This window comes from Diabrotica virgifera, chromosome 10 (assembly GCF_917563875.1).
Source record: "Diabrotica virgifera virgifera chromosome 10, PGI_DIABVI_V3a".
NCBI classification, from domain to species: Eukaryota; Metazoa; Arthropoda; class Insecta; order Coleoptera; family Chrysomelidae; genus Diabrotica; species Diabrotica virgifera.
In genome coordinates, this window is record NC_065452.1 from 390,198 (window position 1) to 678,555 (window position 288,358).

Genomic DNA, 288,358 nt, shown 5'->3' on the forward strand with positions numbered 1-288,358 from the left:
TAATAGAAGTATAACTTCTTACCTGCGTACAAAGTACACACACATTCTTTTTTTCTGCTGACAAGATTTTGTTTAAATTTTCTGCTGTAGTCTAAAATTTTGATAAGTGTAAATTTAAAAGCCAGTCCTAAGCCTTGAATAAAGTGTGAAGGGAAGTTTATTCTCACGATTTCTTTACTTTGTTATTGATATTGACTGATTATTGCAGTCGAAAACATTGTACGGAAATGCCTCCATTCCCTAACGATTTCTTTACCTCATCATCTCGCACATTTCACCCGTGTTGAGCTGCCCCCCCCCCCACTTGCAAAAATCAAAGAACAGCCCTGATTTATGAGCTATTTATGAGCTTTCATATTCCGCAAACTAAAAATTTTGAGCTCATTCCACTGAGCAGGAATTTAATACATTAGTAGGGGGGGGGCTGAGTCAGCCCCCCACTACTTAAAAATAGGAATATTGAATCGGTTTTTGCGGCAGAATTACGAGCTATTTATGAGCTCTTGAAATTATATAGTTTCCATTTTTGAGCTCATCCCCTTCACCCCCAAACAACCCTTTAATTGATTTAACTTAACAGAAAAATACTGAGAAAACTTAAAATGTATCGTATTGCGGATATAATTCCTATAGCTTATATACTCTAAGAATAAACTATTAAATCACGTGCATTTCGATTATTGAGCTACAACCCCTTCGCAAGAAAACAACCCTACCTTCCCGGCTTAAGAGAAAGTTGTACTTAAAATGCATTAAATTAATTACTTGTCGACTACATATTATTTAATAATTTATAAGCTCCCAAATTACGCGCATTTAGATCAGTAACTTGCAATTTATTTTGTATAGTGCAGTCACTGAAGATCAACGATTACCTTCAATTTCGGTGACCCTTCATCGATTTTCACGAAAATTGGTCAGTGGTTAGAGGATACGTCAAGAAACAAAGGTGACATGGTACCACCTTGCGCCTTTATCCTGAGGGTGGATACCGCCCCTTCTCGGGGGTGAAAATTATTTTATAAAAATAACTGCACAAATCAATAAAATAACAAATTAAAAGCAAAATTTATTATATAAAGTTATTAAAATAAGTCAGTACTTTTTAAGTTATTAAAGATCAAAGATTTTAATTGTTCGTGAAAAAAATGCATGTTTTGAAGCGGTTTTTCGTAAATCACTGAAAAACTGTAAGTTTTTACAAAAAAGTTAATAGTAGTATAATTCGTATAGCTTATATTCTAAGAATAAACTCTTAAATCACGCACCTTTCGATTATAGAGCTACAACCCCTTCGCAAGAAAACCATCCCATATTCCCGGCCTAAGAGAGAGTTGTACTTAAAATAATTTAAATTAATTATTTGGCGAGTACAAATCGTTTAATAATTTATGATCTTGCAAAATATACGCATCTCAATTATTGAATTGCCATTTTCTTTCTATAGTGCAGTCACTGAAGGTAAAAATCAACTGTGACCTTCGATTTCGGTAAATCTCCATTCATTTTCTCGAATTGACAATAACAACTTGCGGTTTTAGCCTGGGGTATGTGTCACCCCTTCTCGGGGGTGAAAATTACTTTATTAAAAATAACCCCACAAATCGAGTTAAGTACAACTTTCTCTTAAGCCGGGAAGGTAGGGTGGTTTTCTTGCAAAGGGGTTGTAGCTCAATAATCGAAATGCACGTGATTTAATAGTTTATTCTTAGAGTATAGAAGCTATAGGAATTATATCCGCAATACGATATATTTTAAGTTTTCTCAACATTTTTCTCTTAAGTTAAATCAATTAAAGGGTTAAAAATAAAAATAAAAATGTATACCATTTTTATTCATTCAGTTGCGGTGCGAAACCAAAACTGTCTTAATTTTTACTCAGATCAGAGAGTGCAGCCAGCACTCTTATCGACGATTTCACCTCTTGTTAGAGGTTCATCAGAGACTGCATAGGCTGCATTTCTCTGGCCCAGGTAAAAATCTTCGACATATCCATCTCCCACCGCAACTGACGAGATGGTAGTAGGTGCCTAGCGGCATCTGCTAAATAAAAGACTAAGTTTTTCAACCTAATAAAAATATTTGTAAATTAAATATTTTTAAAAGATTTTTAATTGAAAAACTTTATTGGCCCATTTCCTGGTGACAACCTCCAAGGCTTCTACAATATGCAAGCCAAATGGATGCTGCAGTGAAGACTAAAGGGAAGGAATTCTACACTATGCAATTCACAACCCCCGTCTGCAGCGTGGTAAAGTTCCAACGGAAAATGGACCTAGTTACTCTATAGGAGTAATACTAATATAAAAATAAAAATGTATACAATTTTTATTCATTCAGTTGCGGTGCGAAACCGTTCAGTTGCGAATAAAAATGGTATACATTTTTATTTTTATATTAGTATTACTCCTATAGAGTAACTAGGTCCATTTTCCGTTGGAACTTTACCACGCTGCAGACGGGGGTTGTGAATTGCATAGTGTAGAATTCCTTCCCTTTAGTCTTCACTGCAGCATCCATTTGGCTTGCATATTGTAGAAGCCTTGGAGGTTGTCACCAGGAAATGGGCCAATAAAGTTTTTCAATTAAAAATCTTTTAAAAATATTTAATTTACAAATATTTTTATTAGGTTGAAAAACTTAGTCTTTTAATTAAAGGGTTGTTTTGGGGGTGAAGGGGATGAGCTCAAAAATCGAAACTATATAATTTCAAGAGCTCATAAATAGCTCGTAATTCTGCCGCAAAAACCGATTCAATATTCCTATTTTGAAGTAGTGGGGGGGGGCTCAGCCCCCCCCCCACTAAAGTATTAAATTCCTGCTCAGTGGAACGAGCTCAAAATTTTTAGTGTGCGGAATATAAAAGCTCATAAATCAGGGCTATTTGTTTTTTGATTTTTGCAAGTGGGGGGGGGGGCAGCTCAACACGGGTGCACATTTCGTCTTGTCCGCAAGTACACCCAAATTTGACTTGTCCGGCAATGCTTCGTTCGCAAGTGCGACGACACCAAAAAGAAGAACGGTACAACATCACTAATTAAAATATCGGTTTATATTTGTTGTCTAGTCCCCCACCGCAGCCAATTTTTTCATCAAATTTAACAATAATTAAAATTTAGAAAAAAAAATTAACAAAACCCACAAAAAAAATAAATGAAGAGATATGTATTATAATATGTAATTAATAATCCAGTTACCAAAATAAAAACCCCGTCGTTTGTCACCATTAATCCCTTTATCCTAAAGATAAATAACAGTTTTTCGACGAAAAATCCAATCGAACAAATGTTCGTCGACGAATTGTACATTCGATGAATTTTGCATTCGACCAACTGTTTGTCGACCATATGTCGACTAATTTTCCGTCGACGAAGTGTTTTCGACCAACTTTCCTAGACCCGATATATGTAATGTCCACGTGATGAAAGCCCAACAGCGCCAAGACAGCATAACAATACATGGAGAACAAACTAAAAAAGTTGAAAAATATAAATATATAATTAGGTACCATAATTAACAAAAATACGGAATACACATAAGAGATTAAAGCCAGAATAGGACAGGTAAGGAATGCTTTCAACAAACTGAAAAAAGTATTCTGTAGCAGGGATATTACAATTTCTTTAAAGATAAAACTTTTGAGATAATACGTATTCTCCATATTGTTTTATGGGTTGTAGGCTTGAAAGATGTTTCGGACAGATTAGAAGCCTTCGAATTATGGGTTTACAGAAGGATATTAAGAAGAAGTTTGGTAGATAGAGTCACGAATTTCGAGGTGATAAGAAGAATGGGAAAAGAAAGAGAGGTTTTAAATACAATTAGAGTTAGAAAACTGCAATATATGGGACATGTTATGAGAGGTGAGCATTATAAATTGTTGAAATTAATAATACAAGGAAGAATTTGGGATAGAAGATGTGGGGTAGACTTGTCATGATGGTTGACGACCTTTTTAGAGGAGGTGGCACATGAAGAAGAAGATTATATGATGTCTGTGATTTTCCTGGTTTGACTCTGCGTTGGTTAAGTTAGATTAGTTTAGAAGAAGCATTAGATATATTCCTAATGTGCATTTCACGTTAAGAATAGAACATTGCGGAGATAGCCCCATGCATTTCTTATGAGCGATAGAAGCGCACCGATGCCACGCTGTACTGACTAGAATGAATCGTATATCGGCAGTCAAGTATCCACCCGTGCGCGAGATGTTTGGCAATACTGATCTCCGTAAGCGTAATGTTCTATTCTTAACGTGAAATAAACCATACAAACAGTCAAACTAGTCAGAAATCGTCGACCAACAGTTGGCCATTCAGAGAATATTAATAAAGTCATCAGTACTATCCCCTCTACTTGCGCTGGTCGACTATTCACTGATAGTTTCTGGCCGGTTTGGCTGTTTGTTGGAATAAACCTTTTTTTTTTGTTTTGACGACGTTTCGGCAAGGACACACTTGCCATTGCCAAGTCAGGTTAGTTATACTTTTTCCTACTTTCTCTTGAAACTTTCTCTTCGAACAATTACAAAAATCCAAACATATTTTATTGTGAAATTACTTGTTTATAACATAGTCTTAATGATAAAAGTTGTAATTGAGATAGGCCTGCGGTGCTCAAAGGGTCGATCGCGATCGACCGGTCGATCGCCAAAGTTTTTGAAGTAGATTGCGATTCACGGAAAAAATACAAATGGAAAAGACAGGGACTGCGCTGTGTCTATTGATATTAAAAGAGAATATTCTCGAGAATATTTTCTAGAACGAGAATATTCTCGAGAATATTCTCGGCCAGAAAATTCTCGGCAAAAATTTTCTATATTTTCAAAAACCGAAACAAAAATAAAAACTAGATACGGGTCAAATTATTATAATTTAAAAAATATGTAGGTATATTGTTTTTGCCAATCCCATGAACCACTAGCAAGGGTGTTTACAGTGTCAATATTTATTATTTTGGTGCAATATTAACGTGCAAATATTTAGAATGGTGTTCATTTAAGCAGAGAAGAAAAAGTTTAGGTAACTGAGTTTACAGATAATTTAGCAACTTTAAAATATGGTGATGACTCGGCTGAAATAATGGCAGATTTGGCACTTTATCGGTCTAAGGAGGGATTTTTTGGAACACCATACGTTGTAAAATCAATTGAAAAACTAGACTTAACCATATGGTAAAAAGGTACATGTTTCGGAACAAAATTAACTAAAATAGTAGTTGATATATTAAGCATGCCTTTATCCAGTGCAGCGACTGAAAGAAGTTTCAGTACTTTTTTTTATCCAATCCTTTAAAAGAAACCGGCTCACTGCTGAACGGGTTCGTAAGGTAACTTTTATTGCTCACAACTTAAAATTGTTAGACGTAGACCAATCCATGACTCAGCTGGCCACTCGTGAAAAACAAAATCCAACAACTCATCAGTACATTGAAATGCAGATTGTAGATGACTAGGATGAGCTAATGGTAGAAATAGATTCTGAATCTGAGGTCTCATCTTTTATCATACCACATCGATTATTTGCTGTTAAGAAAATTTAATTTTCTTTATCAGAGAAATTTTTTGTTTTTTGTTGTTTTTGTATTTTTTTATATTTGTACAAAGAACACTGTTGTTTCGTCTCATAATTTTGTATATAATATCATGATTTTTAAAACCCTATTTTTCATCTTCAACATTATTCTTAAGTGCGTCATGGGGTTCATTCTCAGAAAATTCTCCATATCGAGAATATTCTCGAGAATATTCTCCGATTTTTCATTCTCGAGAATTTTCCAACACTAGCTGTGTCAGTCTACAGGAGCTACAGGGTAAAAATAAAACAATTATCGATATGGTGGGCGCAGTAGGTACATTATTTTTCCACCTACCTCTACCGAAAGTATACTTTTCCGGACCTGATTGTAGGGAGCAAAGTTGTACTTTTCCTCCCTAGGGAGGAAAATATTTTTCCTCCCTAGGGAGGAAAAGTAAAAGTGACGTCATGTTATTTCATTCATGAAATATAACTTATTGACGCCTTGTACAATATCTATTTTCCATTACGTAAGTATCTATACGTTTTAACGTTTATTTAAAAACACTCTGTATTTTGCAGAATGGCAAAAAACAGTAAATTGTTATTCTAATTTAACAATGTTTACATTAATAATTTGACTTATATTTGACAGTTGACAGTTACATTGTACCTACTTCTTAGTTTTAGTTCTAATAAATTTTGTTGGTTAGTTACATAAACAAATTAAGTAAAAATGAAAAAATGACTTGTTATTTGAGGAAGGTGGAAAAACCATATGTATAACATGGGAGTAAAGTGCCTTTTCCTCCCTTGAATGATTACTGCCCTCCGCTACGCGTCGGGCAGTAAACTTCATTCTCGGGAGGAAAAGTAGCACTTTCCTCTCTTGTTATACAAATAGCTATTGTCAACAAATGGAAATTATTGATTAATCAAATGAACAGAAAGGATTTAAACAACTTTCCATCGTTGAAAAAAGGGTAACCGCTCATTTGAATTATGTTTATTACGAGACGGAGCTGCCAGCAGTTCATAGCGAATTTGAAAGACGCTTCGCTGATTTTAAAAAACTGACAGATATTGTCATGTCTAATTCATTTTCTTTTGAAGACGAGGAAAATTGTCAGTCAAATATCCATTACTTTCAATATGAATATCAATTCCATCCAAAATGAGGTACTGAAATAATTTGGGATATAGGTACACCTTAAGTCCAAATGGACCGATACGAAATTTTGGTCTTTCATATCGTCTGACAAATATCCGTCTTTGAGAAAAGTAGCTCTGAAGTACACAGCATTCTTTGGATCGACATACTTGTGTGAGTCTGCATTTTCCCAAATGAAGGTAGTGACATCAAAGTTTCGTAATCGGATAACTGATGAACATCTCACATCATGCTTGCGTTTGGTCCTAGGTAATTACGTAATATCATAATACTATGAAAAACTGTTGGAAGATATGCAGTGACGTGCATCAACCTTCAAATAAAATTAATATGAAAACATGATTTTAATTACAACTCTCTGTAGTTACAACTTTTTATCAAGAATATGCAGTTCGCATCCCTCAATTCTGCAGCATTTTCACAGGAGAAGCAATCGCCATTTTAAAGGCATTAGACATATGTAAGAGTCATGCAAGCTCAAACTTTCTTATCATTACTGACTCTTTATCTGTTCTTCAGAGCTTAAGGCAATTATATCCAGTACAGGCTATCTTGCAACAAATACAATTAGCACTTTATCACCTACAAAACAGACACGTAAACGTTAAATTTCTTTGGGTACCATCACACAAAAGTATTACAGGAAATGAAAAAGTAGACGAATTGGCAAAGAAAGCTGCTACTGACGAGCAAACTGAAATAATGACTACAATTCCATTCAGTGATATTTAGCTCAATATTAAACAGCACTGTGTAAAAAATTGGCAACACGTGTGGAATTCTAATAAGCTAACCTTAAAAACGTTAAAACTAGGATTGGCACTAAACTACAACTTCCAGAAAACCGAAGGCAACAGGTGATTATAAACCGACTAAGAATTGGACATACAGCGTTAACTCACCAGCATCTCATAACAAAAGAACTACCGCCTGAATGTTCGTATTGTGAATGTCCAATAACTGTTCAACATAAATTGATTGAATGCCCTCTTTATTCCTACGAAAGAGTTATCAACAACGTACCAGAAGAAGCAAAGAAACTTAAAGATATTTTAAACTCCTAATGTATCAAATACAATCAAATTCCTTAAGGACATACGTTTACTACACAAAATTTAAGTTTAATTATGTATCATTTTGTAATTTGTAATTTAATACGCAAGTTGTAATTAGTATATTTAATAAAAACTGTAAAACCTGTAAAACCCGCTAATAACCTTTAATGGTTAATGCGGAAATTCTAAATAAAAAAAAAATTATCAAATAGAAATGTGCAATAATTTTTTTATTTTCAAAATTGTTTTATTTTACTAGCAGTCGATCCCTGGACACTTGTAGTTTATGTGGTAGATCCCACGCAGTACAAGTCTGAGCACCACTGAGATAGGCAATATGGTCACATACAGGGTGTTTCATTAATAATTGTCCATATAGTAACTGGAGAAACCTTAGCACAAAATACGAAGAGTTAACCTAAAACACTTAAATAAAATGTAGTTCCTTACTGAGTTACAGGGTTTTATCTAAAAATTTAAAAACTATTTTTGCTCAGCATTTTAAAACTATTCGACGTATCCTTTTCATACTTGGAAGGAAGTATAGATGCTATACAAACTACTAAATTATGTTAAACAAACGTTTCTGGCTATTACCAGAGGCGTACGACGGGGGAAAGTGAATTGTTGACCCTTTCCAAATTCTACGCCACTGGCGGAATTGCTATTTTAGTTCAATTTTTGGGTTCTGCAATACTTTCTATGAAAATAATATACTCTTCATTCGTAACGATAAAGTCATTAGTTTTCGAGATCTTTGAAGTTAAAAATGAAACGACACGGTTATTTTGATTAATGTATTGTATCACTTCATTTTTAATTTGAAATATCTCGAAAACTAATCATTTTATCGTTACGAATGGAGAGTATATTATTTACATAAAAAGTATTGTCAGTGGCGTAGAATTTGGGAAGGGTCAACCAGCCACTATCCCCTGTCGTACGCCTCTGGTAGTAGAAAGAAACGTTTATTTATCTTAATTTTGTAGGATGTACAGTACCTACACTTTCTGCCAAGTATTATTAGGATAGGCCAAATAGTTTTAAAGTACTGGGTACAAATAATTTTTAAATTTTAATCATATATGAATCATATCATAAATTAATCAAAATAACTGTGCCGTTTCATATTTAACTTCAAATATCTCGAAAACTAATGACTTTATCGTTACCAATAAAGAGAATATTATTTACGTAGAAAGTATTGAAGAATCTAAGAATGGCACTAAAATGGTAATTCCTCCAGTGGCGTAGTATTTGAGAAGGGTCAACCATTCATTATCCCCTGTCGTACGCCTCTGGTAGTAGCTAGAAACGTTTGTTTAACATAATTTAGTAGTTTGTACAGCATATATACTTCCTTCCAAGTATGAAAAGGATACGTCGAATAGTTTTAAAATGCCGAGCAAAAATAGTTTTTAAATTTTTAGATAAAACACCCTGTAACTCAGTAAGGAACCTCATTTTATTTAAGTGTTTTAGGTTAAATTCTCGTATTTTGTGCTAAGGTTTCTCCAGTTACTATATGGACAATTATTAATGAAACACCCTGTATATGTATACAGGTAGATTATAGCCTAGTCATCCTTCTTAATCAATCCTCACAATTCTGTTTTAACATTGTCAATGTAAAATGCAAAGTATATTTTTAACAAATATTTTTGCGAAAATTAAATAAAATGGTATTCATCAAAGCCTTTTACAAATAGCTAGCCTAAAAAACAGCCTAATAACAAATATTTCTCCTTAATAGATATACACGAAGGAGTCAAATAATTTAATTACTTAGGCTCTGTCATGTGGAAGAAAACTGACATTACAAAAAACACAAAATTAGTAGGTATTAGAGCATTAATATTTCCTATCGACACTTAAGCTTCAGAAACATGGACGATCAATAAAGACGACTAGATTCGAATAATGGCATTTGAAATATGGGTCTACCGTAGAATCTTGCATATACCATGGACCGCACCTTGCACAAATAATTCAAAACTACAAGAACTTAACATAAAAACTAGACTCACCACTCACCACAACTATCAATCCATACAAACTATCAATTCATCCATACAATCCATACATATATCATCCATACATACAAGATATTTTGGACATATAACTAAGAATAGAAGGCATGGAACGGATGATATTTGAAGGCAACGTAGCGGGCAAAGATCCAGAGGAAGATCTCCAGCACGCTGGTCGGACCAAATAAAGGACATGGACTGGTTACTCATTATTCGAAGCAAAACAACACGCACAGGAGATAGATAGTTGGCCAGAAAAAGTCAAACGAATTACAGGACGCCAGTATATCCTCACGAAGGAAAAAAGATAGAAAAGTAGGATATATATAAAAATTAACAACTGCTTCTCCATTCATTTGGCATTTGTCCCCCTTCCATTGAACAAACTCTATTAGCCAACTTGTTCCTGTCTGTCTTAAAGCTATCCACACTTCCCGAGGGTTCACATCTGGTCCAACGCTTTATCTTTTTTTATTTTTTGAAATGCTTGAACAACTTCCTCCTTTGTTTTTTTGTTGACCATTGCTGATAATGCTTTTGATATCTCCAATAGTTTTCTGTCAACTTCTTAATTTAATAAACTGTCAAAGTACTTTGTCCATCGCTTTTTGATATTCTTTTCGTGAACTATAATTGGAAAAAATAACTTGAAAACAGAAATCTGTATCTTGCTATGTTTTAAAAGACTTCTAAACCTCTTCTGTCGAGTTAGATACTCAGTTGATGCCAGAGGTTTTTATTTCTTATCTTCTCCGTATCTATCTTTTACATATTAAATTCAAAAGCGTACTCCACTGGAGTCCAGCCTGTGTCTGCAGAGGTGTTACAGAAATTGTTTTTCTATTGTTTCCAATCAGAATTTAATGTATATTTTATAGGCAGTGAACCATACGCGTCAACACATAATCCTTCTATAAATAAACTCAAAATCTCAATTTTATTTATAGCTTGTTGTCTTTCCAATCTTATGCATTTTCATTGAAATATTTTCATCCATTAGAATACGTTAATAATTTTATAAAAATTATACCTGTGAATGTTTCAATTATTGATTTTTTCAGGTACATTAAATACCTCTTCTTGTTAGAGTCATTTTTACTTTTTGAAAAACTTTCATATTCTTTATTTGTAATTTTTTTATGATGTACTTTTAACCCTTTTACTTATAATAATTGAAGTCGTATTAAAACTATATGGACAAACAAATATAACACTAAAGGAAAATATGATTTTTGGGGAGAGCCAGAAAGCCGCAAAAGGAGAAATATTAGTGATGAGCGAGACTGGTCTTGGTCTTGCGGTCTTGGTCTTGGTCTTGCGGTCTTGGTCTTGGTCTTGCAGCAAGACCAAGACCAAGACTGCCTTTTGGTTTGCAAGACCAAGACCAAGACCAGGTATTCAAGACCAAGACCAAGACCAAGACCGAACCTTGCAAGACTACGCAAGACCAAGACCAACCTGCAAGACTCTTGCACTTTTTGCGAAATTGGTTTTTTATTATTTAACTTTATTTTTTTAGTTCAATAATATACAGGGTGTCTGCGTAACTTTGCACCACATGGGAAACTTTTTTAATATCAATTTTACGAAAAAAAGTCATTCTTTATAAAGTGCTCTGCATAGTCTAAAATGTAAGATGCAATCATCAGATATCAAATTTTGTCAACAGTATACGAGGTATGTCAAAAAATATTAATTTCGCTCAAGAGCAAACTACCTTTATACTTCAAAATATCAAAAAATTTTATTATGAAAAGTTATTTGTAATTAAAAACCATATTCAAATATGCAATAACAGCCTTCTACGTGAAAAAAAAATTTCTGAGATTTTCCAAAATTACCGATTCCGAACATCATTTTTATTTATTAGACATGTAATAACTCTTTTATTAATAATTTTAGGAAAAAAACTTATTCTTCATAAAAATCTGTGCATGGTCTAAGTCTCAAGATAAAACCATCAGTTTTCCAAGTTTGTTAATTTTATACGAGGTGTGTCAAATAATATGAATTTAGAAAGAATATAGAAAGAAGTCTTTCTAAATTCATATTATTTGATACACCTCGTATAAAATTAACAAACTTGGATAACTGATGGTTGTATCTTGATGTTTAGACCATGCACAGATTTTTATGAAGAATACCTTTTTTTCCTAAAATTATTAATAACAGATTTATTACAGGTCTAATAAATAAAAATGATATTCGGAATCAGTAATTTAGGAAAATCTCAGAAATTTTTTTTCTCGTAGATGGCTGTTATTGCATATTTTAATATGGTTTTTGATTACAAATAACTTTTCATAATAAATTTTTTTGATATTTTGAAATATAAAGGTAGTTTGCTCTTGAGCGAAATTAATATTTTTTGACATACCTCGTATACTGTTGACAAAATTTGATATCTGATGATTGCACCTTAGGTTTTAGACTATGCAGAGCACTTTATAAAGAATGACTTTTTTTCGTAAAATTGATATTAAAAAAGTTTCCCATATGGTGCAAAGTTACGCAGACACCCTGTATACTGACAATATAATAAACCTTAAATAATATCAAATTTTTAAAATAAATAATATTTTAAGCTAAAAATCAACAATTTTGATATAATGTACTTTGATCGGTAGTAAAACAGATTAAGGGGAATTGGTTTTAACATTCCTCTTTTCTAACCTTTTTAACTTTTCTAGCGTTATCTTATAATTTTACAACAGTAAGTACAGGATATTTAACGTTAAGCAGGCCATTCAAATAACAAAAAAAGCAATCGAACGTCAAAAAAAAGGGAAGCACAATCGAATTTAAAAAAATGCTCCGTATTAGACTGTCGTATAAGAACAGATTTTTTGAAAAGAATACTGACGACGTCGTTTCTTTAGTACCCAAAAATGGCATTTAAAAAACCGGATATGTATAAACAGAAAAAAAATTATTCCTATGACAGTTCAACAGTTTCCAGTATAATAGATTTTCCGCCATATTTGTTTCTAATTGGAACTTAAAATCTAAAAATAATGAAATTTTTTTGAGTGATACTGGATTCTTTGGAAAATGATTTTCTTAAATTTTTTTATTTTTAGTTATTCTCTATTATGAACAGTTTCCGAGATATCGAGCTTTGTCACACTATACAGCCACCCTGTATATGCAGAATGTTTACTAAGTATGTGTGCAAACGTAGGTGTAGGTTAAACGTTCATATGAACTGAAAATATTTTTTTAATGAGAAATCAGTGTTCACGTTCGATACATCATTTCAATAGGAATTTTACATCTGGTTAAAATTGAAGGTTTTTTAAATTATTTCTCCACATTTTTTCTCCGTATAATTAAATAAAGCGCGTATCTCCTTCAAATAAAATAAAATTTAACTAATAACTTTTTCTTTTTTCTTTTTTTTTTCACTTTTTTTTTCTTTTTAATCATATGCATTTCTTTTATATCATATGAATTTATAAAAAGCAGGTTGTGTCTTAATTCAACTTAAAATTGAAATTTGAAAATAAACCTTTATATAATTTGAAATATACTTTTTAATGAAATAATTAGGTGAAGGTATAATGTTAAAATTGGTATCCGTTTGAAACTACATTCTACATTCTTTTAAAATTTTAAAGAAAAAAATACAGGGTGTCCCCGAAAATAGTGCGTTCCTTTAAAGCATGGATATAATACACAATTTAGAACAAAAAAGTCCTATAACATTTTTTTCTAAAGTTAACCTTTTCCAAGAAAAAAATTACATTGTTCGCCGTATAAGTGAATTTTTATTTTCATAAATTTTAATGACTTGGCAACGTGGCGAAGAAGACCTTGTTTATAACTGGAAATTTAAATTTAACCTAATTCAACCCATTGTTTATTTACAGTTGGTGTGATTTTTGGGGTTGTTGACACCTATAGGTACGTACCTGCAACTCTTATCCTATGAATTACACGAAATAGCCAATGTCAAATTTTTGGTTTGTTTGATGTAAGGGGACGACGACCCCTGCAGAAATGGATATCGGTTTGGTTGATATTTACATTATTTTACCTACCACTAACTGACCTACAAAGCTAGATACTATTTTTCTACCTTCAGATTTTTAAATTGTGTGTTGTTGCCAGACCTTAATTTGCATATCAAAATGTATTTTCGTTTTTTGGTCAAACGGCTGAATTTTGAAAAAATGTTATGCCTTTTTTGCTCTACATTGTTCCTTCTACCTATACCTTTAAGGAACGCACTATTTTCGGGGACACCCTGTATAGTTTCATTCTTTACATCTTTATTTATTTCAATGTATATTTTATTCGAAATTGTTTGCTTCAAATTATTACTACCAAAAAAGAAAGACCAGCAAGACTCTTGCAGCAAGACCAGGACCAAGAACAAGACCGGCTAGTGCAAGACCAAGACCAAGACCAAGACCAAGACCAAGACTGCCTTTTAGCTGCAAGACCAAGACCAAGACCAAGCTTGCAAGAACAAGACCAAGACCAAGACTAGCCTTGTCTTGGTCTTGTTCTTGTTTTGCTCATCACTAAGAAATATAAACTGCGGGGGATATCAACAGTAGGGTTGTAATATAAGGCATGAATATACACTATTCATATAGAACTGATTGGAGAAATGACCAGACATAAAAATAGAATGAGATTGTAGATTTTTTCTCATTAAACAAGACGACAATAACTAGATAATATATTTTTAAACACAAAGAAATCCACATAATATGTATACTACAGAAAACAAAAGTAGAAACGAGAAATTTGTTCGAGTAGTTCTTACCCTGTTGTTGTATTGATTGTTTTAGTTGTTTCTGCCTTTATAAATCGATAAATGCCATGTCTACCGGTCTATTTTTAGTCATTGTTCATTAGTCATTTTTGATGTCTCGAATTTCCTAAACCTGTTTTCCGATTTAAGTGATTTTTTTAATATCTTATAGCCTTATTCTTTAACAATATCGCTGTAATAATATTGTTGCTAGACTGGTAAATTGTCTTTGTATACCGAGTGTACCAATCAAACTGTGATTTTTTCTCAAAGTCCGCGTCACCCTGTGGAATATTCTAGCATTTATAAAATACTGAAATTGAAACCCAACTATGGCCTTATGTTTTCTTAACATTTTGTTTTTCTATTCATTCGCTTCTGTTGGATAGTAAAAAAAGTAAGGTACTTTAACAACTAGCCATGCTTTTCGTCAATACAGGATGTTTTTAAAAACATTAAATTCTTAATTGTATGTTAAAAACTGCACAGTAATTACCTCTTAAAACCCACCAAATCTCATTTGCATATCTCAACCGGTTTTAGAGCAATAAATAAATCGTCAATTTGTAAGAAAAATTTCACCACGCCGTATTTCGGAAACGAAGCATTTGCGGACATACATTTATAAAACAAACTCATGATTTTTTCACGCAGAATTAACCCTTAAAGTTTGCCATACTTATTTAAGAACACTCTGTATTGATGAAAAACCAAGCTAGTTGTTAAAGTACCTAACTTTTTTATTATCCAACATAAGCGAATGTATCAAAAAACAAAATAAAACATGAGGCTATAATTGGGTTTAAATTTCAGTATTTTATAAATGCTAGAATATTCCACAGGGTGACGCGAACTTTGAAAAAAAATCACAGTTTGACTGGTACAACCGGTATACAATGACAATTTACCTGTCTAGCAACAATATTATTACAGCGATATTATTAAAGAATAAGGCTATACCATGTTAAAAATATTATTTAAATCGGACAACAGGTTTAGGAAATTCGAGACATTAAAAATCACTAATTTTTAAGGTGGTGCGTTAATTTCTTGGAGAAGTGTATTATATTATGTAATCACAGATTTTATTTTATAATATAAATAATTATAAATAATAAAATAAAAATTTATTTTATAATATATTATAATACATATTATGTAGGTATAATCCCTTTTTTATAAGCTCTACCACTGGATTTATTTACTCATTTCACCTGCTAAATTTATCTTGTTTTTTTTATGTATATAAATTATGCTCAAAAAAAAGTAAGGGCGCGCTTTAAATGGTTTTTTAAATGGAAAATAAGAAAAACGATTACATGAGTATCATATAAAAATGGCTAACATATAAATAACTAACTAGTTACCTTATTTATGTAACCGCCGTTGATTTAAGACAGAGAACTGACTGTATACCTATCTTATACGATCCTTCAAGCTTATTCAAGATTATCCTGTACGCTGATATGAAAAATGCCCATGCTCCATATGCTCGAAATTTTTCCATTCGGAACATGGTCTTGAGGAGAATATTAATAATCTTTTGGAGTTTCTCATACGCTGAAAAATACTCCGAGTGGTACAATCCGGTCTTCGATAGGCACTGCAATTCCTACTCAGGATATTATTTTCTTATTCTCAAAATAATCGCTATGAATAGTGATGAGGCCCACAAAGAATCCAAAGAAATGTGACATGTCAAAGCGCACTGACTGTTCTATTCTGAAATATGTGTTAGATTTGCATCAGTATCACGTAAAAAGTCCGGATATGTCGGTAGAGATATTCTTTTTATACGGAGGGCTGCGTGCATTTTTATAGAATTGAATTGGGGACTAAAACGTGGTGATAAAACTCAGTATTTTCTTCAAGAGAAGTATATCTTGAAAGATAAAGTAAATAAAAGATGAAAGAAAAAATAATATACAACGCACACTTATAATCTGAATTTCCTGACACATATTTTTGTTTGCTATACTTGATTTGAAAGTGCATGATAGCACAGGTTTATATCAGAAAATTAGATCGGTTATTATAACGGAAAAATTATCAATAACAATGCCTTCTTGTCCCAGTTTTGTACAAGAATTGGCCAAACTGCGAATACATTACAACATAAAATATAAATGATTAGGCCTTAAGTGTTAAGACAGATTTACACATCTTAGTGACAAAGAAAACAAATTAATATTACATCTTATAATCATCATAATAGCATCTAAACTGCTAGCGTCAGTGATTGCCGCCCTCTTTTGGGCTCTTCCGATTCGTTTGTCGCGGGAATCTGTCCGCATTAACATTTTGGTTTGTGTGACTTAGGATCTCCATTTGTTGCTGTTTTTGCTTATGGTCACCTATTCTTTAACTCCCGTCTTCTTATTGTCCCCGACTATCTAGTTCTCCCATCTGGTTTTGGATCTCCCTCGTGGTCTGCCTAATACAGGTCACGATTTGGTAATTTTCTTGATATTACTTCTGGATTTCTCCTTTCTATATGTCCCATCCATCTATGTGCCTTGATAAATCTGACGACGCTTCTCATTGTAACAGATCTCTTACTTCGTGTTTCATCAGTTTTCTAAATTCATTTTTACTTAAGTTTAGTGGGCCTGCTATCCTCCGAATTATTTTTCTCTCTAGGGTCTTCAATCTTTCTTCATCTTTCTGTGTCAGACAGATTACTTCAGCACCATATGTGATTACTAGTCTTATTACTGCCCTGTAAATTTTCAGTTTAGTATTCTGAGTAAGCTTCTTATCTTTGTGGAAGTTGTTGTATTTCCAGTAGGTTTCCTGCCTGGATCCTTTCATTGATCACTATGGTTCTATCATTAGTTCTATTAACTGAGACCCCAATATATTTAAAGTATTCTACCTTTTGAAACTCATATTCACCAATATTTAAACTTGGCACATTAATTAACTGAATTTTTCTTGAGCATATTAGGTATTTCGTTTTGTTTTGATTTAATGATAAACCCCTTTTGGATTCTTCCTTACACAGCTGCGCAAATTTTTCCTTTAAACTGTTTTTAGGTTTCTACTAATCAATGCTATGTCGTCAGCATACGCCACAAGGACGTCGATGTTATACCTGTACCTTTTATTTCTGTAGCTCTTATTGTTCCTTCTATTGCGACATTAAATAGTGACGTTGATAGAGAGTCACTCTGTCGTACTTCAGTGGCTATTTCTATATTTCTGGTGGTTCCGTCATCTGTTATTATTGCTGCTGTCGATCCTTCCATTGTCATTTTTGTAAGTGTTATAAGTTTCGTTGGTATATCTAGGTTTTTCATGTCTTCTATTAGGTCGGGTCTTGTTAAGCTGTCAAAGGCTTGCTTAAAATCTATGAAAAGGATGTGTAAGTCGGTATCATATTCATAACACTTTTCAATTAACTGTATGATTATGTGTATTGCATCTATTGATGACCTTCCCTTCCTGAATGGTGATGAGGCCCACAAAGAATCCAAAGACGTGTGATATGTCGAAGCGCACTGACTGTTCTATTCTGAAATATGTGTTAGATTTGCATCAGTATTACGTAAAAATTCATTGTTTTATTCCCGTTTAGGCCTAGGCCTCTTCAGGGTACAGAATCTCCCTTTCGGGAGCGTAGGGGTGGCATTTAAGAGTAATGCAGGTTGAGAAGCAAATCTGCTAGTGAAGCGGGGCTTTATACAGGGTGAGTCATGAGGAATTGTACATACTTCTACCTCGTATAGAGGCTCCTATGGGGAATAACAAATGACCAGTAAAAAGTGTCTGCTCCCATTGTTTAATAATATACAGGGCGAGTTTCGCATTTTGACAGAAATTTGTATTCGTCAAAATTTTTGAACGGTCAGATCGATGTGTCTCTTATTTTGGTCAATCGTTACACTATTACCACCTAATCAACTGATTTATTCAAACTAGAAAAAAATCAGGTCCGGCTTTAAAAAATTAGTTCGTTTGGGTCTTAAAAAATTTCACCCTGTATACGCTTTTTAAAAACTCTAATATGAATTTTACAAATTAGTCAAATAGGCAAATAAAATAGCATATTTATTTTCTTCCCACACGATTACTTAATTTTTTATAAAAAAATCAAATTTGACTATGAATAATTATTAAAAGTTTGGTAAAGTGAACCATAGATTTAAAAAAATTAACTTTTATTCCAAAAATTAATTTTTTTTAAACAAATATTTAATTTATGTTACCACCCAATCAACTGATTTATTCAAACTAGAAAAAAATCAGATCCGGCTTTTAAAAATTAGTTCGTTTGGGTCTTTCACCTTGTATACGCTTTTTGAAAACTCTAATATGAATTTGTACAAATTAGACAAATAGGTAATGGACATCCTAAGTCTTGACGTCACAAAATTGGGAGGAGCTTATATTTGGCTCCAAACAATTTTGTTTATAATGTTAAACACTCATAAGGAATTTTTTGTTTACGTGGTTTCTGTGACCAAATAAGACTTTTCATTTAGGTATTTAGTTAAAAAAAACGTGCCAATTAAGAGATTTTTATTCGTTTTTGCCCAGGTGCGTTAATTTAATGCAATGATTAGAACGTAAACAGTTTTGAGGTTATGTTTATTTTCAATCACTAAGGAATAAAAAGCACCTGAGCAGAAAAGAATAAAAATCTCTTAGTTAACACGTTTCTTTAACGAAATACCTAAATGAAGTCTTATTTTGCCACACAAAGCACATAAATGAAAAATTCCTTCTGACCATTTAACGTTACAAACAAAATTGTTTGGAGCCAATATAAGCTCCTCCCAATTTTGTGACATTTGTGGCGTCAGACTTAAGCTGTCCATTAAAAAGACATATTTATTTTTTCCCCACACGATTACTTAATTTTTTATAAAAAAATCAAATTTGACTATGAATAATTAAAAGTTTGGTAAAGTGAACCATAGATTTAAAAAAATTAATTTTATTACAAAAATTAATTTGTTTTGAACAAATATCTAATTTATGTTACCACCCAATCAACTGATTTATTCAAACTAGAAAAAATCAAGCCCGGATTTAAAAAATTAGTTCGTTTTGTTGTTAGAAAAAATATTTCACCCTGTACACACTTTTTGAAAACTCTAATATGAATTTTACAAATTAGACAAATAGGCAATTAAAATGGCATATTTATTTTTTCCCCACAAGATAACTTATTTTTTTATTAATAGATCAAATTTGTCAAAATCGGAATTTTAACCTAAAAATGAAAAAAAAAATAAATCACGATTTAACTCGCTACAACTCTGTTCCATTTTAATATTTTTTTTTTGAAATTTTTACAGCACATACCTCTTACCATTGTGAAGACTATGAAAATTGTTGTAGACTTTCAGTCTTCTTCTCGTAAAAGTTATGAATTTTTAAACATAAAAGGTGCAGATTCGTCAATTGCAAAGTTAAATCGCAAAAATTAAGTGAAAAAATTTAAAAATTATCTACTTGATCACGTCTATGGTAAACTATAGTGTCCAAAGAGAAGTGTAATGTGGAGTTTTAGATCTAGACGTGTCATAGAAAAAAATGGTGAAAGTTTTAATTTTAAGAAAAACGTTGTTTAAATTTTTTAATTTTTATGGTAAAATTGCGATTTTGAAAAATTTGATTTTTTAATAAAAATTAAGTAATCGTGTGGAGAAAAAATAAATATGCCATTTTAACTGCCTATTTGTCTAATTTGTAAAAGTCATATTAGAGTTTTCAAAAACGTATACAGGGTGAAATTTTTTCTAAGACCCAAACGAACTAATTTTTTAAAGCCGGACCTGATTTTTTCTAGTTTGAATAAATCAGTTGATTAGGTGGTAATAGTCTAAAGATTGACCAAAATAAGAGACACATCGATCTGACCGTTCAAAAATTATGACGAATACAAATTTCTGTCAAAATGCGAAACTCGCCCTGTATATTATTAAATAATGGGAGCAGATACTTTTTAATGGTCATTTGTTATTCCCCATAGGGGCCTCTATACGAGGTAGGAGTATGTACGTACGGTTCCTCATGACTCACCCTGTATGGTGGTTAAGTTTGTTAGCGCAAAAGCTAAGGAGTGAAAGTGAAAGAATGTTTTGAGCAAATTTGTAGCCTACACAGCGAAGAGACCAAAATTTAAAAACGGATCTTTGATCAGCGTTTGGGGATGCAGCTTGTTATTATCTGCGGTATATTAGGGAGACTTGTTCAAGTATGTCATAATACTTATCAGAAAGTTCGTTTCTGGCCAATTGTTGAAGATTGGCTGGAGAGAATGGAACTTTTTCTTGGGTTTCCTGGTGAGTATGGTGGGAACCTATTGCAAGGCTTTTTGAAGAGATTTTTGACTCTGTTGTTTGAGCCGTTGATCATACGTAGTACGTACTTGCTACCGAGAGAACAAATTTTTTTCAGTACAAGGGGAATTTTAGCAAGTGGGTGTACCAATGCCGACAGGTACCGCCAATGCTTTCTGAGGCATATACTGAGGATTCTACGCTCTGTAGAGGCGATAATGTTATTGTATTTGATATTGAGTGATACATGGGCTTTTTATGTAAGTTTTGTAAGTGTTTAGAAGAGTTCTGCTCTATGTGCCTCCAAACTTTCCAGATAGCGCTCCGAGGAGACCGGTTCTCTTCCTTATATGGTTTTCGGTGTTTTTGATATCAGTGTTCCCGTTGAGAGTCCTGCTTAAGTGAATTTCTACGTATATAGATCACCGATACACGGAATTCGAGTCGTTCTCCCTGAGGTGCTATCCCAGCCCTTTCGATTTTGGGGCTATTAGGATGTCTGAAGGCAATTATTTGAATTTCTGTAGGATGGAGGGTAACTCTTCATTTGTTACATCACTTGACCATTTTGTTTAATTGAGTTTGAGCCCTGTCGAACACAGATGGGTGCCCTCCGCACCATATGGAGAGAATAGAGAGATATTGCAGAACCATTTTTGCCCTTGCTGTATTACAGCATGCGTTATTTTGACAGTAGAGCATGCGCAGATGTGATATTTGTCTTACGCTGCGTAATTAGAAATACTGCCTGCCGATATTAGGGGAACCGTTACGCTGTGCAGTATTCGTTGCGCTATTTTCTTTTCAAGTTATTTTTGTTGTTTGTTTTTCATTTAAACCAAGTTTATTTGTAATAATTTTCTAAAATGAGTACCTCTGACAAAATCAATTGACCTATCCTGAAAATTGGAGGTTAGTTCAGGAAAACATGAATAATGCAACAGGTTCTTTTACTATAACATAGTTCTTTTATTATAAGAACACTTAAGGATCATTTTTCCTTTTGCTCGATATTTCGAAGAAAATTTAAACCTTCCTTGCATTTAAATCAAATTCTTGATTTTATTTTGAGCATGTAATATATGTTCATCTCCCAGAATATTATGCAAGATGATAAACTCGATGTCTTCATCATTAGCATTGGCCAAACTGAGAGCTTCTAAGTCTTGATCCATTTTAAATTGCATACAAATTAAAAAGCCGTAAAAATACCGCAACCAAAATGTTGAGCAATATCTGTATTTATGACACCTCTGAGAAATGTCAATTATGTCAAAATAGCGCGTTGTAAATAGGGCAACGTAGGCTGTGTTACATTTGCAATATCTCTCTAATATAACATAAAATTCAAACGATCATGCCTGAAGAGTTAGAGTTAAGCAAGATTTGCACGTCTCAGTGACGACGAAAATAAGTTTTCCGCTTACCTCTACCGAAAGTATACTTTTCCTGACTTGATTGTAGAGAGCAAAGTCGTACTTTTCCTCCCTAGGGAGAAAAAGTACTTTTCCTCCCTAAGGAGGAAAAGTAAAAGTGACGTCATGGTATGTCATTGATGAAATAATTTATTGACGCTCTATACAATATTCTATTATCTATTACGTAAGTATCTATACATTTTAACGTTTATTTATAGAGCACCCTGTATTTTGCAGAATGGTAAAAATAGTAAATTGTTATTTTGACTTAACAATGTTTACATTAATAATTTGACTTATATTTGACAGTTGACAGTTATACTGTACCTACTTGTTAGTTTTAGTTCTCTAATAAATGTTGTCAGTTAATTTCATAAATAAAATTATTTAAAAATGAAAAAATTACTTGATATTTGAGGAAGGTGGAAAAATCATATGTATAACATGGGAGTAAAGTACCTTTTCCTCCCTCGAATGATTACTGCCCTCCGCTACGCGTCGGGCAGTAAACTTCATTCTCAGGAGGAAAAGTAGCACTTTCCTCCCTTGTTATACAAATAGCTATTATTTTACATTTTATAATATTACTAAATAGTGAAAAGATAATTATAATACAAGACTAATCAACCCCCATAATAACGACCGTCTTCTTCTTCTTTAGTTTCTATCTCCTTCTCATTGGAGGTTTGAAATCCATTTACTTCTTTGTTTTAACGTGGAAATCCTTACTTTTAGGCTTTTACTGATGATGGTCTGGTAGGGCCGAAAGCGTTCTAAAGTTTTTAATTCGTTTTGGATAATTGAAATTTTATAATAAAGATTTTTAATATAAAAATTTTATAATAAATTCCATTATACATCAGAAGTATTGAAGATGGCAATATTCTTTAAACTATAGTATACACCCAACCAGTAGAATTTTGTCTTTTAATATATAAACTGATATTCTGCGTGAAATAGCAGTAAGAAATAAGAAATACTACGAACGGACGTGAGTGTATTTTTAGAACCAAACCGACAAATTCTATCCAAAGACAGCAATCAGAACAAAAAATTCACTTTTCAGTTTGATAAATTTTAAGGATAAAGATTTTTTCCATTAAAGAATACAAAGAAATCATTTTTTCCGGACGAACCGATAGTCGTTGAAAAATTCTACGGATGTGTGAGGAACTAACGGAAAATTTTGTATGAGAAAAATGTGAGCGCTTAACTCTCGGTCTCAAAACGGACACTAAAATATAGGACTATCGATTTTTGAAAAAAAAATTCGACAGTTTTCATCAATCTACCAATCTTTTATTCTTTTCTTTTTATTATATTTATATCCATAAATATAACTTGTCAAGATGATTGAAAAAATGTGTAGATGTTTGTCACTAAATCATAGAAAAATAATTAAAAATATAACCAAAGAATATATAATCTCCGTTATACTAACGTTTATATTCTTTGATATAACTTCAGAAGTTTTTTATTTTTTATCCAAATGAGCATTTTTGTACATCTACTAAGATTCCTAAGATTGCAACTTGAGATTAAGCGTAGAGGTATAAATTACTCTTTCCACACAAGCGCGCTGTTGATGAGTAGTCCACAATAGTTATTTATGTACCAAGTCAGTAAAGTTACTCTTTATCGAGCGAGTCTGATGTTACGAGAAGAGCGAGCGTAGCGAACGAGAAGAGTAACAGACTAGTTCGATAAAGAGTTTTTACTGGCGTGGTGCATACAAAATTTTATGGCCAACAATTTAATATTGGTTTTAGCAATTACTTACAATCTACAATTTAAGAACTTTTTAAATTTTAGATGTCATAATAATTTTATGACAATGATGACAGATAACTTTTGCAAGATGGCTGCTTTCGATTTTTAATCGATAGTTATCAATATTAAATAATTACTAAATCGGTAAAGTTTTAATTTACTTTATATGAATATAATTATAAAATACTAAAGAATTTTGACATAAAATTGTTAATATCGCAAATTGTGTACAATATTTTTAATAATTCAAGTAAATATGTCAATTTTAAGTTCACTCAAATACTCGCCATTCGATTACTGCCATCGACCACTTACATTCAACTCGGTTAATTTGATTAATCGTGGCAGGTAAAGTAAAATTCTTCTTTCAGTACAATAAAGTATTACTTTACTGCCGCAAATGAGGGCAAATGAGTACAATAATGAATGACTTTAGTGACGGTTGGCGATAAAAAATATTTTCTTAAAATATTTTTTAAAATAATTTTTTAAATTGGGTAATAAGCAAACGAAACAGGTCCAAAATTACAGCAACTGAAATGGAGTTCATGAGAAGTGCAGAATGACGAGAATAGATTGCATTAGAAATGAGGAGATAAAACGAAGAATGGCAGTAGAACAAGACATCCTCAGCTACGTCGAAGAAAAACGTTTACGAACATGTGAGAAAAGCATATTGTACAAGGTGGATATCAAAGATTTCGGATTGGAGCCCAATAAGAAAGAGAAGAAGAGGTAGACCCCGAAGAGCATGGAGGGATTAAGTGGACGAGGTCATGGAAAGACGAGGCCTTAGAGACGGAGAATGGCAGAACAGAAACGACTGGAGACGTTGGCTAAAAGAAAGAAGGCGGCGCCCAGCTGTAAAAATCCTTATACGGGGTGTCCAGAAACTCTACCGACAAACGAAGACAGGAGATTCCTCAGATAATTTTAAGACAATTTAACCCAATTCACCTAGTCCGAAAATGCTTCCTAAGGGAGCTAGAGCTCTTTGAAGATGGCGCCATGTAATTAGATTTTCTCAAATCCCTCCAGAACGCTTCTATTAAAAAACACGAAAATTTGTATACATATTTCTTCTTCTTATGGTGCCTGTCCGTTCCGAACGTTAGCGATCATTCTGGCTATGATGACTTTGTTAGTTGCTGTACGGAATAGTTGAGTTGAGGTCTTTCTATACCATGCTCTCAGGTTAGCAAGCCAGGATATTCTTCTTCGTCCTGGAGTCCTTTTTCCTTCAATTTTACCTTGTAAAATGCACTGGAGTAGCTGGTATCTGCCTTGATTTCTCATTATATGCCCTAAGTACTTCAGCTTACGGCCCTTCACGATGTTGACTAAATCTGCGGTTGTGTTCATCCTCCGTAGTACTTCTTCATTGGTGACTTTGTCTGTCCATGGTATGTTCAGGATCCTTCTGTACAGCCATAGCTCAAAAGCTTGAAGTTTCGATAGAGTTTCCGCCTTCAAGGTCCACGTTTCTACTCCGTATAAAAGCACTGAGTACACGTAACATTTAAGGAGCCTTATCTTTGTTTTTAGAGTGATGTCATGGCTCTTGAACACAGAGCTCATAGTCAAGAATGCACTTTTTGCCTTTCCGATGCGACATTTAATCTCTTGAGTATTGTCCCACGACTCATTGATTATAGTGCCCAAATAGTTGTATTGTGAGACACGTTCAATTCTCATTTGGTTCACATACAGATTTACACCAGTTATGTTTTGCTTGCTGATGATCATTAGCTTGGTTTTGCTGGTGTTTATATCTAGTCCAAATGTTCTACTGGTTTCAGTTATTTTATACATTAAGTTTTGCAGCCCTTCTATGGTATTGGAAAACACTATTGTATCATCTGCATGTCGCAGGTTACTGAGCTTGACTCCATTTATTGAGATGCCTTCATCAATATCTTTTAGAGCCTCTTCAAAAATGTGCTCTGAGTACAGATTGAATATCAGCGGTGAAATTAAGCATCCCTGTCTCACTCCCCTTAAGATTTTGATCTGATCTGTATATTCTCCATCTATTCGGAGCACTGCTGATTGATTCCAATACAGGTTAGCTATTATTTTCAGGTCTCTTCCATCAATCCCTGTCCTCTTCAGCACTTCCATCATTTGTTCATGTCGGACTCTATCAAAAGCCTTTTTGTAGTCAATCAGGCATGCAAAAACATCACAACTGACATCTCTACATTTCTGAAACAACACCTGCACACTAAATAAAGCCTCCCTCGTACCAACGGCGTTCACAAATCCAAACTGATTGGGCGCAATTTGTTCTTCGCATTTTCGGTAAATTCTATTATGGATGACTTTTAAAAACAGCTTGAGAAGATGGCTCATTAGGCTTATGGTCCTATAGTCTTCACAAACTTTTGCTCCTGGTTTTTTGGGCAACAGTACAAACTCAGATTTGAGCCACTCTGCTGGTATTTTTCCTGCCTTATATATGTCATTAAATATTTCAGATATTATTTTTATTTGTGCTCCATCTAATAGCTTTAGCAGTTCTGCAGGTATTTCATCAAGTTCCGGTGCCTTTCCATCCTTCATTTGTCTGATGGCTGTGGTTACTTCTTCTGGTAGGATTTCGGGACCTGAATTATCTTCAATGGTGGGTTCTTTTCCTGCTCTAAGGTCGTGGAAAAGTTTCCCCAAGTATTCTTCCCATACTTTCTTTTTATCTTCTTTGGTTATGGCAAGATTGCCTTCATCATCTGTTATTTTTCCGCTGCTGCGTTTTCGGAACTTCCCAGCTATTTCCTTCACCTTTCGATGGACATTGAAATTGTCATATCGACTCTGATACTCCTCTATTTCTTGACATTGTTCTGTTTTTTGTTTCTCTTTTGCTTCTCTTATCTTTCTTCTGACGATGGTATGTATTCTTTTATATTCTTTGAGATTTTCTTTGTTCTTTTTTCTCTGATCCATAAGCTCGAGTATTTCATCGGTCATCCATGATTTCCGTTTCTCTGTATCTTTCTTCAGATGTTGTTCTTTTATTTCTCTCACTGTTTCTTGTATGATGGTTAGACTTCCATCTATAGTTCCTGCATTTCTGCATTTTAGCATCTTTGTATTGAGGTTTTCACTCACCCTCAGTTGAACATTGGGATCTTTCAGTTTTCTAATATCATACCTCTTGATCGACTTACTTGTAACCCTCTTCATTCTGACTTTGAAATTACCTACAACTGGTACATGATCAGAATTTATGTCTGCCCCCGGGTATGTTTTGACATATGTACAGCTGTCCCTATACCTCTTATTTACTAGTATGTAATCAATCTGATTTCTCACAATCCTTCCCACAGAATCCTGTGGAGATTTCCAGGTGTACAGTTTCCTTGGGTGTAACTTAAACCAGGTGTTCGTTATTACTAATTGATTTGCTTCCGCAAAAATTTCCAATGTATCTCCTTGATCGTTCCGGTTTCCTAGTCCAAATGGTCCAACTGCAGATGATGTTTTACTAGCCCCAACTTTGGCATTGAAGTCACCCATGACAATTGTTAGGTCTTGCTTTTTCAACCTTTTCACGACTTCATCAATGCTACGGTATAGTTCTCCTACCTCTTCTTCTGTTCCTTCTGTTGTAGGTGCATACACTTGAATTATATTGATGTCGATTGGTCTTGCTTTCATTTGTATGAGCATAACTCTTGCTGAGACTGGGATGAAGTTGTCAACAGATTTTGCAACTTCTTTTGTCAATATAATACCGACACCTAATTCGTGTTTGCCGTTATCTGTTCCAGAGTAGTATACGCGGTGTTCTCCGATATTTGCGGTTCCTGAGCCTGGCCAACGCATCTCGCTTATTCCTAGAATATTTAATTTCATGTGTGCCATTTCTTGGATTGCATTCTGGATTTTACCTTCCTGTGCCATGGCTTTCACGTTCCATGTGCCTATGCTCATGTTTTCTTTGCATTTTAATCTATTTGTTATACTTGTAACTGCTCCTTCCGGAGATCCGATTGAGGAGCTTACTCCGGAATTAAATTTCGCTGCAAGCATAGCCATTTGATTCTACTAGGACTTATCCAATCCGGATCTTTAATGAGGTGTCTTGTCCCAATCTTTCTTCCTCATCTCTATGCCGTTGACCGCTTCCGCGGTTCTTTTGCCTTTGAAGCCAGCTTCCCAGCTCCAGGACAAAGGGGTGCCCTACCGTTTACTCGCTAGTAAACGGGGATTCCTTATTCCGGCAATCACTCGGTTCCTATCTGCGTCAGCCATAAAAAGTTGATGTTGCCCACCTTCTACCACGTGGAGGTGCAGATTCGGATTTTTCCTTCATTAAGATTAAGACCTTTCGGCATTTCCTAATCTCTCCAGAGCTTTAGAAGGTATACATATTTACTTTCCAGAAATGAATCGATTCCATCCATTGCGAATTTCTAGTACCGGTCATAGGCGTCCGTTTTGGGTAGGGCAACGGTTATTTTATCGCATAACTTTTTTGTCTTTAACTTTAAAGCATTTTTGATACCGGATTATTAAATTGTGAGGTATTCTAGTACTAAAAGGTACCCTTACTTTAAGTCGGTAGGACACACCGTTTTCTAGAAAAATCAATTTGAAGGTTTTTAGTTTCGGGAATTTGAAAAAAAAATTGAAAAAAATTAAAAAAAAACGATGTATTTTACCAATTTAAAGCAAGAGTAACTTTTAGTACACGAATATCTTATAATTGAATAATATAGTGTCAAAAATAATTAATTAATAGTATAACTTAGTTATGCTATAAAATAACTGTTGACCTACCCAAAACGGACGCCTATGACCGGTACTAGAAATTCGCCATTAATGAAATCGATTAATCTCTAGAATATAAATAAATGTACCAGTTTTCATCTTTCTAAATAGTTTTTTTTATCTTTTTTTTTTAATTGAAAGAACGAACAATTTTCAAATCGATTTTTCTAGAAAACGGTGTATCCTATCGACTTAAAGTAAGAGTACCTTTTAGTACTAGAATATCTCACAATTTTATAATTCAGAGTCAAAAATGCTTAAAAATGAAAGACAAAAAAGTTAGGCGATAAAATAACCGTTGCCCTACCCAAAACGGACGCCTATGACCGTTACTAGAAATTCGCAATGGATGGAATCGATTCATTTCTGGAAAGTAAATAAGCATACCAATTTTCGTTTTTCTAAATAGAAACGTTCTCGAGGTATTTAAGAAAAACTAATTACATGGCGCCATCTTCAAAGAGCTCTAGCTCCCTAAGTAAGCATTTTCGGACTAGGTGAAGTGGGTTAAATTTTCTTAAAATTATCTGAGGAATCTCCTGTCTTCGTTTGTCGGTAGAGTTTCTGGACACCCTGTATAGATAGATAGACCATGTAAGGATAAAGACTAATAATTATTTTTTATTAAACCTAATCTAACAAATTATGATAACTTAATACGTGATCGAAGTTTGACTAGTCAAGCCCGATTTCATGAAATTAAGTTTCGACGTTTGCCTGACCGAGTTAGTCTCTCCTTGGTTTGACTACTCAAAAGACGAAAATGGAATTTATTTAGGAGTTTGACTAAGACCGTTAGTAAGATCGACATCATGTATGCTGTTTTGCGATTAGCTGTACATTTTTATAGAAGTAATATTCGTTAGTAATTGCTGTGTTGAATATCACTTTTGCTTAATATTCCCAAAAATTTTTGTGAAGCGAATATGAATCGATTTTACCGTTACAGCTCAAATATTTTGTATAACGTATAAAGCAAAAAAATAAGCTTATTAAAATAAATAAGTTGATACTTTCGATTGACAGTATTCAAAGGTATCACCGAAAATTAGCATCTTTTTTACATTTTCACGTCATTTTCACGATGTACACGTGATACCTTTGCAAAATAAAATAGGATTTTCACAAGGTTCGTCCTGAAAATTTTCCACAATTTTATTTATGTATGATGCACCCTTACAGAAATAAATGAGCAAGACGTGGTGGAACTTCATATTAGTATTTCCCGGTACAAAATGTTATATACATACACTATTATTGTACTAAAATAAAAGTGATGTACTTTCCAACAATCTTCTAATACTTAATTTATTTGGTGAAATACAAAATTTAATTCATGTCTACTATCACGCTTAAAGTTTAAATACGCTTTTCAAAGTTCCTTGCGAATTTTTAAAGATTTAAGTAGTGCAAAACAGACAAATTCCAATAAAATTTTGTTTATAAATATATTTGATTGAATAATATATATTGAAGTCTAACATACTCAAATTTTAACTTAAAAATTGAGTGATTTTTGGTTTGGCATAGAGAGCTGACGTTTACTGATTTACTTGAAAAGGTAACATTAAATTTTAAAAAGTATAAGTGCCATTAACCGGCGGGTGTAATTTCCTCACCAAAATAATCTTTTGCCTGCGCTTATAAGGGTATGCCATAATCCCACAGGTATTTTCCTCACCAAGGCCAAAATAGTTATTTCAGTTATTTCAGGTAGATTTTACTAAAAGGCATTCAATTGAATTATTTATCTACTATTAAATTAAAGTAGGTACCTATAATTATAATAATTAATTATAGTATTTTATTTTTAGTCACAATTGGAATTTTGACACAAATGGCATGTTTAATAGAAAGTGATCGCGGTAAACCTTACGCGGTATTGGTATTTGAAAATTTTATTTTTTATAAAGTGAAAGTTTTAAAAAGTGAAGAAGTGTTCTGGAGGATAAAACAATTTGTAGTGCGAAATTTTTTACTATTGGTGCAACTTTTACAATATCTAGAAGTAGCCGACAACACAATCATGAACCAGATTGTCAGAAGTTAGATCGAAAAATTGTTTCTAACTATTGTAAACGTAAAGTCGAAGAGAACTGAAAAACCAGCAAAAATTATACTCCAAGCACTTGCAGCTAATTTGTCTGAAACAATTACTACGATTGTTGTCAGTTACATAAGAAAAAATATATAATTATCGACGAGAATGATGCCTGGTCGACTTCCTTCCAATATTGATGAAGTTCAAGGATTTGTGACGGGGTGTACTCAAAAAACAACCAAGAGGGAAAATTTTCTCTGTGTAAACTGTGTCAAAAGTAGGATAATTGTATTTAGTTGTGAAACAAATATAAGACTTTTAGCCACATTTAATTTTATTATATGGATGACACATTGCAATTATTCATTATTCATGGGCTAATTAATAGGCATTATATTTCTTTATTATACTGTTTACTGCCAAACAAAAAACAGAAATTTACAACAATATTTTCTATTTGTTAAAATCAGAAATTTTTAAAGCTCTCAAAATTGAGTTTAATGCTAGTAATATTTTTAAAGATTTTGAAAAGGAATGCAATCATTGAAATGTGTACGAACACTGAAATATATTGTTGTAAATTTCACCTACACTAAGCTTGGTATAGAAATGTCTTGGTCTCTTGATTTAATATCAGAATATAAAAATGATTCTTAAAGAGGCAAGTGGCTCAAACATACTTTTGGCCTTACATATAAAACCAGAAGACGTATCAGATTGTTTTGTGTTTGATTTAATGTCATGCAAACCAGGAAATGAAATTTAAGATATATATATTGATTATTTAGTTGTAACTTACATAGACGAAAATGAGATATTCTCCCCATATTTGTGGACAGAGGCAAATTCTTCTGTTATTCGTATTACGAATGCTTGCGAATCCTTTCATTCGCATTTTAATTTATCGTTTTTTAATACGCATCCATCCATATATATTTTCTTAATAATTAAAGAATTTCAGGTAGATACGTATGTTAAACTTTAAAGTTTGCATATTGCAAAACCTATCAAAGATAAACAAGTTAAACTGAAATTCAAAAATGTAGTAAATTTATTAATAAGATATCAGTCTAATCAAATGACTAGAATGGATTTTGTAAAGTGTATGTCTTATAATGGTAAATATTAAATAATAATTTATACGTCTTGCATTTTATCTATATTATAAACTATTATTATAATGTAAGGAAATTAATGTCTTGTATTCGGGTTATAGAATAGAATAGAAATATGCTTTATTGTCATGAAAAATTTAACAATTTTATAGACAAAGCTTACAAGAATCATAAATAAAAACAATAACAAATACAATTTACTAAAATTATACAAATCGTCAATATAAATAAAACATAATAAAGTCAAATAAAAATCAGTAACAATCTATTGCAAAATAAAAAAAAAATTGCAAATTGCGTAATCTACCTTAAGAAATTTAATAAGTAATTTAATAAGTTACGCTGCTGCATATGACAGTCAAATATAGATTAAGATTCTACTTATACATAACAATACTGTAATTTCTTAGTTATTGGTTAAGAAACTCTGCTATTGAATAATATGGTCTTTCAGATAAATAGGCTTTAGTCATTTTACGGAACTTGGGGAAAGATGTTGCAGATTTAAGTTGTAGAGGAAGATGGTTGTATAGTTTTTTTGCAGAATATAATATAGATTTCTTTATTAACTCACTGGACGGGATCGGTAAATAGATGTCAAAAGTAGAATTTCTGGTGGAATAGTCATGTCTAGGTCTTTCTGGAAAAACATGTAGATGTTTACGAATTAAGCAAACAGTTTCTAAAATATATAAAGAAGGTAATGTTAGAATCCTGTGATCTTTGAAGTAGCTTCTGCAATGTGTTGTTCTTCTGAGGCCAAACAGATATCTGATTGCTCTTTTTTGCAATTTAAAAATAACATCGGATTGGGCAGCTGTACCAAAACCCCAAAAAGGCAGACCATATCGAAGATGGGACTCGAACAATGAAAAGTATGTTATTTTGGAAGAGGCTAAATCCATTTCCTTAGAGACAGATCTTATTGCAAAGCAAGCTGAGGATAGTTTCTTGCTTAACACATCGATATGAAGGGACCATTTATGGTTGCTATCTAAAAAAATACCAAGAAACTTTACAGAATCAACGATACTGATCTGGCTGTTATGAAGAGGTAAGGGTTGAAGAGTTCCTTTATAGGGTAATGCTACTGTTTTATCTACGTTAAAAGAGAGTAAATTAGAATCTGATCAGGATTTTATTGTGAGTAGATCAGAAGTTATAGTAGCATGAAGAGTTGCGATATTTGAGTTGCTCCAAGTGATACTGGTATCGTCAGCAAAAAGAAAAACTTTTCCATCGCTTTTTAAACTAGTGATGTCATTAATAAAGATAAGGAAAAGTAGAGGACCCAATACTGAACCTTGCGGTACCCCACATACAACATTTTTGAGACTAGAGTCTGTATCATTTGCTCTAACCAATTGTTTCCTATTTTCCAAGTAAGATTGAAACCAGTTCAAAGAAATACCTCGAATTCCATAGAAATCTAGTTTTTTTATCAAAATGTCGTGATTTACACAATCAAAAGCTTTAGCATAATCACAAAAAACAGTGGCAGTGTGGAGATTATTGTTTAATGCTTGATAAACCTCATGTAGTACAGAAAACATGGCATCGGTGGTACATTTATTATTTAAAAATCCAAACTGATTTTGTGATAAAATCTTGTTATCAACGAGAAAGGACATAAGTCGGGCTTTTAGGAGTCTTTCAATAATTTTGGAGAGTACCGGTAGTAATGCAATAGGTCTATAATTGCAGGCAATAGATTTTTCACCACCCTTATGAAGAGGAATAATGATGGCCGTCTTTAGGCACTCTGGAAATTTACCTTTCTCAAAAGAATCATTTATTAGAGAGATGAGGACTCCCAACACATTGTCTGGGAGATTTGAGAAAATTTTTATGGATAGTCCATCGGTACTACAGGAACATTTGCTTTTGATACTATTGATTGTTTGGATCAGTTCAGATTTACCAACTGGTCTTATAAAGAATGAATTCGAAACCTTTCCTGAATTAGGGAGATAGGAAATGGGATCTTGTTGTGACACAATAGTTGATGTTATATTTTTACTCACATTAACAAAATATTCATTTAGATTTTCTGGGTCTGGAAGGGAAAATGTTTGAGCTGTGTGAGTTTTATTTCGAAGATCGTTTATTATGGACCAAGTTTCTTTTGCAACACTTTTGGAGCTTCTGAGACGATTTTGATAATACAATTTTTTAGCCGATTTTATAAGTTTTAAATAGATTGCCCTGTACTTGGTGATATATTCAGTAACAGAGACGTTGGTAGTAAATTTCTTGATATACAGTAGTGAACGCATGTTTTTGGCTGATATGCGGACACCTTTGGTAGTCCAGGGTTTGCGTTGTTTTTGCTTAATTGTGATTAAAGGAAATGCTTTATTGAAGATACAGGCCAGCTTATTCAAAAAATCACTGAAATTATAATCGACGTCCATGGAAGGAAAGTGCCACTCAGAGGTTAAGCATAAATTTTGGAATTTACGAAAGTTCCGACCGGAAAAAATCCTGCCTAAACGTCGAGTTTTCGAGGAGGACTTGCTAAAGATGTTAAACTTCGTATAAACCGCTTCATGATCAGATAGTCCCGCATTAACAGTTGTCGCGCAGACATCAAAGGGTGAGAAATCTGACACAATATAATCAATTATGGTAGATGAAGTTTTTGTAATCCTTGTAGGAGAATCAATGTGCATTGATAGACCAAATTTCGGATGCTTTCATAATATGATGCGGATGGGTTTCGGATGCTTTCATAATAGACATTCTTAAATTAAACCTATATTTTTATTTTATTACCTGAGCGAGTTGGTGAGGAAAATACCTACCGGATTAATAGGAACCTTTAAATTTAGTGAGGAAAATACCTGTCGGATTATATGTTTTTACCTGGTTGGTGAGGAATTTATCTCCGCCCCCATTAACGGGAGTAAACCCCCGAAGAAAGCGAGTTAAGGTATAATCAGAATCAGAAGGAAAATGATAGAAACGAAAGAAAAAGAAGCAATGGAAAGATGCGAAGAAATTCAGACTCTACAGTCAAAGTACAATAGTCACAATCTACCTAGGAAAATTAAAAAACTCACAGATGGACTAAGACGAAGACAGAAACAAAATCTAACTGACTCTGACAAAAACATCATCTTGGACAAACAGAGTAAAATAAGAAAAGTGGAAAGACTTTCTATTTGGACAACGAATCAATAGCAATAATCACAAAGATACTCGACAACATATACAACTCTGGAGAAATACCAACAGAATGGCTGAATTCTGAGTTTATTGCACTTAAAAAAAAAACAGTAGCCAAAAATGCGAAGAATACCGTACGATAAGACTCACGAGTCATCTCCTGAAATTGTTCCGAAAGATAATTTATCAGAGAATTTACAAGCTGTGTGAAAGTCAAATTTCACACAACCAATTCCGTTTCATAAATGCTCTTGGTACGAGAGATGCTTTGGTCTCGGCATAAGTCTTATTTTAAAGATGTAGAACGTTAACTGCGATGTATACGCATGTCTGGTTGATTACGAAAACGCGTTTGATCAAGTACAGTACGCCAGGATGATGCAAATATTAAAAGGAGCAGAAATTAACGACCAAAGTCTGAATAAAATTAGAAATCATTACTAGAATTAGACCGCAAACCTCAGACGTGAAGGGAAATACACCGAATACTTATGTGAAAATCATGCGTGTAGTGAGGCAAGGCTATATGTTTTCTCTTCTAATCTTCAGTCTCTATTCTGAAAGATTATCAATTTTATCGAAGCTTTGCAGGAAACTGAAAAAAGTATTCTACTAAACGGCTAGGTACCGACTAAGTAACATCAGGTATGCAGATGATACTATAGTATATGCGTTTAACCTAGAAAAATTACTAATAATAGTAATATCGTATGGAATTTTTGCCGGGGAGATCCTTTCGGACAGTTCCGGCGCCATTTACATATTTAACCCTGTTTTTTAAGTAACTAGTGCCGATGTACACTAGCCCAGGGGGACCGACGGCTTAACGTGCTCTCCGAGGTTTGTCTTTGGCAGGGCTCGAACCCACGTGCACTGGCGTATGAGGCCAGCGTTTATGCCGTTACTCCACGGCCGCTCAGAAGACTTACTAAATGTAAAGAAGACAAAGCTTATGATCATTAGCAAGAAAAAGATAACAGAAGGTCAACTCGACATTAACCAAATGCATGTAGAAAGAGTGACGAATTACAACTACCTCGACACCATAATAAATGAAGAATGAAGCGACAACCAAGAGATAAGAGCGCGTATCGGAAAGGCTAGATCCACCCTTAACCACCGAATGGGGTCTTCTTCAAGAGTCGCAAAGTCTCTCTCGATATAAAAGTAAGAATGCTGCAATGATACGTTCTTTCTGTCCTTTTTATGGTGTTTAATCGTGGACATTGAACGAAGATACGTGCATAAAATTGGAAGCATTTGAAATGTAGCAATATGTGAGAAGACGTAGAATCCCGTGGAGTGACCGGGTCATAAACGAGGTCCTCAAAAGAATGAAAAAGAACCGAGAGGTACTGATCACTAAAGCTCGGATTAATAGGCAACAAACATTGAAGTAAAAGGCGCCTATATAGGTAAAGATTTTTATTAAAAAAGGCAGGAATATTAAAATTTAGGCAAAATATAGGCAATAAAGGAATATAACTTATTATTTATTGTACAAAGTGAATTAACGTAATATTAACTTAAGGCAGGTATATTTACACATCATAATCATAACATTAGTATAAATAAACTAGTAATTAAATAACTGTTAATTAATAATTAAACATTGTAACCACTTAAAATTTTATCATTAATAGAAACAACTAAATATTTTTCAATATTTTCGGTCTTAAAACTATGTCTTCGATCACTTAAAATTAATTTGTACATTGAAAACGAACGTTCGACATCGACAGATGTAATTGGAGCATATTTCAGAGCGGATAATAAATCTGGCATAATTTCTAATTCCTCGGAAAACGTCCCATTCAAAACTTTAGCAACATTAGATAAAAACGAAACACCTTCATTCTTGTCGAAAACATATTTCATTTTTTTTAAAATTAATTGACCGTTACTTCCAGGTGCCGATTTAATTTTCGTCTTTAAATTATCTATTAATTTTACTGACTCACATAAATTTATCTCTTGTTTTTCTAATAAGGTAATTGTGGTTACTATTAATTTATAATTGTCATTGATATAAGCGAGTTCCTGTTTCAATTTGGGATTTTTTAATTTTTTTTTGCTTCTCGAATGGCTTCGGAAATATCATCATCAAATTCTGACATAACTAATTATATTTCATTGCAGTATTTAAATTAAAAAAAAAACTGCTTCGAGCCAGGTTCCCCACCTTGTAATTACTGGTTTAGGTGGCAACGGGACACCGGGAAGTCTTTCTTTATATATTTGCACCCTCAACGGAGCCTTTACAAAAACTTTTTCCATAAAATTTATAAAATTATTTACCAACTGAAACAGATTTCTTATTTCTTCAGCAATTCTATTTACCCCGTGGGCTACACAAGTGCAATGAATTAAATTAGGATAAAAAATCTTTAAATTAACAGCAGCTTTTAACATATATGCCGCAGCATCTGAAAGTATTAAAACTATTTTATTCACTGGTATAGGGTTGGGTAAAAAGAGGTTTGTTAAACTATCTTGTATAAATCGACTTATTGTTAAATTGTTTGTTTTTTCCAATTCTTTAACGGCAACTAAATAAGGTTTTCTCGCAAACTTTTCGTTCAAAATTCTAATCATTAAATTAGCTATACACCTGCCGCATACATCTGTCGCTTCATCCACGATAATATACAAAATTTGCCCTCTAACTCCCGCTTAATTTATGAAATACATTCCACATAACATTTTTCCACAGTATGTTTTCTCAATGTACTCTCGTCCGGTAAGGATTTATTAAGATATTTTTCGAAAAAGCATTTAAAACCAGGGTTATTAACTTTATATAGAGGAATGTTGGATGCAATCGTCATCTGGCATAAATCAAATTTAAATGCGTCTTCCTCCTTTTTTTTTTGAACTGCATAAACTATCCCGCAGAGATATTGGGGCTAACTTTAAGGAATTTAATTTTTCCAAATTACGTTTATGAAGTGGGGTTCCACAATGCTGTTCAATAAAGTACTTTTTTCTACTTGAAATCTGAGAATTTAAAAAAAAATAATTAGAATTCTAAAACCGCTTTAGAATTTAGTTATGTTGTGGGACGAGAAAAAAAGAGAAAAAATAAAACTTCCAGATTTGCCACATGGTTTACAAAATCCTCCATCTACTTCTAGAGAAAGTTCCGAATAAGGTGCGATCCATAGCCTTAATTTAGATGTCATCTTTTCACACAAATGTCTAAAACGTTTTAAAACGTGTTCTTTGCTTTTCGGTATACGCAACAAAACTAAACTAGGATATAGCAATTGGTGACTAAACTCTGATACAGTAACCGACTGTACAACTGATAATAAACTAATAAAGCTTAGGGATTTCCAAATAGTTAACCCTCAAGTCTCGATCAGGTACATTTTCCCAGAAATCTGTTATATAAACAAACCATTGATATTTTATTATTGACCCAAAATTTTATTATAGAATGGTTTAGTAATAGAATAAATAGTACCATGAAATTTTAAAAAAGGCACAAATAGCCGGAATTTACGAAAAAAGGCAAAAAGTTCAAAAAACAATTATAATAGGCAAAATAGGCAAAAAAGGCATTTTGCCTATAATCCGAGCTTTACTGATCACCATCAAATCTCCAAAGTTACAATACTTGGGGTCCAGGAAGAAAAAGAACATCCTGGTTAAAGAATCTCAGAAATTGGTTCAACACAATATCTGTGCAGGGGTTTGAGTGCAACTGCAAATAAGATAAGAATGGCCATGATGATCGCCAACATTCGTCATGGATAGAAATATCAAGTAGAAGAAATTCAGAATCTCGAGCTTCTCCTGTAGAAGTACTATTAGTAATAGGAGACCAAAATTGCACTCCATCTACTTCAGAAATAAATTTAAATGCAATTGAAAAATATTGAAGAAGTAGTAATAAAATGGGAGACATTCCTGAATCAACAAATCGATTTCAAATGCAGATCCAGGGGCTATGGCCCCGAGAATTTAAAAAATACAATTTGTTGAATGTCTCTATGGCACTCAAAATAAGTGCCTTAAAACTCACCATTTACTCAGCAGACCCACGCACGGTATCTTTCCCACAAAAATTTCATGGTCCCTCCCGAAAATCTGTCCTGGATCCGCCCTTGTTCGATTTGTGACCTTATCATGTTTATATTCAAAATAATTCAATTGAATTTAAGGGTAGGCTTTCTGGACGACAATAGATCTGAAAAGGTACATTGGAATAGGCCAAAAGCCACCTCATTGAAAGGGTAGGATTAATGCGTTAAGAGTAGGAGATATTGTTATAGGTAGAAATAGGATTCGTATTAAACTTAGATATTAGAAATCAGCTAATTATATTATTAAAAAAAAACAATTTATAATTCGTTTGAAAATTATTGATAGAACAGTTTTTACGACGCAGGTCATTTGTATTGTATGTTGTATTGTATTCGAAGTTTATGACTTCGAGTACAATGCAACGTACACACAATACAAAGGACCTGCGTCGTAAAAACTTTGCTACCAATAATTTTCAAACGGGGTATGGAATTATATATGTATTCCAAAATTTATTGTAGTTAGGCAGGTAATAAAAGATGTCTCTACATTTTTGGTACATTTTATTAAAAAAAATTAAAATGTGTTATTCACACTGTATGAATATTGAAATGTTTATGATTATTTATACAGGGTGTTTGGTAAAGAATGGGCCATAACTTAATCTTAGATTCTTGAGCTTAAAATAGGTCGATTTAAGCTAACTTATTCTTTTTCCAAAGTCAGTTTGCCGAGTGTCGGCTTTTGAGATTCTTTGATGCCATTGCCGACCATTGGCGTGGAAATTAAGAAAAAGGATCAGTTCATCACACGTATATTTCAAGAAAAATCATATAATTTTTATTAATTTTTGCATAATTATATTCAGGAAAATCTCTCAATTTTTGGGCAGAAATTGTTTAAACAATTTTTAAACAAATTCAAAATATCACCTTTTGTGCTTCAAAAAATATATTTTTTAGGTTTTTGGGTGACTCTAAATAAGAAAGGTACTTTGTCATTTTTCTCAAAAGTTAATAGTTTTCGAGTTATAGGCGATTTAATATCTGAAAATGCGAAAATACGCATTTTGGAGGCTTAAAACTCATATTAAAATTATTATCTTTGAGGTTGTCAAGAGCTTAAATTGAAGTTTAAATATTCATTTTGAAGATTCTGAACAGTAATCGGGTCTAACTTCGATTTAGACCGTTTTTTTTTTAATTGCTAATTATGCGCGTCCATCCGATTTTTATGCCGTATACTATTTCAAAAATCTCTTATTTTGCTTTGTTCAGGTGCGGGAGCACGCCAAATAGTCTATTTTGCTGACGTCACAAAATAGAATTTTATAATGGGAGAATGGACGGTTGCTAGGCAACGTGACGTCACTAAAATATAATTCTATTTGGCGTGCTCCCGCACCTGAAAAACATTTTTTTGTTTATTTTGTGTGTCATTCTAAACAAAAACGGTTTCTTGTAATTTTCTAAGATGTTAATAGTTTTCGAGTTGTAAGCGATTTAAAATCTGAAAAATGCAAAAATACGCATTTTCGAGGCTTGAAAACTCATATGTAAGTTATAGTTTTTGAGGTTATAGTGAGCTTAAATTGAATTTTAAACATTCATTTTCAAGATTCTGAAGAGAAATCGGGTATAGCTTTAATTTAGACCGTTGTTTTTTAATTGTTAATTATGCGCGTCTATCCGATTTTTATGCCGTATAGCATTTCAGAAATCTCTTATGAACTTCTCAGAATAATGAAAAGAAATATTTTGTGTTTAGAATGGCCTACAAAATCTAAAAAAAATGTTTTTTGAAATAGTATACCGCATAAAATCGGATGGACGCGCATAATTAACATTTAAAGAACAACGGTATAAATTGAAGTTAGACCCGATTATTATTCAGAATCTTGAAAATGAATGTGTTCAATTTAAGCTCTTGACAACTTCAAAATTAATAATTTAAATATAAGTTTTTTAAGCCTCTAAAATGCGTATATTGGCATTTTTCAGATCGCCTATAACTCGAAAACTATTAACTTTTAAGAAAAATGACAAGGTACCTGTCTTGTTTAGAATGACCAAAAAATTTAAAAAATTATATTTTGGAGCAAAAAAGGTGATGTTTTAAAGTTTAAAAAATTCTGCACAAAAAATTAGCTCAACGCCCTTCAGATTTGTTTAAGGGGATATTTTTGAACAGGAATTTGCAAATAAATCGAATTATAAATTTTTTCAGATTGGAACGTCCTCACAATATGGAATATCTACCTATTTTCTTTGTAATAAACTAATAAGTTATAAACTGTCTTATAAACATTGATAAACGTCCTTTGCAGCGGTGTCAACCCTGCCCAATTTTTTATTTCGTCGCTTTCGTTTTAAGGAATGATATGTAACAGTTCCTAATTTAACAATTTTATAGATCGTCTTGTACTCGATTTTTGGTAATTCCCGAATTCTCGAAACAATTACATTACCAGTCATTCCAGTATATTCTTTTTTGAAACGAGTTCACATTGGACGTAAAAATCGTTTTTTAATTCGATTAATTATTTATATAGTAGCAAAATATAACCTAACCTTCCAGTTACAACTCCGCCACTGTTGGATGGACAACGACAAAATTTGTTTGTAGAGACACAGGTGTTCCGCTGTGCTGTGTTGCCACCAACGATGGCCGAAATACGATGCCAATTTAACGATAGGCAGAGTAGGGAAGAACTAACTAATAGTGTTCTTTTGTTGTTGAATTGAAACGAAATATATAAGTAATGGATGTGACCATCACAGTTTGGTTTTAATTACTTAAAATTTGATACTTTCAATGATTAAACTTGTTTTAACATTAAAGCAAATTCTTAATATCTCGTTAAAATCATCAACATGGCAACGTCAATTTCAAAAAGGTTTCTTAATTTTGTCCAGCCTACAGTGTTGCCGATACTCCAAAATTTCTTTAAAGTATAATATATACAAAGTTGCTTCAATTTATTAGTGAAGGTCCATTGAAATTTGAAGTACCTAGTTAACTAATTTATATATTTTTTAAGAATATTTTCATATTATCTTTCTAACAGTGTCATTGAATAACAATTGAATAGTAAAGTAGAGAAAACATTTTCAGAATATATAAACTTGGGAATTTTAGGAAATATATCTGACAACCTTAATTCGAAAGCCGGTCTCTTTGATATCAATATGACTGCTGATTATGTTGGAAAATTATTAGTGGATAAACTGTACCTAAGTACGAAAGTTGATAATAACCGAGATACAGGGTGTCAAAGTTAAACTATTTTATTTATTCTTGAATATTTCCTGACAGACATGGGGTAACGACACGAAATTTGGTACGCGGGGGTTTTTGGGACGAGAAATCTAAATTCGCCATCAAAAATGATGTATTGCCCAGAGGGCGCCACATGTGTCTTTCAGCGCTAATTTAATACGTTTTATTTCTTTATACCCTGCTCTACGTACTTTTTGACTCAAAAATTTTATTTTCTTAATATTTTTACTTACAAAAGGTATACTACATTCATCTCGCTAAACTGCCTAAACTCAACTGTTTTCGAGAAAAACGCATTTTAAATCTGCGATACAACATAATTTCTTGCATAATATTATTGTAGTTATACCCAAAAAATAAACTTGAAACCATAATAATTGTGCCAGTTCTCATATTTATGTCATTGCATCGCAAATTCCATCATATTTGCGATACATTTTTGGAAATTTTTATGGTTTTGCGTATTTTTCGGGTGTAACTACAATGATATTATGCAAAAAATGATGTTGCCTCGCATATTTAAAATGCGTTTATCTCGAAAACGGTTAAATTTAGCGAGATGAATGTAGTACACTTTTTTTAAGTAAAAATATTAAGAGAATAAAAATTTTGATTCAAAAAGTATGTATAGTGAGTAATAAAAAAATTTAACATTAAATGAGCGCTGAGAGGCGCATGTGGCGCCCTCTGGGTAATACATCATTTTAAGTGGCGAATTTAGACTTCTCGTCCCAAATAACCCACGCTTCGTCTTCTTCAGTGCCTTATCCGGTCCGGATGTTGGCGATCATCAAGGCTATCATTGTTTTGTTGACTGCTCTGCGAAACAGCTCCGCGGAGGTTATCCCAAACCATTGTCGGAGGTTTTTCAACCACGAGATACGACGGCCTCCCGGTCCTCTCCTGCCAAATATTTTGCCCTGCATGACGAGTTGAAGAACTCGATATTTTTCTTCGTTCCGCATCACGTGGCCAAGGTACTCAAGCTTACGTTGTTTTACTAAATTAAGCACTTCTTTTTCTTTTGTCATGAGCTGTAGGACCTCAATGTTGGTGACATGGTCCACATAGGATATTTTTAGTATCCTCCTGTAGATCCACATCTCGAAGGCTTCAATCCGCTTTTCAGTGGCTTGCGTCAGTGTCCAGGCTTCAACTCCATACCCACGCTTACCAAATTTTATGTTATTATCTCATGTCTGTTAGGAAACAAGAATAAAAAACCGCTAAACGCCGTAAAAATGAGTGGCGCATACAATATTCCAGTTACAAAAGATCTGATATGAAAATTACGTGGCGCGAAAATGTATTTCATTTTGATACAAAACAAAATTCTAGTTTTATTTTAAAAGATTTTTCCATAATATTTGCTAAATTTGAAGTATACGCGCCACAAAAGAGTAACTTTGATACAGTTTGAATTTTGAAACACTTTTGTGGCGCGTTTACTTCAAATTTAGCAAATATTATGGAAAAATCTTTTAAAATAAAACTAGAATTTTGTTTTGCATCAAAATGAAATACATTTTCGCGCCACGTAATTTTCATAGCAGATCTTTTGTAGCTGGAATATTGTATGCGCCACTCATTTTTACGGCGTTTAGCGGTTTTTTATTCTTGTATCAGGAGTTTTTCAAGTTTTTTATAAATTAAATATATGAAGTTGAATGCAATTTTTCTCGATTACACGTTAAGTTTTATAAATGGTCACCTTTGTCGCATTATCTGCCAAATGATCTAGTGTCCATCGAATGTACACTAGATTGTTTTCTAGTCGAAATAGATTGAATTAAAATATTGGGATGGCCGGTAAATTAACTCGGATTGCCCGTTGCAGATCAAATTTAGCGTCGTAACCACTACAACTACATAAACCATTTCGGGAATAATCGTTTTTTGGATTATACTTTTGTAGCTTAATAACTTCTAAACGGCTTAACCGATTTTGATCACTAAACATGATCGAAACGTATTGATAAGTAGTATCTGATGCATCTAAGGTCAAGTATGAAAACTAAAGCTATTACAGGAATTATTGAGATTGAAACCCCGTTTTTTCCCATAGGAAAAAAAAATTTGATCATATTTATGAAGCATATAACTTAAAGATTCGAATTCTCCCGGATATTAGGTAAACACCGCTAGATTCGTCTAGAGTCCTTCTACAAATGAGCAGTTATTGGCGCAATTTGTAGGTTGAAATTTTGAGTAATTGTCGAAAACCCAAAATTTTCAAAGTTTAGTTTTTCAGTTTTTAAGAACTTAATTAAACAGGGTGAATTTTCATATGTAAACATTTTTGAGTATCTCTGATGCTAATCTTTCTATTATGAATTAAATGGCATGTTTTATCAAACTACAAAAATTCGTTATCCGCTTTTAACTCCATTTTTTTAAAAACTAAGTGTTTTAAGCCGGTCAAACTTCTGTAATCTATTAAAAATACATAAATAAAAAATACGGAATAAGGTCGATGACTAATTTTAATTAGGGTGGTAATTAGGGGGTTGTTTACAATAACTTTTTGACTAAAAAAATAGGGACTGGCATTCTGTTCATTATTAGTCACTTAATTTTTAAGCTACAGACTTTATTTTTTATTTTTGAACATAAATGTTTTTAAACAGTTAGAATTAGTTTCTAAAAAGTATCCTCGAAAAATGCATAGTTTTTCCGTCTTTTGACTTTGAAACTATAATATTTAATATTTGACGAAGAAAAGCTAACATATAATAAAGTACAGCTCGATTACTATTATTGGTCTTAAAGAAAATTAAAAAAAAAACTTTTTTTCTCTTTTAAAAGGTATATATTCGTTAAGTAAAGTTGTTTTGATAAAACAAAAACTTTTTGAGTTATTAGCAGAAAACTGATTAATACCATTGATTTTTTCGATATAAAACTAACACTTTCAATAACCAATAAATCGAAAACTATTAATTTTATCAAAAAAATGAATAAAACATTTTTTGCTTACAATTAATATTTTTACCCACATTTGCGGTCAAAATAGAAAAAAAAATTTCCACCCCCAAGATGGGGTGGCAACCACCCCATTATAAAGACGTCTTTCGGCATCATATAGATTTTGATCCTTAGACTTTCCACTACTTATTGTCAAATTTTCAAGCAAATCGATCCATTCTGTAAAAATTGCGAAGTGAAAAGTTTCAGTTCCTGAACTAATTATACGTTTGGAGCTCTATAACTTCTGAAAAGCTTAACTGATTTTGATCAATAAAGATGAGTTTGAAACGTATTGACAAGTAGTATCTGATGCATCCAAGATTAAGTATGATAACTGAACGTATTACAGGAATTATTGAGCTTGAAAAACCTTTTTTCCCGTAAGAAATAGATTGAATCATACTTATGAAGCCTATAACTTAAAAATTAGAATTTTCCCAGATATGAGGTATACACGGTTAGATGCGTCTAGAGACCTCCTACAACCGCTCAGTTATTGGCGTAATACGTAGGTTGAAATTTTGAGTAATTGTCGAAAAACCAAAATTTTCAAAGTTTAATTTTTCAGTTTTTCGGCTATGGTGAGCAGTGTGTATGTCTCAGGTACACCTCTTAAGCACCATTTGAAAGCTCATCTCAACCTTATTAATTTGGTGTATTTTCGGTTTTCCTTTCTCTCCTTGAACCTAAGATATATACGCCCAAAAAATATGCTATTTTGTATCTACCTAGTCCTCTAGCTGGCTTACGGGTAGTCAGAAGTCAAAAATTAGACCGGTTCTGAATCGGCCCTCACACCCTCTTGAAACACAGAAAAAAAAATTCAGATCGGTGTAACTTTTCCACACACATACAAACATACATACATACAAACATATCCACAAACATTTTCCCTTTTTTAAATAAAAATTGAGTCATAATTCTGAGCGCGATAACTTTTGAATGGTATAACCGATTTTCGAAATTAAACATGCGTTGAAAAGTTAATAATCTGTGCTATCAGAAGCCGCAAAGGTCGGGCTTAAGTTTTTGAAATTTTTGGGAGTTTTGGGGACGAGAACGAAAAACAGACTCTAAATGGGAAGGGTCGTAAAATCCACACCCTTGGACCAAAATGGAGATGTAACATATGGATGGACGAGTCTTTTCATATACTTTAAGATGGGATTTGGCCCAATTTTCAATTCAGTCAGGTTTAGAAAATCGAAAATTTCGTGTATATATAGTGTCGCTTGTAGGGGTGTTGTGCGCCACTGGTGAGAACTGCCGTTCTCTGTGGATATTCAAGAATAAATAAAAAAAAGTTTAAGTTTGACACCCTGTATTTCAGTTATTATTAACTTTCGTACTAAGGTAAGTTAGCTTAAATCGACCTATTTTAACATCCGGAATCTAAGGTTAAGCTATGGCCCATTCTTTACCAAACACCCTGTATATTTAGTATACATGATATAGCCTTGCAAACATTATTCACGACGACGCACGTACCCAATAAAACAGATGTTAAAGATGCCTTCTACCAGTGGCGGATCTACGGGAAGGGAAAATAAGGAAATTCCCCCCCTAAAAAAAAATTAAAGAAAGAAATTGTTAAAACATAAAAATATATTAGCTGACATGAAACCGAAACCACAGAAACCGAAAGGCATATTAAACCAAATAAACATTCTAGTTAGGAAAATTAACGGAACTGAATGCCTATAAGTTATTATTTATGTATTTTATGTAATCCGAGTTTATCTTTTTTATGTCTTTCGGTTGGTTTTTCATTGGAAGTTCCTCCCTAAGGCAAATTTCCCCTCGCAAGGCAAATTTCTAGATCCGCCACTGCCTCTGGTACGAAAAATTCTTTGGCAACCAAAAAACAATTTTAAAATTTGTGCATGTGAAAATTTTTGTGAGTGATGTCCCATTATTAAATTATTAAATGTATTTTACACTTTCTTAAACATTAAAAATAAAAAAACAACTGCAAAATCTGACAAACAACAACTGTTAATGCTAAAAAACATACATCACTGGTGTACAAAAATTCATCTGTACTCAGTAGATATATCTTAAAAACACCCTGTAATTATCTACGATAATTACTTTCAGTTATTTATGTCATCATAACAATATTACAACCTTCATTCGATTATATAAATATTGTTATCCTAGATCACGATTCACTAATAATTGCAGAGTCAATTATAAACACTTTTCATGGTCGATGCTGAATAGACATTTCTAAATATATAAACAGCAAAACTATAACAAGGGAATTCTTATTATTATATTAGACATTCGTCATTCTATTTTGGGGATCAGTTATAGACTTAATGTCAGGCTTTCACCAGATACCATTAGAAAAATCATCGAGAAAATACACATCGTTCAGCACAGAAAATGGAGCATTTCAATTTACCAGATTACCTTTTGGATTAAATGTAAGCCCAAATAGCTTTTCAAGAATGATGTCAATAGCATTTTCAGGATTAACACCAGACAAAGCATTTCTTTACATGGACGATATTGTAGTAATTGGAATATCCGAAAAACATCACTTAGACAACCTGAAAAAGACATTCGAGACATGTCGAAAATTCAATTTGAAACTTAACCCAGGAAAATGTCAATTCTTTAGAAGGGAAGTAACATATTTAGGACATGATCTTTCTCAAGAGGGAGTATCACCAGACAAAGCGAAGTATGCAGCAATTGAACAATATCCGACACCTAAGACAGCGGAAGAAACAAAGAGATTTGTAGCATTTTGCAACTATTACAGACGTTTTATTAAAAATTTTGCGGAAATATGCAGACCACTCAACAAATTATCGAGGAAAGGAGTAGAATTTTCGTGGACCGAGTAGTGTGAAAAAGCATTCAAAAAGCTTAAAGCATCTCTGACGAAACCACCAATTTTAAAATATCCTGATTTCAACAAACAGTTTATCTTAACAACAGACGCATCCAATGAGAGTTGTTCAGCAATCCTAAGTCAAGATTACAACGGAATTGACCTACCTATAGCATATGCATCAAGAAGTTTTAGTAAAGGAGAATGTAATAAACCTATAATCGTTAAGGAATTACTAGCGATTCATTGGGGAATTAATTATTTTAAATGTTATCTATATGGAGCACCAACATTCAAAGTAAAAACAGACCATAAACCTTTGACACACCTATTTGCAATGAAAGAACCAACCTCAAAACTCACGAGGATCAGATTAGACCTAGAAGAATATGACTTCGAAATAGAGTATATAACAGGGAAAAGTAACTACGCAGACAGCCTTTCAAGAATAACATTGCATCAACTAAAAACCTATACATAGACAACGCCCATATACTAGCTATAACAAGAGCTCAAGCAAAAGAAAAGGAGAAAGAAGCAAGACAAACAAAGGCTGAAAGTGAACTCGCACTACAGCCAGAAGCCACCAAACAGACAGTAAGGAAGGTACTAAATAATTTAGAGGCGCATAGACTACCAATTTTGTCCTTTGGAGCAGAACTAATCTCACCACGACTGAGCATTAGGGCCAAAAACAAAATAAAATGCAGCAAAAGCATAGCCACAGGATTGAATCGTTTCGATTTAAACCAAGCGTTGGTACAGCTTGATAAGCTGGCGGTAGAGAATGCAGTACGTAAAGTAAAAATATACGTAAATGATATTATTTTTAAAATGTGCACAATTGATGAATTTATTAAAGAAGGAAATAAAAAATTGAAGAATATAGAAATATACATATGTGAAGTACCAGAAACAATAAAAGATGACAAAGAAAAACACAGATTAATAGGAGAATACCATAATCACCCGATGTTCGGAGGACACTTAAAGAAAAATAGACTAATAAAGAAGCTAAAAGCAAGATTTAGATGGAAAAATTTAGAAAAAGACGTAAGAAAATACGTTAAACAATGCCATGAATGTCACATTAACAAACCGAATAGAACACTTGTCAAAGAAGACGTGATATCGGACACTTCTTCGAAACCAGAGGACACAGCGTACATAGACACGATAGGTCACCTCACTAGAAGCAATAAAGACAAAAAAGAGCGGCAAGAAGAAAATAAGCCCAAAACAACACCACAACACTTTAAAATAGGAGACCTAGTCCTTGTAAAAAGGGAAGAGAATGGTAAGTTTGATAGTCTTTATGTAGGTCCTTTCACGATAACAGAAGTAAATAACGTTAATTGTAAAATCAGAATAGAAAACAATAAAATCAAGGAAATACATAAGAATAGATTATATGCTTACAATCCGAAAACACAGTGAGTGACAAGTGTTACGAAACAATGTTGTTAAACGAACATTTTATATTATTTATGTATTTGCGTAGGCTTAGGAAGTTTGTATATAAAATAAATTTTTTGTATTGATTACAACACAGTATGGGTTGGTAGCACGACTTGCATATTTCCCTCCCCGTAGTCGGAAAATTCCTAAAAAGGGAAGGTGTACAAGAATTCATCTGTACTCAGTAGATATATCTTAAAAACACCCTGTAATTATCTACGATAATTACTTTCAGTTATTTATGTCATCATAACAATATTACAACCTTCATTCGATTATATAAATATTGTTATCCTAGATCACGATTCACTAATAATTGCAGAGTCAATTATAAACACTTTTCATGGTCGATGCTGAATAGGCATTTCTAAATATATAAACAGCAAAACTATAACAAGGGAATTCTTATTATTATATTAGACATTCGGCATTCTATTTTGGGGATCAGACGTAATATTTCCACATTAAAGATAGTGTCTCTTTTTCTTCACGAGACGTTCTTTGGGTGCGGTGCTACCAGCTTATGCTCATGCGAGTGTAAATAAAACAACTCAACAAGTAAAAGCGTATCAATTATTCCACCCCTCGGGTAAGGGATAACCACCCTCACCGGGAGAAGATAGCCTTAATGCCAGGGCTGTCATATGGCGATCCAAGACCAGGCGAGAACTCAGAACTAGCAGTCTAGAACGAGAAATGAGAAAACACGTCAATGTTCAGGCACCTAGACCACCTTAGACAACAGTGTGGTATGTAAAATGGATGGAGACATCAGGCCGACGCGGAGCTGAAAAGGGAATAGTATGGGGATGGAACATCGTGGGACAATGAAAAATGGACAATGCTATGGAACGTGCAGCGAGGACTTGTGATACGAACAAAGACGTGTAAAAGTGGTAAGTCCATATTAGCTATTTTTATGGTATTTCCTGATTAATATAAAGTATAAAGTATAAACATTATGTGCTACCTTAATTACATTAATATATGTTTCAAGTTTACCTATTTTTACTTAATTATTCTATTCTATTACCAATATTTATCAATATACAAAGATTTTTTTTACCCTCATATTAAGTTATTATAGGACGCAATGATACAATTTTATATGATTTTTTACATATTTATCAACGTATACTTTATCCTTGCTGACTTTTATTCATTTATTATTTGACTACTGATTTTTAGTACATTTTTGCAATTTTTTATGATTTTAATATTTGCTATCGTAAATATGCCTATCAAAATAAATATACGATATATAACAAAATATACGCTATATGCATAATACATTTAAATTATTATTCTAACTACTTATTTACAAGGGTTAATATAACGTTATTTATTTTTGAATTTTTTATTACCACTGCAATTTTTATATATTTTTACCATATATTGGCGTATTATTTTATCTCCATATTTTTTTACTATATATCTATATACTACATATCTATATACACCGTAAGACTATCGAATTTATATTTTCGCTAAGAAGTGCAGGAGCTGAAAAAAATTATGTATAAATGAGTAGCAACAAAGTTACTTGGGAAGATTTTGTCAAAATAGTTGAGGAAATTGCACAAGAAATAGACAGGCAAAGCAGAAGAGTCTTAAAGAAAAAAGTTCCGAAATCTAAGGACATAAAGGAAGAAGTGACGACACAGCTAATTAAAACTTATAACAAGTTCACGCAATTGACTAGGAAAAACTGGGAAGCACTTTCGGACAAACAAAGGGAATCGTGCAACAAATATTTTGGAAAAATCAGAGACAAAGTTATACGATCATTTCAAGCAGTAAATGTGAGAACAGTGGTTCCAAGTTCAATACATCAACCAATCGACAAGGAAGTTGAAGAGGAACAAAGCGATGAGGAAATAGAAGAAGGAAAAAGCGACGAGGAAGGAGAAGAAGAAATAATTAACGACGGAATAAAAGAGGAAAAAGGTGACATAAAACAAGATATAACAATATTAAACATGGCTTTGACAATCAATGAATTTTTGAATATCGCAAGCAAGATATTGCCCAACGAGTTCGATGGAAGCGCAGGGAAATTACAACCATTTTTAGACGCATTAGAACTACTTGGAAAATTGGCAGAAGGTCATGAAGACACAGCTGTAACGCCAATAAAAACGCGACTCACCAATAAGGCTAGGAACCTAATAACCACAGAAGATACGATTCCACGGATAGCTGAAGCACTAAAGAAAGAATTAAAAGGTGATAATCCGAAGAATTTAATAGCCAAATTAGCCAAAAAAAGGCAAGGGCATAGAGATGCAGCAGTATACGCATCTGAAGTGGAAGAGTTAGCAGAACAATTAAAAGTAGCATACATAGCGGAAGGAATGCCACTTGACTTAGCAAAGAAATATACGACGGAAGCAGTAGTAACAACAATGAAACGAAACGCTAATGCAGAGAAAGCTAAGCTAATACTGGAAGCAGGTAACTTTACATCACCGCAGGAAGTAGTATCTAAATTTTTGTCGATCGATACGACTGAAGAAAATGCACAAGGAAGAGTCTTAAATTATAGGACAAACTACGAGAATAGGAGAGGACAGCAGCAATACAGAAGAGGATACCATAACAAATATGACAGAGGAAGAAGAAATAACTTCGGACAACGGAACGAAGGAGAAGCAACGGACAATCAACGAAATTATTCGAACAGAGGATACAGACAATTTAACAATCAAACATACAGAGGAAACCAGAGAGGCGGACGTAACAGGAACGTAAGGTTACTAGAAATAGAGGACAGTCAAGAAGAGCAAGAAAACCAGCAGTTGGGGTTTTGAATGAACAAGAAGTTGGAAGCACACAGGCAGAAATAAAATATAACATTTACAACTTCGACCTAAACCTAACGAACTTTGTACGAATGAAAACAGGAATTCTTGAAAACACAAGCACTTTTATCATAGACACAGGAGCTGACATTTCAATACTAAAATGTTCACAAGATTTTATGAAGGAACAGGTGAAACCAAACACAAAGGCGAAAATAAAAGGAGTCACTAAAGGAGAGTTGCAAACAATGGGAGAAGTTGAGACAACACTCGAAGTAAAAGGAACTCGATTCGAACACATCTTTCAATTGGTAGAACCTAACTTTCCAATTCCAACAGACGGAATCATTGGGAGAGACTTTATTTCTAACTTTCAATGTATACTAGATTACGCAAACCTTAAAATGCACATTAAAGAGGACAACGATTGTTACATTAGTACGAAAATTCTGGATAATATAAACAATGACACCATAATAATACCGCCTAGATGTGAAATTTACAGAATCGTAAAAATTTTTCAAACGTTAAAGAAAGACAGGATAGTGGAACAGCAAGAAATACAACCAGGAATATTCATAGCAAGAGCAATTATTTCAAGTAATAATCCATACATCAAAATTTTGAACACAACGTACGAAACAGTAAATGTAGACGCAAGCACAATCAGGACGTTGGATATTAAACTATTCAATATATATAGGCTAGTCAACGACAGCAAGGACAGAAAAAAAGAATTACGAGAATCACTGAAATTAGACATACCAGAATACATACGAGACAACTTAGTATCGTTATGCGAGGAATATTCAGACATGTTCGCCCTAAGGCATGATATGTTAACCTGTAACAATTTCTACGAACAAAAACTAAGAGTTAAAGACCAAACTCCGGTATATATCAAGAATTATAGGACACCTCATGCGCAAACAGAGGAATTAAATCGACAAGTACAAAACCTAAGAGACCAAGGAATCATAGAACCATCCACATCCGAGTACAACAGCCCAGTAGTACTGGTACCGAAAAAAGCTATAGATGGAGGAAAAGCATGGAGATTATGCATAGATTTTAGACAACTGAACAAGAAGATAGTTACAGACAAATTTCCATTACCAAGAATAGATTCGATATTAGATCAACTAGGAAGAGCAAAATGGTTTTCAGTTATAGACTTAATGTCAGGCTTTCACCAGATACCATTAGAAAAATCATCGAGAAAATACACATCGTTCAGCACAGAAAATGGAGCATTTCAATTTACCAGATTACCTTTTGGATTAAATGTAAGCCCAAATAGCTTTTCAAGAATGATGTCAATAGCATTTTCAGGATTAACACCAGACAAAGCATTTCTTTACATGGACGATATCGTAGTAATTGGAATATCCGAAAAACATCACTTAGACAACCTGAAAAAGACATTCGAGACATGTCGAAAATTCAATTTGAAACTTAACCCAGGAAAATGTCAATTCTTTAGAAGGGAAGTAACATATTTAGGACATGATCTTTCTCAAGAGGGAGTATCACCAGACAAAGCGAAGTATGCAGCAATAAAACAATATCCGACACCTAAGACAGCGGAAGAAACAAAGAGATTTGTAGCATTTTGCAACTATTACAGACGTTTTATTAAAAATTTTGCGGAAATATGCAGACCACTCAACAAATTATCGAGGAAAGGAGTAGAATTTTCGTGGACCGAGGAGTGTGAAAAAGCATTCAAAAAGCTTAAAGCATCTCTGACGAAACCACCAATTTTAAAATATCCTGATTTCAACAAACAGTTTATCTTAACAACAGACGCATCCAATGAGAGTTGTTCAGCAATCCTAAGTCAAGATTACAACGGAATTGACCTACCTATAGCATATGCATCAAGAAGTTTTAGTAAAGGAGAATGTAATAAACCTATAATCGTTAAGGAATTACTAGCGATTCATTGGCGAATTAATTATTTTAAATGTTATCTATATGGAGCACCAACATTCAAAGTAAAAACAGACCATAAACCTTTGACACACCTATTTGCAATGAAAGAACCAACCTCAAAACTCACGAGGATCAGATTACACCTAGAAGAATATGACTTCGAAATAGAGTATATAACAGGGAAAAGTAACTACGCAGACAGCCTTTCAAGAATAACATTGCATCAACTAAAAACCTATACATAGACAACGCCCATATACTAGCTATAACAAGAGCTCAAGCAAAAGAAAAGGAAAAAGAAGCAAGAGAAACAAAGGCTGAAAGTGAACTCGCACTACAGCCAGAAGCCACCAAACAGACAGTAAGGAAGGTACTAAATAATTTAGAGGCGCATAGACTACCAATTTTGTCCTTTGGAGCAGAACTAATCTCACCACGACTGAGCATTAGGGCCAAAAACAAAATAAAATGCAGCAAAAGCATAGCCACAGGATTGAATCGTTTCGATTTAAACCAAGCGTTGGTACAGCTTGATAAGCTGGCGGTAGAGAATGCAGTACGTAAAGTAAAAATATACGTAAATGATATTATTTTTAAAATGTGCACAATTGATGAATTTATTAAAGAAGGAAATAAAAAATTGAAGAATATAGAAATATACATATGTGAAGTACCAGAAACAATAAAAGATGACAAAGAAAAACACAGATTAATAGGAGAATACCATAATCACCCGATGTTCGGAGGACACTTAAAGAAAAATAGACTAATAAAGAAGCTAAAAGCAAGATTTAGATGGAAAAATTTAGAAAAAGACGTAAGAAAATACGTTAAACAATGCCATGAATGTCACATTAACAAACCGAATAGAACACTTGTCAAATAAGACGTGATATCGGACACTTCTTCGAAACCAGAGGACACAGCGTACATAGACACGATAGGTCACCTCACTAGAAGCAATAAAGACAAAAAAGAGCGGCAAGAAGAAAATAAGCCCAAAACAACACCACAACACTTTAAAATAGGAGACCTAGTCCTTGTAAAAAGGGAAGAGAATGGTAAGTTTGATAGCCTTTATGTAGGTCCTTTCACGATAACAGAAGTAAATAACGTTAATTGTAAAATCAGAATAGAAAACAATAAAATCAAGGAAATACATAAGAATAGATTATATGCTTACAATCCGAAAACACAGTGAGTGACAAGTGTTACGAAACAATGTTGTTAAACGAACATTTTATATTATTTATGTATTTGCGTAGGCTTAGGAAGTTTGTATATAAAATAAATTTTTTGTATTGATTACAACACAGTATGGGTTGGTAGCACGACTTGCAAATTTCCCTCCCCGTAGTCGGAAAATTCCTAAAAAGGGAAGGTGTACAAGAATTCATCTGTACTCAGTAGATATATCTTAAAAACACCCTGTAATTATCTACGATAATTACTTTCAGTTATTTATGTCATCATAACAATATTACAACCTTCATTCGATTATATAAATATTGTTATCCTAGATCACGATTCACTAATAATTGCAGAGTCAATTATAAACACTTTTCATGGTCGATGCTGAATAGGCATTTCTAAATATATAAACAGCAAAACTATAACAAGGGAATTCTTATTATTATATTAGACATTCGTCATTCTATTTTGGGGATCAGTTATAGACTTAATGTCAGGCTTTCACCAGATACCATTAGAAAAATCATCGAGAAAATACACATCGTTCAGCAATATTTCCACGTAATATTTCCACATTAAAGATATTGTCTCTTTTTCTTCACGAGACGTTCTTTGGGTGCGGTGCTACCAGCTTATGCTCATGCGAGTGTAAATAAATCAACTCAACAAGTAAAAGCGTATCAATTATTCCACCCCTCGGGTAAGGGATAACCACCCTCACCGGGAGAAGATAGCCTTAATGCCAGGGCTGTCATACTGGGAACACAGGAATTTATGCCAGGTTCTACATTGAACATAACAAACAATTAAGAGACTAAGGGCTGTTTGACTGGTCAACTGTTCTTATGGGGCTGGTGACTTCCAGGTACATCTTTAGCTGTAGAATAGTTTCAGTAGCTGTTATGTAAGTACCTACCAATTACTACTAACTTTATATGTTGTTTGATCGCATACCATCTTGTCAGGACTCCATCAACCCTTAACTATTTAAGGATTGATGGTAGTATATATTAAATTTTATAGCAAGCAATTCTCATCAGATTGGTCGCTCCCAATGGCAAAATGTCTCAGTTTACATGCTATAGACTATAGACTATTGAGTTCAATACTATACAGTTGTTTGGCTTTATTGTATGTGATTAAAACCAAGACAAAGTTGTTTTTTATGTTTTATACAGGGTGTTTCATTAATAATTGTCCATATAATAACTGGAGAAACCTTAGCACAAAATACGAAGATTTAACCTAAAACACTTAAATAAAATGTGGTTCCTTACTGAGTTACAGGGTGTTTTATCTAAAAATTTAAAAATTATTTTTGCTCAGAATTTTAAAACTATTCGACGTATCCTTTTCATACTTGGCAGAAAGTGCGACTTCTATACACCTTACGAAATTGTGATAAACAAACGTTTCTAGCTACTACCAGAGGCGTACGACAGGGGATAGTGAATGGTTGACCCTTCCCAAATTCTACGCCACTGGTGAAATTACTATTTTAGTGCCATTTTTAGATTCTCCAATACTTTCTACGTAAATAATATACTCCTCATTGGTAACGATAAGGTCATTAGTTTTCGAGATATTTGAAGTTAAATATGAAACGGCACAGTTATTTTGATTAATTTATGATATGATTCATATGATTAAAATTTAAAAAATATTTCTACCCAGTACTTTAAAACTATTTGGCGTATCCTTATTATACTTGGCAGAAAATGTAGGTACTGTACACCCTACTAAATTAAGATAAATAAACGTTTCTAGCTACTACCAGAGGAGTACGACAGGGGATAGTGGCTAGTTGACCCTTCCCAAATTCTACGCCACTGACAAAATTGCTATTTTAGTGTAATTTTTTGATGTTTTAATACTTTTTGTGTTAATAATATACTCTTCATTCGTAACGATAAAGTCATTAGTTTTCGAGATCTTTGAAGTTAAAAATGAAGCGACACAATACATTAATCAAAATAACCGTGAAATTTCATTTTTAACTTCAAAGATCTCGAAAGCTAATGACTTTATCGTTACGAATGAGAAGTATATTATTTTCATAGAAAGTATTGGAGAATCCAAAAATTAAACTAAAATAGCAATTCCGCCAGTGGCGTAGAATTTGGAAAGGGTCAACCATTCACTTTTCCCCGTAGTACGCCTTTGGTAATAGACAGAAACGTTTGTTTAACATAATTTAGCAGTTTGTACAGTACCTATACTTCCTGCCGAGTATGAAAAGGATACGTCGAATAGTTTTAAAATGCTGAGCAAAAATAGTTTTTAAATTTTTAGATAAAACACCCTGTAACTCAGTAAGGAACCACATTTTATTTAAGTGTTTTAGGTTAAATCTTCGTATTTTGTGCTAAGGTTTCTCCAGTTACTATATGGACAATTATTAATGAAACACCCTGTATATGGATATGTACATGTTTCTCGTTTTGTGATTTTAGCTTGCAGTTTGTATTGTGAGACTTTTTTGTACTGGGCCTGAAGATGAGTCATATATTGTAAGACTCGAAACCGGTTGCCCCATGATTATAATATAACAACTAATAAAATACAAACTTAAGATTGCGAGTATTGACTCAATTACTATCCAATTGTATAATGGACTCGCATTGGCAACACTTTCATCATTACTAAAAGAAGTTGAAGGACTTGTTTGTGAGACCTGTTAGTAAACAGACGTTTTATAATTTACGGTCGATTTAAACAAATTACCGCTAAATAAAAGCCTTTTAATAGTTAAGTTTTACTAGTGCAGTGACATAAAATACCAAGAACAGCAACTGTGAGTAAATTTTTAATATTAACTGCATCCAGACGATTTTTGTTATGCTGATTGAAGTTAGATATCAGATACACAAGACTGAAAAGTAATTAGCTAGTAAAAACTCGCCTAGCGAAATAAATAATTTTTAACAACAAAAGGCAGGGTCGGCCTGGGAAAAATGTTTTGGACAATAATTATATTTAACAAAATAACTTAGCAAATTTGAATATTTTAAATAAAATGTCACAACCAACATTTACAAATCAATCTTCATCCACCAACACTCACCCAGATAATAATTTAAATAATATGAATACCTCCAACACATCTTATGCAAGCACTGTCTCAAAAAATATCTACAAGTATCCTAACAAAGACCAGGCACTTATCTTCGGCTCCATTCAGGGAGCAAAACTTCAAGATTATCTTCTCCAATTGGGACCTCTGGTAAAACCAATAAACATAATTTTCTGTAGCAGAATTTCACACAACAGAATATGTGTTTATCTAACCAATAAATCACTGGTTGATGAGTTTTTAACTAATCATGGTCAAATTGTTGTCAATAATGAAGTCATCAAAGCAAGACGTCTAATTTCACCAGCAGACAGACTAGTATTATCGAATGTAAGCCCAACGATCCCACACGAAACTCTTGTAACCTTACTGGAAAATATTGGATTAAAATTAGTTTCTCCAATAAACTTTCTTAGAATAGGTGCATCAAATCCAGAATACCAACACATACTCAGCTTCAGAAGACAGGTGTATATCGCTCCTTCCCCAGATATTACCATACCCGAATTCTTAGAAATAACACATGATAATCTATCATATCATATCTTTTTAGCCCTAGACAGTCAACGCTGCTTCACCTGCAAATTATCGGGTCATGTTGCATCCCAATGCCCTTCGTGCAATATTAACCCACATTCCCAACAATCATCACAACCCACACATAATGTTCCAATCTCGTCAATATCTCAACCGGATGAAACATCTCCTAATGACTTAAATTCCCACTCAATAAATAATATTCTACCCGAAAGTTCCTCAGTAGTAGAAAATTGTGCAAACGTCGCCAATACTGCTTTGATCACATCCAATCTGGTAACAAATCCAGATCACACTACTCAATCTGAAAATATCCCAACCTCGGACAAAACTACTAAGTCAACAACTTCATCCGCAACAAAACGAACAGCTGAAGATATGACCCCAGCCACTCCAGAAGAACAAATGCCACCCAATACTTCTACCTTCTCTCTTCCCCAAACAGTCGTTCAGAAAAACAAAAAACCCAAATCTAATACATCAGATCCAGAAATAGAACTTACTGAATCTATTATAAACTATATCGACTCTCATTCTCCTCACTTCATAATCAACAGCCATCAGCTTAAACAGCTCCTAGAAAATACATACGGATCGAGGGATGTTCTTAGCATTGCGGAAGACTTCACAGAAGATATTCCAAAACTAATAGATATGTTAGAAGAACTACATCCTCACGCAAACACTAAGAAACTAAAAACTCGTGTCACAAGGCTAAAAAAGAAATTACTAAAGCAATCCCAAGATTTAAGTGATACCCAATCTGATATCTCAAATACATCTCAAGATACCCAATAAATACATTCGAGTCATTACTCCAGTGGAACTTAAATGGGTACTATACCCGTTTAAATATGCTACAGCATATCATAGCCCTCCATTCTCTGGACATATTGTGTCTACAAGAAACTCACTTCCGAGACGAAAATGTCCACAAAATGAGGGGATACAATGAATTCGTTAAAAACCGAAATGTACAAGTTGCGAGTGGCGGCGTAGCCATTTACGTCTCAAAGAATCTACAAGCAACACAAATTAGAATAAATACAAACCTAGAAGCGATAGCCGTAAAAATTAAAGCACAACTAAATTACACCATCTGCAACATATACATTCCTCCTGACCATTATTTAATTGAGGATGAACTGGAGTCTCTAGTTAATCAACTTCCAACTCCTTTCATTCTTCTAGGAGATTTTAATGCCCACAATTACTCCTGGGGTTCTCAAAAAACAGACAGAAGGGGACGAATTCTATCAAACATATTCAACACCATGAACATAAGTTTACTGAATGATGGCAGCAATACTAGATTCAATATAGCTAGTGGCAATTCTTCTTGCATCGATCTTTCATTATGTAGCCCAACTATTAGTCCTTACCTTGAATGGAGAGTTATGGATGACTTACTAGGCAGTGACCACTTTCCTATAAAATTAACGAATTCAATTATAAAAGACAAAATATCAAACGGAGTATCCATCAGAAATGGAAAATAAAGAAAGCCGACTGGAGCTCTTTCTCAAAAACCATTGAGAATAACATATACAAAATTAATGAGTGGAAGGACGCAAATACAGCAGTAACTCAACTTAACGAAATAATCATAAAAGCCGCTGAATTTTCAATAGGAAAAACAAAACATATCAAGAAATTTAAACCTGTGCCTTGGTGGAATGACGAATGTGCCGAAGCAATACAAAACAGCAAATCTGCTCTAAATAGATGTAGGAGGGAGAAAACCGCAACAAGTATAATTGAATACAAAAAACATAGGGCAAAAGCAAGATATATTACCAACAAAAGTAAAAAAGAGTCATGGAAGAAGTTCGTAGGAAGCATAAACAGAAACACTACAATATCATCGGCATGGAGGAAGATACAAGGTATTTATGGAAACAAAACTTACCATGTCATTAAAGCATTAGATTATGACGGCAAACGAATAAACCAAACAAAAGAAATAGGTGAAGCATTCGCAGACTATTATCATAAGCTTTCCATAAACAGAAATATAACTAATGATAACATTGCCCTCCCTACGGAATTCAAAGAGCTGGCAAACCTTAATTCTCTAAACAAGCCACTGACAAAAGAAGAAATGGAGGAATCTCTCTCATCACTAAAAGACAGTTCTTCTGGTCCCGATGACATCCCTCCAGTTTTTCTAAAAAATCTCCCAGAAACGGCGAAACAAATCCTGCTTAATATCTTTAATCACATGTGGAATAATAGTGACTTCCCCTTAATCTGGAAGAAAGCAACAATCATCCCCATACTTAAATCTAACAAATCTTCACTCTTGCCTGAATCTTACAGGCCAATCTCCCTAACCTGCTCCATGAGTAAATTGCTAGAAAAAATAATCAACAAGAGACTAATATGGTTTTTGGAAACTCACAAATTATTAATTCCCGAACAATCCGGATTTCGACCATCTAGAAGCACACTTGATAACATTATTGACCTAGAAAGTCATATTCACGAAGCATTTGCTACTAAAGATAAATGTCTAGCAATTTATTTTGACATTAATAAAGCCTTTGATTCTACATGCCATAAAATCATCCTAAATAAACTACATCACTGGGGATTGAAAGGCAATATAATAAATTTCATACGCAATTTTTTATCTCAAAGAGAATTCCAAGTCCGAATTTCTGGAACAATATCATCAACCAAGAAACAATTAAACGGCACACCACAAGGATCAATTCTCAGCCCAACTTTATTTTTAATTGCTATGAATGATGTCTTAAAAGATTTAAAGAAACCAGTTGTAGCCAGACTTTACGCAGATGACATGATCGTGTTTATCAAGGGAAGATGTCTTAGCACCATGGCTCAAAGCCTTCAGCAATGCATAACATCCTTCGAACGTTGGTCTATAATGTCTGGGTACAATTTCTCCCCAAACAAAACAAATTGCATATTATTCTCAAAAAGAAACATACCAGAGCAGCATCGACCATCAATATTCCTATACAACCAGAAACTAAGCTATACTCCACACATAAATTTTCTGGGCATGATATTCGACGAACGTCTGTCGTGGAAAAATCATATTAAAACACTAACTCTTTCTTGTCAAAAGGGCTTAAATTTATTAAGATGCTTAGCAAACAAGTCTTGGGGATCTGATGGTCTAATGCTGCTAAAAATATACAGAAGCCTTATTCGATCGAAAATTGATTATGGATGTATTGCATACACATTTGCTCGTCCTTCAATATTAAAATGCTTAGATACTATACACAACACCGCAATAAGAATAATTCTAGGGGCTTACAGGACAACGCCTGTAGAAAGCCTATACTGCGAACTGGGCGAACCAGCTCTATCTTTCAGACGACAAATTCTTAGTTTATCCTATGCCTCCAGAATAGCATCAATACCATCAATTCCTGCTCACAAAAACACGTTCTGTAATCGTTTCAAATCAACTTTTCAACATAGCACCTCTCCACCACCCTTTTATATTAGAATTCACCGGTATATATCAACGTTAAATCTCCAAAATTTCCCCAGAACGTGGTTAATGAATGAACACAGCATTCCTCCATGGATTATCAGAACCCCACATGTAAACACCCAATTGACGAAATATAATAAATACGATAACAATCCACGTCTTATATATCAAAATTATAAACAAATAGTCGCAAAATATAAAAATTATACCCACTTATTCACTGATTCGTCTAAGTCTTCCCAAGGTGTAGGAGCAGCAGTATACATAAACAATGAAACCAAATATTTATTTAAGCTTCCCAGCTCCTACAGCATCTTAAATGGTGAACTTTATGCCATATTACAAGCGTTGAAGCACATTTCCAATGCACAAACCAAACACTCCTTAATAATATCTGACTCACTCAATTCACTGAGACTCATACAACAAACCTTTACGAAAAATCCAATAGTCATATTAATCAAAGAAATATTACACAGTCTGCATCAAACAGACTCAAAAATAGTTTTTCTATGGGTTCCCTCTCATTCTGGAATCGAGGGAAATGAAAACGCTGATCGTTGGGCTTACACAGCTGCGCAATTACCAACATTGGCAGAACAATCAATTCCAGCCGCAGATACAAAACAATTACTAAAATCAATGACTCTCAATTTATGGAGTGAAAAATGGAAAACATCCACGAGCAAGTTAAGAGACGTTAAAGAAGATACTGGTCCATGGAATCCACATACAACCAACAGATCGAACCAAGTCATCTTATCTCGTCTTCGGTTAGGACACTGTAAACTTACTCATGAGCATCTCATTACCCATACCGAAGCACCAAAATGCAGAAGATGTAATATACCAGTATCAGTAAAACATGTGCTAACAGAATGTGATGAATTCGCCGCTTACAAACAATCTATATCTGGTTATTCAAACAATATGAAAGACATTCTTAACCTGCAAACCGACTGTAAACCTCTTTTCCAATTCCTTAATAAATGTAACCTAGTAAGTAAGATTTAATTGTACACAATTTCATAGTTTTGTAAATTTATTAATTGTATTCTCGTTACCCCGCTGATGACCTTCGTGGTTAATGCGGTTATTTCTAAATAAAAAAAAAAAAAAAAAAAAAAAAAAAAAAAAAAAAAAGAAGTTGAACCTTGTAAACATAAATGGTTGTTATATTTTATTTGTCTCAGGTAAGGTAATACTGGAAGCAGAACTAGGTGTAATAAAAGCAATAAATTTTACAATACCAAAGATTGTCAAAAAACTAAAACTTATCCCAAAAACAATATCTGGCTAATTGGTCCTAACTAAAGTTATCAATGCCAGGAAAAAATAAATACCCAATCACACATTCAGTTAAATTTTTCATCTGCGCACTTGCAATTTTTTCGAACTCTCAGTATTTTCTTTAAGCATAGCAGGCAGTTCCCCATTGTTTAGGGACTTTTAATGCAATTAGAATATTTTATTATTTTGGGTGTCTGACATCAAAGTGGAGCAAACAATATTTTTCGCTTTAATAGTAAAATTCCATAAAACAAGATTGGTTTAAATTATTTGCCCAAGTTTGCAACTCACTCATAAAACTTTTCTCATGAAAAGTACCACAACGATTTATATCAGTTCATCTTATTTATTACTTTTTGTAAACAGATTCATAAAATACTCTGAATTCATAAATTTTCTTAAGGCTCTTCTTATTCTCTCCATTGGGTTTTATTTACTAAACTGTTTATTTACAATCTAATGAGTGTTCCAAAATTCACACAAACTTTGAATTTGCCGCAATTTGTGTCAATGTTTTAAACATAATGAAAGTTAGTCTAGGCGCCAGAGGGGTCACCGTGTCCTTTTCAATTTCTGATGGACAAACTCAACGGTTTCTTCTGGATTTTTGGCTGCTGATTACGAATTTCGAGGGTGGATTTCGATTCGAGTGGTCAAAAAATTATTATATACAATGTAATTGTTATATAATCATGTCATGTTCTTGACAGAACTGGTATAATCTATCGCCTCTTTCATTTCTCTCCCCTAGTCCATATTCACCTACCAGATCAGATCCAGAAGGCCTTGTCCAATTTTCGCGTTAAAATCTCAAATAATATTTGTGACTTCGTCCTTTTTAGATTCTTAAGTGTCTGTTAAAAAAAAATACAAAAAAAAAATAAATGAATTGATTTAAAAAATATGGAAAGTGGAGACAATGCCGAAAGAGTGGGAAATTGGACAGATTATAACGATCCATAAAAAAGGTGACCAGCACGAGTGTAAGAACTACAGAGGTATTACACTATTAAACGTTGCCTATAAAATACACTAAACATCAAAATTAACGCACCACTTTTAAAATGTGACATTTTTGATGTCTCGTATTTCCTAAACCTGTTGTCCGATTTTAGTGATTTTTTTAACATATTATAGCTTTATCCTTCAGGAATATCGGTGTAATAATATTGTTGCTAAACAGATAAGTGTCATTGTATACCGGGTGTAATAATGATATTGTGTTTTTTCCTCAAAGTTTGGAACACCCTGTAGAATATTCTAGGGTATATAAAATATTAAAATTAAAACTCAATTATAGCCTTAGGCTTTCTTAACATCTTTCTCTTTTATTCATTCGCTTATGTTGAATAATAAAAAAAGTTAGGTACTTTAACAACTAGCAACATTCTTCATCAATACAGGGTGTTTCTAAATAAGTGCGGCAAACTTTAAGGGGTAATTCTCCATGAAAAATAATGGCCGTTTGTTTTATAAACGCATGTCCGCAAATGCTTCGTTTCCGAGATACGGGATGTTGAATTTTTTCTTTCAAACTGACGATTTATTTATTGCTCTAAAACCGGTTGAGATAACCGAAATTTAGTAAGTTTTAAGAGGTAGTTATTGCACATTTGTTGACATACAATTAAGAATTTTATATTCACCATTGCCGTGCATGCGGGTCATATCACCCGGTCGTATTACCCGTATGCACGCGAATGTGAATATAAAATTCTTAATTGTATGCTTAAAAATGCGCAATAGCTACCTCTTAAAACCTACCAAATTTCAGTTGCATATCTCAACCGGTTTTAGAACAATAAATAAATCGTCAGTTTGTAAGAAAAAATTCAATATCCCGTATCTCGGAAACGAAGCATTTGCGGACATATGTTTTGTTATGATCTGCTTCTTATTAATTTTATATTAATTATTATTTATTTGATTAATTATTTAATTGTCGCAAATCATACATAAAAAATGAATAAAAAATCTCAGGGTGCCTTTTTATAATATTAAAAAATGTCTAAATTATCTTACGTTATACTTATCTTCTCTCGTGGTTTCAGTATCTCTTAGTTGATCCTAATCGGGATAAAATAGGAAAGAAATAAAGCAAAATATAAAATATACATACAGAATTGTCTTTTATTTATCAAAATCAATACTCTAAAAATCTATCAAATCTAAAACCTGTGGACACAGATGTCCGAATGAAATGTTTACCACTTAAATTTATTCTAGTTAAAAAAAAACAATTTATCGGCTTGTTCCCGATGACTTTGGTACAACAAATTAAACAAAACCAAATTATGTATTCGCAAGATTAGCTATACTTCCTATTTACTTTTTGAAATATTGGAATTTTAATTCCTACGCTTTTTACTCAAAATTTTAGTTTACGAACATAAAAATACCTTTCACATAAATTGACTGACCTTTTGCTTCACTCACTCTGATGTCTTCTCGTGACTCAAAGCAGCTCTCCCTCGTTGACTATGTTAAAGGCTACTTATCAAAGCCCTTTCCGTTCTCCAGCTTCAGAACTATCAGCATACCAGCACCAATTCTCCAACGAGCCAAAGCCTCTTTTGACCAGTACTCGATTCACACAAACTCCAAAAATTCTCTGCTCTCCTTCTCACAATAATACAGAATCAAAGAGGTATTTCGTCTCAATTTGATCTGTCTCTCGTTCCACTTTTCAGCACTGTCCTCCACTATCAAACAACCACTGGTACTTGCTAACTATCTATCCACGAAAACGTCGAACTGCTCCTCAGCGATGCCAATAACATACTGCCTTCTTTTTCAAATTCACTCAACATTCAAACCACTTTTCCCCTTCCAAATTGCCAAGAATCAGAAACATTTCTCTTTGCCATTCGACAAACAAAACAGTCATTTTCAAAATTATTCCAACCACCCTAATTACTTTCGGTGAAACCTACAACATTTACTCGGGTTGAAAACAAAGATATTAAAATTCCAAACTTTCTTTTAAACCAAATCCACGAGGAAAAATTTCCTGTAGTTGGCTGTATACCATTACAAAAACATAAAATCCTTTATAAAAGGTATATTTGTTAAAATCCCTATACAGGGCTACATCAAAGACAGAACTAGTTTTCGATCAGTTGACCGATCATCATCAGTGCAATCCTAAAATGTTTACAACCAGATAAAATGATGCAAAATATTTAAAATGTTGACTAAGGTTATAAAAAGTTATAGGTTATACTCACTTAGAATCTACATGCAAGCCACCAAAGTAAAAATAACAGGGTAAAAACCCTTTATGACGGATCAATTGTAAAGGGTTTTTACCCTGTTATTTTTACTTTGGTGGCTTGCATGTAGATTCTAAGTGAGTATAACCTATAACTTTTTATAACCTTAGTCAACATTTTAAATACTTTGCATCATTTTATCTGGTTGTACACATTTTAGGATTGCACTGATGATGATCGGTCAACCGATCGAAAACTAGTTCTGTCTTTGATGTAGCCCTGTATAGGGATTTTAACAAATATACCTTTTATAAAGGATTTTATGTTCTTTTAAACCATTTTTCTAGAAAATGATAATTATCTCTACCTGTAGATTCTATAGTTCCCGTAACAAACAATCTTTTAACATTTTAAAACTAAATACATCGTCCTTTTCACTTTAATTATTCACAAAAGTCTTTAATAGTTCATCGGAAAGCTCATTAAAAGAGAAATCTACTTACATCCAAACTAAATTCTAATAAATATTTACAGATCAATATACAGGGTGTATCAAATTTATGTGCCCGCGTTATTTAAAAAAAAATAAAATTCAATTTCTATTTTGCCTTTGATTGATAAATTGAAAACACAATACTTTATAAAACAAACGGCCATTATTTTTTCAAGCAGAATTACCCCTTAAAGTTTGTCGCACTTATTTAGAAACACCCTGTATTGATGAAGAATGTTGCTAGTTGTTAAAGTACCTAACTTTTTTATTATCCCACATAAGCAAATTAATCAAAAAAGAAAATGTTAAGAAAGCCTAAGGCTACAATCGAGTTTTAATTTCAATATTTTATCTATGCTATATTATTCCACAGAGTGTTCCAAACTTAAAGGAAAAAACACACTATGATTTGTACACCCGGTATAAAATGACATTTACCTGTCCAGCAACAATATTAACACATTGCGATTTTTAAATAATAAAGCTATAATATACTAAAAAATCATTCAAATCGGACAACAGGTTTAGGAAATTCGACGCATCAAACGTGTAAAATTCATCTAGTGACCTATATTTTTTGCCCGCCAGTGCATATATTTGTACATAGAATCTGCATCTTAGAGGTTATTGAAATTTTTCCCAGCATTTGTTCTTCAAGAGTTTTGGCTCGTTTCTGAACAATAATTCACGTATTGTTCTGATAAAATTATACGTTTATCATTTTGGGAAATCATGGGATCAGCTTGGCAACTCTGTGGAAGATAATTTGGTTTTTCTGGCAGACAATAGCTTCACACTTATGTTGCGTTGTGCATCTCCAGTAGAAGATTCTTGTACGCCTCTGATTAGAGTATTTTTAGCTCCTGTTATGTTAGCTAGAATTATAACAACAGGGTCATTATCCGTAAATTCGTGTACCTAATTCATTTTCGAATTCACTTAGAAGTTATTTTATTATCAAAATGATCAATTATCGTATTTATTTCAAATTTAAAATCTAATATATTTTTATTATCATATCTAACATATTATTATGAATCAAAAGGCAAGATGTTAGGAAAGACTAAAGCTACAGTCGAGTTTTAATTTCAATATTTTATATACGCTAGAATATTCCGCAGGGTGTTCCAAACTTTTAGGAAAAAACACACTAGCATTGTTACACCCGGTATACAATGACACTTATCTATTTAGCAACAATATTATCATATCGATATTTTTGAAGAATAAGGCGATAACATACTAAAAAAAAAATCACTAAAATCGGACAACAGGTTTAGGAAAGATGAGAGATCAAAAATGTCCCATTTTTAAGATGGTGCGTTAATTTTGATGCTTAGTGTATTATCGTCAATAACACTGGGGAACAAGAAACTCAATTTCTGTTGAGTTAGATTTTCTAGCTGTTTTATATAGAATTAGGCATGCTGGTTTCAAAACTGTTTTTAATTTTCTTCTATCACGTCACGTTCGTTTTCTATGTGGGTGGGGAAATGATGCGCTGATAACTGCAACTGGTCTAGACTTGTCTGTTCAGTTACGTCTGTTATATTGTGGTAATGGTGAAACGTTGTGTGTCGGTTAGCAGTATTTAGTATTTCGTTACTGAAGTGTGCAGAACTACTTAGTGTGTTTGAACTAAAACGTTTCCTTATGGCTACCTTGGCTCCTATACGTCGTAAGTGCCAAACCAGTCCTGATTCGTTTTGTTATAATATATGTGGCAGTTTTACAATTCCCAGTCAAAGGACAAACATCAGTACATTTGCCAGACAAGCATATTTTGCCTACTTTAAAGTGAAACTTGGTGATCAAGATAAAGCATAGGCACCTCATAAAGTGAGATATGGGCACTCAATGGGCACCTCAGCTTAAAAAGTTGACATGATAGACAAAATCTGAGGTTAGTCTCAGATTCAGACGCCAAAAATTAGTGAAAAACAAGTGTCAGATCTAACTCAACAAAAAGTGTGTTCCCCAGTGTAATACAAAAGATGTTAACGGATGAAACAAAAAATATTATAGGACAATACCAATGCGGCTTCGTAAAAGACAGATCAACAACAAATGCAATACATACCATTAAACAAATCATGGAAAAAGCCCACGAACATCAACATGAAATAGAAATATTATTTATAGACTTTGAACAAGCCTTTGACTCAATAAAGAGAAAGGAAATAATGAAAGCCCTAAAATATCAAGGAGTAAGTAAAAAACTAAGAACTCTAATAAAAATATCAATGAACAAATCAAAAATCAGTATTCTAACACAAAAAGGGGAAACAGAAGAATTCCAAATAAATAAAGGAATGAGACAAGGTGACTCACTTTCAGCAACACTATTTAATCTGACAGTAGATTTTGTGTTAAGAAAGATCCACAAGGCAAACCTAAGAACGTCAGGTTACCAACTGATCGCCTATGCAGATGATATAGCGATAGTAACAAAAACACGAAAAATCATGAAAAAATTATTAATGGAGATTGAAGAAGAGGGAAAGAAGATGGGACTAAGAATTAATGAAAAGAAAACAAAATTAATGAGACTCGGAAAAGCAAAACAAAACGGAGAGATAAAGATAGAAAATAAAAAATTCGAGGAGGTACAGAAATTTAAATACCTGGGCGTTATGATAAACAACAAAGGGGAAAGAAAAACGGAGATCGAAGAAAGAATAACTGCGACAAACCGGGTATACCTAGCAAATGGAAAACTACTAAAGAGTAAAGTATTGACCAAACAAACAAAAATGAATATATATGAAACAATAATAACACCAATAACGATGTATGCAGCAGAAACGATGACTATGACAAAAAAGAAGAAGAGAAATTAAGGATAAATGGACGGAAGATAATAAAGACAATACTGGGTCCAGTGAGAATCGAAGAACAAGAATATAGAGGGAGAACGAATAAAGAAATTTTAGAAGAATTAAATGGTGAAGATATAGTAAAGAAAATAAAAGTACAGAGGACCAAATGGCTGGGTCATATATGGAGACAAGGACCAGAATCAGTATCAAAAGCTATGGTATTGTGGCAACCAGGAGGAAAAAGGAGACGTGGTCGACCCAGATCGAAATGGTTAACTGAAGTAGAGGAGGACCTAAGAGGGGCAGGGATTACTAAATGGAAAGAGAAGGCAATAGACCGGACGAAATGGAAACATATTAGTGAACAAATACAATGATCATGGGGCCTGATCCACCCCGTAAAATGGATCTAGAAAGCGAAAGCGGCAAAACCCCACATGGGGTGTTAAGCCATATACATACTATGTATACTAGTGTCTATTTTAATTGGCTATAGAATGATTCGACATCATTGTCATATTTATTTTCTGCACTAGGGGCATATATCTGTATAACATTGACATTAAGTATATTTAATTATATTTAATTGGATTATATAATAATTATATATAATTATATAATAATTATATTTAATTGGAGTAACGCTAGTCTGTCGTTCACAGGTATAAAATTTTTCACATAGTAAACTCCATTTCTATGATATATTATGTCATCTTCTACACTTCCAGAATATTATAGTGTGCCTTCATCGTGTTCACATGTTCCCGCTCCAGGCCAACGGAGCTCACTGATGCCCATTATATCAACTTTTAAACGTTTAACCTCTTGAACTAAATTATCAATATTGAAATTTATGTCATCTCATAATTATATAGTTTTGACTAAAAACGGTCAAAAAGACGTTGAACTGCGTGTGACGTTATACTTAACACTTTATCCGCATTTGAGAGCTTCCAAATTATGGTTAACACGTTTTAAGGTCTTAAAGTTAGAAATTTGCCAATTAGAACTTCTCTATTTTAACCCTTGACGTGGACAGGGTAGCTTAATTTGTCGAGCTTGTTAAAGAGATTTTATCGCAGTATGACACACAAAATGAAAAATTAATCAGGTAGAAGGTCTAAGGGTTTTCTAATTTTCACAGCATGACGTGAATAAATTATTATATACAGTAATTTAATAATGGTAATGTGTAATATTGCAACTGCAGAATTGTGATACCAAGGTGACTTAAAATATTTTGCGTTTTTGTGAGATATGGGTTGATAAATATTTCAAACGCTATGGTCAATACCTTCTTCTTTCTTCTTCTTTTTTTGTAGATATAACTCTGTCTATTTAAACGCTTTTCTTTACTTCAATAGTTTGCATCAAATCTTTAGACGTTAATTTGACTGACTTTTCTTCAATGCAAATGAATGAAAATTTGCAGAGATATGCATTCGCGGGAACAATACACGAATAGTCAATAAAAAAATTTATATTTATTTATTGTTTAAATAAAAAAACGATTTTAATGGAAAATGCTTAAATTTTCTTGTTTTTTACAATGTAGAAACTTGAAACTTTTAAGAATTGTAGAAATGATATGAATTATACATAATTTCACTTTTTACGTTAATTGTTTACGTTATGCTTCATAAATAAACAATAAAGTTTCAAATTTTGAACGCTCATAAATTTGTTTATATATAAATCGGCGTTTAGTCGTGTCAAATTTCAATACAATACGAAACAAAACTTCAAACAAAACTCGAATTCAAAAAATTCAAAAAATTCGTGTTTTTATCGTAGTCTTAGAAAAACCACCGGTAGAGTCGTTTTGTGCTACAATTAACATTAGAATTGGTTTTGTCGTATTAATTAATTAAACGCTTTTCTTTAGTTCAATCGTTTGGGTCAAATCTTTGGACGTTAATTTGACTGCCTTTTCTTCAATGCAAATGACTAAAAATTTGCAGACATATGCATTCCCGGGAATAATACACAAATAGTCAATAAAAATTTTTTTTGGTTATTAATTGTTTAAATAAAAGAAACGATTTTAACGGAAATGCTCAAATTCTCTTGTTTTTTACAATGAAGAAACTTGAAACTTTTACCGATTTTATCTAATTATATGAACTATACATAATTTCACTTTTTACGTTAATTGTTTACGTTATGCTTCATAAATAAACAATAAAGTTTCAAATTTTTTGCCGATTCTGACTACTTTTCATGTTTGTACATCATAATATGTTTTATACATATTTTAATAAACATGACGATATATCTTAATGTTTGAAAAGTGTAAGACTAAAAAGTAAAAAAAAAATATGAAAAATATATTTTTAAGAAACGCTTTTCCTTAGTTATCGGTAACTAAAATTAAACATAATATTATAAAAACATCAACTAAAAAGCAACAAATAAAAAAAATTAAAAAAATCTAACACATTCGTTTAAGAAAAGCGTGGTGCGAAAACCGTTTATTCGATGAAGACGCTTTTCTTTGACGAATGTGGTAGATTTTTTAAATTTTTTTTATTTGTTGCTTTTTAGTTGATTTTTTTTATAATATTATGTTTAATTTTAGTCATTCGTAACTAAAGAAAAGCGTTTCTTAAAAATATGTTTTCATATTTTTTTTATTTAATGTGCCTTTGGTAAATTTTCATTCCATGGTTTTCGTGGTCTTCCCACTGATCGTCTTCCTATTTAGGAACCGTCTCTCGCCGTCCTTACTACTCTGTTTGTTGTGATTCGGCTTATGTGGTCGTTCCATTCTACTTTTCTGTTTTTTACCCAGTTATTAATGGTGTCCACCTTGCATCTCCATCCTATATCTTCACTTCTAGGAATCAACTTTTGCTGGAATTTTTTCCTAGATAAATAGACGGAATGTGACTGCATATTGTAGGGTCCCTTTCGTCTCCTTTATTCGTCAGAGAAAAAGGATGTTACCAGAAAGTGGTTTCACGAGAAGTATCAAATTTATTGTTTAGATCTGAGGCTTCTCAATTCTTCAGTGAGATACTTTTAAGTCGCCTATGGACAAAGAACCTGGAATCCCTTGCAATTCTAGCAGTTTTAATGCCTTTTATCTCGATAATAAAAATATGTTAGATTTTAAATTTGAAATAAATACGATAATTGATCATTTTGATAATAAAATAACTTCTAAGTGAATTCGAAAATGAATTAGGTACACGAATTTACGGATAATGACCCTGTTGTTATAATTCTAGCTAACATAACAGGAGCTAAAAATACTCTAATCAGAGGCGTACAAGAATCTTCTACTGGAGATGCACAACGCAACATAAGTGTGAAGCTATTGTCTGCCAGAAAAACCAAATTATCTTCCACAGAGTTGCCAAGCTGATCCCATGATTTCCCAAAATGATAAACGTATAATTTTATCAGAACAATACGTGAATTATTGTTCAGAAACGAGCCAAAACTCTTGAAGAACAAATGCTGGGAAAAATTTCAATAACCTCTAAGATGCAGATTCTATGTACAAATATATATATATATATACACTGGCGGGCAAAAAATTTAGGTCACTAGATGAATTTTATACGTTTGATGCGTCGAATTTCCTAAACCTGTTGTCCGATTTGAATGATTTTTTAGTATGTTATAGGTTTATTATTTAAAAATCGCAATGTGTTAATATTGTTGCTCGACAGGTAAATGTCATTTTATACCGGGTGTACAAATCATAGTGTGTTTTTTCCTTAAAGTTTGGAACACTATGTGGAATATTATAGCATAGATAAAATATTGAAATTTAAACTCGATTGTAGCCTTAGGCTTTCTTAACATTTTCTTTTTTGATTAATTTGCTTATGTTGGATAATAAAACAGTTAGGTATTTTAACAACTAGCCATGTTCTCCATCAATATAGTATGTTTCTAAATAAGTACGACAAACTTTAAGGGGTAATTCTGCATGAAAAAATAATGACTGTTTGCTTTATAAACATATGTCCACAAATGCTTCATTTCCGAGATACGGGATGTTGAATTTTTTCTTACAAACTGATGGTTTATTTGTTGCTCTAAAACCGGTTGATATATGCAACTGTAATTTGGTAGGTTTTAAGAGGTAGTCATTGCGCAGTTTTTGACATACAATAAGGAATTGTATATTCACCATTGGCGTGCATACGGCATGTTCTAAAATATTTATACCCGTATGCACGCCAATGGTGAATATAAAATTCTTATTTGTATTCATTCTTATTCATATTCTTCATTTGCATATCTGAACCGGTTTTAGAGTAACAAATAAACTGTCAGTTTGCAAGAAAAAATTAAACATCCCGTATCTCGGAAGCGAAGCATTTGTGGACATATATTTATGAAGCAAACAGTTATTATTTTTCATGCAGAATTACCCCTTAAAATTTGTCGGACTTATTTAGAAACACACTGTATTGATGAAGAACATGTTTAGTTGTTAAAGTACCTAACTTTTTTATTATCCAACATAAGCAAATGAGTTAAAAAAGAAAATGTTAAGAAAGCCCAAGGCTACAATTGAGTTTTAATTTCAATATTTTTATCTATGCTATAATATTCCACAGAGTGTTCCGAACTTTAAGGAAAAAACACATTATGATTGTTACACCCGGTATAAAATGACATTTACTTTTCTAGCAACAATATTAATACACCGAGATTCTTGAATAATAAAGCTATAAGCTACTAAAACAATCACTCAAATCGGACAACAGGTTTAGGAAATTCGAGGCATCAAACGTGTATAATTCATCTAGTGACCTTAATTTTTTGACCGCCAATATATATATATATATATATATATATATATATATATATATATATATATATATATATATATATATATATGTTACACTTGAAGTTTCCGCGGGAGCTATATGTGCTATCTGTTGTTTTCCGGGTTTGACTCCGCGTTGAATAATTTTGGTTTTGAGAAAAACCATTATTTTGACGACGTTTCGGCAAGGTCTCACTTGCCATTGTCAAGTCAGGTAGTTCCGCTTCTCGCTGCTGCTTGCAGGCAAGACACAGCTTGTCACAGGTAACACAATGTTACACATGTTTAATTAATATTTTCAGTTTTCTCAGGCTAATTGTTTAATAAACTTTTTACTAATCGACAGGAGAGTTATTTTATTTATCAGAAGGTACGGAGAAACATGAATAAATGTGTTAAAAATAATGTTCAATGTTTATTTGACAGGAGATATAACCCCCCCCCCCCCAATGGCATAATGCAATAATAACCATAATGCACAACAAAGGTGACATTTCAGACTTAATAACGACATACCTATTAGTTTGCTCTCCTATACATATAAACTATTCATGAAGATAATAACAAAAGGGCTTGTAAACAAATTGGATAGTTACCAATCTTGGGAACAAGCTGGATTTCGCTCCAGATAGGGAACAGGTGATCATCTACGAGTTATTAAAACGATAATAGAAAAGTGCACAAAAGACTGGATATCTCTGACTGAATATTTCTTATATTCGTAGACTATATGAAAAGGCATTTGATACTATAGATCAGTGTTGTTCAATCTGTGGGTTGTGACAAGGGCGGATCCAGGACCGATTTTCGGGAGGGGCCATAAACTTTTTTTGGGGGGAGTACCAGAAGTACGATGGTAATTTTTAAAAATTAGGGTTACAATGGTGAGTTTTAAGTCACTTTTCACACACTTTGAGAAGTGCCTTAAAATCCACCATTCCTGCCATAGTACCGATTCCTACAAATTTTTTCGGATCCAAGTGCAGTTCTTTCAACAAGTTTAATACTATTTTTTCCAATGCTTCTCCTGCCAGGCCTTGTTATTTCCCTATTTCTTAATTTTCACTAATTATTTTTAGGTTCTCATAAGCGTCAATGAATTGGACAAAGTCTTCACGAATGTTGTTATTATGTATGTATCCCAAATTTAGAGAAAGCTGTTCCACGTGGGATACGTCAGTCGTTTCGTCAAATATTATTTGTTCAATTATTTCTTCACCACAACATGTTAATAATTGATTTTGACTGCTGCTACTAATGCCATGTTGCTCAGGAAGATGCTGTGGATAGGCGTTATTTAAGAGTCTTATCTCCTGATGCGATTTTAAACCTTAACAACACTGTGGTTCTAAGGCAAAACCCGATATGTCAAAAAACGTGATTTTGCACCAGATGAGTTTAAAAGTTCGCGGTGTTGTTGTAATAGTAGACATATCGGAAACAATTTTTCCACCTACCTCTACCGAAAGTATACTTTTCCAGACCTGATTGTAGGGAGCAAAGTTGTACTTTTCCTCCCTAGGGAGGAAAATATTTTTCCTCCCTAGGGAGGAAAAGTAAAAGTGACGTCATGGTATTTCATTCATAAAATATAACTTATTGACGCCCTGTACAATATCTATTTTCTATTACGAAGTATCTATACATTTTAACGTTTATTTATAAAACACCCTGTATTTTGCAGAATGGTAAAAAACAGTTAATTGTTATTTTGATTTAACAATGTTTACATTAATATTTGACTTATATTTGACAGTTGACAGTTATATTGTACATACTTGTTAGTTTTAGTTCTAATAAATTTTGTTAGTTAGTTACATAAATAAATTAAGTAAAAATGAAAAAAATACTTGTTATTTGAGGAAGGTGGAAAAACCATATGTATAACATGGGAGTAAAGTGTCTTTTCCTCCCTTGAATGATTACTGCCCTCCGCTACGCGTCGGGCAGTAAACTTCATTCTCGGGAGGAAAAGTTACACTTTCCTCCCTTGTTATACAAATAGCTATTATTATCTACTGGTTACATGGATGTGTTTAGCCATGTAGGGTTTTGTCATCACATTCTTCATCGCTCAATGTACATATTGGCATTAAAAACGAAAAATCGATAATTTTTGTCATATCGGGTTTTGCCTTAGTACCACAGCAATTCCCTCATTCCTAGGTCCAGCATCTTCATCCAGAGGCATAAGGCCATCATCACGATGGTCTCTTAGAGGAATATTTTGTCGACCTAAGAACACTATAGACCCTACTACTGGTAGTAGTCTTTCTTTATTTTTTGTTTCTGTTTAGACCTCTGAGAGTCTATCTGGTTAATGACTGACTTTTGAGGGTTGCTATAACTTTTTAGAAAATCCAGCTCAACTTGAACGCACTCCTTGTGGTATGATGTTTTTTCATGGGTTTATATGACTCCGTCTTTGCTCATGAATTTGGGGAAAGATGTTAAAGGTTTCGTGACAGGGCTTTGGGCTGTCATCCCGTTATTGTGACCATATTTTTCATTAGAAAAATGAAACGCAATATTTGTAAAACAATTCCTTTTGACTGTGCGAAAATACCAACCAACTCCTTTGTTCTAAGTGCTAGTGAGCCAAGTAACGCTTCACTTCTTTTTTATTCTTTTCTCTGTAAAATTATCAACATTTGGATTTATAAAAAACCCAAAAGTCATTCTTGAAGCTTCTCCGTTACTTCTTTTTTTCAATTCTAGTCCAGAAAACGTATTTTTCCCCTGTTTTGTACATATATATGTGTTTGAAATTAAAAACATTTGAACTGCAAATATTTAAATTTATATTATTCTAAATTCTCGGAGGGGGCCATGGCCCCCATGGCCCCCTCCCTGGATCCGCCCTTGGGTTGTGACCTCTAGGGGGGTCGCGAAGCCTTACTCGGAGGTTGCCGATTGAAAGAAAAAGTTAAGTTTGTTACACAAAAAACACAATTTTAGTGCTTGTAAAAGTTTGTGGGAAGGATGTGCTTGTTTATTTTTCAAAAGTTGTGTGCTATTTTTAATATAGATAAGCATATTTAGACAATAGGGCCCGAAAAACGATAAGCATATTTAGATTTTGCATCTTGTAAGAACATTAACAATTCAGCTCTCAATTCAAGGACTCTCGTCAATACCTTTCCTTTTAATAGCCACCTGACCTGTGGAAAATAAACGATTCTAAATAGCCGGGTTTGCAACACCTTTGATAGAATTCACAATTTTTATTACCTCCTTGAGAATGTCATTTAAATCAGAAGGTACTACCTTAGCAGCTAGAGCCTGTGGATGAAGAAAAACAGTGTCCAGGATAATTTGGCATTATCAATTCTATTTTGTAATGAGATCGCAACTGAATGCCAGTCAAAACTTTAGCGCCATCGCTACAAATAGCGATACATTTTTTCATTGAATATTGTAGCCGCAATTGCTTTCTAAAAACATCTCTCTAAAAACTCTTACCAGTAGTGTTTGCAGGAAGTGCTTTACAAAATAATATTTCTTCTGTGATACTGTCATCTGCTTCAAAACGCACAAATATAACAAACTGTGCACAGTCGAAAACATCTGTAGATTCGTCAAACTGCAAAGCAAAATGTTGGCTTTTCTTTAATTTTTGGCCCGCGTGAATAAAAGATAAATGTACCAAAATAGGAAAAAATCATTACCTAACGTATGTAGTCTTTTAATTACATTATTTCTTTGGCTTTCTAGGATACAAGGGGGTCGCCAGAATATTTCAAATTGTAAAGGGGTTGCGAAATCAAGAAGATTAAAAAACATTGCATAGATCATCATAAAATGCTTCGAAAATTGGCTGACAGCCGCATTGACTACCGATATATTTCCTTGAATAAGTATCTACGAAACTGGTATAGTTGTGTCCGACTTCATGAAGATGCCAAAAAGTTTCGAATAGAATGTGGAATTAGACAGGGTCTATCTCCCCGAAACTATTTACAACTGTACTCGAATATACGTTCAAGCGAATGGAACGAGAGGATCATATGTGAATTAATATAAATTGAGAGGACCTGAACCACCTAAGAATTGCAGATGACATAGTTTTAATATCTGATAGAGTTGATAAAGCTACAATAATATTGGAACTTAATAATTGTCTTCACTGCAGCATCCATCTGGCTTGCATATTGTAGAAGCCTTGGAGATGTCACCAGGGAAATGGACCAATAAGTTTTCTATATAAAAATCTTTTAGTAATATTTTTAATATTTTTAAATATTATTAATGTCGCTATTAGGATCGAAAACTTTCCCTTTCAATTGCCAGATGACGGTAGTCACCTAATCCATTCACGTCAGTTGCGGTGTGGGGGATAAACTCTCGTTGTTGGTCACTTGGAGTATGGAGCAGCAGGCCTACGTCTCTCCGATGAGACTCCAATAAGAGTCGAAAATCGTCGATTCAGAGTGCTGGACTGCGCTCCGTATTCTGAGTGAAAAATAAGATTGTTTTGCCTTCGCATTGCAACTGAATAAAAATGGTATACATTTTTATTTTTATATTAGTATTATTCCTATAGAGTAACTAGGTCCATTTTCCGTTGGAACTTTACCAAGCTGAAGACGGGGGTTGTGAATTGCATAGTGTAGAATTCCTTCCCTTTTGTCTTCACTGCAGCATCCATCTGGCCTGCATATTGTAGAGGCCTTGGAGGTGTCACCAGGGTAATGGACCAATGAGGTTTCAATTTAAAAATCTTTTAGTAATATTTTTAATATTTTTCAATATTATTTATGCCGCTATTAGGATCTAAAACTTTACCTTTTAATATTGGAACTCTCTATGAAGCGTTAAAAACATTTGGTCTTAAAATTAACACCCCAAAGAAAAAATTTATGACCAATCTTGTAGTCAGCGATAAAATTCAAATTAAAAGCCATAGCATCGACCAAGTATAGCTTACACATATCTAAGGTATGAGATTCGCTTAGCCCGAGATAATCAGACAACTGAAGTCCAAAGAAGGATAGGTCTTACATAGGCTGCCTTTGGCAGATGAAACAACATTTTCAATTTGTTTGAAAATTAAGATTTTTGGCCAGTTTATTTTGTCGCTTCTTACATACGGTACGAAAACACTAACTCTGACAAAAGGAACAACAAATAAAATACGAATTACACAACACGCTATGGAAGTTCAATGTTAGGTATTACCATCAGAGATAAAGTACCAAACATACAAATCAGAGAAACAGGAATCACGGATGGAGTTGAAAGAATAGCCATAGCTTGTTGCTAGATTAAAGGATGATAGATGGATCAGAAAGATTCTGAAATGACAAAGAAGACAAGAGGCATACCGAAGCAGAGGACGGCCATCGAGTAGATGGACGGATGACATAAAGAGCATCACCACAAATTTGATGCAGGAAGTTCAAGACAGAGATAGATGGAAAATTTTACGGGAGGCCTACATTCAGCATTTGACGAATATAGGCTATGATGACGATGATAAGGTACGCACAAAGTCGAATTTGGACTATATGTATCTCGGAACTGACATATACGTGTTATTTAGCACTCTTACTTACTTAATCAGTAGACCCTTGATACCTTTCGTCCATTCATTCAATCATTTTGGGCCATTCATTCAATCTTAATAAGGTGTCGGGAGTTGCGTCTAGCTCTTAATTAACTTTCTCCGTTCTATCCTATTGATTGCCATCTGTGTTGCCTCTTGTTAAGTTTTCCCCTTGTTGTTTTCATGTATATACTTTTTGTTGCTTCTATCAGTTCTTCACTTACTTGTTTCTTCTTTAGGCTTTCCCATATATTTTTTCTTTTGATTGAGTCGAAAGTTTTTTCCATGTCTATAAAGCTCAGATATGTTTCTCTGTTTTTCTTTAAGGCTTTTTCTATTACTTGTTGCATGGTGAAAATAATATTATGGTCCTGTGTGTTATGTCCTTTCCTGAATCCACTTTGTACGTCCTCTAATTTGTGTTCTATTTCTTTTCTGATTTTCGTTTCTATTATGGTATCGTATACTTTTGCCGCTACACATAATAGTGATATACCTCTATAGTCTATAGTTCTTACAGTCTTTTGTGTTTCCTTTCTTGTGTATAGGTATAATTACTGCATTTGTTCACTCTGTGGGTATTATTTTTCTCTTCCATATTAGGTAAGTATAATAAGTTTTCTTTCGCTTTAAGTCCTATGTATTTCATCATTTCTGGTGCTCCTTCATCACTTCCTGATGCTTTTTCAATCTTTCTTATTGCTTCTTCCATTTCTTCTTTTTCTATGCTTTCTTGATTTTCCGTGTTTCTCACTGATCCTCTAATGATGTGGCTTTCTTTTTCCATTGTATTCCCTTGCTTTCCATTCAGTATCAACTCGAAATGTTCACTCCATTTTTCCATTATTTTCTTATCGTCGTTTATTATTTTTCCTTCCTTGTTCACTACTTGTTTCAGTTTTGTTTATTTGTTGCTTCTTAGGTTTTTCAGTATTCTATAATTGTTCTGAGCGTTCTATATTTAGCACTCAACTTATTAAATTAAAAAAAGTGTACCTATATTTAGGTAACAACATTGATTAGTAAGTTTTTTTAAATGGAAAATTTAATAATTTTCCTCAGTCCATGGCATGCCGTGTGTATTTCCTTGGCTAATTGTAATATATTCCGAAGCGACAACAGCACTATGGCAACCGCATGCGTTCCAGCCACCTGAGAGCAAGTTAGATTAACAGTATTCCAGACCAATAGAGATATTCAATTAATCATTTTCGTACGTTTATTATATTGCCGCCAGTGTAGCAAACTGGATTGGTAACTGTAACGCCTAACTTTATCAGAATCTGAATACAATTTCCTTCTATTAATAATCCGCTCCTAGTCGGAATATTTATTTCAGTTTCAATTAAATCGGCAGGCGCAGGCTGATATGTCAAAACTAATTTAAATTAAATTTATACAAATAGCCCGATAAAAGAACACACAATTTTACGAAAACCTCAAAAAAATAAAGGAAGAATGAAAATTTGCGGATACGTAGTTGAAAGTATCTATTATTATATACTCACGGACAAAAATGTTGCATATACATGTGGAGTGAAATTTTTGTGCCGCTATCTTTAGCCCCCTGTATCATAGGAATAGGATCCCTTTTCCAAATGCGATATTTTAAAGTATCACATAAATGCTGTTATCGGAATATAATCTGATCTGTGCTATATACTGGCCAGTAACCAGTATAATTTTTAAATTGAATCTTATCAAGGTAAGTATTCACTATGCTAGCGACATGAAGACGTGCATTAGCGCCATTAGCACCAATATGTCATATCCCATATGGCTTCCAAATGGCAAAACATGATCTTCTTAAATGTTTTCAATGTACATATCAGTTGGCATTCGCCTAATTACCTTCACGTGTTCGGTAGGTCCTTTCAAAGCAATACAACTTCGTAGCACTATGACAACACCACCAAAACTAACGCTCTATATGAGGTTACAACTGATATACTGTTCGCCAACTCTTCTGTAGACGAAGCTTTGTAAATCTCGCTTCCATATGGTGAACGGAATACCAGATGTAACCTCATACATAGTGTTAATTTTGGTGGTGGCGGCGTAGTGCTATGGAGTGGTATTTCTTGGAAAGGAGATACCGAACTTCTGGAGGTGATTGGATCAATGACAGCTGATATGTACATTAAAAACATTTTAGAAGATCATGTTTTGCCATTTGTCAGTCGTATTGGATAGCAAATTCGTGTTAATGCACCATGACGCAAGGTCTTCATGTCGGTGGAATAGTAAATACACTTCTCAACAATTGAAGTGGATATTATGAAAATGTGTATTTTATTGTTTGTTCATAATGTCAAATAGAAAAACGGAGTGATATAAATAAAGATTTATTTTTACTTCTTATTTTCATACAGATGAACCGAAAGAAAGAAATTCTTTAAGAAAAAAAAAATAGAATATAAACAAAAATTGTAAAATTAACAAGCTAAAATTTCTATTCCTGCTCAATTTCTAATATCCCGAAAAGAAAAATTAAGAGTGTGTGGGTCCACCTCTGTGTCGCCTTAGCGCTCTAACTCTATTTGGAAGACCTCTTATTAAATTATTGATGAACTGCTGCGGTATACGTTCCCAAATCGCGCGTAATGTATTGGCCAACTGATCTAAGGTTTGGGACGGTTGAAGGAGCCTGTTTTGTTGCCTAGACCAGCGATACTCAAAGTGTGTTCCGCGGAAACCTACGGTTCCGCGATACCCCTGTAGGGGTTCCGCGAGAATTTAGAAAAAAATTCAAAACACCTGTTCGACTTTTCTGACGCGGCATAGCACGATTCAGGCGTGGTCGAACCACAGGTCGAACTTAGTTGCATTCTGTTGCCTGATAAAATTTTACTAGCCTGTCACCGCCGATACACGACTTAGTGTGACCAAAGAATACCCTAACTATACTAACTAACTTGGTTGGGGTATTCTTTGGTCACTTAGTCCTTAGTCAGCACTGTCAGTAGTCAGTCGACAATTAGGGTTCGGAGCGATGAGTACCTACCTAATAGAAAAAAGTGTTTATTTTTCTACTGCTGTATTCTGATTGTATCAGTTTTGTACTTTTGTTGTTTGTGATCGTACGTTATTTTGTGGTTTTTAATAAAGAAGAATGGAACGTTGGCTTAAAGGCGTTAAACGTGATGCAACAACATGTTCTTCCGAAGCGGAATGTTCGAAAGCAGTACGCGCGGAGTATACAGCAATAATTACCGGTCAAGACGATTATGCAACGACGTCAAGTTCCACGGTTTCAAAGGCGAAAAATAGGAAGTATGATGACTCAGTTTCGGATTTGTTGATTCCAACTTCTCACCTATAGGCGCAACTTAGCACCTGCTAAGTTGCGCCGACATTTAGAAACTGTACACCCCGAGTCTAATAACAAGAATAAATAATTTTTTATACGTAAAAAAAAACAGTTATTGGAAAGTCAAAAAACTATAATGTATGTAACCAAAACTTTCAATGAAAAGGCCACAGAGGCATCATATTTAGTTAGCTATCGAACGATACTGTTTCACGGCGTATTCATGATCTGGCCAGCTACGTCAAACAAGAACTACCTAGTTACACGTCTAAAAAAACACGATTCGCCTTGCAAATAGATGAGTCTACTGATGTCGCTGGTCTGGCTATCTTGCTGGTTATCGTGAGATATCCATATGAAAGTTCTTTTGGTGAAGACATGCGTATGTGTTCACCGCTGCCCACAAACACAACCGGAGAGGAAATTTTTAATAAAATAATTATGTTTTTTGAGGAAAGTAATCTCAGTTGGAACGATTGCATTGATATTTGTACAGATGGGGCCAAGGCGATGACAGGTAAAACAGCAGGATTAGTGTCACAAATAAAAAATAATGCTTCTAATTATAGTTCCAGCCATTATATCCTGCATAGACAAGCACTTGTGATGAAGCAAATGCCGTCAAATCTGAAATTAGTTATGGATGAGGCAGTAAAAAAAATTAATTTTATCAAATCACGACCATATTCCCGATTGTTCTCATTATTGTGTGAAGATTATGGCAACAAATATAAAACACTGCTGCTCCATACAGAAGTGCGATGGCTGTCTCGGGGTAAAACTTTAACAAGGCTATTTGAACTTAGAGCCGAGTTACAAATGTTTCTTTCAGATATTTATTTCAATTTGAAAGACCGTTTGTATGATAAAACTTGGTTGTTCCGACTGTCTTTTATGGCGGATATCTTTCAAAAACTGAACGATTTAAATTTATCATTGCAAGGTAAACCGACAACAGTGTTCCAGGCCTGTAACAAAATAACTGCGTTCAAAAGAAAATTAGATGTCATCTATCAAACCTGATATCAACCAATTGATGAAAAATAAAAAACAGTTTCATACCTCCCATTAGTTAGATTTTTTATTTTAATATTATATTCTATTAATATACTTGTTATGTAAGTAAGTAATAAATAACTGTTACATTGGAATTTGATTATGCTTATTAATAAAAAATACACTTTTAAAAACTATTGTTTTATTGTAGGGTTCCGTTAAGTATTTTGCTTTCCAAAAGGGTTCCGTCACCAAAAAAGATTGAGAACCGCTGGCCTAGACATTTTCCAAAACATGTTCAATGCAATTCATATCAGGTGATCACGGTGGCCACTCCATTCTTGTAATGCCATGAGCTTCTATATACTCGTTAACAAATCTCGCACGGTGAAGGCGAGCATTATCATCAATCAGAACAAATTGTTCGCCTATTGCACCAAAAAATGGAACAACTATTGGTACTATGACTCTGTCTCGATATCGTGTAGCAGTCATTGTCTCATTAATTAAGACGACCAAGTCCGTGCGACCGTCAAAACATATGCCTCCCCACACGCAAACGGATCCACCTCCAAAAAGAGTGGTTGGAACTCTCAGATTTTCATTGTAACGCTGTCCTCTTTCCCTCCACACCAATATTCGGCCACCATTCGTATACAAACGAAATCTGGACTCATCAGTAAAGAGACAAATCCTCCAATTTTCGAAATTCCACTGATAGTGTTCCATCGCGCAATATCTGCATGCACGCTGCTTCCTAGTTAGTCGTGGATGGGTAGCGCGCCGTCTAGCCCTTAAAATGGATGCATGTAACCGTCTTCTGACAGTTTGACTGGAAATCGTTCATTCAGTAGCATGCCTAAAGATACTGTTAATTCTGGAAGCTGTGAATGTTGGATTTCTTCTTGCCGTCAGAACTACAAAACGGTCTTGCCGACGAGTTGTAGATCGTTCTCTTCCTCCTCCATGCCTGTATGTTGCAGATCCAGTTGCTACATACCGATTCCATGCACGACTTATCACACTTTACGACACATTTAGCCTCATAGCAACCTCTTGTTGAGTTATGCCTTGTTGGATCCAACGAACTAATTACTCGAGCTGCACTAGTTCTAAACGTCTTTGCGGCATAATGTTTTTGTGATAAATAGATTTCTTGACTTATTGACAACTGGTAGAGCCAATACAAGCACTTTTATACGAATGATATATTCATATTTGGAACAACATTTTTCTCTTTGTACGAGATAAGAGCCGATAAGAATAGGGAGAAAAAACCACATGCAAAAAATATTGACAATAAATATAGCATATGAAGTATAGTACAGGCAATTATTTTAAAAATAGTTTTATATGTTAATTTTAGGAATTTTAAAATTATCCACTTCAATTGTTGAGTAGTGTACTTACCTTGATGAGATTCAATTTAAACATTATATTGGCCACCATATAGCCAATATTAAATTAAAATCCGATTATACCATTTATACGATACATTAAAACATGGCATTCTGAAAAGGAACATGATACATGATACACTATGATACTGGGGGCAGCACAAAAATTTTTATTTCACACTGTAATTTTCAAATATGTGAGTGTATAAGAAAAGTTTACACTTCTGGATCCCCTCCATTTTACAAAATTGGAAAATACCCCTTCTCGGGGGTGAAAAAATACAGGGTGTAACAAAAATACAGGTCATAAATTTAGTCGCATATTCTGGGAACAAAAATAGTTCGATTGGACCTAACTTACCTTAGTACAAATGAAGAGTACAGGGGGAAAACAAGTATTGTCACATTTTATAAATATTGAGATAAACACCAATAAAGGTTTAATTGTTATGATATCTAAAAACTACTTAGGGGATTCTTAGCAGAATTCTAGTAATTATTAGTCTATAATCTTAATATAATATTAATCAATATTAATGCACCAAAAAACTGCTAACATTATTTTTGTCCAGTGGCGTGCGGACAATCCTGGTCCTTCGCCTGGATACAAATTCTTAAAAAATTTATATAGGCTGATCTTTCTGGTTATTGTTCTAAATCGATAGTCTAGTCCAGCGATTCTCAATCTGTGGTACATGTACCACTGGTGGTACATATCGCTATTTGAGGTGGTACATAAAACGCAAAAACAGCCAAAATCAGCACCACTATTATAGTTAATTAGATCACCTATCTAGATAGGGATTTTAGTTAGGTGGTACACTAAAAATAATAAAAGTATTTGGTGGTACATGGCCCAAAATGATTGAGAACCGCTGGTCTAGTCGATAGTACTCAGTTTTTGCTACCACATGGCGAGAAAAGCCAAAATTCATGAAAAAGTGACATTCCTTGTTTTGCCCCTGTACTCTTCAAATATGCACATAAAAAAAGTTACATCCCTTTGAAGTTACAAAATGAAAATCGATTTTTTCCAATATATCGAAAACTACTAGAGATTTTTTATGGCAAATGGACGCGTGGCATTCTTATGGCACTTAAAAAAAATTATAGTGAAATTTGGACACCCCTTTAAAATTTTATGGGGGTCTTGTTCTTTTAAACCCCCCCCCCCCCCCCCCCAAAGTTTTGTGCACGTTCCAATTTAATTATAATCATATACCATTAGTTAAACACAATGTTTTAAAAACTTTTTTGCCTCTTAGTGCTTTTTCGAAAAGTCAGTTTTTATCGAGATATTTTGAATATTTATCTACATATTTCTATATGGTTAAGTACGATTATGGAGACCTGGTAATAATATGAAAATTTATTTATGATTTACACTTTTTGATTTTAGGAACATTTTTACACTTTATGATTTGATCCATATTAAGATAGAAGCCACATTTCGATAAAAGGTGCCTTATCAAAAAAATACAAAGAGACAAATAAGTTTTAAAACACTGTGATTAACTAAAGGTACCTCAGTAATCGTTTATTTGGAACGTACACAAAAATTTTGAGGTTAAAAGGCATAACCCCCATAAATTTTTTATGTAAACATAAAAAAGAAGCCGCATCTCGATAAAAACTGCCTTATCGAAAAAATACTAGGAGGCTCAAAAGTTCTGAAAATAGGTAATTGAACTAATGGTATCACAATAATAATTTAATTGGCACGTACACAAAAGTTTGGGGGGTTTAATGGAACAAAACCCCATAAAATGTTTAGGGGGTGCACAAATTTCACTATAATTTTTCTTTAAGATGTTCCTGCCATAAGAATGCCACATTTCCATTTTCAATAAAAAAATCTTTAATAGTTTTCGATATATTCGAGAAAATCGATTTTCTTTTTGTAAATTCAAAGGTCTGTAACTTTTTTTATGTGCATATTTGTACTAAGGTAAGTTATGTTCATTCGAACTGTTTTTGGTCCCAGAATATGCACTTTAATTTATGACCTGTATTTTTGTTACACCCTGTATACATTCAAAACAAGTCCAAAATTGAATAATGACGAATTCGAATAAACTTTTATTCTATAAAGTTTTTTCACTAAGTCAATACTTTTCGAGTTATTTGCGAGTAAATATGTTCATTTCTAACAAAAAAACATGTTTTTGGACGGTTTTCGCAAATAACTCAAAAATTAAGTACTATATCGAAAAAAATGTTCTTAGCAAAAATATATCTAATAAAATAGTGAAAAAAAATGGTGTATGTATGATATCTGTAGACCCAGTAGAAGAAGAGTTGTATCTAATGAAAAGTAGGTTTTTCTTCAAATTCAAAATCGAATATTTCAACGTGAAATAACCAAAAAACGGAGCGCTTTTCGTGGAAAACTCATTACACATTTTTGAAATGTTTAAAAAAAGGTTTATTTTTGTTTTTTAAAAAAACTTCTAACGTTAAAATTAAGTGAGTTTCGCTCAAAATATTGTTGATCCCTTCTATATTTTGGTAAGAATTGCGAAAATCACCACCTAATTAGAATCACAAATAAAATTAATCGTTACCGCTTCACAAGTTACTTTACTTATGTATTGTTTATACGATCTATAAGTTTCATTGGTTCAAAGTGCTCATTTTTAAGAAAATTTGGTTTTAAAGTAATTTTTTTTTAATTTTGAAAAAAATATTCAAAGCAATACCGCTTTGTAGCATTATGCCGCAACCACCAAAACTAACGCTCTGTATGAGCTTACAACTGACATACTGTTCGCCAAATCTTCTGTAGCTTTATGAATCTTGCTTCCATATGGTGAACGGTATGCCAAATGTAATCTCATATAGAGTGTTAATTTTGGTGGTGGCGGCATAGTGCTATGGAGTGGTATTTCTTGTAAAGGAGAGACCGAACTTGTGGAGGTGATTGGGTGAATGACAGCTGATATGTACATTAAAAACATTTTAGAAGATCATGTTTTGCCATTTACCAGCTATATTGGATAACAAATTTGTGTTAATGCACCATGATGCAGCTCTTCATGTCTGTGGAATAGTGAATACTTACCTTGATGAAATTCAATATAAAAATTACATTAGCCACCATATAGCTCATATTAAATTTAAATTGTACCATTTGATACAATAATACATCACATTCGGAAAAGGAATCCTATTTCTATGACACTGGTGGCAGCACAAAAAAATTTATTTTAAGTCAAAAATATGCAACATTTTTGTCCCTGAGTGTATAATGGAGGGGATGTAGAATTGCAAACTTTTTCTTATATAATAATAGCCAATTTTAATCACCTGTTCCCAAATTTTCATCCATCCTTTATTTTTTTTAAGTCAGATTGTTCTTTGATCGGGCTAAAATATTACTTAGTCGCGCTTTTCAGAAAGGGTTTCAAGGATGCTTTGTTTTCTTTACAGGGTAATGCATTTCATCTGGAAGCCGGAAAAAAGCAAAATGGAATTTAATCAAAACACAAATAATGGGCTCTTTAGAAAAAACGTAGAGTTGGCGATTAAATCCGATGAACAAGGTAATAAAAAGGATTTAATTAAAAGTAAAGCATTTGAACGTAAACAGTCTTTGGATATTTTTTAAGTAAATAATGAGTTAACGAAAGAAAACCTTGTTACAAAAATACGATTTTCTTATTTTCACGGGTACTAATATCGTTGATTGGTAAAAATATTGAGTTATCATTCAGCGCTAATATTATCTATAAACACAATAGTTATAAAATAAAAAAAATATATATATAAAAATAAAAAAAATAAAAAAAGCAAAATAAGAAATAATAAAAAAAAATAATCCGCGTCAGAGAAATATGACCCTAATTCTTCTAGGGCTCATTCTATCCACCACACTACAGAACAGTCACCCAAGCCCTGTAGTTTTCAGGCATGGGTTGGCCCACCTTCCTCCGTGTAGGAACCAGACTTTTCTCTATTTAGTCCTACCGTTTCTGGTCTGGAAAATAGACCCTTAAATGACCCAATGCTTCTGGTTACTTTCTTTCAGACAGCTCGGGATATCCCCATGCATCGCTCCCTAAGGAGCACGTCCAGGGATATTCCGGGTCGGAAGAGGGGGTGGTTTTAGTTGGTAGGCGGCTGGTCATGGGGGGCATGCGGGACGCATGGGCCATACGGTGGTTGGTGCGCCCTAGCGTGTTCTTCTTTCCTCTCCGAGTCCAACAGTACTAGGGACACCTTCCCTAGTCTGCTAAGAGCGTTCCAGCTCAGTCCAAAAAAAAATTATCTATATAGTACATACTTTCAATATAGTACTCAGTAGTCCTTTTGCAGTATCAGTAGAGGACAGAGTACTTCAAGGCATGACACCTCTGCCTTACTCTACCCTTCTGATTTCCTATGATTTATTTCCCAGGATGAAACAGATCTCAGTCATTTATTCCACCAAATCCCAATTTATTCTTCCCATTACATACCCTAGCTTTTGATGTCGATAACCATTTCTGGCAGAATGTATCAGCGAAAGGATTCTTCGCCGGGTTATCATTTTGGACTACTACAAGCACAAGTGAAGTTATTATATCAAAACGGTTGTGATACTGCGATGTAGATATAGTACTCTTTTACAGCCCAATCGAGAACAAATTACTTCAGGAGTACTTACCCTGCCCTACACTTGTTATTTTTCCTGTACGCTTCATTGCTAAGAGAAAAGCAGGTCAGAGACATTTATTCTATCAAATTCCTATGTACCTTTTCTATCCCACAAGCTAGACCTGAAAATTCATTGAATAGCCATGGTGGATAATGTAGTATCTTTTCTGTTTGTCTTCTTATTTTATTTGCGATGTTGCATTATCATGTTTGTCTTTAATAATAATTTTTGTATGTCGGTCTAACTATATTGTTAATTAAGGCATTAAGGATTGCACAAATTTCTATGGAGTCAAATGTTTTCTAGTAATCTACTATAGCTATCCATTCAGCTATCATCCTACAGCTACATTTATTTCTAGACAACATATTGTATTCGTTTGAATTTTTTATTAGGGTTCTCATTACTTGTGTAATCTATGGTGCTATAACGTTTTCCAAATCCTGGCTCTTCCCGAAGCTGATAACTAGAGTTCGGATTTAAAAGCATAAAGAAACGCAAAAAAAGCGCTTAAAAAGCATAACAATTCTACGAAAAAAAGCATTTTATTATACAAAAAAGCATGAAAATAAGCATATAAATTTTGACAAGTAAGCATAGTAGAGACCTATTATAAATTTAATAATAAAATAGAATAAACAAAAAAAAAATAGATAACTGAAACAAAAATGCTTTAACCTAATTTTTATCAACACGCTTTAGACGAAGGAAAATATATCATTTTTGTTTAAAGCATGAAATAACTAATTACTCATTTAAATGTTTCATCGTAAAGTTTCGGCACCAATTACTCAAAAAATTTTTGTATATCTAAAAGCTTCTTTCAACGTCCACACTGGTTATCGGTGCATACTTAGAATTTGCCACTAGTGCCGGATCCATATTTATATCTTCAACGTGTTCTCAATTTAAAACTGAAAATATTTTCTTCATCTTTTGAAATCCTTCGTTTTCTGTTAATACATCTTTGAATTTTGTTAATACTATCTGAGCAATTTTTCCAGGGCTACCTTCCATCTTTTTTTCAAAGCTGTTTATTTCTTGGATCGACTCAACTGATGACATTTGCTGTTTCTCCAAATATTTTATTGTTTCACTCACAGAACAAAAGTTGCTTTTAATAAAAGCAAGATTGTTTTGTAATTCTGTTTTACCTAAAACATCCTTACAATATATTATCGATTTGCTAGCCGTCTCCAGTATAGTCAGTCTCCATAGTTCCAATACGAAGCTTTTAAAATTTTCGAAATATTCGGTGTAGTATAAAGCTGCATCTAACCATCCTACACCAACGAGTTAACACCGGTTCAGGTGGCAATGGAGTGTTAGGGAATCTGTCTCTAAAAAGTTGCACCCTTAATTGCTTTAATTAATTGTTTTTCCATTTTTTAGCGAATCATTAGCAAGTGGAAATTGCAGCCGTATAGACTCAGCAACGCTATTCAGGCCGTGTGCTAGACACGTACAGTGAATTAGATTTGGATAAAACACTTTTGAGATTTGATGCTGTTTTGATCATATATGGTACAGCGTCGAAAAGCATTAATACTATTTTGTTGGTGAGCTCAGCCTCGGGAAGATAAAAATTAGTTAAAGCGTCATTTACCAATCTTGGAACTGTATTGTCATTTGTTGCTTCTAGTTCTTTTGATCACACTAAACCCTTCGTCAAGATTTCTTCGTGAAGTACGCCTATGATTAAATTAGCGACGTATATACCACAAATATAGGTACGTAGTCTCGTCCACAGAAAACCAAATGTAATTGCTTCCGACTAGTGTTTTTACTTTTTTTCTGATTTTATTGTAAATGCAATTAACATATTTTTCGCAGAGTACTTTCATCCGGTAAATGTCTTCGATAGTAGGTACTTTTCCAGTAATGATGTAAAACTTTCATTTTGCAATTTATTTAATGGGAGATCAGAGTCCACAATTGCACTACATATATCAAAATTAAATTTCTGTTGTTGGCAAATGAAAAAAATGATAAAAGTAGATAAAAAGCACCAAATAAGCCCAGAAATTCAAAAAAGGCATAATAATTTAAAAAAAAGAAAAAAAAGCATAAAAAAGGGCTGTCAAAATGACTTATTTTTGCATATTTCGTTCATATTTAAAAAGAAAATAGCCCTGCTTGTATTATTTACCATAAGCAGTATGCTTAGGAATCCGGACTCTACTGATAACTATCCAGTTTTGCCTGTTAGTCACAATGTAATTATCTTCTTCTTCTTTAAGGGCTATCTTCGCGACGAATTTTGGCAATCATCATGACTATTCTGACCTTCGAGGCAGCTACTCTGAACAATTGCATTGAACTGCAACCAAACCAGATCCATCCTCCCCTTTTTGATTTTTGAAAGAACATATTGGTTTATTAAATTGAAATCAAAGACAAATAATAGCTCTTAAACAGAAAAAGCAATGCATGCATGTTTCATAGATGTCGAAAAAGCTTTCGACAGAATTAAAAGAGAAGATATTTGGAAAATACTAGGGAAGAGAAAAATTGAACAAGATCTAATAGGATGCATCCAGAGTTTATAAGAAAAAACGAAAAGCTATGTAAGGACAAGAAATGAAAAATCAAAAGTATTCGACAGCAATATTGGATTAAAACAGGGTTGTGTCCTGAGCCCACTACTCTTTGACCTAGTACTAGATGACGTAATAAAGAATGCAAATGGATAAAATATAATGTCGGATATTGGAAGTTGAGAATGTTACAAATAACAGAACTATGCTACGCAGACCACCTGGTAACCATTGGGGAGTCAGAAAAACAATTACAAGAAAATATAAGCATATTATATGAAGAGCTAAAAATCAGAAACATGAAAATAAACAAAGAAAAATCAAAAACAATGATAATTAGAAGACAAACAAGAAAACATGAAATATAAGTAGATGGCAAACAACTTGAACAGGTAGACAGATATAAGTATATAATGTAGAAACTCTGGAAACTCGGGACATAGACTAAACACCGTTTTTTCTCCTTAAAGAACAAAATTTATTAATTTTGAACACAATTATGACAAAATATTTACATACCTTAAAGAAAATCGGTTTTATAAGTCTTTAACATTCTAATCTTTAAATTAACAATAACAAATAATACATTAACAAGTTTAAACGAAAAAAATTAACAAATATGTAAGAAAATATTAAATTAGATTTTAAAATTGACGGAACAAGATTTATGTCAATTTTGTGTCAGAATATTTATTATTCTTCTATTTCTTTATAAATAGCCTTTTAGACTTTTACATACCAGGTTTTCATTATTACATCTCCCCCCCTTGAAAAGGCAAGAGCTTACTGCTATGGACAAAATTTTTCTGATTCCGACGATAGCCTCCATTTATTTCATAAATTGATGACGAAAACCTGTTTAAAATTTTGAATGGCCCCTTTCTTATCGGATCAAGTTTGTTTCTGTTAAGACGGTTACCCATTTCGACATAGACTAAGTCTCCGACTTTAAATTCATAGTCTTGCTTCTTCTGGTCAAATCTAATTTTATTGTTATTGTGAGCTCTTTGTGAATTTTGGAATGCCAGAGTTCTGTTCTGAGCCAAATCTTGGGGCTGATTAAGATCTAAGGGCAAAATTGAAGATTGTTCACCCGTGAGTAAATAAAGTGGAGAGAATTTTGTTACGCTGTGTGTCGTCCGGTTGTATTCTTCTGTACATTCAATTGCGATATTGGACCATGGATGTCGTGGTTTCTCGTTAACCTTGCAGCGGATACGATTTACCAGTGTTTGGTTGAGACGCTCATTTAATCCATTTGAAAAAGGACAGTCAACAGCCGTAAAAATTAAAGTTATGCCACAGTTTCGTATGAAGGATTTGAACTCATTTGAATTAATCGCTGCATAACGATCAGCCAGGAGAACTTTCACCTTATTCTTCTCAAAAATAGGACGTAAGAACCTGATTAGATCCTTAGCTTGTTGGCCTTTAGAAGGGAATGTATAAGCAAACCTACTAAAATGATCTACCAAAAGATGAAGATAACGTTTAGGTGAATGGTTGCCTGCAAACCCACCAATAGTGTCAAGTGACATGATTTCATATGGTTCCTTGGCTGGCCCTAACTGTGATAAACGACCAATGTCTCGGCTTCTTCTTGACTTGTTTTTCTTGCAAATATCACATTGGTTACAAAATTCTGCTATAACTGCATCCATATGTTTAAAATAATAAAAAGGTCGTATCTTTGCTATCATATGACCAGTTCCAATGTGACCATAGTGAGAATGAATTTTTTTTACCAACTGTAAACCGAAGTTCTTAGATATAAAGATGCGTTCTTTGTTTCTTAGTTTTTTATAAAGAAGTTCGCCTTTTTTAACTATACGTTTGTCTAAAGAGAGCTCAGTGCTATTATTTTGTTGATCTTCTTTTAGGTCTTCGATGGTTATCAAATTAACCACTTGTAGTATATCATCAGTAAAATCATATTGAGACATATAGTACACTAGGTCTCCAAGTTCTTCATCAGTTCGTGCTTTTATTTTAAGATTTTCTAATGGTTTATGATCTGTGATTACCTGAAACTTAAGCCCTATTAACCAATGCTGCCAATAACGTAGCGCTTCTCTTATTGCGAGACACTCCAAATAGACCGCTTTTTTCTTTGCTTGTGATGGCGTGAATTTCTTTGAAAAATATGCTACTGGGTGCAACTCACCATTGTCTTGTAACTGTTTCAAAACTGCCCCAACTCCTAAAGCACTAGCATCTGTAAATAAAAAAGTTCTTTTCTCTGGGTCAAAAATTGACAAGATGGGACTCTGGCAGAGATATTCTTTGATTCGAATAAATGTTGCCTCGCATTCATCTGTCCATTTAAACTCTGTTTTATTACGTAGAAGATTATGGATGGGCTCAAGAAACCTAGTATGATCTGGAATGTATTTATGGTAAAAATTTATTTTTCCTAGGAACTGACGAATATTTTTCTTATTTTGAGGTCTGGGAAAGTGCTTAATAGATTTTAAGTTATCATTATGTGGTCTAACAGAATTGTAAGAGAGAACATGGCCTAAATACTTCACAGAAAATTGAGCAAATTTACATTTTGATAGTTTCAGCAGGAACCCTTCTTGTCTAAGTGCATGAAGTAATTGTTCTATGTGATGTATGTGTTCTTCGAAATCAGAAGAAAAGATTAGAATATCATCAATATAATTTATGCAAAAGCCCTGAAGTCCGTTACGTCGAATAGTAGTGGCTAGTATTCGTTGAAAAATCGCTGGAGATATTTTTAAACCAAAAGGTAATTTCTTCCATTGATAATGACCGGACTGTGTAACAAATGCCGTCTTATAACGATCTTTTTGCCTTACTGGTATTGTCCAAAATGCTGAATTAATATCCAAAACTGTATACCATTTGCAGTTTCGAGCCTTTACTATAATGTCTTCTATTCGTGGGAATGGTTGTGATTCCGGTACCAAAATTTTATTCAGTTCACGAAAATCAACACAGAGTCTCGATCGTCTTCCTTCATCTTTCTTATATGCTAAGGTCACTGGTGCAGCAAAAGGAGATTCAGATTCCTCTATCAATCCTGCTTCAAGTAACTTGGTTATCTGACTTTCAATTTCACGTTCATCAGGAATGGAACATCTATAAGGTTTCTTTGAAATATATTTATTTTCTAAGAGTTTAATGTGAGCTTCCTGATTTTTTACTTCTCCTACATCGTACTTGTGTTTTGCAAATATCGATAAGTTTTCATCCAAAATTTTAGAAATTTGTTTTATTTTAATGTTGTCTAGATGTTTTACTTTATCTAAATAGTCATAGGAGTTTTCTTCGAAATGTCTTACCTGAACTTTATTGTTATCTAAAGTCTCGGTTGTACTATTATGACTATATCTTAAATTTTCCTCTAATATCTTAATATCTTCTATCTTATTTTCATCCACTCTTTGGAGAATATTCAAATTTTCATCTTGCAGCAAACGAAACTGTTTAATGGCATCTAATCCTAGCAATACGTCATAAGAAAAATTATCATTTTTAATCACAAAAGCATCTATGTCTTGTTCTATTTTATGGATTTTCATAGGTAACTTTATTTTATTATAACTAAAGACTGGATTATATGCAAAATGCATATGCATATATATGCTGCATATTTCTCATGTTTTTCATAAATGCATATGCCTTGCATATTTGGAGATTTAAGAGCATATAAATGCATATTTTGATGGGAATTTACTCTACCCCATTTAAAAATAAGGTATATATTAGTAACATCAACATCCATTAAAATAAAATGTGAAAGTAAATATTTTGCTGTTAAGCTCCTTTGTTGTTGTACCCATAAACATAATGGGCGTTATTTATAGCTGCAGGTATCATTATCCGGATATTTAAGATTTATAGACTTCTCAGAATTTACAAATTACCTAAGTAAATACCGATTATATTTTGAATAACATTACAAATATTACCTGTACTTTCTGCTGGTGTCGGCCAACTATGAATTATTCTGGGAAAACCAACCAAAACGAAATTTTAAGGCAGCGTTGCCAATTTAGCTTATTTTATGCTAGATTTGGCATATTTTTGTGTTGTTTAGCTTATTTATTTCTTGTTTAGCATATAGCATATTTTCTAGCATATTAAATAATATAAAAATTATTTAGTAAAAATCGAAAATCTTCTAATTCAGAACAAATTTTTATGTTGGCCTTACAATTACTAAAACAACTTAGGAACTCTCTCACAGGAACTTGAAACTGATATCAGTGAGTCAAATCTGATTCCTAACAAAAAATGTTTAACCATTCACACATACACACCTACATCAGCAAATCCCTTCGCCTTCAATAATGTTTATATTAGTACTTATGTCTGTGGACCATGAGATTACTATTAACTACAGGATCATGTTTCAGCATTTTTTAAAACAAATAATTTATCTGTACTGGGTTATGCTTGCTATAGGGATTTTTTATTAGTTGATAATGGAATACCTACTGTTGAACTGATCATTCCATCATTCTTGTGAGGTTTGGCAAATACTATATTGGTCGAGTTGGCAACACTGTTTTAAGGGTAGGATAGATTATTTTATTTTATGAATGGTTAGTCTTAAATCAATCGCCGATTATTCAACTTTTGTGATTGCAAGTTATTGACTATACTGTGTAAAAAAATCATTTTATTATTATTGTGAAAATGCCTAAAGTAGCAAGGGAAAAATCAAGTCTTCTCAGAAGTTGGATTGGAAGTAACAATCATCTAAAAGTTATCGACAGTGAAAGTATGTTTTGCACCATTTGTGATAAAAAGGTAAGTTCTCCACTTCAATAGATTTTTAAACTTATCAAACTTCTTTGCACATCTATGTGTCTGTCTATTCTAAAATGACAAACCGTCCCATTTCTTCAAAAACTGTTTTTTAAAGTTCGCAACGGTTTGGCTTATACAGAGCGAGGTGTTGAGAGTGGCCCACCCTGTATACTACGGTACACTGACTGTACTTTATTGTTTGACGATTTCAATTTCACTTTGAGAAATAAAAAAAAATTGGGGGAGGTTTAAAAAGTTTGATCATTTTAATGTAGGTATCTATTTACGAAAACATCTAAAACATCATTATCATTATATTCCAGATTCCATGTCAAAAGAAATTCCAAGTAGTTCAACACATAAAAACTTCACTTCACCAAACTAAGCTATCAAAAAATGATAATAAACCTCGCCAGCAGATTCTACAGAACAGTTTGCAGATTCAGAATACGTCAGTTGGGCAAGAAACCTTTGCAAAGGATTTATGCCATTTTTTTTTGAACTGCAATATCCCTCTGCACAAGTTAGAACATAAATCGTGTCAAAACTTTTTAAAAACTGATTGCAAGATTAAAGATAAACCAGCTCAAATACCAAGTTCTTCAACTCTTCGGAAAAAATATGTCAGTGCATGTTACAAAGATGTGATGACGAGTATTAAAAATCAGTTAAAAGCCGATTATCTTTGGATTTCCGTCGACGAAACAACGGATACAAAGGGTCGACAAATTGCGAATCTAATTGTTGGAGTTCTTAACGACTCTGGCGATTTTAAAAACTCATACTTAATTAGTGTAAAATGTTTGGAAAAAACAAACTATGCTACAATAGCTAGATTTGTTAACGAATCCCTAACAAATTTTTTTTTACCTGATCAAGTACCATTTGAAAAAATATTATTAATGCTTAGTGATGCCGCCTCATATATGATGAAAGCTGCATCCAATCTTAAAATCTTTTTCCCTAATTTAATTCACTGTACATGTTTGGCGCACGGCCTAAACAGAGTTGCAGAGAAAGTTAGAATTGAATTTCCCAATGTAAACACCTTAATAAATAATGTAAAAAAAGTATTTCTGAAAGCACCACTACGTGTACAGGTATATAGGGAGATGCTTCCCGATATTCCTTTACCACCAGAACCAGTATTAACCAGATGGGGAACTTGGCTTAAAAGTGCTATATTTTTATCTGAACACTACGACGACATCAAAAGCGTTATTTCAAGTTTTGATCCGACTTGTACCGCTATTGATAACTGTCAAAATATTTTTAAAGAAAAGTCTATTAAAAATCAATTGTTGTATATAAAATCGAATTTCGATATCATTGAAAGTTCAATTACAAAATTAGAGGCTCAAAATTTATGTCTTCACAATAGTATGTCTATTGTTGATTCGGTTAAACAGAAAATAACAAATCTGAATGGGGAAATTGGAGTAAAAATTAAAGATAAACTTGATGACGTTTTAAACAAAAATGAGGGTTTCACTTTATTGCGTTCAATAAATAATATAATCAATTTTGGAAACTTCGATGAAAATATTAATATGGATCCGTCTCTAATAGCAAAGTTTAAATATGCCCCAATTACATCTTGTGACGTTGAGAGATCTTTTTCTGCCTATAAACAAATATTAACAGATAGAAGACATAATATTAGTTTAGAAAATATGAATCAATATATGATTATTTATTGTAACAATAAAAATATGTAAATTTGTTTTATTGTACTCTTTTTATAATATTAGTTTAGAAAATATGAATCAATATTGTAACAATAAAAATATGTACATTTATTTTATTGTACTCTTATTTATCTTGTGGTCAAAATAAAATATTTTGCCGTTTTATTTGTCACAAAACCTGAAGTTAAAAAAATATATTAAGAAATAATAATACAATTTGGTTTAAATTCAAACCTATTTATTTATTTTTATTATTTTTTATTTATTTATGTATTTAACGTAAACCATAAAATTATTCATATAAAAATAAGTGCATATATAAATGCATATTTGCATGTTAATTGTGCATATTCAGCTTGTTTTAAAATGCATATTGCATGCATATTTTAGACATTTTTTAGTGCATATTTTCCAGTCTCTAATTATAACTTTTTTCCACACCACTAATTGTTCTAAATGTCTGTTCATTTTCCAACATATTATGTTTAACATCTTCAATAATCTTTGAATTTATCAGTGTTATATTAGATCCACTGTCATAAACTCCAGTAACTTTATTATTGTTTATTGTAACAGTTAATTTAATTAGTGGTGTATAATCTAGTTTTTTTGTTGTTCTTCCTCTTGAGCATTAACAGCAACTTCACCCACATCCGCTAGATTTACCCTTCTCGCCTCAGCGCTACGGGTTTTGTATCTGCAAATTTCAACTGGATGAAAACGTCCTGGGTACCCACGAGCCTCGCAGTTACTGCATGGTCGTTTTTCTATCGATTTTTCATTTCTACTTTCATTCAAACGAATATCAGTCTCATTAGTAACATTTAAAAATCTTCCTTGTCTTTTTTTGAATCTAGGAAATATTGATGTGTATCTACGTAGCTGATTCATAAGCTGTTCAGTAGTATTAATGGTCTCTTTGTCCAAGCGATCTTGAATGTCCAATGGCAGACCCACCACAATGTGATTTATGCGCGATTGATCTGACATAGATGGCTCAGTCTCTAACAACATCCTTTCTTTTTTTAGCGCATAGTCTAGAAAAGAACCGGTTATATACTTATAAGTATATGCTAGATATACTGTTCGCCAACTTTTATCGCCGTAAGTTTCTAAAAAAGAATTTTGCCATTCCAACCATGCTCCATGCATTGTTAATTTACATAAAGTTGAGCTATACCATTCTATAGCATTATGTTCCAGAAATAGACGTAATATTTGTATTTTAGCTTCATCTATTACTATTTCATGTCTTTCGCACTCATTTTCAAAATTACTCATCCACTGTCTAGCATTTTCTTTGCCTTGAAATTTATTTAAAACAAACTGACTTTGAATTTGGGAGATATCCAGCCCCCTGTTTAATTTTGTCTCGAGTTTATTACTTAATTTATCAATTAGTCTAATTAAATCTACTTTAGTTTTATCTGTTGCTTCTAATGAAACCGGAGTATTTATCAGCGTGCTATTCTCTACTAATTCCTCTAAATAACAATTTTTAAAAACAAAATTACAATCTTCATCTAAATACAAAGTAACAATCTCAGGATTTAATGTAATCGTGATGTTCCTATACTGACCTACTTTTGTCAAAGCTTTACTTGCCATTTTGACAGTACTACTTGTGTCAAATAAATCTTTATGATGTTTTAAATTTTGTAAATTTGTTGGAAAGAAATAAGTGATATCATCTGATAATAATCTAATTGTTGTTTATTTAACTACCTCTAAGCTATTTTCTTCACCAAGTTCCAAATGGATTCGTACCTTCTTTGTTGACATCTTCCTGTTTTCAAGGTGACCAAAAACCGATTTATAATGTAGAAACTCTGGAAACTCGGGACATAGACTAAACACCGTTTTTTCTCCTTAAAGAACAAAATTTATTAATTTTGAATACAATTATGACAAAATATTTACATACCTTAAAGAAAATCGGTTTTATAAGTCTTTAACATTCTAATCTTTAAATTAACAATAACAAATAATACATTAACAAGTTTAAACGAAAAAAATTAACAAATATGTAAGAAAATATTAAATTAGATTTTAAAATTGACGGAACAAGATTTATGTCAATTTTGTGTCAGAATATTTATTATTCTTCTATTTCTTTATAAATAGCCTTTTAGACTTTTACATACCAGGTTTTCATTATTACAAGTATTTGCGTGTAATCTTAAGCTGGGATGGAAAATTAGAAGCTGAGATAAATAAAAGAATTGCAAAGACTGGTAAGCTGTACAATATTATTAACAGTAACTTTTTAAAAAAGAAATAAATACCTAAGAATGTAAAAATGAAAATAGTAAAAAAGATTGTGAAACCCACTCTGACCTATGCCTGTGAATCTTGGGCATTAACAAAAAGGCAAAAGAATAGACTAATAAGTAGAGAGCGGAATATATGCAACACAACATTACCAAAATATGCGCATATAATGCATTACTTTTACTACAAATATGCAGGTGTTTTTTCTAAATTTGTCTAAATATGCAAATGCATATTAAAAATACTCAAAAATAAAACAATATATTAAGTCGTAAGATCTTCAGAAAAGTTGCCTTCAAAAATACGTACAACTTTCCTCAAAACAGTCGAAGCCCTCATTTTTTTCTAAAACATTTTTCAATTTATTTCTAATTGTAATCCCTATATTTCCAGGAATTTTTTGACAATGAGCAGAAAAAGTGTTAACAAGATTAACCGATTCACTTAATTGTAAATTCTTTGTTCTAATGACTTTATTAGATCTGGTAAAAAACTAAAATTAACTTTTATGAACATAAGTTCTTTAGCAATTTGTACGTTACTTAAAGAACAAAGTACGTTACTTAAGCTGAAGAACAAAAGCGGAATTGTCTACAATTTGATGGATTTTTGTATTTTTATGCTTCTCTCTATGTCTGTCTTTATAGAAGTAAAAGCGAATTTGTCGAATAAAAACACTATTTCCAGAAAAATTTCTTTTGTGGGACATGATGCTTTTGTTTTTCAGTTCCTCATTTAAACAATGAAATGTGAAAATGAATGTAACTTACGATTTTGGAACAGGCCTTGCAAAATACTTTGTCTCCACTTAGCTTTAACTCGGGAAAACACTTTATCCAAGCACTTTTTTGAATGGTAGACATATTTCAATTTAATATATACTAATCACTTCAAAAACACTAAATACTATAATGTTGGCCGGAAACTGACAAAATAATTATTAGACCCTTAAAAGCAGGTAGGTACCTACGACTGGCTACGCTAATAAAATAATATTTTTCTGGGAACACCCATAATTGTTAAATTCAGGTAGTAATGGGAAAGTTCAGATGAGCGATAGATAGATAAATGACGAGCTCGTTCATATCGAAGTTATAAAATTCCAACTAAGAGAGGAAAATTTTAAACTTTTATATAATTTATTTTTAAAATATGCAAAATAAATCGTGTTTAGCTTAAATATGCAATGTTGTGTTTGTTGTCTGAAAATATGCAATATATGCATTTATGCACTTTGCATATATTCCGCTCTCTACTAATAAGCATAGAAATGAGATTTTTGAGAACAATAGAGGGGAAAACAAGGATAGATAAAATTAGATATCAAAACTTTAGAGAAAATCTGAAAATGCACCCAGTTACAACAACAATCGAACAAGGACAACTTAGATAGCTCGGACATGTACTGAGAAGAGGAGAAGAAAAAATAGTAAGACAAGATAAGGGAAGAAAGAAGAGAGGAAGACCAAGAAAGATGTGGACAGAAGAAATGAGGGAAGCTGCCGACAAAAGAAGAATAAAATGGGAGAAAACAAAAGCATTGGCCATGGATAGAAGGAAATGGAAGGAGATGTGGAAGAAAACGACGGAGAACCTAACTCCGTAATAACTCACACCGAAAGGTAGACGAGTTCTGGATTAAGTAAATAAGTAACTGAATTGAATTCAGACATGGGGTAAGACAGAGATGCGTGCTGGCACCAATTCTACTTAATGCCTACTCGGGAGAGATCTTGAAAAAAGATCTTCTAGTGAAACAGCTGGAATAAAGGTAAATGAGCAGAATGGCGAAGTTTGAACAAGAATACGCTCTAACAATGAACGTCAAGAAGACAAAATTTGTGAGACTATCGAAAACTCAAAGAAATAACGAGAATCTCTTCATAAACGGAACCAATGTACAACGACTACACCGATAGGCATATCTTGTAAAAATGATCAACTCCACATGTGATTACTTACAGGAAATCAAAATAAGAATAGAAAAGGCTAGAGCAAATTTTAGCAAAATGAGAAAAGTGCTCTGTACAAGAGATTTGAAATTGGAGCTAAGAGTAAGGTTGGCTAGGTGCTACGTTTTCTCAACTTTGTTTTATGGAATGGAAATTGGACCTTGAATGCTACATCAATGAAAAACTAGAATCATTCGAGCTGTGGGTGTACAGAAGAATTCTAAAAATATCGTGGACAGAACACGTCACAAACAAAGGGGTTATGAGAAAGATGAATAAACAAATGAAAATCTTAAATACCATCAAAACAAGAGAATTGGAATATCTCGGACATATTACACGTGAAGAGAGATACAACTTGCTCCAACTCATTATGCAGGGAAAGATTCAAGAAAAAAGAAGCATGGAGAAACGCAGAATATCGTGGCTGCGCAACCTGAGAGAATGGTACGAATGTACATCAAATGAACTATTCAGAGAGCAGCCGTCTCTAAAATCCAAAAAGCTATGATGATTGCCGACCTCCGTCACGGAGCTGGCAATTGAAGAAGATTGGTGTTTATATGTAGGTTGTTTTCTTTTGCATAATTTACTCATATTTCTCCTATATTATTTATTTCTCGTAATCCATAGGGCCATATTAAAATTTCATTTTGGTTTTCTTCTTTCTCTATTTTTGTATTGAAATCGCCCATTAAAATTACAAACCTTGCTTTGATCATTGCTTCATTAATTATTTCTTCATAGAATTGCTCTACTTCGTTTCTTAAGGGAAACCTCACTTAAAGGACTCTGGAGTTGCTATCTAGAGTCTTTTAAGTGAGGTTCCACTCAGAGCTAGTAACCCACAAAGTTGGGAGTTCTGCATTGCAATGAAGTAAAATCAAGTTTCGCATAATATTAACTAAACTTACGTGCATAGAAATCGGTCCACTTAAAAATTTGGTCATTTTTGATGTCTCATATTTCCTAAATCTGTAGGCCGATTTAAGTGATTTTTTCAACATGTTGTAGCCTGATTTTTTAGCAATACCACTGTAATAATACTGTTGCGAAACACGTATATTTTCATTGTATACTGGGTGTACCAATCAAACTTTGTTTTTTTTTTCAAAGTTCGCATCACCCTGTGGAATATACTAGCATTTATAAAATACTGAAATTAAAACCCAACTATAGCCTTAGGTTTTCTGAACATTCTGTTTTTTGATCCATTCGTTTATGTTGGATAATAAAAAAGTTAGGTACTTTATCATTTAGACATGTTCTTCATCAATACACGGTGTATCTAAATAAGTGCGACACATCTTAAGGGATAATTCTGCATGAAAAAATAATGACAGTTGACTTTATAGACGTATGTCCGCAAATGTTTCGTTTCCGAGATAAGGGATGTGGAGTTTTTTCTTACAAGCTGACGATTTATCTCATTGCTTTAAAACTGGTTGAGATATGCCAATGAAATTTAGTGAGTTTTAAGACGTAGTTATTTCACATTTTTTTAACATAGAATTAAGAATTTAATATTCACCATTAGCGCGCATACGTGTAATATGACCGATCATATTACCCGTACGCACGCTAATGGTGAATATAAAATTCTTAATTTTATGCTAAAAATCCGCCATAACTATCTCTTAAATCCTACCAAATTTCATTTGCATATCTCAACTGGTTTTAAAGCAAAAATAAATCGTCAGTTTGTAAGAAAAAATTCAACATCCCGTATCTCGGAAACGAAACATTTGCGGACATACGTTTATAAAGCCAACTGTCATTATTTTTTCATGCATAACTACCCCTTAAAGTTTGTCGCACTTATTTAGATACACCGTGTATTGATGAAGAACATGTCTAGATCTTAAAGGACCTAACTTTTTTATTATCCAACATAAACGAATGAATCAAAAAACATCGTGTTAAGAAAACCTGAGGCTATAGTTTTAATTTCAGTATTTTATAAATGCTAGAATATTACACAGGGTGATGCGAACTTTGTGAAAAAAACACAGTTTGATTGGTACACCCGGTATACAATGAAATTTTACCTGTTTAGCAACAATATTTTTACAGTAGTATTGCTAAATCATCAGGCTATAAAATATTCAAAAAATCACCTAAATCGGCCAACAGGTTTAGGAAATATGAGACATCAAAAATGACCAAATTTTTAAGTGGGCCGATTTCTATGCACTTAAGTTTATAACAGTGTAACATGATACCAACTTTCCACGATTTAAAAGGTTTTCACCCAGATATATTTAGTAGCTCAACCATGTATAGGTACCTCGTAAGCAGCACTGATCATGGAATTTTTATTTCAAAAACGTTCTGTGATATAGCCCGAAAGGGCTCTTTTTTAATGTAAATATACTACCTTTCATAAATACACCGGTCTAGTTAGACTCAAAAATAGGAGTGAGGCTACAATAATAATTACCATCAAGCTGAAAATTGGCATTATTGTTCAAAATACCATCATAAATGAAATCTAAAAAGTCCTTGTAAGTCCCACCAAATATGGTTTTTAGCGATTTTCAGCGAAACGGTAAGTTTTATCGTAAAATTAGTTTTAACAAAAAATGTAGATTAGATAATTATCTATAAAAAATATGTTAATACTTTTTTTTCTAGGAGCAACCCTTTTTGAGATACAACGATTCAAAGAGTTAAAAGACTTCCAATCGTCATAATATATTATGTATTAGTACACCAGGTATATACATCACTGGAAGCTGTAATACAAGTAAACATAATATTCTATCGGTCAACTTAACTTATATTACACATAATAATATAAGATTATAAATATGATAATGTTTCTACTATACAGCTTGCGGTATACCGAGGGATGCAATTTATAAGCTGTATTATATTACAGTGCCAACAAAAAAATCTTTACAAAGTGAATGTAACGCGAAAATAATAAGAATTATTTGAATTTTACGGCTTAATCCCAACAAAAATAGTAAATTGATATGACAAAGTATTAACTTATAACAATTCTTTTTATTTATGCGCCTTAATTCAATTTGCAAAGATGAGTTTTTTCGGAATAAACACGTTCGTCAGCTAATCTAATCACCCTACCCTACCTATTCTCTTTTAGCTATGAATAGTACCATAAAAGTTCGCGATAAAAAAGTACCTGTTGACCCTGTATTATTGTTTTAACGAATGAGTATTACTGCGGTATTACAAGATGAGATTGAAGAATATTTTGGCTATGAATTGGCTCCCTACCCTTTATCATTGTTTGACGACATTGGAATGCGTAAAACACAAAAGTCTGCCATTTACGATTATTTTCAGAAGGTAAATATTAATATTAACAACATAAATGCAATACAATAACAACAAAATAGTCAGAAATCAAATAGATTATATTATCGTCAACAGAAGATATAGAAATTCTATAATATCATCTAAAACTTATCCAGGAGCGGATATATCCTCCGATCACAACCCGGTTGTTTTGTCTATGAGAGTGAAACTAAAGAAGGTAAAGAGCCCTAGCTCCAATAAAATCATGGATACAAGGCGGCTCAAACAAGACAAGACCTATGCGGAAACGAAATTTAAAATAAACGAGAACTTAAGGAAAGTCAAAGAAGATAGTGCGGAAACTCTGACTGTTGACCAAAAATGGGGAAAAATTCAACATGCCTTAGTATCAGTTGGAAAAGAAACACTCAAACCACTTGGAGAAAAAACAAAATCTTGGATGACAGTAGAAATTCTTGAACTTATGGAAGAACGAAGAAAACATAAAACAAAAGACCCGAATAAATACAAAGAAATTCAGAGAAACATCAGGAATAAAATTCGAGAGGCAAAAGAGAAGTGGCTCTCCGACAGATGCAAAGAAATAGAAGACCTGGATAAAAAGTATGACAGCTTTAATTTACACAAAAAAATCAAAGAAATGACAGGTTCCAGAAAAAGCACAAGAACGAATACCCTTAAAAATGATAAAGGGGATATTATTACTGACGTGAAGGAGAGATTGTGTCAATGGACCAATTACATCCAACAACTCTTTAATGATGAAAGAGGAGAACTGTCATTAGAAATCACAGAGGATACCGGACCACCAATATTAAGAGACGAAGTCATCTATGCCATTAAAAACACGAAAGAGGGTAAAGCTACTGGACCAGATGATGTGCCCATCGAATTATTAAAACTTATTGATGACGATTGTATTGATGTAATGGTTGAACTCTTTAATCTAATATATCAGACTGCCACAATCCCCAAACAATGGCTGCAATCGACCTTTGTAGCAATTCCCAAAAAGTCAAGTGCAATAACCTGCTCGGATCACAGAACAATATCTTTAATGAGTCACACACTTAAAACATTTTTGAAAATAATACACAGTAGAATTGTTAAAACTCTCGAATATGAAATCAGTGACACACAATTTGGCTTTAGAAATGGTATGAGCACACGAGATGCTTTGTTCGGCTTGAATGTGCTGGCCCAGAGATGCATGGACATGAATCAGGATATGTACTTATGTTTTGTAGACTTTGAAAGGGCATTTGATAAAGTTCAACATAAAAAGGTTGTAGATATATTAAAAAGCAAAAATATTGACAGTCGTGACATGAAAATTATATCTAATATATATTGGAATCAAACTGCCAAGGTAAGAGTTGACAACCAGGACACCCAAGATATCAAAATACAGAGAGGAGTCCGTCAGGGTTGCGTGCTGTCTCCACTACTTTTCAATGTCTACAGTGAAGCGGTATTTCAAGAAGCGCTCTCAAATTCAATAGAAGGTATATCTATCAATGGAGAAGTTTTGAACAACTTACGTTTTGCAGACGATACAGTAATAATAACAGATAACAACAATGATTTACAGAACGTAATGCAACGCCTTAATGAACGCTGTCATGAGTACGGACTGAAGATGAATTTAAAGAAAACTAAATGCATGATCATAACTAAATCGGCACACGTAAACATCGAATTAACTATTGAAGATACTGTGATTGAGAGTGTGGATAACTACAAATATTTAGGAACATGGATAACATCAAATGTAGACCAAACCAAAGAAATTAAGACACGTATTGAAATAGCACGTGCATCATTCATTAAACTTAAAAAGTTTCTTTGTTGTCGGGATATAAGGTTAGAACTACGCCTAAGGATGCTTCGATGTTACGTGTTCTCTACTCTTCTTTATGGCTTGGAAGCGTGGACGTTGAAACAAGTCCATTTGAATAAGTTGGCCGCCTTTGAATTTTGGTGTTACAGAAGAATCCTACGAATATCATGGATTCAAAGAATGTCGAACGTGGAAGTAACTAGAAGGATAGGAAATCAACCGGAAATAATACTAACTATCAAAAGACGAAAACTTGAGTACTTGGGACATGTGATGAGAGGGCAAAAATACTCATTATTACAACTTATTATGCAAGGCAAAATCTGAGGAAAGCGAAATGTGGGAAGACGAAGAACATCCTGGCTTAAGAACTTACGGGAATGGTTCGAATGCAGTAGTGCAGAGATATTTAGAGCGGCAGTCAACAGGGTCCGCATTGCCATGATGATTTCCAACCTTCGATAGAAGATGGAACTTAAAGAAGAAGAACATAAATGCGACATGCATTATTGATGGAGGATATCTATTACATCGCATTGTGTGGGATAGCGAAGAAACATTCAACGTTATCTTAGAAAAATACGTTCAGTATATACGGTGTCATTTTGGTCCCAGAGTTACTGTCGTATTTGATGGCTGTAATGATTTTACAAGAAATATTAAAGCTGCAGAACAACGTCGTAGAACTTCAGCAACATCTTCGTCTTCTAATATTTTAGTTGATCAATATATGACAGTGTCTACCACTCAACAGAAATTTCTTGCAAATACTCACAACAAATATCGGTTCATTTCAATGCTGAAAGAAAAGTTTATTGCTGAAAATATATCGGTAAAAAAAGCTAATAATGATGCTGACGTAATGATAATTGAAACAGCCATAGAGCAATTCAATTTAACAAATACAACTATTGTTGTAGGTGAAGATGTAGACTTGCTCGTATTACTCACTGGTAGAACTCCAATCGAAAAAACTATCTTTTTTTTAACCTGGAAAAGCTCAACACCAATCGGAAATATATTCATCGAAAAGTTTATCTACTTTTGCAAAGTGTCAAAATCATATACTATTTTTACACGCAATAACTAGCTGTGATACGACATCTGCATTTTTCAGGAGGGGTAAAACGACTGCTTTTAAAATGTTTGTAAAACAAGATTTACTTGAATGTGCTGAAGTTTAAGAAAACCAAATTCAACTCCACAAGAAGTTGTTTCCAACGGAATTAGCTTTCTTCTCTCTATGTAGCGCCTAAGAAAACTACGTGATTAGATAAGTTTCGATATGCATGTTTCTTTAAAAGTACTCGAAACAAAAAATAAGTGCAGTTATCTTGTCTTCCTCTAACCTCAGCGGCTGCTCATCAACATCTTTTTCGGGTATATTACCAAGTTCAAGTGTGGCTTGGTTAGCAGCTAGATCCAAAAGACTGGGGATGGAAATTAGTCGACAGTTCATTAGAACCAATTCAAACTTTACTCCCACCTGCGCCGGAAAAACTCCTGAACACAATTTTTTGCAACTGTAAAAAGGGATGTAGCGCTAAATGTGGTTGCAAAAAAGTTGGACTGTTTTGTTCGGTAGCATGCAGTAATTGTCAAAACCAGTCGCGCTCCAATGTTGAATCACCAAATTGAGGATTCATTTACTTCTATCGAGGAACCATGCGATGTGTCATTATTGGGGCAATTTACTTGCACCCAGGATGAACAAGAAGAGGAAGAAGAAAAACTAGAAGGTGAAGAAGAGGAAGAAGAACAAGGAGAAGAAGAACAAGGGAAGCAGAAGTATTAGAAAATTATGAACCAGTTTGATAAATTTCCCTTTTTTAATTTATACCGCTTTATATTATAACTTTTATCATTTTTAACTAGGGATGGCGGTTTTTGACAAAAAACCGGTTTTCGGTTATACCGGTTTTTTTTTGCTTACGGTTTAACCTGGCGGTTATAACCGACCAAAAAAAACCTGTTTTTGGAAAACCGGTTTTCGGTTTTTTTAATCCAATAGGTTACAAAGTTAAATTTACAATTACAATTTTCCTTTCCTCCCAAAATCAAAAAATTCCCCAACCATTTCAACTTATAAAAAATTTCCCAGACTCTTTGAAATGGGATTTAAAAAAAATAATATCAACATAAATATTTTACTTAAAAATAAATTGGATAATGCAATATATCTTTTATTTTTGCTACCATCAAAAAAAATTTATCATGTATTACTTTTAACACGTTTGTACTATATAGTAGTACTATGTGTAGTATATATTTCTAGAATAGGTACATTTTAACTCATTTAATACTTCCTGTATGGGTATATCGTTTTGAAAACGTAGGGAAATTCTTGGATATTCGTAATGGTAATCAGTAATACGATATGCATAGGCAGAGCATTATTTTTGGAAATCAGATAAAATCATTCACCGACTTTCAATGTCAAGAGTTAAGAGTTTAGTGTGAAAAATAGATGAGATGATGTTTGGCTTGCGTCTAAAGGCGGGTTCTCATTAGTCAACCTCATTGATCAATAGCGCTGATCTATGCAACTGAACATAGAATTCTATTTCACACTATTTCAAGGATATTGAATTCGGTCTACAAAGTACTAACTTTAAAAATAGCCGTAAAGAAGAAAATTATGTATGCTGGCGTTCGCATTGTGTGTAAATATTTAAAAAACGTAATTAAAAATAGGAAAACAAGAACATCTCTGAATGTCTTTTGAAACGGAAACACCTCTAACGTTTTAGTTCGACCAAGGTTCGGCCAATTCGCTTGGTCGAACTAAAACAATTTGGGTTTATGGTTTATACTGATCATCGGTTCCTGTACCACTTTTATTTGCTTTTAATATTTTATTCAGTTCAACTTTGTAGGTTGTCCGGATACTTTTAATTTTATTTTTAATATCGTTTATTAAGGCGGGTTCTCATTAGTCAACCTCATTAATCAATAGCGTTGATTCTATGCAACTGAACATAGAATTCAAATTCACACTATTTCAAGGATATTGAATTCGGTCTACAAAGTGCTAACTTTAATAATGGCTGTAAAGAAGAAAATTGTGCATGCTGGCGTTCGCATTGGGTGTGAATATTTAAAAAACGTACTTAAAAATAGGAAAACCAGAACGTCTCTGACTCTCTTTTGCAACGGAGACACCTCTTAAACGTTTTGGTTTATGGTGGTTTATGTTTATACAGATCATCTGTTCCTGTACCACTTTTATTTGCTTTTAATATTTTATTCAGTTCAACTTTGTAGGTTGTCCGGATACTTTTAATTTTATTTTTAATATCGTTTAGAGTCAGGATTTCTATTTCCAAAAACGATTAGCTTCATAGCTTTTTTCCCGCTTTATTATATTTTTATATTGTTCACTCCTAACTATCCATAGCACTCCTGTCTCTGGTATAGTTAAAGAAACTTGCAGATATGGTTGTCTCTCCATTTAAAATGTGATATTGTTCACGAAATTATATGTTTATGGTTTTCACAAAGAACTAGTTCTCACTGTCAAGCATTGTTCTATTTGATAGAATCATTTCCATTGATCTATCAAAAGTAGGAAGGCTTTTCACTTTTATTGAAACACCATATGATAGAACAATATCGCTGAATCGACGTTCATATAAATCTATTTTTCTTCTATAGCATAGAATCAAGGATATTGATCAATGAGATTGACTAATGAGAACCCGCCTTTATTCAAACAGACACTTCTTATGTAAATATTATGATTACAAATACCTTTTCAAGGAAATATTAAATAAAACTTAATAACTGATTGGAATATGTTGCGAATTGGAAATATGTTGCTCAGGATAGAGACCGATGGAAGGAGTTGGGAGAGGCCTATGTCCAAACGTGGACGATAGAAGGCTAAGAAGAAGAAGAAGAATAACTGATTCTGCTGGCTGATATGAGATTGCACTTTCAGTTCGCTTCTGTATTTATAAAATAAAATAAAATTTGAATTAAGGTTTTGTTTGGAATAGTTACTTGAGAATAATAATTATGATTGGGATCCCAAATAATACCTAACCTAATCCTAATCACCGTAAAAACCTAATCGGTTTTTTCTTTAAAAAGAAAAAACCGGTTATAACCAGGACAAAAAAAATAACCGGTAAAACCGGTTATTGCGAAGTAAAAAAGCCGGTTTTAGGTTTAAACCGGTAAGTTTTTCCCATCCCTATTTTTAACCCTTGTCAATATCAATTATTCAATAGCTTCAAATTAAACAGAAACATAACAGATCCGTGGAATAGGCCTACTGGGGAAACCACGTTAAAAAACGCTCTAAGTACACTACCTCAGAGGTGGTGTGGAAACGTGTGCGCAGATTATGACGATTAGTCCCGGCGCATATTGAACCTAAGCGAGTCACAACCTGCGCAGGTGGGACGAGTGACCTGTGCAGTTATTTTTCTAGCGTGCCGCATATTAAACACAAGCTAACCCGACCGTCGGCTGTCGCCGTAACGAATAGAGACGAGCAAAATAAGTGCAAACGTGTAACGGTTACTATTGATATCGGTTCTCAGTGGTACTGAGTACAAATACTGATTACAAAATACTGATGTATCTGATCCTTGTACTGAATTGAGTAGGCAACTAAAAAACGGTAGTTCCGTACATGTAACTAGTAACGTTTTAAAAATATCTTACACGTCTACCTAGTAGTCGTAGAGGTATGACTTTCGAAAACATCGAATTTGATCATAAGCGGGGTGCATAAAAAGATATCTTACACTGAGTATTCTATTTCTACATACCTTTATAATAACAAGCATAAGTTAAACACTGCATTGATTGTGATTGCAAAAACGGTTCGCATGTTTTAAATAAGATTTTTGCTGATTATGTTTTTGCTAAAATATTAAATAACACAAAAAATACAATTCACAACCATCATTTAATTTTTAACGATAAACAAAAGTCTAATAAATATATGATGACAAGTTTAAAATTGATCGACTTTGTCGATAACAGTGTCAATAATAGATATTTTTTACCATGAATCATTTTCCAATGATTGTGTGGATTTAGAAATACATACTAAACCATTTTTTGATCTGTATAAAGGAGATTATAATTATGACACATTATGGTACTCCTTATTTTTCAAATAATATGCTCTTGTAAACGCATAACTTTGATTTATTGGCAAAAACCACACTAACTACAGAGCCGTGCGGTACATCTTTTCAATATGATGCAAGTCTTCGAAATGCCGCCTCTTAAGTATTACAGAAACTTAACTTTTATTTTTATTAAATGAACCTACACAAAATGAAGGACACCTTTTATTTTAAAAGCAAAACATACTTTATAGACCTGGATCCGGCAAACTGAAAATTTGTTAGTAGCTTAACGGTGTCTATTCGGACAAACTTTGATGTACAGGAACACTGGAACAGGGGAAGGTTTAATAGTAAAACAGTTTAAAAATTTGGAACGTCACATTACGAAAACGTCCCATGTATTTTGTCGGACAGAACAACCAATCGATTTGTTACCCTATCATTAAACTCTCATTCAAAAATCAGACTGCTATTACTAACCAACATGATTCCTGTTATTTGACATGTTCTTCCTGTTTCACTCATTAAAAGGCCCAGTTAGTGATAAACACCAGTCTAATTTTTCCATGAGAGTTTAATGAAATGGTAACAAATCAATTGGAAGGTATGTCCGGCAAAATATATGGAACGTTTTTGTAGTCTGACGTTCCAAATTTTTAACCTGTTCCACAATTAGAACTTCCCCTGTTTCAGTATTCCCGTACATCAAAGTTTGTCTGACGAGACACCGTTAAGCTATTAACAAATTTTCAGCTTGCTATTAATCAACTTTTTGTTGGTACGCGGGATCCAGGCCTAGAAATACAATGTCACAAATGATGGCGTAATCCCTTTTCTATAGGTATAAAATTTTTGTAAATATCATTCATTTCTTAAATCTACACAACATTATCATTAGAAACCGTTAAGAATATCTGTGAATATCGCACAACCCTCAAATAAAATGTGTCATCATACCGGGCTTGTTCATGCTTAAAAATAAAATATGTAGACAAGATATAAATATATGTAATAGGTAAGCAGTTTTTGCAACGACAATCCAATCACAATCAGTGTTGTTTATAATAATAGTAATTTCGAAAGAGTTCTATTAGCTTTTCTACGTCCATCTCGAAAACAAAACCGCAACTGAGAATTGAGTCACGCGTCCCACGACACCAGAAAACTGTACGCCGAACGCCGATGACAAACGTTCGCATGCTAGACCTGGCACTGTATTCAGTGATATTAGGATGCGCAGAACTCTCTACGCACCTCGCCGGTGCCAGGTTGTGTTCGCTTAGGATCAATTTGCGCCGGCACTTACCACTTTTTGAATCGTTATAATATTTCAAAAACGGTGGCTTTCAGAAAAAAAAAAGAATAGCACATTTTGTATAGATAATTATCTAATCTACATTTTTTGTTAGAACTAATTTTATGATAAAACTTACCGTTTCGCTAAAAATCACTAAAAACTATATTTGGTGACCTTTGACCCCGCGTAAATTTTTTAGCTCGGGTCGGATTTATGAGGACTTTTTAGATTTCATTTATGATGGTATTTTGAACAATCCTGCCAATTTTCAGCTTGATGGTAATTTTTGTAGCCTCGGATGTGTAACATCAACATCAACTTAAACAAGAACTGGAATATGCTTTAAAAAACACCAAGGATGGTAAGACACCAGGGCCTGATCAAATACCGGTTGAAGTATTAAAACTTATTGATGGAGAAGTGATGAACATGATACTCGAGTTATTTAACAACATATATGATAATGGAATAATACCACAAGACTGGTTAAGGTCCACATTCATTTTAATACCTAAAAAATCAAATGTAAAAGAGTCCTCGGATTACAGAACGATTGCCTTGATGAGTCATATGCTTAAAGTTTTTCTAAAAATCATTCATAATAGAATTTTCCGCAAACTTGAAGAAGATATAAGTGAAACACAAATGGGCTTCAGGAACGGCCTTGGTACGAGGGAAGCGCTCTTTGGTGTGGGCGTACTATTTCAACGGTGTTTGGATATCAATCAGGATGTATACGCCTGCTTTATAGACTTTGAGAAGGCCTTCGATAGAGTCCGACACGACCGACTGAGACAACTTCTAGTCGAAAAGAACATTGATGAAAAAGATATTAGAATAATAACTAATTTGTATTGGAATCAAACAGCACGAGTCAAGGTAGATGATGAAATGACTGAGGAGATCAAAATATGTAGAGGAGTAAGACAGGGGTGTATTCTGTCTCCTCTTTTGTTTAATTTTTATAGCGAAGTCATATTTAAAGAAGCTCTGTCGGACGTTAGTTGTGGTGTAGTGATCAACGGAAATACAATCAATAATTTGAGATACGCTGACGACACAGTGATATTAGCAGACAATCTTACAGATCTGCAACGACTGATGGAACGCACTAGCCACTACTGCAACAGCTACGGACTTACATTAAACCTCAGAAAAACTAAATGGATGGTAATAACAAAAGATCCACACGCCAGGAATGATTTGGTTGTCAATAACACGGTTATAGAAAGGGTATCCTCCTATAAATACCTTGGAGCTTGCCTGGATCATACAGGCGATCAAACAAAAGAAATAAGAGCAAGAATAGAAATAGCTAGATCAGCATTTAACAAGATGAAAATATTTCTCTGTAGTCGTGACATAAATCTTGATCTGAGAGTGCGTATGCTGCGGTGTTATATCTTCTCCACTTTATTATACGGAGTTGAGTCATGGACCATCAAGATGGGCAGCATTAAAAACATTGAAGCTTTTGAGATGTGGTGTTACCGTAGAATGCTACGTGTATCTTGGGTGGACCACGTGACGAATGCCGAAATTTTACGTCGGATCGGAAAAGGATGTGAAGTTGTACTTACTGTTAAAAGAAGAAAGCTTGAATACTTTGGCCATGTTATGAGAGGTGACAAATACTCGCTGCTGAGACTGATCATTCAGGGTAAAATCAGGGGTAAGAGAAGTATCGGTAGGCGCAGAATATCTTGGTTAAGAAATCTGAGGGAATGGTTCGGCTGCAGTTCCATCGACCTATTTAGGGCAGCCGCCAGTAAAATAAGAATAGCTGTGATGATTTCCAACCTCCGATAGGAGACGGACTTGAAGAAGAAGATGTGTAAGTTGACCGGAGTAAAAGGATTTTTAATAAATTTTAGAAAAACATACTCTTAACCTTTAACTACTGACGTGGACGTTTCAGGATGTAAAGTCTGACATGCGGTATGTCATACCGTTGCCTATTCTCCTTTGTTTTTAATATGAATTTGTCTTATATCACCATATTTGTTTTTTACATCAACTACGGAATGACTCTTCACACTGCTGTAGAATAAAATATCTATTGCTCCAAATAAAATAAACTTTATTGTTCAAGGAAATTATGAACGCATGCATAACATTAAAAAAAATGCTGGAGGTTCTTACAAAATTCTTATAAACTGCACAACAAAAAAACTTCTTCTTCTCTTATTCTTCTTTTTGTATAGAGACACGACTCTGTCTGTTTTTTCAATGTGCCTCTGATAAGTTGTCGTTCAATCGTTTTCGTGGTCTTCCCACTGATCGTCTTCCTATTGGGGAACCGTCTCTCGCTGTCCTGACTACCCTATTTGTTGTCATTCGGCTTATGTGGTCATTCCATTCTATTCTTCTGTTTCTTCCCCAGTTATTACTGTTATCCACCTTGCATCTCCGTCGTATATCTGTACTTCTAGCTCTGTCCCATAGAGTCTTACCATCGATTTTTCGAAGGGTCTTCATCTCCGCTGTTTCGAGCAATCTTTTTGTCCTCTCTGTGTCGGGTCGTGTTTCTGCCGCGTATGTCATTATTGGTCTGATGACTGTTCTGTAAATTCTGCCTTTCATTTCTTTTCCGATATTTTAATTTCTCCATATTGTGTCATTCAGGCAACCTGCGGCTCTATTTGCTCTTTTCACTTGATCTTTCATTTCTGTTTCGAGCCTTCCGTAGCTAGATAGTGTGATGCCTAGGTATCTAAACTCCATCACTTGTTCTATTATCTGGCCTTCGAGCTCCAATTTACTTATTGGATCTGCTGTTGCATTTTGTCTTTTTTGAGGAAATTAACATATTAAATTTTTTGGCGATTATGTTGAATTGGTGCAGCATACGTTGTAAATCATCTTCACTTTGAGAGATTAGTATTGCATCGTCCGCATGGCAGATTATTTTAAGTTGTTTTTCTCCCATTTGGTATCCTTTTTTAATTCTTACTTTTTTTATTATTTCGTCCATGATCAGGTTGAACAATAAAGGACTCAAGGAATTCCCCTGTCTTATCCCATTGCCGGCTTCAGTTGGGTCAGTTAGGTCATCTTCCACTTTTACTTTTATTGTGTTGTTCTGGTAGATGTGTTCTATCGTTTTAATTATTCCCAGAGGTACCTCTCTTGAGTATAACAAGTGGATTACGTCCTTCAATGCGACCCTGTCAAATGCTTTTTTAAGGTCCACGAAACATAAATATGCCGGTTAGTTGTATTCCAACGATTTCTCTTGAACTTTCCTCATTATAAATATAGCGTCAGTGCATGGCCTTCCCGAAAACCTTGTTGTTCTTCTGGTAATGATATAATTTCATTCAATTTGTTTGTTGTCACTTTTGTTGTTAATTTTAATGTTTATTTAATAAGTTAATCCCTCTGTAATTCTCCGGGTCTGATTTGTCTCTTTTTTTGAAGAGAGGTAGGTATTAGGATGCTTGATCTAGGGATAGGAAAAACCTACCGGTTAAAACCGAAAACCGGTTTTTTAATTTGTGAAAAGCGCTTTTACTGGTTGTTTTTTTGTCACGGTTATAACCGGTTTTTCTTTTTAAAGTAATAACCGGTGAAAAACCGAATAAGTTACCTCTGGAAGAAATAAATAATTCAGAGAAAAAATGAAGAGATTTCTATTTATGTATTTTCAATCAAAATCATATGTATTATAATTATAAATAATTAACCCATATAAGTAATTAACAAAAACTCCCAAACAACCATAATTTAAATTTTATTTACCTACTAATAAAGAACTGGACGAAAGTGTCACATTAGCTTTTATGAAACAATAATTATTAAGTTTTAAGTTTGCGAATATGGATGATAATATTTACATAAAACTGTAAGTGATTTGCTTGAAATCGATATCCCAACCATCATCATAATTGTTTATACTTGAGTACTTGATACTTTTACATACGTATACATTATACATACGATACATACGTATGTTATGATTGTGAATACCGAAATATAATTTTTGTACAATATATAATTCTTATGAATTAAAAGGTATTGTACAAACGTATTAAAAATACTACTGAAATTTTTTTGATGGTAATAGAAATAAAAGATAAATTAGGTTATCGAATATATTGTTAAGTAAAATATAAGTGATTTTAATATTTTTTTAACTCTGTAGATCCAAGGGACATTTCGGTAGATCGGTAGGATCATCACTTTTGGGAATATTCCAAATGACAACGCAAGACACGCCGACGCCGTCTACAATGAGCGACAAATCGGAGTTACCAGATTGGAGTAATTTAGCCCAATTTTAGGGTAATGTGAAAGCGCATGGGAAAATTTTTATAGGTTGAAATGGTTGGGGAATTTTTAGGGAGGAAAATTGAGCAAACTATAGTGCAATACAAATGTAATATTTTAATCTATTGAGTATTTGCTATTGATAAAAAAAAACGAAAACCGGTTTTTGGAATAACCGGTTTTTTGACTGGTTATAACCGCTAGGTTAAACCGTAATTAAAAAAAAACGGTATAACCGAAAACCGGTTTTTTGTCAACAACCGCCATCCCTAGCTTGATCTCCATTCTTGTGGTATTCGGTTTTGTTCTATTATTTTTTGTATCAATTTTAATAGTTGTTTAGTTAGATCTTGTCCTCCGTACTTTAGGAGTTCGTTCGATATTCTGTCCTCTCCTGAAGATTTTCTATTTTGTAATTTTCTTAATGCTTCCTTTACCTCTCCCTCCTCGATGTTTATTTCTTCGTTTAACGTAACTTCAGGTGTTGATGGTTCATTATCGTCGCCTTTAGCAAATAGAGATCGGAAGTAGTCTGCCCGTGTTTCCGTCTGAATGTGTTTCGCTTTTATTAATTCGTTCATCTCCTTTCTTTGACCTCTGATCATTCTCCATACTTCTTTTTGTGTTCCGTAGAAGTCGTTTTCCATCTGTTTTGAGAAACTCTGCCAGTGCTTCCTTTTTATTTGCCCCACTAAAGTATTCGTTTCGTTTCTGATTCGTTTGTAGTGGTTGTATGCCTGTTGTGTTTGTTTTGTTCTGTATTGTAAAAAGGCTTTCTTCTTTTCTTCGCATTTTATCTTAACTTCCTCTCTAAACCACGGGGTTTTCTTCTTTAATGTATGAGTATTCTTTACTTTTCTCTCTCCAAGTGATTCTGTTGCAGCGTCGATTATGTTATCTTTCAGTTTTTGCCAGCTTTCGTCGATGTTATCGTTTTCTAATATTCCATTCTCAGCAATCTTATCTGATATTCTTTTCCTGTATAGGTATTCCGTGGATTCCGTATGTAGTCCTTCGACTTTGATTTTTGTTTGTGTTGGTGCTGCCCTCTTAGGTGTGAAATATTTCATAATGATTCCTATTTTACATAATACTAGGCTATAGTCGCTGCCTACATCTGCTGAGTTGAGGCATCTTACGTCGATTATTTTTGATGGATGTATAACTCTGTTGGTTATAACATAATCTATGATAGAACAAAAAAACGATTATTGGAATTTGTTGTCACAATAATAGCGAAAGGATACTGAATGGACTGATTTTAACTATTGAAACGTAAACACTAACATGCGGTACGTGATACCTCGAGAAAACTTTACATCAACGTAGCTCAAAAGCTAAACCATATTAAAATTGCAGCAGTTGGAAGCAGGTACAATAATTACACACTACTTGAAAATACACATATTAGTAATCTTTTATAAAACAAATTTTACAACAAAATATATTTTCGCCGCGGTATGGAATACCGCATGTCAGTGGTTAAGAGTGAAATAAAGTATAAGAACTGCATAGTGTAAATAAAATAAAGTAAAAATGTCATAAAGAGTACAGTGCACATATATCTTTAAAATTGTGTACCAATATGATTTTGATTTGTTTGATTGTGATAAAAAGCCAGCGTTTAGCAATAAATAAAAAAACAGTAGGCCGTAATCGTATTTTATCTGAACCGGCACAGCCCTGAAAATGTTCATTTGACGTTGCTCTACTTTTTAAAATACCCGCGCCGCGTCATCAAATTAGCGCGCCACATCAAGATACCAATCTCTGTTTCAGAAAAACACGTTTACTAGATGATTTGTTACATACCCGTATAGGTTAATGTTAACGCCAACGCCAATATCAACGTTATATGGCTGCGAGTATGGACTGCAGTGCTATTATTATTATTATTATTATTATTATACCTTCCTATATTATTTTTTAGTTTTCATTAGAATTTAAATTATATTTTTTATACTATCATGATTTTGAGATGTATTTTAAAGCTTGCAAAACTTAAAGAAATATGTTTATTTCTACGATATTGAAACAATTTCTAAAATCTATCCATTTTTTTTTGGCTGGCCAAATTATCGTCTCTCTCCTTTTTCTTAATTCAGGCGAGACTCGTTAATCTCTGGAACTTAGGGAGAAACTTTTCCACGGCCTTAGAACAGGACAAGATTACATCATTGAAGAGAATTCAGGTCCCGAAATCCTACCAGAAGAAGTAACGGCAGCCATCAGACTAATGAAGAATGGAAAGGCACCGGAACTTGACGAAATTTCTGCAGAACTGCTGAAGCTATTAGATGCAGAACAAATAAAAATAGTAGCTGAAATATTTAATGACATATACAAGGCACCAAGGCAGGAAAAATACCAGCAGAGTAGCTCAAATCTGAGTTCGTAAAATTGCCCAAAAAACCAGGAGCAAAAGTTTGTGAGGACTATTATAGGACCATAAGCTTAATAAGCCATCTGCTGAAGCTGTTTTTAAAATTCATCTACAAAAGAATTTACCGGAAGTGCGAGGAAAAAATTGCGCCCAATCAGTTTGGATTTGTGAACGCCGTTGGTACGCAGGGCCGCGTTTAAGTCAAATGACGCTCTAGGCAATTCTCTAGTAGCCGCCCGTCAAACATGTACCATTTTTGCGAAAAAAAAATGCAAGCAGAATTTTTTATTTAAATAAGAATGTTAGGTTCTTCAAATAATGTTTGGAAATGTGTTAAAAATATTCTTTATTTTACATCATGCGTAATGTTGCATATTACTATTATAAGTATGTTTGAGCGTTTTGACCTGTGCCCAATGCATGATACGTAGAAATTGCCTGTTTGTAGGCGCACCTACTCGTTCGATTTAAATGAGAGATGCATTGAAAACATTAGGTACTCAAGCACTATGTGTTTATAGCTTTGTTTAACAATAAAAAAATAATTTTTAGCAATGCAAGTAATCAAAACCAGTATAATTTGACATGAACTTTCAAATGCGGTAAACAGAATTGCTATTTTATTTTTTAATCAAAAGTTATTCGGGTTCAAAAATGGCAATTTTTCGATATTTTGAAAGTTCAACCGCGTTTATTTCGAAAACTATGCATCCTACGAAAAAACTTGTAATTACATTTTTTGCTTAGAATGACCCAAAAAAATAGAAAAAAAAAGGTTTGTTTTGCTAAAAATCGCTGTTATGTAATTCCTCAAGTTCTTTGTTTATAACAATCTTATCGACATCCGGATCATCTGTTAACCAAAAAATTTGTGTTCTACGGGACAAAATACATAAAAAACTTGAGTAAGTCCATCTGAATAAAGTAGGCCGTTGTACATTTTAATACGGACAATATTTTTACAGTTATTCTAAATGTTTATAAACTAGGATTTTTTACTCTATTAGATAATTTTTTATCTTTTATTAATACATTTTGATAGTATCACTTTTCTACTTTCATTTGGAATACGTAGAATTGTCCTATCTTCATTATTTTCTGTCATTTGTTATTGCAAAACAAAGGTCTCTGGGATAAACAAATGGAATAACTTTTAAACTAATTAATGGATCGGTCTCAAATTTTGAGGGTTTTTTATGTACCCCAATACCCAACTTTGAGTGAAATACTACAGTTCTAAGTTAGTTTTAGTAAAAGTTATTAATAACTAACAATTTTCAGTTATTTTGCAATTTACGAAGCAACAAATTAACTTTTTGACTTTAAAAAATTGTCATTTTGAAGGTTTTTCAATGTTCTAAAAAAATAAATTTTGTAATTTTATGTCAACTATTTAGCTTTTTAATTGAATGCAAAAAATGGAAAAAATCGCGTTGTTTGCACTAAATTGTTAATAATTAAAAAACGGGCGCGAACTCTAGCCAGGAAACATGTAGGATTTCATCCTATAGGTCAACAGTCAACAATAACTAAAAAAGTAGTCAGCTACCTCAATATTTCAGTGTCCCGAACATGGTATATTTCTTGCTTATTTCCCTGGAGTATATCTGTGCGACGGCACGAACCTTATCTACTTGTAATAATACAGTTTGAAAATCCCAACTCTAACTCGATGTCCTACTGTAGACAAATCAAATCTTTAGTTTCTGCAAAATGTGCAATATTGACGTGTTCAATGGCGCACCGCCTTTGCCCAGCTGCCGGCGGCCTAATAATCACTAAATTTATGACTTCCGTTCTTTTTGAATGAATAGTGTTAAGATAACAGAATGCTATGTTTGTTTTATTCTACTTAGAAATGAATGCCCACTTCTATTTCATTGATGGATGAACATACATACTTGTTATTCGATTTTAATTTTTATATACAAATATTTTTTGTACAGTATTTTTGCCGCCCTCTCACAATTTGCCGCCCTAGGCAACTGCCTATATTGCCTAATGGATAAAGCAGCCCAGGGTACGAGGAGGGCTTTATTTAGCGTGCATGTGTTGTTTCAAAAGTGTAGAAATGTCAGCTGTGATGTTTTTGCATGCCTGATCGACTACAAGAAGGCTTTCGATAGAGTCAGGCGTGAACAAATGATGAAAATGCTGAATAGGACAGGGATTAATGGATTGAAGTGAGATCTAAAAATAATAGCTAACCTGTATTGGAATCAATCATCGGTGCTCCGAATAGATGGAGAATATAGAGATCAGGTCAAAATCTTAAAGGGAGTGAGACAAGGGTGCATAATTTCACCGCTGATATTTAATTTTATATACTCAGGGCACATTTTTGAAGAGGATCAAAGACATTGATGAAGGCATCTCAATAAATGCTGTCAAGCTCAGTAACCTGCGGTATGCAGATGATACAATAGTATTTTCCAATACCATAGAAGTGCTGCAAAACTTAATGAACAAAATAACGGAAACAAGTAGAACATATGAACTGGGTATAAACACCAGCAAAACCAAGCTAGTGATCATCAGCAAGGAAAACATAACCTGAGCAAATCTGTATGTGCACCGAATGAGAATTGAACGTGTCTCACAATACAACTACTTGGGAACTATAATCAATGAGTCGAGGAACAATATCCAACAGATTAGATGTCGCATCGGAAAGGCAAAAAGTGCATTCTTGACTATGAGCTCTGTGTTCAAGAGCAATGACCTCACCCTAGAAACAAAAATAAGGCTCTTTAAATGTTACGTGTACTCAGTGCTTCTATACGGAGTAGAAACGTGGACATTGAAGGCGGAAACTCTATCAAAACTTTAGGCTTTTGAGCTATGGTTGTACAGAAGGATCCTAAAGGTACAATGGATAGACAAAATCACCAATGCAGAAGTTCTAAGGAGGATGAACACAACCGCAGATTTGGTCAACATCGTGAAGGGTCGTAAACTGCAGTGCTTGGGACATATAATGAGAAATCAAGGCAGATACGAGCTACTCTAATGCATTTTGCAAGGTAAAATTGAAGGAAAAGGGCCGCAGGACAAAGAAGGATATCCTGGTTTGCTCGCCTGAGAGCATGCCAGGATATCCTTCCATAGAAAGACCTAAAAACAAATATTCCATATAGCAACCAACAAAATCATCATAACCAGAATGATCACAAACGTTCAGAACGGACAAGCACCCCAAGAAGAAAAAAGTGTGGAGACCTTAACGAAGGCAAACAATTTCCTTATTGGTAGTTTTATGATCTCTTCTGGTTCAACCCTTAATTTGACCAGATAATTCCTGCCTCATATCACTTATAACAGCATCAGATATGTATGGCAGCATCTTCTTCCATTTTGCATTTTCTGCACCATGGTTCATTCAACTTACCGAGTTTGTACGACCATGTCCAGTCACCATTTCATTAAATCATCCGATTTTAGCAAATATTCTTGATTATTTTCTTAGTCTGGATTTGTCCTTCAGTACCTCGCAATTTCTTTTGATGATTCCTTATCAGCCACTTCTGAATCTCGTTTTTGTAGCATTGTTAGTGATGCCACAGAATAGTTCTGGGCCTACAAAAGTTTTTCTCGAGCCTTTTTTGTGCCAATAAATCTGCTAGTTCATTCCCATGCATCCCTTTATGTCAAGACACCCATATTAAAAATACTTTATTATGTTTTGCCAGGTTGTTGAGGATATCTCTGTAGTTGCTCCTCAGTTTTAATTTGGTAAGTGGGTTCTTTAATGCCAAAAGAGCCTCTCGGCTATATGTATAAATTCTCTTTGCTTTGGGGTCTCCATCCATGAGTTCATAAATGCAGGCCACCAAAGCACAAACATTAGCCTGGAATACAGTTGTAAATAATTGACTTAGGATGTAAGAGTTATTATAATAATTGCATGTTTGCCAAAGATTCTTGATCCAATACCATGAGCACTTTTAGATCCATCAGTGAACCATATCACGTCCTTATTAATATTTGGGAATTGTGTTAGTCTTCTCAGTGAATATTATCTCCAGTGCCACCATATATCTAAGTTCATTAAAATTAAAAGATGATTTTCCCAAGTATAAAACCAGTAGTATTTTTGCGGCTATTCAATACATAACCCAGCTTATAAGTATTGATTGCTTTAAATCTCAGGATGGTCATAAAGGTAACCGCCGAAATATATAAATATATTATGCTAATCTCGGATCCAGTCCTCTGTAGCTCTACGTACTGCAACCTTTGGTACTCCCAGAGTCTCAGCCGGCCCATTTAATTCCTTCGATTCCCTTTTAGCAAATTGATCTGCTTTTACGTTGCCTTCTGCCCTGATGTCCTGGTACATCAACCTTGTACCAGTCTCCCAGTTCATTCAGTTGAATGAACTTGACTCAGACAATATATGGATCTACTCTTTTTCAGGTGCTCTCTCATTATTTCCATTTGCTTATTGCAATATTGCATAAATCTCTATGTGGAAAATGGTGCAGTTCCTTCACTGGGCAAGGCTTTCGATAATTCTTGGCTTTTTCGAGTATATTCCTGCCCCCTCACCCTCTATAGTCTTGGATCCGTCTCTGTACCAGTTCTTACCCTGTTGGTACACCTTGTTTCTCCAGACATTCCTGTTTGGAAGGCACCCTGTATGAATTCTTAAAATCATATATTTTTGTCATGTGACCCGATTCCAAATACCCTTCCCGATTAAAGATATCCTTTGTCACAGTTCTTGTGATACTCATACGCGTATGCCATGTCCCTTCATTGCGAAGTTTTAGTGATTGTTTTATGCTTTAGGCTCCCAATCTTGCCCCTACTTGCATTATCAAATGCAATGGAGGCACGTCTAGTAGAGCCTCCATAGTTAGTATTGGAGTAGTATTGCCCTACGCAAAGGCAATATCAAGTGTCCTCCTAAGCGCTACAAGGGCTACTGATGCTGTTTTTTTAGTGTTTTTAGTGTTGCAGGTTAATCTGAGCTACACTTAGACCTATATTTCTTGTTCTCAATTATAGCTTCCCTTCATATCTTCTGTTGGACTATTCCACATGCGCATTAAAATCTTCTTCTTCTTCTTCTTTTACTTCTTGGAGATCTTTTGATCTGTTTAATTCTGAAGCTGCCTCTGGTTAATTTCCTGGGAAGTAGATTGCCAACTATCCCTCCATCTTTTAGGTGGTCTTCCGGCGGTCTTGAACCGGGCGGATTGTTTTCTAGGGCAATTTTTGGGAGTCTATTCTCATCCATTTGTTTTACATGGTTACATGTTTTACATCTTACAATATCTTGAATTTTGCATTGCTTTCTAATGTCTGTATTTTTTACCCTGTCTCTTCTTGTTTTCCCCACTATTGTTCTTAGGGTTTTCATTTCGGCAACTCTTAGCATCTGTTTCGTTTTGTTGGTGTCTTCGCGCACTTCTATGCCATATATCATGATCGGTCGTATGCAAGTCTTGTAGATTTTAATTTTACTGTCTGTGCGCATATACGGATTTGACCAGACTATCTCCTGCAGACATCCTGACAATGCAGATGCTTTGTTGATCTGACTCCTCAGGTCCTTTACTGGGTCGTGAGTGCTTGATATATCTATGCCCAGATATCTGAATTGCATCACCTGTTCTATGGGGTTGTTTTCAACCACTAACTTACATCTGAGCGGATCTTTTGCTATTGTCATACATTTAGTTTTGTTGGTAGAAATGTTCATATTTAGTTGGCGGCTTACTTGAAAGAACTGAAAGAACTGTCTCTGAAGGTAATCTTCTGATTCAGCAATAATTGCTGCGTTATCTGCGTAACACACCATACCAATTCTTTTATTGCCCATTCTATATCCGCGATTAAGAGACGTTATTTTGTTTATAATTTTGCCCATGAGTAGGTTAAGCAAGAAGTGGCTTAAACTGTCTCCTTGTCTAATTCCTCCCGGTGTTGGAATATTTTCAGTAAACTGGTCTTCTTCGCTAACTTTGGTTACGTTGTTGTTATTTAGGTTAAAATCACCTCCTATTATGTCTCTCTTCTCTGATGTGTATAAGTATAAACAATAACCATCTACATTAATGAAATTATATTAGTACCTACTGCTTTCTGGAGATGGAATCGTTATTACAATGGTTTAGAATTCGGTAGGTATAAGGAATAAAGGTTTGTTCATTAATCTTGTGTAAAACATTTTAACAGGTATAATTTAAAAGCTTCAATTAAAACTTCGTCTATAGTGAAATTCGAGGTAAATCTGCCCTATACAAGCATATTGTTTTCTATTTCAGTAGACGGCTTAAGATTTAATTATTTATCCTTTTGTTTAATTCAATATCTCCCATCCATATATTTCCCGAATTCTAAAACTAGACTAATTTTTCAGGAAGTTTCTTTTCAAAGGACGTTAGGAAACGTTGATGCAAATGTTGATTATTGTGTTCCACTTTAATAAAAGTTTTGTTTGTAGATTCTCGCTCAACATTTTCTGAGTCACGTTGAAAATATTTGGAATAATTTATCGCATTTGCATTCCATGGAAAAAGTCCGGATGATTTAAATCCATTCTGAATTTTAGATTCGCTGTCACGCATCAAAGTTAACGATTTGTCAAGCATTTTTCCAAATGGTCACGATTTTACCGGTCCCCATTATGCTATACTCGCCACGGATGTATATTTTTTTTTCATGATTGCTTAAATGGCCGAAAATAAGCGACATCAAAAAGCCTGTAGGACATAAGCAGAATTAGAGGTAAAGCAAATATGCTTTTGCAGTAAAAAATGTGCTAAAAGTAACGTTGGGTGCGATGTATGCTCATTAATAATTAAATAACAGATAAAGAATGCTCATCTTCATGTTCAACAATATTTCAAGTTCAAAGAACAAATCGTTCAACAAGCACGGCCAGATTAATGCAAGAGATATTTTTCTTATAAAACACATAATATGTGTTTATACTACTGAAATCTGATCACTTTTGACCAATTAAAATTATCAATTCTTCTTACTTACTTACTTAATCCAGAACTATTCTACCTTTAGGTGTGAGTTATTGTGGATTTGGGTTCTCCGTCGTTTACTTCCACATCTCCTTCCATTTCCTTCTATCAATTGCCAATGTTTTTGTTTCCTCCCATTTTATTCCTCTTTTGTCGGACGCTTCCCTCACTTCTTCTGTCCACGTCTTTCTCGGTCTTTCTCTCTTTTTTCTTCCTATATCGTCTGCTTCATATATCTGTCTTACTATTTTTTCTTCTCCTCTTCTCATTGCATGTTCGAGTCATCTAAGTTCTCCTTATTGTAACTTGGTGTATTTTCAAATTTTCTCTAAAGGTTTGATTTCTAATTGTATCTTTCCTTTTTTCCTTGTTTTTCTTTGAGTCTTCATTCTCAACTCAGTATTATCGAGGAACTGGATGGCCTCGATTTTTTAATGGCTATGTAACCGTTGTTCGTGATTACCTCCCATTTTATTGATAACTTTACGTACATCTTCCATCTCAAGGTCCTTGTGGAAGTCGACAGTTCGGATTACTGAGGAGCATGAACGATGTTCCTTAACACTTTATTCTGGAATATCTGGATGATCTGGATACTTAAATCTTACTTAGATTGGTACAGCCCCAGAGTTGGCAATCATACTTCCATACTAGTCTCTGTATAGCAGTTGTCTGTTATGTATGGACAATGCTGAGTTTATTCCCATCAGCCAATACATTTTTTTGTAACCGTTCCAGATTATGGTATACTCGCCACTGATGTATGTTTTTGAAGTTATACTTCTTTACCGGCGATAGAGGGTGATTTTTTTATATGTTAAAACCTATCAGCCCGGCGCATGCGCATTATAACTTTGTTCTGATTGGATGTTCAAATGACATGTCAAAAATTATCCGATATGGCAGCTGTGGTTTGGAGGTAAAGGTAAAGGTAAACAAATGTATAATATATTAGTTTTATTGTTGTGAGGACAGAAACAAAAAAGTTTATAATATTGTAGTGACTTTTAAATAGTTTTTAAAAGCAACAGGTACGTAATAATTGTTAATGTATCATGGGTATAAACCTACCTATTTGATCTGTCAAAATACATAGTATGTAATACTTTTATTTATATAATTTGATTACCATCAAAATTTCTATCAATATTCACCTAATATATTGTTTTTTTACTCTATGTTTTGTTGTATTTTTCAATTCTAAATCAATTCAATTCAAAATTAAAATAATTTGATCAATTTTAAAAATATCAAAATATCACAAGTTTAATCCGTTTAGTTAGTCGATCTTCGTAATTAATGACACATAGTGTCCGTGGCTAAGCGGAGAAGGCGAATGAATTCCAATACCAACCGCTCTTATCAGCGCTGGTTCGAGTCCCAAAGAAACTTTCTTTTTTGTTTTTTTTAATACATTTTATGATTGTAAGTATATTTATTATATATAATTGTATTTTCAGAAAATACGTATTTAGTTAAAAAAATTTTCGACAATTAATGTTCAGACATCATTTGTGGCTTGTTTAATGTGTTTGTGTGTGTTTTATTCTTTTATTATTTTAATTTTTGGCACTGTTCTAATAAAAATGTTTGAGAAGTAGTAAGTATAAATTAGTTTAATATTTAAACAAAATATAAATAAAAAGTATATTAATTTCGTTTAAATCATATAATAGAAGTATAACTTCTTACGTGCGTACAAAGTACACACACATTCTTTTTATTTTCATGATTGCTTAAATGGCCGAAAATAAGCGACATCAAAAAGACTGTAGGACATAAGTAGAATTAGGGGTAAAGCAAATATATGCCTTTGAAGTAAAAAAATTCCTTAAAATTTATGTTGGGTGTGATGTATGGAAATCAATAAAAAATATAAAAGAAAAAGTAAACAAATATTCATGTTCAACAAATAGTTGAATTAAATTGACAACCTTATTTCCTTGATTAGGATTAGTCAAACACGGTCAAATTTATGCAAGATATTTTTTTTAACCCTTAACCAGTGACATGCCGTATGGTATACCGCACCGAAAATATTTGTTGAAAAACGTGTTTTATAAAAGATTTCTAGAACACCATCTGTGTACTAGGGTGGTGCGAAAAAAGTAAAGTTGATAATTCCGTATCGGTATAGTGCGGAAAAGTTGCGATTGGTAATAACAAAAAAAAAACAAAAAAATAATTAAATCAAAACGGGAACTGGTGTCGTGTATGTTATCAAAGACTGATAGTGTGTAAATAAATTTATTAAAATCAGCTAATTACTTTCAGCATTTTTAATGCCATCATCAGAGCTATCGTCTTATAATTGTAACTACCTCAAATGAAGAGAAAACTTTGAACAAACACATTCTACTATTAAAAATTAACCCAGGGATCTAACCACTGGTCAGGGTAAAAACCCTTAAATATATAAAATAATCACATTTAATGTGTTTGAAAAAACGGCTACCATTTTTACAATCAACAGCTGTTACTGACAATATGCAATATGCATATTATATGCCATTAGATTAAAAACTTAGTCTTTTGCTAGCAGTTGCCGCTAGGGCATCTACGCCATTTCGTTCGTTGCAATCCGTGACTGCACGCCGGGTTTTGTTTTGGTTGGATCAGAGAGAGCAGCATATTATGTGCCTCCTGATGAGAGACTAATAAGTTTCGAAACCGGTAGAGGTGCTTGCTGCACTCTCTGATTGGACTAAAATATGATGCGGCTGTATTTTCGTTTTGCAACGAAATTGAAAATGGTTATTCATTTTTGAATTCTTTTTTGTTTTTCTTGTAATTACCAATCGCAACTTTTCCGCACTATAGCGACACAGAATTTATCAACTTGACTTTTGTGCACCACCCTACTGTGTACCTTCAAGCGATGTGTAATTGTACCGGCTCTCATCTGCTGCAGTTTTAGTATGGTTTAGCCTTTCAGCTACGTTGACGTAAAGTTTTCTTGCGGTACCACACACGGCATTTCAGTGTTTACGTTTTTATAGGTCAAGGCAGTCCAGCATAGGCGTAACCAGGGGGGTTTTGGGGGTTATAACCCCCCCCCATTGGGATGTACTTTGAGCTCTATAAGCTTAACACCATAGCCCTCAGAGACCTTCCAGTAGTTGTAACCCCCCCCTTTCAGGTAGTTGTAACCCCCCCCCCTTAGGATCATCCTGGTTACGCCTATGCAGTCCAGTGTAGTTTTTCGCTATACTGAACCAAAAAAGTACGTAAATATAATGGAAAAAACATTGATTCAACAAAGGGGAGTATTAATTTTCGTCCAAAGATCAGTATCATTGATCCAATGTAAGTAGATACATTCACTAATGCTCAAAACCATTAATTTTTATGAATTAGTACGTTCATTCAATGTACTTTCTAGTTAAGAATCAATGTATCGGTACATTGAATCAATGTATCGGTACATTGAATCAATGGATCGGTACATTGAATCAATGTATCGGTACATTAATTCTTAACTAGAAAGTACATTGAATGAACGTACTAATCATAGAAGTTAATGTTTTTGAGCATTAGTTAATGTATCTACTTACAATGGAGCAACGATACTGATCTTTGGACGAAAATTAATGCTCCCCTTTGTTGAATCAACGTTTTTTTCATTATATTTACGTACTTTTGTGGTTCAGTGAATGTCATCTTCATGTATATTTGTATATAACATACCTACAAATAGTTAATAAGTAAACAAAATGACGACTTTATCTACATAAATATTAAGAATATAGGTTGAAGCAACGATTTTTTGCCGATTCTCAAACTAATGTTAAGTATCGATAAGTTTAAAAAAAAAACATATATTTTTCATTAACACAAACAACTTTTTATAATGTAATTTGGAAAAAACTGAATAACTAAACATAACAGAAATTGATTCTTCTTATAAAATATATAAAAATATATAATATATATATTTATATTATATAAAAAATGTATACCTGATATCGTGAAAATAAATACTTTTACAATAACATCTCCATAAATACAACATCTCCAAAAATCTAATATGATCTTCGACTACTTGCTGGGTCTTCCCGATGTAAGAATGATTACTGGAAATCTCTGATGGTATATTTTATTATATATTTGGTTGTCCATCAAGATCTTTTTTATAACCGTTTTATTAGTTCGTACAAAATATCGATGTAGAACCCAAAGAAGAACTGCATGTTAGCCATCTACAATTTATATTAATAATTATTATAAAAAAATAAATGTAAATAGTGAACATACTTGTATTTTTGGGTATCACTTTTTTTATAGAAATATTTTAATTTATCCTGAAAAAAATTGCTAAATGTTGAGATATTTATTTTTACTTTGATAAATACTACCGACTGCAAGAGTTAATAATATTTTTCAATTATTTACGGTTTAATCACCTAAAGATTAATTTACTAATCTTTTATAAGATTATACCATTTAGAAATATTTTCAAATGGTTCCTATTTTCTTTTACCTATGTGTCGAATTAGTTTTTGAAAAAATTTACAGAGAACAAAAATTAATTAATACTAGATATTATGCAGGATTGAATAATGAAATTGGTAATTGCATTCCGTAATGTCTTCATGGGTAATCTTTTTAAATTAAAATTTATTTGTTTTATCCTTGATATGACTTTCACACCGAAGAAAGGAGATAATTCTTTCGATTGCTGTCCCATCCATCAATAAGTCTATTTCCATTTCCAAATGCCACTCCAAAGTCCATATCAATCTGCAAAAGTGGAAATAGAAGTACAACTTTTTTTAAAGAAATTCAACAAAATAATTTATAAATACTTAAAAATATATCTAAATACATACCTTAGAAAAATCAACCAAATCACTAGTGGCAAACACCGCTCCTCAGAGTCTGAAGGGTGACTGTCTGTTAGGAGGCTGCAACTGTTGTCACGTGATTTTTTTACACCAATAGAAACACCTATAGAGGTTTAAGAAATGTATCGGTTTATGTACAAGATTATTGCTACAATGTATTGATCATTGATTCAGGTATATTACATTAATACAATGATTGCGTTACATCAAAACAATGTATCGAGTTATTAATCAAAGTCTAAAATATTGATGTAATGTTACGAAAACATACGAGTTCGTAATTTAAAGATCACTGTACATTAGTGCAACGTTTTATATTCATTATTTTAACCGCATAATCCTGATGTATAGTTTCGTATATACAATGAACAAATTATTAGTATTATGAAAAAAGTCATTGGATAGATAAAACGGTTCATTGGATTAATGAATAAAATTACATTGTAATAATGAATATGGTCATTACTTAATTACTACGTGTTTATGGTATTAACGAAATTTTCATTGAATTAATGTAAAAAAAGTCAATGATTGGCGTTCATTGGTACTATGTACAATATTTTTTTCAGTGTATTAGTAGGTATGGCATCAAGTTCATCCAGTTGTTCTATCTTACTGCTATCAACATTATTTTACCATTTTTTATTTACCAGTACTCAAGTTTTCTGTAATTCAGTTTATAAAGGATTTTGTAAGAACCTCCACCATTTTTTAATATTATGGATGCGTTCATAATTTTTGATGTAATCACCAGTAATTTGGTCATAGTTGACCTATTATCAATTCTTCTTTGACTTAAATTACTAAATCATACATAAATTCTAAGAGCTTTACCCTATGGTGTCCTCTTATTTTATCTAACAAGTATGAACTATAGCTAACACACAACACAGCACTATGCGCTGCTTATACACTAGTTAACGCTTTACACTAACTCAAATGTTTTTCTTCATTTGAGTCCTCTTTAGCTTACAACAGATATACGACGGAGATATATAGAGATGAAGGTGGACAACATTAATAACTGTAAGAAACAGAAGAGTAGAATGGAATGACCACGTAAGCCGAATGACAACCAATAGAGTAGTAAGGACAGCGAGAGACGGTTCCCCAATAGGAAGACGAACAGTGGGAAGACCACGAAAACGATGGAACGACAACTTATTGGAGGCACATTGAAGAAACGGACAAAACCATGTCTGCACAAAAAGTTACATGACTATGGAGCCGTTATTCGTGAATTCCTGCCATCTTCTTGATAACTTTATCTACATCTTCCATCTCAAGATCCTTGTGGAGGTCGATTCTGGTATACCAAGGAGCATGAACGATGTTCCTTAACACTTTATTCTGAAATCTTACAACTCTTAATAGTCTCTTCTAAACTTAAGTTCAAATCCGCAACCTCGGATCTGATACATAAGTATTCGGTCCTACACATATTTATCTTGAGTCCCCATAGCTTATACTCTTCCTTTCATTTCCTTATCATAAATTCCATGTCCTTCCTCTCTTGTGCAAAATGATCATCGGTGAAAAGTACTAAATGTAACATATTTTCTGTTGTTGGTATGCCCATGGTTCTACATTTTCTATACCATCTTTTCAAAGCCTGATCGATGTATATGTTAAAAAGTGTAGGTGATAGACCATATCCCTGTTTGAGGCCCTTTGTTGCAATGATTGTTTTTGTTATTTCATTGTCTAACTTTATTTGCTCGTGTGTTTCTTTACAGTCTTTGTGTTATATTCACCCATTTCTCTCTAACGTGCTTTCTTCTCATTGCTTTCCACAGTTGTTTCTCGGCCCGCTGTCGTATGCTTTCTCCAAGTCGATAAAGGTCATATGTGTTTCAATATTTATAGTAGTGCATATATTATAGTCAAAGCCCGAATTTCAGGCACTCCTAGGTTTGACTAGGCAATCCTCAGGTTCGACTAGGCAATCCTCAGGTCTGACTGACGGTCTTAGTCAAAGCCCGAAATAAATTACAGTTTAGGCCTTTGACTAGTCAAACCTAGGAAAGACTAAGTTGGACAGGCAAAGGTCGAAATTTAATTTTATTAAATTGGGGTTTGACTAGTCATAGACTAGCTATTAAAATGTCGTAATTTGTTAGATTAGGTTTAATAAAACGTCATTTTTTAATTTTAATATTTATTATTTTTATATTGTCGTAATTAAAATAAAAAAGTAGTGTTTATTCTCACATGTTGAGGCATTATGGCATTTAGAGTTGCACAATACGTTTGACTTTTTACACTTGCATAATTTTGAAGCGCATTTATTACTGCAGCAGCATTTTATAAAGCCTTGTCCTTCAAATTTAGAATCTTCTGTACTAATTTCTCTTAGAGACAGCTTAACGTCTGGAAAATCTTCGAAATTTAAAAGATTCTCTTTGAATTCTCTTATTTCATTTCTTGAAAAAGTGTGTTTATTGATCCGTATTTCGTACCAACTCTATATTATATAAACCGTCAATTGTTTTATCTTGTATGATACCCAAAATATTTCGAGCATCTCCTTTGGCTTTATCAAAGCTGGGGATAGTTATTGTTATAGTAAAAAGAGAAAAATCAAAGAAACGGCTCTAATTATGCCAAATGAAACCAATTGTGTCGCAAATTTCCCGGTAGAATGCATTAGGATGTGGTTACCCATACTAAAAGAGGAAGTGAATAGAAAGAAAATACAATTAGTAAGACAGTAACATATATCAAGGATAGTACATATTTTATAATTTAGTATTATTTATATATCTATGGTTCGTCCGCTATAACTTTTCCCATGCGTCACGATTCATTTTCAAACAAATTAAGTCAAAACATAAAGTGAAACGTACGCCGATGTGTGTAGTATGTAGTATACAGTATACAAAATGTATATACACATCGACGTTCGTTTCACTTTATGTTTTGACTTAATTTGTTTGAAACGGAATCGTAACGCATGGGAAAAGTTATAGCGGACGAACAACATGTATTATTAATAATAATTATAATTTAAAATAACTTACCCGCGTATTTTAAAATCGTAATTTGGTGTTAGTTTTGAGAGTAAACTGAATGTAAGACCAGATACTTACAATGTCGGGATACTATCATGAGGTTTTTTCCTGGTTTTTCCGAGTGATTTACTGTGGAATCACTAACACGAGAATTTTACTGTCACCATTGAATGTGGTTGTCTTTTTAGAGACAGATCACATGCTATGATTTTTTTGACCGATATTCTTGAGTTAAAATGATTTCATGTAATCGAACGAACTTTCTTTCAATAAAGTCGTCCCAGGAACGCAACTCGTAAATATTGGCAATAGCATTTTAAAGTCTTTTACTTTAAAATGTATAATATATGTCGGAATGGCCGATATGAATGAGTCAGATTAAATTAAATTATTAGAAGAATTTGTTTGGGTAAGCAACAACATGTTTGTTTAATTTATTAATATTTTGTATTTAGACAACGACGTCCGAAGAGGAAGTCGAAACGTTAATAAAATCATTTTTGAAGAAAAATTGTGGCTTATTTCCCAATTAGAATAATAAAATGCATGCGTTGTGCACAGACAAAAAGATTAAAATAAATAAAGGAAAGGCGATTTAAGGTCTTCACACCCAGGCTAATGCTATGAAACAATCAAGTGAAAAAAGATTTCCTCCAATTTTAATCGGAAAAAATGTAACAATTCCTATCTCCAGCTTTGATAGAGCCAAATGAGTTGTTCGACATATTTTGGGTATCATACAAGATAAAACAATTGACGATTTATATAGAGCTGGTAAGAAATACGGAACAATAAACAGTAAGAAACAGCAATAAGAAATGCTCTTCAAAATTACGAAAGTGTAAAAGGTCTAACGTATTGTGCAATTCTAAATGCCATAATGCCTCAACATGTGAGAATAAACACTAATTTTTTTTAAATACGACAATATGAAAATAATTAACATTGAAATTAAATAATGACATTTTATTAAACTTAATCTAACAAATAACGACATTTTAATAGCTGATCGGGGTTTGACTAGTCAAACCCCGATTTCATAAAATTAAATTTCGACCTTTGCCTGACCAACTTAGCCTCTCCTAGGTTTGACTAGTCAAAGGCCGAAACTGCAATTTATTTCGGGCTTTGACTAAGACAGTCAGTCAGACCTGAGGATTGCCTAGACAAATCTAGGAGTGCCTGAAATTCGGGCTTTGACTATAACACATACACCAATTAAATTAAATTTAAAAAGCCTAAGTTTTCACTCTAATGGCATATAAAACAACATAATGCTATTCTACATCCCACCAGAATGAAAACAATGGGGACCTTCTCTGGTTACACCTCCGAGGCTTCTACAATTTGCAAGCCATACGGATGCTGAAACTAAGGAAGATGAGGGAATTCTACAATTTACAATTCACGTCCCATATGCTCAGCGCGGTAAAGTTCCAACGAGAATGGTTCCCTTCGTACTCCAATCAGAGTAAATGTAAATCAAAAATGAATAATCATTTTCAATTTCGTTGCAAAACGAAAATACAGCCGAACCATATTCTAGTCTAGTCTATTTCCAGTCTATTTCTAGTCCTAGTCCATAGACTAGAATATGGTTCGGCTGTATTTTCGTTTTGCAACGAAATTGAAAATGGTTATTCATTTTTGAGTTACATTTACTTTGATTGGAGTACGAAGGGAACCATTCTCGTTTCAACTTTACCGCGCTGAGCAGATGGGACGTGAATTGTAAATTGTAGAATTCCCTCATCTTGCTTAGTCTGAGCATCCGTATGGCTTGCAAATTGTAGAAGCCTCGGAGGTGTAACCAGAGAAGGTCCCCATTGTTTTCATTCTGGTGGGATGTAGAATAGCATTATGTTGTTTTATATGCCATTAGAGTGAAAACTTGGTCTTCTTGCTAGCAGTTGCCGCATCTACGCCATTTCGTTCGTTGCAATCCGGGACTGCACGCTGGGATTTGTTTTGGTTGGATCAGAGAGAGCAGCATATGTGCCTTCTGATGAGAGACTAATAAGTTTCGAAACCGGTAGAGGTGCTTGCTGCACTCTCTGATTGGACTAGAATATGGTTCGGCTGTATTTTCGTTTTTCAACGAAATTGAAAATGGTTATTCATTTTTAAAATAAATTTAATATGTATCACAATGTCTTCTTTGATGACGATTTGGTTTTCGTCATTACTGAACACAGCATGTATGGCATTACGTTGAGGATTATGAGCTATGTTATAACAACTGTACTATCAATAATTTTCAAACGGTGTACAGCTATTTCATTTTCGGAGTTTAAAAAATTGTTATTATTTACATACATTTAAAACTATCTGAAATAATAAAGAAAATGGCTAAACTGGCTCTATAGAGTGATTAAACACTAAACCTTGTGAGACTGGGGAGGAATTCACTTTCCAGTATAATTGGACCAGTAATTACATTTCGAATTGTCCTTCGGAATGGTAATTAAGCCGACGTCCCGCGCATTTATGTCAAACATGATCAGTAGGGTAGCCGGGTAGACATTACACACTAAATTATTTTATTAGCATGGAAACAAATGTAGCGAATCTCTTGGATCTGTTTTATCGGACAGTACTCAAAATGTTTGGCAATATTTAAATGTTAAGATGTATCCAGAAAAGAAAATGTAGCAGCAAAGTAATTATATAAAAATTAAAAATGTCGTTATAGTCCAGGGTAATAAGGTTTTTTCCATGACATTTCAACAGCCAGGGTACTGAAGCGTTTTTTCGACAGGTCATAGCTATAAGAACAAATTGTAACTATTTCCTGCGTAGGATCTGGTGACCATTTTTATTTATAAACAATTTAGTGTCAAAAAACGGCCTTATGGTTTTTAGTACACACATCTTTGAGGGCATGGAAAAAGCTTTAAAATGGCGTATTACAAAGTTTGATATACCCATTTATTGTTAATATAATTGCGAAAAAAGGTCGAAATTTCAAAAAAATTAATTTTGCAATAATTATTGTAAAAATTAGTGTACAGCTTTGAAATTTTTGTCAAATGGGAATTCTTTGGTGCTTAATATGTGACAAAAATTTCAAAGTCAGTCAGAAAAGATGACGTTAGAACCATTCTACAGGTGTCAAATGAAAGAGCATGAGCTAAATTTTCAAATTGGTTTAAAAAAGGGAATAAAAAATGCATTTATTAGTAATAAATAATTCTGCAAAAGCATCGTCAATTTTTCCTTATAAACTGTTTATTTTTTATATAAGAAATTATATATATTTATTACCTACAATTTTTTATCAACTATTTTATACATAACACTACTTAGTCGTTGTGCACCTAAAACACGGTAAAAAAGTAGATTTTTTTGAAATATATTATTTAAAAAGTTTGTAAGTACAAAATTGACGATACTTTTGCATAATTATTTATTACTAATAAATTCATTTTTTATTCATCTTTAAACCAATTTGAAAACTTGGCTTATGCTCTTTCATTCGACACCTCTAGAATGGTTCTAACATAATTTTTTCTGACTTATGTTATTGCAAAAAGTGCTCTCTGGGATAAACAATTTGAATAAAATTTAAACAATTGAATGAATCGCAAAGAACCCTCATTTGACAAAAATTTTAAAACTGTATACTAATTTTTACAATAGTTATTGCGAAATTAATTTTTTTGCAATTTTGACTTTTTTCCCAATTACATTAACAATAAATGAGTATATCAAACTCTGTAATACGCCATTTTAAAGCCTTTTCTGTGCTTTCAAAGATGTGTGTACTAAAAAAACCACAAGTTTCACTGTTTTCCATTTATTTGAAAAAAAAAGGAAAAAATGCCGTTTTTTGACACTAAATTATTTATAAATTAAAGTGGCCGCCAGATCGTACGCAGGAAATAGTTACAATTTGTTCTTATATTATGTATTACCTGTTGAAAAAACGCTTCAGTACCTGGTTGTTGAAGTGTCACGAACAGGGTATATTTTTGCCTTATTACCCTGGCCTATTACCTCGTACCGCTCGTACCTCATAAAGTAGCTACGTCCAAAACCGTTTTTTTTTCTTGAATTAAGGCAAATTGCTTGTTTGATCTTTATAGTCCTCTCCATACTAATCTCATTGCTCGACATCTTATAGCTATGACCTACATTTCAATATCCTACTGCTAGATTATTTACTACGATTCTTCTTCTTTCTTATATTTCATTAATATGGATGATTGTAGGATGATGATAGGGTGGCCGGAAAGTCCCTTTACACTAACGAATGATTTTTTTATACAACAGACGGAAAAAATAATAACACAATTTTTTATTTTTTTATTTTTATTTATGCGCATCAACCACTCGGGTTATTAGCGGTACATTTATAATACAAAATAGATAGAGCAAAAGATACATTTTTAGAATATAAGAATGACAAAAATATGGAAATTATTTAGAGTTTACAAAGAAAAAAAAATGAATCATAATTTGTTATACAGTTTACAATGATTTACAAAAGATAGAACTTCATTGAATTTTGTGACCAGTGCTTCTTTCAGGCTGTTGGGTATCTTGAATATCGTTTTCGCTAAAGTGTACTCTGGACATTCTATTATTATATGGTTAACTGTGAGAGGTATTTGGCATCTTTGGCACATTGGTGGCGGTTCCTTGGAGATTACGTAGCTGTGGGTAAGTCGTGTGTGTCCAAGCCGGAGTCTGCTGATAATTAGAAGATACGTCCGGTTTAATGGTTTTCAGATTTGTGTTTGTTTGATCCCATATTTCTTGCCAGATTTTGTGTACATGATTCTTGAATAAAGGTTTAGTGTCAGAGATGGGTATGCCTGCTGTAGTCGGAATGTTCACATTGTTTATCGCTTCGAACGCTGTTTTGTCTGCTAACTCATTACCAGTTATTCCTACATGGGATGGGACCCACATAAATTAGATGGTTTTCCCAGAAAATTGGAGCTGATGCAACGCGTCTTTAATTAGAAATAGATTGATGTGGGTAGGGTAAACATGTTTGATGGCCTGTAAAGAACTTAGTGAATCTGATAATATTAGTATTTGGTTTTCATTTGTATTTTTACAATGATTTAGTGCGTCAAGTATACCTTGAAGTTCTGCGGTATAAATACTGCAGCCATCAGATAATCTAGTAGCGGAAATTACGTTTTCTGATACAGTAGCAGCAGCTATTCCGTTGCAACTTTTGGAGGCATTGGTAAAGGAAAGTTTTTAAGAAGAGTATTTGAGTAAATTTGTATGATATTGAAGCCTGATCTCAGCAGAGGTGTGTGAATGTTTGTTAGAATTATATAAGGAGAGGTCTACTATTGGTAAAGAAACTGTCCAGGGGGTGTCTGATATTTTTTTATGGATGCTAAGGTGTTTTGATTGATGCTATACGGTAATCGTTTAATGCGTTCGTAAAATGGTATTGCCTTGGTGGTGTAATTTCTGTATTGTTCTGGTGGTTCTTCCGATACTAAACTTGCGAGAAAGGTATTTACCTTTGCGTTTAGAATTTTTGAATTGTAGCATAGTGATAGGTATTTTCTTCTGAGATATAATGGTATTTCTCCTGCTAGAACTTGAAGGCTTCTTATTGGAGTAGTTTATAGTTCTAAAGGCTCCAAAGATTAGTCTTAGAGATGTGGTTTGAATGATATCCAGTTTTTTTAGTTGATTTTTGTTTGCTGTTTCATAACACATGCATCCGTAGTCGAGCTTGCTTCTTATTAATGTTTGATACAGCTTTAGGAGAATTCTAGTGTCTGAACCCCATTTATGATTGGATAACACTCTTAGTAAATTTATTCGTTGTTGACAGGATTGAATTAAATTGTTGATATGTGAAGTCCATGTGAGTTGTGAGTCAAATACTATACCTAAAAATTTGATTTCACGGACTTGTTTCAGAGAATATCCATTTAGACACAGGTTTAAGTTGTGTTCCTCTCTTCTTTTGTCAAAGATTATTACTTTAGTATTCTCAGTTGAAAATGTTAAACCAGTCTCTAAAGATCACTTTTCCAGGCTGTTTAATGTTCTTTGTAGAATTTTCCTAGCTAAATCTATATTTTTACTTTAAACATATATTACTAGATCATCAGCATAAATACTAGCTTTTACAGGAAGCTCTATGTAGTTTGTTGTATTATTAATTGCGATTAAGAATAATATTGGGCTTAAGGCCGATCCTTGAGGAATTCCATTATGGAGTGATTTCGATGTTGATATGAATCCATTGGTTTTTACTTGTATGGACCTGTTTTGAAGAAAATTTTTGGTAAAAGCGAGAAACTTACCATCTATTTTCCAGTTTTTCATCATTTTGAGAATATAATGCGTCCATGTCGTGTCGAAAGCTTTTTTAATGTCAAAAAATATTGCAATTACTTTTTGTTGTTTTGTAAATGCTTTATGAATTTCGGATTCTAGTGCGACAATGTTATCAGTTGTCGATCTGTCTGAACGGTATCCGCTTTGTATTGGAGTAAAAAGGTTTCTGTTTTCCAAGTGCCATTTCAGTCTTTTACTTAATATTCTCTCCATTGCTTTGCATATATTATTGGTGAGCGATATTGGACGATATGAGGATAGTAAGTTTTTTGGTTTATTCATTTTTAAAAATGGAATTATAATTGCTTGACGCCATATTGAAGGGAACTTTTTATTTGTGTAAATATTGTTAAAGATGTCGACTAAAATTTTCTTTGCCGATTTCGGTAATTTCTCAATAAATATAGTTGGAATATCATCAGGTCCTGGAGAAGTTTTTTTAGCATTACTTAGGCTTTCGTTAAGCTCTTCTAGTGTAATAGGCATATTGAGAGGGCATAAAATATCTTCTATTTCGATTTGTAACAATTCGGATTTTTCTTTGTGTTTTAAGAAAATGTGTATATCCCACGCGGCTCAGGAGAGGCTCAGAGATCTCATAGAAAAATTGTCCGTTATTTCCGAATATAGGTTGGATAACATTAAGACGAATACGCGGTACGACATTACGAACGATATTAAAGGTCAATTAAAGTTTCTCGAAGATCTCGACAAAGCCGAGAGGAAGAGGCACGAAGAGATGGAACGGGAGGTGTTGATGAGGGCGGCGAAAATATATATATTGGTCATTGCTCGAATGTAATTGATAGTGATCAGCTAAGATTTCTATAATTTCTAGTTTATTTGAAGTAATTAAGTTATCTGTAGTAATGGTGTCGATATGATTAACTTTGTTTGAGCCTTTTATTTTCCTTATTTTCTGCCATATATCACTTATTGGTGTAGATGAATTTATTGACAAGACATAATCGGCCCAGCATTCTTTCTTAGATTTTTTGATTAGAAATCTGGATCTGGCTCTTAAGGCTCTAAATCTAGCTAAGTTGACTTCGGAATTGTGTTTTTTAAATATATTAAATGAGTGTTTTGTTTGTTTCAAAGAAGTCTCTATTTCGATATTCCACCAGGGTATGGGTGTTTTAGTGGTAGCTTTAGTTTTTCCAATCGCTTCTCTTGCTGAATCAACTATAATATTATTAAAATTTGTTATTGTTGTGTCTACATTTTCTAATATTTTGAAGTCTTCCATTCGTGCAGTTACTAAACTAATGTACTTTTCCCAATCTGCTGACTTTAATTTCCACGTTTCATATGGTTTTGTATTAATGTTTGCGTCTTTAATCTGAGTGATTAAAATTGGTAGATGGTCGCTGTCATATAAGTGTGAAAGCGTATTCCACTCAAGTAGTGGTGCTAAAGTTGAATCGCTGAGGGATAAATCAATGGTTGAAAACGTGCCATTGTATGCGTTGAAACGGGTAGGCATTCCCGTATTTAATAGTACTAGTTTGAGGTTGTTAATTATTTCCAATAGAGTTTTGCCATTTTTGTCAGTTTTTTCAGATCCCCAAGATTCGTTATGACAGTTTGTGTCAGCCAGAATTAATTTAGGAGATGGAATTTGTTCTATCACTTTTTGTAGTTCTAGGAGTATGGATTCGTCTGGATGTGGTAGATATATACTGCAAATGTTGATTTTGAAATGATGAAGTACTGACACTGCAACCGCTTCTAAATTTGTGTTTATCGGAATTTCTTTGGACTCGACAGTAGATTTTCCAAAGATACCTACACCACCGCTAGCTATCTACTGCACCGGTCTACATTTAGTGTAAGATGTATAGTTTTTTAAATTTACTTTATTATTAGAAAGTCGCGTTTCTTGTAAACATATTACGAAAGGTGAAAATTCATTGATTAGTAATAAATGATGGTTTTGCTTGTTTTCGATTCAGAGGGTTACACACCCGCTGGAAAGGCTGTTTCTACCATTTCAGGCGTCCTCAGCAGCGTTCGTTAGCGTGCACTCCTCTGAATCGAAAAATAGCTGGACCATAAATTTAAAGGGAATCTGAAAGATAATTCAAATTCCCCATTAGGACGCGATACAGCCACATCTCATAACAAATTGAACAGTCTCAGATGCAGAATCCACCAATTTAATAAAAATTAAAATGGTTAAAACTGAGACTTTTTGTGTTGAAAGTTCTTTCTGGTACATCCTTAATCTGCGACTTTTTCAATTAATAAGACCGCAGACGACGAATATAGAAAACGAAAAGGAAACCATCACATTCCGTTTTCATTCGTCTAGGAAAAAAGGACAGAAGAGGAACTTTCAGTACTCAAATCCGAGTAAAGATAGAAAAATAATAAATGATGGTTGTGCTTGTTTTCGATTCAGAGGGTTGCACACCCGCTGGACAGGCTACCATTTCAGGCGTCCTCAGCAGCGTTCGTTAGCGTGCACTCCTCTGAATCGAAAAATAGCTGGACCATCAATTTAAAGGGAATCTGAAAGATAATTCAAATTCCCCATTAGGACGCGATACAGCGACATCTCATAACAAATTGAAGAATCTCAGATTCAGAATCCACCAATTTAATAAAAATTAAAATGGTAAATAGTAATTTAAAACTGAGATTTTCGTGTTGAAAGTTCTTTCTGGTACATCATTAATCTGCGACTTTTTCAATTAATAAGACCGCAGACGACGAATATAGAAAACGAAAAGGAAACCAGCACATTCCGTTTTCATTCGTCTAGGAAAAAAGAACAGAAGAGGAACTTCAGATTCCCTTTAAATTGATGGTATAGCTATTTTTCGATTCAGAGGAGTGCACGCTAACGACGCTGCTGAGGACGCCTGAAATGGTAGAAACAGCCTGTCCAGCGGGTGTGCAACCCTCTGAATCGAAAACAAGCAAAACCATCATTTATTATTTTTCTATCTTTACTCGGATTTGAGTACTGAAAGTTCCTCTTCTGTCCTTTTTTCCTAGACGAATGAAAACGGAATGTGATGGTTTCCTTTTCGTTTTCTATATTCGTCGTCTGCGGTCTTATTAATCGAAAAATTCGCAGATTAAGGATGTACCAGAAAGAACTTTCAACACAAAAAGTCTCAGTTTTAACCATTTTAATTTTTATTAAATTGGTGGATTCTGCATCTGAGACTCTTCAATTTGTTATAAGATGTCGCCGTATCGCGTCCTAATGGGGAATTTGAATTATCTTTCAGATTCCCTTTAAATTGATGGTCCAGCTATTTTTCGATTCAGAGGAGTGCACGCTAACGTACGCTGCTGAGGACGCCTGAAATGGTAGAAACAGCCTGTCCAGCGGGTGTGCAATCCTCTGAATCGAAAACAAGCAAAACCATCAATTATTATTTTTCTATCTTTACTCGGATTTGAGTACTGAAAGTTCCTCTTCTGTCCTTTTTTTCTAGATGAATGAAAACGGAATGTGATGGTTTCCTTTTCGTTTTCTATATTCGTCGTCTGCGGTCTTATTAATTGAAAAAGTCGCAGATTAAGGATGTACCAGAAAGAACTTTCAACACAAAAAGTCTCAGTTTTAACCATTTTAATTTTTATTAAATTGGTGGATTCTGCATCTGAGACTCTTCAATTTGTTATAAGATGTCGCCGTATCGCGTCCTAATGGGGAATTTGAATTATCTTTCAGATTCCCTTTAAATTGATGGTCCAGCTATTTTTCGATTCAGAGGAGTGCACGCTAACGTACGTTGCTGAGGACGCCTGAAATGGTAGAAACAGCCTGTCCAGCGGGTGTGCAATCCTCTGAATCGAAAACAAGCAAAACCATCAATTATTATTTTTCTATCTTTACTCGGATTTGAGTACTGAAAGTTCCTCTTCTGTCCTTTTTTTCTAGATGAATGAAAACGGAATGTGATGGTTTCCTTTTCGTTTTCTATATTCGTCGTCTGCGGTCTTATTAATTGAAAAAGTCGCAGATTAAGGATGTACCAGAAAGAACTTTCAACACAAAAAGTCTCAGTTTTAACCATTTTAATTTTTATTAAATTGGTGGATTCTGCATCTGAGACTCTTCAATTTGTTATAAGATGTCGCTGTATCGCGTCCTAATGGGGAATTTGAATTATCTTTCAGATTCCCTTTAAATTGATGGTCCAGCTATTTTTCGATTCAGAGGAGTGCACGCTAACGTACGCTGCTGAGGACGCCTGAAATGGTAGAAACAGCCTGTCCAGCGGGTGTGCAATCCTCTGAATCGAAAACAAGCAAAACCATCAATTATTATTTTTCTATCTTTACTCGGATTTGAGTACTGAAAGTTCCTCTTCTGTCCTTTTTTTCTAGATGAATGAAAACGGAATGTGATGGTTTCCTTTTCGTTTTCTATATTCGTCGTCTGCGGTCTTATTAATTGAAAAAGTCGCAGATTAAGGATGTACCAGAAAGAACTTTCAACACAAAAAGTCTCAGTTTTAACCATTTTAATTTTTATTAAATTGGTGGATTCTGCATCTGAGACTCTTCAATTTGTTATAAGATGTCGCTGTATCGCGTCCTAATGGGGAATTTGAATTATCTTTCAGATTCCCTTTAAATTGATGGTCCAGCTATTTTTCGATTCAGAGGAGTGCACGCTAACGTACGCTGCTGAGGACGCCTGAAATGGTAGAAACAGCCTGTCCAGCGGGTGTGCAATCCTCTGAATCGAAAACAAGCAAAACCATCAATTATTATTTTTCTATCTTTACTCGGATTTGAGTACTGAAAGTTCCTCTTCTGTCCTTTTTTTCTAGATGAATGAAAACGGAATGTGATGGTTTCCTTTTCGTTTTCTATATTCGTCTTCTGCGGTCTTATTGATTGAAAAAGTCGCAGATTAAGGATGTACCAGAAAGAACTTTCAACACGAAAAGTCTCAGTTTTAAAATTTTAAAGTTTTAAATTACTATTTACCATTTTAATTTTTATTAAATTGGTGGATTCTGCATCTGAGACTCTTCAATTTTTTATGACATGTCGCTGTATCGCGTCCTAATGGGGAATTTGAATTATCTTTCAGATTCCGTTTAAATTGGTGGTCCAGCTATTTTTCGATTCAGAGGAGTGCACGCTAACGAACGCTGCTGAGGACGCCTGAAATGGTAGAAACAGCCTATCCAGCGGGTGTGCAACCCTCTGAATCGAAAGCAAGCAAAACCATCATTTATTATTATTATTATTTTTCTATCTTTACTCGGATTTGAGTACTGAAAGTTCCTCTTCTGTCCTTTTTTCCTAGACGAATGAAAGCGGAATGTGATGGTTTCCTTTTCGTTTTCTATATTCGTCGTCTGCGGTCTTATTAATTGAAAAAGTCGCAGATTAAGGATGTACTAGAACTAGAAAGAACTTTCAACACGAAAAGTCTCAGTTTTAAATTACTATTTACCATTTTAATTTTTATTAAATTGGTGGATTCTGCATCTGAGACTCTTCAATTTGTCATTGATTAGTATTTTTAAGTTTTCGATATGGCTGTAGAAGTCATTTAAATTCCATTGAACTATGAATTTGTTATTGAATAGGGTTACAGTCGCTTTCTTCCTCAGTAACAGAAGAGGAGTTGTCTGTTCCGTTTATCTTTTTTAAAATCCTTGAAATATTTTTTAAGCCGTCGGTCGTTTGCGTTTACGTGCACCATTTTCAATTCAGCGCTAAGTCCTTCTAGGTCATTAGTATAATCCTTTGCTATTGTTTCAGGCAATTTGGAGCCTATAGCATTTGTAATATAGTCACAGAGTTCTGTATATTTTAGTGGGTAAGGATTAGTGGTTGACAATAAAATGGCTTCTATAGGTTTCATTGAGGTTTCGATGTTAAATTTTATTCTTTTGGGTGCAGATTGCTTTGGAGCTGGAAGTATTATTTTTTGATTTTCTGGCTCTATTATTTCAGGAGATGTTGAAATTTGCCTTTTGATAGAAGTGTGTGCTACTATGTTGGTAGTATAAGATGATGATTCAGATAGGTTTTGTGAGTTGGAGGAGGTACTTGGTGGTGGGTTGGTTATAGAAGTAGGAGGAGTACTGGATTGATGAGAAGTTGGAGACTCTGATGTAATGGATTTTTTATTTATTGGATAATTTTCTGTTTCAGAAATATTAACATTCATAGGTTGAGATACCTGGTCAAGATTTTGTTCATTAATTGATTCAGTAGTGCAGTTTTCATCTTTATGCCCTGTGGTATTACATTTAGAGCAATTTAGACCATCTAAGGAAAGATAAATTCTGTAAGGGGTATTGTCGTGAGATATTAGAAGTGAATTTGGGATAGAATTATTAATTGTTGGAGCAACAAATACTTGACGCCTAAAGCTCAATATATGACTATTCAGATTCAAGCATGTCAACTTTTAAAAATGTTATTTTAGACACTTCAGTAAGCTCCAATTTTTTGAGCTCTTCTTCGATTATAGTATTTGGAATACTGGGAGAGACACCTGATATCACTAGTCGGCTTGCAGGAGTAATTAATCTCCTGATCTCTATATCGTTTCCTTGTATTGAAACGGATTTGTGATTATGTAGTAAATTTTCTACGATTGTGGTGTTACTAAGATAGATGCATACTCGGTTGTTTGAGATTCTGGACGCGAAGATGATATTTTTTGGTTGTACTAAAGTTCCTATTGCTGTTATGTATTCATGTATTTTTATGTCTGGTACAGATGACAAAACGACTGCTTGTTGCTTGGTTGGGAAGTTAAAATTGGTTACGGCGTTGAAATAAGTAATTGTTGAAGATGTTGAAGAGGTAGTTGGTGTTGATAGTGGTTTGGTGTGAGTTAAATTATTGCTATCCATTTTTAATTTTTGCTTTCTTCATTTGAAGGAAATTTTCTAGAGCCGCTCCTGACTCAATGTAATTAATCCGGTTATTCGGCGTTTTTATTTTAAATAAAAATGGATTTTCTGTTGGTTAGGTTTCAGCAATATTCTTTAAGAAATTGTTTGATATGGTCGAAATGAAAATTGTACTTACAATTTTTCTTCTCTGTACTTAGAAACCACTTTAAACTTCACTCCTATTACAAACTTGTTTTCTAATTGTTGGTATAAACCAACAAAAAACACGTTTAATCGGAGCTGAAATGTATCGATACTTTTATAACGAGTTCCAGGGACGGAGTCTCATAACACAATTTTGTTTGTAAGTTATTAATTAATTATTTATTTATCTAAAACATGGGTGTGAATACCTGCATTGCCGCAACACAACTTGGTACGACGCCATGTTCGTATGCTCATCCATCTCAGCATGTCCCGAGTTACTGACGTAAAAGCTGGGCGCACTCCGTTTCGCAAGTCCTCATTCGAAACATATCTGCATTTCTAACGTTCTCTTTAATGAAATTCCACAGTGAATTGTCCGGCGCTGTCAAATATGGACGTTTTGGAGGCCGAGAAATTGGAGAACCACGTCCAATCCATCGGTTCGGGAAGATTTTATTCAGGCGTTTGTGAACAACGAGAGGAAAATGGGATGAGGCGCCATCTTGTTGAAAAGAAATAGTGTCACCAGTGCCCTGAGCTGTCAATTGCAATAATAACCTTTCTTTGATTATCTGCAGATAAATAAGTGTGATAAGTTATGGAGCCTTTAAAAAATATGGCCCAAACAGATAAGTTAAAATAATTCCAGCCCATGCCATAACATGAGGCGGGGTTTCTTCACTTCCTCAAAGAAATGAAGGTTGTCATTTGCCCAGAAATAAACATTTTGATTTCCAGAAATCGCAAAATTATCGGTGAACAGAACATTTTGTTTGTCACATGCTCTCGGAAAGTGCTGAAGCAGTAATTGACACGCTTCAATTGTAGACTTTCTTGTGGCCGCCATCATGTTTCAATCGCATCTATTGTTGTCTGTCTGTGTGACCAGACAGGTGCCCTTGAAGATGTGCATGCGCCGAAATGCAAATAAATATTGGCTAGATGTTGAAACATTATTATTATTAATGTAAAGGGACTTTCCGGCCACCCTATAGTTACTTTTTAGTTTTTTTGTCGTTAGATTCTTTGTATCTAGTTATTTTTTAAAGTTGAATTTACATTTGGTACATAATATAAAGAATACAAACGGTTTTATAATTGTACCCATTATATTAACTGTAATTCTGTGGCCACACTAGCGTCTAATGCCGTTAATTATCGCATCATTTGCATTTTATCGCATTATTTGCCGTCAATTATCGCAATAATGCGATAATTAACAGCATTAGACGCTAGTGTGGCCCCCGCATAAGTGAAAAGAATATTAACAAACAAATCTACTGCTTAAAATACATTTAAACTTAGCCAAGAAGGAAAAATAAAACTCTGTGTTTCACTTCGTAATAAAGAACATTTTGAAGAAGAGGCTTAATATTTACAGAGAATATTCAGCAAGCTGCATGGAAAATTTTCAAATGATTTTAAAATTATCAAAAATCCGGTTTTTAAATGTTTTTGTAAGTTTTTAATAGATTTTTCCTTCTTTTATCACCTTTAAACACTATTAAGTCGCGCACTTCAAAGAAAACCGGGTTTTTCAAAAAATGTATCAAGACATCGTCTACTGTTATTTTATAAAATGTTTGAAAACATGCTGTTTAATTTGCTCATCTTTGTAAAAGAAGTTGGATAAATTCTAGTTTTTCGCATAAACAATTTTTTTGCTTCTTTGAGGCCTGAAACTATACTTTTTCATAATTTTTTATATGAATTGAAGATGCATTGAATCAGGTTGCATCGATCTGAAAAAATATGATTAACTCCGTAAAAACTCGCAGAACCCTTAAAACCTTGAAAATACATGTTTTTTGAGAGTTTAAACGCGTTTCGCCAAATTTTTGGATATCCTAAAGGAATCAATTATTTCAAGTTATTTATAACCTATAAAAATCCTTGATTTGATCTATTTTGAGGTCTCTAAAATGAGGAATATCTCCAAGAATCCCCAAAAAACAGTTTTTCGGTGTTTTGAAGGTGGCTCACCTTATGGAAAATCTTTAAGATAAATTTCCCTGATCCCGCTTTCAAGAAGAGTAAAAACTTATTTTGCAATTACTTACTCAATATTACACAATACACAATCTGGATCCAGTTCAATATAAAATAATATTTGATATTATTTAATATTAACTAATCTTTCTAATATACTACTACTTTCTACTATAATACTATAACGTCAGTCAAAACCTATCCAGGCGCGGATGTGCCATCAGATCACAATTTACTCTTGGCTAAGATGACTGTAAGATTAAAACACATATTTAGGAAAAAGCCAAAACCTAAAATGAATCTAGAAGCGCTTAAAGAGCCAAACGTTAAGCATGCATTTGTAACAGACTTGGAAAGAGAAATGGAAAACATCGAAAGTATCACTGAAGTATCACCGGAAGATCGAATCGAAAAAATATGGACAAATATAAGAGATACCATTCAGACTCATATAAAAGGGAAATTGGAGACGGTGAAAGCTGAACCAAAACAAAGATGGATGACGCAGGAAATTCTCGATTTGATGGAAAGAAGAGGACTACGCAGAAATCGCAATGAAGACCAATATAAGTTATTGTACACTGAAATAAGAAGGAAAATAAGGAGTGCTAAAGCGCAATGGTTCTCCCAAGAATGTAGCGAAATAGAGGAGTATGAAAGAAAATATGATTCTTTCAACATGCATAAGAAAGTAAAAGAGTGTGGAAATATAAGTAGTCGTGCGATAGCTGATTCAAATGGAAATCTATTTTTTGATACATTGAGGATCTTTTTCAGGATGATTGACCAATACAACATAACATAACGGACGCGAATAGTGGACCACGTATAACTAAAAGCGAAGTGGAAGGTGCTATACGCTTGTCAAAATCAAAGAAGGCCATGGGACCTGATGAAATACCCACAGAGTTTCTAAAACTACTAGGAGATTGCGAAAGTAAAGTATTGGTTGACTTGTTTAATGCTATATAAAATCATGGTTACTTACCACATGATTGGCTGAAATCTACTTTTATACCAATTCCAAAGAAAGCGAAGGCAAAAGAATGTCATGATCATCGAACCATTAGCCTAATGAGCCACGTACTTAAGGTCTTTCTGCGTGTGATCCATGCGAGAATATATAAAACAATCGAAGAACATTTGGGCGAAACTCAATTTGGCTTTAGAAATGGATTAGGTACACGAGAGGCCCTGTTTGGGTTGCAGGTATTAGTACAAAGGAGTAGAGATGTAAATGCTGATGTGTACCTATGTTTTCTTGATTTCGAAAAAACATTTGACAAAGTATCACATACTAAGATATTAGATGTTCTAAGGTCAACTAATATTGACGATAAAGATCTAAAAATCATTGCTAACTGGTACTGGAATCAAAAAGCCACAGTTAGAGTAGACGGTGATCACACAGAAGAAATTCAAATTCAACGTGGAGTAAGACAGGTATGTATTCTTTCACCATTAATTTCTAATATTTATTCAGAAAGGATGTTTGAAGAGGCACTCAGTATTACACAAGGTGGAGTTGTGATAAACGGGAAACTGATAAATAATCTCCGATATGCAGACGACACTGTACTGATTGCCAGTAGTGAAACCAAATTACAATATCTATTGGATTCTGTGGTAGCACAGTGCAGTAATTATGGTCTCCACCTTAACATCAAAAAAACAAAATATATGGTCATTAAGGATAATGTCATCGATGCTGGAATTCAAGTTAATGATGTACAACTTAAGAAAGTTGAAGCTATAACATACTTGGGAAGCAGAATCACTGATAATTGGGATCCATCCACCGAAATACGTTGCAGAATTGCTCAAGCCAAATCAGCATTTTTCCGTTACAAGAAAATTCTATGCGGTCATGACATAAATTTGAGTCTTAGGACAAGAATTTTAAAGTGTTACGTGTTTTCCGTTCTTCTCTACGGAGTTGAGTCATGGACCTTAACAGGAAGAATGCTTAAGATGGTTGAATCCTTTGAATTATGGTGCTATCGAAGAATGCTGAGAGTAAGCTGGATGGACAGGGTGCGTAATGATATTATTCTGAGCAGGATGAAGAAAGGCAGAGAACTGGTAAAAATGATAAAGTCTAGAAAACTCGAGTATTTTGTGCATGTTTGTAGACATCCGGAAAAATATAGCATTCTACATCTAATTATGCAGGGTAAAATATTAGGCAGAAGAAGTCGAGGAAGAAGAAGAACATCTTGGTTAAGAAATTTGAGGCAATGGTTTCGTCACACTTCGGAATCGCTCTTCAGATCTGCTGCGAATAAAGTTATGATAGCCAACATGATCGCTAACGTTTGATAAACGGACATAGCACCCGAAGAAGAAGAAGAATCTTTCTAATACATTTAAAAATTTTAATTTCTCTTATCACACCACATTTTGAATGCACTAAAACGTCATTTTAAGCTGATAAAAACTTCTTTGGCCACATGAAGGGGTAGTTTTTACGGTAGAAAAGTAATTCAATTTCATAAATTATATTAAATAGCTTGAAAGATACTTTATCCACCATATTTGAACATGAATTGAATCTTTAAAATACGTAAATCTGGATTTTTCGCAATTTTTTTACACCAACTGCAAAAATTATTGGTGTGTTGTAATGCTCCTACGTTTTAATATCTAGTGGAAAGCGATATTTAAAGCAGCCCTGGAAGATATCGATGAGGGCGCACTGATAAATGGGAACGTCTGATATGAATAATTTCAGATATTATGCAGACGATACAATAAAGCTTCATACAGACTCGCTTCGCTCTAGATATCGGTATTAGTCCTTCAAATGTTCTAAATGTTCTTTCAATTTACATCGCAGTTAATATATTTAAAGATTAAAACTGTTTCGTACAGGGTGTCCCAAAAGTAGCGGGACGGTCGAATATTTCACGAAATAAACATCCGATCGAAAAACTGAAAAAGACGTGTTCAAAATTTTTCAAAAATCTATCGAATGATACAAAACACGACCCCCTACTCCACACCCTGAGGTGGGATGAGGAGTATCTTTAAAATCTTAAATGGAAATCCCCATTTTTTATTGCAGACACTTTAACTTTTACCTTTTATTCGAGACATTTTTTCGAATTGTCGATATATGGCGCTATAATCGGAAAAAAACGATTTATCCTTATACACTAATAACCGGGTCTATATAGACATTTGAAATAACAAAAATTGCCGGAGAGCCAAATTTTGGTGGAGAGCTAGGGTATACTATAACAAATAAAGTATTAAAAGTCCCCATCGATCCCATGTGTGCAACAAAAGTTATTCGGGGTCAAAGGTCAAAATTTGAGATTTTTTGAATTTTTTTCGAAAACGGTAAGTTTTATCAAAAAAGAATCTTAAACCAAAGTTGTAGATCTTAAAATTCTCTACAAAAATAGTCCTTGCTATTTTTTTCTTAAGAGTTGCCGTTCCTGAGATATCGCGGTTCTAAGAGTCACATTATACATGATATGCACAATGCACACGTTTCCACACCACCTGTGAGGTAGTGTACTCGGCGCGTTTTTTTACCTTGGCTTCCCCTGTAGGTCTACTCCACTAACTCTCTTGACAATTTTAGGATAATTTAAGGAAACAATACCGGTCAAGTTCTAGATATTACCTTATTATTGATATTGATTATTGATATTGCTATTGATTATTAGGTTAACTATTGTTTTGATATCTTTAGATATTTTAATCAGATTCATATTCTTGAAAGTCTACTTCAACAGTCAAGTCTTCTTCGATTTCATCTTCTTCCTCTTCGTCTCGCTGGATGTTCAAAAATTATTCAAATGTGACTGAGTCATTGGTCTCTTCTTTAAAATCACAGGAGTCTTCCTCTGTTGTACTAAAATGGACATTTGAGCAAGACTGAACTTGGCAGTTGGTACACGCTAGAGAACACAGCAACCCGACTTTTTTACATCCACATTTGGCACTACAACCTTTTTTGCAATTGCAAAAAATAGTGTTAAGGAGTTTTTCTGGAGCAGGTGTGAGTAAGGTTTTAATCGGTTCCAGAGTATTATCTATTAATTTCCAACCCCAGTCTTCTGGATTCAGTTCATTGCCTAGCCATGTTTGAACTTGATAATATTCTCGATACAAATGTTGAAAAGCAGATGCTGATGTTGGAAGAAGACATGATAGTATACTTGTTTCTTGTTTCGCGTATTTTTTACAAAAATTAAGTATCGGTATTTATCAAGAAAACTAATTTTTTTTGGGGCTCCATAAACCGCAAGAAGAAAGCGAATTTCTTCCGTAATTATTGTTTGCGGTGTGGAATCAAGTTCTGTAAAAACTTTACAGCAATCAGTCAAATCTTTTTTTTAATAATTTAAGTACTGACGTTTTGCCCCTTCTGTACATTGCTGACGTAGTGTCGCAGCCGGTTATCGCATGTAAAAATAAGGTGTACTTTTGGCATTTGGGATAAGCCGATAAACTTTTCGAAGAATATATCTCTGAATATATCTCAGCCCTGGAAGGGCTGTTGAGCCCTTCCAGGTTTCAGAAAATAAATAACTTTATCTACTGGAGTCCTTGTAGTAAGCAGTACTAACAAATCAACATCTTCACCAACTACAATTGTTGTGCTTGTTGCCTTAAAATTTTCAATTGCTGTCTAAATAATTATAAGGACATCTGCGTCATTTTTAGCTTGTTTCACTTCAATATTCGCAGTTGTTAATTTGTCAGTTAACATGGAAATGAAACGAGATTTATTATTAATGTTAGCGAAAAATTGTTGTTGATTCGCTGGAACTGTTATATTTTCATCAAAGATAATCTCGGAACCCGATGATGTTTTTGTAGTTCGACGACGTTGTTCTGCAGCTTTAATATTCTTTGTCTAGTCACTGTAGCCGTGAAATACCACTGTCACTGTAAGCCCGTAATGTCTGCTAAATGGTAGACGCTTGTAATAAGCACTTAAATTCACTTGAACTGAACCTTTAGCACTAAAAGAAACATATAATACGAACAAGACCTACGGACAATACTGTAGTCATTGTTTACAATAGACAATCTCTTCTTTTTTAAACAATGGTATAGCCAAATGTTTTTCAATGCCACGTGGATAGAGGAAATTCAGTTTGGGACTGATTATCTTTTGAAGAAGTATTTTCAGAATAGTATAATATATTATATAAAAGTGACAAAAATAGGCATTCATACTTGTCCTAAGTGCCACATTATGCATATTATACGTGGCTTATATGTGCATATAATGTTTAAAGTAACTTTTAAAATCGCGATATCTCAGGAATGGTAACTCTTAGGAAAAAAATTGTAAGGACTATTTTTGTAGAGAATGTTAGGATCTACAACTTTGGTTTGATGTTTTTTTTGGTAAAACTTACCGTTTTCGGGAAAAATCCAAAAAATCTCAAAATTTTGACCTTTGACCCCGAATAACTTTTGTTGCACTCATGGGATCGATGGGGACTTTTAAAACTTTATTTGTTATGGTAAACTCTAGTTCTCCACCAAAATTTGGCTCTCCGGCAATTTTTGTTATTTGCCAACTATTTTGATGTCTAAGTTGACCGGATTATAAGTAACTTTAGAAACGATCTAATATCTCGAGAAATGCACTTCCACATGGAAACTCAAAAAATAACGTATTTAATATTTTTCAAAATCCTATAGAATAACACTAAACACGACCCCCCACTCTATCCCATGGAGGTGAGGGGGTGGCTTTTATTGCAGATTTGGATTCCTCAGAAAAAATAATGAATATTTATTGGAGACATTTTTTAAAATTGTTGATAGATGGCGCTGTAATTGGAAAAATACGATTTATTAGCACCATCTATCAACAAATCTAAAAAATGTCTCGAATAAATAATGTTAAGTATTTACTTTTTTATGAGGTATTCAAATTTGCAATAAAAAATAGAGAGGAGGTCGTATTTATTGTTATTCGATAGGTTTTTGAAAAATATTAAACACATGGTTTTTGTTTTTCCCCCGGTAGTGTAGTTCTCGAGAGATTAGAACTTTTCTATAATTTATCTAGCGAGGGTATCATGATAAATAGTTTTTTCCGATTAAGTGCCATCTATCCCAATTCTAAAAAATGTCGCGAATAAAAGTTACTTATTTTTGCGTAAGCCATCCAAATCTGCATTAAAAAATGTGGGTTCCTATTTAAGATTTTAAAGTTACCACACACCCCACCTCCAGGATGTGCAGGGATGTGTTGTGTTTGGTGTCACTCGATAGACTTTTGAAAAATTTTTAAAAAGTAGTTTTCTCTTTTTTGATCCGATGCATATTTCGCGATATATTCTACCGTCCCGCTATTTTTGGGACACCCTATATAAAAAAGAATCTGTATTCAAAAGTTTTCGGAATAAAATTTTATTTAGGTATAGATTGATTTTTATAGGTTTTAAAACATATGGTTTTTAACGAGTTTATTATTTATAATTGAATAAATACAAGCAATAAACAAATGGTTTATTTTTATTGCTATACTATTATTTACATTTTTTATAAACTTTAACTTTTCAATACTCGTATTCGTTAAAAATACAATTAATGAAAAACCTCTTTTTCCATTAGACTACCAACAAGTTTGAAAATGTGTAGAAGTATTGAATTATTAATATTTGTGAAAGATGCATATTTTATGAAAAATATAAATTTATTCGTAGGATTCTTCTGTAACATCAAAATTCAAAGGTGGCCATATTATTCAGATCCGCTTGTTTAGTGTCCACGTTTTCAAGCCATAAAGAAGAGTAGAGAACACGTAACACCGAATCATCCTAAGGCAAGCCGCACACCAACGAAACATGAAACGTAAAACATGAAACATGAAACGTAAAACACGTTTCATGAAAATAAAACACGGCTAAACAAATCTTGAAGTCCGCCTACCAATGAAACGAGTGTGATTCATGGTCATATTTTTATTTTCGGAGAGTGTCATAAATGGCCGGACGTATATTTATTGAGCAGTGTTTTATTTCCATGAAACGTGATTTATGTTTCATGTTTCTTTGATGTGTCTTAAGTCTTAGGCGTAGTTCTAACATTAAAACCCAACAACAAAGAAACTTTTTAAGTTTAATTAATGATACACGTTACACGTGCTATCTCATTGCTTGTTTTAATTTCTTTGGTTTAGCCTACATTTGATGTTATCCATGTTTGTAAGTATTTGTAGGTATCCACACTCATAATTACAGTATTTTCAAATTCAGTTGGATGTTCTGCATCTGCTAATTTGATCATGATCATGCATTTAGTTTCCTTCAAATTCATCTTCTTCATCTCAAATGACAGTATTCATTAAGACGTTACATTCTGTTCTGCAAATCATTGTTGTTACCTGTCATTATTACTGTATTGTCTGGAAAACCTAAGTTATCCAAAACTTCTCCATTGATAGATCTTCCATCTACCGAATCTGAGAGCGCTTCTTTAAATACCGATTCACTATAGGTTTTGAAAAGAAGTGAGTATAGCACGCAACCTTGGCAGTATGGTATATCGGGCAGGGCCCACTTGTGAGCCCTTCAGACTCTTAAATCTACTACGGCGGGTCCATTGAATCTCCCCTATCTTACGGACCAGGTCCATAAGAACCAGGTCTTCGGCGTTTATAGGGTCCAGGCTCCACCAGCTCCCATGCTAGTCCCAAAGAAATCTTATGGCCTCACAGAAAGCCACAAGTCTCTTAAAAGGCAACTCCCTCACCTGGCTCGGCTGCATAGATGCTGATCCCAGGATCTGCCACCTGCGATAGGTCAATGCCGGGCACTCCCAGAGGACATGTGAGGAGGTTTCCGCCTCCTTATTACATAGACGGCACCGTGAGCCATCTGCCAGTCCAAGCAGATGAAGGTTCCGTCGAAGTCTATAGTGGCCGGTGAGCATACTGACCACCAGGGAGCATCTTCTACGATCCAGAAGAAGCAGTTGGGCTGTAAGACTTTTGGATGGCAATGTGGAGCCTGGCCTATCTCATACCTCCACAACTGGCCTAGGAGTCTTGGAACCTCCACAGAAGAAGCTCCTTGAGACTACCCCTACCACTACTGAAGGGCACTTCAATCACAGCTTCTAGTCCCACACGCAGAGAGGATTAGTCCTGTCTTGCCAGGGCGTAGCCTTGTTCGTTACCTTCCTTACCAGTGTGTCCCAATACCCATACTAACCTAACCCTGTTGATTATAGCAACATCATCCAGAGCTCTCTTGCACTCAAGAACCAGCTTAGAGCTGATCTTGGGCGCTTCCAAAGTCCTTAGCGCTGCCTGGTTGTCAGAGCAGATAGAGATGGTCCTGCCTGAGCAAGCCCTATCTGTAATCTCTTGAGTACATGCCAGGATCGCAAAGATCTCGGCCTGAAAGACTGATGCATGAGAGCAGAGAGCCTGGCTAAACTCAAATTCAACTCCACCACCATACACTCTAGTACCTGCCCGCTCGTCGGTTCTAGACCCATCTGTGGATCTAGAACAAACGAGCGGGCAGGTGCTGGAGTGTATGGTAGTGGAGTCGGATTTGAGTCTAGCCAGGCAGACTCCTCTCTGTATTTTAATGTCTCGGGTGTTCTGTTGTCAACTCTTACGTTGGCAGTTGGATTCCAATATAGATTAAATATAATTTTTATATCACGACTGTCAATATTTTTGCTTTTTAAGATATCTACAAGATTTTTATGTTGAACCTTATCAAATGCCTTTTCAAAGTCTATAGAATAAAAGTAAATGTCCTGATGCATGTCCGTGCATCACTAAGCCAGCACATTCAAGCCGAATAAAACATATATTGTGCCCATACCATTTCTAAAACCAAATTCTGTGCCCCTTAATTCATATCTAAGAGTTCTAACAATTCTGCTGTGTATTATTTTCAAAAATATTTTAAAAGTGTGATCTGAGCGGGTCATTAAAGCTATTGTTCTGTGACCTGAGCGGGTTTTTGCACTTGACTTTTTGTAAAGTGCTACAAAGGTCGATTGCAGCCATTATCTGAGGATTGTGGTAGTTTGATATACTCGTATTAGATTAAAGAGTTCAACCACTACATCAATAAAAATCTTCTTCATTCAGTTTTAATAATTCGATTGGCTCATCATCTGGTCCAGTAGCTTTGCCTCTTTCGTGTTTTTGGTAGCATAGACGACTTCTTCTCGTAATATTGGTGGTCCGGTATTCTCTGTTGTTTCTAATGATACTTCTTCTCTTTCACCATTAAATAGTTGTTGGATGTAATTGATCCAGTGACACAATCTATCTTTCAGATCAGTAATAATATCCCCTTTATCATTTTTAAAAAGATCCGTTCTTGTGCGTTTTTTAGAACATGTCATTTCTTTCATTTTTGAGGTTATACTTCTTTAGGCACGAGGGTGAATTTTTACATTCCCAGGCGCATGTGCACGACAGTATGATATTAGTCGCTACATCCTTTAAGTTATGTAGCGCAAATAAGGTGTGCGTGAAAAGAATATATTATTATTATTAGTGTTTTTAGTAAATATTATAATTATATAATTATATAAATATAAATCAGAGAGAGCAGCATATGTGCCTCCTGATGAGAGACAAGTTTTGGTTGGATCAGAGAGAGCAAGCATATGTGCCTCTGATGAGAGACTAATAAGTTTCGAAACCGGTAGAGGTGATTGCTGCACTCTCTGATTGGACTAGAATATGGTTCGGCTGTATCTTCGTTTTGCAACGAAATTGAAAATGGTTATTCATTTTTGATTTACATTTACTCTGATTGGAGTATGAAGGGAACCATTCTCGTTGGAACTTTACCGCGCTGAGAAGATGGGACGTGAATTGTAAATTGTGGAATTTCCTCATCTTCCTTAGTCTCAGCATCCGTATGGCTTGCAAATTGTAGAAGCCTCGGAGGTGAAACCAGAGAAGGTTCCCATTGTTTTCATTCTGGTGGGATGTAGAATAGCATTATGTTGTTTTATATGCCATTAGAGTGAAAACTTAGTCTTTTTGCTAGCAGTTGCCGCTAGGGCATCTATGCCATTTCGTTTGTTGCAATCCGGGACTGCACGCTGGCGGTTTGTTTTGGTTGGATCAGAGAGAGCAGCATATGTGCCTCCTGATGAGAGACTAATAAGTTTCGAAACCGGTAGAGGTGTTTGCTGCACTCTCTGATCGGACTAGAATATGGTTCGGCTGTATTTTCGTTTTGCAATGAAATTGAAAATGGTTATTCATTTTTGATTTACATTTACTCTGATTGGAGTATGAAGGGAACCATTCTCGTTGGAACTTTACCGCGCTTAACCGATGGGACGTGAATTGTAAATTGTGGAATTCCCTCATCTTCCTTAGTCTCAGCATCCGTATGGCTTGCAAATTGTAGAAGCCTCGGAGGTGTAACCAGAGAAGGTTCCCATTGTTTTCATTCTGGTGGGATGTAGAATAGCATTATGTTGTTTTATATGCCATTAGAGTGAAAACTTAGTCTTTTTATAAATATCATAATTTTTTTGTCTGTGGATTTTCTTCCTCCTAATAAGTATTATTGAAAATGTTTATTTTCAATTAATGTATCTGTCACCGTGATTGTAATTATGTCCGAGAAATGATCGACTGAATACAAAAACGGTGGTATCTGACCGGTAGAGCATTCGCCTAGCGATCGAGAGGTCCCCTGTTCAAATCCGGACAAAGTCATATCCTTTTTTTTTTTTTAATTTTTGGTATTTTTTTGTTCTTTCTAAAATTAATTTAATATTTAAACACAAAACAAAAAAACTGTTTAAAGTAGATAGGTATATTGATTTCGTTAAAATCATAATTATGAAGTAAGATTATATTATAATAGAAGTATAACTTCTTACGTGCGTACAAAGTACACACACATTCTTTTTTATGTAAATTAAAGCCATACTAATTTTTATTTAGACATTCTTGCATCTGTCGGAGAGCCACCTCTATTTGCCTTCCGAATTTTCGTTCTGATGATATTTCTTTTTGTTTATTCAGGTTGTTGGAGAACTGTATTCTCCACCCAAATAAATTCTATTTCATAAATAATATTCATACCACGACGCCTCTGAAAAAGTCATAAGTAATTTTATTACGCAGTGCCTGAAGAAATCTTCCAAGAATGTTACTTTCCGCCTTCTTTTTACCCAAAGCACCCCCAAACGGGATGCAAGAGTGGGGTGCAACAGTCAGTCAACTATCGACACTTCTTAAGAACGCACTTTTTCATTACGCTTGTTCGAAGAGTATTCTTCACGCGGCAATTAGCAAAAAGCCGGTACATAAAGTGTAAATATATGTGTGGTGGCGTCTTTCACGGATAGTTGTAACTCAATTGTTCACATGTAAAATTCTATTTCTTGCCCTTTTCAACTTCATTACAGTCATAGCAAAATAGAAAGTGTTTTATTTATATTAACAATTCAACAGGCCAGAATTACAGCATCTTACGGTTCATTAAAAGTTCTCCACTTAGCTATCGAAGGCTTAGCGACACATTGAACTTACTGCAAGTGCAAAACGCTGGAAAGAGATATTGGAACTACTCCAAACTCTCCATGGAGGAATGTTGAACACCGGCGTCCCTCCATTTTGTTCCTTCGAGACCGGATTTTGTTTCTAAGAGCCGAATTTGGCCCTTAGAGCCACATTTCATCCATCGACCGAACTTTTCTGGCCTAAAAACACTCAATTCAAGTTTCTTTTTAATTCTATTATTTTGTTAAAAAACATTTCTGGCTAATGCCAACTCTTTCTAAAAGACATTATAAGTGTCGCGTTTTTCGGATATTCTCGTCGAATAGACAATAATTCCAAGAGACAAAGTGATTGCGTTATTTATTCTACGGACAAAATAAACATTCTGTGAACAAAAACAGTGATAATAGTTTACTTCAAGAATTGGTGTTCACGGACTAGCTGATTCCAGGAAAAGCAGCCCACATTCAAGTACCAAGAGCCCAGGGGTGACGTACAAAATAAACTTTTCTATATATTGTAAATTCAAAAAGTTAATTCTCAAAGATCTCTTGCGAAATGATACTCTAATAAAATTAAACACTATTTAAAAAACTATTCAGGGTTGAATTTTTGGTTTAATATTGCATGCTTATTAAAATTCAAAAATAAATAATAATTTCATTCAAAAATAAACAAATTAAAGTTATTACAATGAGCAAAAAAGGTTTAAATAAATTAGTAAACAAAAAGCATTCCATTCTAGATTCTGTTAATAGAATTCAAACGTGGCTAGAAGCAAACCATGACTCGGAAAAAGATGTTTTCTCATTCAAAACAAGAGAAGGTCGCTTACAAGACCTGTTCTCTGACTACAATAACGTACAGGATGAAATTGAATTCCTGGACGATTCTCAAAAATGTGATCGTGCCATATTTGAAGAAAATTATTTTGCGGTTCTGTCAAAAATACAAAGTTCGATTAGAGCATTGGATATTACCGATACAGGGAGCGTCGCTGCCGCTAAGCAAGTGGCCGTAAAGCTCCCGGAAATAAGCATATGCAAATATTCCGTGCAAATAGGGGACTTCGAAAGTTTTTTGAGCTCTTTGACACACTGATAATACAAAATCAGTCCCTTTCTGACATCCAAAGGTTTCTTTATTTGAAAAGTTACCTACAGGGTGATTTTCTTAAGTTGGTGGATTCTTTGAAAGTCACAAATGAAAATTTTTCGATTGCTTTAGATATTCTAAAGAACCGCTATCAGAATAAGGTCACAATCATAAATTCTTACTTAACAGAAATTATAGACATTCCTACACTGAGAAACAGCTCACCGCAAGCCCTCGGAAATTTTCTAACTACCGTAACAAAAAATATGCAATTGCTAAAAAATTTGAAATTTTCAAGTGCAGAGCTCATTGATATAATTTTAGTTTTCCTGCTAGAAAGCAAATTAAATTTTTCAACAAGAAGACTTTTTGAAACTGAGCGAAATCATTCAGATGTACCAAAATTAGATGTTTTTCTTAAATTTCTTGAAAAAAAGGTGCATTGTTCTGAAAAGCCTGGAAAATACAAATCCTAGGCAAGCCAAAAACGTAAAAGTTTCACATCATGCATCCAGTAATAACACATCAGAGGATTCAGATAAAAATAATACGTCAAATAATTTAGTTTCTGACGTTTATTGCATTTTCTGCAAAAAGCAAGGTCATAAAATTTACAAATGTCACTTTTTCAAAAACATTCAGCATGATGACAAAATAAAATTCGTGAATTCAAAGGTCTCTGCGTAAACTGCCTAGGTAGGCATAATTCTAAAGATTGTTCATCAAAACATGCATGTACCGTTTGTAAAAGGCGCCATAATACAATTTTGCACATTATGGCACCAAATAATAATTCGGGTAAACATAATACTTTTTCTACGACTCATAAAAATGAAAGTCCGTCCACTTCTACAAATTCAAACAATTACGAACGCGAACATTCGTCAAATTCAAACTTTCAAGGTCCTTCGTTTCAAGGGCAAGAACCTTTTACAAATTCCTTTTCTGCTTTGTCCGTAAAAAATTTAAACATACTTCTAGCTACGGCCAAAGCAACCATTTTCGACAAAAACGGGAAACCTTTAACGGCCCGATTGTTACTCGATACGGGAAGTCAAAATAGCTTTTGTACCCAGTGTCTCGCTGATAGGCTGGGCTACAAGCCATATGACATATCTCTAAACATTTCTGGCATAGGCCAAAGTAATTCGGTTTCAAAAAAGATGGTCAACATAAAAATGCATTCTAACTATAATAAAAAGTCTTTCAAAATTGCATGTGCCATCTTAGAAAATATTACTTGCAATCTTCCACAGTTCCGCATTCTTACAAAAAAATTACCAATTCCAAGGGACGTTTTTCTCGCCGACGATTCCCATCACAAACCTAGTCAGGTAGACATCTTGGTTGGGGCTGATTTGTACTACGACTTAATTCTTCCTGACATAATTCCTCTGGGCCATAGGCTTCCAATTTTGCAGGCTTCTCATCTGGGATACCTAATAGCCGGCGTGATTGCTCCTCACTTGACGGCACCTACAGTAGCAAACAATGCTTCTGGAGATGTTGCTTTACTTTCTACGTGTAGCACGGACGAGCTGCTCACGAAATTCTGGAACATGGAAGAACTTTCTCAAAAACCTATTCTGTCGGAAGCTGACGAGCTGGCCGAACAAATATTTCAAACTACAACAAAGATCCTTAAAAATGGACGCTTTGAAGTAGATATTCCATTAAAAAGTGCACAAGAACACCAATTACTGGGTGATTCATTTTCTATAGCCAAACGGCGTTTTCTGTCGCTCGAAAATAAATTCCAAAAAGATAAAAAATTATTTTTCGAGTACAAAAATTTCATTGACACATATATTTCTTTAGGGCATGCTGAATATGTACCTCTTTCGTTCGTAAATGAAAATTCGGACAAAAAATATTTTATTCCACATTTATGTGTCATCAACGAACAAAATAAAAGTACAACTTTGCGTGCCGTCATGGACGCTAGTTGTAAAAGCTCTACAGGAAAAAGTCTGAACGACATTTCATTAAAGGGGTATCAGGTTCAACCCGATTTATTCGACATTCTGGTTCGTTTCAGGCAATACAAATTCATATTTTCCTGTGACATTCAAAAAATGTTTCGACAAACGTGGATCAACAAAGATCAACGCTTTCTACAAAATATTCTGTGGAGGGACGATACCCACGATTCTATAAAATGTATTCAATTAAATACTATCACATACGGGACGAATAGCGCCCCGTTTCTTGCGACGAGAGTCTTGCAAGAAATTTCAAATAAAAATAAAGTTGAATTCCCATTGGCCTCGCATTTTCTCGAAAACCAATTCTACGTAGATGATGGTTTATGTGGGTCAAATAATATTCAAGAATTGCTCGAAATACTTCAGCAATTAAATTCTGTTCTAAACCGCCATGGGTTTACTTTACATAAATTCCATTCAAATTCATCCATATTCCTGCAACAAATTAACCCAGAACATTCCAAAAATACTACTCAGGAATATGACCTAAATTTCGATTCCACTTCCAGTAAGGTTCTAGGCCTAAAATGGGACCCTGCGGAAGACCAAATAACAATTTCCGTCCCCGAAAATAATTTCTGCCCACCAATAACAAAAAGAAAAATCCTATCTGCGTTAGCGCAATGTTTCGACCCTCTGGGACTCATCAATCCGTTTATTGTTAAAGGCAAAATGTTTATGCAGAAACTCTATCTGCAAAAAATTCACTGGGACACAGAAATTTCGGACAAAACTATTCTAAACGATTGGAACAACTTTCTACAGGACTTGTCACAATTAAAACAATTAAAAATTCCTCGTTTCTATTTTTCTGAAAAAATAATTCTGCAGGTTGAGCTTCATGGATTCGCAGACAGCAGCATGGCAGCTTATGGCGCATGCGTATACCTAAGAACTTTCTATTCGGATGAGACCATCTCTTGTGCATTAGTTTCTTCCAAATCAAGGATAACTCCGTTAAAGACGGTAACACTTCCTAGGCTTGAGCTGTGCGCAATGGTTCTTCTTTCAAAACTTGTTGCAAAAATAATTTCTATCTTTGAAAATCAATCTATAAAATTTCATTCAGTCAGCCTCTGGTCAGACTCCCAAGTAGCTCTGTCGTGGTGTAAAAGTCATCCAAGTCGGTGGTCGGTTTTCGTGGCTCACCGGGTAGCTCTTGTCCAAGAGTTGACTCAAAACTTTACATGGCTTCACATAAAGTCTGCGCAAAATGCCGCAGACCTTCTTTCTCGAGGAATGTCTGGTTCTGAAATTCTCAGTAGCGACTTCTGGTGGCAAGGTCCCAAATGCTTGCGAGATAAAAAATTCAATGTTTCCAATCTAGTAAATGACAGAGTTCTCGAAAACCTGCCCGAGGAAAGAAAAATAAGCCTCGTGGTAAATTCTAATGTGGAAAATTTCTGGATAAAAATTACGTTACTCAAATATTTCACGCTTAAAACGTACAGTAGCGTACGTATTTCGTTTTATTTCTAATTGTAAAAAACAAAAAATGTCTGAACCTCTTTCTGTTGCGGAGTTAAATTATGCAATTTATTTCATCATCAAGAAAATACAGGGTGATGCATTTTCAAAAGAAATTTCGGCGCTTAAAAATAACAAATCTATTTCGAATAAAAACTTCATTTCACTAAAACCATTTTTAGATCCTTCTAATTTTCTCAGAGTTGGAGGCAGTCTTACGAACTGTCCCGACATAGACTATTTGCAAAAACATCCGATACTGCTCCCATCCAATAATCCTATCGTCAATCTTATCATCAAAAATGAACATCTCAGATTGGGACATGCTGGTGCGCAAACAGTTCTCTCAAATCTTCGTTTGAAATTCTGGGCTCTCAATGGTCTAAAGGAAGCAAAACGAATCATTCGCAACTGCACCATATGTTTCCGATTTTCGTGTGCTCCTGCACAACAGCTTATGGGTAATTTACCTGAAGATAGGTTGTCCATTACAACAAGACCCTTTCAAAAAGTGGATGTAGATTATGGTGGACCCTTTCTGTTAAAATCTTCTTCACTCCGAAAAGCGCCAAAAATCAAGGCATACATAGCCATTTTCGTGTGCATGGTGACCAAAGCTGTGCACATTGAGGTTGTTTCTGATCTAACAACTTCTTCCTTTCTATTAACACTTAAGAGGTTCATTTCCCGACGTGATAACCCAACCGTCATTTACAGTGACAATGCCACATGTTTTTCTGGTGCAAGAAACCAACTCTATGACTTGCACAAATTTTTTCAAAATAAGTCTAATTCTCAAACCATTATGGAATACCTTTCTGAAAATCAAACCTCATGGAAGTTTATCCCCCCTAGATCTCCTCATTGGGCTGGGCTCTGGGAAGCTTCAGTAAAAAGCGCAAAATATCATATGCGTAGACTAATAGGCTGTTCTTCTTTCACTTTCGAACAGTTTTACACTGTCATGGTTCAAATTGAAGCTGTGATGAATTCAAGGCCTATCTGTTCCATGTCCAGCGACCCTTCAGATTACACCTTTCCCAGTCCTGGGCATTTTATAATTGGCTCCAGCCTGTCAGCGCATCCTGAGCAAAACTTACAAAAAATTCCGGAAAATAAACTATCCATGTTTCAGCAAATTGCAAAAATACAACAAAGTTTCTGGAAAAAGTGGTCTGTTGATTACTTGAACCGGTTACAAAATTCTCCAAAATGGTCCCGACCAAGGGAAAACGTAAAAGTCAATGACTTAGTTCTTCTGAGAGAGGATAATGTACCTCCTCTAAAATGGCCTTTAGCACGGGTAGTTGATACAATGCCCGGGCAAGATGGCAAAGTCAGAGTGGTCAAGTTGAAGACCATCGATGGTCAATTCACAAGGGCAATCTCTAAAATTTCGGTTCTCCCTAATCAAGGTAAAGAAGAGTAGGTTAGACCACAAGGCTCTAACGCCGGGGGGAATGTTGGAGAACTGTATTCTCCACCCAAATAAATTCTATTTCATAAATAATATTCATACCACGACGCCTCTGAAAAAGTCATAAGTAATTTTATTACGCAGTGCCTGAAGAAATCTTCCAAGAATGTTACTCTCCGCCTTCTTTTTACCCAAAGCACCCCCAAACGGGATGCAAGAGCGGGGTGCAACAGTCAGTCAACTATCGACACTTCTTAAGAACGCACTTTTTCATTACGCTTGTTCGAAGAGTATTCTTCACGCGGCAATTAGCAAAAAGCCGGTACATAAAGTGTAAATATATGTGTGGTGGCGTCTTTCACGGATAGTTGTAACTCAATTGTTCACATGTAAAATTCTATTTCTTGCCCTTTTCAACTTCATTACAGTCATAGCAAAATAGAAAGTGTTTTATTTACATTAACAATTCAATAGGCCAGAATTACAGCATCTTACGGTTCATTAAAAGTTCTCCACTTGGCTATCGAAGGCTTAGCGACACATTGAACTTACTGCAAGTGCAAAACGCTGGAAAGAGACATTGGAACTACTCCAAATGGACACTGGAGGAATGTTGGAACATCGGCGTCCCTCCACAGGTCTTTTGCTTTATGTTTCCTAGTTCTTCCATAAGTTCAAGAATTTCTTCTGTAATTCAAGGTATACTTTTTTCTTAAAGTGGTTTGAGCGTTTTTGGCACAAGGGCATGTTGAGTGCTGTTTTACATTTACATTTTTTATTGTTGCATATAATTTTCTAGCCTTTGTATCGGTTAATCTTGAACTACATACTGTGTTTTTAGTATTAAGTCTGCACTAATAATACCAACTGTACCAATTGCCAATTTAACAATTGTTACAATTATTTTTTGAAATCCGAAAAAATTGGTAGCCAAATTCTATAGTGATTGGATTAAAATCTAAACAAAATGTTATCGAAATCAAAATTTAAAATCTACTAGAAGTAATACAACTTTTAATATTAAATTTGTTGGTACACAATTTTGTTAAATTTTTTTAACTATTTAAAATATTTATTTTATTTTAATTTCTTCCAATATTTCCAAGTGGTTAAGTTAAATTATTTAAACATTTTACACAGAGTTCACAATTCCCCTAATGTCATGAAATTAGATTAATTGATGAAATAATCAATTAATATTATTAAAATTTCATTATGATTTGGTATTTCATGAATTTTTGAGTCACCTACAAATTATTTATGTAGCATAAATGAATTAGTATTGAAGATCAATAATGCATATACAGGGTGTTTTATTAATAATTGGAAATATTTTAACAGTAGATTCGTTGGTTCAAAATAATAAAATTTAACCCAAATCACTTTTATACAGTGTTTTTTATTTAACAAATTAAAAAATTTTTGTATCCAGTAATTTAAAATCACATATCCTTGTCATATATTCCTTGTCATGCATTAACTGCCATCATGCGACGGAGGTCGGCAATCATCATAGCTATTCAGATTTTAGAGACGGCTCCTCTGAAAAGTTCATTTGATGTACATTCGTACCATTCTCTCAGGTTGCGCAGCCCCGATATTCTGCGTCTCCCTATGCTTCTCTTTCCTTGAATCTTTCCCCGCATAATTAATTGGAGTAAGTTGTATCTCTCTTCATGTGTAATATGTCCAAGATATTCCAATTTTCTTGTTTTGATGGTATTTAAAATTTCCATTTCTTTATTCATCTTTCTCAGAACCTCTTTGTTTGTGACGTGTTCTATCCACGGTATTTTCAGAATTCTTCTGTACACCCAGAGCTCGAATGATTCTAATTTTTTCATTGATGCAGAATTCAAGATCCAAGCTTCCATTCCATAAAACAAAGTCGAGAACACGTAGCACCTAGCCAACCTAACTCTTAGCTCCAACTTCAAATCTCTTGTGCAAAGCACTTTTCTCATTTTGCTGGATCCGTTTATGAGGAGAGTTATGAAGAGATTATATGAGATTAATATTAAATAATACACTCAAGATATTTGAAGATAAAAAAATGAAGCGGCACAGTTATTTTGATTAATGTATTAATTATATCGATGTTTTTGGGTCATAAGATTGCATTTATTACGTAAATGAAATTTTACTCGTAGTCGCTGTTAAAAAAAAGCATATTGCTATTTATTGAAATTCTTTGAAACGAATAGAGGTGTTCAATATGCTGTTAACATATTGCGGTACTAAGGAACCACAATTTGTTTTTAAATGTTGAATGCTTCTAGACATTTTAAGGAATTTTAATAAATGACAATATATTTTTTTGTTAACAGCGATTAAAATTTCATTTGCGTAATAAATGAGATCATACTCGTATGACCCAAAAACATCGACATAATTAATACATTAATCAAAATGACTGTGTCCCTTCATTTTTAACTTCAAATATCTCAAAAAATTACGACTTCATCGTTACGAATAAAAAGTATGTTATTTACATAGAAAGTATTGGAGAATCTAAAAATGGCGCTAAAATTGGAAAATAGGTGTAGAATTTTGGAAGGGTCAACCATTCGTCTCTAGTAGTGACCAGAAATGCTTATTAACCATAATTTAGTAGGGTGTACAGTACCTAAATTTCCTGCCAAGTATGACAAGGTACCAGCAGAAAATCAATGGCCCTCTGACTACCCTAAAGAACCTACTGTCTTATTCGCTGAAGTCAAAGATGTAATTAAATCGCTAAAGAGAAATAAATCCCCAGGCATTGATTCAATACCAGGTGAAATACTACAGTTACTAGGTGACAAAGGATTACATATCACCCATTCTATGTATGTCGCTGTTTGGAATTCAGGAAAGTGGCCATCTGATTGGTGTACCTCAATTTATATCGCTTTACACAAACAAGGAACTACTACCAGATGTGAAAACTACCGCGCACTGTCACTAATATCATATACTAGTAAAATCTTGTTGCATATCAACAAAAACAGATTAAAAACCTATCTACATTACGAAATATCTCAGCAACACGCTGGGTTTGTAAAGGGTAAAGGTACACGGGAACAAATCCTAAACCTGAGACAACTCATTCAAAAGTCTAGAGAATTTCAAGGTCCTATGATTATATGCTTCGTTGACTACCAAAAGGCATTTGATTGTGTAAGCTGGATAAATCTGTGGTCCATTTTAATAGAAATGGGCACACCAATGCACCTGATGACACTTATTAAAAATCTGTACCATTCCAATATAGCAACAGTACGACTAGATCATAAGTTCTCAAACCAAATCAAGACCGAGAGAGGTGTTAGACAAGGATGCATCATCTTACTTATTCTACATTTATGGTGAGCATGTCATGAGGATGACTTTAGAAGGATGGGCCGGTGGAGTAACAGTAGCTGGTAGTAAAATCTCCAAATAGTTGTAGTAGCTGATGATACTACACTTATATCAACAAATGAGCAAGTAATGTTTGATCTCCTGCGAAAAATTGAGTACGAAAGCAATATAGTTGGTCTGAAAATCAATAAAGCAAAGACAAAAATAATGGTGGTCGACAGATTCGACACTATCCAACTGACTAACATATTACAGGAATACCAAATAGTAAACACCTTTGTCTATCTCGGATCTAGCATAACTCACGATGGTAACAGTCAAGCAGAAGTTTCGGAGACGTATTGGTATGGCAAGAAATGCGATGAGCCACCTAACTAAAGTTTGGAAAGACAAATCTATCTCTCAAAATATCAAGATGAGACTGGTGAATGCCCTTATATTTTCAATATTTATATACGGGGCAGAGACTTAGACTCTTTGCGCATGGTAGATGAGCGCCAAAAAATGGATGCCTTTGAGATGTGGTGCTGGAGAAGAATGCTGCGCGTACCTTAGACAGCTCATAGGACAAACGTTTTCTTTCTAAGCAAACTCGAAATTTAAAAAAGGCTGTCCACAACATGTCTGCAACAAATTCTGCAATTTTTCAGTCACGTGGTTCGCAGAGGTGACGAAATTTTTGAGAGATTAATTATTTTTGGAAATGTTCCGGGGAGAAGATCAAGAGGACGATCACCAACCAGATGGTCCGACCAAATAAAGAATTCAGCTGGAAACTCATTCTTCGAAGCTCTTAGAGCAACTGAAGAGAGAGACCAATGGAAAAGAATTGTTAGGAATATTGGAGGAAATCAAAATTCCAAGTAATGGGGAAACGACAAGAGACAGAGAGATGACAAGGATACGTCAAATATTTTTAAAGTACTGAGTACAAATAATAGTTTTTAAACATTTAAATAAAACACCCTGTAACTCAGTAAGGAGCCACGTTTTATTTAAGTGATTTGAGGTAAATCTTAATATCTGAAACTCAAAAATCTACAATTAAAATATTTCCAAATATTAGTGAAACACCCTGTACGTTGCAAAAAAAGCTCTGCGAGAAATCGTTATTTTTAGATGTAATTTTTTGTTCGAATTGTAGAACGGTCTAGCTACTAATTCGTTAATTAGAACCAGATGGTAATTGTCCTCGTTATATTATGTAAAAATCGCGTAGTTTCAATGGAAAGATATTCACAGAGGGACTTGGCAATCTCCGGACGGAAAGACAGTCGACAAAATCGATTATCTGTTAATAGGCAAACGACGAAGAACAATGCATTACCAAAGTGCAAACATTAGAAGACCTGGCATGGGTTCAAAACATTACCTAATGGGATTAGGGAGTTTTTTATTTAAAGTAAACAATGCATCTAATTGTACGGTATTGTTAGGAAGCTGTTTTATGGTAGTTTATTATTTACTATCTTTAATGAGAATTAAAATCAAGACTGTCAGACAGAAAAAGGAATTCTTGGGTAAGAAATATCACAAAAGTTAAGGATGTTACTCGTCAAACAGCTAAACTAAAATGAAAATTCGCCGGTCATACTATTAGACAAAAAGATTAAAGATGGAATAAAATTATTACCAAGTGGGGACTATGGACATACAAAAGAAAGAGAGGGAGACCACAGATGAGATGGGTAGATGATCTAAAACACCAAGCCGGCTCAAATGGATGCACATGGCTCAGGATAGAGAAACATAGAAGAGCGAAGGGGAGGCCTATATCCAATATTTGATGTTGCAAAACAATTCCATTTGTTTTCTGGTTATTTTACTTATTTTGCATTCTTGATCTAGTTTTCTTTACAGAATTGGATCACTCTATTTCCATTTCTATTTCTTTCCATTTACGTATTCCCTCTTGCATCCCTTTTCTTTGTTTATATCATTTCCTATCGTAGCGTTCCAGTCTCATGTTGTTAGTACTCTTTGATTTTTTCTCTAATAATTGTATCAAACGTATTTTGTGATTGAGTATAGAACTCATCCATTTTGTTATTATACCATCCTTCAAGGGACTCGTGTGAGATTCTTTCAAGTAGTTCATTATCTGTATTATTTTTATTTTATTTTATTGTATTTTTATCAACGAAAACATTTCGTTTATAAATTCGCAAAAGTGTGTGTGTGTGTGTGTGTGTGTGTGTTATTGCGTTGCCGCTCCTGCAATACTCAGATCAGATTTATCGATGGATTCTTATGTAGTTTTTTCTTCTGAATCCAAATCTGAAAACGAAATTTCGATATTTCTAACCGTCTTCGAGATAATCGACTTCAAAGTCTAAAATGTGACGTCACAATCGTTTTATTTTCTGCCGACACACTACACGTCCAGCTGAAATCGTTGCTATTAAGTAGGCTAGTTTTTTAACCTCAATTTGTTAAGCAAAGAATAGGTTATTTACATTTGAGTTTGACACTTCGTGAATGTCAAACTAAATTTTAAATTAAGTATTAATAAAAGACCAATGACATTTGATAGTGAATTTAATTATTATATAAAATAAATAAGATGTTCAAAAATACAATTTGAGTATATTTTAAAAGCAATAATTTTTTACTACCAGCTGTAAAAAGGTTTATACCGGTATACGGCCTCCCCTTTATGATAAATGGACTGTTCCATTTGCTATGAAATTAAAATATAGTCGGTTCTCTAAACTCGACAAAACTGGCTAGTAATTTTAGTAGGTATTTTTTTTTATTTTTGCGAATTTTGCCAAAATTGACAAAATTACTGATTATTTAGTAATTATTAACTAATTAGTAATTATTTTTTTTGTCAAATTGGCAAAATTATTGACTAAAATCACTAACCAGTTGTGTCTGAGTTTAACGAACCGACAGTATATGAAAGAATATTGTTTGGTAAAAAAAATTATGGTCTGATATGTGCAATTAATTACATCCTTCTAATGGAAAAAATATTTGAAGATTTTTCTCAAATTATGGATACTAACAACATTTTCATTTATAACTCTTTTATTTTTAATTTGACGAAGAAAAGTTATTTTTCATAAAAACCTCTTCATGTTCTAAGATTTATGATGCAACCATCATATTATGTAAAATTTTCTTAATTTTATACGAGGTATATAAAAAATATGAATTTCGATCAAAAGTAAACTAGCTTTATAGTTCACAACATTTAAATTAGAATGATATAATTGCACATTAAACATAATTATTAATTCTAAACTACTTTTCATAATAGCAATTTTCCATATTATGAATTAAAATACGTAAATAAGCAAAGTTTTCGTTATGATAATGCTCGCATTTTCAGCTTGTTACTACTATTTTACCCAAGAATACCTTGAGTTAAGTAAAACCATGGCTAATAAATAAGCGGTTAAAGCATAGGAATGGCCCTGTTATCTTTCTTGTATACCGTAGGCCCAAGAGATATGATAGCAAACTACCCTACCGCGCTAGGGTATAATGAGAGACTATTACAGTAGACTTCCTCTATAACGAGAACTGAAATGGCGGACTAATTACCTCGTTATAGGCGGATCTCGTTATATCAGACAACAATAATGAAATGTTTTGATGCCTCTTACGTAGTTTATTAGGTGTCGATAAAGACAGACTCGAACAGAAAGAAGTTTATTGCAGGCGGTGTTTATTACACCACTGGCCTCGAAACACAGGTGTTGGGAATTTCTATATACAAGCAGTTGGGGTATTTATTTATAGCCATTACATCGCTAAAAACAGGTAAAAAACATATTCTTGATTTTATTTTTCCTTGTTATAACCAATTATGCCTCGTTATGGAGGTGTTATAGTTCAATAGGAATTTCATGTGACATCTAGCGTACCTTGTTATAAGCGAAACCTCGTAATATCCGTGTTCGTTATAGAGAGAGTCCACTGTATTTTAATTATGTAAATATTTATATGTATTATGTAAATATGCTTAGTTTTACTTTTATAGTATAATAATTTATAGTAAACGATTTTTAACGTTATTCAAGCAAATCTTACATCAAATTACTTTTTATTAGATATATTAAAATTACCTGATCTGCCCCCGATGTTGGAGAATTTTCTTAGTTTTACATTTCGGCTGTTTCCGCTATACAGGAACGTACCTGAAACAAAAATTTATGTAAAGTACTTATCTAAAACTGAGGGATATTGCTAGCATTTCCGCCGAGAGGGGGTACAGCCGGTACATTTTACCGGGGCCCGGTGATGTAAGGGGCCCGGCGTCGACCAGACCAAAGCGTTATTTTTCCTTCACTTTATTTGAGCACGTAATTTGCTCTTCACTTTTTGTGCTTAATGCGTTTAATTGACATTCGGCTATATTTTATATGAGCTTTAGAGCTTTACCTCTATTTTGAAATATATTGTATTGTTTTATTCTAATAACGGCGCAAGAAGCTTGCCAGATTTTTTGATGATTTGCCTCGGCCTAGTAGTGACGCGACTGATAATTTTGAATCCGACGAAATATTTTGCTGTGAAATATTTCATATTGTCATAGATTATTTAAGCAATTAATCAATTTAACCCGCTGAAGAGGAAAGATCCTTTAGTTGTCTTCCTCGCATTAAAAATGCTATGAGATCTACAATGAAGTAGGATCGGTTAACTGGCCTAGCAACTTTGTGCATTGATAACGATTTGGTAAAATGCAATGCATAGATACAAATGTACTGCTCGACTTTGAAAATAAATAATAAAATATATAACAATAGCACGGGCAAAATAAATACGTAAGCGTAAGCCACGTTCGTTATTCACTAGTAATGTTAACCCGCCTTTATAGACATCTTTGCCAATCAAAAAACTCGAAAAGCACCTGTATTATAAACATTTTCCTATTATAAACTAATATAATCAAAATTTAATAAAGTTTATATTTGAAATGTTTCTTATTATTTATTATTAATAATTTTATTTCTTAAAAAAATTAAACAATTTTTTTCGCTCTTCACTATTTGCGGGGGCCCGCTCATCTCTCTCGGTGGCCCTGATTGCTAGTATTTAAAAGTTACCAGAAAAATTAACTGTATTTTCAGATTAAATAGAAGCAAAGAACCCAAGTACATGCTATTTTCCATAGACATTATCAATATTCATTTGAATTCTGAATGTTTTTATGTGAGGAGACGTTGGAGTATCCTAGAGACGGTTTTTTAGAATACATAGATTAAATTTAATTATTAGAGTAGAAGCTTGAAAGAAGCTAGTATCATATTAATCAAAAACGTTGCGTGATTCAGAAAGACCTTACAAATATTACTAAACATTCTAATTATTGTTTGGTATATTATTTATATCATTCTATATAGCGTCTTCCCATTGAATGTGTATAGACGAAGCTGCTTCTTTATTAGCTCTTTCTTCTTTTGCAATCCAATATACATTACTCCAATTTTTTTACTCCCTTCCACTAGCTTTTGGTTTACCTTATTGCTGCAAAATATCTCTATCATTTCCGTTTACATTGCAAGTTGCTGTTTTTATTTTATCGCTGATCCAAGGTGATATAAATATCTTTGTTCTTTGCATTTGAGTTGTGATCTACTGTTAAAGCAATTGGGAGAGGCCTACACTTGCTTCCATCTGTGATTGGGAGAGGCCTAAGAGAGGAAAAGATTATTATTGACTGCTATAAGAGAAACAACTGCTTTAGCAAAACCAGTAGTATGAAAATTAACAGAATAGATGAAGTTTGAAGAATTATTATGATTAGGTATATTGGTTAATTTAAAGGAACAATTTTGGGAATACTATTGAGGAACCTAATTTTTAATTTTTCTCTCTTTACTGTTTGGTCATTAACCTTCCGATGACCAACCTTTTTTTGTTACACGTATGACCAAGGGGTAGGGGGGGGGGTGGCGAAATGAGCCCAGTTCAAAAATGTCAAAAATGACAATTAACAAAAAAATGAAGTTCTTTTTTTAATTTTGTTTTTTATCGCATGGACTTTATGTCATTCAGCCAGTCACAACATGAGTATTAGTATCATGTGTAGTGTGTATGTTGAGTAAGTGTCTTGTTACTTTGCAAAGTCGACGTCATTAGCGTAAAACTACTTGGAATTACACATAAGAGACGGTATTTTACTAAACATCAACTTCAGAATATATTTTTTATTCGTAAAATATAGGGATTTTTTTTTATTTCAAAATATGAGGATATCTAGAATGATATTAAAGTCAAATAAAAAAAAATGAGTTAAAAATTGAAAATACTTTTGAATTTATTAAAGAAAAACATACGCTGAGGTCACAATTTCCCCCGCTTGGTCATCCGAAGGTTAATGTATTTCTTCAGATATGATAATGATATATTGTTTCTAAGGTGGCATGTAAAATGGTAGTGGTGAATTTTCAAAATGGTTTCTTATTATCACCTTTCCGTGTTTTCATTTTTATGCACATATTGCGAATGGGGCAAGGTAAACGAATATGATTGTTATCAGCACCTATAGACCAGGGCGCATCTGTAAAAATATTAGTACATTTGGACGTTGAGAGGAGACTCAAATTTTTTTGCAGAAATTGCTTAAAAATAACTCAAATAGTAATATTTGAGTTATCCTCCCTCTCAAAAAGGTCCGGAACATTGGTTAAATAATCAAAATGTCAAAAAATTAAGGAAAAATTCGATTTTTCTCTTCGTTTTTTGATTATAACTTTAAAAGTATTCATTTCCGAGAAAAGTTGTATTGACATAAAAGTTGCATAATTAAATTTCCTACAATATAGAATTGGTTAAAAATTTAAAAAATAGTCACCCTTGTTGGAAAACAGCAATAATTGTGAAAAAAACATACATAAACAAGTATTCGCATTTTACGTTTTTCAACCATTTATGCTACACCTGGGACCTTCATATTTCACCCAAAAAAATCTTATGATGCAGTACAACAATACGTAAATTTCATTAAGGTCAGTTCAATAGATTTTGCAAAATAAATTTTGCAATCCAGCTTTCGCAAAAAAAATTCATTTTTCAAAATGTTACAGGACTGAAAATAAAGCAGATAGCAAGTTGAAATTTTTTTTGCGTATAGAAGTGTACTGTACCTTTCATTTTTAATTTGCAAAATTAAAATCGATTAACTTCCACGGCGTCAGGAATTTAAAAAAAACATTAATTATTGGTGCTACGCGCAGGACAGCGGATAGTTTGCTCTGATTGGGCATTCCAATGACCTTTTATAATGATTGATATATTTTAATTTTTATTACATTTCGATATAAATAAATAAATTTGTTTATTGCAAAATAAAAACACATACTCTATCCTTTGAAATAACACTTTTTTTAGCAAAAACTTTCTTTTTCATATATTTTAACTTAGAGAATAAAAGTTTATTATTTTTAAACATATGCAGTTGTTTAAACAATATTTCACAAACAATAATAAAATTAGTTTGATTTTTGTGGAATTAAAATATTAAAATACAACAAAATATAGAGTAAGAAAATAATATATTAGATAAAGATTGGAAGAAATTTTGGTGGAAATCAACTTGTGTGAATCGAACACCGCTGTCCTGCGCGTAGCACCAAAAATTAATGTTTATTTAAAAAATTTCCTGACGCCGTGGTAATTAATCGATTTTAATTTTGCAAATTGCAAATGAAAGGTACAGTACACTTAGCAAAAAAAATTCAACTTGCTATCTGCTTTATTTTCAGTCCTGCAACATTTCAAAAAAATGAATTTTTTTGCGAAAGCTGGATTGCAAAATTTATTTTGCAAAATCTATTAAACCGATCTTAATGAAATTTACAGTGTTGTTTTACTATATCATAAAGTTTTTCTGGGTACAATATGAAGGTCCTAAGTGTAGCATAAATGGTTGAAAAACGTAAAATGCGAATACTTGTTTTTGTATGTTTTTTTTTGCAATTATTGCTATTTTGCAACAAGGGTGACTATTTTTTAAATTTTTAACCAATTCTATATTGTAGGAAATTTAATTACGCAACTTTTATGTCAGTACAACTTTTCTCAGAAATGAACAGTTTTAAGTTATAATCAAAAAACCAATAAAAAAATCGAATTTTTCCTTCATATTTTGACATTTTGATTATTTATACAATGTTCCGGACCACTTTGAATGGAAGGATAACTCATATATTATTATTTGAGATATTTTCAAGCAATTTCTGCAAAAAAATTTGAGTCACCTCTCAACGTCCATCTCAAAACAGATGCGCCCTGGACTACTAGCTTATACCTAAATCCAATAAATAATGCCCTGAACAAAGTCGAAAATACCATTAAAAGGCGTGAAAACATTCCAAAATCATTGTATGACCTGAAGCTTAAGCAAAACGTAATATGCAACCGGACTTGAATTATGCCACGGCACTTCATAATATAATTGAATTTCGTGGAGCTAATACACGATATTAATATAATACACCGGTAAAATGCAAATTATCACACATAGACTAGCGTGTTCCGTTTCTTGATAAAACCCGAAAAAGATCGTATTCCGATTAAGCAATCAATTCCCTAATATTATAGTAGGCCGCCGAAGTAAGAAGTGAGCGGCACTCACTCCTAGTAGTAGGGGAGCCTGGGGTGCTAAATTTGCAGTTACTTAAGTGTCATTGGCTATTATTGGGTTCTGGAGGACCAAAAAAAGGTAATGTTAAGTTTGCCATTTTAGTGGGGAGGTGAGCGTGTACAAATTTTTAAAAATTAAAAAAATCATGTCACATTCGAGCGTGTCAGACATTCATATAGTTTAGTCGCAACATAGGGGGTACCGTGGGAAATTCTAGCTCGCCGTGATTTGATGGTGGTATTATAGGTTTTTTGGGTCGCTGAATCCAATGGAAGTTGTTTGGAAGCCCAAATATGGTGCGCGTTTAATTGTTATTAACAAATTATGTTAAAATTAGGTATTTTTCAGGATTTACTAGAAGCCTTGTAAATACATTGATAGTGTTAAGTTCTTCTCTGGTGTATTTTTGGTCGCTGAATCGAATGCGACTAGTCGCGATTACTCAAAATATGTTCTTATTTTGTTAATAACAAAATAATTGTTTATTCGCCGAAAAGCTCGAAATAATGCGCTATCTACAGCAAGTTTGTAGTGTTTTTCATAGTATTTTTAGAAGCTAAATCGATTGCCACTAGTCGTGATAGCTTAAACCACGTTCCGACTTTGTTATTAATAAATTATTGGAAAAATAACGGTTTAGAGTCCGTTTACTCACGGATTTTGCTCTAAATTTTAAAAAACCACTTATATTGACATGAAATTTGGCACACACGTAGGTAACATGTCGAACAAAACAAGTAATATTGTTTCGATGTGTGATTTTACCCTGGAGGTGAGTTTCGCCCCTTTTCGGAGGTGAAAAAAAGATACCTTTAAAATAAGTCCAGAACTGGATAAACTGATTAATTCTAAGCAACTTTTGTTCTATACAGTTATTTCACTAAGTCAATCTTTTCGAGTTATTTACGAGTGAATATGTTCATTTTTCAACAAAAAAACCACGTTTTTGGTGGTTTTAAAAGCACTTTCGAACTTATGAAACTTAGAGATCATATAAATACAACATAAGTAAAGCAACTTGTGAAGCGGTAACGGTTAATTTCATTTGAGATGCTAATTAGAAGGTTATTTTTCCGTTGTTTTTACCAAAAAAAAGCGACTTTGCTTTATTTTGAGCGTAACTTGCTTATTTTTGATACTAGATACTTTTTCCAATAACAAGAATTAAGTTTTTTTAAAGAATTTAAAAAAGTTGTAATGAGTTTTCCTCAAAAAGTGCTTCATTTTTCGGTTATTTTATGGTGAAATATTCAATTTGGAATTTGAAGAATATGAACCTGTTGTTCATTAGCTACAACTCCGCTTCTACTGGGTCTGCGGACCTCACACATACACCATTTTTTTCACTTTTTATAGTCTATATTTTTACTAAGAAAATTTTTTTGAGTTATTTGCGAAAAACGGTCTAAAACGTGTGTTTTTTGTTGAAAAATGAACATATTCACTCGCAAATAACTCGAACAGTATTGACTTAGTGAAAAAACTGTATAGAATAAAAGTTACTTAGAATTAATCAGTTTATCTACTTCCTGACAAAGTCTGAACGTGGTTTAAGCTATCACGACTAGTGGCAATTTATTTAGCGTATAAAAATACTATAAAAAGGACTACAAACTTGCTGTAGGTAGCGCATTATTTTGTTATTGACAAAATTCGAACATTATTTTGAGTAATCGCGACTAGTCGCATTCGATTCAGCAACCAAAAATACACCAGAGAAGAACTTAACATTATCAATGTATTTAAAGGCTTGTAATAATTCCTGAAAAATACCTAATTTTTCCATGATTTGTTAATAACAATTAAACGCACCATATTTGGGCTTCCAGACCACTTCCATTGGATTCAGCGACCCAAAAAACCTATAATACCATCATCAAATTACAGCGAGCTAGAATTTCCCACGGGACCCCCTATGTTGCGACTAAGACTAATACTGTATACGCCGTTACATAGAACAAAAAACAAAAAAAATATTCTAACTTGTAAGATATTCAGAGGTAATGTTTAGTAAACTCAAAAAAGTGTTCTATTAAAATATCTGGCGATTTGGACGCAACCAAAAGTCATGGCCGATTTTTTAAAATGAACTTTGAATGATCATTTTTGGAAGTGAACTTTGAAAATGAAATGAAATGAGAAAATTCTCAACCGGATGTATCAGAAGGAAATTCAAAATATTTCAAATATTCTGTGCTTTAAACCCATAGACATAATAAAAATAGACTAGGTAAGGTATGGGCCGCTCTGTGCATCGAGGTGTAACGCCGATATCAATATTCACTTTGAATGGTCTAGTCATCTTTGTCTGTCACATGCGTGGGATCACTTAGGTAAAAGAGATAGATAGACCAATGATCGACTGCCCGCGCGTTACGCTATTTTGCTCAGTAGGCCTTTTCTATCCTTATTATGTTTATTAATTATGTTTATCCATATTTAAACCACATTTTTAAATAGCTGACTCGTTATGAGTTGGTCTAAGCTTATTCTGGTTCTGTGTTTCTATTTTTGTTTAACTCAAAATTTATAGAATCTTATTAGTTGTTTATTTAATTTTTAAATCTTTTTATCACATCGTTTGATGAACAGAAATAAAGAATAAGGTTATAAGATAGTTGAACATGTCTGACCATTTAAGCTATAATGATGATGGTTTTGAATATTTTAAAACCATTAACCACAAATAAGATTTCCAAGCTTTTCAAGCTGCAGCTCACCCATTCCATAGGACACAACATCTAAAAATTGTAATATATATGTAGATAAAAAAAATCAGACTGTAAACAAAACAAATCAGAAAAAGCTGAGATGGCATCATAGCGGCAACTGTAGTGTGGCGCTGACGTGATAGAATGCGAACTAGAGTAAGAGTGAGAAGGAAAGAGAAACGCGGAGTGGGAAATACAGTTTTAAGCAGCTCTACGCTCCACACTTTATTTATGGTTTTAACTACATGATCCCAAGAAAATCGTTAGAGTATATTTTCCTTTAAAATAAAAAAAAATCAAACGCACTCGAATATTTCAAGATGGCGTTTTTTTCACAACTTTTTGCCAAATCGTCTGATTATATATTGAAGTATACACTGTTCCTTATTTACTTATCTTACCTTGTCTTAATCTGACGTGTTCGAGTTTTTCTGAGGATATATTTTTTTTTACTAATCTGACGGACTACCCTCAATGCACGCTTCTATATTAATGGTTCATATTTGGTAGGGGTACATTACAGGAGTTGGTGTTGCTTTCAAGAGGAAAAAAGGAGCTACAGGAGATAGTACATAGAATAGTATAAGCAGCGAAGAAAATGGTACTGCACATAAATGAAACTAAAACAAAATGTATGGAATGGACCGATGGTCTGCTCAGGAATGGACAAAAGCTTAAAGTAGAAGTAGAAGAAGAAATATCAAACGAATTCGAAGTGGTAGAAAGATTTACATAATTAGAAGCAATAATGTCACGTCAACCGACGTGAACCAAAAAAATAAGAAAAATACTAGCTAGAATAATGATAGGCAACAAACGTGTAGATGCGCTTAATGGAATGTTTAAAAGCAAGTTTTTATCAAGAAAGGCAAAAATACAGTTATACAAAACAAATATACAACCAATACTAATATACTTCAGTGAGACATGGACAATGACAAAAAATGAACAAAGTTTAGTGGAGATCTGGGAAAGGAAAATCCTGAGGACGATATATGGAGGAATAAAAAGGGACGGTTTATGGTCGTCTCAAAACAAGAACGACGGCGAATTAGGAAAAATATTACTATAAACGATCATAACTTCGAAGTGGTTAAAGAATTCAAATATCTAGGAGCAACAATCACAAATGACAACAAATTAGAGCGACAAGTTGAAACGCGAATAATGGCAGGAAACAGATCTTTCTTTGCAATGAAACATCTAATGAAGTCAAAACTTCTTTCACGAGGTGCAGAAATCCAGATATATAAGACCATAATACGACCACAAGTCGCGTATGGAAGCGAAACATGGACGCTAACAAAAAGAGAAGTAAATAAATTGCTGGTGTGGGAACCTAAAATCCTTCGAATGATATATGGCCCTTGCAGAGACAGCGTTACAAAACGAATTGAGGCGCAGATACAATAACGAGCTTGAGTCTCTATTCGTAAAAGAAAATCTAGTCAGATATATAAAGGCTAATAGACTCAGATGGGCAGATCATGTGATACGCAGTAACGACAATCGCCTTATAAACAATGTGTTCTGGGAAAGGCCAGATGGAAGGTCTGTAGGGCGGCCTAGAAAAAGGTGGAAAGATGCAGTCAAAGAAGATCTAGAGAAAATGGGAGTGCGACAATGGGAATTAGTGGCACAGGACCGACAAACATGGAAGACAATAGTAAATGCGGCAAAGACTCACGAAAAGTTGTAGCGCCATTGATGATGATGATGATTTTTATGGATAAAAAGTTCAAAATGACGAGTCAAAAGAAGACAATCAACCTAATGTAATAGGAGTGATAAAGGCACAGAGACTTAGATTGCGAGGTCACCTGAAAAGGATGTCGAACGCGAGGACTCTAAAAAGGGTACTAAACTACACTATAGCTTCAAAAAAGAGAATACGAAGGCTAAAAAATAGATGGAAGCAAGAGGTCGAAGAAGATATGGAAAGAATGGGGCTAGAAGGTAAGAAAAGAAAAATGAATAACAAGATGGAATTGAGAAAAACCACATACCAAGCCAGAGAAGTACATAAATACAGAAGACAGTACATAAAGAAAAGGAAAATGAAGAACGAGCAAACTTTTTAAGCAATGGGCCTTTAACCCATTAACCGCCAAGCAAAGAAATACTGCAATAATATGTAATATATTTGATTAACTAGAGTAAAATAAACTTAAACATTCGTAAAAAATTTTTTTTACACTTTGATAATGGCAGGTGTCACAACAACAAAATGGTTCGTTTTCGAACCTTTGGCGGAAATGAGATATAAAAATTGAAATACACAATTTTATTTGTTGTGAAAAGTCTCAAAACATTTAGAGTGTAAATGGACCTGGAAGTTTTCATAAACGAAAATAATATGGTTAGAACATTGCCTACACCTTCTTCAGCTTCTTTGTCAAAAATGAAGTCGAACGGCCCTCTATCCTTTTTAGAAATTATTTTAGATATTTGAAGTTTACACTTTCCAATCCTGTATCTTGCACTGTGCCAGTTGCATAAATTCGACGAATCGACATATTGTCTTCTGTCTACAACACTACACATCCACCCTTATGGAGCCCCCCCCCCTCCCCCACCCTAGATTATAACAAAACTGAATACCAGAATACCCGTCTTTCTAAAGGTACGTATCCACTATGTTCGTAATATTGGACCACCGAGGCACTGCCGCACGGTCTTTGGCGCACTGTTGCACGGTCCGGGAGCGCCAACCATCCACTATGTTCACGAACCTCTTGCACTCCGCGCTCCCTGCAACTGCTCCAATCGATACGGTATGCGTTCCTCTACATACAAACCGACACCAATTGGAACGCCGAGACGGAGCGCGCACTGTTGCACGGTCCGGGAGTGCCTACCATTCACTATGTTTACAAACCTCTTGCGCTCCGCGCTCCCTGCAACTGCTCCCATCTACATGCATGCGCTCCTCTACATATAAACCGCCACCTATTGGACCGTTGAGGCGGAGCGCACACTGTTGCATCGTCCGAGAGCGCCAACCATCCACTATGTTCACGAACTTCTTGCGCTCCGCGCTCCCTGCAACTGCTCCAATCGATACGGTATGCGCTCCCTTACATATAAACCGCCCCAGATTGGAGCGCCGAGGCAGAGTGCGCAAAATTGCACAGCCCGGGAGCGCCAAACGTGTCCACTATGTGGAGCAGTTGCAGGAGCTCGGAGTGAAAGCATAGTGGATACGTGTTTTTACACATAATAAAGAAATATCCCAACAAATTACTGCCTGTGCATCACCTTGAACTTATTCCTGATCAGACAGGATTATATGTTGACTTCCGCCAATGGTTCGTTATCGAACCATTATTTTCAAACACGAGATTTGATGACTCAGAAATTATTTTTTTTGTATTTTTATAACAATTGGTGTACAAATAGGTTAAAAAAATAATGTTTTAATTTATTTGACCACAAAAGTGTTATGCCGATAAAATTACTACAGTAAAAATAAAGTTGCGTCAAAGGATTGAAAATGTCGGACATTTAGAAAATATTTTTGTGATGAAAGCATGAGTTTGGAAATTAAACAAAATTAAATTTAGTTACACTTATATCTTCTGGTTGCTTAAAAAATACAAAGATTTAAAAAAAATTAACGAATTGCCAAAAAAAAATTCTACAAAAAAATGGTGCGTTTTCGCACCTTTGGCGCTAAATGGGTTAAGGCCTTTAATGCTATTTTATATAATCAGAGCCTATTTTACTTCAAATCAGGCCCGAGGCACTACATAATTTTTGGGCCCCTAAATATGATATAATAATAATAATAATAACTTTTTTTAATGAATTAATCATTTAATATAAATATAGTTGCACCAGAAATTTAATTTTTTATTAAAAAGGAGTAAAATTTATATTTAAGCAATTAAACATTGTTTAAATATAGTGTGTCGCATTTAAGATGAAAACAGCTCTATATTTCGGCAATCAAAATAAATACAGATTTTTGAAGTTTTGCAGTCATACAGGTTGGAGGTTCACACTTTTTAATATACCTATCTGCTCAACTGAAATTTAAATTTTAATCGCGGACTACTGCGAATTCACAAACAGGGTAAATTTTCTATATTTTGCTTTGCGTTAGAGATATAGGAAAACGTTATTTGAAAAATTACTTCCAAATCGTATACTAACCCCACATACCAAATTGCATGACAAACATTCGCACTTTTAGTTTTTTCAGTATTTTTAGTCAGGAATCTAAAACTTAAAATTGACTGACCCCGAGTTACATCTCGGGACAGCTGAGATGAATATTTTAGGGTTCGACTACAAATACTGAAAAAACTAAAAGTGCGAATTTTGTCATGAAATTTGGTAGGTGGGGTTAGAATACGATTTGGAAGTACTTTTTCAATAACTTTTTCCGATATCTCTAACGCGAAGCAAAATATAGAAAATTTACCCTATTTGTGGAGTGGCAGTACGCCGACTGTATAATATGTCATTTCCTTTTGTAAATAATTTAGTTGTTGAACCATAAAAGGATAGACTGTTCTTGGACAAAAATTTAATGGTTGCTATTGTTCGCTGAAGAACGTTTCTCCAATGGTCCTTTCCTTCTAAATAACTTTTTTTCATTAGTTACAATTTGTCCCGATCTACTTCTCTTGACTAACGTACCAATTTGTAAAATATGTTCAGGAGATCGCTCATGTTGCATAACTGTCCTATTGATATTTTTCCAGTCATTATACCCATCGCAAGTTAGAAGAACAAAAATTTTTGTGGAAATCAGTGTACAAACGTAACAATAAACAGGGCTACATTTAGGACTGTACACTAACCACACGCGAAGAATTTTTTCCCCATCAGCTTTCATTTTATAAAAACTCTCACTTTGCAAATATCTGGTTTTATTATTATCCAGTTGTGTAACACGTTCATTAATTTTATCCATACATATATTGATTCGGTCGATTATTTATAAAATATTGTTGAAATTCCAGATATCGCTAGGAAAAGAGTTATTGACATTATTGTTTTCTATAGATGACGGAGATGTAGTTGCGATATGCGAAGTCGCTTGAAAATCAACTGTGGAGTCATCATTTATCATTTCCTGTTAGTAAAATGAAAGAATTTTAAAAATTTATTTTGTTATTGCAATAAAAAAAAATTTGGTGATCTTTCCGGGCCCCATTAAAATGCCGGGCCGATTCAGGTGCCTCACGGGCCTAGTGGTAAAATAGGCCCTGTATATAATATACTCTACAGGGTAAAAGGTTTCTCTTCATGTGATTTTCTGACGCGCTCCAACATGCAAAATCTCTGCTTGGGCTCCCCTACTATAAACTGACCCGACCGTGACCACGGCTTTCTAATGTCTGAATTTAGGTTTAACTTATGGTTTTGAGGTCGCTAACGACAATCCCAAATTAATTTTCCTATATAGTTAGGGAAAAATTGTCAAAATGGACTATAAAGGAAAAGGTTAATTTTTGTATGATTTTTCAAGTTAACGGTATCTAACGAATAATTGTTTATATTTATTTTTCAAGCTTTGATAGACTTTTTTATTAAGTATTTAAATTAAAAGCAAGGATAATAAATTTTCTGCTAAAAATCTAAAATATTTTCTTGCTAAGAAGAAAATTTCCGACGATTTTCCGATGTGATTTGAGCATTTTTAATTATCATTCACATTTAATTGTTATTTAATTAATATCTGAGGCCGCGTTCAGAGTGGAGCGAAGAAAAAATGCGAGCAAAGAGCAAAGAGCAAAGCGGTGAAATCAAACTACTACTGAGAAACGGAGGTACACAGAGTGCTAGTAAACAACAAAGCGGCGACACCAAACAAGTTTGATTTCTCCGCTCGCAATCTTTGTTATTTTTCCGAAAAATGAATCTCGATGTCCTGATAGCTGAAGTGTTTCAAAGAAAGCTGTTATGGGATCAGAAAGATTCCCTATTCAGATGACGACAATGACTTTTTAAATTTATAACTGTATGAAATTTTATAATTAAATAAATGTTATGTAATTTAATAATTATTATTAGTTCTACAGTGTGGCAAAGCCAAATGGACTAAATTCATTATTTCGTAAACCGACGACTTTAAGAAAAAATCCTGAAACAGGTCGATTTTTATCTTTAAATTGTGATTTTTTGGCATTTACATATTAGTGACGTCATCCATCTCGAAGCTGAAATAAAAAATATACATGCGGACCAATGTAAAAAAAGGTCATTTCATTGTTGTCTTCTTACCGGCGCGCGGCGTGAGAAATAAAAAATAAGATTTACTATTTTATTTGGGTATAAGTCACAATTCGAGTTTGAAATCAAGTTTACTTGACGTTTCGACTTTCACTTCGGAAATCGTTATCAATATAAAAAAACATTTATAAATTAAAAATTTAACTTTGTTCCTTGTGAAGCAACGCAGTTGGAACAAGCAGATATTATAATTGTCACCGGAAAGCGAAAAAGGTAACGCACAACTTGAAAGAACCTATAGATTTCTAACTTCGTTTCTGGTGAAGCAACGGAGTTGGAACAAGCAGATATATTATAATTGTGTCACCGGAAAGGGAAAAAGGTAACGCACAACTTGGAAGAGCCTGTAGTTTTCTAACTTCGTTTCTGGTGAAGCAACGGAGTTGGAAGAAGCAGATATATTATAATTGTGTCACCGGAAAGTGAAAAAGGTAACGTACAACTTGGAAGAACCTATAGATTCCCAATTTGGTTTCTGATGAAGCAACGCAGTTGGAACAAGCAGATATATTATAATTGTGCCACCGGTGAGCGAAAAAGGTAACGCACAACTTGGAAGAACTTATAGTTTTCTAACTTCGTTTCTGGTGAAGCAACGCAGTTGAAACAAGCAGATATATTACAAGTGTGTCACCGTAAAGCGAAAAAGGTAACGCACAACTTGGAAGAACCTATAGTTCTAATTTTGTTTCTGGTGAAGCGACGCAGTTGGAACAAGCAGATATATTATAATTGTGTCACCGGAAAGCGAAAAAGGTGGTCCCTGAAATGTTCAGCACCTCCATTTTTGACCCTTCGCTTCGTTATCGATCATTCGCTATCTGTACACTAAACAGATACGAAGCAAATACGTTCGATAATGAAGCGAAGGGGCAGAAATCGAGGTCCAGGACTGAAACAATCTCTTAAAATTCAAGAATTTTTACGATTTTATATCAGGAGAGCAGAAACGCGAAAGGCTTGACTTTATTGGAAGATGATAGTTCATTCGATTACATGAAATCAACTTTAACTTAAGAATATCCGAAAATTAGAAGAAAGAAAATCAGAGAATATCAGAAAGATCATAAATGATTACAGTGAAATCTTCAGTTAGTGATCCCATAGTAAATAACCAGCAAAAAACCTCATGACACAATCTGGACAAGATAAACATTTGGTCTTACATTTAGTTTACTCTCAAAATCAACATGAAACGTTTGAAATATTTTATTAGAGATATTTTTTTTACTGTTTATTTGGAACGTCAAATAAACTTGATTCAAACTCAAATTGTGGCTTATTCCACATAAAATACTAAATTGCTTAAGATTTCACAAGAAAATTATTTCAGAACAATACCAAAATAAGATGTAGTAGAAGTACAGGACAGAGACATGATTATCTACAATTACTAAATGTTCGTAAGTTTCCTCTGGATCGCGGAAGGTTCGTCAAAGTGAAAAATTTTAACGAACATTAACTGCGCCACGAACACGCGGTGCTCACAGGGCGCCATGGTTCTTCCATGTCTTGGCCAATTATTAATTATTTGTTTTGGATTTTTTCGAGTAGGTAGTTAAAAGTCTCCATTTTCACCCTTAAATATACTTTTAATTTGACGGGATCCTCCTGTAGCTCTTTGAATAAATGGCGAAATTCACCTTGATTACCACGGGATTGATTAATACGATGAATTCTCTACCGCGAGTCAGGAAGTGTCATGTTTTCAATGAGGAGTTCTCGAAAAAAAAAAAAAGAAATTAACTATCTATGACTGCCGAGTGGGAAAGAACTAAACTCTCGTCTCGCGTAACTACCAGCTCCCACTCTGGTTTAGACTTGCGTCTAGAGAAAACCAAATACTTTGCTTCGGAGCTTCTAGACAATTGACAGTTCTCTGGATTTGGCGGGCAATTTGAAAAGTATATATATTGTACCTATACTACTTATACATCATATACAACTTATACATCATTGAGTTTAAGACAGTAAATGAAAAACCTCACTGCGCTTGGTAGATTATATATATATAAATGTAAATGAAATTCAAAATATACTTATTAACCTAATTATATAGTACTTATTAGCAATATTTTAAATAAAAAACTTTGTCATGTAGGTACCTTATAATAATATGTACCTATATGTATAGGATATGTTACTTATAGTTCGGTACCTCTTGGGGACTTAGCAATTTTACCAGTATTTTGAATTTCTCTATAAAATAATTAACCATAGGAAAGTTATAAATTACAGTCAAATAATTAACCATATTATAAAAGTTATATTATTACCAGATCAAAAACAGTAGGTACCTACTACCAAAGAAAAACATAAATATTTCACATAATAAAAATGTTCTTAAACAAAAATGATTGTTTTCAATTAATAAGAAAAAGCCTTAAAGGCAAATTTAGGGTTTAAACAAACCATCTATTAGAGAAATTCAAAATACGGGTGTAAAATTTCTAAGTCCCCAATAATTGTAACTGTCAATTGTCTAGAAGCTCCGAAGCCAAAGTATTTGGTTTTCGCTAACCGCAAGTCTGGTTTAGCACTTCTTTGCTCTTTGCTCGTGCTCTTTGCTCTTGGCTCCCACTCTTTTTTCTCTCCACTCTGAACGTACATTAAGTCTGGTAAATCATTGCATGTACGATTTTAACCCTTAACCACTTACTATGGTATGCCATACCGCGCCGAAAGTATATTTTGCTGTAAAACTTTTTTTATCAAAGATTCCTAAAACACCACCTGTATACCTTTGAGTGGTGTGTAGTACCTGCCTCCAACTGCTGCAGTTTTAGTATGGTTTAGTCTTTGAGCTACGTTGACGTAAAGTTTTCTTGCAGCACCACGATCCGCATGTAAGTGTTTAAGTTTCTATAGTTAAAATCGGTCCAGACAGTATTATGTCGCTATTAGTGTGGCAACAAGTTCATCCAGTTGTTCTACTTTCAAGTGCTTTCAATATTATTTTACTATTAGTTAGTTACCAATACTAGTTTCTATGTAAAACGATTTTGTAAGAACCTCCACCATTTTTTTAATATTACACAGGCGCTCCTAATGTTCTTTAAAAATATAGATTTTTTTAAGTGAAAACTCCTTTAGGGACGTTGTGCACTTTTTAGATAGGGGAAAAGCATTGAATTCGCGACCGTCATCGCGACCGTCATTGCGACCGTCATCGCTTATGCTATATATTATGTGTATATATACAGGGTGAGTCACCACTAACGGGACGGAAGATTACAGCGAAATCGTAAAAGATTTGAAAAAAATTTTAAATTAGTAATTTGTTAGTTGATAAAATCTACATTTTAAAATTATTTTGAAATATACAGGGTGTCCCAATAAATGGCGGCGTATCAAAGTTATATTTTTTCTTATGGAGCATCCTATATTTTATTGCATTTTTTAATTGTCCGCAAAAAATAAGGTATAGTTTCATAAGGCTTCCCTATACCTATGTACAGAGTGTTCTGAGTTATGTTGAGTTTTCTTAAAATGTTAAGTTTTAAAAGAAGGCTTATTCTTAAGTTATTTAAGAAATTATAAAAAAATTACTTTTACATTTAAATATTCGGATATTCGTTGAATGTATTTCATGATTAATTATTACACAGTTATTTACACGGTGTTCAAAATTTACAGTTTCATTATTGGATTATTCAATGTGTCATATAATTCTTGTTTTAAATGGAACACCATATATATTAATAAATAATTGTACTAAACAATTTTATCTCTTTCGAATGGTGTATGGATGTCCTGATGTCCTATACCTAGTTCTAATAGTTTTTGCGTAATATACAATTATTTAAATTCTTAATCTGTAAATCGATTTTAAAACAAAAGATGTAGTTAATTAATGGCATTGTATGACATTGTCACCTTATGACAGTACGGTCTGGTTTTATTTTATAATTAATGTATTCCATGATTGATTAACAGGGTGTTCAAAATTTACAGTTTCATTATTGGATCAGTGGCTAACGGACCCGCATCCAAGTCATTTTTTCTCACACACACACATTATTGGATTATTTAATGTGTCATATGATGCTTATTTTAAATAAAACACCATGTATATTAATAAATTATTATACTAAGCACAGGTTCCTTTTTCGAATGGTATAGGGATGTTCTATAACTAGGAGTCATAGTTTTTGCGTAATTTACAATTTTCTTAAACGGTAAATTGATTTTAAAAATAATATTTATAGTTACTCTCGATTTTTAAACTGTACGAAATAAATGTTTGTTTACTGTATAATAATGAAATGAAAATTATGTCTATTTACTAGACCATTATTATGAAAATTAGGTATATTGGTCTGTATACAATACATTAAAAAAATCAGGATCTTTTATAAAGTCTAAAGTCCATAAACGATAAGTTAAATATTTATCATAATCCTGTTTGGTCTAATACTGGTGTAGTTGAGTTTTATATGGATAATAGTGGTTTCTCTTAAGTATTCTAACAGTCGTTTGACTGATTTACAATTCACCCGAAATTTTTTCTTTACTAGTATTTGGGTTTTCCGTAAGAGAAAGCAGGACATCAAGCTCCTTGACGTCATCACAAATAACTGGTTTATTTTTATTTAACTTTAAGTATGCAACATTACCAGTAGTACGGAATCTATTGAAATCTCTCAAAAACGTCCTTTTTTGGGTGTCTTCTATCAGCATACTTTTGAGCGTAAACTTAAGAAGGTAAGATACAATTTTGCAAACACTCCCCAATGCAAAGTACCATGTCTACTCTTTCGTAGATAACGTGATTATTCATTATTAGGAACAATTAAATTTGAATATCATACACGGATGTTTATATTTTTGATAATTACCAGACCGTACTGTCATAAAATGACAATGTCATACAATGAGATACATATTTTGTTTTAAACTCGATTTACGGATTAAGAATTTAAATAATTGTAAATTACGCAATAACTATTAGACCTAGGTATAGGACATTCATATACCATTCGGAAGAGGTGACTTCGTTTAGTATAATAGTGTATTAATATACATGGTGTTCCATTTAAAATAAGCATCATATGACACATTGAATAATCCAATAATGGAACTGTAAATGTTGAACACCCTGTAAATAATTGTGTAATAATTAATCATGGAATACATTCAACCAATATCCAACTATTTAGATGTAAAACTATTTTTTTTATAATTTCTTAAATAACTTGACAATAAGCCTTCTTTTAAAACTTTACATTTTAAGAAAAGTCACCATAACTCAGAACACTCTGTACATAGGTATAGAGGCCTTATGAAACTATACCTTATTTTTTGCGGACAGTCAAAAAATGCAATCAAATATAGGGTGTTCCATAAGAAAAAATATAACTTTGATACGCCGCCATTTATTGGGACACCCTATATATTTCAAAATAATTTTAAAATGTAGATTTTATCAACTTACAAACTACTAATTTAAAAAATTTTTCAAATCTTTTACCATTTAGCTGTAATCTTCCGTCCCGTTAGAGGTGACTCACCCTGTATATATAAATTGTGTAAATGTATTTAAATTAAAAAAAAATGTAAAACCTATTTTTGGATGGGGAAAAAGGATTTATTTGACGACCGTCATCGCGACCGTCATCTCTTCGGCGAAATAAATTCTGTACCCATATATAGATATTATGTGTATGTATATATAAATTGTGTAGAAGTATTTTAATTTAAAATAAATGTAAAACCTATTTTAAGATGGGGAAAAAGGAATTATTTGGCGACCGTCATCGCGACCGTCATTTCTTCGGCGAAATAAATTTTGTACGTATGTATATTATGTGTATGTATACATAAATTTTATAGAAGTATTTAAATTTAAAATAAATGTAAAACCTATTTTTGGATGAGAAAAAGGATTTTTTTGGCGACCGTCATCTCTTCGGCGAAATTAATTTTGTACGTATATTTATTATGTGTATGTATATATAAATTGTGTAGAAGTCTTTAAATTTAAAATAAATGTAAAATCTATTTTATGGGAAGAAAGGATTGATTTAGCGACTGTCATCGCTTCGACGAAATAAATTTTGTACGTATATTATTATAATGTACGTATAATAATAGTAATATTATCGAAGTGAAAACTTCTTTAAGGACCCACAAGGAAGAATTTCCTGTAGCTGGCTGTATACCATTAATTACAAGTAAAATTTAATAAAAAATTTTGGTCTTGGTAAAAGGTATATTATTTTAAAAAGCCCTATAGGGCTACAAACATCGAACAAAACGTTTTCGCTCTAAAAAGAGCATCATCAGTGTTGCCTAAAATAAGTATAACCATATTAATTATCAAAATGTTAAACTTAAAATGATGACCAAGGTAGAAGCAAAGTTTGGTTATACTTACAAGAACATGGTGAGCCAACCAAAAAATACGAAGGTCAAAGCCTTTCAAAAATGGACTAAAAGTCACATCAAAATGCTAACATAGCAAATTCCAAAGGATAGATATAATCCCTTAGGATACGGCCCTAGGATAACATATGACTCCCACACATTGTAAGTGGGTCAAAGGTAACAAATTAGGTCATTATGTTACAAGAGCTGACAGGCAACTAAGATGTGAGATATCAAAAGCGAATCTGTCTGATGTCAAGACAACAATTGTCAATGGAACTTGAAGTATCATGAAAAGTTGGTTACACAGCTACTAAATTTATAGTTGTGTATAGTACAAGCAATGATAACAGCTAACATCAGTGTGTTGGAATTATAAAAATAAAGTGTTAGTGAGAGTAGATTAGCTAGATGTAAAATAGAAGGGGGGAATTTGAGTACCCACAATCATCAATGAAGTGTACGTAAATTGATGAAGAAAGGTAGACAAAACAACATACAGAGAATGTAATGTATGGTTTGTGTTTTGAAATTAGATAATTTATATTTGTGAACCAACACAAATGATGGCTGAGAGACTGGCTGAAAAATTAGAGACAAAATAGGGGTCGTGATATCAAATGCTGAAAAAGTTGTAAATGCAAAATCTTATTTATCAGTTAATAAAATATAGATGGGTTCATCAATACAAATTTACAAGACTGAAAAGGTTGTATTACAAGCTTAGTCCAAATTTCTTTATTATGTCTTTTTATGTTAAATAACATCTAGGGCAAAGAAAAATTAATAACTTGGATAAAAGTGTCTAAGCTACAACTAAAGTGGGGTCAGATGAAGATAAGTGTTGAGTAAGATTATTGAGTATATGAGAAAATTAAAAATTGTGTTTATTTAATTAAATTAGTAGATAAAACAGAATAAAAAGGGTGGATAGATAGATGAGTTTGTGGTATAAAAAGTAAATTTGACATCACTATTGAGACTAATGAACATTATTGAGAGACTGGGGACTCCAGAGACCAGGCAACCAAACAAACCAAATGATGAATGAAAGGTTGGCTGAATGGAATAACTACTAGATGTGTGAAACTTGAAAGATTTATTGTACAATATTATTGGTTGATTTAGTTTAGAATGAAATAGTTATGATTGGACACTAAACGAAAAACGGTTTGAAAAAGATGATGTGGAGAGAATGGGATAAATATTGAATAGATATAGTTGTGTACAAGTTGTGACAACTTGTCACAAAGGATTGATGGGATAAAAGATGTCACAAAGGATGGGGATAAAGGATTGATTTCGCGACCGTCATCGTTTAGTCGAAATAAATTTTGTATGTATATATATTATCTTCTTCAGCCTGTTTGCATCCACTCCTGGACAAAGGCCACCCCATGAGTTTTCCATTCTTCTCTGTTTTGTGCTATTTGGTACCAGTTTCTCCCCATTTTTGCTTTGATGTCGTCTAGCCATCGTTTTTATGGTCTTCCTCTACTACGACTGTGCTCGCGTGGTCTCCAATGTACAATGTTTCTCTTCCGCGTTTCGATGTTTTGTCGTGCCACGTATATTCCACTTTCGTCCTGCTTCGCACGTCCTCATTTAGTATATGTTCACTCAGAGATACCCCTAACATAGCTTGTTTGATCGCCCTCTGTGTCGTTCTCAATCTATTGGCTGATATCTCTGTAAGTGTCATCGTCTCATAATTGGTAGAATACAACTGTTGAATACCCTTTTCTTTAGATTCATTGGTATCTTTTTGTTCTTCAACACATCACGGAGTCTTGCTACTGCTGCCCAAGTCATTCGGATTCTTTTAGTTATTCCTGCCATTTGATTCTGTTTGCCTAGTTTGATCGTGTGACCTAGGTATATATACTTTTCGACACTTTCGATATCACTTTCATCTAAGTCAGCGGTTCTCAATCTGTGGTACATGTACCACTGGTGGTACAATCATTATTTGAGGTGGTACACAAAACGCCAAAACAGCCAAAATCAGCACCACTTTTATAGTTAATTAGATCACGTAGCTAGATAGGTATTTCAGTTAGGTGGTACCAAAAATAATAAAAAGTATTTGGTGGTACACGACTTAATAAGATTGAGAACCGCTGATCTAAGTCGATTGTAATATATTGATTTGACATCACTTTTGTTTTATTTGTTTTTGTCTTCTGTCTAACTTCTCTCTCCGTTCTTATTTTGCTTATTGTTAGACCTTTTGATACATTTATTTGCATAGCTGCATTGTAATATGTATTTGAGGAGTATTCTATATCTAGAATCAATCCTTGCGTTATTCATTCCTTCTAATACGGCTCCGAGTTCTATGGAATCGAATGCCTTATTGTAATCCACAAATGCCAAATGAAGAGGTTCATTGCATTCGTTGCACTTTTCGATAAGTGTCGTTATTGTCTGTAGGTGTTCTATGGTACTATGTCAACAGGCTGATAACTATCGAATTTATTTGATAGCCTGTTAGTAATTATTTTAGTAAGCATTCTGTACGGATGTGGCAACAGGCTTATTGGTTTGAAATTTTCGCGTTTGTGGTACCTACATATTAGGTGTATGTATACAGGGTGTAACAAAAATACAGGTCATAAAATAAATCACCTATTCTGGGACCAAAAATAGTTCTAATGAACCTAACTTATCTTAGTACAAATATGCACGTAAAAAAAGTTACAACCCTTTGAAGTTACAAAATGAAAATCGATTTTTTCCAATATATCGAAAACTATTGGAGATTTTTTATTGAAAATAAACATGTGAAATTTTTATGGCAGGAATATCTTAAAGAAAAATTATAGTGAAATTTGTGCACCCCATAAAAATTTTATGGGGGTTTTGTTCCCTTAAACCCCCCAAACTTTTGTGTACGTTCCAATTAAATTATTATTGTGGTACCATTAGTTAAATTCAATATTTTTAAAACTTTTTTGGTTCTTAGTATTTTTTCGACAAGGCAGTTTTTATAGAGTTGCGGCTTCTTTTCTAATATGTCTACATAAAGATTTTATGGGGGTTTTGTTCCTTTAAACCCCCCAAATGATTGTGTACGTTCCAATTAAACTATTAATGCGATACCATTAGTTAAACGCAGTGATTTTAAAACTTTTTTGCTTCTTTGTATTTTTTCGATGAGGCACCTTTTATCGAGATGTGGCTTCTTTTTTAATATGGTATAAAATATAAAGAAAAATGTAAATCATAAATAAATTTTCCTATTATTATCAAGTCTCCATAATCGTACTTAGCCATATACAAATATGTGGTGGATTTGACAAATATGCAAAATATCTCGATAAAAACTGACTTTTCGAAAAAATAATAAGAGGCAAAGAAGTTTTTAAAACATTGTGTTTAACTAATGGTACTACAATAATAATTCAATTGGAACGTACACAAAAGTTTGGGGGGGCTTAAAGGAACCAAACCCCCATAAATTTTTATGGGGTGTCTAAATTTCACTATAATTTTTTCTTAAGATACTACTGCCGTAAGAATGCCACGTGTTCATTTTCAATAAAAAATCTCCAATAGTTTTCGATATATTGGAAAAAATCGATTTTCATTTTGTAAATTCAAAGGGCTGTAACTTTTTTTATGTGCACATTTGTACTAATGTAAGTTAGGTTCATTCGAACTACTTTTGGTCCCAGAATATGATTAAATTTATGACCTGTATTTTTGTTACACCCTGGATATAAATAGTATAGGACGCACGGAACGCGTGTATAATATAGATATAGAACTTCTTTTTGGATTGAGAAAAAGCATTGAATTCGCAACCGTCATCGCTACGGCGAGATATTAGTAATTTATATACTATAAGTTGAATTGCATATAAGTTCGACCGAAGTTATAATGGTTGGAGGAGGGATAGAGTGTGTACCCGAAGGGGCTTGCTAAGCAAGCGCATAAGGGGCCTCACGGTCCCTACTCCAATCAATATAAGTGATTAGTGTTTAAAGTAGTATTGAAGTGAAAACTTCTGTAGCGATTTTGTGCACTTTCTGGATGAGGAAAAAAGCATTGAATTCGTGACCGTCATCGCTTCGCCGAAATAAATTCTGTACGTTTATGTATTATGTGTATGTATATATAAATCGTATAGGATGCACCCAATGAGTATATAATGTAGGTATATCACTTCTCTTTGGATGGGGAAAAAGCATTGAACTCGCGATCATTATCGACACGGCCGATATTAGTAACTTATATACTATAGGTTGAATTGCGTATAAGTTCGACCGAAGTTATAATGGTTGGAGGAGGGATAGAGTGCCTACCCGAAGGGGCTTGCTTCGTAAAATGTTTTCACTTCTGTCGGCACTCCCACGAATGCCCTATTTTTTTTTTATTTGGAGCAGTATTTTATTCTGCAGCAGTGTGAAGAACCAATGCGTAGTTAATATAAAAAGCAAATACAGTGATATAAGATCAATGCATATTAAAAGCAAAGGAGAATAGGCAACTGTGCGACATGCCGCATATCAGAGTCTAGGTCCTGTGTCCAGAAACATCCAGGTCAGTAGTTAATGACTACGATAAATCTTAAGTGCATGACTCATTCAGCTGATGATCCGAATTTCCTCGTAGTTTTCGTAGCTATCTTCTCCTAGCCAGGTGACCAGCTTCTCCTCGGCTGGCGTCGCCAGGTTCCCGTCTTTGTTAATAAAGAGGATTGTGAATATTTTCTTGTATTGACCAGGATGTTTATATGGTCATGTTTTCTTTGTAACTCCTATAGTAATGTATAGTTTTCTTGCATCCATATTTCCATGGCTATCCCTAATTCTTTCTTGAATGTTCTGTTGATTTATTGGTATTAACTCACTTCTTTGTACTTTATCAAACTCCTTTTGTCCATCATCTGCAGAATATCAAGCTGCATTTTTTACTCTTGTTCTCTTTCTCAGATGCTGTTCTCCTGAATGCACTACGTCTTTGAAATAACTCCATTTTTTCTACACGATGTTCTTGTTATGTAGCGGTTTATAGCTTTTTCTCCCATTGTTTGCTTATATTTTGAAGAATTACGGGTTATTTCAAAGTGTCAAAGTCCTGCTTCTGTTTCGGGTTACTCTTTATGATTTTGTTTAGTTTGAGTTCTACCTGGTCCACTATTAGATTTTGGTCCGATGAGACGTATATTCTTACAAAGAGACTATGAGAAACTAAAATAGTAAAGAAACGAAAGGAGGACGGCCAAAAAAAAGGTGGATAAATGAAGTTATAAAAGTAGGTAAAGCCAGAGAATTGACACAAACAAAACAAAAAATCTGACCCTAGTCAGTAAAAGAGATTTAGAGAAGAAGGATTAAATTACGGTTTATTCCCATAAAATATAAAAGTTACTTTAAAAATAGCACAAGGAAAAAGTTTGAGAACCATCTTCACTAAGCGTGTACTAAAATAATTGAAATAAAAATAATAAACCATATTTTAAATCTAAGACTTCTCGGTAAGAAACTGCTTTCTGGCTGCATCCCGTATCTCTGGCTTTTACAATATATAAGCACAAAGAAGACGAATATAGAAGAAAGCAAATAAAGGACACGGTCACGTATTTACTCTCTTTTCGTCTAGGAAAAGGACCGAAAGACAGTTTCAAGTACTCAAATCTGACTAAAGATGAAAAATGGAAAAGGCAGATTTTGTTTTTATTCGATTCAGGTGGTCCAACTCTGGATCAAATAAAAACAAAATCTGCCTTTTCCATTTTACAATCACTTTTAGTGACGTTGTATAAATTTTTCTCTATAGTAAAACGAAAAATAGTGATGACCAAAAAAATAATAATTAAATTTACCATCAACTGATATTAATTTATGTAATATTAAGTATTGATTTAATATTTAGAATGACTTTGATGAGTCTGCCAGAAATAAACAACGTATTCTTTGTTGATACGTCAACATGTGTCGTTAGGAGTAAACATAATAATTTATTGAAGTATTTTAATATAATATAATTCATTTAAAATTTAAATAATAAATAAATAATAAAATTACTTCGTTCAATCTTCAAAATATTATTTTAATTTGAAAAATACAGAAAACCTAGTATGAAGATTCGCGCTGGTCTACAGTACCACCTTTTTTCTACCAAACAAAATGTGCTTATAACAATTTTCATTTTAACAATTTACATAGTTTATAAAAACAAAGTAATAGAGAATTCTCAAAAAAGAAGATTGATAGTAATGATAAATAAATGAAAATAATTGATTGATTAATAAATAAAATGAAAGTTTACAGAGTTTATAAAAAACAAAGTAATAGATAATTCTCAAAAACTAAGATTGATAGTAATGATAAAAAAATGTAATCGTTTTATTTTCTATTACTAAAGAAACCAATATTGATCTCATTCAGTCTCTTTGAATTCATTGGATGTTTGTCCACAAATACAGCATTAACCCTCCAAAAATTCAACGTTTGCTAAAATTCAAATAAAATTTAAAGATATGCAAATAGCGCGTCTAGAAATGGAGTGAAAGGATACGGACTGATGGAAAAGGTCCTAATTGATATTTGATTAATTTGTTAAGGGATTCCGGAGAGAATCTTTTGTAATTTGAATTTTAAAACTTTATCTTAGCGTAAAGGAATTTATATGCGGAAACAATACAAGATGTTAAGTTTATTTAGTACTGTTGGATTTTATTAAGGTCAAATAATTGCTAATTAGATAGGATAACTAACAAAAGGAAATATAATAAGAAGAATATAAACCAGGTTGGTGTTGGATGGGCATTTTATTAGACTCATCAATCATTAAAAGAGCTTCAACAAAGTATCTAGATTAGTGATAATAAGATAAAGAGACGCAAAATGTACCATAAAAATTGACTATTGAATAACAGAAAGCTATCAGTAAGAAACTTATATGAATATAATATAAGTTATATTATAATATAATATTCAAACTAAATAAGTTAATGGGGGGTAACGCTTATTTCAGAGCACTATATAAAAGGTTAAAAGTAGAAATGGCTCGGGGCTGTGTACTAAAACAAGAAGAAGATAAATTAATACAGAAAACATTAAAATGAAACCTTATAAATACAAGACCTAGAGCGAAATATATTTGACATTTCAGTTTCAATATTACAATGAAATAAGTAGTATTAATGGTTTCTTTGTTCATCCTATGCCGTAAACATAAAATTACAGTAACATGTACCATGTGTCTTAATAATATAAGAGTTTATTTTCGGTTATACTCACAGTTTTACGGTTTTTAGTAATTAGCTTTCTTTATTTAAGTTTCTTTTAAATTCGTTCTGCTAGCAAGAAAGCTTCCGTACTTATTTTTATGGCAGAATCGTCTAAAAATATCTCTTATAACCAAACTAAGGTCGGTTCTGTCTAACTTTGTTCATTCAGTTGTCTCTGGAATAGAACTGACGAGAATAAATGACAGGTTTTCTTGTACGATTCATATATACTGTGTTTTATTGTAAATAAAAAATCCATCCTCGACGGCAACTTCATTTGTCTTATTCTTGGAAAAACAAGAAAATATATTATTTGACACTTTTGTGTATTTTTTCCAAGTACGTTTGTATTTGTTTCGCTTACTTAGATGTGAAAAATGTGTACGAAAATCTGTATTTGTTTTTAAAAACACACAAGGAATTTCTGGAGAGTTCATGAATAGAATTTATATGAACGAGATTGTTAAGATTGTTATTTAAAAAATGGTTTATTCTACAATGTTAAAGTCATTTAAGGTTTTAAACCAGATATTGTTAATTATCATTCATTAAGAATGTACAACCTCTGAGTTGTAGATTCCAGACTAAGGGTGGTAAAAACCTATTATTATTGTTATATATGTTATTTTACTCCGCAATAATCGGTTTTTTCGATTGTTTTTTGTCTCGGTTTTTTTCTTTTTAAAATAATAACCAGTTAAAAACCGGATAACTTACATCTGGAAAAAATAATGAATTCAGAGAAAAAATGGGGAAGTTGTTTTATATATTATGGGGTCCATAATAAAATATATTATATGGGGTTCCTCAGATGTTTACAGAGAAACGTCTATAACCTGATATAAAGGCATCTATAAGCTAAACAGCCAGTACATATTATATTATTCTTCAAACCTAGTATTGGCTAGACGAAAAACACGGATTTGACTAGTATAGATCGACTGTATTTTCATCAGTGCACCAAAATTTTAGATTACTGTAAATATGGATCACAAAGATAAAGATCACAGAAGGTCCAGTCTACGTCAACCAAACCCCAGTAGAAAAGGTGATGAACTACAGCTACCTCGTCACCATCAATGAATGAAGAATGGACCAACAACCAGGATACAAGAGCGCTATCGGAAAAGCTAGATCCACCTTCAACCGGATGAGGATCTCCTTCAACCTTGCTCTTGGTATAAGATGTACTATGAACGAAGATATGTGCAGAAAATTAGAAGCTTTTGAGATGTTGTTATATTGGAAAATACTTCAGATCTCGTGGATTGATGAGTCGTAATTGAGGAGGTCCTCAGAAGATTGAATAACAACCGAGACAACCATCGAATCTCGAAACCGAAAATCTTTCGAACACATTATTAGAAATGAATCCAGATATTCCCTGCTACAAGCCATCCTGAACTGTTTATATTGTTATGCTCTGTATTTCTCTCTGTTATGAGATTGATGAGCAAATCCTTACTTTGATTAATTACTTAATTATTTTAATTATTACTTATGTAAAACAAAACCAAAATTAATTTAAATTTTCTAATAAATTTTATTCTCAGGGCTATTTTAATTTTAATGCATTACCTTCGGTTTGTGGCTTCTAGTATCTCTAGTTGCTTAGTTCATCCAGTAACAAAACAGGGAAATTAAACAGATTCGATGTCATATAAATGTTATAAATATTTTTTATTTATCCAATATACTGTTGTAGAATTTTTTTTAATTAAAAAAAATTATATTTCATCATTTAAAAAGAAAATTTAATTTATACCAAAAACCATTAGATCATAGATTCTCATCCCAATCTAATTTTATCTATTAAACAGTGTTTCGGGAAAGTGAAAACGATTAGAGATAATGATTCGACGAAGTGAATGGGTACACTAACAAATAATTCGGGATTAGAAAGTGGACATATCGTTTGGCGAGAACAATAATGTTTTTAAAATGTTTCCGGGAAGATTTAATGATGGTAAACACATTGTTTTAGTTTTTAGAAGTAAAAGTAGTATGTAGGAAAAAACTAAGTATGATATTTCTTAAAATTTGACAAATTGGAAAGTTATATAGAAAAATATTTGGTTCTTAAGGAATGGGTTGGAAAGGTTTTGAGAGCGGTTTGTTTTTGATTGGGTGGAAAAAATCGGTAGAGGGGATAAGAAAGTTGGAGTCTGAATTTGCGAGAGAAGAGAGGGTCACTGTATAATGGATATCTGAGGAGAGCAGTCGAGTTTTCAAAAGTAAGAAATCAGTGTAAAGTGGTGTGATCGGCCTTTGCGAGCAGAATCAAGTTGAAACCAAATTGTCGACCGGTTGAAAAGTAAATTTTCCTGGTCCGAGGGAGATTCCTTTGTTTTGTCTAGAACGAGTAGCTGGTTGATATCTATTTGCACAAGATATCGAGCAAGGAGAAAATTGAGTAAGAGAATTCGAGCAAGTTCCTGTGTGTTGCTTTTGGAAGCAGTTTGGACGAGAGGGACTTTTTCGCAGCATCCAGAGATTACGTTGGGAGAATCGAGAACCACGCAATCCAGAGAAAGAGGAAGTGAAGAAACAAAAAGGTTAGTCAAATCATTTGTCGGAATGGAGGGAATGTGTTTATATCAAAACCATATTTGCTTATTTGTTTATTGAACATTACTATAACGCAGTTAGTCATTTCAAATTTAAGAATTCAATTCAAATGAATAAAAGTAAATTTTATTAAATTTAGTATGAGAAAATAATTATTTAAATTATTTAAATTTTTATTATATATATTTATATATTTATATATATTATATATATTTATTATTTAAATAATTATTTTTGTTAAAACAAAGAGATATCAGAATTAAAGTTTGATTTATTAAGTAAGAAATTGTAGCAACAAAATTAAATTTAGTATTTTTTAAATCATATGTACACGGCTTATTTGCTAAATGAATAATATATTACAATTATATGATATTGAATGTTTTTAATTTCCCTGTTCCATCCTGGAAGAAGTAAGCAACTAGAAATACTAGAAGCCACAAATCATAGGTATTGTATCAAATACAGAATTAGCCCTGAGAATAAAATTTATTGGAATATTTAATTTGAATTTAGTTTTGTTTTACATAGGCCGTGATTAAAGTAATCGAATAATTAATTAAATTAAGAATTTGCTAATCAATCAAAATAAAGAGATAAAGTAGAGCATAACAATACATACCATAAAAATAAGATTTAAAAATTATACTAAAAATTCAATTCTGTTGCAACTCTTTCTCATCTAATAAATTAAGCTTTAATTCTGATATCTCCTTTGTTTGAACAAAAATTTTATTTAAATAATTCGTTAGACGATTCTTACAAAAATTACTAAAATTTACTTTTTTCCTTTTGAATTGATTACCTAGTTATTCCTTCTTTAAATTTTGGAATGACTAAAATATGCTAAACTGTTCAATACAAATTAAACAAATATGATGTGGATATAAAACAAACTCTCTCCGTTTCACAAAAATCTGACTAATTTTTTTGTTTCTTCTTGACCTCTTCTTCCTGGATTGCGTAGTCCTCGATTCTCCCAAACGTGCTCCTAGGATGTAGCGAAAGGTCCTTCTCGTCCAAACTGCTTCACAAACAAACAAACAACGGGAATCACTCGAAATCCCTATTCAGTTTTCTCTCTGCTCGATCTCTTGAGCAAATTGATACCCACCGGCTACTCGTTCTAGACAGACCATAGGAATCTCCTCCCACACAAGGAAAATTTACTTCTCAACTCGGTCAACGATTTCGCTTCACCATGATTCTGCTCGCAAAAGCCAATTTCACCACTTTATACCGACTTCTCACTTTTTAAAAACTGGACTGTAGTCTCCAGATATTCATTACACCGTGATCATTTTTTCTCTCCTCAAACTCAGACTCAACACTCTCATCCCTTCCATCCATCATTCTCGCCAATCACAAACATCCTCGCTACCCACTATATCCATATTTTCATTTCTTAAGAACCAATTTATTTTGTAAACAACTTTCCATTTTGTTAAATTCTAGGAGACACCAAATTACTTTCGTTGTTTTAAAAATGTTAAACAAAAAGCCTTATATTCTAAACTCAATAACTTTGTTTACTGCCTATTCTTCTAAGAAAAATTTATAAAACGTCATTGTCCATTCCAAAGCGAAATAAATGTACTTTCTAATTTTTACCGCATAATTGTATGTATGTTCAAAGAATCATTAACAAATCACTTACCGATTTCACTTTCCGCGAAAACACTGTTTACTAACTAAATTATAATATTTACAATTTTTGGTCATATACAGGGCGATGAAAATCTATGATCTCGTGGTCTCTGATATAAATTTATTTTCTAAATTTTTACCAAAAGGAATTATACAACAATATAGATTGATTATTTGGTATCGATATATTCTTTCAATAGTATCGATAGTAGATATCGATAATATTAATACCGATTCTAATAGAGTATTGCAAACTAATGTGTATAAACTAATGTGTATACAAGTAATATTGTAAACTAATTATTGCTAGTGACTATTAATTTAAAAAACCGAACACCGGTTTTTGGAATAACCTGTTTTTTGAGTGGTTATAACCGCCAGGCTAACCCGTAAATAAAAAACCGGTGTTTTGTCAACAACCACCATCCCTATTCCAGACCAGACCAGACCTCAAAATATGATGATTTCGCTCAAAATATCTTATACAAATATTGCTGGATTTCCAGGTACCGGGTGTTCCAAGATATTATGGATTTTAATTTCTGTAATAATTTTATATATTTGCACAATTTTCTATTTAAAAATTGACAATAATTTTACGTTTGTTTGGCATGAGGATTGCTGGTGTTCTAATTTAGCATTGTTAATAGAGGGCGCTAGTTACACTTGATTCAGTTTAATAAATCAAAGCTATTTTTTGGGGTGAACTGCGTATAAAGTAATACAAAAATATGAAAAAGCGATTAATTCTTCAAAAAAGTTACTCTTGTTTGTTTCGACAGTAAATGTTTAAGATGTCCACTATTTTGTGCAATACACTGTGAAATATTCGGCACAAAAACACTTATATGAACCCAAAACAAATCTTTATTTGACTACATATCAAATACAATTGGTTAATTCTTTTACCTGTAACTAACTAAAATATAATGCGATAATTAGCAATACATGAGCGTCGCGAGTTGGGTTTATAATTACATGGCCAATACATTACATCACCCCACCCTAAAATCCTACTTATAACTAAATTTAGGAACACAACAAAACTAAACTCCTAAATACTATATTTCGAATCCAAAACGTTTTGGTTCTTTTCTAGGTCTTATTGGATGTCTATGTGGGATGCCTGACTCCTGGATAACATCACTATCATTTTGAGAGTCTAGCTGAGGCTCCCCACCTAGATTTCCTGTTGAGTTTGTAGCGGCTTGGATAACATTTTCCTCATTATTTTGAATATTATTTTCCTCTGAACTATCGTGCATCGTCTCCGCAAATGTAATACCTTCTAAATTATTATTAAAAACTATTTTAATTTGATTACAATGTCTTTTCCACGTAAGTTTACTACCTAACGGATTTACCAAATATGCTCTTCTACCTAAAATTCGTAAAACCTTTGCTTTGCACCACGACACCTTGGTGTTTCTATAATCTTTAACTAAAACGATATCCCCCACTACAAACTCTACCTGTCTCCTCCCCCTATAATATTTCTTATTATTTTCTTGCGCTTGCATCAAGTTACGTCTAATTTGTGTTAAATCAACTGGGTTTGATTGTTGGTTTTGTAAATCATCAGGTTTAATTAAATCTAAACGCGTTCGCAAATCCCTTCCAAAAAATATCTTAGCGGGAGGAGTACCTGTCAACAGGTTTACTGTGTTCCTATATGTCAATAAAAATTTAGACAATGATAAATTAATATTCCTTTGATCAATATCTTTTAACAAAAAATGCTTGACTGTTTTAACGCTATTTTCAGCAGCACGGTTGCAATGTGCTGAAAAAGGAGGTATTGTTATATGTTTAATACCATTAATTAAAGTAAAATGTTTAAATTCTTGCGATGTTAGCTGCGGGCCGTTATCGCTGACAAGTACTTCCGGTAAACCATAACGAGCAAAACACTCCCTAAGTTTAGCAATCGTAGCCATTGAGGTGATTGAAGACATTGGACAAACTTCTACCCATTTAGAAAAAGCATCCAAAATTATAAGAAAATGAGTTTTTCGTGTTTCGGCAAAATCTATATGCACGCGTGACCAAACATTTTGAGGAATGCTCCAGCCTTGTAAGGGAACCTTAGGAAGATCTGCCTGCATGTGCTGACAAGGAATGCATTTCTTGCTGAGAACTTCAATTTCTGTATTTAATGATGGCCACCAAATATAAGACCTAGCTAATAATTTCATCTTAACTATACCAAAGTGAGCTAAATGCAATTCATTCAGTAATTTATTTCGTAGTTTACTAGGAACAATTACTCTTTGTTCCCACAATAAGACGCCATCTTCAATAGATATTTCATTTCGTTTAAGGAAATAGGGTTTAATTTCTAATTCAACATTTGTGGGCCATTTGGCTATAACATATTTAGTTACCCGAGACAAAATCGGATCTAATTCTGTTTCTTTCCTTATATCACTCACATTAATAGGAATTTCTTCGCTTTCTGCTAAATAATTTAAATTAACAGTTTCCTCTATATTAAACTTAGAAGAATCTAGCCTTATCGACTTGTTTGAAGGCAATCTACTTAAAAAGTCAGCTACATTTTTTTTGTGTCGATACATGCTTTATATTAAAATTGAAACCACTTAAAAATACTGCATATCGCTGCAATCTATTTGCCGCCGTAACCGGTATCCCATTTTTAGGGCCAAAAATGGATACTAACGACTTGTTATCTGTGATTAAATTGAACTCCTTCCCATATAAAAATTGGTAGAAACGTTTGATTCCCCACACTATAGCAGTTGCTTCTTTATCTAGAGTCGAATAAGCCTTTTCGGTATCGCTGAGCGTTCTACTAGCAAAATAGATTGGTTTCTGGCTACCATCTTTCAAACTATGCGAGAGAACAGCTCCGATCCCATAATCTGAACTATCAACCGTTAAATTTAATTCTAAGGTTGGGTCGGAATGAACTAATACTAGTTCTGAAGCTAACATTTGTTTAATAGTGTCAAAAGTTAATTGACATTCTTCATCCCAGTGCCAAACAAGATTTTGTTTTAAAAGCTTATATAAACAATGAACAATGTTTGGGAGATTTGGAATGAATCGATTATAATAATTTATACTTCCCAAAAACGATTTTAGTTGTGTCACATTCGTAGGTTCTGGGAATTCCTCAATAGCCCGAATTTTATCTTGACTTTTATGCAAGCCCCTTTTATCAATTATAAATCCAAGATAAGATACTGATTCCGCGAAAAACGTACATTTTTCTTTTTTTACTGTAAGACCACATTCTTGTAAAATCGCTAAAACTTTACACAAATTCTTAGTGTGTTCTTCCCTATTCCTTCCTGTTATTAGAATATCATCTAAAAAAATAGATATACTTGGCTTATTGAGAAATATTTGTTCCATAATACGTTGGAACTGGGATGGATATGATACAACTCCGAACGGTAGACGATTAAATGCAAATAATCCCTTATGAGTACTAATAACCGTATATTTCCGAAAATCTGGATGAATCACAACTTGCTGATAAGCTTGACTCAGGTCAATTTTAGAAAACTCTTGACCACCCTGTAAATTAGCAAATAAATCATCGATCCGTGGTCACGGATATTTATCCGCTTCGATAAAAGGATTGATAGTTATTTTGAAATCACCACAAATCCTAACACCTCCATCATTTTTTAAAATCGGTACTAAGGGTGTTCCCCATTCCGAAAATTCAACTGCAGATATAATGCCCCCCTGGACCATTTTATCTAATTCCATCTCTACCTTGTTTCTTAAAGAAAAAGGAACCACTCTGGGTTTAAAAAATTTAGGTCTGGCATCTGGTTTAATATTAAATTTTAACTGCAATTTATTAAATGTGCCCAATTTGTCAGAAACTACAGTGGGAAAATCTTGCATTAACCACCCCATTATTTCATTATTTTTATCTGCTTCAATAAAATTTAGTTCCCTGAAACCCATATTATAACACCTAATAAAATTTCTACCTAGCAAGGCTGGAGTTTCTCGATGCATAACATAAAAATCCAAATTATTTGTTTGTTTTGAAAAAGTTACTGGTAAGTTAATTTTGCCCTTAGGATGAACCTTGTCTCCCGAAAAATTAACTAACGATACATTAACTTGTGATAACGGTTGTGTATTAAAATATTTGTTATATATACTAAAAGGTAGGACAGAGACCGCGGCGCCCGAATCTAATTCAAATTTAAACATTTTACCTCTAATACTGATATCAATATAAATTGGCGGATCATTATTTGCTGATATACATAATACAGATGATTCAGTTCCTTCTTCCAATAAATTTAAAAATCTATTTCTACATACCCGTTTTAAGTGTCCTCGAACGTTACATAAATTGCAGATATAATCCTTATAGGGACATACTGAAGGCGGATATCTTTTAGCACACCTGAAACACTTTTGAACACTACCACTGAACTCATCACGATTAAAATCCGAACTATGTCTCTGCATCCCTGAAGTTGAAGGTCTAGTCTCCTTAAATCGCCGTTCTTGTTGATGTGCTCTGCCATCCCCACGCTGTGATACTTACAATATTTCCTTACTGCAACTCCCACTCGTTATTTGACACACCTCTCTTTCTTCTACTGGTTCCACTTTCACCACATTTCTGCTATCTACTTCGTTAATGCCAGTTATTGCTGCTTCTTCAATTTGTGCTGTTTCCATAGCTTTATTAAATGTGATATTGACTTCAGTGCAAATAGCGTATTCTTTACTTTTCCATCATTATATTTTGAAATAAACATATCTGTTAATTTTGTTTCCAAATTATTTCCAAATTCACAAGTACCGGCTAGTTTTTTTAAACGTACACTCCAATCTTGTACCGTTTCACTTTTTGTTTTCGAAGCACCATAAAACTTTGCCCTTTCTACCCACACTAAACAAGTTTTGTTATAGTAGCTATCTAGTCTTTTTACAATGATATTAAATTCACATTCTTCAGGTTTTTTAGGCACGGACAAGTCGGATAACAAGATATAAGCTTCTTCTGAAAGGCTGTATAACAAAATAGCTCTTTTAATATTAACATCTGTAATTTCTCTAGCGATGAAATATTGTTCTAGTCTTTTTATAAACACATTCCATTCACAAATTCTGGGATTAAATTCCAAATTTTACGGTAAATCTAATTTTCCGTTTTTCGACATTTTGTATTCACTTATACACACTTTAAAAACGTTTTTATCCTCGTCGCCATGAAATATTCGGCACAAAAACACTTGGATGAACCCAAAACAAATCTTTATTTGACTACATATCAAATACAACTGGTTAATTCTTTTACCTGTAACTAACTAAAATATAATGCGATAATTAGCAATACATGAGCGTCGCGAGTGGGGTTTATAATTACATGGCCAATACATTACACACTGTATCTCGAAACTAGCAATATTTGTCTGCGATTGAAGAATCAACAACTCAGAAATTGAACATTCTTAATGAATCACCCTGTTAGTTTTCTTTCATTTCTTTCTAGCTTGTATTAAGTTTTTTTTAATATTTGACTTTCAACCGGTCAAATTTCAACTAAGCGACCCTTTTTCTTTTAGTGTTAGCTTCGGCTTCAATTAATTATTTACGAATTCTCCCTTCTGGTATCCTAGCTACATGTCCGAGCTACTTCAGTCTCTGGACTTTTGTAAGCGGTGTTATTTTTCGTTATCCATATAAATACATTATTTCATTGTTCTTTGCCGTACATTACAGCATTTTAACCCTAGAATACTACCCATCAGAAAATTTATGAATCCAATTTCATTTCGGTGGGATATTGTGGAGGCGGTTCTCCAGCCGGTCATCTCGTATAATAACGTTTTATAAGTCCAGTTAGGTCTAAGTATTATAAGTATTAGAATTCAGCTTAACAATGCAGAGCTTCGTAACTTTTACGATAATATCATACACTCAAGTTAGTGTGTAAAAATGGCCGCTTTAAAATTTTTATGTCTTAAATAACTTTTTATTTATATTTATTTTTGGACGAGAAGAAGAAACATCATTCCAGATAAATATAAATGATTTATAATTACGAATAAGGAACCAAACACTAAATTGTGTGATCAACATAGACTGATAAGCCTCATTAATCATATCACCAAAATCATATATAACAAAATCTAAAAGTGTGAAGCGGAAATCAACAAATCACAACTTGGTTTTAGGGGCGCTTTGGGCAAAAAGGAGGCAGTATTTTGCCTGCAAGTATTAGTAAAGAGGTGTAGAGATATGAACAAGGATGTCTACATGTGCTTTGTAGATTACTCAAAAGCCTTTGATAATGTAAGACATGACCAACTAATTGAAATTCTACAGAACATAGAAATTGATGATAAGAACATCGGAATTGTGACAAGTTTCTACTGAAATCAGACAGCCAGGGTGAAAGTTAGAATTCGTCCACAGAGAGCATTGACATCAGAACAGGTGTGCGACCGGGATGTGTTCTCTCCCCTCTCCTTTTCAATATATACTCCGATTTTTTTTAAGCACTGGATGAAACAAACAAAGGCATAAAATCAATGGAGAATTGACAAATAATATCCGATATGCGGACGATACAATCGTACTTCCCAGTAGTATTGATGAACTCCAGCGTCTTAAGGACAGGGTACGAAGAGCGAGTGAAGAAAGAGGACTTAAGCTCAACAAAAATAAAACAAAATGGATGCTGGTTAGTAAAACTCAAAAACGTGCCAGAAAATTGAAAATAGAAAACCAATTAATTCAACACTTTGACTCGTATAAATATGACCTTGGAACAGTCATCAACTCGAAATGGGATCAAACAACCGAAATACGATCTAGAATTGAAAAGGTCAGAGCAACATTTAACAACATGAGAAATATATTCACCCTTTGCGACATATCTCTCCCACTAAATATACGGCTGCAAAAATGCTATATATTTCCAGTCTTGCTGTATGGGGCAGAGGCCTGCACAATAACGGAAACATTAATGATGAAGCTGGAGGCATTTGAAATGTGGGTGTGCCGACGTATCCTCAAAATATCCTGGACGACTCACACCACCAACGTAGAGGTATTGCGCTGAATGGGAAAGCGTAAAAGAAATCTCTTTCACAATTAAGAAACGGAAACTTGAATACCTTGGTCATATTATGAGATATGATAAATATCATATACTCCAACTAATAATACAGGGTAAAATAGAGAGCAAACGCGGACCCGAAAGAAGAACACGCTCACGGCTTCAAAACTTGCGCCAATAGTTTGGACTAACATCGATAAAGTTACTCAGAAACGCCGCGCTTCTCACATTCTAATTTTTATAATTTTTCATTATTTTTATCATTTTCACCGTTAACTGTATATTACTTAATTTATTTTACAGCTGATTGATCTCTTAAATGTCTTTTTCATTAGTTAGTTTTAGTTCTCCCATTTTTCTTCGATGTCGCTTTTGTTATTTTTTGAGCTCTTTTAGTTCTTGAACCAAATAACATAAACATAATTAAAATCAATAAATTAAGATGTGGCGCATGTATTATAAAGATGACAGACGAAGACTCATTCCGATAATTGATGTTGGAAAAACCTGTTGGACAGTTTAAAAAAACGTCCTGTACTATTTGCAATTAGATCTGCAGGTACTGGGAATAAGTATATGGAGAATACTGTCCCTGGATAGGAAACGCTGGAAGGATCTTTTAAGGGAAGCCAAGACATATCAAGGACTGTAGGGCTATAAAGAAGTAATACACCGTTATATCGACACCCCCATCGAACAAGGTTGTAACTCAAGTTACATCTTTTTTCAGATTTCAACACAGGAGAATTTAGCAAAAAATTGCGCACACATCAATATAAACGACATAGTTTAATTCTCAATAGTTTGGCTAATACTCCATTGAAAAAAGCTGTATTTTAACTTACGTGTGCCATTTTAGCGTGAAAAAGGCAGTAACACTAGATACTAACTATGTTATTTACTTTCTTTATACTTGACGATTAACAAGGTTTTTAAATGAGTTACAACTTTGTTGCACGTATGTTTAATTTATAAAGTATTCAAACATATGGTGCATATCATAAGTCAATTTATCGAAATAAAAGTAAAAAAGGATTTACGGACTTTTTTTCTTTTTGATAGTTGCGGTGGACAAAATAAGTATAGAATAGTGTTGGCTACGTACTGCCATGTAGTGAAAAAGTTTAATATGAAGATTACACATGTATTTTTTGAAATAGCACATTCACAAAAAGAGTGTGATTCAATGCATGCTCTTATAGAAAAACGGAAAAACATTAAGTCGTATAATATGCTCCACACCAATGAATAACCATGATACGATATGCCAAAGCACCAGTCAGGCCTAAATTAGGAACTGAAATAAATCAGAAGCAAATTCTAAATTTTAACCTATTTAAGGACACACATGTTAATTTTGAAGTAGATATTAATAGTAAAAGAGAAAAGTAATAAAGTAAAATGGTTTAAAATTAAATATTTACAGATACGCAATAAAAATGCGAAAAATTTAAGATATTTTATACCATGTTTCTTTCATATTGATAGAATATTATTGTTATTGTAAAATTTATAATTTCCAATTAAAATTGTGTAAACTGTGAGTTGATATTTGTTTAAATATACCCTAAAAACTAATTTTCTCCTAGCTATATTGCAAATAACTCAAAACATACAACCTTTTAATAGTTAAACGGGAAAAATAATTAACATGGAGAGTATAAAATGGTTGTTAGGCGAGTTACAACCTTTTTCTACGAATACTCATATTTAATCTCAAGGTTGTATCTCAATCAAATTCAAGATTTTCAATAGCTAATAAAATTACAAAGCATACATCTCACAGTAATCCCTTATTATGTTATAATTATCATATCACATTAGTGTAAAAGGGTCTAAGCATTTCGCTACAAATTTTTAAAAATGCATGTTTTAGTTTTTTGCCTCTCCTGTAAAATCGCTAAAAATGAGTTACAACCTTGTTCGATGGGAGTGTCGATTTGACGTTATAATATTCAAGCTGACTTTGTCCAAAATATGGTTCAAATTTGCAAGCCTTAGGTTATCTTTCAAAGCTTCGATATGCTTAGCTTCTATAATTTATTATATTAGTTGTCTGACCATCAGGTAATACACACATAACTTTGTGGTCAAAGTATGTACATATTATGTTCAAAAGCAAATTCTATTAATCTTCTACCATCCAGGTTACAGTCTCCGTATTTACTGTTTCCACCGGCTATTTGAATTTGGGGATTTAACGCAAATATTCCATCCCTGCCAATATTTGCTTTAAAATCCCCTATTACGATGTTCATAGCATACGATCGTATTTATTTTTCGATACAATTTTTTAATTCCTCTTGGCAGTGATCTTTCATATTTAAAAGCGCAAAAAATATTGAAATTAAAATTTTGTTTTTGAAACAATTACAAAACGTACACTGTTGCGTAAAAATTTCTTACACATCTTTTGTAGATAATAAAGCAAGTACCTATATAATATTAACACGTTGACGGACAGAACTAGAGATGCATCAAGTCAAACTACATAGTTTGATTTTATTCAACAAACTTGAGTTGACTTGAAAATCAAACTTTTTTTGTAAAAAAGTTTGACTTGACTTGATTTCTATATCTTTAGGTTTGACTTGAAATCAAACTTCTTCAAACAGTTTGAAGTTTGAATATCATATTGGCAACGTGTTTATTTCCAATTCTAATTGAGAGCGTACGAAGCAGTATTAATTAAGAAAAATAAATATACTGATTTATTTGATGTTGCGGCAGGTGATTTCAAAACAATGAAAATTGCAAAGTGCATATATACTTCCATTATGTAAAAATAAAGAACAGCGTTATAAAATCACAAACAAATGAACTAATTCTTTAAAAGGACGGCGTTATGCATAACTCGACCAAGCGTCATTTCTTTAAAATCGAGATAACAGCGGATTCTGGTGACACATAGGACTATAGAACTATCTTGAAAAAATCCCTGTTATTGTCACGTTAACGGTTACTAAGAAAAACAAAAATAAACCAAGCAACATTCTGTCTATTAAGGGTTTTTAGTTTTGCATAACAAGACTATATTCATAACTGCCATTCATAACTGCCATATATTCATAACTGACATTCATAACAGTTTCGCAATTGTAGACTATGCGCCGACTAACCGTCTTTGGTCTATTTATGCTAAACTAAGCGTTTGGCCAAAATAACATTTTTGTCCCCATTAATGTACCTACACATTAATTTTGAAGTTTCGTTCAAAAAATTATGGATTTTTTTTAAAGTGAAAATGTTGTGTTTATATATAATTAAATTGAGAAATACAAATAATCTATATAAAATCTCTATATTATATCTAACGTGCTATGTACTAAGAGTATAGTATAGTATAAGTCATAAAACGGACCTTTCGGGATTCTTCTATATTATTTTGAATGTTTATTAATCATTTCTTTACTAAGACTATAAGTCAATAGGCTGTTTTGCATATACCAATTCCATGTATAAATAATAAAATCAAATTTCATATTCAATATTCCATGTATAAATATTTATTTTATTCCAACAGTACAACTTTTAATTTCAAAAGTCTGCTTTGTATTAAGAGTACAAGTCAACATACTGTTAAAATAGTACCTTCCGCTTTCACGCAGCTTGACTCATACTTTTAGTACAGACACCACATGTTATGAGATTCTGGGATATTTGTATTGAAAAAATGTCTTCTTCTTCTTCGGGTGCTATGTCCGTTTATCGAACGTTAGCGAGCATGTTGGCTATCATAACTTTATTCGCAGCAGATCTGAAGAGCGATTCCGAAGTGTGACCAAACCATTGCCTCAAATTTCTTAACCAAGATGTTCTTCTTCTTCCTCGACTTCTTCTGCCTAATATTTTACCCTGCATAATTAGATGTAGAATGCTATATTTTTTCGGATGTCTACAAACATGCGCAAAATACTCGAGTTTTCTAGACTTTATCATTTTTACCAGTTCTCTGCCTTTCTTCATCCTGCTCAGAATAATATCATTACGCACCCTGTCCATCCAGCTTACTCTCAGCATTCTTCGATAGCACCATAATTCAAAGGATTCAACCATCTTAAGCATTCTTCCTGTTAAGGTCCATGACTCAACTCCGTAGTGAAGAACGGAAAACAAGTAACACTTTAAAATTCTTGTCCTAAGACTCAAATTTATGTCATGACCACATAGAATTTTCTTGTAACGGAAAAATGCTGATTTGGCTTGAGCAATTCTGCAACGTATTTCGGTGGATGGATCCCAATTATCAGTGATTCTGCTTCCCATGTATGTTATAGCTTCAACTCTCTTAAGTTGTACATCATTAACGGGAATTCCAGCATCGATGACATTATCCTTACTGACGACCATATATTTTGTTTTTTTGATGTTAAGGTGGAGACCATAATTACTGCACTGTGCTACCACAGAAGATATTGTAATTCGGTATCACTACTGGCAATCAGTACAGTGTCGTCTGCATATCGGAGATTATTTATCAGTTTCCCGTTTATCACAACTCCACCTTGTGTAGTACTGAGTGCCTCTTCAAACATATTTTCTGAATAAATGTTAAAAATTAATGGTGAAAGAATACATCCCTGTCTTACTCCACGTTGAATTTGAATCTCTTCTGTGTGATCACCGTCTACTCTAACTGTGGCTTTTTGATTCCAGTACAAGTTAGCAATGATTTTTAGATCTTTATCGTCAATATTAGTTGGCCTTAGAACATCTAATATCTTAGTATGTGATACTTTGTCAAATGCTTTTTCGAAATCAAGAAAACATAGGTACACATCAGCATTTACATCTCTACTCCTTTGTACTAATACCTGCAACCCAAACAGGGCCTCTCGTGTACCTAGTCCATTTCTACCTCTCGTGTACCGAGTCCATTTCTAAAGCCAAATTGAGTTTCGCCCAAATGTTCTTCGATTCTTTTATATATTCTCGCATGGATCACACGCAGAAAGACCTTAAGTACGTGGCTCATTAGGCTAATGGTTCGATGATCATGACATTCTTTTGCCTTCGCTTTCTTGGGAATTGGTATAAAAGTAGATTTCAGCCAATCATGTGGTAAGTAACCAGTAACCAAAAAATGTAGATAATCCAAATTTGACCATAAAATTTCAAGGAATTAACATGCTTCTTAAAAAGGGGTTGGTACGAAAACAGATTTTTGAGGTTCTTTGTTTTCTTCCTTTTTAACTTTCCTAAACCTTTTTTTATGACTTTCGTTCTGTCATTCCGGTGTTTATTGTTATCGGTTATAAAAGCAGAAAATTATAAAAATAGCTAGATCCCATTTATCAAAAACTGTTCATTTAGTATTTTTTTATTTAATTTTGTTGTGCATGCCTTAAATAGTTTACTGTGAAAGTGTCAGTGTTCTATTGTACATCATTTTTAAAAATTAGTAGAGGGAAACAAATACTAAAATTATTGGAACTAAAGGATGATTTATATGGCACTCAATGTATTATTAAATTTCTTATCTTAATTGGCAACTGACATGTCTATCTCAACAAAAAAGTATTTCTTCTTCTTTTTGTATAGACATGACTCTGTCTGTTTTTCAATGTGCCTCTGGTAAGTTGTCGTTCCATCGTTTTCGTGGTCTTCGCACTGATCGTCTTCCTATTGGGGAACCGTCTTTCGCTGTCCTGACTATCCTATTTGTTGTAATTCCACTTATGTGGTCATTCCATTCTATTCTTTTGTTTCTTACCCAGTTATTAATGTTATACACCTTGCATCTACGTCGTATATCTGTAGGGGAGACCGGGGCTAGTTGTCACAATTTTTGGTTCAGGCTCTGTAAATCGGACACTTTTTGTTTTTTTTTAACCAAAATTTCTCCACATAATTAGTTGAAATGTGGGCTATCCATTCACATTTTTCTAAAATTGTAGATACGAGTGGTTAAAATGACACGATGGTTTAACCTTCGACAGGATTTGTGTGACAACATACCCCTAGATGGGGCATGTTGTCACAGTACATGGGGCAAATTGTCACAGTATTACAAAAATATAGTAAATGTGAAATAAAACGTTGTTATTCAAAGAAGAACTTATAAACTTAAAAATAACTACATAGCGTCCTCTGAGTCACAATTGTGGCACACATAAAATTGATTTCCATTGGTGCGCAGCCTGTATGTGTGCATTGTTTGCATGCTGTACGTTGGTCCAACTTTCTATAGAAGCACAATAAAGTTCTCCGCAAACAAGCCATATACAGTCTTATTTGTTCGATGAAATGCTTTCTTTTCTTTTGGTCCTACTTTTTTTTGGTAGAAGGCAGATTCATTTTAACGCTTTTCTTTTTTTGTATATTTTTTTTTTGTTCTGTCTAGACTTTTCGTCCTGCACAATTTCATCCTTGACTGGAGTATCTGTTAGTATTGATGATTTGCGTTTTTTACGTTGAACGCGGTTGGTCCTCTTCGCAGCCTTTGGGAAAGGACGAACCATTTCTACAGACAGCCCTGCTTTAAATCCTCCGGGTGGTGTCATTTCCGACTCTCATTTTTTTACCTATAGTAAATCCGAGAGACCTAAAAATTGAAACGTGTAAAATTCTTCAATTCTTGATTTGTTCAAGTTCAAAACAGGGAGGATATCGCTACCTGTTTTAAGAAAAGGAAATTATTAGTTTGAAAGGCTCTTAAAGGATTCTTACCTGCAAGGTTTTCATTCGGACCTTAATTTTCTTGGATGTTGACAAATTTATTATTTGGTGTCTTTTGAATGTTCTCACCGCTTGTCTGTAGGTTTACTAAATTATCTAACCCACGATCTTCGTGTCCTGTACATATTAGTTCATTTTTCCCTCCTAGGGTGTCAGGTGTGCCCACTTCCGTTTCATTTGGGTTCTTTCGATCGATAACGTAACTAGGGAGGAAGTATTGTTCTGAGAAAATATCCCTGTTAAAGGGATAATTACCAGTGATCCTAAATCCCGACATTACATTATTTGGAGTTAAGTATCATAGGCCGAGATTTTGCCATAATACCAGGTATATCATAAGGTAGTAATAGTTTTTCCAGGGGTTTGACTTCATCCATGCTATGCAAGCAGAATAACAATATTTATGTTAGAAATTAAATTTTAATCCTGTAGATATTAAATCACTTTTTCACAAAAAGTTTACCCTTGACAAATTCATAAATGATTTACCCTGTATTCTTTAGCAATGTGGTCTAGAATCATTTCAACAGATTTAAATGCTGCGGGGCAAGTTGTCACAGTGACATCTTCCCCCTTGCCCTGTGTAATTTATGATAACTAGTAGCCCCACATAACCTTCCGTAACTGAATGTCAAATCAAAAATTTTCCAATAAATAAATATATCAAAATATGCCTACGTATGTAATCTATAAGATTAACAGTCCCCTTTAAAATATATTTTTATTACCTTGGTTTCACAAATTCACTCACAGCACGAGATGTTTGAAGATTAAAAATTTTACATGAGAAGCCTCAAAACACATTTACACAAATAAGAGAAATAATTACTGGTCGATCTCTGTAATATTTTGTGTGGAATTGGTGATGAATAATACCTTTCGCATGTAGATGGTACAGCGTGTTAACTTCACAAATAAGGTAGAAATCGGCATTGTGACAACTTACCCCTTTGACAACTAGCCCCGGTCTCCCCTACTTCTAGCTCTCTCCCATAGAGTCTTACCATCGATTTTTCGAAGGGTTTTCATCTCCGCTTTTTCGAGCAATCTTTTTGTCCTCTCTGTGTCGGGTCGTGTTTCTGCCGCGTATGTCATTATTGGTCTGATGACTGTTTTCTAAATTCTGCCTTTCATTTCTTTTCCGATATTTTTATCTTTCCATATTGTGTCATTCAGGCAACCTGCGGCTGTGTTTGCTCTATTCACTTGATCTTCCAATTCTGTTTCGAGCCTTCCGTAGCTAGATAGTGTGATGCCTAGGTATCTAAACTCCATCACTTGTTCTATTATCTGACCTTCCAGCTCCAATTTACATCTTATTGGATCTGCTGTTATAACCATGCACTTTGTCTTTTGTGAGGAAATTAACATGTTAAATTTTCTGGCGATTATCTTGAATTGCTGCAGCATACGTTGTAAATCATCTTCACTTTGAGAGATTAGTATTGCATCTTTCGCATAGCAGACTATTTTAAGTTGTTTTTCTCCCATTTGGTATCCTTTTTTAGTTCTTACTTTTTTTTATTATTTCGTCCATGATCAGGTTGAACAATAAAGGACTTAAGGAATCCCCCTGTCTTATCCCATTGCCGGCTTCAATTGGGTCAGTTGATTCATCGTCCACTTTTACTTTTATTGTGCTGTTCTGGTAGATGTTTTCGATCGTTTTAATTATTCCGAGAGAAACAAAAAATATTTATATTAAATTAGAGTTAAGTGAACAATATGTACTAAATTAATGTGTATAAGTTTATGTCAGAAATAGTCAGTGTTGTAGGCTAAGTTTTAAAAAAGGGGTGCATCACTGGATGCCTCCCTACATGTCATTCCTAATTATTGTCAGTCCTATTACTTATTGTCTGTTATCTACCTAAACATTTAGGTTTAGATTGTATAGATAGATTGTAATAAATGTGGGGTTAATAAAAAAAATTAAACATAATTATATCTACGAAATAAATTATTTTTCAAACTCTTTCAAACTTGTTTGACAAACAGTTTGAATTTCCAAACCTGTACGATTGACCAGTTTGAATTGACTTGAATTATTTGTTAGAGGGATTGACTTGAGTTGACTTGAAATTAAGTCAAACACAAGTCAAGTTCAAACATTCAAGTCAAACTTGTGCAACTCTAGACAGAACGTCTAGAGACGTCTAATTTCGATTGCTGTAATGAGACACAACGTCTATAGGCGTTGCATTTTCCCTATTCTACTTTGCAAAATACATATAGTGTCACAACACTTGCTTATAAATTTGACGCAGTGTCCGTCAACGTGTTAATATAAAGAACGAGTGATAGAATACATAATAGTTGAAAGACTGATAAGTTTGTACACACTTGAATGAATGAAGGAAGTGAAAAAATAGTATATCAAAGTGAGTAAATAATTTATTTCTTTGAAAGAATTAGAATATTAGAAAGAAGCTGAGCGCTTCTTACTAATTGACCTTAAGCTCGGATGATGACGTTCATGTCGAAATCGCTATCAAGTGAATAGAGCAAACGGAGCCGCAGGTGACCTGAATGACACAATATGGAGAAATAAAAATATCGGAAAAGAAATGGAAGGCAGAATTTTTAAAACAGTCATCAGACCAATAATGACATACGTGGCAGAAACACGCCCTTTCAGAGAGGACAAAAAGATTGCTCGAAACAGCGGAGATGAAAACCGTCGAAAAATCGATGGTATGACTATATGGGACAGAGCTAGAAGTACATATATACGACGAAGATGCAAGGTGGAGAACATTAATAACTGGGTCAGAAAGCCAGAAGGAGAGTAGAATGGAATAATGACATAAGCCGAATGACAACAAGTAGAGTGGTAAGGATGGTGAGAGATAGGGATAGGAAAAACCTACCGGGTTAAACCTAAAACCGGTTTTTTACTTCGCAATAACCGGTTTTACCGTTTTTTTTTGTCCCGGTTATAACTGGTTTTTTCTTTGTAAAGTAAAAACCGGTTATTAGGTTTTTACGGTGATTATGATTAGGTTAGGTATTATTTGGGATCCCAATCATAATTATTATTCTCAAGTAATTATTCCAAACAAAACCATAATTGTAATTTTATTTTACATATCTTATAAAATACAGAAGCAAACTGAAAGTGCAATCTCACATCAGCCAGAAACAATTATTAAGTTTTATGATAATATTTCCTTGAAAAGGTATTTGTAATCATAATATTTTCATAAGAAGTGATCTGGTTGACTTAGACGCAAACATCATCTATTTTTCACACTTAACTCTTGACATTGAAAGTGGGTGAATGACTTTTTCTGATTACCAAAAATAATGCTCTGACTATGAATATCGAATTACTGATTACGAATACGAATCTCCAAGAATTTCGCTACGTTTTCAAAACGATACACTCATACAGGAAGTATTAAATGAGTTAAAATATACCTATTCTACAAATATACAAACCTGTTAAAAGTAATACATGTTCTTTCGATAGTACTAATGTTGATCATATTGATATCGAGTCGAATGAAGTATCACAAACTAAAGTGTATTGTAAATGTAACTTTGTAAGCTATTGGATTAAAAAAACCGAAAACCGGTTTTTCCAAAAACCGGTTTTTTGGACGGTTATAACCGCCAGGTTAAACCGTAAACAAAAAAAACCGGTATAACCGAAAACCGATGTTTTGTCAAAAACCGCCATCCCTAGTGAGAGACCTTTCCCTAATAGGAAGACGATCAATGGAAAGACCACGAAAACGATGGAATGACAAATTACTGGAGGCACGTTGAAAAAACAGAGTCTTGTCTATACAAAAGGAAGGAAAAGAAAGAGGATTTCAAGGTTGCAGATCAATATTATTTCAGAATTTTTTCAAAATAATTTCCGGGTTGAAAATTTAATGGTTAAAGAAAAGAAAAATATTAATTTCGTAAAATGACTTGTTGGTTAACCCCAATAGCCCGATCAAAGAACAATCTAACCCCAAAAAAAAAATAAAGAAAGGATGAAAATTTGGGAATAGGTAGTTAAAATTGTCTATTATTATACCAGGTGGTGAATTAGAAAACGGGCCATAGAAAACTCAATGTAAAATTCTAAACTGTTGAATTCCTGCTTCCCTAATTATTTTACATCGAAGGTCATAAGAAACTATTTGTAGGGGATTGAAATCTACATTGAAAACAACTGTTAAAGTTGTTCTACAAACAATAATTATTCAAAATTTTGTAAAAAATATTATACATTTTAAATAGTATCACGCCAAAGTTAGGCCACACACAATGCAATAATGTGTATAAGGTTGCATTTGGTGACAATGAAGTTATTATTAACAAATATTTGAACTGTCACTTTTTAATTTATTTTATCATTTTATGTTTAAAACACAATAAACTTGATAAGATACCCTCAGTCAAGAAGAAAGTATTAATAATAAAGATGTTTTCTTCAGTCAATAGTGTGCGTACTGTCAGTTAAATAGTAACGTGAGGCCAAACTTGCACACACATACCTAATGTACAAATACATTTTTTTTTCAAAATTTTGGAATGTATTTAAATCGTAGAGCAATTGGAACTTTTGTTTTTAATACAGATTTGAATCCTCTACAAATAGCTTCTCATGACTTTTGATGTAAAATAATTAGGGAAGCAGGAATTCAACAGTTTAGAATTTTACATCAAATCAAGAAGGGCCGGCGTAGCGCAGGTGGTAGTGTGCTTGCCTCGCATGCCGGTGGTCCGAAGTTCAAATCCTACCGCCGGCAAGAACAACTAGACATTTTTAAAATGTCTATAGGCCCCAGGTCGACTCAGCCTGAATAAAATGAGTACCTTGGGTAAAACCAGGGGTAATAATAGGCGGTTGAAGCGTAGCACTGGCCCTGTTACCTTCCTTGTATACCGTAGGCCCTAGATGTAGCAGACTACCCTGCTATACTCCCAAAGCCGCGTGCGGTATAAAACGGGAGACTATTATTAGAATTTTACATTGAGTTTCCTATGGCCCGTTTTCCGATTCACCACCCTGTATAAGAAAAAGTTTACAATTCTACATCCCCTTCATTTTACAAAAATGGAGGGGAAAACCCCCCTCTCGAAGTCCAGAATTGGATAAAATGACTAATTTTAAGCAACTTTTGTTCTATAGACTTTTCCCGGTAAGTCAATACTTTTCGAGTTATTTTCAAGTGAATATGTTCATTTTTAACAGAAAAAAATATGTTTTTGGACGGTTTTTCGGAGATAATTCAAAAAGTAAGTATTTCTGCGAAAAAATATTCTTAGCAAAAATATAGCTTATAAAAAACTGAAAAAAACGGTGTACGCCTGAGGTATGTAAACCCAGTAGAAGCAGAGTTGTGGCTAATGAAAAGTAGTTTCTTCTTCATCAAATTTCATATCGTGAAATAACCCAAAAACGAAGCACTTTTCGGGGAAAATTCATTTTAACTTTTTTAAAGTGTTTAAAAGAAGGTTTATTTTTGTTTTTTATAAAAACTTGTAACATTAAAAGTAAGTGAGTTGCGCTCAAAATATTGTTGGCCCCTTTTATTTTTTGGTAAAAAAATCGCGAAAATCACGTCTTAATTAGCATCACAAATAAATTTTATCATTACCACTTCACAAGTTACTTTACTTATGTATATTCATATGATCTGTAAGTTTCATCGGTTCAAAATGCTTATTTTTGAAAAAGCTCTAGTTAAAATGGCTTGAACGAGTAACCAATCACGAGTTTAGGCAAATTTTGAACAGCCATAGCATAACCAATTTTTGTCTAACAAGAGAACAAAACAGCAAAAATATTCAGAAAAGCAAAACGTACATTTTATTACTCTTTAAGATTCTTGGTATTACTAATAATTTTTTTTGAAGTGAGGACTTTGAGCCAATTAAACTTATAGATAATATAAACAATAGATAAGTAAAGTAACTTGTGAAGCGGTAACGATTAATTTTATTTGGTAAGCTGATAAGGGGGTGATTTTTGCACCAAAAAATAAAAGAGACTAACAATATTTTGAGCGCAACTCACTTATTTTTATTGTTAGAAGTTTTTTTAAATAACAAAAATAAACCTTTTTTTAAACACTTTAAAAAACTTGCAATGAATTTTCCCCGAAAAATGCTCTGTTTTTTGCTTATTTCACATTGAAATATTCGATTTGGAATTTGACGAAGAAGAACCTACTTTTCATTAGCTACAACTCTGCTTCTACTGGGTCTGCAGACCTTACGCGTACAACATTTTTTTCAGTTTTTTATAAGCTATATTTTTACTACGAATATTTTTTCGCTAGATTACTTACTTTTTGAGTTATCTGCGAAAAACCGTCCAAAAACAGGTTTTTTTTGTTAAAAATGAACATATTCACTCGCAAATAACTCACAAAGTATTGACTTAGTGAAAAAACTCTATAGAACAAAAGTTGCTTAGAATTAGTTATTTTCTCCAAATCCGGGCCTATTTTGAACGTATATTTTTTCACTCCTGAGAACATATTTTTCACCCCGTATTTCCCAATTTTTTAAATTAGAGGGGATGTAGAATTGTAAACTTTTTCTTATATAATAATAGACAATTTCAAGTACCTATTCCCAAATTTTCATCCTTCCTTTTATTTATTTTTTTGGAGGTTTTCCTAAAATTTTGTGTTCCCTGATCGGGCTACAAGTAAAAATATTCAATAAATACCTAGTCTCGACATCAACCTTTTATAAAAATATTTTAGGGTCTGGATCTATAATATTTTCATATTCATGTAAAGTTCGTAGTTTATACAATTTCCTTAATTTGTGCCGTAAGCCAATTAGTACAGAATATAATTAACATGAAATTTAACATTAGTTTTGGTTATTTACGTACTGACACGTGAAGTGCATTTGACACATTTACCTCAGAAAAACAAGCTAAAAATACAAGCGTATGCCGAAGCAGCAATTCGACAGTCGGAAATAGAAAATGAATTGTATACAAGAAAGGCATAACTATTTTAAGACAACAAAAGAAACTTAAAAACAAGCTAAAACAAATCAAGATGTTACTGCCGTTGCTTTTGATTTTCCGAAAAACGTGTAATTATCCAATGTACGTGCCAAGGGTGAATATACATACACACACATCGAAAAAGTCTAGGGTACGAAAAATAGTTTGATAACATAATAAAATTATAAAAATAGATTCACGTGATCATTTAATTTCAATATAATTTATACAGTTTCTTATCATGTAGATTTTTGTGAGTAAAATATAACGGCAACAGTGATAATGAATATTTGACAAAGCCTTTTTCAGGAGAGGAACAAACTGAGTTTTACACTACAGTAAGTATTCTGCTATTTTGATTTTGTTTGTCATGCTATAAAATTCTTGTTAACTTACGCCCGGTCCCACCAACGTGATCTAAGTAAAATTTTAGGTAAGTTTTGCTTAGTCAAAAAAATTTCTTAGTTGAAATTTGCTTTCCACCATACAAGTTTTTACTTAACTTAGCTAAGAAAAAACTTAAATTATCAGAGATACCAACTTTGCAAAATTGTCAAAAAGTCTTAACCTTTTGACTCGTTTTTAATGAAAAAACACCAAAAAAAACATTTGTGCCATTTTTGACATTAATGTCATCAGACATTAGAAAATGAAGAGTACACTGCAAAAAGGGGGAATGTCAATAAAGTACAATTGTGATAAAACTGGTTTTAAAGGTTTAGAGACTATCCCCGTTTTTGATTGGTACCACATATATTTAAATGCTTTTTTAGTAGTGACTGTCACCGTTTCAGCCTTGAACGATAGTTGACATTAATCTGCTATATTCAGAGTAACTGTTACCAACCTTAACTCGAAAAATTAAAAAAACTGACATTCCCCCTTTTTGTAGTGAACTCTTCAAATGTCATTTCAATATTTATTGTAAATTGTTATTATATGATTCTTATCAAGTTCTTGTGTAGTTTGCGAAATTATTTGCTTATTTAAAATTAATCTAGTTGAGAATTATTAATTAGTTTAGCATTAATTTAGTTGCTAGTTTTAAAATATAACGGTTTAAAGATTTACAGAGAGTTTTATAAATTAAGGTATGTAATAGTTTTGATTTGTCAGAGTATGGAAATAGTGTATAAGGATATGGAAAAATTAAAAAAAAGTAAACTTTTCTGATCAAAAAACGAGGAATTGGTTTCCTTGGTGTCCAAATACAAGGATATCATTGAAAATAAAAAACCAATGGTGTGTATTCCAAAGATAAAGAGTCTACACTACACTAAATTATATACTATAACCTATTACCTATATACTACTTTATAGTATTTTATATTACGGTAGAATTTACAAAAAATGGGAATATATAAATCAAAATAAATCGCAAGAATGCGAGTTATCCTAACGTAATATCAACAGAAGAAATTTAACCTCACTTATTTGTCAATATATGACAGCAGATGAATTTCAATGCATTCGTCAAGTTAAAATTTTTACTAAGTCGTCATAATAGGTGACTTAAGCTTAAGCAAAATATTTGTTCTTAAGTAAATATTTTTCGTTGTTGGAACGAAACTCAACCGGACTTAAGTAAAAATTGTTTCTTAAGATCAAATTTTCACTGAAGTCACGTTGGTGGAACTGGGCATTAGTGCATTGAAAATATTGTTTTTAATCATATAGCACCGTCATTTAACTTTGGAAGAAACAAATAGGGCTACAGTCCTTCTTCAATGTGTCATGCAACAAACTAATGTAACTGAGCGCATGGGAGTGTCCCAAAGTGCTATAAGTCAATTTTTTCGGCATTTTTGTGACACTGGATGTCCTGCCTAACGTCATCTAGGAGGTGAACGCGCTACAGCTGTAGCTCAAGACCGATTTTTAGTGTTGACCTATAGAAGACAACCAACAATTACAGCACCTGAAATGGTTAGCGAGTTGTAAAGGGCACACCAGGTAACCATAAGCCGTGATGCTGTAAGATAACAGATAACGTCTCCATGAAGCCAGTGTCTACAATCGAAGGCCATTGAGATGTCCCCCTATCTCCATAGGCAGTAGGGCTTCAACATTAGAGTGGTGTCAAGAATAACAAATTGGGATGCAAATGATTGGGCTACAGTTTTATTTTCCGACAAATCCAGATTTGGATTTTATCCAGATTTTAGTCGAGTAAGAGTGTGGAAACAATTTGGAAATATAGAACGCTTAAAATATGTTCAGGACGTTTACAGATACAGAGGTGGTAAAGTAATAGTATGTAGTGGAATAATAGTTGGTAGCAGAACGCAGAACGGATCTCGTTTGTCCAAACCGCTTTCTTACAGGTCAACAATACCTCGAAACCATTCTACAACCTATCGTTCATCCCGTGACCCGTCAAAATGGCCCGGTCAAAACAGCCCCGTCAAAAAAAAACCGTTAAAATAGCCCAGATACAAAGTAGCCTCGACAAAATAGCCCGTAAACAAAATAGCCCCGACAAAATAGATAGCACACAAAATAGCCCCGACAAAATAGATAGCACACAAAATAGCCCCGGTCAAGATAGCCACGGCTAAAACAGCCCTGGCTAAAACAGCCCCGGCGAAAACACCCTCAATAAAAGTTTTACCTTTTAACGGAGTACCATTTATTTTAAATCACTGTTCTAGTTGGGAAATAAGCCACAATTTACCTTTAAAAAATGATTTTATTTACGTTTTGACTCCACTTCTCCAGCTTGTTGTTGCTTCTTCTGAAAAAATCCTTCTAATAATTTAATTTAATCTGACTCATTCATATCGGCAATTCACACATATATTATACATTTTAAAGTAGAAGACTTTAAAATGATATTGCCAATATTTATGAGTTTCGTTCCTGGGACGACTTTATTGAAAGATAGTTTATTCGAATACCTGAAATCAACTTTAACTTAAGAATATCCGTCACAAAAAAATCATAGCATGTGATCTGTCTTTAAGAAGACAACCACACTTAATGGTGACAGTAAAATTCTCGTGTTACTGATTCCTCAGTAAATCACGAGGAAAAATCAGGAATTTTTTTCCTGGTTTTTCCTAACAGAAGACACAGGGTTCGAGTTCTCTGAAAATACCATTTTTATTTAATGTGGTTAAGGTAAACATCTTAATAGAGGATAATTACAATTTCCGAAAAAATGTATGTTTAAGGGATTATTTCACGATGAATTTTGAAGGGAGCTTTTTGTCGGGACTATTTTGTCGGGGCTATTTCGTGGGGGGTTATTGTTTCGCGGCTATTTTGTCTGCAGGCTATTTTGTCGGAGCTGTTTTGAGTGCGTGATATTATGTCGGAGCTATTTTGTCGGAGCTTTTTCGACGGGGCTATTTTAACGGGGTACTCGTTCATCCGTACATCCGTTCAGTGATGCGGTTAGTCAAAACTTTCGCCTGACGCATGATAATGCTCGTTGACATGTCGCACGTCCAGTGACATACTGGCTTACCAATGAAGGTATTGATGTGTTGCCTTGGCCAGCACAATCTCCGACCTTAATCCTATCGTGCATGTTTGAAACATGCTTCAACGAAGAATTAGTTTACACATGAGTAACATATACACGCCATTTCGTTTCCAAGAACGTCTGATAGAAGAATAGGCAAACGTACCTTAACTAACAGGGTATCTAAAAATCTCATTATTTTATCTATGAACGACAGATATAGAGCCTTAATAAATCAGGGTAGACGCAATACTTTGTAATAATTTTATTTTTTCTTATTACGACCATATTTTGTGATGACCTATTTTTTTTTAATTGTACATCTCAATATATTTTTGACATTTCAACAAATTTTGTTGTACAGGGTGATTGATTAGTGGGGTAAAGTTCAATAGATCCGCTATAGTAATAGGTAGCAATAAAAGTTAATAACAAAAATTTTAGCCACCTTTGAGCTTCATATTACAAAATTAGTTAGAATGTTACAGGGTGTTCGATAACACAGTGGCAGACCAAACTTATGTTTTTTTAAATAGAACGCCCTATATTTTAATTTAAATTCGAAATCCAATTAACTTCTCCATTACAAAAATATAAAGATTTGTTATGTTATATAGGGTATTTACAAAGTTATAACCAATATTATATGAAAATCATAACAAGTTCTACTCCCTGTAAAAAATAAAAATAAGCAAAACAGCAATGGTTTGTTAATGCCGTATTTTTTGACGTATTTTCAAAGTTTTCACAAATGATTGATAGGTATGTCTAATTTTCTTTATATCAAATACAGGGTGAGTAAAAACGCAAGTACATTATTTTCTCAGTAATTTTAAATAGAACACCCTGTATTTTATATCACTATTGAAAAGTACCTTTACCGTACTTTAATTTTTAGACAACATTCCCAACAAGGAATGAGATGAAAAATAGAATACAAAGTGTATTTCGATTTGATAATTTACAAATGCTTCGTAGAGTAAGTAGCTCATTCAATGATCGTTTTTAGGCGTGCCTAAATGTGTTAAGGAGATAATTTTGAACACCTTATGTAATTAAATATTAAAAATATTTTATTAGAAGTAGCTTCTAATTTTTTCAAACATTTTTTTTTGCAAAATGTATTACTGATAAATTATTTTTTGTTCTTTATTTGTTACATTGTTACATTTACATACAAAAGTAGTGTTTAATTGTCTTCACAAAATGTTATATCTTGTGTTTATGTGTTTTTTGTATAATTTATTACTAATTTTTTTCTTTATTTGTTACATTTACATAAAAACGTAGTTTTTAATTGTTTCAAAAATGTTGAATGTTGTGGTTCTGTTTTCTTTTTTTTTTTCGTAAAACGTATTACTAATAAATTATTTTTATATCTTTATATGCTACATTGTTACATTGATTACCGGATTGATAATCAGTAATCATCAATTATTGTCAATTAAATCATGCTTACTTAAAATTTAGATAAATTTAGACACCTAAAATAATTTGCTCTGAAAAATGAAAATATCTCGAAAACTAATCAATTTGGATATAGGGAATATTATATAAAAATTAAAGTACGGTAATGTTACTGTTCAATAATGTAATAAAATACAGGGTGTTCTATTTAACATTACTGAGAAAATAATGTACTTGCGTTTTGACTCACCCTGTATTTGATATAAAGAAAATTAGCAATATCAATAATTCTTAAAAATTTTGATAATAAATAAAAAAAATATGGCATTAATAAATCATTGCTGTTGTGCTTATTTCTATTTATACAGGGAGTTTAACTTGTTACGATTTTCATACAAAATTGGTTATAACTTTGTAAACACCCTGTATAACATAACAAACCTTTATATGTTTGTGATGTAGAAATTAACAGGATTTCGACTATAAAATAAAATATAGGGTGTTCCATTTAAAAAAAAAACATAAGTTTGGTCTGCCACTGTGTTATCGAACAACTAATTCTAATTCTTACTAATTTTGTAATGTGAAGCTCAAAGTTGGCTACAATTTTTGTTATTAACTTTTATTGCTATCTATTACTATAGCGGATCTATTGAGCTTTACCCCACTAATCAATCACCCTGTATATTAAATACTACCAAACACTACAAAATCGTTTATTATTATTTATTTAGAACAATTAAAGAAGAAATTACGTCTCTTTTTAAAAATATCCCTAGAATTTTCCGATGTGTGTATGTGTATAATAATATAGGCAACCTTGAACGTAGTCATTGAATCGAATAAATATAGACTTAGATATAGAAAAAAGACGATTGAGAAGACTGAACTGGATCAAAACTAAAACGTAAACCGGCTAGTTGGCAATTATAATAAAATTATATACCAAAGTATACAATTAGTGACCTATAATCAGGAAAGATGAAGTCACTGTCGATAGAGATTAAAGTAAACTGTAAACCCAAGCTAATGAAGCTTATAGATCGATGTTAGGAATATTTATTTTCCATTAGTACATCCACAATTTTCTCTTATAAATGGCCCCTTCTTTTTTTAGTTATTTAATATGTACGTAGATATTAGTTTCTGGAAGTTCATTTTTCCATACTTATCCTGAACATGTTAAAAAAGCTCTAACGAAGTGTGTACTTTTTCAGAAATACTACATATTATAACACATCAATCAAAGCGTATTGAAAAGTCGAGTTTGAATATTTAGTTCCAGTCCTAAAGTCATTCCTGTTTAAACAATTATGACCCAAAGTTTAGTAAAAATTACTCAAAATTAGGAAAATCCTATATACTATCAATCGACGCAAAGTTACATAAGAGTTCAAATATCGACTTCCAGTTCTACTTTCAATTATTTTGGGTGAAAACCTAGGACTTACGAAGTCCAATTACTTGTTTTATTATCATTATAAAATTATAAGAAACAGCAAACTCACTCTTACTCTGAATATACAGGGTGTTTCATTCTTCTTCTTCTGCTTATACTTGTTGTAGATCTGTCGATCTGTTAATTCTGACGTTGAAGTATTTCTTGAGAGTTAGACTGCCAGCTATCTCTCCATCTTTTTGGTGGTCTCCCCGGTGGACGTTTGCCTGCTGGTTTTCCTTCTAGAGCAATTCTTGGTAGTCTGTGCTCCTCCATTCTTTTTACGTGACTGAACCACTCTCTTCGTCTTTGCCTGCCCCATCTGACTACATCTTGCACGCCACATTGTTCCCTGATGATGTTGTTTCGTATGTTTCGTATCTCTTCTTGTCTTACCTGCTGTTTCTCTTAGTGTATTCATTTCGACTGTTCGTAGCATGCTTTTGGTTTTATTGGTGTCTTCTCTTGATTCAATGCCATAGGTCATAACAGGTCTGATGCAAGTTTTATAAATTCTAACTTTGATGTCCATTCTCACATATGGTTATTTTATTAATAATTGAAAATATTTTAACTGTAGGTTCCTTGGCTCATAATATTAAGGTTTAACCCAAATCACCTACTCCAAAAATGCTTCCTAAGGGAGCTAGCTATAGCTATTTGAAGATGGCGTCTTTTAATTAGTTTTTTTTTCAAAATATGTACTTCCAGAACGCTTCTATTTAGAAAGATGAAAACTGGTACGCCTATTTATCTTCAAGAGATAAATTGATTCCATCATTTGCGAATTTCTAGTACAGATCATAGGCGTCCATTTTGGGTAGGGCAACAGTTATTTTATCAAATAACTTTTTTGTCTTTAACTTTTACGCATTTTTGACGCTATATTAGTAAATTGTTGGCTCTTCTAGTACTAAAAAGTACTCTTCCTTTAAGTCGGTAAGATAGACCGTTTTCTAGAAAAATCGGTTTGAAAATTTTTCGCTTTTGGAATTATCAAAAAAAAACTATTTAGAAAAACGAAAACTGGTGCATTTATTTATCTTTCAAAGGTGAATCGATATCACCAATTGCGAATTTCTAGTACCGGTCAAATGCGTCTCTTTTGAGTACTTCAACGTTTGGTACTAGATTTTCTCACAATTTAATAATGCAGTGTCAAAAATGCTTAAAAGTTAAAGACAAAAAAGTTATCTGATAAAATAACCGTTGCCCTACCCAAAAGGGACGCCTATGACCAATACTAGAAATTCGCAATTTATGCAATGGATTTACTTATCTCTGGAAGATAAATACGCCTACCAGTTTTTGTTTTTTCTAGATAGAAGCGTTCTGGAGGTATTAAAAAAACTATTTACAAGACGCCATCTTCAAAGAGCTCTAGCTCTCTTAGGAAGCATTTTCGGACAAGGTGATTTGGGATAAACCCTAATATTTTGAGCCCACAAATCTACAGTTAAAATATTTCCACTTACTAATTAAACACCCAGTATAGTATTAACGTAAAACCGGTATATTCATTTAACTGTCTGGAATTGAGGCTCGACAGTCATCTGAAATGGATTGATCATGTTAACAAGATAGAGATATTATCTAGTCTACTAAAAATAAACCTCCTTAAAATGCTTTTTAATGGATATTCTTATGCTGAAACTACAACTTTGTTACATTTATGTCAGTCCCTCATCCGAAAAAATCAGACTACAGCGAAATATGTAATATTAATTTTACTTTAATTTACATTCGTACTTCTTATGCTTATGCTGTACAGTAGAGTGAACCATTAGCTGTCGAGTGTCTATACCTAATTTACAATCAAGATACAGTAGAAATAAACAAACCAAGACAAATTAAATGCTACTAGGAGCACTCCCGAATCATAATTTGCAATGTATATACATTGTAAGTCACAAAACATGATTTCCAAAGTTTATACATTGTAAATTATGACTCGGGAGTGCTCCTAGTCGCATTTAACGTGTCTTGGTTTGTTTACTTCTACTGCATCTTAATTGTAAATTTAGTATTTATAGAGATAATCCAGAACAGAAACTATGAACTAAATATCTTAGTACTTCAGGAAATAAGATGAGAAAAGGAGGAAAAAATAGGAAAGAAAAACTGCACGCTATATTATTCCCGAGAAAATAATCAAGGAAAATGAAACTGCATTTGTGATCAGTAAAAAACTAAAAAGCAGAGTCGTGGATTTCAGAGCAGTTAGTGGAACTGTTTCAGAACACACAAGCCACACAACTCAATAATAAATGTTTGTGCCCCAACAGAAAATTCAGGTAATGAAGACAAGTTAGGCTTCTATGAGCAACTAGAGAAGAGGCTTGTGAAAATTTGCCAAGGAACTACATTCTGATAATAATAGGAGACTTCAAGGCCAAGGTTGGAAAATAGGAGAATGATAGAGAATTTGCATGGAAAAAACAATTAATGAAGACACGAATTATAATGGAACAAGCCTGTGTATATTAGCTTTCGCGATAAACACACAATTTTTCCTACATATAAAAAATCTGGACAAAAATCTGGAATATTGGCAAGCTAAAAATAGGAGAAGTAAACAATAAATACACAGAAGACATAGCAAGAATCTGCAAACGGTCGAAACTGAAGATATAGAAAGTGAGTGGGACAGTTGCAGCATATATTTATTAAATTTATATAATGCTTTTCCATCTTTAGCCTCAGTGTGAAGATCCTCCCGTCTATGGGATTGAACCTAATACCCCACTCCATTATTGCCTTATTTGTCATCTTCTTCTTCTTCTTGTGCCACTCCTATCGGAGTTTGGAAATCATCAAGGATACCCTGACCTTGTTTACAGCTGACCTAAAAAGTTCATTAGTGGTGCAGCTAAACCACTCTCTCAAATTCTGCAACCATGACATTCTTCTACGGCCTGGATTCCGCTTTCATTCTATTTTTCTTTGCATTATATTTTGAAGTATGTAATCCGTATTTATGACCTCTCATCAGGTGACCCAAATATTCGAGTTTTCTTCGTTTTATCCTTAACAAAATCTCTGGTTTTCCTATCCTTCGTATTACTTCAAGGTTTGTGATTCTTTCAACTCAACTTATCTTCAGCATTCGACGGTAGCACCACATCTCGAAACTTTCAATATTTTTTATGTTGTTCTGTTTGAGAGTCCAGGCTTCTACACCGTATAATATCGTGTTAAATACGTAGCCTCTTAGCATTCTTAATCGTAGCGGGATGCTTATATCTCTGTTGCAGAAGAATTTTCTCATCTTTATAAAGGTGGCCCTGGCAATTTCGATACGTCTTTTTATTTCATTGTTTTGGTCTCCAGTTTCGTTTATTAATTTTCCCAAGTATTTGCAACTTGATACTTTTTCAATTTGAACGCCGTTTATACTAATATGTTTTGGTTGTGTCATGATTTTACTGAAGACCATATACTTGGTTTTTTTATATTAATGTTTATGCCATAATTGTTGCAAGCAATATTTATGTTTGTAAGTAATCGTTGTAATTCTTCTACTGTTCCTGCAACTAGTACAGTGTCGTCCGCTTATCGAATATTATTTACAACCACTCCATTGTTACGATTCCTTCATTTGCTTGCAAAAGGACTTCCTAGCAGATACTTTCACTATATACATTAAATAGCAGTGGGGACTAAATGCATTCCTGTCGTACTCCTCTACGTATTTCTATTGCTTTTGATATCTCATTTTCTATTTTGATGTTAGCTTTCTGATTCTGTCATCTTCACTGTACATAAATACATATTGTACTTTTGTTATTTCTCCTGTTTCTCCCATTTTACTTCTGCTATTGTAGCGATGGCTATTGTATTTTTTAACTCTCTTCTAATTCTAGTTCAGTCATAAGCCTTCAAGCTGCACTAAACGAACCACTAAGATAAGCTGCTAAACTGTACCTATGGCAATATTAGAAATCCGAATTATATATGCCCTTGCATACAAATAACATATTCAACGAAAGTAACAGCATCAAGAAACAAATGTTTTTAGATATTCGGTTATACTTACTCAACTTTACCATGCTAAGCAAATGAGACTCTGACTGTTAGTGCCTCTCGAGTAACTTAGCCAAAGAATGTCACTAATCCAAACCGCATTAATATCTTGCAAGACATTTTAAGAAAATATGACGACTACATATATCAACCGACGCGACGCATCAAGAAAAGAGCTATTAGCGTCTAAGCCTGTACACAAATATCTACAAAATAATACCTATAAATATTATGTATGTTACATACACTTTTGACGAAATGGCAAAAAAACTAAATATTCTAGAGCTTATACTACAATCACAATAAATATGCACTAGAAATAAACAAACCAAGACACGTTGAATGTGGCGAGGAGCACTCCAAAATCATAATTTACAATGTATATATATTTTAAACCTCAAATCATGATTTACAAAGTTTATACATAGTAAATCATGATTCGGGAGTGCTCCTCGTAACATTCAATGTGTCTTGGTTTGTTTATTTCTAGTGCATCTTTATTATGATTTTAGTATAGACTTTCCGCCTACTAAGAGAAATACCTTACATAAAACAACAGTTGTTGAGAAGTATTTTGCACTTAAAACAAACAATGCAGAAAAGTGACAAAAGTATCATTAAAACATGTTATTAAGGAAGAGTGTGAAGAAAACATGTTCATCTGAGTTTTTCTCATTCTTAACACGTATTCACGAAAGTAGAACTAATAATATCTAAATATAAATATAAACATTAACAAAATAAACAAACATTTACTGAAATGCTTAAAATAAATCATAAATATATGTTTTAGAATTAGAAGCATTATTCAGTTATATTCCCAAAGGCACGCCTTAACTGCAATAATAATAAATGTAGAAACCCATTCATTTTTATTTTTTTCGAACTTTTCAGTGTGGAAAAACAAATAATGGAAACTTAGGTGAAATTGCAATGTAAATGTTTATCAAACTTATCAAAATATACCTATAGATAACAAAATAAGAGCAACAGAGATAGAATTCCTAAGGAGAAGCTGCAGAGTAACAAGAAGATAATATAGAATAAATAACATGGAGATTAAAAGAATGGAAATGAACTCAAATATAATAGACTACATAGAACAGAAGAAATTAACCTGATACAGACATGTCAAAAGAGCAGACCGAAAACGTTAGATAAACAGAATAACACAGTGGAGCTCGATAGGAAGAAAAAAGGTCTTTCAGAGATGCGGTAGACGAAGCAAAGGAAAGAAGAAATTTGCAGGAAGAGGACTGGCAAAACAAAAAGAACTGGAAAGAACGGTTGAGTGAAGAAATACAGTGAATACTGTGGAAATCCTTAAATACTATATCAATTAAAATATTATGTCCACATTGTAAAAGTTCTGCATATATAATTGTTTTTATATAATTTCAAGCAAGTTTGTAACCCTGTATCTCCTCAATACCTACCAAGTAAAGTATATATTGATATTCTTTGCTATTGACACACATATATTTTCATTTTGTGTTTTTCTAATTATGGTGTACCTATATATTTTGAATTTCTGCATAACGTGGGTATTTATATCCTTTTAATAATTGCTCCACTTATTCTAGAAACAATACTAAAACTTACCACCTAGTGAGGAAGCAATAGCCGATTGTATGGCATAACATATAATGGATAAAATCACCAACACTAACATTCCAGTCCCACTAGCATTCCACTAGCACATCATTTCGTCAAAAATAAATTCGGAACGAGCACACTTGACAATTTTCTATTGCAAAGAGCTCGTGGCTTCGAGAGCGGGAAGGAGACCGTAACTAGTGCCCTTTATGCTACTCCGGATTGTACTGACTGTTGATACGAGAATCCAGAAAATCTGCTGGTTTGCTCGTGCGCACTTACTCCTGCTGAAGTCGATGATACATATGAATTATATATTATAAACTAATAGGAAAAAATGACAATAGATAAGTGGATGCATGTTATATGTATGTGTAAATATAATTGTTAAATAATCAATTATTAATATGGAAAATGAAAAACAAACAGTCATTATGGAAATTGGCCAAAACTGAACTCATAAGTATCTACTTTCGTATCTACATTAATTCTTTTTCCTAAAACTTCCTTTTTTCTCTTTAGCTATCACTTTTTCTTTGAAAAATGCACTGACCCGCAAAAGTAACCCTACGCTAAGTCTATTTTATGTAAAATAAAAAGTATTAGAAAAAATTAAATTCCAATAAATGACATTTATTGTATTTTCAAGAACAAACCACAAAAAAAACAATTCCAAAATATCGATTAAGGTAATCTAATGGACTATGTAATATCAAATAAAAAATATTTCGAAAATATGGGTATCTACTTTTCTAACTCTATCACAATTTCAAACTTGCCATAATTTTGCCTAACTACCCTTTCCAAATTGTCCCACAAATCTGTATTGGGTTCAGGTCTGGACTTCTGGGAGGCCGGACTAGTAACTGAATTCCAACATCTGTAAAGTATTGCATTGTTATCTGCTACGTGCGGCGTGCGGCTGAGTATTATCCTGAATTAGGCCGAACCTACATTGGATCCGTTTTTCTTCGATCCGATCCGATCCGATAGGCGGCACCTACATTGGATCCGTATTTCTCAGATCAGATCAGATCCGATATAGACCGATTTTCCGGCGAGGGTGCCTACATTGGGTCCGTTAACTTCCGACCACCGACCACCGACAATGATGAAGATGTGTTAATGTGTTGGCTGTTGTTGGAAAACAACGTTCTTAGAAGAAACGTAGAAAAAAACGTAGATGGATGCATACATTTAATAAAGACAGATCTTCAGGAGAATTTAATATAAACAAAAATCTACGTAACTATCCTGATAAATTTAAGATCCTATTTCCTATTTTTTCATCACAAGAATGTAAAATAATTGATGAGAAAAGAAAAAATACATTGATTTATTACAAACTAGCCTTGTGTTGGCACGTATTAAAAATATTCTCATATAAAAAAATATAGTAACACATAATAGGTAGTATATTATACTTCCGGTTTTATCCAAGATTATTTTCGGCAATTTCAAAGACACATTATAGTACCGGTTACAATTTTATAACCAAAGTGAAATTGACCATCCCAATAAAACTATTTACCTAGAGGCACAAAATAGGGTGTTTCCTATTCTGTGCTAGAGGTATTAAATTGTATACCTGTAAATAAAGAGATTTTGTAACCATTATATTCAAGACAACATTATAAAATATCTATCTTGTAGAGATACATTATTACAAAATTAAATATTAAGATTTGGAAGCTATTTATTGTTGATTTATTTCATGAAATAGTTAAAACAAAAAATTCAATTACTTATATGCAAAAACCGGAATGAAACCAAACATTTCTCGATGAGAATAGGAGAAGCTACTCCCGACGTCGGCCGATATCGGATCTGATCTGATCTGATCGGATCGGAGAAAAACGGATCCAATGTAGGCACCCCCATTTAATACTATGGGTTTATTTTTTATTCCGACGTCGGATCTGATTTGATCGGAGAAAAACGGATCCAATGTAGGTGCGGCCTTAGGAGAAAATATTCACTTACAAAATGCATAATGTAACACATTTCTTTCAGACATTTCCTATTGTACTTATCAGCATTATTTCCACTTGCTTCTAGCATAAAAAGGTCTGTACCTATGTGCTTCCAAAGAAATGCCGCCCCGTACCATTATACCTCCACCACCAAACTATACTCTAGGAAGTAAGTAACATTGGGTATAGCGTTCTCCAGGCCTTCTCCATACTCTTTGGCGACCCTCAGATAAATATCTCGTAAAACGAAATTCGTCTGTAAACATTACGTTTCTCCAATTTACCATATTCCAATCTACATGATTATTTTCAGACGATGTCTTGGATGAGCTGCGCCCAATAAAGGGCCTGTATCAGGTACATAAGATGATTAATTGTATTCGCTTACTCTTTGACACATGGTGTCAGGTGGAATTATAATAGCATAAACATCTACTAATCTCTTAGCCAAATCTACAGCAGTCTCGAAACACTTGAAGTCTAAGAAACCGATCTTGCGTTTGTTGATCTTGGTCTTTCCTGGGACCATTTTCTATTGCAAAGAATTCCTGGCTAAGAGATCGAGAACGAGATTGTAACTAGTGCCCTTTATGCTTCTCCGGATTGTACTGACTGTTGATACGAGAATCCAGAAAATCTGCTGGTTTGCTCGTGCGCAGTTACTCCTGCTGAAGTCGATGATACATATGAATTATATATTATAAACTAATAGGAAAAAATGACAATAGATAAGTGGATGCATGTTTTATGTTGAAATTAATTGTTCAATAATTAATTATTAATATGGAGAATGAAAAACAAACAGTCATTATGGAAATTGGCCAAAACTGAACTCATAAGTATCTAGTTCCGTATCTACATTGATTCCTTTTTCGTAAAACTTCCTTTTTTCTCCTCAGTAATCACTTTTTCGTTAAAAAATACACTGACCCGCAAAAGTAACCGGATACTAATTTTATGTTATGTAAAATAAAAAGTATTAGAATTAAATTCCAATAAACTACTTTTATTGTATTTTCAACAACAAACCAAAAAATAAAATACAGCTCCAAAATATGGACTAAGGTAACAACAAATAAAAATGTTTCTAAAATATGGGTGTTAAAATCGAGTATTTCCTCTTCGATTTCGAATAACAGCTTTCATTCAAATTTGCCATAATTTTGGCTAACTACCCTTCCCAAGTTGTCCCGCAAATAATGTATCGGGTTGAGGTCTGGACTTTTAGGAGGCCAGACTAGTAATTCAATTCCAACATCAATAAAGTATTGCATTGTTATCTGCTACGTGTGGCTGAGGATTATCCTGGAGTAGGAGAAAATATTCACTTACAAAATCAATATAAGGTATCACTTCTTGTTCTTTCAGACATTCCGTAATGTACCTATCAGCATTAATGCCACCTGCCCCTAGCGTAACAAAATCTGTATTGCTTCTTAAAGAAATGCCGCTCCATAACATTATACCTCCACCACCAAGCTATACTCTAGGACCTAGGAGGTAGGTAAGCAATATTGAGCATAGTGTTCTACAGGTCTTCTCCACACTCTTTGGCGACCATCAGGTAAATATCTCGTAAAACAAGATTCTTCTATAACCATTACGTTTCTCCAGTCTTTCATATCCCAATCTGGATGGACACGACAGAGTTCCAAGCGTTTTCTTCGATGAGCTGCGTCCAATAAATGGCTTGTAGCAGGTACATAAGATGATTAATTGTGTTCGCTTAATCTTCGAAGCAAAGGGTCAGGTGGAACTATAGTACCATGAACATCTACCAGTCTCCTAGTCAAAGCTGTTGCGGCGACTGTCCGCTCTCGAAGCACTTGAAGTTTAAGAAACCGATCTTGCGTTTGTTGATCTTGGTCTTTCCTGGAAAGAGCACACTTGACAATTTTCTATTGCAAAGAGCTCGTGGCTAAGAGATCAAGAACGAGAACGTAACTAGTGCCCTTTATGCTTTTCCGGATTTTACTTACTGTTGATACGAGAATCCAGAAAATCTGCTGGTTTGCTCGTGCGCACTTACTCCTGCTGAAGTCGATGATACATATGAATTATATATTATAAACTAATAGGAAAAAATGACAATAGATAAGTGGAGGCATGTTATATGTGTAAATATAATTGTTAAATAATCAATTATTAATAAGGAAAATGAAAAATAAACAGGTATTATGGAAATTGGCAAAAACTGAACTCACGACTACTTCCGTGCGTGGCTACATCGACTCGTTTTTCCTAAAACTTCCATTTTTCTCCTCAGTAGTCATTTTTTCTTTAAAAATACGTTGACCGGCAAAAGTAGCCGCGTACTAAGTTTATTTGATGTAAAATAAAAAGTATTAGACAAACTTCAAATTCAATAAATTACTTTTATTGTATTTTCAACAACAAACCATAAAATAAAAACAATTCCAAAATATTGACTAATGTCATAACAAATAATAAAATTGGCAGTCGGGGGAATGCCTACAGAAATGAAAACTTCTCACTATTTGAATTATTCTTCTTCTTATGCCACTCCTATCGGAGATTGGAAATCATCAAGGCTACCTTGACCTTGTTTACAGCTGACCTAAAAAGTTCATTAGTGGTGCAGCCAAACCACTCTCTCAAATTCCGCAACCATGACATTCTTCTACAGCCTGGATTCCGTTTTCCTTCTACTTTTCCTTGCATTATATTTTGAAGTAATGCGTATTTATTTATGACCTCTCATCAGGTGACCCAAATACTCGAGTTTTCTTCGTTTTATCGTTAACAAAATTTCTGGGTCTCTTCCTATCCTTCGTATTACTTCAAGCTTTGTGATTCTTTCAACCCAACTCATCTTCAGCATTCGACGGTAGCATCACATCTCGAAACTTTCAATATTTTTTATGTTGTTCTGTTTGAGCGTCCAGGTCTCTACACCGTATAATAGCGTGTTAAATACGTAGCCTCTTAGCATTCTTAATCATAGAGGGATGCTTATATCTCTGTTGTAGAAGAATTTCCTCAGCTTTATGAAGATGGTCCTGGCAATTTCGATACGTCTTTTTATTTCATTGGTTTGGTCTTCAGTTTCGTTTATTAAAGTTCCCAAATATTTGTAACTTGATACTTTTTCAATTTGAATGCCGTTTATACTAATATGTGCTGGTTGTGTCATGATTTTACTGAAGACCATATACTTGGTTTTTTTGATGGTTTAATGTTTATGCAATAATTGTTGCAAGCAATATTTATGTTTGTAAGTAATCGTTGTAATCCTTGTACTGTTCTTGCAACTAGTACAGTGTCGTCCGCGTATCGAATAATATTTACAACCACTCCATTGATTACGATTCCTTCATTTGCTTGCCAAAGAGCTTCCTGACAGATGCTTTCACTATATACATTAAATAGCAGTGGTGACAAAATGCATCCCTGTCTTATTCCTCTACGTATTTCTATTGCTTTTGATATCTCATTTTCTATTTTGATGTTAGCTTTCTGATTCCAATATAAGTTGAGAATTATTCGCAGATCTTTATTATCTATCTCTTTTCTTTCAAGAATGTCTCTTAGCCTAACGTGGCGTACTCTGTCAAACGCTTTTTCAAAATCGATAAAACATGCAAGTAAATAAGTGCAATATTATACCTATTGATTCATCATTCAAGAGCTTTAGTAATTCAGTAGGAACCTCATCGGGTCCATTTGCCTTTTCGGTTTTGGAATTTCTAAGTGCCATTTCTACTTCACATTTTAGGATTTCAGGTCCCGTTTCACCATTTACCTGGACAATGTTATTTCTGTTGTCCTCAAATAATTCTCTTATGTATTCACTCCATCTATTAATTTTTTCTGTTAAGTCTATAATAATATTTCCGTCTTTGTCCTTAAGTAAACTTATTTGATGTCTTCTTTGGGTTCCTGTAAGTTCTTTTACTTTTTTGTGTATATTGAATGTGTCATACTTTCTTTCGTAGTCTTCCATTTCTACACATTGTTCTTTATTCCATGATTCTTTGGCCTTCTTTATTATTTGCTTTATGTTCTTATCAACCTGTCTGTATTTTTCTGAATTATTCTTCAATTTTCGTCTTTTATCCATTAGTCCTAGTATGTCTGGTGTCATCCACACCTTATGTTTCTTTGTAGATTTGGTTAGGTGTTTCTTTCCCGTAGTTCTTATTATAGTGTTTATATACTTCAATTTTTCATTTATGTTGTCTGTTCTGCGGATTTGGTTTTCTGCTACACTGGGGCTGCTGTTGATTTCTTCTCGCACTGTTTGTCGTCAGTGTTCACTTTTAAGCTGGCTTAGTCTAACGCTGGGATGATGGTTTTTCTCATTTTCTTTGGTCTAGCTTCTAACACAGATACTACTGGATTATGATGCGGACCGATATCAGTTCTAGGGTAAGTTTTAGTTGATTTCACGGCATTACGGTATCTTTTTGTCACCATTATGTAATCTATTTGGTTTCTGATTACTTTTTCTTGTGTGTGTTGAGGTGACGTCCACGTATACAGTCGCCTTGGGGGTAATTTAAAGAATGTATTAGTTATTATTAAATTTTCGCTTTGACAAAACTGAACTAAACGATCACTATTTGAACCCATTATTTTAAATTATTGTAATATTTTTAATACACTTTAGATGCTAAGAAAGTGTCACATTATGAATTAAACTTTTTAAAAAAATAAGGCACTCGGGGAAGTGCCAACAGAAGTGAAAACTTCTTACGAAGCAAGGGCCTTCGGGTACACACTCAATCCCTCCTCCAACAATTATAACTTCGGTCGAACTTATACGTAGTTCAACCTATAGTATATAAATTACTCATATATCGCCATATCGATGACGATCGCGAGATCAATGCTTTTTCCCCATTCAAAGAGAAGTGGTATACCTATATTATATACGTATTGGGTGCGTCCTATACTATTTATATGTATATACAAACGCATAATACATAAACATACATAATTTATTTCGGCGCAGCGATGAAGGTCGCTCAATGTTTTCCCCCCATCCAGAAAGGATACAATATCGCTAAAGAAGTTTTCACTTCAAAAATACTTGAAACACTAATCACTTATAATGATTGAACTAGGGACAGTGTGACCCCTCATCCGCTTGCTTCGCAAGCTTCTCCGGTACACCCTCCTCCAACCATTATAACTTTGTTCGAACTTATACGCAATCAACCTATAGTATATAAATTACTAATATCTCTCCCTAGCGATGACGGTCGAAAATTCAATGGTTTTTCCTCATCCAAAAAGTGCACAACGTCGCTAAAGAAGTTTTCACGTCAAAAATAGTTTAAACTTGCTTATTTATATATTTTTACGGGCAAACCCATTTTTTAATTGAACACAAAGTGTTACATAAATACGTAATGTACAGATAATAACAATAACATAATATAACATAATAGAAGGCACTCGTGGGAGTGCCGACAGAAGTTAAAACTTCTTATAGTATATAAATTACGAGCTCAATCCTTTTTCATCATCCAAAAAGAAGTGCTATACCTATATCGTATACGCGATGTGTATGCCCTGTGCTATTTATGTATACATACACATAATTTTTATACCTGTAAAATTTATTTCAGCGAAGTGATGACGGTCGCAAATTCAATACTTTTTCCCCATCCAAGAAGTGCACAACGTCCCTAAAGAAATTTTCAATTCAAAAATTTATTTCGTCGAAGCGATGACGAAAGCTAATTTAATACTTTTTCCCCATCCAAAAAGTGCACAACGTCCCTCAAGCAGTTTCCACTTCAAATATTTATTTCGTCGAAGGGATGATGATCGATAATTTAATATTTTTCCCATCCAAAAAGTGCACAACGTCCCTAAAGAAATTTTCACTTCAAATGTTTATTTCGTCAAAGTGATGACGGTCGCTAATTTATTATTTTTTCCCATCCAAAAAGTGCACAACGTCTCTAAAGAAGTTTTCACTTCAAAAATTTATTTCGTCTAAGTGATGACGGTCGCTAATTCAATGCTTTTTCCCCATCTAAAAAGTACACAACGTCCCCAAAAGGAGTTTTCACTTTAAAAACTTATTTGGCCGAAGCGATGACGGTCGTCAATTCAATACTTTTTCCTCTTATAAATAATATATTATAGTATAAGCGATGACGGTCGCAATGACGGTCGCGAATTCACTGCTTTTTCCCCTATCCAAAACTCACACAACATTCCTAAAGGAGTTTTCACTTCAAAAATTTATTTCGTCTAAGTGATTACGGTCGCTAATTCAATGCTTTTTCCCCATCTAAAATGTACACAACGTCCCCAAAAGAAGTTTTCACTTTAAAAACTTATTTCGCCGAAGCGATGACGGTCGTCAATTCAATACTTTTTCCTCATCTAAAAAGTGCACAACGTCCCTAAAGAAATTTTCACTTCAAAAGTTTATTTCGTCGAAGCGATGACAGTCGCCAATTTAATACTTTTTCCCATCCAAAAAGAGCACAATCCCCCTAAAGAAGTTTTCACTTCAATACATATACGTACAAAATTTATTTCGCCGAAGAGATGACGGTCGCGATGACGGTCGAGAAATAAATCCTTTTTCCCCATCCTAAAATAGGTTTTACATTTATTTTAACTCAAATACTTCTATACAATGTATATATACATATAAATCATATATTATAGTATAAGCGATGACGGTCGCAATGACGGTCGCGAATTCACTGCTTTTTCCCCTATCCAAAAATCGCACAACGTTCCTAAAAGAGTTTTCACTTCAAAAATTTATTTCGTCTAAGTGATGACGGTCGCTAATTCAATGCTTTTTCCTCATCTAAAAAGTACACACCGTCCCCAAAAAAAGTTTTCACTTTAAAACTTATTTCGCCGAAGCGATGACGGTCGCCAATTCAATACTTTTTCCTCATCTAAAAAGTGCACAACGTACCTAAAGAAATTTTCACTTCAAAAGTTTATTTCGTCGAAGCGATGACAGTCGCCAATTTAATACTTTGTCCCATCCAAAAAGAGCACAATGTCCCTAAAGAAGTTTTCACTTCAATACATATACGTACAAAATTTATTTCGCCGAAGAGATGACAGTCGCGATGACCGAGAAATAAATCCTTTTTCCCCATCCTAAAATAGGTTTTACATTTATTTTAACTTAAATACTTCTATACAATTTATATATACATACAAATAATATATTATAGCATAAGCGATGACGGTCGCAATGACGGTCGCGAATTCACTGCTTTTTCCCCTATCCAAAAATCGCACAACGTTCCTAAAAGAGTTTTCACTTCAAAAATTTATTTCGTCTAAGTGATGACGGTCGCTAATTCAATGCTTTTTCCTCATCTAAAAAGTACACACCGTCCCCAAAAAAAGTTTTCACTTTAAAACTTATTTCGCCGAAGCGATGACGGTCGCCAATTCAATACTTTGTCCCATCCAAAAAGAGCACAATGCCCCTAAAGAAGTTTTCACTTCAATACATATACGTACAAAATTTATTTCGCCGAAGAGATGACGGTCTCGATGACCGAGAAATAAATCCTTTTTCCCCATCCTAAAATAGGTTTTACATTTATTTTAACTTAAATACTTCTATACAATTTATATATACATACAAATAATATATTATAGCATAAGCGACGACGGTCGCAATGACGGTCGCGAATTCACTGCTTTTTCCCCTATCCAAAAAACGCACAACGTCCCTAAAGAAGTTTTCACTTCAAAAACAGACATACAGAAATATAAATATAATATAAAAGTAAATATGTAATAGGAAATAATAACATAAAAACAAGTTAACAAATTACAGACGTTTCACTCAAATATTGATCCCATGTAAAGTTCTTTTAAAACGACTGGTGGAGTTGTCAAACAGTTGTAAATTGTAAAGGGAGTTTGCTAAATTCAAGACTCTGGGTACGAACGAAAAAAGTGAATAATTAAACCTATGGAAGGGTACATAAAATGTTCGCACTTGTCTAGTCGTGCGAGGTGGTACAAACAGTGCGATCTTATTTAAGATCTTGAATAATAGCAAAAGGTCCCTTTGCTTTGTCCAGCTTGCAAGAGAGGGGACGTGTAGTTGATGCTGCCATACAGTGTAATCTTGATAGGTATGAAGCTTAAAAGCAATGTAACGGAAGAAACTATTTTGGACTTGTTCAAGTTTCCTAATGTAGACCAAGTAGTGTGGGGACCACACTGAAGAACAATTCTCGAGGTGAGACCTGACCAAGGAGAAGTAAAGAACTCTAATACTGGATACGTTTGTAAAATCACGAGTTGTTCTTTTTACAAAACCCAACATTTTCATAGATTTTTCAATAACATTGATGATGAGAGTACTGAAACAATGAGAATTTTCCAGTGTAATCCCCAAGTCCTTGATTTTATTTACAGTGTAGAGCAATTGGCCGTCAATGTAATAGTTTGATAATATTGGGTGGTGAGTACGGTTAAAGTTAATTACATGACATTTGCTGGAATTAAGGTTCATACCATTAAGTGAACACCATGCAGAGATGTTAGTTAGTTCTAGTTGCAATATGGCAGCATCATAATTATTTTTTATAACTTTAAAGTACTTCAAGTCATCAGCAAATAGCAAGGCGTTACAATCGTGAAAACAGTTGGTAATATCACTAATAAATATATTAAAGAGTCTAATCTATCTATCTAATTAGCCTTCTTCGGTCCATCTTTGGACATAGGCCTCCCCAATCCTTTTCCATTCTGCTCTGTCTGTCGCTACAGTTATCCACCTAGAGCCAACGTGCTTCTTGACATCATCTGCCCATCTCATTTGTGGTCTTCCTCTGCTTCGTTTATATTGCCACGGTCTCCAATTTATGAGAATTTTGTTCCATCGGTCTTCCTTTTGTCTTATAGTGTGTCCGGCAAATCTCCATTTCAACTTTGCAACTTCTTGTCTAACATCCCTAACTTTGGTTTTCTCTCTTATCCACTCGTTTCTCTTTTTATCCAATAGTTTTATGTGCAACATTTGCCTTTCCATTGCTCTTTGCGTCTTTATGATCTTGTCCATGTTTGCTTTTGTAAACGTCCACGTTTGTGAACCATAAGTGAGAACAGGGAGTACGCATTGATTGTATACCTTGGTCTTAAGATGTTGTGGATATCTTTTGTTTTTAAGGATGTAGCTTAGTTTTCCAAATGCCGCCCATGCCAGTCTAACTCGTCTTTTGATCTCTGCTGTTTGGTTTTCCTTGTTAAGTTTTATAATTTGACCAAGATATATATAATCGTGAACTTGTTCTATTTCATCTTGTCCGATCCTCATTGTGATGTCCTCATCTGTATTTGTTATGATTTTGGTCTTGCTGTAATTCATATTAAGGCCTATCTTTCCGGCTTCTATGTCCAGTTCTTTCATCATTTCAAACAATTCTTCTTTTTTATCGGTTATCAATACGATGTAATCGGCGTACCTTAGATGGTTCAAGCGTTGTCCACAAATTTTTATACCTTTTTCTTCCCATTCTAATCTTTTAAAGATATCTTCCAGAACCTGATTGAAAAGTTTCGGTGATATTGTGTCACCCTGTCTTACGCCTCTATTTATTTGAATTGATTGTGTTCCTTCGTATACTTTAATTGTTGTTGTGGCATCTTTATATATATATTGGCTATTAGGTCTGTATATCTGTGGTCAATTCTGCTGTTAATCAAAGAACTTTTCACTGCCCAGTGTTCGACACTGTAAAAAGCCTTTTCGAAATCTATGAACGCTACATATAGAGGGATGTTGTATTCATTTGCTCATTCTATAAGGATTTTCATACTTAATAAATGATCACTTGTGCTAAATCCCTTTCTAAAACCAGCTTGTTCTTTCGATTGGTATCCGTCGAATTTTGTCGTCAATCTGTTGGTTAAAATTTTTGTTAGGAGTTTATACATTACATTGAGGAGTGTTATAGGACGGTAGTTTTTTATATCTGCTTTGTCCCCTTTCTTGTGTAAGATAATGGTTACGGATTCCTTCCAGTTGTTTGGGATTCTTTTTTCTTTTAATATTTTGTTAAAAAGGGAATAGAGAGTATCAATTACCACTTTTCCACCATATTTCAGCATCTCTGTAGTTATTCCATCTTTTCCAGGCGATTTGTTGTTTCTCATTTCTTTCAATGCCTTCTTTATTTCTGATTTGCTTATTTCTGGCTGTAATTCTGAATTGACATTTTTTATTTTCGACTTAAGTTGGGTTTTTATTTCTTCTGATGGTTCCTTTTTTGTTTTATATAACTCTGAGTAAAAATGTTGGATTATATTTATGATGTCGTCTTTAATGTTTGTTTCTACTCGGTTTGCGTCTTTTATTTTGTTTATTTCAAATCTGCCTAGTTTCGGTCTTAAGCATTTCATATTCTTGTTGTTCTGTATTACTTCTTCTGTTTTTATTTCTTGTTCTTTTCTCTTAGTTTCTTTTATCATTTTGCTTATTGTCTTATTGATTTCTACATATTCTATAGATTTCCTTTTGCCTTCTTCGACAAGCTTTCTTCTTTTATCCATAAGCTTCTTTGTTTCTTCTGATACATAGTTGTCCTTTTTAACATCCTTTTTTGCTATTTCTTTTCCTGATGTAACCATCGTTGCTGTAAGTATGTTGTTTATTTCGTCTATATCTTTATCATCACTGTCTAATTTTTCGGTGAATTGTTCTTTTAACAGGTCTTTGTATTTCTCTTTATATTGCCCTAGTTTGTTTCTATCTACTATATCCGAGTTTCTTATTATTTTTCTTTTCATCTCATAGTTACCGTCGATATTAATTTTTGCTCTGACCATCCTGTGATCGCTACCTGTTGTGAATTTGTTAAGAACTGTTACATCTTTAATGATATATCGTTCCGTGGACAGTATGTAGTCGATCTCATTTTTTGTGGACCCATTAGGGCTGATCCATGTCCATTTTCTTTGGGACTTTTTTTTTGTAGAAGGAGTTCATTGCGTATAGACGCTTTTCTTCTAGGTAGTTCATCAAAGTAGCACCTCTATCATTTCTCTGGCCGTATCCGAAATTTCCTATTTTAGTTTCTTCTTTGTTTAGCTTCTTACCCAGTTTAGCATTGAAATCTCCTATTACTAGTGTGAGACGATTTTTATGTTCTTCCATAGCCTTTGAAATATCTTCATAAAATAGTTCGATATCTTCGTCATCATAAGCTGTCGTGGGGGCATATACCTGGATAATTTTAATTGTTGTTCTTCTTATTTTGAGTATGGCATAGGCGACACGATCTGATATACCTTTGATTATTTGAACATGCTTACTTATGGTTTTATTTATTATAAATCCTACTCCAAAATTACTATTCTTTTCATTTCCTTTATAATACAGTAGATTCCCGGAGTTTAGCTGTATTCGGTTTTCTTCTTTCCTTCGAGTTTCCGATAGGCCTATGATATCCCATTTTATATTTTTTAGTTCTTCCTCCAGTTCATGTACTTTTTCATCCGTGGACATTGATTTAATATTGTATGTCCCTATTGACAGATTGATAGATTTTCTTGGTTTCTGTTGTGTTCGTCTTAGTGGGTTTTTGTTTTTATCTATCAAGAGCGAATTATTGCCTCCCCCAGAATCCGTGAGGCAGACCTTTGAGGTGTGGGATTCAGAAATTTCCTTACCCACCTGGGGACCATTTCCGTTTGTTTTATTATTCGCCCTGATAAAAAGAGGGGGGTAATGGCAGTTAAAACACCACGCTTGCCATGCGGGTTGGTGAGTTCTTATTCAGCCGCCCACTCTGGGTCAGACGCTGTTTGTAGCCGCTCACTCTGAGACAGACGCTACTGGTTTGTGAGATTATACTATCCCTAAAATCAAGGGTTGCCAGCTCCGCCATCTTCGCCGTACCGGAAGTATTCTTCGTCGCCTTGGATGCCGTTCTGGACTTCATCCGTGACTCTGGACAAGGGACCCTTAGCAGGTGCTAGCTTCCCGGGTCAGGAAGCTCCTGGAATCTGCAGGGGGCAGGGATTGATTCACTTTCCCTGATAGGACTATCCAATAGAATCCGAGGGACTCCAAAGGAGTTCCTACCCGCTACCCGTGTAGCGGGTAGCGGGTAGATATTAAAGAGTAATGGACCCAAATGGGACCCCTGTGGTACACCTGACTGAAAAAGTTTGTGAATAAAAGTGGTTCACTCGGACCTGTTGAAATCTTTCAGTTAAATAACTCTGTAACCACTGCAACAAAGGTCCACTTAAGCCATAGAAGCTAAGCTTTCGAATCAGGAGTTCATGATTTACTCTGTCAAAGGCCTTGGAAAAGTCAGTAAAAATTGAATCAACTTGAAGTCCCTCTTCCAAGGCTTCAGACAGAAAATAAACATAGGTGAACAAACTCAGTTCAGCAGACTTACCTCTAGTAAAACCAAATTGCCGAGAGTTTAGGATCCCGGTCCTATCGAAGGTGAGGAAATCAGTAATAATACTTTCAAAAACCTTTGGTATAGCACTGAGAATAAATATAGGGCGGTAATTACTAATATTAGATTTATTACCAGATTTATATATTGGCGAGACATACGAAAAGTTTCCAAAAGTCTGTAAACTGACCTACATCCAAAGATTTATTAAATATATGAAATAAAGGTCGCGATAGTATAAAACTGAATTCCCTAAGAAAATCTGGTGGTATACCTACCATCAGGCCCAGGACCCTTGTTGACACTTAATGATGAAAGCTTTTCGTAAATTTTGGAAATCTGGATACGATATGATAAGATACTGAGTTTAGACTGAATATGGTCAACATTTCAATTTAAAGTAATATCACTATAAACTGATGAAAAGTGATCTGCAAATAAGTTGGCAATATCATTGCCACATGAAGCTACAGAGTCATTCAGGGTCATTGAGTCAGGTATACAATTGTTTTCACGCTTGCTACCTACAAATTTCCAAAAATGCCTTGCGTTATTTTGTATAGAAAATTCGGTGAAACGTATGTAATTGTGATACCAACATTTCGATAGATTTTACAATTTGTTCTCAGATGACAAATTGCAGCATAGCTTGCAGGAGTCTTTAAGGTTTTATAAATTTTATGAACTTTTATTTTTTCATTTAAGAATTGCTTAAGCTCAGAAAAATACCAACAAGGAAATTTCTTAGTACTAAAATATTTAACTGGAGTGAAATGTTCAATAGGAGAGTAAATAATGTCATAAAACATAGCAATCATGTCGGAAAGATCTCTACCACTAATCAGTTATATAATGATTGGACTAGTGTGACACCTCATGCGCTTGCTTCGCGATCTCCTCCGGTACACACTCTAACCCTCCTCCAACCATTATAACTTCTTTCGAACTTATACACAATTTAACCTATAGTATACAGGGTGTTTAATTAATAATTGTCCATATAGTAACTGGAGAAACCTTAGCATAAAATACGAAGATTTAACCTAAAACTCTTAAATAAATTGTGGTTCCTTACTGAGTTACAGGGTGTTTTATCTAAAAATATAAAAATTATTTTTGCTCAGCATTTTAAAACTATTCTACGTATCCTTTTCATACTTGGCAGGAAGTATAGGTACTGTACAAACTACTAAATTATGTTAAACAAACGTTTCTGGCTATTACCAGAGGCGTACGATGGGAGAAAGTAAATGGTTGATCCTTTTCAAATTCTACGGCACTGGCGGAATTGCTATTTTAGTTCAATTATTGGATTCTCCAATACTTTCTATGAAAATAATATACTCTTCATTCGTAACGATAAAGTCATTAGCTTTCGAGTGTTTTTGTGTCGCTTCATTTTTAATTTCAAATATCTCGAAAACTAATAATTTTATCGTTCCGAATCAAGAATATATTATTTACATAAAAAGTACTGGAAAATCAAAAAATTACACTAAAATAGCAATTTCGTCAGTGGCGTACAATTTGGGAAGGGTCAACTAGCTACTATTCCCTATCGTACGCCTCTGGTAGTAGCTAGAAACGTTCATTTATCTTAATTTAATAGGGTGTACAGTACAGTACCTACACTTTCTGCCAAGTATGATAAGAATACGCCAAATAGTTTTAAAGTACTAGGTACAAAAATATTTTTTTAAATTTTAATCATATGAATCATATCATAAATTAATCAAAATAACTGTGCCGTTTCATATTTAACTTAAATATCTCAAAAAATTAATAACTTTATCGTTACCAACGAAGAGTATATTATTTACGTAGAAAGTATTGGAGAATCTAAAAAGGGCACTAAAATAGTAATTCCTCCAGTGACGTAGAATTTGAGAAGGGTCAACCATTCACTATCCCCTGTGAAAAGGATACATCGAATAGTTTTAAAATGCTGGGCAAAAATAGTTTTTAAATTTTTAGATAAAACACCCTGTAACTCAGTAAGGGACCACATTTTATTTAAGTGTTTTAGGTTAAATCTTCGTATTTTGTGCTAAGGTTTCTCCAGTTACTATATGGACAATTATTAATGAAACACTCTGTATAAATTACTAATATCTCGCCCTAGCGATGACGATCGAGAATTCAATGCTTTTATCCCATCCAAAAAGTGTACAACGTCGCTAAAGAAATTTCCTTTTCAAAAATAGTTTAAACACTTATCAATTATAATGACTGGAGAAGGGATAGTGTCGCTCCTCGTGCACTTGTTTCGCAAGCTATTTCGGGTACACACTCTATCTCTTCTCCAATTATTATAACCAGTCGAACTTATAAGCAATTTAACCTATAGTATTACTAATGTCTTGCCGTAGCGGTGATGGTCTCAAATTCAATGAATTTTTCCCATCCAAAGAGTGCTCAACGTTGCTAAAGAAGTTTTCACTTCAAAAATAATTTAAACACTAATCAGCTATAATGATTGTAGTAGGCAGTAGGGATAGTGTAGCCCCTCATGCGTTTGCTTAGCAAGCTGCTTCGGGAACACACTCTATCGCTCCACCAACCATTATAACTTCGTTTGAACTTATACGCAATTTAATCTATAGTATATAAATTACTAATATCTCGCTATAGCGATGACAGTCGTGAAAACAATTCTTTTTCCCCACCTAAAAAGACTTGGCCTACTTGGATATTAGTGCACCCTATGTAACCCACAGCTGAATCTTATGTTTGTGCGTCACAGTGTTGCCATACTGTTTTCTTTATTTTTTTCATAATTTCAATCAATGTTAAATGTACTTCTCCGTCATTATACCAGGTAGAATGACAATGAGGTGTCAAATGAAAGCTTATAATCCAAGAATGGTACTAAAGGTGAGAAATTAGATTTAAAAATGAAATGTATAACAATTTTAAGGTAACTTTGATTTAAAATGCCTCTTTTGAACTTTTTGTATTAAAAAACTTTACTTTATTGGTGTTTCAAAACTATTTCTTAATTTATTATAATTATTTATCTACTTTTTTATAATTAACATGCCTCTTTTGAGCTGTTTGTAAAAAACAAATAATTTAATTTCGTCCTATTAGACGAAGTCGTAATTGGACAACTAGGTCCAAGGTTTTCACCCAAAGCAATCGAAAGTAGAACTGGAGGTCGATAGTTGAAACCTTCCTGTAACTTTGCGTCGATTGATATACGATTTTATTAATTTTGCGTCATATTTACTAAACTGTAGGTCATAATTGTTTAAACAGAAATGACTTCAAAATTTAAAATTAAAGATTCAAACTCGACTTTTCAATACGCTTCGATTGATGTGTTACATGTATTTCTGCGACTATAATATGGCACTTCCGGTTAGAACCTTTTAACCGGAAATCATAGAAAAACCAAAATTCTACATTTGTTCTCATCTTGGTAAGGCACGTCGAATGATATATCGCTTATACTATTTCGGTGACTTTAAAACAGTACTTACGGTTGCAAATCTAAAACCGGAAGTCCGATGTCAAATTTCTTATCTTTTGTCATTCTAACTGGTATAGTGACGGAGGAGTTATATTCGCGGTCGGACGGACAGGCGGACAGACAGCCTATGCCAAACTTCTCACCTTTATTACCACCCTTGGAATATAAGCTTTCATTTGACACCTCATTTGTCATTCTACCTGGTATAATGACGGAGGAGTTGAGTTTACAAACAGACAGACAAGACGGACGGACGGACAGACGGAAGTAGATAATTCAACGTTTTCATATTTTTTCAAAATTGGTGAAAAAACAACGTAATAAACTTTACTTAATTGGTGTTTCAAAACTACTTATTTTTTACACATTGCACAATATTACAAGGTTTCTAGCAAGTTAAACTTCACAATGATTTAAAATAATCAAGTAAAAACCTATCTATACATAACATATTAGAACATACCTAACATACACAAATGATATCTACATTTCACACGCAAATATAATATCACAAAAAATTCTACCTAATGTGATATTATAAAAAAATAGAAGATACGGCAACGGTGTTACATGTCTTGCTCGGATCCAATGCCAAAATCTACACAGACATATTAGGTTGCACTAATAGCCAATCTGTCCAAAGACTTGATATACCTATATTATATACGCGTTGCGTGTCTTCTACACTATTTATATATACATACATATATTATGCTTTCTGTTGTTTTCCGGGTTTGACTCCGCGTTGAATAATTTTGGTTTTGAGAAAAACCATTATTTTGACGACGTTTCGGCAAGATCTCACTTGCCATTGTCAAGCCAGGTGGTTCCGCTTCTCGCTGCTGCTTGAAGTAAACTGAATTTCTACTCACTATACCGTCGCTTATGTAGTTGATCCTGATGCTGCTTGCCCTGCGCGAACTCTGGCTCTTGTTATTGGTCCGGTGTAGGTTGCAGTCGTCGGCGGGATGTTACGCGTGGATGTTGCGGCCTGATTTATTTTGGTCTTTTTCTTCAGTACCGTTTTCCATGTTGTAGGAAGCCGTTGCGCATCATCTCTTTGGTTTAAGCCGTTGGGATTTCTTTCAATTTCTATCGATTCTCTGATTTCCCGTTTTCTTTTTACTTCGATGTTAGCTAACATCGTTGTTTGGTTCAGGTTTATTGTGTGTCCTGTATTTGCGACATGTTGAGCCAGGGATGACGTGGTTTCTCCCCTTTCGATAGCATTTCGGTGTTCTTCTCGTCTTACCTGGATTCTTCGGTTGGTCTGTCCAATGTACGACTTTCCACAATCCCCACACGGAATCTCGTATACACCTTGGCTTTCTAACGATATTTTGGTCTTTGGTGTTGGTAAAATAGTTGAGATCTTTCTGTCCGTATTAAATATCGTTTCTATGTTGTGTTTTCTCAGCACTCTCCCTATTTTCTCTGTCGTACCCTTCACATATGGCAGAATGGTTTTGCCGATCGGTTTATTGTCTTCTGTAGGGTCCTTATCTCTTCTTCGTATATATATACGTACTCAGGGCCGGCCCGTCCATATAGGCGAACTAGGCGGCCGCCTAGGGCGCAAAATCCGCCTAGGGCGCAAAATTAGGGACGTAGTACTTTCTCATGTAGTAGTTGTGTAACTCGCAGAGACAGAAAAATCACTGGGTAATGAAAGGTGAAGGATATTTTATTTTAGTTGTCTTATAAAATAAGAAAACGCAAAACTATAACTTAACGTTAACATTAATTACTCGTTTTGGCAACCTCGCTGAGCGTAAGCCTACTTAGTGGCGCAGTGGTCGCGGCAACCCCACACTCTTCACTTCAGTCAAGCCAGCAGTCATAGCGTGAACAGAATAAGAGTACTAGTCTGTCATTAGGGCGCTGCGTGTTATGCATTTTCACTTTTCAGTTTAGTGTAGTAGTGCAGTGTTGTTGACTTTGTTTGTGCATTGATTGACAGTAGTAGTAGTTGTTAATTTACGATAACAAAACTGCAAAAGGAAGTTTGAATTAACAAGTAAGTAGCTTATACTCTTCATATTTATAATTTTTTTCAGTCATCATATCATATAGGCCATTGTCATATTGTTGTTGTATATAGGCCTAAATCAAATCAAAATTGAGATTGTTTAATTATCATAACTTAAAGAAAACCCCTTGTGAACACTTGCCTCTGTTTCGCCTACGATGCCGATGTGATTGATTAGGAACTGGCTGCTGAGTGCTGGTCATGCTGGCTGCTGTTCTGGGATTTGGGCGAACTGAGTGGTTGTTTAATTTATTTAATATTACACAATATGAATGTTGAATGAATTATTAGTTTTGAAATCCACCTGGACATTTCTAATTTTGCTTCCAAATATTTATCAAAACAAATTATTTTTTGTTGAAAACAGTATAACTTGACTTTTTAAGCAAGAATGACCATTGGATTTTTTTGTAAAATTTTTTAACTTCTAATTTCTATCAAATTGATTTCAAAATTAGGCCTACTTTAAATGTATTTATAAATAATATTAAAATAATAGGCTATTAATGTAATTTTATTTAAGAGAAGTCCTTGCTTCTTGGGGGTGTAATCCTAATTTCATATCTTGAGTAAAGACATTCAAAATTTTTTCATTTTTTCAAAATGAAGTTAGCTTAATCCAATCATTGTTTTCTTTCCAGATATGATGTCAGGAAAACACTCGGGCTCTTGGTTTAAGAAAAGAAGACAGGAAAGAGAGGAGTCAGCAAAAAAAGCTAAAGGGTCTTTTGAAAAATATTTAATTAAACCAAATGACACAACTCTTAGGGAGGAAAGTTATAATGAATCACCTTCCACCTCTGGAAAAACCAACCAGCTCCTACCTCAAGAATATGCTACAGAGAAAACAGATACTGAATCACCTTCTACTTCTGGGGGAATCATCCAGATCCAACCTCAAGAATGTCCTAGGAGGATAACAGCTATTGAACCGCCATCTACTTCTGCAGAAAACAACGAACGTCAACTGCAAGAATTTCAAAATAATTTCGTTGAAATGGACGTTGACGTTACAGATAATGCAGTGGAATTACTGCCGGAAAATTCAATCTCACCCAAAGTTACGCTTGATTATGCTGATCCAGCGTCTTGGGACACTCTAAATATTAATCGCCAAACTTTACGAACCATTTTAGTAGAGCATGGACCTGACCAAGTAAAAGGAAAATTTCCGAAGGGTGTGAATAACAGAAAATTTTCTGACTTTCATTATAGAAGGAGGCTTCCAAATGGTGAATATGTGTACCGAGACTATCTTCAATACTCAAAATCTACCGACAAAGTTTTCTGTTTTTGTTGTAAGGTGTTTGGCGGCATAAATGTCTCTTCTTCATTAGGCAAAAGTGGTTGTAATGACTGGCACAATATGTCGGCCCTCCTTGAAACGCACGAAACATCAAATGATCACCTTCAAAACTTTGAAAAATGGAAAACACTGAAAAAAGCACTTAAAAAAAATTTAACTGTTGACAATGTTTATGAACAAAAAATAAAACAAGAGGAAATTTACTGGCAGAAAATTCTAGAACGGCTGTTTGCTCTCGTCAAAACTCTTGGGTCCCAAAACTTGTCATTTCGCGGCACGACAGAAAAATTAGATGTTAATGACAACGGAAATTTTTTAAAATTTATTGAATATTTGGCCATGTTTGACCCAATAATGAATGAGCATCTAAGAAAAATCAAAAGTGATGTCAACAGGCACACTCATTACTTAGGGAAAAATATACAAAATGAGATGATTCAAACTTTAGCTAATGCAATAAATGCAGATATATTGTCCTCAGTACATACGGCTAAATATTTTTCTATTATTTTAGACTGCACACCAGATGTTAGTCACGTAGAGCAAATGACAATTATTATTCGATTTGTTGAACTACCAAAGTCATCTCTGGCATCCTCAACAGAAGTATCTAGTTATCATCAAGTACTTGTAAAAGAACACTTTTTGGGATTTGTGCCTCTCACTGAAAGTACCAGTGGTGAGTATATGACGGAAGTAGTTTTAGAAAAGTTAAAAGAGATTTCTTTGCCTGTAGAGAATATTCGTGGGCAAGGTTATGACAACGGAAGCAACATGAGAGGAAAAGAAAGTGGAGTTCAAAAGAGAATTTTAGATGTCAACCCACGTGCATTTTATGTTCCATGCTGCTCACACACTTTGAACCTTGTTGTGAACGATGCAGCTTCGTGCTGTGTAGAGGTTACTACTTTTTTCGATGTGGTTCAACGAACATATGTGTTTTTTTCGGCATCAACTCGACGATGGGATGTTTTGCGCCGTCATGTTCCAGCTTTGACATTAAAACCCTTAAGTGATACAAGATGGTCCAGTCGAATTGATGCACTAACGCCTCTGCGGTACCACTTGTCTCATGTGTGTGATGCTTTGGAGGAGATTTCTGAGGACACTTCTCTAAAAGGATCAAGTGGCAGTATTGCGAAGGTAGAAGCACTTGGATTACTTAAACACCTCTCAGACTTCAAGTTTATTGTTGCCCTTGTTACATGGCACAATATTTTATTTCAGGTAAACCTAACCAGTAAGATACTACAAGAAAAGGATTTGAGTCTCCAGAAAGCAGTTAGTCACCTGAAAAAAACCGAAGAGTTTTTGGTTACAGCCAGAAGTGATGTACAGTTTCAGAGAGTTCTGGTTGATGCTAAGGAAGTAGCAGAAGAAGTTGGAATAGAACCAATTTTTGAGAGGGAGAAGGTCCGAATAAGAAAAAAGAAGAAAATGTTTGATTATGAATCAACAGATGAATCAGCAAATGTTGCCAGTGACCCGTCAGAAAGTTTCAAGATTCAATTTTATTTTGCTCTTTTAGACACGGCTGCTAATGCGGTAAAAGAAAGATTTTCCCAGTTAAATACAGTATCTGGTGTCTTTGGATTTTTATACAACATTACTGATCTTAAAAACAAGACTACATCTGAGGTTAAGTCGATGTGCAACAACTTAGAAAAATCATTAGGAATTCAAAAAGATGGACGTTTAATTGAATCTGATATTGATGCTGTAGGACTGTGTTCTGAATTGAAAGCAATTTCTCATCATCTCATCGACTCTATATCAAGCCCTGAAGAAGTCCTAAACTACATTTACCAACACAACCTTGAGAATGGATTTCCTAACATATGTGTAGCACTTCGTATTTTGCTTACGATGCCACTTTCTGTAGCTAGTGCAGAACGGAGTTTTTCCAAACTTAAATTAATTAAAACCTATCTCCGCAGTACAATGTGCCAGGAGAGACTTGTAGGTCTGGCGACAATATCTATTGAAAGTGAGAGAGCAAGACAAGTAGACTTAAAAGTTCTCATTCAAGAATTTGCTAAGCAGAAAGCAAGAAAAGTGCCCTTAGGACTTTAGTTTTTAGCCAAGAAATACTGTTAATTTCTAATCTGTATTTAAAAGTGACTTTCAGTCCGAAGTTAATAGAACAGTAATCCAATAGCAAACAATATTGCAATATGTTAGTCAGTGTATTGTTTAAGACAGTGTTATAAAAGATTTGTAGACTAACTTTGAGTCTCCGTTTTTTATGATGAAAATTATATGTACAGAATTCAACTTTGACCCATTAAACCCATATGCCTTTGGTTAAAGTACGTCTTATGTAATTACATTTGCTTTTTATGAAATTAAAGTTTGTGTTATGTAAAATAGCAGTTATTTTATTTATATATCCCAGTCATTAATCAAAGGTTTATTAAATTAAATTAAATTATTAACATAACACAGAGTTGAAATACCGTGTCCCGGTAAAGTGCTAGTTGAACTTTTTCAACTGTAATGAGGGCGCAAAATTTGTTTTCGCCTAGGGCGCCGCAAACCCTAGGGCCGGCCCTGTACGTACTATGTTTAATGTATTATACGTACATATATATACGTACATATGTAATATGTATATATATACGTACAGAATTTATTTCGGCAAAGCGATGACGGTCGCGAAATCAATCCTTTTCCCCCATCTAAAAATAGGTTTAACATTTATTTTAAATGTAAATACTTTTACGCAATTTATATATACATACACATAATATATGCGTACAAAATTTATTTCGCCGAAGCGATGACGGTCGCGAAACAATGCTTTTCCTCATCCAAAAAGTGCACAACGTCCCTAAAGAAGTTTTCACTTCAATAACAATCTTTCTGCTCCGTGAGTACACATACCCAAACTTATATAGAATCATCTGATATTTCTTACTATTTCGTGCGAATTTAAAAAAACAAACACGAAGTCAAACAATGTTTATTTTAGAGCAATTTAATAACAAATACATAACAACTAAATAAAACAATAAAGTATTTAACAAACAAATTGAAAGTAGTTGTTTTAAAGTCAATTGCATACAAAATTTCAATGTAAAACGAATAATGTTTAAATTTTTTTTGTATTTTGTGGTATTCAGTGTCATCATCTCTAGTCCTTATGCAAGCATCAGTTTGCGTGGGCACGCTCCTAATCAAATTATCAACATTTTGTTGTGGTAGCTGCTCCACTCTTAAAGAGCAGCTTGTACTAGCCGTGCGGTGTTTTGTGGATTATCCCGGCGAGCTCTAATTTTTCTTTTAAGCATATCCGACAAATCGTATACTCTATAGGATTAGGCTCGGGTGAGCAAGCAGGCCCCTCCAAACAAGGGATACCTTCTGCTTCAATGATGTCTGTAGTCACTCTAATGGTGTGTAGAGGTCCATTAATTATGCAATAAAATTAAATTTTCTCCTGTTGCACCTCTCCAAAGCCTGACTACAGGTTATAAAGATACCTATGAGCAGTTAAAGTTGAGTGGATAAAAATTAAAGGAGTTTTTTACGGATCACAATTCCTCTCCAGAACATTACACTTCCCCTTTTATATTTGTTAACAGATCTGACAGTTTTCGTTCTTGCTTATCTTCCTCGACCTCTAAGTACACGATTTCATGGGTCATCTGATTTTGCAGAAATCCTGACTTTTTTTGAAAATAGCACATTTTGTCAATTCCCAATGTTCCAGTTTTAGTGGTGAAGACACCAATTTAGGCGATCAATCTTGTGCTGACTGGATAACTCGGGAACCCATAACTGTCTCCTGCTGTATACTTATTGGTACGAACTCTTCTTCTTATCGTTTCAACTGAAACAGTTACACCTGTAGCTTCCAAAAGCTGCCTTTGGAGCTGCAGCTAAGAAATGGTTGGGTGTCTTCCAGCTGATTGGACAATTAAACGATCTTGGAGAGCCGTTATTACTTTTGGCGACTTTCCCTTGCTTCATTTTTGAGCTTTCCTAGTTTTTGTTACCTAGCATAGGTTTTGGACAGAACGCCCTGTATTACGCCTAGCTCTACAGCTATGTCCCTCTAAGAACATTACTTTCTCCACAAGACCAATAATCTTTCCTCGTTGTAAGTTCTATAACCCCCCATGAGGCATATTTTCGTTTTTGGACGCAAAATTTAGTTTATTTATTTTCGTTCAATTTGCAACTCAAGCAAATAACCTATACCGTACCGAGCTGTACTAGCCGATTGTCTTATATATTTGTTTATTTTCAATAAAAACCTTTATTCTTCGCAAGTTTTTTTCAAAATAAATAAATATTACTTTGAAATATATGGTGATTCCATATAAGTTTGGGTGTGTGTACAACGTGTTACTACCGATTGAAAGTATGCTTATGAAAGTATGATTGAAAGTGTACCTAAGGCGCATGCTTCGCAAGTGCCTTCGGGACGCACTCTATCTTTTCTCCAACCCTTATTACTTCGGTCAACAACGATTTTTTCAAATATCCGCCATTTTTTTTTCGTAATTGAAAGCGATATAAAAAATTCAATCCATTCAAACAAAACTTTTACTAAAATAAAACATTTCAGCGAAAACCGCATATTTATATCTTGAGTCGTTTAGAAATAATAGGCAGTTAAAATGGGGGAATATATAAGTGGACACCCGGTATTAGTTGGTCAGCCAAGCGGGCCAAGCGACAGGTCCATGTCACCAGCCCCCCCTTTTTCGATTTGAGGGTCAAAGAAAAGCTCATTCGTTTGTATTGCGTTAGTACTGGATTGTATCACCCTTCATTCGTTTGTACTGCCCCCACCCTTTTAAATCTGCCTGGAGGGGCTGGTGGCATGCCATCCCCCCCTTTTTCGATTTGAGGGTCAAAAAAAAGCTCATTCGTTTGTATTGCGCTAGTACTGGATTGTATCACCCTTCATTCGTTTGTACTGCCCCCACCCTTTTAAATCTGCCTGGAGGGGCTGGTGACATGCCATCCCCCCTTTTTCGATTTGAGGGTCAAAAAAAGCTCATTCGTTTGTATTGCGTTAGTACTAGATTGTATCACCCTTCATTCGTTTGTACTGCCCCCACCCTTTTAAATCTGCCTGGAGGGGCTGGTGACATGCCATCCCCCCTTTTTCGATATGGCGATCCGGGATGGGTATGTTCGTTTGTACTACGTTGGTATCGGATTGTATCGCCCTTATTTTGTTTGTACCGCCCCCACCCCTCTAGATTGGCCTGGGGGCCAGTGACATGCTACCCCTCTACTATGCATTCTTTGCCATCTGAATGTCAAAAATAGACTATTTCGTTTGTACTGCGTTAGTACTGGATTGTACCGCCCTTATTTTGTTTGTACTACCCCTACCCTTCTACATTTAAAACAGAGAAGGATTAGTGCTAGGAGTAAGGACACAAAACCAGCCAAACCTTGCACATAGTAACACCGCGGGTGTAAAATTTGGTAAATTCGTCAAAAATGAAACGAATTAAATTTTGAAACTGAAAAGCAGTCTTGCAAGCCACTCTCCACTCTCCATGGGGAATGGAAATTTACCCCCTCAGATGGATCTCGGAGTAGTAGCGATTTGAAAAATGGTACATGTATTTGTTGAAGATATTTTGAACACCATTTTCAATCAGAAATCAGAGCAGGGACCTTGTCTTTTCCTACTAGGAAGAAATTTATCCATCCCCTCAATAAATTTTACAGTTTCAGACGCTATCGATATGAAAATCAAAGATCTTATGCGGCGCATTCCGAAATGCACTCTTCGTTGTACAATTTCAACCTCTCTGGATAACTGATTAACTGAAACATACATACGGCAGAATTCATTGGAATCGAAAATTATTCAAAGTATTTGGAACATTAAATGAAAAATTCCCACAATCAATATCTTTCTTACCATCTAATGTCAGAGACCAGATAACAATAATTGCCGCTGCTATGTTATGGTAATTTGTTTTCTAGAAAGGTTTGTGTTGTTCGTTTATGACTTCAATATGATTCAGAATTTCCGTATTTCATTTGTAAAATAAATATAGTGTCAAAAACTTGCTTATACATTTGACGCACTGTCCGTCAACGTGTTAAATGACTCTACAGATTCAGTGCCAAAACGAGACATTTTTATAGAAAAATATTTGCAAGTATATTAAATGGCAAACTGACCTATTAAATAAACAGTGACATTGCAATTTTCGATTTCTACTATGGAATTATCGCTGTATAGACCAGGGCGGATCTGTTTTGAGGTGGATGTGAGAGGTGGCATTCCGATTTTTGCAGATAAAATTAGGTGATAACTTCAGTAATTTTAATTGACTTATGCTCCTTCTCTTCCTCTGTGTCACCATCTTCCATGGGATGTGACTGGAATACATTAGTGAGGTGATTTCCAAATGGTTCGGCTTTTTCCTTATTATTTCTACACCAGTTTCCCTCTTGGTTTTGTATTGGTGGTATTTGTTGTTTCGGGTGTTTGATTTTTCTCGTGGCCTTCCAAAGGGAATATTCACTATCTGCGTTTGCTGATAAACCTGTAAGATATTCTTGTATTTTGTTATTTTTGATATTATGCAATTGTAGTTTAATTTCCTTGGTGATGTTATTTAATTTCGTCTTGTTCTCAGGTGTTATTTTCCTTCGCCACTCCTCCTTTATTTTTCTCTTTCTAGCAATCATTTCCTTTATTACAGTTGGCCAATTCTCTTTAAATTCTGTTTGGTAGCAGTCAGGGGTAGCGTACCAAGCAGCTTCTTGTATAGGTTTCTGAAGATTTTCTACTGCTGCGTAGATGTCACTTTCTGTTTTCAATGAGATGTTTATGTCAATTAGTTCATCTAGTTTAGTCTTGAAATTGCTTCAGTCTGTTTTGTTACTGTATAGTGATGGTTGTTTAGTACTATTTGTTATTTGTGCATACCATGTTGCGATTACGCTAGAGTGGTCAGAGGGTAGATGGTAACAAGATTCTACTTTTGCCAATTTAACATTAATTCCTTTAACAATATAGAAGTCGAGTAGATCAGGTATTTTTGCATTGTCGGTAGGCCAGTAAGTTGGTTCCCTTGTGGTGAGGTAATTTGCATTGGTCGCATTTATAGCTTTAAGAAGTTCTCTGCCCTTTGTGGTAATAATTCTGGATCCCCAGGTAGTATGCTTAGAATTAAAATCTCCTCCTGCTATAAATCTATTTCCTAATGTTTTAAGGAAATTTTCAAACTGTTCCGTTTTGTTATTGTGCTTTTGGCGGACAGTATATAGCTGATACTGTTAGTGGGCCTAGTTGATCTTCCACAAAAATGCTGGTGGCCTGTAAATAGTCGCATTCATGTTTTTGTATTTTGTAGAGCTTTAGTTTATTACTAACTATTATTGCAGTGCCTCCATGTGCTTTTTCGTTGGGATGTTGCTTATGATAAGTTGTAAATCGTGGAATATTAATGTGGTTTTTGGATGTAAAATGAGTTTCTGTAATCAGCATTATTTCAATTTTTTGTGTGTTAATAAATAGTTTTAATTCTTCTACATGTTGACTTAAGCCATTTGCGTTCCATAATACTAGCTTTAGTAACTGAGTCATTTCTGGTTGAGAATCATGGTCAGGAGGTTGAGCATAGTGCTCATTTGTTCCGTCAGTTTTTTTAACATGTCTTTCAGTTCTGACATGTCTGTGTGGTTATTAGTTTGATTTGGTATATGTTGTGTAGTAGTTTGGTTGGAGGCTTGCTGGTTAACTACTTGCGTTGCTTGTGCGTATGTTATTTCAGGTTGCACGTAGTTGACTGTTATATTTCTATCTTGGTTTGTCCTCGCGTTATGTCGTCTCAAGTTAGGGAATTTAAGTTTTTGTAATTGTTTGTGAACACCCTCTATAATTTACGGGGTGATTTTCACCACAGTTAGCACATTTAACATTACTGTCTCTGGTTTTCCTTGGACATTCTTTAGTGTAATGAGGTTCTGCGCATTTGACACAGCACGGTTGTTTATTGCAGAAGTTTTTTGTGTGGTTGTATTTTTGACATCTACTACATTGCGGAATTATTCTCTTGACATGCGGTGCTTCGAATTCTACTATGGAATGCATTACTTGTTTAATGTTATAGCTGTCCTTGTTATTATCTTTTGTTTCTAGATCAATGTAGAACATAGGCAGCGATTTTTTTGTTTGGTTATGTAGTATATTCCATATATTTATAACTTTATGGTTTTTGGTTTTAAGATCTTCTTTTATCTCTTCTACATTTGTCGTGGGGTGCATGCCTTTAAGAACCACTCGGTAGTGTCTTTCACTTTTAGGTTTATAAGTGTGGAAGTCCGTGTTTTTTGTTTTTAGAGCATTTATTATGGCGGTGTATGCTTTGTCTGATTTTGGTTGAATTTTTATTTGTTCGCTGTTGATAGCTTTAGTGATAAAATCATTTTCTGCTACTTGTTGCAATAGATCGATAAGAGGCTTTCAGATCTGAACGCCTGATACAAATATTGGAGGTGGTTTTGGTTTTGCATCTGTATTTTTAACTGTGTCCTCCAAATTGTCACTTTCATCTATTGAACTTAGTGCTTCAAATTGATTTTGTGTTGTTATAGGTTTACTTAACCAGTAATCACCAAGTTTTGTTTGTCTTTTGTTACTTCTAGGATGTACTACTAGAAATGACTTCCTGGAATCGCCCTACCAGATGGACTTACCTATATAAAAAATCACCACTAAAGAAGTTAGAAATATGATCCAGCATGAAATCAGTCCAAAAAAAGCTCCAGGGTATGACCTGATCAACGGGAAAGTATTGCAGCAATTGACATGCAAAGGTCTGAAAATGATAACGCAAGTATTTAATGCAATATTTAGGCTAGGTTACTACCCAGAACAATGGAAAGTTGCTCAAATTATTCTCATACCTAAGCCAGGGAAAAATAAAACTCAGGTGACTTCATACAGACCAATAAGCCTGCTACCTGTTCTATCAAAAATTTTGGAAAAACTTCTCCTTAAACAATTATCCCCAGTTATAGAAGAAAGGAAACTAATTCCCCAACACCAATTTGGGTTCAGAACACAACACGGAACGATAGAACAGGTACATAGACAGGTAAAACACATCAGAAGTGATTTAGAAAATAAAAGGTATTGTTCTGCTGCATTCCTGGACATTGGTCAGGCCTTCGACAAGGTATGGCATGCTGGTATGCTCTTTAAACTAAAGAAAAACCTTCCTCATCCTTTTTATCAGATCCTAAAAAGCTATATTTCCAACCGACATTTCCTAGTTAAGCAGGATAATGAATACACAAGCCTAAGACCAATAAAAGCCGGAGTACCACAAGGAAGTGTCTTGGGACCGATATTGTACTTGCTCTACACTTCTGACCTACCCACAAGTAACAAAACAACGTGTGCAACTTTTGCTGATGACACTGCTGTACTAGCCTCTCACCATGATCCAAATACAGCATCCAGAACCCTTCAGAAAGACCTTAATAATATACAAATATGGCTTAAAAAATGGAAGATAAAGGCGAATGAGAGTAAATCCATCCATGTAACCTTCACCATGAGAAGACAAACATATCCATCTGTAACACTAAATGAAACGCAACTCCCACAAACCGATACTGTCAAGTACCTAGGAATCCATCTTGATAGGAGATTAACTTGGCAAAAACACATTTTTACAAAAAGAAAACAACTAGGAATAAAATTTCGAGAAATGTACTGGATCATCGGTCGTAAATCTCAACTATCACTTGAAAACAAACTGCTGATATATAAAACTATAATTAAAACCAGTGTGGACCTATGGTATCCAACTTTGGGGGACAGCCAATCAAACTAACCTAGAAATATTGCAGAGATTCCAGAACAAAGTCCTTAGAACAATGCTTAATGCCCCTTGGTATGTGCCAAACTATGTGATAGAGCAAGACCTCAATGCGCCATCCATAAAAACAGTAATAACGGAATATTACAAAAAATATTCCAAGTGACTAGAATCTCATCCAAACGAGTTAGCCAGCAACCTCGATTTAGCCAAACGAGTTAGCCAGATTCAAAGTAGTGGACCTAGCAAGAAGATTCGAATAATCTGTGATAACTAAACTTATTTTAATTTGTTTTAATTTATTTTATGTAAAGAGGGTGATCACTGGATCTCCCTCTACAGGTCAAATTTTCAATTTTTGTCAAATAATTTACCTATTGTTCTTAGTTGAGGACAGATTGTAAATATTACAAAATTAAAAAAAAAGATAAAATTCTCCTTCTCAAATATGTTTGGAACATTATTAACAAAATTTAAACAATTAAAAATTTCGAAAAACATCGATTTTTTTCAACTTTCATTGCTTGTAACTTAAAAACGATTCATTTTCTAACAAAGTCATAGGGAAATAAAATAAAGATAATTGAATTTTGTATGATATACGACACGACTGGTATAAAATATCTTAAATGATTATCCTTTCTGCAAAATAGCAATAAATACAAAATGAGAGGGCAAAATAAGCCTCTTTTTATTCAATGTTTTTCAACCACTTTGGTTGCACTTAGAACCTTCGTATTTTACTTAGAAAATTCTTACAACATACTCAATCGGTCCACAAAATTTCATTAAAATCGACATAATAGATTTTGCATAATAATTTTGCAATCTAAAATTTTAGAAAAAGTTCAAATTTTTTAAAAACTTTCTGAACAAAAAGTAGACCTGTTAGAAGTTTGCTAATTTTTTTACATATCGAGAGGTACTTTACCAATCCAATACACTTTACAAAATTAAAATCGGATTATTTAAGCGGCCTCAGCACTGTTTTAAGGATATAAACAATTTTTTTGCATATAAGTAAACAAATATAGTGAGGACGTTTGAGTTGGAATAAATTCATTTTCTCGAGAATGGGCAACTCTGGAGATAAATCCCTAAACAGGTCGATTTTTATATTTAAATTATAATTTTTGGGATATCTATCTTACTACTAACGTCATCCATCTGGGTGTGATGACGTAATCGATGATTTTTTAAATGAAAATGTGGGTCGTGTGCTAGCTTATTTGAAAGATTATTCAATTCTCTATTTATTAGATAATTATTTATACAGGGTGCCCAAATTTTTTTTATTAATTGAGACAAACAGAAGAGAGTAATTAATTTAGTTAATTCGAGATACATTTTACTGTTCACCTAAAACAGAAAAAAATGTTTATTTGATAAATAACAGAAAAATGAATTTATTCGTATTTATTAACTCAAACGTCCTCACTGTATTTGTTTATAAGCCAAAAAATTGTGTATAACTTTAAAACATTGCTGAGGCCGATTAAATAAACCAACTTAAGTTCTGTAAAGTGTATTAGATAGGTAGGGCGTATCTTTATATGTAAAAAAATTAGCAAACTTCTAAAATAATGGTCTACTTTTTGTTCAGAAAGTTTATAAAACATTTTAACTTTTTTAAAAAAATTTAGATTACAAAATTATTATGCAAAGTCTATTAAGTGTATTTTATAGTCGTATATCATAAAAAATTCAATTATCTTTATTTTATTTCCCTACGACTTTGTTCCAAAATGAATCGTTTTAAAAACGATTGAAAAGTTGAAAAAAATTGATGTTTTTCGAAATTTTTAAATATTTGAATGTTTTTATTAATGTTCCGGACATATTTGAGAAGGAGCATAAGCCAATTATAATTACTGAAGTTGTCACCTAATTTTATCTGCAAAAATCGGAATGCCACCTCTCACATCCACTTCAAAACAGATCCGCCCTGGTCTATACAGCGATAATTCCATAGTAAAAAAATCGAAAATTGCACTGTCATTGTTTATTTAATAGGTCAGTTTGGCATTAAATTTCATATATTTGCAAATATTTTTCTATAAAAATATCTCGTTTTGGCACTGAATCTGTAGAGTCAATTAACACGTTGACGGACAGTGCGTCAAATGTATAAGCAAGTTTTTGACACTATATTTATTTTGCAAATGGAATACGGAAATTCTGAATCTCATTGCAGTCATAAATGAACAATACAAACCTTTCTAGAAAACAAATTACCATAACGTAGCAACGGCAATTAATGTTATCTGGTCTCTCGCATTAGATGGTAGGAAAGACATTGATTGTGGGAATTTTTCATTTAATGTTCCAAATACTTTTAAAAATTTTCCATTCCAATGAATTCTGCTGTATGTAGTATGTATGTTTCAGTTAATCAGTTATCCAGAGAGGTTGAAATTGTACAACGAAGAGTGCATTTCGGAATGCGCCGCATGAGATCTTTGATTTTCATATCGATAGCGTGTAAAACTGTAAAATTTATTGAAGGGAAGGATAAATTTCTTCCTAGTAGGAAAAGGCAAGGTCACTCCTCTGATTTCTGATCGAAAGTGGTGTTTAAAATATCTCCAACAAAGACATGTACCATTTTTCAAATCGGTAGCGTAGAACTACTCTGAGATCCATCTGAGGGTGTAACTCTCCATTCCCCATGGAGAGTGGCTTGCAAGCCTGTTTTTCAGTTTCAAAATGTAATTCGTTACATTTTTGACGAATTTACCAAATTTTACACCCGCGGTGTTACTATAATAGTTTTGACTAATTTTGTGTCCATACTCTTAGCATTAATCCTCCCCTGTTTTAAATTTAGAAGGGTAGCATGTCACTGGCCCCCCAGGCCAATTTAGACGGGTGGGGCGGTACAAACAAAATAAGGGCGATACAATCCGATACTAACGCAGTATAAACGAACATACTCATCCCGGACCACCATATCGAAAAAGGGGGGATGACATGTCACCAGCCCCTCCAGACAGATTTAAAAGGGTGGAGGCAGTACAAACGAATGAAGAGTGATACAATCCAGTACTAACGCAGTACAAACGAAATAGCCTATTTTCGACGTTCAGAAGCCAAAGAGTGCAGAGTAGAGGGTAGCATGTCGCTGCCCCCCCCCCAGGCCAATCTAGACGGGTAAGGGGCGGTACAAATAAAATTAGGGCGATACAATCCGATACTAACGCAGTACAAACGAACATACCCATCCCGGACCCCGTGATCGAAAAAAGGGATCCCCCTCCAGTCAGATTTAAAAGGGTGGGGCAGTACAAACGGATGAAGGGTGATACAATCCAGTACTAACGCAGTACAAACGAAATAGCCAATTTTCGACGTTCAGAAGCCAAAGAGTGCAGAGTAGAGGGTAGCATGTCGCTGCCCCCCCACCAGGCCAATCTAGACGGGTAAGGGGCGGTACAAATAAAATTAGGGCGATACAATCCGATACTAACGCAGTACAAACGAACATACCTATCCCGGACCCCCATATCGAAAAAGGGGGGGATGGCATGTCACCAGCCCCTCCAGGCAGATTTAAAAGGGTGGAGGCAGTACAAAAGAATGAAGGGTGATACAATCCAGTACAAACGCAGTACAAACGAAATAGCCTACTTTCGACGTCAGATGGCAAAAAGTGCAGATTAGAGGGGTAGCGTGTCACTGGCCCCCCAGGCCAATCTAGACGGGTGGGGGCGGTACAAACAAAATAAGGGCGATACAATCCGATACTAACGTAGTACAAACGAACATACCCATCCCGGACCCCCATATCGAAAAAGGGGGGGATGGCATGTCACCAGCCCCTCCAGGCAGATTTAAAAGGGTGGAGGCAGTACAAAAGAATGAAGGGTGATACAATCCAGTACTAACGCAGTACAAACGAAATAGCCTATTTTCGACATTCAGAAGGCAAAAAGTGCAGAGTAGAGGGTAACATGTCACTGGCCCCCAGGCCAATCTAGACGGGTGGGGGCAGTACAAACAAAATAAGGACGATACAATCCGATATTAACGCAGTACAAACGAACATACCCATCCCGGACCTTCAGATCGAAAAAGGGGGGATGGCATGTCACCAGCCCCTCCAGGCAGATTTAAAAGGGTGGGGGCAGTACAAACGAATGAAGGGCGATACAATCCAGTACTAACGCAACACAAACGATTGAGCTTTTTTTTGACCCTCAAATTGAAAAAGGGGGGGCTGGTGACATGGACCTCCAAGCGACCGACCCACTGGCATTCGCTTCCCTGCTGAATTATTTAGCGGGTCCTGGCTCGGGACAGGATAACAAAAACGCTACCGTAGTACTTTAAAATTCTAAATGAATCTGCTACTTGGAATATGCTGGTGTAAATGATCGACCTATGTATGAGCAGTACTACATGAGATAAATGTTTGCAACTTGATGATACTCCTCTACAGATCCCCACCGCAATGGCGTACATGCCTAATAAACCGGTCAAGCTTTATTATAGGTTAGATAGTATTTATACTTATTAGATATAAGGGCCAGGATAGAAATAGTAAGACATGCGTTTCTAAAAAATGAAAACAATACTATGCAATAAAAATCTTAGATTAGAACTAACAGTAAGAGCTCTGGGATGTTATGTGTGTTCGATACTGCAACATGGACTTGAACTTGAAAGCTGGACATTCAAGCAAGAACACATAAATAAGCTACAGTCATTTGAAATGCGGTGTTACAAAAGGATGCTTAGAATAGCATGGACACAGAAGAAAACGAACACGGAAGTATTGCGAGAAAATTGGCAAAGAATACGAAATAAACACAATAAGAATAAGAAATTTACAATATTTGGGACACGTAATGAGAGGACAGCGATATAAAATGTTACGACTGATATTACAGGGGAAAATAATAGGAGGGAGGAGTGAGTATACGTTGAAGAGGAGTGTCATGATTGATACATTTAAAGGACTGGTGTAGTTATAGTTCAATAGAACTCTTCAGAGCAGCGGTGGATAGAGTAAAGATTGTGATGATGATATCCAACCTCCGATTGGAAGACTGCACTTAAGAAGAAGATATATTATAATTATTATTAATTATAATTATTACGCTCAACTAAATGGGGAGAAACTGGCACCGAGTAGCACAAAACTGAGAAGAATGGAGAACTCATGGGGAAGCCTTTGTCCAGGAGTGGATGCAAACAGGCTGAAGAAGAAGATTATTGTCAACTATATTGCAAATTCTAAAATTTGTGGCTTGTTTAATTTTGTCTAAAAAATGACATTTTTGTATAAATAAAAAAAATATATCGACACGGGCAGATATTCTTTTAGATTTTTTAGGTCATTCTAAACAAAAAAGGTCTTCCGTAATTTTTCCGTATTGATCGTTTTCTAGTTATAAACAATTTAAAACTGAAAAAAGAACGAAAGATGGCAATTTTCAAGACTCAAAAAGAGATGTGTAAAATATAATTTTTGAAATTACGAAGTACCTAAATTCAAGTTCAAACCTAATTTTATCAGTTTTTGATAAGTCTTTTGGACTTATTTCATTCTGAAACATTAAACATTGTTTTTTTAGTTTTTAATGCCCGTCTTCCCATAAGAAACCTTCCTCATTAACAATTAAAATAATTTTGTTTTAGAATAAAACATGGCTAAAATTCTTATCGAGACCTGGTAGAAAAAGGTTTGAACTTGAATTTATGTACTTGATGATTACAAAAATGATATTTTATACTCATGTCTTTGAGCCTTGAAAATCGCCTTTAGTTCTTTTTCAGTTTTAAATTGTTTATAACTAGAAAACGATCAACTTTAGAGAAAAATTACAAAAGATCTTTTTTGTTTAGAATGATATAAAACATCTGAAATAATGTCTGCCGGGTCGAAATTATTTTTTTTTATTTATGAAAAAATGTCATTTTTTAATTATTACTTAATTATAGTTAGAACAAGATTAGATCGGGCAACCCTGGTTTTTTGTAATTGTTAACATGATAAATTACATATCCAATAATTTTTATCCATTAAACAGATCGGTGCAAATCGACCTTATAGCGGATCCTCTAGTATTAAATAGACTTGCCAATGGATGGTTCAGGTATCATAAATGAGAATAAATGTCTAGACTGTGTTATTTTATTATAAAATATTATCATAGAAAACTATAAAAACACATTTTATAACATATTTCTTGCGATTTAATTAGTTATTTCTGTTAACCATAATATAATAAATTATTAAATTTGTAGCTTGCGCCCTCTATCCGATAAGTAAGACGATATAACCGTGACCATCGTTTCAACAAAACTTAGACATCTTGCCAATGGGTGGCGCATATTTTGAATTTGATAGAAATACTGCGGTAATAAAAAAATCATGCTTTTAAAATTCTCATTGTGCAAAGTTGTTTATAAGAGGAAATTATGAATATTACCTATAGACCGAAATTGATAATGATATATTTTTCATTGCATTTTCAATTTTACTCGCGGCTAGAAATAACACAAGAAAACAAAAATTAAAAGACGTAATCGATTTTCTAAGTACTTCCGATGTTCTCCCGACATCCTTATCTTCTCTGGTCACTGGTCTCCACTCGATCTTTTTCTTTGTGTTTGTACCATCTGAAACTCTTGACTTCAATGGTATCAATTATTGTTGTCTCAATACTTACCCATTGTTTGGTGCCACTATAGTATGCGGTCTACCGTAGCCCCAGGCAACCAAATAACGTTTACAAAACGTTGAAAAAACGTCATAATTATCACCAAACGACGTCAGTTTATTACGTTTTTTCAACGTCGAAAGTCACGTGAATATGTCCCACAATAATTAACGTCATTTTTATCACGTTTTAAATACGTGATATGAAAAACGTAGTTTTTACGTCGATTTGTCACACCATAATTCACGTTTTAAATACGTGATATGAAAAACGTAGTTTTTACGTCGATTTTGCGTCGTTTTTTAGATTTATTTTTCATTTTATGGTTTTAGAAATACACAAAAATTGAATGGGTCCACCACATGGTTTGTTTTTGAGAAGTCAAAGAAAAAGTTTTACATTGTGATAATGGTGAGTTTATACATTTTAAAGGTGAGTAATACAGTTTGTATTTTGTATTTAAAAACTGTATTACTAACCCTTAAAATGTATAAACTCACCATTATCACAATATTAAAACTTTTTCTTTGACTTCTCAAAAACAAACCATGTGGCGCTTACAACGTTATTCGGCAGACCCATTCAATTATTCGTATGGGCATTGTTAGTATTGCAATTTTTCCATTTAAGTAAAACCAAATGGAAGGCTCGTTAAAATGAATAGAATTACAATATCCTCAATGCAACATATATAACATACATGGAATTTTCACTTTTTATATTATAACTATTTACTGTGTCAAAAGTGAAACAACATATAAACTAATAAATCATTTATTAACAGATTAAACATTTAAGTCACAGTTAATAACAAACTTAAGTTTAAACCATTTAAGTAATATAATATATAATTATTATAATTATACCACACACTTTAAAGGTACGATTCCGACAACGACTGCAGACGGCAGTTACAGTTGTCACCATGACAGACGTCATTAATTTGCACTATTAATTTGCATAATTATTAGCAACTGACGTTCTGCCAGACAGCAGTTGCAGTCAGATGTCGGAATCAGTCTCACACAGATACATAGTGCAAAGTAGTAACGTCCATAACGCAGAGAACTGCAACTGATGTTTGCAGTTGCCGTCTGCAGTCGTTTTCGGAATCGTACCTTTAGTCAGAAATGAATACATACAAATAAGATCCAATATATTGAATTTCAATGAAAACTATCTGCTTTATATTTATAAATTTTAAGGAAGACGATTGAATGATAAAAAATAGGACAAAACCATAATAGTCTGTGCTCTCACATATATTTCCATACTCTTATAATCCTCAAATTGATTTCAAATAATTATTACAAATTTTTGCATACAAAAAGATCTACAAACATCTGAAAAATATATTTTTTGATTAAGGGACTGTAATGACCAAATTAAAATGATACAAATGATTAAAACAATTTACACGTGATAATCTGATAATACACACTTAAAAGACTAATAGGGCTTTTCATCGACTGTCATTTGTTTCGAGCTTCTGTCATGTGTCACGTAATATTAATATATCTACGTCATACGTCTTTGGTTTGTATCATTGGTATATATCAATAACGTATGACGTAGATATATTAATATTATGTGACACATGACAGAAGCTCGAAACAAATGACTGTGAATGAAAAGCCCTATACATAAATACTCATGATGAAGAAGTACATTATAAGTAAAAATGACTAACCATTTTCATATCGCTGCAACATGAAGCCAAAGCCGTCTTATATTTCAGTTCGTTTAGAGAGCGCAACAAGCACTCTGACCGAACAATTTCAAAACTCATTAGTTTTTCATCAGAGAATGTACATAGCTGTAACATCTGTACTTGCATTGGGTTCTTCTTCTGTTAATGGCGAATAAATAAAATAAAGGCTTACCTTTCCAACAATAATATAGAAATCATTAACAATTTTTCTCCAACCTTCAAAACAAATCCAGTTGTGAAGGTTTTTAAGTGCCTGAAGGCTTTTATATGCTTTCATCTGCTACTTAGAGTAGTAACTGTGAGACTCCACCAGATATGTATAAACATCTATAATAGTGATTGGTGCGATAACTTCACTGTAAAATCCAATTCTGATGACTGAATTGTATATGGATCTAAACCTCCAATTATTTTCAGCTTCAATGAATATCTAAAACAATAAAAGAAATAATGTTATTGCTTGCAAAATTCATCATTATTGATAAATATCAGGGAAAAATGAATAGTAAATAAAAATTGTTTGGCTTACCTTTCTCTAATATCTGCCGAGTTTCCAATAATAATTTCCTTAAATAATCACTTTGCATTGTGGTAAATTTATAAAATTCACAAAAAACAAACAAAAGTTTTAAGAAATACACAAAAAAACAGCCAACAAAATCTAAATGAATCCAAAATAGGCACAATAGGACAAGACAAACAATCAAACAATGAAATGAAAGGACGCTACAAACATAACATAACCTTTGTTTTGTAACTTTTAAGCTCCTCCCAATTTCGTGACGTCAGACCCGTCAGACTTAAACGGTCTGAAATGAAAACGTCTTTTAAACGTATTTTAACGTCATTAATCTTACGTATTTAAAATCACCTACAAAGACGTCGATATGACGTAATGTTCAACCACGTGTATATATTCCACCAAAAACTGACGTTTCCTCGACGTTCTTGACGTCACTTGGTTGCCTGGGGCGTTTCTGCTATAGCTTGCGTTCTACCTGTGCGGCTAAACAACACCATATCATTTTCTCGGAAGGGTTTGCCACAATAACAAAATACAACAAACCGTTTGTAGACTGTATATAGATAGAGTAGTTTTTGAAATTCTTGATAGAGTGTCTGCATGATATTTTTAAGCTAGAATAATTGACAAAATTATTGAAAATTACTTTCATTTTTAGTAAAAATACTAAAATTGTGTTGACCAATCTTATACTAATAAACTTTTCTTTTTTTCAGGTTCAGGTAAGTGCGTTGACATTTTTCGCATCTGGTAAGTTGTAATTTTGAATTCGGAAAGAAATTTAACATGTTCCAAAGATTTCAAAAAGAGGATAAATACATGACAAAATATTTAACAGGAGCTTCTTTTTTCTGTACATTTTGTCATTTGCCAGACTTCAATTTAAAGAAAATTTACGAGTGGTAGGTATGCTATCAAAGGCTTTTTTGGATCTACGAATATTACATGTGTTTCTAAGTTTCTGGATGTTTTTTTTTTTCTAAAAGCTCTTATAGGCAAAACAGGTTGTCAGTACAAGAACTTTCTGCCAGGAATCCACTTTGCTCCTCCTCTTCCGTAACTTGGTTTTGTATCAATTCTTTCTTTTAGAGCCTTGCCTTTAAGTTTAGAAACAGCGTTTGTTACACTCAAACCTCTATAGTTGCAGCTTTTTCTTCTGTTACTTCTGTTCTCAAATGTTTTTGACATCTTGACAAATTGCATTTTTGACATCTTTACAGCATCTGGTGTAATATTTCCGATCTTATGTGTCTCTTGTCATTAACCATAGGTTGTGTGCCCGTATTTTCTTTGCTTTCTTTCCATTTTTTTTGTATCCTTTTAATCTATTAGGTATTTGCTTTCCCAAGGCTTCTATAGTCGCTTTATCTATACGTTTTCTTATATTTCGATATGTATTTAGTTCAGACGAATACGCAGAGCCTATTTTACTTCAAAATCAGGCCAGAGGCACTACATAATTTTCGGGCCTCCAACAAAAATTTAATAGTAATAATAATAATAAAGCCTCATCATAGAGCCTCAACAGAAAGGATGCGCTAAGGGTACCATGGGTTGCAAAGAACAACTTATCATCGACTCAGGCATTTCTTATCAAGCATATTCTAAAAAGAGGAACTTATTTACTGCCTTCATTGATTACAAGAAGGCCTTTGACTCAGGGCCGCATGAATGGCTTAGATATATTGAGAATATATAAAGTCGATGATAATATAGTGACCTTTTTTCAGCATATAATGACAGAGTGGAAGACTAGAATTCACCTTCAAATACCTGGTGAAAATAACATCCAAACTGAAAATATCGCAATCAGCCGGGGCTTGTTCCAAGGAGATTCCTTAAGTCCACTGTGATTCTGTCTAGCAATGAACCCACTATCTCAGCTAATGAACTCCACTGACGCAGGTTTTAGCATCAAAAATATCAACAATGTGGTGGCGAAGCTTAATCATGTGTTGTATAAGGATGATTTGAAATTAATGGCTTCCACTCGAAACCCACTAGATGGGATGCTAAGAACTGTAGAATCCTTTTCAAATGACATTAGCATGCACATCGGACTAGACAAGTGCTGTGTTTTAAATATAGTCAGAGGAAAAGTACAGCCCGGAGGATTCGATATGCAAGATGGCCAGAACATCGAGACCATGGGTGAAAACGATATGTATAAATATCTTGGAGTAAAGCAAACGCGGAAAATTGACCATAAGCAAATGAAAACTCAGATTACTGCGGAGTTTATACGAAGGGTAAAACAGCTGCTTCGTTCACATCTTAACAGTAGAAATTTGTTTAAGGAACTAAACACCTACGCATGTTCCGCGCTTAGCTATTCGTTTGGCATTGTTAAGTGGACAAAAACGGGCATAAAGAATCTTCAGCGAAAAGTAAGAACACACCTCACAAAGGCACAAAAACACCATCCTAAAAGTGGAGTAGAAAGAACGACATTACCACGGAATCTAGGGGAAAGAGGACATATGGATATCGATGAGAAATTAGATAAACAAATTGCTAATTTAAGAACTTATTCTCAGATGCAAGCTGAGACATCTACTCTACATCGCTCTATCTGCGCAGTAGATGACACAACACCGATCAAACTGAGGGAAACAGAAATGCGCATAAACCACCTCACTAAAGACAAAAAAATGAACGGAATCTTCAGAATTCGATAATCAACTAACTTTATCAACTTTATAAGGAAACACCCCTGTCAGACTTCATTACAATATAACGATTGCAATGGGCCGGACATGAGATAAGAATGGGAGAGGATAGGCTACCAAAAAGGGCACTGAACGCTAGGATGCAGGGAAAGAGACCGGTTGAAAAACCAATAAAGCGCTGGGAAGATACGCAGTAAGCAGCGGTCCACAAGTATTTTTAGGAGTCCGTGTATGAAGAAGAGCAGCGACAGATAAACAAGGGTGGAGGCAAAAAATAAAGGAGGCAAGTCTCAATTTGGGCTGTAGTGCCGTAGAAGAAGAAGAATAGGATGGGAGGACAAACTTCCTTTTTGCGCAATGTTGTGGGGTGTGTGTGTGTGTGTGTGTGTGTGTGTGTGTGTGTGTGTGTGTGTGTGTGTGTGTGTGTGTGTGTGTGTGTGTGTGTGTGTGTGTGTGTGTGTGTGTGTGTGTGTGTGTGTGTGTGTGTGTGTGTGTGTGTGTGTGTGTGTGTGTGTGTGTGTGTGTGTGTGTGTGTGTGTGTGTGTGTGTGTGTGTGTGTGTGTGTGTGTGTGTGTGTGTGTGTGTGTGTGTGTGTGTGTGTGTGTGTGTGTGTGTGTGTGTGTGTGTGTGTGTGTGTGTGTGTGTGTGTGTGTGTGTGTGTGTGTGTGTGTGTGTGTGTGTGTGTGTGTGTGTGTGTGTGTGTGTGTGTGTGTGTGTGTGTGTGTGTGTGTGTGTGTGTGTGTGTGTGTGTGTGTGTGTGTGTGTGTGTGTGTGTGTGTGTGTGTGTGTGTGTGTGTGTGTGTGTGTGTGTGTGTGTGTGTGTGTGTGTGTGTGTGTGTGTGTGTGTGTGTGTGTGTGTGTGTGTGTGTGTGTGTGTGTGTGTGTGTGTGTGTGTGTGTGTGTGTGTGTGTGTGTGTGTGTGTGTGTGTGTGTGTGTGTGTGTGTGTGTGTGTGTGTGTGTGTGTGTGTGTGTGTGTGTGTGTGTGTGTGTGTGTGTGTGTGTGTGTGTGTGTGTGTGTGTGTGTGTGTGTGTGTGTGTGTGTGTGTGTGTGTGTGTGTGTGTGTGTGTGTGTGTGTGTGTGTGTGTGTGTGTGTGTGTGTGTGTGTGTGTGTGTGTGTGTGTGTGTGTGTGTGTGTGTGTGTGTGTGTGTGTGTGTGTGTGTGTGTGTGTGTGTGTGTGTGTGTGTGTGTGTGTGTGTGTGTGTGTGTGTGTGTGTGTGTGTGTGTGTGTGTGTGTGTGTGTGTGTGTGTGTGTGTGTGTGTGTGTGTGTGTGTGTGTGTGTGTGTGTGTGTGTGTGTGTGTGTGTGTGTGTGTGTGTGTGTGTGTGTGTGTGTGTGTGTGTGTGTGTGTGTGTGTGTGTGTGTGTGTGTGTGTGTGTGTGTGTGTGTGTGTGTGTGTGTGTGTGTGTGTGTGTGTGTGTGTGTGTGTGTGTGTGTGTGTGTGTGTGTGTGTGTGTGTGTGTGTGTGTGTGTGTGTGTGTGTGTGTGTGTGTGTGTGTGTGTGTGTGTGTGTGTGTGTGTGTGTGTGTGTGTGTGTGTGTGTGTCAGGATATTTATGGCAACTTGTGTGTGAATAAGCCTGCACTCTGGTAACTTCTAAAATTGTGGCAACTTACACACGTTGCCAGAATTTTTTTGGAATTTATTTCACTAACATCACATCATTTCGTCATGATTTTGAAGCAATAAACTGAAAATCTGGTTTACATTTCAGTAGATACTCGTTTTTTGAAGAAATGTCAATAAATTTGTTTTTAATTTAATTTCTCTAGAATGTGTGTTAGTTTCCATTATTTAGTTTGAGGCATGTTACTAACACAAGCCAAATTATGGCAACGGGGGCGTGGTAAGATAGTGGCTCCCTCTACCCAACAATGCGATGTTGCTGGACCGTTATTTTAGTTCTAGTTAGACTTTAGAGTTGAGTTGCCGCAATTTGGATTGTGTGTAGGTGAAATATTAACATGTACAAAACGAGATTACAAAAGCTTAAAAATGCTGTTAACAAAATAAATGCTGCTAATGAAATTACATCTAAGACAAAACAACAATTACTCGAATTTACGTGCTATTGAATGATACGACTTTAAATGGTAAGTATATGTAATATTTTGTACTTTAGTTTGACTATTCAATTCAAAATATCTATCCACCTATTTCACCAGTCAGATTTAAAAATCACTAAATGCAATTGACGTTTCACCACGCCATATATACAGTGCGTGTATAAAGGCATTCATTCATTATTAGTTAAATAAACGATAAAATTAGAAAACAGGTTGATTTTAATTTACTATTTGTTTAAATTATAATCTAGTGTACAGGGTGAACCACATTCGTGTGATTAGATCATCACCATTTTGAAGCTTGCTTCTTATTGCACGACATAAGAAATTTTTCATTTTCTTAGATCAAACTACAAGTAGTACAAGCTAATTTTTTTAATTATACGTGGACGTTTTATTAAATCGTTTAGTTGTTTATTATTTTTAGTAAGATGGTACAAGATAGTAAGATAGTACAATAAATTTAAACTACAAGTTGCCATTTATTGAAAGCGGCAAATAGCTTTCCAATCGAATTACACACAATATTTTTTCTACGACTACACGATATTAAAGAAATATGCATTTTCCATTTTCTTAGAACAAACTGCAAGTTGCCATTTATTGAAAGCGACATATAGCTTTCCAATCGAATTATACTGCATATTTTTTCTACGACCACACGATATTAAAGAAATATGCATTTTCTAGTTTCTTAGAACAAACTGCAAGTTGCCATTTATTGAAAGCGACATATAGCTTTCCAATCGAATTATACAGAATATTTTTTGTACGACCATACGATACTGAAGGAATGTAGATTTTTCATTTTCTTAGAACAACCTACAAGTTGCCATTTATGGAAAGCGGCAAATAGCTTTCCAATCGAATTGCACACACTATTTTTTCTACGACTACACGATATTAAAGAAATAGGCATTTTCTAGTTTCTTCGACAAGACTACAAGTTGTAATTTATTGAAAGCGGCAAATAACTTTCCAATCGAATTACCCACAATATTTTTTCTACGACCACACGATACCAAAGAAATATGACTTTTCATTTCCGCAGAACAAACTGCAAGTTGCCATTTATTAAAAGCGATAAATAGCTTTTCAATAAAATTACACACAATATTCTTTCTACGACTACACGATATTAAAGTTGCAATTTATTGAAAGCGGCAAATAATTTTCCAATCGAATTACACAAATGATTTTTTCTACGACCACACGATATCTATTCTATTGTGCAGAAGAAGCAAGCTTCTGTCGGCGGTCCTACGACCGCTTACCTTTTGTTTTAAATGGAAGCCCTTTTTTTCAATTTCCGGATTTGCCTTGCTGAGCTGATTTCAAAAATGTATAACACGTTGCTTAAAATTGGTACATGGTGGGCAGAAATACAAAAAAAGTTTATGAAAATTGTTTATGGAAAGTAATACGTTACTGAATGTAATAAACAAATTAAATGGAATTATGTACTTTTGCAATTACTGTGATCCACTACCAAAATCAAACAAACGAATATTTACAATAAATGTTCAAATTGTTCTTCATTGATCGTTAGGCAATGACTGAACCGGGCATTACTTTCGTATCTAACATTATGTAGTATTGCCGGTATTATATGTCTTTCTTGTCTAATTCGTCTTGTAGTTGTCAGATATTTCCAGGTTTCTTTGTGAAAAGATATCAGATATTAAATAACCCCCATAAAAAGAAGTCTAATGAGCATATATCAGGTGATCTACCGGGACATTTCACTAGTCCCATTATTTCTATCCACCTTTGTGAAGAAGTTCTGTTTAAAACTCGCGCATAGTTACTGCGAAATGTGGCGGTGCGCCATCCTGTTGAAACCAGATTCAGCGGTTTAAAACAGTGGGTATTTGAATATACCAGGAAAAAGCTGGATCAGATCAGGAATTAATACATTTTATAGGGAATCCAGATATAATGGTCCTGTTGAATTTTCGTCAAAAAATATGGAACAATAATTGTATTTCTCACAATACCAGCCCATGCGTTGGTTTTTTGTGGTCTTTGCGTATGGGACTCTTGCATTCAGTGTGGATTTTCATCAGACTAATAACGAGTGTTTTGCTGGTTAACACTAGGTTTCAAATAAAACGTTGCCTCGTCCTAAAATAAGACGTTATCAATGAAATTGTCATTTTGGTTCAT